Here is a 288,358-nt window from a genome sequence, read left to right on the forward strand (position 1 = left end):
GGTCACCTTAATCATCAACAGGAACACAACACTGCTTGAAGAGAGCATTATTTAGATGTGATATTCTGTAAGGTCGAGGTACTACCCCAGTCGGTCTGCTCCATATTTTGAGCAGGAAGTTTCCTGCTGTGCCCTGCCCCAGTAAGATAGACATTAGATTATAGACATAAAGTTAGTAGGTAAATTAAGCATTGGCAAAAATTCATCATAAAACAATGTACCAAAGCTACGAAATCAAATCAGAACGCTCTCAACGAAAATGAAATTTCCCAAGCAAGAAAACGTATTTGAAAAGTAGATTTGCAGTTGCAATATAATTACTACCGCCATAATAACGCCTACTTATTACCACTAGACCTAAGAAATACATAGTTTCCTTGACCCACTTTCAGTAAATATTAGATCCTACATCTGAATTTATTATGAGGTAATATCCCGTGTGACATGTACGAGAAATTTTAGATAATAAATATTCTCTTTTGGTTAAAAACTTAGTCTTTTAAAATAAAAGAAAGATAAAATGAAACGATAAAGAAATATAGATCTTATAAATATATTAGAAGTTGAGAATTTACAAGTTTTTTTTTCCTTACATCTTGATAATGTATAATAATGTGCGGTCACCAACCCGCCTGCCCAGCGTGGTGACTATGGGCAAAACCCGTGAGTTCACTCCATTTTTGGTGCGAACTTGAGGAGGCCTATGTCCAGCAGTGGCCTGTATTGGACTGAACTGATGATAATGTGAAAATTTGAGTCACGATAAGGTAAGAAAGAAGTTGGAGATCCTGCCTATGAAAAGGTAATGATGATTAGTTAGACTGATGTCTTACGTCCACTAAATGTGAATAGAGAAGGTGCTAGTTGTGGCAGGCTATTAGGCAAAACTGTGTTTGTAAATTCAATCCACACTGGTTATTAGACAATTGTATGAGCCGTACAGTTGTTTTTCATGGTCTGAGCGTTTGTTAGGTGTTTCCTTCGAAACAGGATTTCCTGGTGGATTCCGTTGATTGTATTTCAGCGTTTTTTTTTTTTTCATTTAAAAAATCCACTTTTCTACTAAGTATATTCTGATCCTGACCTTGAACTTTAGAGTAATTAAAAAGATTTTTTCTTACTTAAAATATACTTAGTATAATTATTATACCACGACCTGTATAATAAAGTAAATTAAATAAGGCTTTTAAGTCTTAAAAACTTATTCATACGTAAAAGGTCGATCTCGACATCCCGACCATTATTATTGCTCCTGAAATCCTTGAACCAAATTATTCACTCTTCAGAAGGTTTTTAAGATGAATATCTCTGGAATTTAATTAATTACGTAGTTACTTTACTTAATAGCATATCCTAAATTATTGAAGCGTTAAAAAGTTAACGAATTTCTTCTCTAATACTGATGATATACAAGCTTAGCAGACACTGTATCAAATTAATCGTAACAATAATGTTCCATAATGTTAGAGTGTGTCAATGCTGGAAAACGGGGAGAAATCCCTATCGCTTAGTCTTCTCGTCCTTGTTTCTCTAGGACTACTTCTGTATCAACTATCTCTGTTGCACGCAGCATCCATATCGATCGGGGCCGTACCCTTGACCTTCGCCTGCGGTAAACAGAATCCTGACCTTGTGAAGTGGATACAATTCGATTCCGTGCGTAACCCTTGGCGTAAATTTTATCTCTTTGGCCGACTTTTGTTTTTAATTGATAGAGTATTTATATAACCTTCGTCTACTACTATTTACTTTTTAAGGCTTAACATTTTGATTCAAATATATAGTTTAGCTTAGTACTTTGAATGACGATGATTGTTGATGCGATAGGTTTTGTTTAGGATCTATTTAATCTGCGTAAATAAAAATAAATAGCTACTTTTTCATACAATTAGATCGGCAAACAAGCGTATGGTATCACCTGGAGGTAGTGATTACTGTAGCCTACAGACACCTGCAATGCCAAAAGCATCGCAAGCACGTTCATGACCTTACCCCCGATCTCCCCCAGGAGCTAGGGTCACCTTACTCACCATAGGAACACAACACTGCTTGAAGTCAGTATTATTTAGCTGTGGTCTTCTGTAAGGTCTAGGTACTTCTCTAGTCCGGCTGCTCCAGATTTTGAGCACGATATTTCCTGCTGTGCTCAGTTAATGTTATGTGCAAAAATGTGATCAGTGACTGTTAAATATGTTGCTGAGCTTAAAACTCGAGAGCTACTGGTGTACCTGTTCCGAAAGACAAATTGAAAACAGTCTATCCTCAAAACTCTCGGAACAGGTATAACGGTACCTGTTCTTGAGTTTTGGGCTATTCGGCTTAATATTGTCAACAGTTTGCAAGACAGGACTGGTCTGTCAGTGTCAGTTGACGACGCGTTAGCGCAGCGGTCACTCACAGTACTGGCTGTTGCGCTGGCAGTCGCGGATTCAATCCCCGCTCACGACAGACATTTGTATTGGCTATATAGATATTTATTGTGGTCTGGGCGTTTGTGCTTGTAGGAGACGAGAAAATCCTACTGGGGGCCGTTGAGTGTGAACGTCTATTTATTTATTTAGTTATTTATTTCTTACTTCAGCTAGTTTATATCTTACTTATTTTAACTGTTTGGTACATGGCAAAAACAGTTAGTTACGTTAGATTGTAACAACTACAATAGTACAAAACTGTGTCGCAGTCATTTACGCCCGTCTCATAAAGTGTCGTATTTGGTCAACTTTGTGATTTGTTTATAACGAATATAATTTTGTTCTTTTATTATACATTACATTTATCTAATTTTACTAAGGAATATTTTTATTGAATCCAATTTAATTTATCCTCCCACAATAATTATAACTTAATTGATTGAAAATTTAAAAACGTTTAAGCTCTTAACGTTATTATAAATTTTAATTGAATAAATTTTAATCAACAGCGAAAGTCTGGTAAATTTAGGCATCATGTAAGAAAAACGCTCGGAAAGCAATTATACTCAGCTTTTCAGCCTAAAAACGAATGAAAAAGACGACGTTAATTTAAAATGCGAGGGGAATGTCTGGCGTACTAGCAATTTAGAAAAATGTCTCAAAATCTGAGTTTTCATTTACGCAAATTTTCATTATTATTTATTTAGCGCAGCGGTCACACCATTGGCAGTTGTGTTGGCGATCGCGGTTTCGATCCCCGGTCACGACAGACATTTGTATTGACCACATAGATGGTTGTCGTAGTCTGGGCGTTTGTGCTTGTGTCGAACCCCCGACACAGGAGAAAATCCTACTGAGGCTGTTGAGTGTAAATCGTTTATTTATTTATGTTATTTAATTACATAGGAAGCCAATACAATATATAAAGTTACGCTTTATAAATAAAAATTAACAGTATAATAAAATTTCATTATGTATTAAAATTCTAAGTGTATTTAACACATCTATTGAAATATTTGACTGAGGTGGGGCAGGAAATTTCCTGCTTACTGGACTGACTGGACATTCCTGTGACTGGCATAGTACCTCGACCGTACAGAAGCCCACAGTTAAATAACACTGTTTTTAAGCAGTGTTGTGTTCCTGTTTGTGAGTAAGTTGACCAGAGCTCCTGGGGGGAACTGGGGATGGTCGGCAACACGCTTGTGATGTTTCTAGTGTTGCAGATGTCTATAAGCTACGGTAATCGCTTACCATCAGGTGAGCCGTACGTTTGTAAGTCGACCTATTAGTTGTATAAAAAAATATTTAATACAAAGAAAAGAAAAACGAGACGAAAAAATACGAATATATTGGTGTCTATATACAGAAGCAATAAACATTGTGTATTACAAATAAATCTTGGAATAAAATAAATTAATAAAGAGCGACTTCAAAGTTCCCCCGTCGTAAATAAAGTACCTCCACTTAAAACTTTGACATTCCATTTCATATCTTTTCTTGAATTCCCGAGACTCTCACAACTACTTTCCAACTTAGTTGCTTGAGCTACACGTTATGAGATAATAAATCACGTCATAACAAAATTTTATGTGAATTAATTGTAAAACTATTTTTATTGTTTATTTATAAGGCCAACATACATACATATTATGAGGTATAGTACATAAATAGTTAAATAAAGGATTTATACTCAAAGGCACCCAGTAGAATTTTTTCTCTACCTATATCTATATGGTCAATACAAATGTTTATGTGTGGGGATCTAATCCACGACCGCAAGTGCAACAGCAAATGTCACCAACCGAAACAAGGGAATCTAGTTCAATGATCTAAATATAAAGTATAAAGAGTAAGCAAGATAATAAATAAGGGCCTCGCACTAAAGCCGAGGGAAACTTACTGATAGTTAATCGGTAACGAGTACAAAAAAGTTAAAGTGAAGATAATATTGCGCTATAAAATCTGAATTATTGTCTGGTACTACTATAGCCTTTACATTGTCTCTGCTTCAAAACCCGTAGTTTTGATGAAAACTGCACATAGCAAGAAGATAAGGCTTAACGCACTCTCCGAGGTACAGTGGGGAGACCCACAAGGACAGACATGCAAACCATAAAGAAATATTTGTACAGTACAAATATCCATCCCGAGCGTTAATCGAACCCGCAAACCGTCAGTGTTGTATGCACCACTACACCAGGACAAAAATAATATCCAAGAATATTTGTATCAACTCTCTGGACAGTATTTGCTTCACTGGAAGTTGGAACTGACACAACGTGGTCAGAGTAGTTAGTAGTGAAAGTAATTCTTTTTTATTTAAAACCGCTGCCCGGACAGAAGACTTCTTTCTGTCAAAGTAAAAAATAGTAAAAACTAATTTTTAAATATTTTTTTAACATTAAAACCTTCCTTGGTTCTTAAAAAACATGCAAAAAAATAAATTACCCGAATCGGTCGAGCCATTCTCGAGTTTATACGCTTAGCAACTTTCATTTTGTTTTAAATAGACTAGCGACCTCTGTCCGTCCATATTTTTTTTTCAGGATAAGTAATCACCAACATGTCACATACTACTAAAACCTTTTCCGGAACACGCTGCATCTTATGATAAAAGTATTATTCCGATTAGTTCAGTAGTTTTCGCACTATAACCGAACAAAAAAAACCGGCTCTCTATTTATTAGTATAGATTTCATAATAATGTTTTTCATTCTTAAAATGAAATTTAATATCAGTACCAAGTTTAAATAAAGGTTATGATAAAGAAATACGTCTTAAAAATCGAAATTTTTTGCGTGGGTTCCTTTTGTAATGAATTTTACGTTGATGAGCATTTCTAGGAATATTTCGAAATGGGCGCCTAATAACACAATCCTATTATGGTTACGAGGCGTTTCATAATACCTTCAAATACCAATTAGCGGTCGTGTCTTCGGTTAGATAAACATATACGATGATATTATGAATATATTATTTTCGTTATTTTTGGGCAAACAGGAGCTATAAACAAGTAAAGAAATTATTAAATTAGTTTAATTATTCAAACACAAATATAAGAGGGACGATTTAAAATTTCGTTTCAAAACAGCCAACTTATAATAATATTAAATTTTTTAATTAATATTTGACAAATAAATTTAAAGTGGAGCTAATCATAATAAATAATAAAAACGGTATCATCGTGGTGATTGGTTTATTGACTGGTCGACATTTTTAAACAAATTTATGCGATCTTATGCCATGCTGTCTAATTTACCTCATACGATTCACATCCTAAAAACTATAAAAATATTTGTAAAACAATACGCCTAAAGTTGTAACGCTTTAAAAGGTGTTATCATAGTCATCAAGATGATTTCTCTTAATTCCAGGCAGTGCGGATGTCGGGCGGAGGCGGCGGCGCGGGGCTGATGTCGTGCGTGCGCGAAGGCTCCCTCGAGCCGCCCTACCGACCGCCGCACGCCGAGACCAATAATCATGGTAAGTGTTAAACGTCTACAGACTTATGATGACCTGGTACGTCTAATCTAATGTAACAAGAAGTATTTTAAAATACCCACTTAGATCTGTAGGTAGATTAATCTTGCGTCATCCGCTAATTTAATTAATGTTTCGTTTGTTAGATATACCGCTTAACTTTTAGAGTAGGCTAAGTTTAATTCACACATGAAGTTCATATTTATGGCAACGTGTAAAAATGTAGTCGTCCTATAGCTGTCTCAAAAAATAGGCTAAACTGCCATCATATATTTGTAGTACTAGCAACTAACTTCTGACATCCTAGTACCTCAAAGCTAACACTAACCATCAAGATAGGGAGATCTTTTCTATAATTCGAGAAAACATACATACAAATTATACTTTACTTTTAAGAAAATGAAATTTATAACTCACAATTTTTCTTCATAAATCATAGAAAGAGTAGAATAAAAATGTCACGGAAAAAACAACAAAGTACACACATGACTCAACATTTTTAAACAACAACGCTTGTAGACATCATCTCATTTCTCATCATACAGTTTATAGTAAAGGTGCACCGTGGAAGCTCGTGTATAAAAGATACGAGTATAGTATTTACAAACGATTTTATCAGAAATATATAAAAAAACATTTTACTATACAACTGGGTCTGCAAACAAGCGGACAGTTCACCTGGTGGTAATCGATTACCGTAGCTTTTAGACGCCTGTAACAACAGAAGCATCTTAAGCGCGTTACCGACCTACCGTACTCAATCCCTGAGGAACTCTGGTCACTATACTCATCACAGTAATACGACTTGGTTTAAAAGCTGTATTTGCTGTGATCTTCTGTAAGGTCGAGCTATTTCCCCAGTCGGAATGCTTCGGATTTGAGCAGGATATTTCCTGCTGTGAAAGAAAAGTTGTATTTGGTACTGATTTTAAATGAAACACTTCCAGGCGAAGGGCGCACCGGACGGTTCCTGCGCGGCTTGCGGCGCATGTTCAAGCGACGCCCGCGTACGGACAGCTCGCCCGACCCCAAGAGCAGCTCCACCAGCGAGCTACTGGACGCTGAGCGTCACACGAGGAGAAAGTGAGTTTAGACCACAGTCCTGATAGATTTTCTTAGCTACAAATAGATGGAAAACTATTTTCTTTTAATTTATTTATTTATTCTTAATGTACACCGAAATACAGACACATATAAAGAAAGATACAATACAAGATGTACAAAGGCGATCTTATCGCTAAATAGCGATTTCTTCCAGATAACCTTTGGGTACTGGACACGATACAGTAACAGCGGTTAAGGTGTGCACAAATTAAGGTGGAGAAATTAATTATCAATAGACAAAAACTACGATATGTAAATATTTTAGTTTAAACTATGATAATAAATAGAGAAAGACCATTGATTTTTTTTTAAATATGAAGATTCTTGACAATTCTTTTCTGCAGAATATACATTCCGAATTGATGGTAGCTTCACTTTTATCTATAACATTAATATAATTTTAATTTGTATCATTACGTTATCAAAGTGCTTTTAAAGCCTACTTGAATAAACTAGTTTTTGAATCTTGATTTTGAGTTTACGGAGGCTAACATAGTTTCTTAAAGTCTTATCTTGAAGAGTATTTAATTATTTAGGTTGTAACATATATAATGTTACTAATTTATTTTGGGGCGTAATTGCTCTTTTCTTTTGATAGGCGTTGTCGTTTATTACCACGGTCCTCGTGACGTGTGGTTTTGCGTATGGGGCCATTGTTGGGGATCAGGTGAATAGGGTTTAGCTCATGGGTATATAAGCGCTTGTGGCGAATGGCTCCTTCTTTTCGTCTCCAGCCACGGCCAGGTTCAGGGTGCGATTGTTGGCGAGGCGGTCACGCCGGTCATGTGCTAGGAATAAGTCGAACCTTTGTTAAGCTAGTGTATAATTTTTTTATTACGTTTTATTTGTTAAAAATTTAGACAAGTTTGTGTGTTCTTAATATTAATTTATTATCTTATTATCTCTTTTTAATAAATAAATTTCAATCTGTTATTTTTGATTTCATCATCCTTTTATTGAATGATTGAAATTATAGTTAGTTATTTTATTTTGTTCTTTTTTAGTTAGTGTTAAAAATTTAATTTATCTCTAGATTATTTTTTTAACGCGCGACAAGGTTATAAAATATATTTAAGTTATATTATAAACTGACGTATCCGACAAAACTAATCCTAAAAAGAAAAACTAAAACACATACAAAGGTCTTCAATAAAAATCAGTCCAACCGATCAGGGATTTAGATCTTTGTAGAGATTTTCTCTTTATAATATTAGTTTATATTTCAAAACTTGCAAAATCTTATGAGCATATTATAGTATATTGTCAGAAGATTAGATTTAATGAGATTAATGAGACGAGATAAATCTCTTTAAAATTAATTAAAGCTTGTAAGTGATAGAAGAACAGGAAACGCTTAATAATGATCTCAAGGTGGATTCGAACGCTAACGAACGAATTGCGAACGCACAATCAGTACTCAAAATCTTTTTCACCTTCTGTTGTCTAATTATAATTATTAATGTGGTATTTTGACATATTGTTAACAATTTTCAAAACAATATTATCAGAGAGCAAAGTTTATGTATATTTTTATTGAAATCAGTAATTTTTTAAATCATCATCATCATTTCAGCCTATTGCAGTCCACTGCTGGCCATAGGTCTCCCTCCACAAGTTCGCGCCAGAAATGCGTGAATTCATGTGTGTTGCCCATAGTCACCACGCTGAGCAGGCGGGTTGGTGACCGCAGGGCTGGCTTTGTCGCACCGAAGACGCTGCTGCCCGTCTTTGGCCTGTGTCTTTCAAAGCTAGCGGTTAGATGGTTATCCCGCTATCGGTCGGCTTCTTAAGTTCCAAGGTGGTAGTGGAACTTTGTTATCCCTTAGTCGCCTCTTACGACATCCACGGGAAGAGAGGGGGTGGCTATATTCTTGGGTGCCGTAGCCACACAAATAAATTTAAATATAATTATTATTTTGTTTTTAGATAGAACTGCTGAATTCTCTATATTCAACGACTCAAGGATGTTTTGTTGTGCGTTTGTTTAAACTATATTCTTCTAACGAAAATCGTAACGTTGTCTACGTTATATTACCCTTAAACCAGAGAGAACGACCACACAAAAAAGATACATATAGAAAAAAACATATAATTATTTGGTATTATATGATACCACGTCTGATACCGCCCTGGTCTAGTGGTGCGCGTGCCGTGTTGGAACTACACACCTGCGAGCGCAGGTTCGGTTCCCGCTAGGAGTGAATATTTGCATGTGTATAAGTATTTATTTCCATTCTGATCTGTCTGTCCTTTTGGATCTCCCCATCGTGCCTCGGAGACCACATTAAACTGTTAGTCCCGGTTGTTATCATACACGTCACCACCCATCACCTGATGGCGATCGTTACTCATAGTAGGGCATAGATCCGCCTACCTGCAGTGGAGCAGCGTGTTGGATTAAGCTCCGATGTCCTACATTTAGAAAGATTCCTATGCTAGCAGTAAGATGTTACAGACTGAATAATTTTATCATTTCGTTATCACTTCTCATATAATCGATCAAAAGCAAGAGGATTTAAAAATAAGCGAAATTATACAAAACTTATAATTGGGAGCAAACCGCCAATTGAAATAACAACTAAACATTTATTTAACAAAATACAAGGAAGTTTATGAATCAATCAATCAGAATAACACAAAATACGTCCACCAGCTCGGACCGTTTCAAATCCTATGGTAAAATGTATATTTTTTAGCTACAAGATCTAAATGTCAGTAAAGGACATATGAGTATATAAATAAAGCAGTGTTTTGGCTTGCAAGGCAAGGCGTGAAGACATTTCAATTTTAATGATTTAAAAAAATTATTATCTCGTCCTAAAATCCTATGGTTCTAACAGATATACTTACAAAATATGCTTATATATGCATCAGTGGATAGTCAGCGGTGATAGGTATCATTAAGTACACCTCGACTATTGCCAAGGACTGTAAATTATCTAAAACAGCCTGCGGATGACAGGGCGTGATTTATTTCGAATAATGTTTTTGGGGTCTTGGAGTTCTAGTTTTTCTTATGCTTCATCGATTTTAAAAAACTGAGTCTAAGATATTAATTTTAAAATAACGAAATATAGAATAGAACTATATAATTGATGACAAGGATCTAATTAAATTAATTCGTAATCCATCAAAAATGTGAGTATCAAGAAAAAAATTATTATTCATTAAAAAAAAGCAGGGGGTGCGTGTATAAAAGTCGAGAATATACCTATCTATATACATATAATAAAATGGTAGGAAAGTCAAAACTGTACATTGAATATTTTTTTAAAAGAATACTTGGGGTGTGATCTACAATCGATACCGCAGCCAAAAATATAGTTTTTAGAATTTTTGTCTGTTTGTCTGTATGTATGTCCGGGATAAACTCAAAAAGTACTGCACGGATTTACTTCAAATTTAGCAGGAATATTATTAAGAAGTCGGGTCAACATATAGGCTACATATAATCACGCTATCACCTACGGGGGACAAGCAGTGAACCTTTATTTCTTCAACGCATTCTGTAACAACGTGTAATCTAACAACGCATATTTGAATGTTGTTGTTATTATGTTAATAATCATGTCATAAGCTAGCTTCACACTATAAATAAAGACATTCTGTAATATATTTAGTATCAGCATTGCACCCGTGCGAAGCCGGGGCGGGTCGCTACTCAGTAAATAAAACCATCTTGGGATAGATTTTCTGCGTTTAATAAACTTATGAAGTGTAGAAGTTTAAACATAAAACTTTTAACTTTTTCTATATCGACATTGTCAGACATTACCCGTGGGTATATTTTATTAGATAAAGTTGAATTTCATATTATGGATCATATGTTTGATATTTCTTCAAAACTAACCTAACCTATGTATTATTAAAAAGTGTGCGTGTCAGCTCCGACGCACGACGGGAGTTTACTCCTTCAAATCGACTGTGTAAAAGGCTTATTAGTCTAAGAAAAAGATTAATACCATATTGTTTTCTAATGTTTACGCGAATTTTACTCATTTAATGAAACAACTTTTTTCGGATTTTATCGCAACAGATATTTTACAGCAACCATGGTCACGGGAGGACCCGTGACCATGGTTGCTGTAAAGTATCCGAAACGTCGGGAATCAAAAGTTAATAATAAACCGCGATAAAATCCGAAAAAAGTTGTTTCATTAAAAGATTAATACCATATCAAATGATAAATAAACGAATCAAATTACGCTAAACCTATTGTGTTCCGATAGATGGCGTTAACAAAAACGTAACGAGGTCATTCGTTCAGTAGATTTTACTCATTTTTTTTTCATACCGGGGCCTTATTTGAAAAACTCCAAAAATATGTATTCTTTACGTAGGTGGCAAACAAGCGTATGGTCCGCCTGATGGTAAGGGTATACCGTAACTTATGGACATGTACAACACCAGGAGCATCGCAAGCGCATTGTCGACCCTACCCTCGACCCTTCCTCCTAATTCTGGCCACTTTATCACAGGATCATTAATTACATGAGGGCATTGTTCGAAATCAAAGTCAAAATTAACTTTAATCAATTAAGGCTTTAAAAAATCTTTTGAAACGTTATTTTACAAATTAAAATTCTATGAGTTTTAATTAAGTATTTAATTTAATTCTTATGTTTACGCGAATTTCACTTATTATAATGAAACAGTTTTTTCGGATACTTTACAGCAACCATGGTCAGTCCTCCCGTGACCATGGTTGCTGTAAAATATCCGGAACGCTGGGTATTCTTTTAAAATTAATAAACCGCGTTAAAATCCGAAAAAGTTGTTGCATTATAATAATTAATTGTAGTTAAAAGTGGAACGACCACCGATTTGGAGTGGTTTCGGCAGAGAGGTATCGGCAAGAAACCCCGCAGTTACTCTTTAATAAAAGTAACTAGCTGTGATCTTCTGTAAGGTCGAGGTGCTTCCCCAGTCGGGCTGCTCCAGATTTCGAGCAAGATATTTCCAGCTGTTCCTCTGGTACACGATGGATATTGTAAACGTTGTGCTTGTGAACAGAGAGGGCGCGTACGGCAGCGGCCTGTCCGTGTCGCACGACTCGGTGTTCACGGGCGAGCGCTCGGGCGACGAGTCGAGCGACGAGCGGCCCACACCCGCGCACGGACGTGCGCACGTCGCCTCTTCACACCGGGTGAGTTAGCATTGACAAAGAAATACCTAGGTACTGACAGCCGATGCAGTGCTGTGTGGTTACGGCACTAAAGAATTTAGCCACCCCATCTCTTCCCGTGGGTGTCGTAAGAGGCGACTAAGGGATAGCACAGTTCCACTACCACCTTGGAACTTAAAAGGCCGACCGATGGCGGGATAGCCATCCAACTGCTGGCTTTTTAAATGCACAGACCGAGGACGGGCAGCAGCGTCTTTGGTGCGATAAAGTCAGCCCTGCGGTCACCAACCCGCCTGCCCAGCGTGGTGACTATGGGCAAAACACATGAGTTCACGTTATTTTTGGCGTAAACTTCTGGAGGCCTATGTCCAGCAGTGGACTGTATAGGCTGTAATGATGATGATGACAGCCGATAGTAACCAGCATTGGAGCAGCGTTATGGATTAAGCTATGATCCTTCTACTATACGGGGAAAGAGGCCCATACCCAGTAGTAGGATATTACCAGCTGAAGCGAGGACATTAGTACCGTATTAGTTACCTTTAGACATGTCAGGATAAATATTAACAATCAATCGCAAAAAGCGATACATTTCAGAAAATGCTGACTAGTACATAAGTATTCACAAATTATGCAGAAAACAACATGTAAACAATAACAGTCTAAAGTAAACTTTTTAATATTTTTTATAATTTCCGGCGTTACTGCTTGGTCGGTACACGGTTGACACTGCTAGCGCCATCTGTAATTACACAGTATGAACTCATTGTAAAATCTAGACTAATAGTCTCAGTCTCAAAAGATAGATGGCACTATTTAGAAATTTAATTGAATTAAAATTTTAAAATTTCACTTAAATATTTCTTTTCGTATAATTATGTCTTTCGCATTAGTAACTTACAGTGTGAAGTATTGATTGCTCCAAAATTTCAGCGTGCTGGTCGTTACTATTTTGACATTGTAATATGATTTCGTTGATGAAGAAATACATAATAACATATGGGAAACTCATAGTTACTACACTCATATAATATTTTCAAAATATTTTTTCTCCTAACTAACATAAAAATTGTACTGTATTGCCAACCTGTGGCTCTTATGACACGTCATAAATCTACCACCGGTTCGGAATGCGAATTCTGCTGAGAAGAGCCGGCAAGAAACTCAGCAGATGCACTTTTCAAAATATTCATTTTACAATATTTTCAATACTAACTTACAATACACTATACTAATTACAAAATTTCTATACTAAAAATATAACACACAACTTATAACTAAATTGCAAAAGATATCACAACGAACACCGGCTATCAAATATTAATTTCAATAACCAAATGAGATCTGTAATTTGGAAGTAGCCTTTCTGTGTAAATTAAATTAAGTTTTATTTTCGTCTCTTACCTTTGCACGTGCTTAAAACTTGATGCTTTAAAGGCGCCTCTGAATTTATTCATATTTATAATTTCATTTTTTTAAACCTTACTTTGAATTGACAGGTAATTTATATAATATGTAAATTGTAATTAAAAATGAAAAAAATCTCTATTCAATAGAGCTTCAAAAGCATTGATGAATCATCATTTTATAAAAACGAAAAAAAAACCTACTTCAATTACATCGACAAGTAATACAACGTAGGTAGACGAAAAAATAGTCAAGTAAATACGCGTTATCAAAGATTACTCAAAAAGTTGTTATCAGATCTCAATAAAATTTAAATGTGACCACAAGATAAACATCAGCTTTCGATTAAATTAAAAATCATCAAAATCGGTACACTTAGTAAAAAGTTATGCGGTATAATACAACGTAGGTCGACGAAAAAGTATTCAAGTAAAAACGCATTATTAGATATAGCTCGAAAAGTAGTTGTTAGATCTCAAATAAATTTAAGTGGGACCAAATGACACACACCACCACCTTTCGATTAAAAAAAAAATAGTCGAAATCGGTACACCCAGTCAAAAGTTCTAAAGTAACATAAATAAAAGTTAAAAAAATAAATAAAAAAAATAATCGAATTGAGATTCTCCTCCTTTTTTGGAAGTCGGTTAAAAAATACTATTTTTATTAATTGCGTAAAAGTTCCAATTATTGACTTATTAAGATCATATATACTACTCGTAATACTCGTAATTAGGAAAGTAGCATTGAATGTAACGCTTGAAGTTTTAATAATTATTTAGTGAAATAAATCACACGTCTCTCGCCACTCCCCCGCAGCGTCTCATATTGTTTTAAATTTTTAATGTTACACGATTTTCGTCTTTACGTCTCAATAACATGCGACAATATTGCGTGCGAATATTAGGCATGTAGAAGTAATGTTCTAATTATAAATTTGAATTTTGTTTGCTAGTATTAAATTTTTATTTTTCCCTTATTAACTTTTCAGACTTTATTAGAATCAAAATCAACAATTTTAATAGTTATAACAGTCGGCTGTTACCTATAACACAAGCATTAAGTTGCTTACCATAGGAACAGATGACCGTTTGTATATGTTATACGAACAAAAAAAAAACAATTTCTATATTCAAGTAAGAATCAAAAACACTTGAATCGTTATTTTGGAAATTAATGTTATATTAGTTTTTAATATATTTGGATACATTTTATAGCTAATGTATGTTGAAGCATACTATATTCAAGTATGCTTTAACAGAATCGTCACTTTAGAAATTAAAATTATATTACTTTTAATTAGTTAAATATCGTTAAAAGTAAAGCTATCGCCGATTCGGTATGTAGTAGATTCTGCAGAGAAAAGCAGCAAAAAAACCCCGCAGTTACTCATAAAAAAAAAAAAAAAAAACGATCATAGATAGAGTTAAAGTTATTTAGAAGTTCATGTTATGCTTTGTTTTACTGTCTGTCTGTCTGTCTGTTATATGATACGTTATTTTGATGAGTTTAAAAACAATTTGTATAAGAAAACTGTACGAAAAGGTTCAAAGAAAAACTTATCTATACAAATAAATATGGTTGGAGTGTCTGTTTGTAATATTAAAATAACCGTTTTGTACTAAATGCATACGGATGTATACACGGTAGATATACCAAAATAACATTTTTTACAATTTTTGTCTGTTTGTTCCGGCTAGTTTCTAAAATAGCTGGATCGATTTTGACGGGGCTTTCACTAGTAAATAGCTGATGTAATAAGGAGTAACTTAGGCTACTTTTATTTTAGACTTTTTATTTTTTATTTTAAAACTGCGAACTGAACAATAATTATTGTTAAATTCCACGCGGACGAAGTCGCGGGCACAGCTATTATATAAATAAGTAAGATATGTTGCCAAGGTATTCCTAAATAGAGTTTTATAAAAACAGTCCAATTATTTTAAGTTTCAAGGAATCTGTTTACTTTATCGATTTTCTGAAATCGGGTTTTAGCTAGAATATAAAAAATTTTAATATGCAAAGGTGTATTTAAAATATGAAAAATGCAGTCGCTTAGCCTTCACCTTGACCTACATTGCCACGTGCCTATTTTAACAACAATCTGAATAAAATAAAACAAAAAAAAAGAACTAAAAGGGTGGTGCCTAAAAAAAAATTAGTAGGAAAATAAGTAGGAATCTAACAAGCTTTATAAAGTGTAGTACCACACGTGCCGAAGCAGCGGGCTGTCGCTACCGTTCTTTGACCAAAGTTAGCATTAAAATTTTTATGAGTGCTTATTTCTTTAACGTTTAGCGCCGACTCGAAATTCCTTTTTAATGAGTGTAGAATTTAAGATATAATAAGGGCATATTTTTTATTTTATTCTTTAATTTTTAATTTGCTAAATTTTTATTATTCATTTTATTTTATAAGGTGGACGGTGTTTTATTTAATATATGTATTAAGAAACGATTTTTATAAGCACTACGTGTTCAGCGATGTGTGTTCACTTGCCGTTGTGAAGTGGAGCAAGCGAAGTATATCTTTTTATCTTTTTGATGTTTTTTTTCTTCTTTGTATATATAATACATTTTAAAACAAAAACTTAAGAGTAAGTATCAGTCAGTCAATACATAAATACTAGTTGCCTCGATAACGCCCTCCAATTTTTCATTTTATAAAAAATATAATAGACTAAGTGTAGGAGAAATTTGGTCAATGACAGACAAAAATTTATTTAAACTTTCCGCCCGTGGCGGATCAGGCTAAATTCTAACGGGACGAATCGTGTTAAAATATAGCCTGTCGCTCAGTGATAACGCAGCATTCTCCCGATGAAAGAAGTTTTGAAATCGGTTGAGTGAATAGTTTTTTATCCATAAGGATTGTCCATAAAAGACAATCGAAAATACACATATATGGGAGTTTTTTTAGCGTGACAAGATATGACAAGAGGAAAAATTTATTTATACATGTCATATAAACAAAATAAAAATCGAATTATTAATCTTAATGCAGTCTGTGTGCTATTTTTTATCCTTCTCCTACATGGAGAAAGAGACGTATGCCCAGCTGTGGGATGTTACAGACCGAATTGTGCTATTTTTAATCACGACATCATTTATAGAGGATTGACCTAGCTTTTATACCGTAATATTTGTCAGGGGATCACTTAAAGTACTGTGTGGCTACGGTACTAAAGAATATAGCCACCCCCTCTCTTCCCGTGCGTGTCGTAATAGGCGACTAAGGGATAACACGGTTCCGCTACCGTACACCATACAGTCCACTGCTGGACATAGGCCTCCACAAGTTCACGCCAAAAATAACGTGAACTCATGTGTTTTGCCCATAGTCACCACGCTGGGCAGGCGGGTTGGTGACCGCAGTACTGGCTTTGTCGCACTGAAGACGCTGCTGCCCGTCTTCGCCCTGTGTATTTCAAAGCCAGCAGTTGGATGGTAATCCCGTCACCGGTCGGCTTTTTAAGTTCCAAGGTGGTAGCGGAACTGTGTTATCCCTTAGTCGCCTCTTACGACACCCACGGGAAGAGAGGGGGTGGCTATATTCTTTAGTACCGTAGCCACACAGTACCCACATTTAATAGTATAAATAAAAACATTAAAGTGCGTAAAACCGCGTTCAGTTATATGTACATATCGAATACAATTTTGTTTTCCTTCTATCCGTCGAGATGGGATGAATCATACAGTCGCCATCCTAACGCGCTCGTCGCCGCGTGTGCGCGCCACACTCGAATACCGAACTTTTTACTTTTAATTTCTATTTAAAAGTGCTGTGATTCTACTTTATACTTCATAACTCATGTGATCGTAAAGAGTTTATAACGAAAAGGTCTTGTTTAAAAAAAAATATTATTTATGAATTAATAAAAAAGTTTGTGGTGAAAAGAGTTAATAAGAAAAAGTTTTTATATCTTATTAAGATCCAGTGCTGTCTAATTAAAAAAATAATAATAATTGTCAGTGGCAAATTACGAAGCTTAAATAAGGCAATACGGTACAACCTCGAGTTTGCCTGTGACTCATTGCCAGCAATCAATAATGGTTGAAGGACATCAACCAGTTACACATCAGTTTCCAATTAGCCTTTCTGTAAAATCATCATATATATAAACATTTTACATAATAAATCTAATACATAAAAAATTAGTGCTTCATTGCCTAAGGTTGTATCAACAATTGTGTTTAAAAACGACATTTCAACAAACCATTTTTTTGCGTTGGTACATATGTCAAATTTGATGATGATACGGTTAAATATAAATAAGTAATAAGTATTATACTTTCTACTAGTCCGTTGGCGCAGTTTGTTGTGGCCCTGCTTTCTGCTCCGCAGGCCGAGTTTGATTCCCGCCCGAGTCTTGGTGTGATTTCTATGTAAAAAAAAAATAGCCTTATCAGTTGGTTGTTACCTATAACACAAGTATCGAGTTGCTTATCATAGGAATAGACGACCGTGTGTGTATGTCGTAAGATATTTATTTTATTTATTTAAGTAATATAAAAAAAAACCATTTGATCGCAAAAAAATATAAGTAAGCTTTATGATTCAAACTTTTAATATATTCCTACACTAAACTATTTTATGATAAGAAATTAAAGAATAACTTTATCAGATAACTTACGGATGCGATTTTTTTATTAAAACAGGGAACAAATTGTTATAATTACCTAAATAATTTGGCTCCTAGATTTAAATTTATTATACTCTTAACTTTGACTTACGTTTAGGATAAGACTAGAAATCTATACGTAACAAAATGGTTACTAGTTGATGCAATCCGAATGAAATGTTTCGAAAAAAACATATACGGGTCATTACGAGAGTGAAAGAAGACAAAAAACGAGTGCTTTAGACCACGCGACTGAAGTAAATCTTACGAAACGTAACTCCCTATCTTCACTAACTTATATGGCCCTTTTAACTTCCGTACGCTTCACCCGGTCACACTTTTCGTAACGCTCTCGTCACGCATCACCAGCTGTTAAAGCGCGCATTGTTAATTTCAATATCAATCACCAGCTTACTCTCCAAATCAAGCGTACGTAAAGAAGTTTTACATCAACAATTATCTTCAGAACTTTTGAGTGTCTGTTTGTAAGTTTTTTTCGATTTTACAGTAGTGATTACGGAACTCTAATATCGGTTTATCTAGCATGTGTTCCATCTTAATCTTTGCTACTCTTATAGTTAGTAATATAGAGGGTTTTCATGGAGTCTTTTGAAATATGTAAATTATCAAATTAGATCAGCCATACAGACGCAATCGATGTGACATAAAATATCACATAATATATAGCGGCATTGTTGCAAGTTTGGTTCAATTTAATAAAAGCAAAGTGCTTTGTTATCAAAGAGTAACTCTTATTGTATCGTAAATATTACCTGATATAACATTGTTAACGTTGATAATATCAAGTACTGTACATACAACATAGTAACATATAATTGAAACATTATAGACGAGAGGTATTAAATATAAATAAATGCTTCGCACTCAAAGGCCCCCAGTAGGATTTTCTCCTGTGTCGGGGGTCCGGAAACACACACAATACACAAGCACAAACACTCAGTCCACGGCAAATATCTACATGGCCAATACAAATGTTTGTTATGTGCGGGGATCGAACGAGCGACCGCTAGCACAACATGCAGTGCTGTGGCATTAAAGTACATGATATATTAATAAATAAATAAATTGTCTATTATATATAAAATACCCCTTTCCCTAAATCCATACCTCCCTAGGAGTCATCAGTAAGTCGATTTTACAGGCTGAGTCTATAAAAAAATACAAAAAAGCAGCCAAATATAGATGACACGATTATAATGAACTTAAATTTCCTTCTATTGGAGTGATTTTGATTATATAGCTTAGAAATAGTTAACAGTATATACAGTTTGATAGAATGCCATAACCTACCTGAAAAAACTCCTGTAATGATATTGTAGCAACGCAAACTAATATTAAAAGTTTGTTGTATATTCATTATACGTCTAATATGTTTTATTGGAACTCATCTATACTAAGCACAAATAGAAAAGATTTACTATGTTTATATTAGTAAGACAATTCATAACTCTTACAATATTGTCTTTGTATCTAGGCGAACTTTTGTAGTGCGTCATCGACTCATCGAGCTCATCTTTCATCTTACAATATATCTTTTTTCGAGTTATCCTCGTTTCTTTACTATTCCAGTCACATGTTAACTTATTCTATATTCCCAATGAACTTGTTCAACAAACGGGTTTTCCAAAAATATATTTATCAAATTCTATGAGTAGTATAGTATATTGTGTCAAAGAAGCTAAGCTAATTTAAACACCTAATGATTTTTGTAAAATCTTTTTTTTTTCTGAAATAATGGTATTATTATGGAATTGTAAACACGAGCGCGCTTTCGTGTACGAATACATAGCAGGCGTGAAATCAAGGGCCGGTTTCATAGGTTATGGATAATATTTTACCTCCAAATAAGTTACGAATAGACTTTAACAGCAGGAGATAGAATAGGTGATTAGGATCGCCTCAGTTAATAATCTACAATTTTAAGATTCACATCAGCGAATAAAAATAGTGAAATCGATGGTAAAAAAGAATATGTCAAAATCTTTTATCTGTTGAATACCGTCATCTGTTAAAGCGGTGTAACAGGCCCTGTACTTTTTTCAGTGAGAGATTATATGACAGAGATTAGTAAGTTAGTTTTACACGCTTTTGGGCGGGATTTGACTGAATTTATAATTATTAGGTGACTTATTGAGAATTGATTCTTCTTAACAGACTACACCTGCGTGTGGTAGCTTTATATTAAAATAATAAATTAAATTACAATGATTTTAAAGTAACTAAATACTAGTTGAATATAAATTTTAATTTTGATTAGATTGTTAGTTATCGTACTCTCGCAAAGAAACAGAATGCTTTGATTCAGGTGTATTCAATAAAATATACCGGTTTGGGACCGGTTCGCGAGCTGTTGGCATATTCTTTGAGTTGTAATTTTTTTTTAATTTTATATCTAGTTTTCTATAAACTATATTAATATTGTAACAAGGAAAAGATTTATATAGATATATCGACGCAACACTCAACGGCCCTCATAAGAACTAAGGGACTTAATCGCAAATATTGTTATTTTTAACTAGCTGTCCGGACAGACTTCGTCTGTCAAAAGTTAATAGTAAATTTTTTTATTTTTTTTTATTTTGTATTATAACCTTCCATGGGCTTTAAGGAACATACAAAAAAAATTAGCCGAATTGGTCGAGCCATTCTCGAGTAATGCGCTTAGCAACAGTCATTTTTATTTATATAGATTTAATTTTGTGCTATGAGGAAACAGCCAGTATGAAGACTTGAGTAGTCCTATTAGCACAATAAAAACCAAACGCCTAAACCACGACAAAAATATATAATATATAATTATAATATAAAATACTTACTAGGTAGCCTGGAAAAGATCGCTTTTCAGCGATAAGGCCGCGCTTTGTACCTTATGGATACTCTGTTAAAATCAATCTGATATGTACCTATTATTTCTGTATTGGTGTACGATAAAGTGTATTGTTATGTTATGTTAACTCCGTCTGTTCGTTTCTATTGATCTATACTTTCAGAGGTACACCTGTGACCTAATGAAGAAAAATTTTGTCAAAAATGTAATATAATATGAAATAATATGAAATTTATGTAGGCAATAAATTATATTTTAAAGTGGAATTTTACCTCTTAATGAATATGTATTAAATAATATTATGTATAGAATTCATGTTATGTATTGTACAATTATATAATTTCCTTAATTATTGGTATACCCCGAGAAACTCGTGTTATAATATATTTAATACAAATTAATCAGTTTTATATAATACTAGCTGACCCGGCGAACTTCGTATCGCCTAACAGTGACTTTTAAGTATTATCACAAATCTTTTGTATGGGAGTATAGAAAAGTGTTGTTTTTAGACTTTTTTAGGAAATTTAAATTTTTTTTTTTTAGAATTTTTCTCTCTGTAAGAACCATCCTCGTACTTCAAGGAATATTTAAAAAAAAGAATTAGCGAAATCGGTCCAACCGTTCTCGAGTTTTGCGCTTAGCAACACATTAAGCGACTCATTTTTATATTATAGATTAATATACATAATTATATTGATACCTGAGTTAGTTGAATATGGGTCTCGACATGGATATTGAGCGTTTGGCGATAGTGTTGGTATCGTTTTACGCTTTATGCTTGAGTCGCAAATAGAAAATTTATAGTACTCCTTTAATGTCTATATCTATCTGCATACAATTTTAAAGTAAAGTTGAAGGGCAGCGCCTAATCTGTGCCATCAACACTAAATATTTAGACGACTCGTCGGCGCAGCGGTCACAGCACTGGCTATTGCGCTGGAGATCAGTAGTCAGTATATGTACTTGAATGCCACAGCACTGTATGTGCGCTAGCGATCGCTCGTTCGATGCCCGCACATGACAAACATTTATATTGGCCATATTTTAGATGTTTGTCGTGATCTGGGCGATTGTGCTTGTGTATTGTGTGTGCTTCCTGACTCCCGACACAGAAAATCCTACCTTTAGGGCCTTTGAGTTTATTTATATTTATTTTTTATTACTTGTATTTTTGTCTCAAAGGCTTATCTTTTAAAAAGAAAAACTATATTCAGTATAACTTGTACTAAAGGAACTTCAACCCGCACCCTGAGGTATTTGATACGGTATTTTTATGGAAATTTTATTCTATAGATGTATGGGTATTTCGGCTATCTTATCCCAATCGTTCAGATCATAATAAAGGTCTGTATGACCTATGTAGTCGTTTTTCAGACTGTATATCCCCTAGGAACAAGTTATATTAGTGCCAACCCTGGACTATCCCAAACATTTGTTTGTTTGTGTTGACAGATAGCGCAACAGTTGCTGTGACCAACGCGTCAATCCGTACTTACATTAATAATAGTAATATAGAATCCTAGCCGCGTCTCGCAATTTCACCCTCATAATTTTCGACCCCGTAGTTAGTTTCTGGATAAAAATTAGGCTATGTGTTGTTCTAAATCTTCAACTATATGTACGTACCAAATTGCGTGGAAATTTTTTCGTGAAAGAGTGACAAACACCCTACCATATATCCATCCATCCTAGCAAACTTACATTTATATTATTAGTAGAATAAGTTTGGGTATCAATGCTTATCTGACGTAACTATCGGGTTACATTGTTTGCTAGGTCCTGGGTTTTGGTCTAAAGTACCCAGTGTGTACAGAGACCTGCGCGTAATTCCAAACTTACGTAGAGCTTGTTTTTTATTTATTTATTTCAAACATCTTGAACGGTACTCCAATTAAAAACTAAATAATTTCGTGTAAAACACGTGTTTTATTGTTTTGCACTTGTCGACGCGCGTGTCGATTACCATTACTCATAGTGCTATTCTATGCTCCCTATTTTTAACCGACTTCAAAAAAGGAGGAGGTTACTCAATTCGACCGTAATATATCTTAATATATATAAATCTCGTGTCACAATGTTTGTCCTCAATGGACTCCTAAACTACTTAACCGATTTTAGTCAAATTTGCACACCGTGTGCAGTTTGATCCAACTTAAAAGATAGGCTATATTTTATTTTGATATATTATGTTATTATTATATTTCAGAAAAAAAATAAGGTGATACGAAGTTCGCCAGGTCAGCTAGTATTTATATATGTTCGGGGATAACTTCGTCGTTTATGAACCGATTTTGATAATTCTTTTTTTGTTGGAAAGGAGATATCCCTGATGTAGTACCATGATAGAAGATATGAAGAAATCTAAAAAGAAAGTATATAGAAAAAAAAAGATATAGAAATCGAGAGAAACTCGAAAATCCGCATAACTTTTTACTGGGTGTACCGATTTTAATAATTTTTAATTTAATCGAAAGCCGATGTTTATCATGTGGTCACATTTAAGTTTCATCGAGATCTGATTCTTACAACTTTTGGAGTAATCTTTGATAATGCGTATTTTCTTGACTATTTTTTCATCTACCTACGTTGTATTTATGTATGTACGTTGTATGTATGTTGATAAATATACATGGAAATAATACATCAAATATTACATCCAGGCCCAGTTAATCACCATCATTATATGTACAATTTGAAGGCTACTTGAAAAAATTAATTTTTGATTGAGTATTTTGTATGCATGTTGGTTTTTTATACCTATCGTTTATTATATATCAGTTATCAGGTATGTAGGTACTACTCCCTTTATGACTTTGTTTCAAAGTCGCTAACTAGCGATAAGGCGTCGATCTAACATCTTGCGTGTTGATTCCTAGTCCCGTCCCGTCTTAAGCATTGTTTAAATCTATACTAAAGTTGAAGAGTTTGTTTGTTTGTTTGAACATGCTAATCTCAGGAACTACTGGTCCGATTTGAAAAATTCTTTCAGTGTTAGATAGCCCATTTATCGAGAAAGGCTATAGGCTATATATCATCACGCTAAAACCAATAGGAGCGGAGCACCAATGAAGAATGTTTCAAAATCGGGGCTTTTTTCCTTTTGAGAGCTTCCCCAGTAAGCCCAAAGAAACTGTTCCACGCGGACGAAGTCGCGGGCAAAAGCTAGTTAAGTGATAACGTTGAGCCTTTTTTACATTTATTTATGAAACGTATAAGAAAATATCATTTTTGTAAGTTCTATGTTTACACAAATTTCACATATTGGTGTTCTCTGGCCGAGGAATAGCAAAGTACCTACATGTAAAATTTATTCTTTCGACCTTTTTTGACATAAAAAATACATTATTAATATGATAAACAATGTAGACTGGCCCACGGGTGTCGGTCGTTGACTTTTCTAAGTTTATATATTCCGATCCCGTGGAAATGTCAGGATAAAAAATAGCTTATTTGTTTCTCTAGATCTCCAGCTATCTAGGTACCGAGTGCCATTAAAATCGGCCCAGTAGTTTTTGCATGAAAGAGTAACAAATATACATACATGCATACATACATACATCATCACAAACTTAAGCATTTATAATAATTATTAGTAGGACTTGTTTGATCCCATAGAATTATAGTAATGATCTGATGACGAATTAAAGAAATTTGATAGGACTTCTCAATGCCTTTTAATAAATCAAACCTCATATGAGCCTGTTGCTGCTTTCGACAATAACTATCTTAGCAAAAATTAATTAAATTATAAAACAAAAAAATCTCTACAAAATTGGCTTAAATAAAACTTTAAAAAGAGAAAAATCAACAATTTGGTAATGTTTTAGGTGAAAGTGTTTTAGTTTATTTACTTTTATCCTATCTTTCTCCTAATTTTAATACAAGACAAATTAATACGTATTTATAAACTGGTGTTAATTATTTGTGAAATGTGGAATACATTGCGTAGCGTTCGGTTTTGTTCGTGATATTTATTAACTATCATAATCTGCCTTTTATAGTCCACTGCTGGACGTAAGCGTTCCGCGACAGATATGACCAGCCCACTGACAATTCAGTTTGCTATATTTCGGAAAGGAACAAATTATTAACTAAATTATTTAAAATTTTAAATGAATAATCCTAAAAGCCTAATAATCCTAAAAATTTAATTATTTAGTACATATTATGTATTGGTCCAGTAGCGCTGGATCTTGCGGAAGGCTGAATTATAATCTGAAATCCTGTGGCTCTACCCCAAACATATTTAACAGTAATGTTTAATAATACTGACCACACTAAAAAAAATAATTAAAAATATATCTACATATATTTTATTCTGTATATTATAATTCATATGAAGTTTATGTTAATATTATATTTACTATATTTAAAAAATAGAAAAATTTTAACCGAACTATAAGTGGAAGCAACTGGCCGTTACCGTAACGCAAGATCGGTCATCCAAATATTTGTAAACTTCATACAGATTTTTATAGTGGTTTCGTTGCTTGTCTATGTTATAGAGTTTTATTAAATTTGTTTGTTGAGTGATGAATGTTATTTTTATGTTAATTTTATTTGCAAGTAGTAAAGTTTTTTTAAGTAGACTAAACGTTTAAGGCTGATTTATACCAAACTTATTATTTTTTATCGAGACTAACCAATGACAGAGGTTATTAACCAAATCTATTTTTTTTTTCTTTTTCTAGAACTGAAGTTTGTAAAGGAAGTTTAAAGTAGTCAAAATTTTATCGGATTCATTATTTATGATAATAAAAACAGATTAAATTAATAAAAGCAAGCGTATCATAGAGCCATTTCGCTTAGAAAGTAAAACTATTCGTAGGATGCATCTCACAATCTGTATCGTCTCGCTGACTGGTCAGACTTTCAAAAACGGCGCGCGTGCAAATCGACGTGTTTATATTGCCGTGTTTGTGTTCGGTATTTGAATTTGCTTCCAACAAAAAAAAAAAAAAAAAAAAAAATCGTCAAATTCTCATACGCTTAATTTTTTCGTGTTCGGTTTTTAAATAACAAATATTTCGATGATGACTATGTAGTGTTAGAACGGTTTTGTTTTTTTTTTTTCGAAATTTGAATACAAAAAATAAATAAATGACGTAATATATTAAAAAAAAATTAAGTGTTGAACTTTGTTTTTAATATTATTACTTTGTGTGGTTTGTGTTTGCAAAAATGGCGCGTTCTTTAAAAGACGCCTTCCGGAATTTTTGGAATATAGCATGGGTGTTTACGACTAAAGTCTTTTTGGTAATTATTTATGTTTTACTTTTGTTTATAATTTATATTACATATTTGTTCAGGTAAATTGGATAAGTACAAGGAATTATTTTTATACACACATAAAATTAAATATTACTTATAAGTTTAATGTGAGTAATGTTATACATCAAAATAAAATGTTATGTGCGGCATAACATTTTATTTTGATGTTGCTTTAGAAGTTTTATTACTTTATTAGTTTTACGATTTTGATTTTTTAAATATTTTGTTATGCAAAAAGGGTTAATCTCAAAGGTTTTTACTGTTAAAATATTAATTTTCTACTAACCGAAACAACCATTTTTACCCGACTACAAAGAAAGGGTTATTTTTTTATTTTTTACTTTATTGCGGACTATGACTAATAAGCCATTTCTTCCAGACAACCCAGCATTTATATAATTTTTTTCGCTATTCTTATGTTGCTGCTTATGTTATACATTTCTTACTAGCCTCCAAATACCTAAGCCTAAGTCGTATATGTGTATGTATGTTAAGTGGTTACAGGACACAATCGAGAAGATGAGATCAAAACTTTCCGTGTTAATAATCAAGACACGATTAATTATTTGATTTTAAGTTTTTAATTTAAAAACACTGCAGTAAGTTTAAGCAAAAAAAAAATATAGTATTTATTTTTTTAATTTCTTGAAAGTTTTTTTATAACAATTTTATAATTTAAGAATTTCTATTAAACTTTTTTACTACACATATCGGCTTTTACGTGTACATTGCAAATGAATTAATTGTAACTTAATTACGTTCAGAGGGTATTCGAGATTAGACTAAAACTTGAATTCTGAAATTCATTTCGGCATTTTCAGTTAATATTATTTTTTTGTAATTTTTTTAGAAAGTCTCAATTCAAACACGTAAGTGCGTATTTAAATGTATGTACACATATGTCACGGTCCGTCTACCCTCCGGATTATGTTACGACATTACTTTCATCTCTAATTAATAATGATTATCTTGCAAATAACGAGTCGAACATCAAAAGATAAGCCGAAATTTGGCTAGTGGAAAAAAAATGAAATTACAGTGTAGGGATTGTCTGTGGGAATGAGTTCTACCCTTGGTTATATTTCGGTCTTCTTTATTGATTATTGAAAAAACTAAGCAGCGATTTTTTTTTTAAATCTCAATAGTTTATTTGTGTTATTTAATCATAATTAATCTATATTATAGTAGTTTATTAGTGTTATTAGTCCTATAGTTGTGTGTTTCATGTCTTTATGTTTTTTTTGTCTGCATGTATTAATGTCATTATCTGGTTCTTTGTTTGTTAGTTTTATGCGTGTTTTTCCAGATTATGAGGTGCAATCTGTAATCAATATGTTTACATTTGTAAACTATACACGGCATAGAATATTCAACTTAAGTGTGATACACATCTCAGAATTTCTTTAAAGAAAATCTGCCTGAATGATCTTTGCCAATAGTACAAGGCACAGAGACACTTGATGTTCGACTATCATATATGTATCTATACTATTCGACACAAGGGTATCCTATACTTAAGTCTATAAGGACAGTAGGCATGGGATGTCCTGCTGCTAAGTAGGACGTAGGAAGTGCTATAACGTCGAAGGATTAGAACTTTATACCACCCTTTTATACATATATGTACAACTTACTATGTTACACTGTGTAGCATAGGAAAAACTATTATAAAATTAAAATGAGGTTATATATTTAATTAACGAATACTCACATACTATAGTACAGTTTTTCAATAAAATTATTGTCCCATATTTCTTACATTTATAGATCTAGTTGTTTGGTCTAGTTCTAAGTTTCTTTCATTAGTCACGGCTAAACTATTTCAATTTATCTCAATTTTATTGTATGCGGATAACGTTAATATATATAAAATATACGTTAATATATTTAAAATTGATTTAAATCTAAATTATTTCTAGATCTTATGTAGTAGATATACTATATCTCGTTATACCAATCATCATTTTTTACAAACCATTTTCATATTAAAATGTATTGCGTTGAAAAGAAATCGAAACGCGCTCACTTTTACTCTTAATAACAAATTATTACACACGACACGTAATTACATAAAGGAATTGAATATTTTATTTAATTGAATGTTTTAATGGGAGGTGAAACATATTTATGTAATTAATCTATACAAATAAATAAAATCGGAGTTTCTGTTTGTAATATTAAAATAACTGCTTTTTACTAAAAGCATATGGATGTAAACACGGTACATATACCAAAATAACATTTTTTACAATTTTTGTCTGTCTGTCTGTTTGTTCCGGCTAATCTCTGAAACGGCTGGACAGATTTTGACGGGACTTTCACTGGCAGATAGCCGATAAAATAAGGAGTAACTTAGGACTTCTATTTTTGAAATTTATTTATTTTATAACTGTAAACTAAACAATAACTTTTTTTTAAAATTCCGCGCGTACAAAGTCGTGAGCACAGCTAGTTTCCATATAATTATTTTGGTGTTAAGATATTTAGCGACTTTCCTTCAAATTTTCTTTGATCTAAAGAGGGCACAACAAGACGACTGTGGAAGTAGCTCGACCTTACAGAAGATCAGAGATAGATAACCCTGCTTTAAAGTAGGATTGTGTTACTGTGGTGAGGAACGTGGTCAGAGCTCCTTTGGGGGGTCGGGAATAAGTTCAGCAACGCACTGGTAATGCTCCTGGCTGGCGCCCATAAGCTACGGTAACCGCTTACCACCAGTTGGATCGTATGCTTGTATGTCACCTGTGTAATAAAAAAAGTATTATTTTTAAGACTCATCACAACGCTACATGGTATAAAAATGGGTAATCTGTTGTATTAGTGTGTGTGTGTGTGTGTGTGTGTGTGACTCAAAGACCCGGCTTAACCGGTTACTGAAAATGCTATCTGACGTTTAACGGTATCCAACAGATATAAGCCTATGATTTTTAATAGATATTTTTTAAACTAACAAACTTCACTTTACCTGCAAGATTTGGACGATAGAATCAGATATAGTAAAACGAATGTAAGGCAACACACGCGGAACTGAACGAACGCGATGCGTGAGAGCAAGGGACGAAGACTTCAATGTTCTATTTAACCGACTTTAAAAAAGAACGAAGTTTTTAATGCGTTTTAACTCACGTCTGTAGGGTTATCTTATACTATCAAAAGGATTCACTAAAGCTATCTGGATCGAATTTTTTTTTCTTTTTTTATATACTCTTTTTTTCCGTCAAATGCCAAAATACCAGTCTAATTTGTTCTATACATGAACGATTATTTTTTATTCTAAAATATTATTAAAACTTTGTAGTGCGTACATGAACAGAAGAAGTGAAGCAGTTTCAGGCACAAAAACTTCAAGGGGTTGAAAAAAGAGTTATTGGGACACTCTGAAAGCAAACTAGTTTGTGTTCAGGTGTAATATTTTATTTACATTTTATTAAGTAAACTATATCACATACAAATGTAGGTGTGAACACACACGCAAATTTTTTTTCATTCGTATTCTTCAAACCCATTGTTTTGTAACAGTAATTAGAGTATTTCGACACCAATTTTTTGTTATGTTTCTTTGAAAAACGTAACAATGCTTTTAAAAGTTTCAACTAATATCAACATTAACTTATATAAATATATTGTTTTGTTTTTTGACCTAAAAAATATTAAATTAGTGTTACATCGTAGTACACGTATCGTAGCAATTATATATCCTTTTTTTTTTGTTGACCCAGAGGAAATCCCTAACTGATGCCTCCAGCCCGGGGGAGCTGGAGGGTATGTCCGATTCGCACGGACTAAAACCTCCGGGGTGTTCCTTCGCTCGCCTGGGGATCACGGGGACGCTAAGCACTTCCGCGAAGCAATTATATATCCTGATCTAGTTTTTATTTTGATAGAACACGGACGGTAATATTCTGTTTAAAATTTGGAGCATGTCGTCTGGGGATCCAGACAGTAGATCACAGCTAAATAATACTGCGTTCGAGTAATGTTAAGGCGATCTTATGGTGAGTAAGGTGACCAGAGCATCTGGGGAGGGTTAGGGTAGAAACGAGCTTGTAATGCTTCTAGTGTTGCAGGCGTCTATAAGCTACAGTAAACGGTTACCATCAAGTGGGCAATATGCCTGTTTGCCGACCTAGTCGTATAATAATGGTGTTTGCTCGCACACGAAAAAAACTGACTTCAATAACATCGACAAGTAATACAACGTAAGTAGACGAAAAAAATTAAAAAACGCACTAGTCGTCACTACGATTTTCGAGGTTTTCCTTCAATTTATCAGGGATCCCATCGTCAGATCCTGGTTTCCTTATCATGGTATTACACTTGGGATATCTTCTTTCCAACAAAAAATGAATTATCAAAATCGGTTTATAAGTTATCCCCGAGCATACATAAATATATATACGTCTATATACATACGGTCGAATTGAGTAACCTCCTCCTTTGCTGGAAGTCGGTTAAAAACAATGTTATGCCGTTTTTGTTTTTAAATCTGACAACAAGGCTAGCAACAATTGTGCAATGGTTCAGAAAATTATTTGGGATGTAAACAACATTCTATCAGTCACGTGACAAAATATTTCAGCTCATATTTTTTTGTACATATAATTCGAGCTTTGTAAACAAACATACAAACAGAAACATAGACACATGTCTGTACTGCCTATACAAATTTTGTTGTTAGTGAGGATCGAATTAGAGACCGCTAACGATATCGACCGATCGATATCGAGCTTTTGACATTATCGAACAATTGTTTTGTAGTAACTAATAAAACAAAGGGATTTATTCATTTATTTATGAAAAAAAAATCATAATTAAGTTTTCTTTGCTTATTTATCGATATTTTTATCGAGTAGGTTTATAGGCTATAAAATATCACGCTCTGACTCACAGTGGTGATCGTAACAGTAATAAATTCATATACCCACCAAGAAACAAATAAACAGTGCTGCTCTAAACACGTAACTATATTTTGGTTCAACCTTTGAGGCGTCTTACTCAGGTCGAATCCTTGAAAAATTGCAAAAAATATATTCACGAGTGTATTATATTTATACCAGGAAGTAGACGAAACTGACAGCGCGACGCTTCATTGACTGCGTTTTTGTAGTAATTATACCAGTTTTTTATTTTAGACTATGATAATTTATTTATTTTTGGAATTAATTTATGTTCTATAAATTTAATAAGTGACTCGACATTTATCGTATTAAATTTTTAAATATATTTCACTAAGACGTAATCGTTTGTTACAGTAGGACAAGATTAAGAAGATATTTTTTGTAAATAAATATTATGTACAGCCAGAGCCAGGGCGGAAATTAAACCCCCTAATCTGAAGCAGAAAGCGGGGTCATTGCTTAATATAACATATAATGACAGATGGAAAAGCTTATATAATTTTCCAGCATAAGTTTATTTTTTATTTAACTAGGAAAATAAGGATTTAAGAGGAATCTAGAATTCTAAGCTTTTGAAAATAGTTATAAAATTAAAGCTGACAAACATATAAAGATGCTTATATATACTCGTATGTATATAAATCATCCCATATCGTAACGTATTCTACTCTCAACGGACTGCGCCGTCTCGAAAATTTTCACAATAAAAACTGCATGGAAATATTCTAGGATGATGATATTTTCAGTAACATTTACATTATTGACATTGGGTACAGCATGAAATTTCTTGTACAAAATTTGGAGGAGCCTGATTGGGGAAGTACTTCGACCTTATAGAAGATCACAGCTAATAGCTAAATAACATTGCTTTTAAATAGTATTGTTTTCTTGTGATGAGTAAGGTAGCTAGAGCTCCCTTAGAGGGTGATAAGGGGGCATCCATTAATTACGTGAGTTATTTTTCGATCAGTTTATACCTCCTCCCACCTTTAGGTGAGATTTTTGGAGATTTGCCTGGACCCTCCCTTCCCTTACGTGAATATAATAGAGATTGACGGGACATAATAAACTGTTTAAGTATACTATAGTTAGTTTATTGAAATTAAATAAAATTCAAAGCAAAAACTAAATGATTTTAATAGCCATGCGATTTATTTTAGCGGGAAAAATTAACACTCAAATTTTTTTTTTGATATTTTATATATTTTGAAGTTGGTGTGAGATTTTCGATTATTCTTGGTTTAAATGAGATTTTGTGAGATTTAATTGGACCCCTCCTCTGAGCTCACGTAATTAGTTGTGAACTCAATCTGAGCTCACGTAATTAGTGGATGTCCCCTAAGGGACCCCCAAGGGGGGGGTCCCCTAAGGTCGGTAACGCGCTGGCTTCTGATATTGCTGGCGTCCATAACTTCCGCTTACCATAAATCGGAACATACGCTTGTTTGCCATCTTTGTAATAAAGAAAAAAAGATAAATGTGTGTTATTCCACATATGTTTAAATTATAAAAAGTTGCCGTTTGTAGATAGAAAGTTTTATCTCCAAAGGAGATTTAAGTGTATTCAAAATAATGTCAATATTGAAAGCGAGTCTGTTTGCCCACACACAAAAAGTAGCCGATCATCGTGAAAGGCTTACAAATTCGGATAAACATGGATATTGAATTATGAGTTTACTAAAACGAACGTATTGAAATGACCCATTGGCTAGCATACGTGGATTTAAAGGATTGGTCGTGACTTCAATTTTAAAATAAAGAATGATAAGAGATACAGTTATGGCACTGGTTACGCTAGCGTTCAGCATAGGCCCTACATATGTTTCCCCTTGTTTTTAACTTTTTTTTTTGTTATACAACTAGGTCGGCAAATAAGCGTACGGCTCACCTGATAATAAGCGATTGCCGTAGCATCGCAAGCGCGTTGCCGACTCTATCTCCTTTCCACCCAGGAGCTCTGGTCGCCTTACTCATAAACAGGAACACAACACTGCTTGAAAGCAGTATTATTTAGCAGTTTTAATGTAGTTTTCCAGAAGTACTGTAACAACAATCGTAGCTTACTGTGGGCTTTACGTATAATATATTCGCAAGAATCTCTTCTCATCTTGCGACGATTTTCTTTAGTCTGGTTCCTATAAAAAAACAATTCGTTTTACTCATGAACCGTTTAATTTCGAATTGTAAATATTTATATGCATATAAGCTTTATGTTTAGCAAAATCAGAAATAAATTATTGAAACTCACAATTAGTGATCTGACGATGCGTTGGCGCAGCGGTCATAGCACTGACTGTTGCGCTGGCGGTCGCGGGTTCGATTCCCGCCCATGACAGACATTTGTATCGGCCATATAGATGTTTGTCGTGGTCTGGGCGATTATTTATTTATTTATTAATGATTAAAAAAATATATCTTTAACGACAATCGCACTACACTCAACATTCTCTCGTAGATTGGAAAATTGTATCAGGTGTTAAAAACACTACAAAACAAACGCAAACGCGAAAACCCTCAAACATCCCAATGTATACACTAGCGCTATAGCCAATTGCTTGGCATTACAATAATATCATAAATATAGTAAGAGCTGAGGTTAAAAGTTCGTAGGCGTTCATAATGGATATTCAGTAAGCAGCAGGTTCATTATTCGAGGTACATTTGTGGCGCATGCGTCAATAATAACCATAACGATGACTGGAGCCGTACTTATAATATATGTAGTGGGAAAATAATATATAGTTTAATTAATTTTGTTATGTATATAATTATTGAAACGAAATTCTTGATTTGATTTATTTTATTTTACGGTATTTGTAATTTTCTAAAATACTACATTTCCTAAATACTTTTATGTTCTTAATTAAAAACCAATCAACAAAATTTAAAAAAAAAAAACAAGGACTAGAAAATATATATAAAATTCAACATTTTTTTTCAAATTGTGTTGCTTCTATACTATCCGAAAGAACATCGTTCCTATACCTGGTGTCCCATGACACCACATAACTTTTTTGTTAATTTCTGTTAGTTTTTTTTTTTTTTTTTTTCTACAGTTATTCTATTTCATAGTCAAAAGTTAATGGTAAGCCTTGCGGTTATTAGCGTTAACATTAGTGTACTGAAGTATTTCACAAATCTAGGTCACAATAATTTTAATTGCAAAGATTTTTAAGTTAAGATATTTATAAAAGCACTATTTTTATCCTTGTTTAATACTGCTTCTAAAAATTGCGACGTCGTCTACATTGCTTATCACATTAACAATTTATTTTATGTACAAAAGAAAAAGATCAAAAAGGCTACGAAAGAAAACACAGTTCATTGAATATCCTTATAACAATGATTACTTCTTAAAACTTTTTCAACAAAGTCAAAATTAATTCATTGAATAAAAAATCTTCAAAGGCATGTTTCAATGTATATTTTGCAAAGTATATATTATCTTTTAATTATTAAGCATATATTACGAAATACTTTTCACATATAAACCAAGTGAAGTCCAAGAACTTAAAACATTCCGAAGACTAAAAGAAAAGTTTTCTAGACGTGCACGGCTACTGACTTCTATAATTTTATTTACATAAATGCATAGTTTAATATAATATGTAATCTCTGCATCAATGTATACAAATTAATCTATAAATTTAGTTTCGCAACTCGGATCTCCCGCCCACGCAGCATTTGATGTTGTAATAACATTAAATCATAACGTTACACGCGTATAATTAGGTTGTTTATGTCTAAATTAACTTTATTTGAATCCTTTAGTGTGTTAAGTTGAATTCGAAAAACTTTTAGTGATCTTATTTTTATTAGTTACTTTATTAACATTTTCCTGTTATATAAATGTATTAATTCTTTTTGTTGGTTCTAACTAACACACTGAGTATCCACTCAAGTCGAATAGGGTGACAATAACATATTTCAAAATAATTTAGGCTATAAAACTTCTTACTTGTTTTATACCCTACTCAGTAAGTATTAGGTTTTAGTTTGGCAAAAAATATTTCTTTTAAAAATAAGCAAACAAGCGTATGGCTGACCTGGTAAGCAGTTACCGCAGCAGACGCCTGCATACATCAGAAGTATCGCACGTTGTTACCGACCATACCCCCCATTCCCTTACCTTATCTTAGTTCCTTGTTATGATTTGACTATAGGTTTCATCTTACCAGTTAATACTAGATAAAACCGGATAAACAGGTTAAAACCAGTTTGTTCGACATAAAGCGATTTGACACAATTCGGTCGAAGATGTTGATATGCTTACAGGCAAGGCTGCGGTTAACTATCATTTGACACTCCGTAAACAAGTTAATTATATACTGAACGAGGAAAATGTGCGCTATGTGTAATTTGTTCAATGTTCCAATAACGCGTTAAAATAATTCTTAATTTCTCGTGTCGAAATTCCTAATAAATATAATCCCCAGAAAAAAAGTGCGTGCGTACAAAGTACACACGTCAGAAGTGAAACTTCTTTGGAAAGCTAATTTTTAAGTCTCGTTTATATTTATAATCTAAAGCTTTAGATATCCGTTGCCGTTTCATCCGTAAAAATTTTACTCTTTTGAGCCTAAAGAAGTTACCCAACAAAAATATGCTGATAAAACAATATAAACAAAATATCGGTAAAATTATGTGTATAGTATCGGGTTAAATAAGTTGACTACTTTGTGTTTTTATCGTAGCGTGATGTTTTATAGCCTAGTGTATTGACTGAATTGTTTGAACTTAAACAGTAAATGATTCAGTGTTGGGTAAAAGCTTCTTCTTCTCTATAGAGTTATTGAGTTACTAAGAAGAGAAGGATTATAGTCCATGCTGCCCCACTGAGGACTTAAGACTATAACTTTCCGAAATGTACCTTTTGTACTAGAAAATTTTATGAAAAATGAAACAGATAATTTGCAAAAAAACTTTTGTGTATTTCTTTTTTTGTTTACACATAATAACAGATTATAAATGCATTAAGAAATGAGTTTTTCACAAAAAAGTTTTCATGTGAATATTATTGAAAAACCTCTAGCTTCCATGATTAAGCATTCCTTGCATGGCATGCATCAACTTGGTCCTTTGAGACTGGAATGCATAATGAGAATAATCATATTGTATAAAAAAATATGGGTTCTTTCTTTTTAAATGAATTTCGTATCCGATTGTTATCAGCTCATTTATATATGTAAACTCTAACTCTAATATTAATATAAATTAATAAAATAGTCTATCAAAATACATACAAATTTTGATCATTAGATATTCCTTATGGGTGTCATATATAACACCCAAACTCGGAGCGGAAATCGATGTCATAATCCTTGATGAAATCAGGCTCTACAAATTACACCAACGGGATACTCATGAAAATTATGTTAAATGTTCCATTTTATACCAATAATAAAAGGTTCTGTAACATAAAGACAGTGCGTGTTTATCTTTATTAACAAAACAAGACGGTGGAAGTGCACGTCGTCGTGTGAAGAGGTTCTCGTAACAATGGCGATGAACCGATAGCAGAGCTGCCATTGTGTTGTAATATCGATGTCGTTTCGATTTCACGTGTATTTCGTCATTTAAACTATATTTTTTTATTTACTTTTTTTTGTATAAATCGTCCAGTATCAATTGCTATCCAGTATTAAAACTAATTAGCAACCTCTAGTGTTGCACTTTAAGTATATGAAAAAAGAGGTTTGCGTCCAGCTGTCGGATACGTGCTGAATCAATATCAATAAATTTGTAATCTATAAAATGCAAACAATTATTTTTATTTTTTTAATTTCAAATAAATTTGTCATGATATAGTAAATTAGGTATATTTAGACTTGTTACACACTTTCTAAAAATAAATTAAAAACATCAAAATAATTAAACATTATATGCTCTAAGATGTTTTATTCATTATGGACACTTTTAAAGACAGGTATTAAAATAATCATGATAAAGTATTATAATTTTATTGAAAATATTTACCACAAATTATTTAAACTGACTATGAGCAGTTATCAAGTTTCAATAAACTTGTTGCGCTTACGCTTCGCGCCATTTCCTCTATATTTACTTAATGACGTATGTATTACATTTAAAAATCATGAAACATATTATTTTGTATCATAAGTATACATTATGACTTATACTAGGAAATTCTGTACCTACTAAAAAAAAAAACAAACACAATATTACGTTTAAAGCGTTATTCACTGTTATACGAGTATACGTCAATTTGATAAGGACTTACATCCATTAGAAGTAGAGCGAAAATACTTCTACGGGTTAATCAAAATATATCAAGCGGTTTTTGAGTTCGTTATTCAATGGTATGCAAGTTACATACCGTTCAATATATCACGTAATCTAATATATAAAATTATCGTGTCGCGGTGTTTGTAGTTAAACTCCTCCGAAACTGCTTGACCGATTCTCATGAAATTTTGTGTGAATATCGGGTAGGTCTGAGAATCGAACAACATCTATTTTTCATTCCCCTAAATGTTGTAATAGCGGCAACACAACGTTTGCCGAGTCAGCTAGTCTTATATATAAAATTCTCGTGTCACAATGTTAGTTACAATACCTACGGTTCCGAAACGGCTGGACCGATTTTTATGAAATTTTGTATGCATATCGGGTAGGTCTGAGAATCAGCCAACATCTATTTTTCATACCCCTAACTTATAAGGAGGGGGACATTGCACATATGGCAAAACAATGTTTGTGGGGTCAGCTAATAACTTATAGATATTTCCGTTGATTTTAACTGCAACTCCCAAGTTTCCGACTGCGCAAAGTAAACGTCTCCTTTCTAGATGATGGTATTCGCATGTATAATAAAATCTCACAAACGATTTTGCAATTGTCTCAACATGAATTTTAAGTTTACTTAAAATATAAGTACATTTTTTTTCAAAAGAGTAACTTCGGTGTTTTGTACCGATCCTTCTCTGCAGAATCTACGTTTCGAATCGGTAATAGCTTCAATTTTTCAATTCAAAATAGTAGTTCCTGAGATAAGCACTTTTAAAGAAAGAAAGAAATTTTTCACCTTTAATAAATTATTGTATCAATGAATACATTTTTCATTACAAGCAATAGTTAATAACAAAATTTTAGTAATTAATTTGATAATAATTTACTAAAATTTGAACTTTTTCATATAAAGCATGACTAAATAACCGCAGATAAAAGTTACGCATAGTGAAATATGAGTATGCAAATTAATTTAGCAACTTCACGCCTCGATTGGACCATCGGCTTAACATTGACTCACAATTGACTTGTTGGGCGAGTGACCGTTGTGTCATCGAATAAACTGGACGTACGCGTTTTATAATCTTATATTTATATATAAATAAAATAAAAAATCAACAAAATTGAATATTTTTTTTATTTGTTGTATACTATCCAAATCGAAGGCACTTCAATATCAAGCCATCAAATTTGACATATGATTACAGATGTACAAAAATCATTTGACGTTTAAAATTTTTTTTTACATAAGTGTCACTAACCAGTGTTGTTTATAAACATGGCGGAACGAGTGATCATCAAACAGTGATAGTACGTGAGTGATAAGTGAAGTGAAGGGCATGAGTCAATGGCGGAGGAGGTTTCAATGGGTGTCGCAGTCGAAACTTGGCCGGCTATGGGTAGGTCTGACAGAACAAGCTTAGCTTATACATATTATACAACTGTTATATCATGTAATATTTAGAAATATGTATGTATATGTAATATGTGAACTTTTAAACAAACTTTTTGAACACTGAATCTGGCATACTAGAAATCTAAGCATAATGTTTGAGAACTAATTCAGAGAAATGATTGAGAAAAATTGAGTTGTGTCGATTCCTACTTTGATCAACATTTTTTAACCAATTTAAAAAAAGAGGAGGTTTCTCAATTCGATATATATATATATATATATATATATATATATATATATATATATATACACAAATAAAATATATATATATATATATATATTTAACACACACACAAATATATATATATATATATTATTTGTGTGTTCGCGATTAACTTCGTCGTTTATCAATCGATTTTGATTATTCTTTTTTTGTTGGTAATGAGATATGTCAAGGGCGGTACCATGATAAGGAAACCAGGATCTGATGAGGAGGAAAATTAATACATTAATTTTTAAAATAACTGTATCAACACTTAGTATCACCATAACAATTTACAAAAAAAAAAAAAATTAGACCAATAGATAAATAAATTACGCTATTACAAGTATAAGACGTAAAATTTCGATCAAAATACGATAATGTAACTTTGAGATTTATTTTTCATATTGTGTGAACTTGGTGTACTTCAAGGCGGTATCTTTTTTCCTTCTTTTTTGTCAATTTCTACTGATTCGATTATTTCATTTATTTACTAACTCGAAATTTGATTGGTTAAACAAAGCTATCACTGCAACGAGCACCAACAACAACCTTCTCAATATTAGAAATATAAGTTTTATTAAACATACGCTTTGTCCTTCTGTAAGGTCGAGGTACTACCCCAGTCGGGCTGCTCCATTTTTTAAGCAGGAAATTTCCTGCTGTGCCCTACCTCAGTTAGTAAAATACTTAAAATCACGAATATAATAAGTAAATTAATCATTAAAAAACATGTTTTAAGGAAAAAAATGTTATTTATTCACATGATTATGTCGTATTAAGTAATTGTCATAACATTTTTTAAGAATATCTTATATCGCATGACAGAAAAAACGGAAAGAAAAAGTTTAACCGGACATTGACATTATGTCTTATCTTAGTTCTATTTTTTGTATTTTTGTTTCCTAAGATTAAAATAAAAGAGCTCCAATAATTTTAATTTTTAGAAATATAGTATCGCTATAGCTAGCATTATTCACTGAAAATAATCTTTAAAAATATTCTGTCATACTATTAACGAAGTGTGTTATATATGTTATTATTATTATATATGTTATTATATTGTGTTACATATGCTTGGTCAGGTACATGATTTTAATGAACTTAAACTTTTTGTATAATTCTTAGTAACAAATATGATTACTTTAATTGTTACTGTAAATGAAATCTTGTGTTACTTACGTTTGGTTTTCCTTTAATTATATATTATTTATGGAATTTGCAAGAAATAAATATATATCGTTTCGAAGTCTTCCCGTCTCTCTCCCGCCCTCTATCCTCGTCCTCTCTTCCTTTCGTCGTCCTTCCCGTGTCTGTCGTAAGAGGCGACTAAGGGATAACACAGTTCCACTACCACCTTGGAACTGAAAAAGCTGACCGATGGCGGGATAACCATCCAACTGCGAAATAAACAGACCGAAAACGGCCAGCAGCGTTTTCGGTGCGACAAAGCCAGCCCTGCGGTCACCAACCCGCCTACCCAGCGTGGTGACTATGGGCACATGAGTTCACGCCATTTGCCTATGTCCAGCAGTGGACTGTAATAGGCTGAAATGATGTTTCTAAGTCGGGTTTATCCGATGTCTCATGTATAAAGCGACAAACGACAACCAACGAATCGATGTCACAAACGACATGTCCAAAGGAATACGCTGACATATGAATAGTTTTAGTTATTTTATATTAAGGCAAAAATAGCTTTAAATTATTGAAATCAAACTTTTTCGCCATTTGTCTTTTATTTATAAGGCTTAGCAGTGATATATAGTATGCCATTTAGTATGCCACTTCTCTTTTTTTACAACATGAGTTCTGTGTGATTACGCATTTATCAATCATTATTATAACATACGAGTATTTCATTTAACAATTTGAAATTCAATAAAACTTGTCTGGTACAATCGTCGCCCACACAATCGCCTCTAAGTTATCGCTTCATATATTACTTTTTGTAAGCAAAATTTGCACATCGATTACTCTGAATTCGTTTTACACATAAGCATGATGTATAAGTGTGTGTATTTTATGTATAAATGTCTCTATGTTCTAAGGCGAACGGAAACATGCGATAGCCCTATCGTTTCCTTTAATTGACATGATTTTGAGAATAATTGCTGTTTTATTGTTAATTGTTGCGTTTCATTCTCTAATTATACGTTTGTTTGATGATATCGTATTTGAAGTTCTTTAGTCTTACAATTGGTACTGGTTTTGTTAGAAATTGTCTTAGTGATGAATCGTTTATTTACGATTAATATTTCATTTTTCGTTAATTGTACAATATTTATGCTATTAATGTTAAAAAAAATTACAACCATATTATACTTTATTCGTATTACAAGTATTTATTCGTATTTGCTTCCTCGTTCCTAATACGCACCGCAAAAATTTGGAATGCCCTTCCGGCTTCCGTTTTTCCAACGAACTATAAACTTGGGTATCTTTAAATCAAGAGTGAATAGGCATCTTCTAGGCAAGCGCGCACCACCTTAGGCTGCATCTTCACTTGCCTTCAGGTGAGATCGCAGTCAAGCGCTAGTCTATATATTAAAAAAAAAAAAAAAAAATATTCGTATTTTTTTTTTGTAATATAGTTAGGCCTGTAAATACTTAGTAAAAAAAATCGACTCCATAACAGAAAATAGTAGTTTATTTCTGTTTTCATGAAAAAAAAAAAAAAAAAAAAAACAACAATAATACCATGAATAAATAAATAAATCAATAAATCAGGATTAGTTAAATGTTATAGTAGTCTAAATTGTTAGTTATAATGTCAAATTTATCCGGCAGGCGGAGCTAGTAGCGGCGGTGCGGCGGCGCGGCCGAGGTGACAGCGATGACGATGAAGACCTCGGTCTACCCCAGAGTCCACCGGCTTCTCCACCCACTGACAAGGCTGAAAAGGTAATAACCATCTATATTTAAAATAAATATTGTTTTTGACACCCCTAGCAAGACCGTATACATATAATAAACATTGTTTAATAAAACTAAAATAAGCTTCGAAATTGGTTCACTCCTTGTAAATTTTATTGGCGTAGGATAAACCGGGAAATATTTTGATTAAAATTTGTAGCAGCAAGACTGATGGTGTACCGCAACCATACGGTAGATTGGTAAGGTAGCCAGTGCTCCTGAAGAGGCTCGGGATAAGGGCTTGTTTATCATCCAAGTTCAAAAGGATCGAAATTGGTTACCTGTTAGTAAGCATACTTAGGGCCTCTTTTTTTTATGTCACTAGGTCGGCAAAAGCGTACGGCTCACCTGATGTTTAGCGATTACCTTAGCTTATAGACGCCTGCAACACCAAAAGCATCGCAAGCGCGTTGCCGACCAAATCCCCAATCCCCAATCCCCCCAGGAGCTCTGGTCACCTTACTCACCAACAGGAACACAATACTGCTTGAAAACAGTATTATTTTGCTGTGATCTTCTGTAAGGTCGAGATACTACCCCAATCGGGCTGCTCCATATTTTAAGCAGGAAATTCCTGCTGTACCCTACCTCAGTTAAAAGAATAGGCCAGTAGGACCCGTTTCTTCGCAATTACTTAACTACCTGCAACTTTAATATGCGAATATAAATATCTCTTAAATATAGTAACTTTCGGATACCGTTATCCGTCAAGTAGGGCTCTTAGTAATGTAAATATATGTATCTAAACACATGAAATACAGTCACATTGATACTCTAAACTCTGTTTGAATTTTAAAATAACATACATTAATCAATTCTAAGTATTCTATAAGTGAACGTTCTGGAAAACTGAATAATTCGTAAGAATTAATTTCTGAATCATAGGCCTGAAACATAATCAGTTTGTGGGTATGAGTAACAGCTGTGAGCTTACCTTATGATAATATGCGTTGCTTGTTGCCTTGCCTTGGCTTATATCGGTTATTAGAAATACGTTGTTTTTACTTTTAATCATTTATTATTAAACTACAGTAGTTAATTGAATATAATTATAGGTAAACAATTACTAGGTACTTGTACATTTGTAGCACCTGATGATACTACGATAAATTCATTCAACACGGACGTTCAATAATTGGATTAAATGTGTATATAATTGACAATAATTCCGGAATCTAAAATTTATTATAGTTCGCATAGGTATTAAACGGTGTACTTTACGTGACAGTGCCATCTATACAATAACTTTGTTACTACGCAGCTTGTTCAAGAAGTTCTTCTATTGTATACCAGATGGCGCTGCTTAAAGATTTAAATCTAAAGTTTCATATCTGATTATTTTCCCATCAAAACAATTTATTATATTTGAAGTGTTTTGATAATGAAATCCAAGAGCGATTATCGATCATATTTATTTTATTATTATTGCCATAGTGTCATATTGAATAATAAAATTCTATAATTTTAATACCGCATAATAATTTTATTACTAATCAGATAGGTATTAAAAATATTTTGTATTTTCGTTTTTTAGTGCTAGAGATATTTTATTTTTATTTATATGTGTATCGATTTTTTTTTTACTTGGAAAAAATCTTATAAAACCTCACTAATGCAGACCAAATTCTTATACCGAGTTATTAGATCTATGGTTCTTAATTATAACACAGTTCCACTACTACCTTGGAACTTATGAAGCCGACCGGTGGCGGGATAAGCATCTAACTACTGGCTTTGAAATACACAGGCCGAAGTCGGTCAGCAGCGTCTTCGGTACGACAAAGCCAGCCCTGCGGTCACCATTTTTAGCGCGAACTTGTGTAGGCCTATGTCCAACAGTAGATTGCAATAGGCTGAAATGATGATATATTTTTTTTTCTGTGCAATAAAGTTTTTATAATCAAATAAATAAATGAGTCACCGAAATGTTTAAACGCGCTTAACTTTTGAACGACTGCACCAATTGTTTTTGTTTACAAGGTTTGTGTACATAAGAGAAAATTTAGAAAAATTGTAAATCAATTTACAAAAAAAAAAGTATGGCGGTACGGAGTTCGCAGGGCCAGCTCATACGAGTATGCATATTTTTATATTTATTTTTATACGACTAGGTACCGTAGCTTATAGACGTTTGAGAGCAGTGTTATTTAGATCATTAGATGCGATCTTTTGTTAAGTCAAGGTAATTCTCCAGTCGGGCTGCTCCAGATTTTGAGCAGTATATTTCCTGCTGTGCCGTAAATAAAAACCAAGTTATTACCAATTATTTTATTTTATATTACCAATTATTCCAAGTTAAATAATTATTTTGTTTATTATGATAAATAAACTTTAAAAAGTCGGTATTTTTAAGAAATAAAATGTGCTTTTACGGAGTTGGTCAGCTTGTATTCAACAAAAACTCTCGCACTAACAATAACTTAACAAACCGATCATTTATATAAAATATTCATTGAGTATATGATATGCATAATAAAGAATGGCGTCTTGACCTCGACTCTGCACTTTCACCGCTTCGCCTGTACATCTATGTACAAGAAATTCTTTTCTAATATTGTATTAGATATTAATATGTACATAGAACAAAGGTCAAACAAAAACATACATATATTTTTTTAGATAACATACACATAGTATTCTGTAGAACAAAATACGAGTATGTAGTAAAAACTGTTTTTACTAATAAAACTTTATAATTTTGAAAAGAAAATTTATTAATATAGAGGTATAATATGGCCTATGACACTCAGGAGTAATGTAACACTCTACTGGTGATAGAGTTTTCAAAATCGACTCAATTTAAAAAAATATTATTAGCCCTTACAAGTCCACAAACAATGTCACAATTATTACCTCATATACTATAAGTTTTAAGAAAAATTACATAAGTGACATACAGAATCAAATTATGGTGAAGAATCAAAAATTGTCGCAACATAAATAACAACATGCGAATTTGTAACAAAAAACTATTGGTTTTTTTTATTATAATTTATTTAATATCTATTTTTAAAGATTTCTAACTATCTGTATTGTCAAACTCATCGTATCCCAAGCTACATTACATATAGGTAATATTACTGGAATAGATCTTCAATTGATAGAAAATTGAATGGTGAGTGAATGATAGCTTATAAAAATGAATGAGTGATCGCTTGTAATGTTGTTTCTAGATATTATCTTTAAATAGCTTACACGTTTCATTGTAATACCTGTTTTTTGCCCAATACTTCTTTGCTCACCGCTGAACAAAGATCTCAACTCATATTAGGGAGGGCTGGTGGGTTTGTAATTCGCTATGCCAACGAAAATTAATTTTAAAAGAAGGAAGGGTCAGGGGGAAAAGTCCTTTTTCAATTTAAGGGTGATATACTTATAGTAACTTTTCTACTTATCGGTGACTATACAGTTTTTTCTTACACATTAAGTGCGTTATGAAAATACTCGCCAAGAGATATAAAAATCAATCAAAAACTAATTTTTCAAATAAATGTGATTTAAACCCTTTTTCCCCTGGCCCTTTAAATAAAAACAAGTGTAACAAAGTTTAGATATCACATCAAGTTATCAATAGTACATTCCTATGACGTATACATACAGAATGTTAGACTTAAACGTGCAGTGCCGTAGCGAGGGGGAACTGGGGGGGTGCATCATGCCCCGGGCGCTACTCACAAAGAGGCGCCAAATGGTCTGCAAAAAAAAAAAAAAAATGCTGGGTATATTATATGTTTTTCGAATGGGGAGGTGGCTAAAAAGTTATTATGGCTCGGGCGCGAGTTAAGCTCGCTACGTCACTGCTAACGTGGTCTATTTATTATACCTACAAAACCACCCATTTGAAGGAACGTAATTAGGAGTCCAACACCCTATATGTATATTTTTTCGTAAAACTATAAAATTTATTTTCACATAAAAAAAGTAAAAAAAAGTTCCTATATGCAGGAGGCATAAATATAGTTACTCTTATTATACCTTATACCTTAGTAATACCTTTCTTAGTAAAATCCGTTAAAAATCAAATAATTACATACTGCACTAATTCTTAAAGCTATATTTTTTCAATGAAATGTAAATATTACTTTACAATAAGTTTTATAATCTTGCTTACAAGGCAAAGTAAGTTAAAAAACTAAAACCCGACTACAACAAAAAAAAAAAATTAGTACGTTAGTCTAGTACGTTAGTCTAAAAACTAGTACGTAGTCAATTTATGTCCTTTAGAGGGCGCCATATACAATATAATATGACACAATATAGTCTATAATCAGCGAACAATTAAGACGCTTCCAATGATACCTCATTTGTCTAAACATGACAAGTAGTTTGGGAGATTTGATGGAACAGATGAACATACATACATACATACATACATATAAACATAAATAGACTAGTAAAATTATAGCGCTCCTTTTGCCGTAGCGTTTTGCCGTAGTTGGTTAAAAATTTTCATTTCAAAATAAATGTGAAAATAAACAAATGTTGTTTTCATGTAAAACAGTTATATATTAACGCCTATCAGTAGGCGTTTGTTGGTCTTCAAACACTAAATATAGAGTTATGATACGTAAACGCTTTCGTTATTATGTAAATCCGTTTTACATACAAGGTGAGGAGTCTAATGTTATTGTAACGTTACCTATTAAGGTTTTAGTTATCTGTACGCGATACTCGATAGGCAGTCTAAACGCGACCTTTGCTTTCGACGCACGCGCGCGAAAATACATTCCATTTTTAAAATTTGACAGTTCATTGATTTGACGTTTTTTAATTTAGTGTTTAAATATAGTGTGCTTTTAATGCGCGCGTAAACAAACATTCCAGTTTAGAATTTTGATAATTAAAAATTATCTTTCTTATAATAGTTTTAAGTTTCATTATAATATCTAGTGTTTTAAGTTTTATGAAGTGCGTTTTGAACTTTTAAGTTTTGTGTGGTTATAAATAGTGTTGTAATTATATTGTTTTATTATTATTATTTTACAAATATTCTTTATTAATTTTCTTTGTATGTTAGGTGTAAAATGAAATATTTTTTTATTGAAATTTCTCACGCACGTTTCTCGCCCGTTCGGAAACAGAACTATAAAAAAACTAAGTGACATAGAAAGTCTATCTTCTAATGAACGCTTACGCGGAATCGTAATTTTTTACGACCATTAATAATATCACGTGACATTTTAATTGATAAAATTTATTTTAATATCGTTTTTTCAATTAATTCTATATTTATTGATTTGCTTCGTTTTGTGGTTGTACTCGCCTGATTTTATCGAAAGATATAGAACTAGGTATATATATATAGTCAGGTGACAATAAATTGTTACAAGCCTAACCTAAGAACATATAAATAAAAATAAGTATAAGATTTTTCAAGAAATGTCAGCTCTATAATTCTATATGTACCTATGTTTCTCGTGAATGCTGCTATAGAAATGTTCACATGTATCCCCCTCCCTATCCTTTTTGGGGTCCTATGTGCTCCTACAATGTAATTTATCCATATCTTATGTATTCTTTTATCCTGTCTATCAGTATATATAAAGTTTTATTGGGTTAAATTTTAGGTTTACAAACCCAAAAATGGCGTCAAAATCTAAAACTGCTACGTTCTTCTCACAGGATGTATTTTTGATACCATAATTAGTTTTGGGGCAGAAAGATTTACGAATTAAATGAACGTGTATAAATAACTATGACTACTAAAATAGCTAATTATAAAAATATAGAAAACTATAGGTAAATCAAAGTACCTTGCATTAATATTTTTCGAAATCGAACATCGAAAAAAGACCGAACTTTAAAAAAAAGTAATATTTTTATTTCAAAACTAGCTGACCCAGCAAACGTTCTTTTGCCATTATATTATTAATCCCCTTAATCCCCCTCACCACCGTAACTTAGGGGTATGAAAAAAGATGTTGGCCGATTCTCAGACCGCTACTAGCCGTTTCGTTTTCGACAACAAACACCGCGACACGAGAATTTTATATATTAGACTTTGCTATAGTTCAAAAATCTTGGCGTGATTGCGCTTGACCGATTTTTGAAGTGTTATTCAAAACTTCGAATAGAATTTCGAAAGAGCTATTTTATTATAAGTTAATATTTTGAAAACGATTTTAAAAATAAATTGAGGTTTTATATTCATTTATGTTCTATTTTTAATTTCTAAATCCTCCTAGGGTTGTAATTGTGTAAAAATACCTACTTACTATACATCTTGCGTGCTGCGTTTTCACCCTTGTTTTGAAAGTTACACCTTTGCTAGTTTAGTAAATATATTCAGAATATCCAGCTATTGCTATGGATTTTTTGATGTTTCATCGGTATTCATTCTCAAATTCTGCCGTAATGAGCTTACAAACGTGCATCCAAAATTTTGCTATGACGAGTATTTGTATAATGTGTCTAAATTATACTTCTGAACGCGACATCTACGAATAAACAAATTCAAAATACATAAAAAATCTATATTCAATACTTTTGAAGTAGCTCTTTTAAATTTTCATTTGACAAAGTATATAATATTTTTCAATAAATTAACAACGTATTTTTATATAAATTAAGTGAGTATTTAGTTTTTAAGTCCGTGATGATTTTTTTTTCACTACTGCTGTAATTTAGACTAGACTGGCTGATAATAATTTTGATTAAACTTACTAGCAATGGTCCGAGGTTCCACCTGCGATGGTGCAAATCAGCGGGATATGATTTTTTTCTCTTATACGTTTTTATTGAAAATTTTTTCACTAAAATAATATATGTAGGTAATTTGTTATATTTGCTATGACTAAACTGATGTAGTAATAAAAAATTTCAGTACGAAAATATTTTAACAGTTAAAATATCAATTAAAGCAACATACCTATTTACAATATATTTTCGTCTGAATCAATAAATAATTTATTGTTTTTATATTAATAAGAATAGAATTATGACACCTTAAATTCAAAACGCACATATAGAAATTAGAATTGGTGATTTCCAATTGAGTCGTCAATTTTAAAATATTCCACCATGTAACCCACTCTACCCAGATATGAAATAGGCTATAAAACGTAACATTACTACTCGCTTTAAGCATTATCCATACAGCAAGTGAAATCACAAGATAAGTCAAATGTTACATTTTAACAGACCTTTAGCAAGTTGTAGCGGTTTGTAAAAACGTGGGAAAGATTTAGTGTCTGGCGACAGACAATTTTACGAGACGCTAAGTTACGGTAATTAAATGTACACGTAATACAAAAACTTAGAAATTACTCGTTAATAGAAAACGAACTTTCTACTTAAACTTTTAATATATATATTAAAAAATTAAAAAAAATTATTGCAAGTGAAATCGCATATAAAAATAAGTCTAGATGAAATCGAATCTAGAAAATTAAAAAATATATCTTTTAACTTATAATATATAATTTTGATGATTTCTAAAACACAAATTTGGTAGACATAGTTTATATTCATTATTAATACGTTACAACAAGATATCTAACTTTTCTACTTCATTTTTTATTTATTTGACAAATTGTAAAAACAAAATAGTCTCATTCGATTATGATCTTTTTACATATTATATAATTTAATATTTAAATATTATATATTTAACGTAACTATACCAAAAGAATGAATGAATTAAAATGTAATAATATCGTCCGTTATTTTTTTCAAAAAATACAATAGCAATACACTTTGGAAATATTAATTATGTTCAGTTGTCTCGGGGATTATCCGACTAACATAATCAAAACTAGAAATAATTTTGTTATAATATTAAAAATATTATTGTACCTATAAGGTAATATCTGCTTTTCGCTGCATAACAATATTATAGTGGGTTATATTTTCGCATTGAGTCTGTATTATTTATATTATGTATTAGGTATATATTTAAAAGAGATAGGAATAGTTGGCTGCTTTTTAAAAAAAGAGGCTTTAAGTCGCTTAATTTAGAACTTGCAAGTTCAGACGACCCTGTGTGTATGTTACAAAAAATTTTTTTGGGTATGAAGTGTTTTTTTTTCTCTTTTCACTACATAATATAGTTTTTGTATTTACTTCATATCTTTATGTAAAAGACGAGTATACTTGTCTCATGTATATCGTTTCAGCCTGTAACATCCCACTACTGGGCATAGGCCTCTTTCCCGATGTAGGAGAAGGATCAGAGCTTAATCCACCACGCTGCTCCAATGCGGGTTGGCGGATATATTCCTTACTATGAGTAACGATCGCTATCAGGTGTACATAATAACAACCGGGACCGACGGCCTAACATGCTCTCCGAGGCACGGTGGGGAGACCCACAAGGACTGCACAAACACCCAGACCACGGCAAACACCTGTATGGCCAATACAAATATTGGTCATGTGCGGGGATCGAACCCGCAACCGCCAGCGCAACAGGTACAATCCATGGCTGTAACCGTTGCGCCAACGCGGCGTCCTTGTATATCGTACACGTACCTAATCATTGCTCTTGAAATAGCACCAAAAATTTCAGAACTCTGATCAACCACAAATATGATAAATATGTACCGCGTTTTGAGTTTCAATAATGGAAAAAAAAGATTAAATCTACTCTTTTTCAATAAATATAAAACTTAACCTTTCGTTTATTCAGTAACATAATATATGCTAATGACCTTCATATAACCGTTATTCATTCATATGAATCATTATCACTCTATTAATCCCTTTACCAACAAAACTGTGACCAAAGTAATAGGATACCGCCTGAATTGAGGTTAAGGGTGCGATCACACGGTGCTCACCAACTGTGAACTGTTGTATAATGTAGCTTGTATAATATTTGTCGCCCTATAGAATAAATTATAAAAATATTTGTATCCTCTGCTGTGAGATAAGTAACTGATAGACTTATTAACAGCTATAGTCAAAGTTTTAATTTGAAGTCCATTTGAGGCAAATATTTTTATTCTACAAATACTAAGTGTTTATTTAACCTCACCATGACTTGAAAAACAAGGTAAGTTTGTCTTATCACAAGCATGTGAAAGTCAGTCAAAATAAGAAGAACTCAACTAATCCGAAACAAAAAGACTTCGATATTTTATTATGATGTAAGGCTTCTTGATAGAGCAAATCAGGAAAGATAAAACAGGAGGAGATAGGCCAAAGCAAGAAATATATTGTTCAAGATCTTTGTTGTTAGATTGGGGAAGAATTAAGGGGAATTTGTGTTCCCGTCATTGCGGAAATCGTGTTCTCGTCATGAATAATATATCTGAAGCACCTGGGGATGTTCTGTATTAACAGCTAGGGTAGGATCGGTAACGCGTTTGTGACACGTCTGGTGTTGTAGGCGGCCATAGACTGCGGTAGTCGCTTACCATCAGGCTGATCATACGCTTGTTTGCCACAATAGTTGTATAAAGAAAACTTGATCAAAGTTATTTTATAATTAGAATTATGCTGCCTACACCGCTATTTGTGACCGCAGACACGTGATATCATGTGGTGTGGGGAAGCACTAGAGCTGCTACAATTTTATTGAAATCGCTTTAGTGGCGTACTTGTTATATTGTTTAATCTCTTTAGGCGATCACGTCAACGGTAAAATATAAATTCTTTACAATAATTGATACTATAAGTCTTAGGGCTGGTACGTCAGTTTCTGACAAGGTTAAGCTAGCACACAATTTGCTGATAAACAGTTCTTTCTTAGATCATAAAATGGTTACCTAACTCTGCTCAACTGAATGAACTACAATTTTGGATTAGTAAAAATATGTATCATAAATTATTATCTGTCAGATATCTATATTGATGAAACTGGCCCTCAGATTAGTTGCTTTCAATTTAAGGAAAATTTTAGCGTTGATGAAGAGAAGCTCAGATTTTTATCGAACTAAATCAATGTGTTTAATTATTCAAACGCAATTTTCAATTCATGGTCAAACTAGTGACGCAATTTCTCGCTTAATTTTGTTTAGACAATGACTTTTTAGCAATCTCTTGCTTAAGATGTAATCTTTGACCCAAATCTGTGCAAGAAATTTTAAGGGCGTATCGAATCAGCCAAGGGTGTCGCTTCATAGGTCTTGATTCAAGCTGTTAATTATATTCGGCTTTATCGAAGACTATACTAACCATAAATTTACTTATAGTTAATTAATTATTACCCTTTATGATATTCTTGTATGTAAAATTCTCGTGTCACAACGTTAGTTACCTTACTCCTCCGAAACAGCTAGACCGATTTTCATAAAATTTTGTGTGCATATTGGATAGGTCTGAGAATCGACCAGCATCTATTTTTCATACCTCAGCTATAGGGGGGGGGGGGGGGGGTTAAGGGGGCTAATAACTTATACGACAAAACAACGTTTGCGGGGTCAGCTAAGTAACCTATAAATTTTAAAAGCGTTTTAGGGTTTTTCTTCGTTTTATATAAGATTTAAAGTTAAATTACTTTTTATAATCGAGAGGGTCCAGGAAAGATTGTCTCTAGATTAGGAAAAAAAAAAACTATTTTTCCTAGACGCTTTATTATTTTTGTTGATGTATCAACAAAACAACATTAAATATTACTATTATCTAGTATTATCTCCACTTACTCGTAGAGACTAGCCAATCTTTTCAAGACACGAGGAAATTGTTACTAAAAGATATTGGGTAAAATATTTTTTTTTCTGATTTAAGAATACTACACAAACATTTTTAAAGATAACTCAAAACAATTTCAATCTTCTAAATTATAAATTAGAAACAGATAATCAACGCAATTATAACAGCTGCTCCTACAATCAGAGAAGCAACCGATCTAGCCATGTTAACTTGATTACTTTTCGAATGTTAAATTTATGTTATCTAGAAAATCTTATAATTGCTTATAACGGACCAGAACCGTGTCAGTGTTACAAAAGCGAGCCTTGATCGTCCAATGCCACCCGTTCACGTATTTGTGGGCGGCGTGAATAATCGTCACGTTAGTGATCTTGTATGGTAGTGGCTTTCATGCAGGATATTTGTCTTAATGTTTAAGCCAATTGCTCTTGAGTTTCTTCGAGATTATTCCCATCAGAATCTTTATTACGAACTCGTGGTGGATTTCTTCTATTAGAGGTTATTGCTATCACATATGGCTCTGGAAGATTTTAGGCAATTGCTCTTGTGTTTCTCATACATATACTCTTCTCATCAAAGTTTGTATTACGAGATCATTGCAGATTTCTTCTATTAATTTTATTATTGCTGTCATTTATGACGTCGGCACTCATGTGGGACATATAACTAAAAATTTCAAACAATTGTTGTTGGGTTTCTTCTTGATTTTTCTCATCGGAATCCGCACGAACTTTTGTTAAATTAATGTTATTAACTGCAACTGGAATCATGCATCGGCATGGCTTTTATGTAAGACGTTTGAAATTATTAAAAAAAAAAAAATGCAATGCTGAAGTTGCATTCTTTTGAAGTTAAGTATTTATTATACATATTTTTACTAAAACTTTTTATATGTCTTATAAAACCATTATAAATATTTTTAAACGTTTACAAGAATAAATTCCAATGAAACCATTATAATTTTGGTTCCTAAATTTTTTTGCGCTTGAACAAAATAACGTCTCAGTATAAAACTTATGTTATCTTGTATGAATTATTAGCTTAATCATTAAATTCTTTTCATTTATGGTTTGAGACCATGTCATTATTAAGTATATTTCGGTATTTATAATATTCAAACATTTTCAAAGCCGTGCTGTGTCATGTCATTTATCAAGTATTATTGATTTAGACTTTTTCAAGATTATCCGATGAACAATGTTCCGTCTTTTAAAAGGTCATTAAATGGTATTGTAAAAGAGAAACCTTATAATATTATTCATAAATTAAGGCGCTATTATATTATTTCTACTCATGGTGATTTATTATTTGTTGAATTCATCAACGATTTAAAATATCTGAAATAGTACTGTATAAGTTATGTTCTGATTAATTTACTCTTGCTGATTGCAAGACTAAATAAATATCTATTCTTCTACCATTAACACGTACAGCGGCGTAGCTTTGCCATGTTTGTCATTATTCGTTATGAGTTATAATTATTATGTTGACGAGCCGTTAGCGCAGCGATGAGCAGCAGCAGGGTGGCACTGGCGGTCACGGTTCGATCCCCGCACATGGTAAATATTTGTAGAGGCCATACTGATGGCTATGGCCTGGACGTTTGTACTTGTGTATTGTATGCTTACAGACCCCCGACACACAACAAAAATAAAATAAAATTGTATCATATGTTAGAATAAGAACCGGTCGGTGGACTCACGACTCTGTTGGAGACATTAAGTTAGTCCGCGACACGAGAATTTTATATATTAGATATTATAATATTTATGCACTATTGCAAGCGAATAAGCAAACAGGCTAAGTATTTTTTAAACTTAAACACTATCATCATACACTACAAACACAAGAGACTTGCTTTTATTTAAAAAATATAATATAAAAACATTCGAAATGGCCTTAATAAAGCGATAACAATCAGATTGGCACATCGCTAGCTCGGAAACGCGTCCGCTAGTTGTTTGAAATTATGCAACATGGATGCCACGACCCAATGAGTACGATCTGAACCAAAAAGTGTTGAGTAAATTATCTGTTTTATACTAGGTATTAGGTTATATACTTACTTTTTGCTATGTACTGTATGAACCGCGCGGTTTCGCCCGTTCTGACGTTTATGGTTATTGCTTTAATGCTTTACTGTCACAATGAGATGTTAAGTATTTTGTATTAATTACCTCATTGGACTCCCATTCGAGTTAACCCGTATTTCGGAAGGTATATATCATACAAACACCATACCCAGTACAACTTTTTGCCATGACGATAACAATTAGTACTAAGTCAACTCGTCTGCTTTTATTCTACATTGTATTATGGTAGGTGGTACCTGACGGATGAGATAAGTTAAGATGGTAGTATCTACTCATGTCATGGCGTAATATTATATGGTCTATAACCTAACCAAATGATACAAGTACTTTCTGATACCAATCTCATCATATTTATAATGTCACTAGAAATTATATTTTGAACTATTTGTGAATCAAATCTATTGGCAGTGGTCAGGTTTGTCTTTTTTGTGGTTTAGAAGTAGAAGATGCGGTTTAATGTTACTTATAAAAACGCATAAGTTATATCTATAGTTTGTATAGAAATATCTAAAAATAGAATACACGTTATATCTAATATATAAAATTCTCGTGTCGCGGTGTTTGTAGTTAAACTCCTCCGAAACGGCTTGACCGATTCTCATAAAATTTTCTGTCCATATCGGGTAGGTCTGAAAATCGAACAACATCTATTTTTCATCTCCCTAAATATTAAGGGTACCACCCCTATTTTTTTATTTTTAGATATATTATTTAGTTTTTATTTTATTATGATTTGGCGTTGAAAAATTCATACAACCCTAAATTTTCACCCTTCTACCACCAACCCCTATTTGTAAATAGCGTTTAGCGGCAAGACAACGTTTGCCGAGTCAGCATTTTATATTTTTGTTTATATTATTGTATGACAATGTTTCACTGTGAATACGGACTTGGATATTAGTTTAATGTCATATTGTCTCAACGGCCCTGGAATTTGAGCGTTGTTTCCGGGGTCCGGAAACACAACACAAAAGCACAAACGCCCAGATCACGATAAAAACCTGTATGTCATGTGATAACTAGCAGATCAGCCAAGCTATGACCCCTGCGCTAATTTATCGTAGGTATATAAATAATAAATAAATAATAACAATAAATAAATAAATATCTACACAATACACACACGGTCGTCTGTTCCTAAAGTAAGCAACTTAATGCTTGTGTTATAGGTAACAGCCGACTGGTATATAGCTACATATTTTTTTTTTCGATAAACATACTTATAAATAATACATATATAAATATATATTTATATTACACCCAGACTCGGGGTGGGAATCGAACCCACAACCCTCGGATCAGAAAGCAGGGTCACTACAAACTGCGCCAACGGGCTAGTCACATATAAATATATGTATATACTCATATATAACATCAAACCTTCATCGTACGCCGGTGATTTTATACTTAACATTACTGCGTCTAGCTTAGTTAACTAACATAAAGATTATGTTAAATTGAATATAGGGTACAAGTGACCTCTGTGCGTACATATTTTTTTACAAGAAAAGTAATCACCAACATATCATACACTAAAACCTTCTCCGAAACACGCTGCATCTTATGTTATAAGTATTATTCCGATCGGTTTAGTAGTTATCGCAGTATAAGCGAACAAAAAAATCAGTTCTCCATTTAATAGTATTAAAATAGTTATTTTATTATTTTATAGTTTATTTTTGTTCATGTAACAAAAATAAAACCAGACCAAATTGTACGAAGTAGATTTCGTCGAATCTCTCAAAAGAACAAATATATGAAGTAAGATACGTGTTTCGTAGAAATTTACAACTTGACATAACTGCTGAGTTGGACCCGTTCCAAGCTTAAGTGAGATTTCGTTTTACAAGCGCTGGCTGCAAAAGTTACGATGTTCAGGAAACACATATGACGTTGTTCCTTATTCCCTACTATTAAAAGATTTTTTTTTGTACGTGTATAAATATGTATGTGTATCTAATCAAATTTTTGAACATAGGTGTTACAACTTCGATAATGTTGCAACTAGCTTGTCCGATAGATTGTCATATTTTAAGAACTGTTAACACGTGAATTTTAAATAATCGTAATTTTTTCTCAAATTTTCCAATTTCGTTTTCAATTTTTCTTAATATCTCATTTAGTTTTGCGAAGGAAGACTTGACTTCTACAGATTTTTTTGTTCTGTTCTCGAATTAACTGTAATAAAACAAAATGCCATTAGTGGTAGAGTGTGATGAACTAAATTCCAAGTAATATCAGGAGAAGGAATTTGCTTACTACTGGAACAATCACAAGTTATTACAATCAAACTTAGAATACTAAAAATTCCTTAATATATTATGTACATAAACAGCAACATTATCTTAAATTTTAATAGATATTTTATTGCATAAAAACACATGTCGCCATTTTGTCACGCATTCAATTTTCATTATCAGATTTAATCTATAATAAAAATGTTTACTACTTGAAAAATCCATATAAATTAACTATTCCTACTACTATACTACTCTCATATGACGGATAAAATTTTCATTTCAAACAAAACGTAATAGAACAATTAAAATGCATCAGTCCCGATGTCTATCGTCGCTGAGCCTGTGCGCGGCGGTGCAGTGGCTAGAGGTTACGCACGCTTTCTACCTGCTTTCCATGGTTCAATTGTTTTGCAATTACTGTTACTAACAATATACCGACCTGCGTTGGATGCGTCAATATCTTTTTATTTTATTTTTTTAATTATCATCATTAATAAAAGGCTTAATTTTGTAGTATTTCTAGTTCTCTATCAAGCTCCCGTTTTCATAATTTTTACAACTGCTCCTTGTATCCAGTAAAGTTGTAAGGTGACCAGTACCCTTAGATAAGTGGCATGTGAAAAATCACAAAAGCTAATGTCATTCCCATACATTGAGCATTTTTTGCTATTCTATTTGTTTAACGTTTATGCCACTTGTCTAAGGGTGCAGAGCTCGTGGTAGAATTGGGGATACGGTCGGCCGAGGGTGAGTTCTATGTACGCTTGTTTGCCAATCTAGTTATAAAAAAAAATAACGGAAATGATGCTGTTATATGTACGTATAATTTATACATTTTAAACATACCAATAAAATAAAGCTCAAATTGAAATATTGTAATCAACACCCTGTTATAGGTATAATTAAATCGTTTTACATATAACAGTAAAATAAATCTCGACTTGAAGATTGATACCCACTTTACTAATAACTACTACATTGATCCCGTGATAACAAACGAGACAAAAGACTCAAAAACAATACATATAAAAGAGATAGCAATATAAATAACTAATAACTATTTTACCATACAACGCAATATCATCATTATCATCATCATCATTACAGCCTATACAGTCCACTGCTGGGCATAGGCCTCCACAAGATTACGCCAAAAATAACGTGAACTCATGTGTTTTGCCCATAGTCACCACGCTGGGCAGGCGAGTTGGTGACCGCAGTACTGGCTTTGTCGCACCGAAGACGCTGCTGCCCGACTTCGGCCTGTGTATTTCAAAGCCAGCAGTTGGATGGTTATCCCGCCACCGGTCGGCTTTTTAAGTTCCAAGGTGGTAGCGGAACTGAGTTATCCCTTAGTCGCCTCTTACGACACCCACGGGAAGAGAGGGGGTGGCTATATTCTTTAGTACCGTAGCCACACAGTACAACGCAATATCATAAAGATCAAATTTTAGAATAAACAACGTCTGTTATGTGATATGAGACGATCGATATCGATGTAATCCTCAATTGCTCTGCTATCTGATTGCTAATCGCTGACGTTAAAGATTGTTTGAGTTATAAAATGATTTCGATAAACATGCAAGAACATACACGAGTGTCAGTTATCTTGAGATTGAATTCGATTTTTTTGTTTGCGAGCAAACACAATATTATTACTAGTAAACATTACACTATAAATGAAACAACTTTTTCGGATTTTATCGCGGTTTACTAACTTTTTTGATGCTCGACGTTTCGGATACTTTACAGCAACCATGGTCACGGGAGGACTGAGGTGTCAGACGTCCTAACGTTACAAAGTTATTTAAAACTACCCGACATCAATCAATATTTTATTTAGTCCTATCTACGCAGAATGTACTAATTGAGTCTTTAATCTGTGGTAAATTATGCTTGGTATATATTGGTATATATTACCATGGTGGTTGTAAAGTATCCGAAACTTCGGGAATCTAAAAAGTAAATAAACCGCGATAAAATCCGAAAAAGTTGTTTCATTTAAATGAGTAAAATTCGCTCAAACATTAGAAAACAATAATACACTATAAATAAATAATTACTTAATACAATACTATAAATTCCGTAATACAAATCTAGTTCCATAAAAATGTGTATATTTTTATATTTTACTAGCTGACCCAGCAAACATTGTTTTGCCATATATTAAACCCCCTAAATCCCCCCGCCCTTATAAATTAGGGATATGAAAAATAGTTGTTGGCCGAGTCTCACACCTACCCGATATGCACACAAAATTTCATAAAAATCTGTACAGCCGTTTAGGAGGAGTATATTAACTAACATTGTGCCACGAGAATTTTTATAAATAAGATTGAACTGGAAATCTCAACCACTAAAACAAAGATTTAAAAAATCATAAAACATTTTGCAAATCGTTATGAATATAAAAACGAGCGTGAGATAGTTTGAAACGCTATTCTAGTTTCATAATAAAATATAATAATTCTAGTCACAAAGTAAATAATGCGTTTTACATAACGTTTTGTAAATTCATCACACACTTGCATAGTGTTGCATAAGAGCGAACTTTGCATGTTACAGCCTCTACAGACTAAAGATTTTATACTAGATGTAACCTGAGGTTTTAATTCCTGATTTTCTCGAAATGATGGAATTAAAGTAGATTTTATGTTATTCAGGACCTTCAGTCAATATGATATCATTCATTAAAAATTTTCCCGACTGGGGTAGTACCTCGACCTTACAGAAGATCACAGCAAAATAATACTGTTTTCAAGCAGTATTGTGTTCCCGTTGGTGAGTAAGGTGACCAGAGCTGGGGGGTATTGGGGATTGGGTCGGCAATGCGCTTGTGATGCTTTTGGTGTTGCAGGTGTCTATAAGCTACGGTAATCGCTTACCATCAGGTGAGCCGTAAGCTTGTTTGTCGACCTAGTGACATAAAAAAAAAATTTAAATCACTGCCATGTTGGTGGTGAAACCATAAAAACGAGATGGGAGAGATGTTGAGTGGACTGTATTGCTAAGATAGGCGGGAAGAAGAGAAGAATATAAAATAAAAGTAATTTTAACGCACTATTTCACTGGATTTTAATTATAAGTAAAAATTGGTACAAAAATCACACACTAAAGTCAACTGTAACGGTAATTCAAAAAAGGAACTAGACAGCTCGAGGTATTGCCAGTAAAAAATATTATTATTATTTTTTTTTATTTTGTTGCCAACAGTTGAGGAAGTGGTCATAGAACTAACCTCTGCGTTTACAGTAGCAGGTTTGATCAACGCTCATGAATTGAGTGTAAAGGTTAAAAAAAATTCATTCTAATGAACATTATAGAAGAGTAAAACGTACATACTCGTAGACAATTCATTTGCCGTTCTTGTAAATATTACTTATCTTAATATATATAAATCTCGTGTCACAATGTTTGTCCTCAATGGACTCCTAAACCACTTAACCGATTATAATAAAATTCGCACACCATGTGCAGTTCGATCCAACTTGAAAGATAGGCTATATTTTATTTTGATATATTAATTATTATATTTAAGAAAAAAATAAAGAAGGCGGTACAAAGTTCGCCAGGTCAGCTAGTTTAGTATATAAATACTAGCTGTGGCCCTCTAATTTTTTCAATTCGAACCAATGGTGGCTGAGATTAAAGCGTTTAAACAAACAAAATTTCTGCTTTATAATATTAGTATAGATAATATTATTATGAAGCTCTAAGTCGCAATTGGTCATAGAAAATCTACAGTCTACGTTGCTTCTAATATTTACTTCTTAAAGCTAACTAGCATTTTTTATTCATATTTTAAGTTTCGCGATAACACGCTAATGACGTTTTCTTTATTTACATTACTCTCTGTAATGGTCGTTATCCTGATCCTTCATAACTGTTTAAAATATTAACGTTTTAGGTAATAGTAATTATTATACTAAAAATTAGTTAAGCTATACTATCGGTCACCACCCGCCTGCCCAGCGTGGTGACTGGGTAAGACACATGTGATCACGCCATTTTTTGGCGCGAACTGCTTTTACTATTAAATAATAACCATGTTTTCATTATAAAAAGTTTATTAAACTCTAACGATATCTAAATCGCAACAATAATGCACATCCGCCATCCCGCCAGCCCCCTACATCCGCTTTCTACCGATAAGAGCGTTGCGGGCTCCGTTACGATATACGGGTATTCACTGAATCCTAGATGTGTGACTGTAGTTGACCTTATTTAATAATTGATGATACAATACACGTGAAATTATATAGAAATCAAATCATTTTCTAGTAGATTTTTTAAGTAATCGTTTGCATTAAATATAGTTTTTTTTTTTTTTTTTTAATATAACTAGGTCGGCAGACAAGCGTTCGGCTGGTCAGCGATTACCGTAGCCTATAGGCGTGTGCAACACCAGAAGCATTGTTAGCAATGTAATTTTTTTTTTTTTTAAATATAAAGACTAGCGCTTGACTGCGATCTCACCTGAAGTCAAGTGAAGATGCAGCCTAAGGTGGTGCGCGCTTGCCTAGAAGATGCCTATTCACTCTTGATTTAAAGATATAGCTGTGATCTTCTGTAAGGTTGAGGTACCCCAGTCGGGCTGCTCCATATTTTGAGTTGGATATTTCCTGGTGTACTCCTGGTACCTCAGTTTAAGTGTACAACGCAGTGTTTATTAAGTAACTAGTTACTTAACCCGATTCGTTCCGCGTTGCTACGTGCGGTGAAGACGAATTACTTTTAATCGGTATATACTACAATATCCTTTTTATAACACTTACGTAATTCATATACATAATAATATTGAACTAAATGTGAAGTTAAGTAGTAGGTAAGCGAGTAGTAACTAGTTAGGGCTCCAGGCTGAGTAATCACAGTGAAAAAATTAAAAAAAAAATTAATTGTGTTTCTTCAGAAACGAAAACAACCGCCTCCAGTTACACGAACCGGTAATACAAAGTAGGTCGACGATAAAATAGTCAAGTAAATCCACATTATTAGATATAACTCAAAAAGTACTTGTCAGATGTCGATTAAATTTAAATGTACACCACCACATGACAAGCACCACCTTTCGATTAAATAAAATAATAATCGAAATAGGTCCAACCAATAAAAAGTTATGAGGTAACACACATATTCATAAACGACGAAATTATCCGCGAACACACATAAAAAATATATAAGTATACGGTCGAATTGAAAAACCTCCTCCTTTTTTGAAGTCGTTTAAAAATTCATAGTAATAAAGAGATCAACATAAATCATCATGACACAGAAATAAATGAACATTTTGAAGATAATACAAATAGTTTCATGACTGATAATAAATTACAAAAAAAAAAAAATACATGATATGTCCAGATTATTTTAATATGTACAGTATCATATAAACTCTCCATATATATAAAAAAAAAACATTGCAATACTATTGTAAGACCAGTGAAAACAAAAGAAATAAAACAACTTAGCGAGCGTTATCTAAAAAATATACATACTATATAGGTGCTCGATATTATTCCTGCTACAATTGGATTTGTTATAAATTATTAGCTCTATCACGCGAATAATGCACGTAAGCGTTTTAATACGAATGCAAAACTTGTATTATTTTGACAGTAAAGCCGGCACTCATGATACGATGGTCGCAAGGATTTGTGTTTGTCTTTTTCATAACCGATAATATGTGATCTATGTAATGATCATATTAAGTTTGCCATAGAGTAGTTGACTTAATCGGAGAAGATAGACGCAATAGCTCAGGCATAAGGTAGGCTTTGATTCGTTCAGCCTGTAACTGCCCACTGCTGGGCATAGGTCTCTTTTTCCAGGTAGGAGAAGGCTTACAGTTCTCTAAATCTGTAATGAATCTAATTTTATTTCAGTCTATAAAATTGAACAATCTACTTCTGACAAGTAAGTTTCTGACAAATAAAAATTTTCGACATTGATTTTCTTTTCTTACAGTTTGTCGCATTCAACAGCCTGTTGCACTGTTCGCATTTGTCGCAGCTCTAGTTATTAGCTACCTTAGTGTGAATGGCTTCTTTAATTTAAACTGCAAATGCACTGCGTTTAATAAATCGCGTTTTAAGATGTTACGGCTTTAAATCATTGATTCTATGCTAATTGGAGATAGTAGTAATTTTAAAAAATCATTAAACGCGTGTTATATTTGTTCAATACTTTATGATAATTCCTAAAAAATACGAATGTTATAACGAACAATAATGATTTATTTGCCTACTCTCGCACAATACTCACGAACATTGTAATAGTTTCATAATATACTTATATACATACATACTCCCTACTGAGATAATCTGAATAAAACATCTGTAAATAAGTGATTTTTTATTTACTCGTCGGTTAGTCCACTTGATTCATTTTATCTAATTAAAAACAAGTTTAAATCCAAAAGGTATTTCCTTGTTTGATTTATGGAAAGAAGTCAATATTTTTATTTACACATTTCTCTTCATTATCTGCCTTGGTTTTGGGACCTATTGTGAACCTAGTGTGAACGATTTAGAACACCATTACATGGAACATTCAATATTCAGATGTTCCGTTTAAACGTTAAGAGGTATATTATCGTGTATCGCATCACCGCTTGAGCACATGATAACAACTGATAACGGACTATTGATAGCGCGTTGGAAGTACAATTTGAATAAAAATCATGCATAATTTAAAGTATCTCGTTCATTTTTCACTTGTTAGGTTCTTTGTGGTGTGATTTTATTCTTTATTTCACCTAAAAATTTTACGAATTTTCGTTGCAAAGGCAGTTAGTAAGTGCGAACTTATCTTTAAAATATATTTCATTCAATAGTTAAATTTTGTGAACAATGTTGGATTATCGTACCAATCATCTTCATGTTTTTCGATGTGAAAGTGAACCAAAAGGACCATTCTGTAAGTGTAGTTTAATAATGTCGTGATCGAACAGAGTACGTAATTTTTGCGCGAAAAGCGTAAGTCGTTGGTAGTGCGTACGGATGTCACATCGTTTGTGTTTCATTGTAAAGGAACAATGGTTTCAAATATATTCTAATGCAATCTTTCAAAACGTGTCCAGTTTGATGTAGGCATAAATTAAAATTTTAATAAATATATTTCTGGTTCTTCAACCGGTTGACGAATCGGATTTCGGTAAAGATTCTGTACATTCCGGTTGCAAGTTCTTTTTTTTTTAAATCTAAGATGGTTATCCCAAATTATTTCTAAACTAACAAAGCAAAATTAAACGAGATTCAGACAGAGAGATATATAAAAATTGATTAAAAAAAATTGGCTTCAAATGATTATGGAGTGCAATCTAATCTAATAAAACTTTCATAATATTTTTAAGTACAAAATTGAGCCTATTACAGTTATATTATGAATTACTTATACTCCCACAGCTTGACCCGCGTGGATTACACGATTTTCGCTGTTTTCTTCTGCTGTTAAAATAGGTATAGCCTGTGTCACTCAGTGATACCGTAGCGTTCTCTGGGTGAAAGAATTTTTAAAATCGGTCCAGAATTTTTATATCTTATACATTCAAAAATACAAAACTTTCCTCTGTATAATATTTGTATACATGTAGATAGTATTGTCAGAATTTTGATTTTAATTTTCAAATAAGATATGATTTTTTATTTATTTACATGTTCACATCATTAATGTCCGACGATCATCCATAATAAGATTATAATTATCATGACTCTGATGAGCTGCAATTAAATTGGTTCCGCGACACGCTTATCTCTAAATATGGTCATTTGTGTTTAATGTGATATGACGAATCAATTTTTGATTGACATCAAAATTATCTATACATCTATACAAGTAAATAAAATTGGAGTTTCTGTTTGTAATATTAAAATAACCGCTTTTTACTAAATGTATATAGATGTATACACGGTACATATAGCAAAATAACATTTTTTTACAATTATTGTCTGTACGTTAGTTCCTGCTAATCTCTGAAACGGCTGAACCGATTTTGACGAGACTCACTGGAAAATAGCTGATATAATAAAGAGTAACATAGACTACTTTCATTTTATAAACTTATTTATTTTGTAACTGCGAAGTGAACAATAATTATTTTTAAATTCCACGCGGACGAAGTCGCGGGCACGGTTGCTAGTATCTTAATTATCTATACATATTCTGTCTAAAGATACTTATAAGTAGTAAAAAATCGCGCATACGTCTTAAGCGTCAATTGTACAAAAAACTTCGCATTTCTTTTTGGAAAAATAAAAATCAATTAAAGAAGTTTAAGATCTACTCACTCATCTAATAAGATCTACAGACCGTTGGTTTATTTGTCATATGTCAAAAAAGTAATAAAATCCATTTTTGCGTTCATGTTCGGTCCCCACCTTTTATGACGGTCGCTGTTTAGCTAAAAGAGAAATAATGGATACGAGCATATAAGCGTTTTAATAATATGACGCGATCGTAATTATGTGTACGATAGGATAGCTGAGGCTTAAGCCAGGTTTAGTATCAGGTAAGACAGATTAAAAACAATTAAAACAAAAAGATTTTGCGAAGTGTATAAATAATTAATACAATATTTATATTTGTAATATTTTATAAGTAATCGCCAAGGCAAATCGTCAAAAATGAAACAAATATAAGTACTACCTATAACTATAAGCTATCTTCACAAATTATACATATAAATAATCAAAGCTTACATATTAATCCAGATGTAGAAGACAAATAAAAAATAGACAATTGAAAACTATAAACATTAATAGAAGTGTTATCAATTATATCGTGTAATGATTTAGTGTATGAGTGTATTGAATTAGTGTTGAGTGTAATGATGATGTTGTACGTGACAAACACGACGGAAATGAGGCGTCCACCGCGGAGGCGGCACATCAGTGCCAACATTAAGGTACAATATACGATATAGGCTATATTAAACCTTGGCTTGGACTAGTCCCTTGGTGAACTTTGCGGAGTCCCTGCTCTCTGCTTTGGAGAGCACCGGTCATACACATTTATGTGTGTTAATATAATGTACATTTATTACAAAAAAAATATCTAAATATATTTAATATACGCACACGGTCGTCCGTTCCTGAACTAGACAACTTAATTCCCGTGTTAACATCTGAGTGATATAACTTCATTTTTGGAATTTGCTATGTATGAAACGATATCAGGCATGAAAAAAAAATGGGTAGTGAAATCATGTGTAGTAACGCTGAGCGGCATATAACATGACTTTATACACTCACTCACTTCAGCCTATGGCAGACCGCTGGACATAGGCCTCCCCAAGTTCGCGCCAGACATCCCGGTTTTCCGCAATCCTCATCCAGCCATACCGGCAATCTTACGTAGATCGTCGGTCCAATGTTTATATGGTTATAAGTCAAGTATTACCTAAATCCAAAACATAAGTCAAGTTGTACCTTAAGAACTGACGACCATGTACGTACGTTATACATGTGTTTATTTATTTATTAATATAGTTATATTGACGTCTTTTATGTTAATGCAATAATATTTTATTAATATTTATAACCGTAGATAACTTTTATACATATTATGTTATATAACACGAATTCGCTGAAAGTAATTTCAATGATGAATCAATAATTTTTATATAGATAATGATATAATATGTTTTTCGGGACTATACTGATCAGAATGAATGTCACCTTCAATATTGCATATAAATTTATTTAATATAATTTTAATGGGTTTACTTTTTTATACTCAAGTGTAAAATGTACAGGCCATTTTCTCTAAAATCCGACACAGTATACGCAAAACCTTTTATATTGCAGATGTCAATGTGTAGTAGTAACCACATAACATCAGTTGGAGCTGTTTACCCGTTTGTTCTTATGATTTTTAAAAAACAAATTTTCTAATAACATTCCTTTATTTTTGTGATTTTTTGTCATATTATATTTCCAAACTCGATGTATGGTGTATTTGCGTGTAATGGCACTTATCACTGGCTAACATAATTTTTCAATTTTTTTCTGTAACAGGTTTTTAAATAAATATTCACACACCCACAAAAACTTTGCTTACATGTTAGCAGACTGTTTTACAAATTAATAGCCACTATTAATACGAACATTTGTTTCAAAATTAAGAAAACTTGAAGATTCAATAATGATCGATAGTTAAGGGCAAATAATTCTCAAACTGAAGATTGATGACTATACCTAGCTGTCAATATTAATAATTTTATCTTTTGTCAACAGCGTCACCATGCTGGCATATCCCAGTCCTCTTGCAGTGATGGCTCCCTCCTCAGCGTGGGCTCTTCTGAGATGGACGAGGACAGCAGTAGTGGTCACCAACACGACCACTCCAGGAGTGACCATTCCGACCTTTACAGTGAGTATATATTTTTTTATTTTATTTTTTATTTTTATTTGGGAAACATACAATTTATATTACATTATTATATTATGACTAATTACAATAACTAAAATCAGTAAAGTTACCACTATTGGCATAATTGAATCTTGATAGCCGTGAATTCCCCTGAAACCGCAAATTTTTCAATTTTTTCATTTGCATTTAAATCACTCTCGTGCTTAGCGGTGAAGAAAAAGTATATATGCAAAGCATGCTCATTGACCAAAGCACAGAAGAGGAGTGTGAAAAATTAAACTTATCTCCTTCGTAGGAGAAGAGATAGAGTCCTGCCTAACATTCGCCGTATTGGTTGGGGGGCGTCCATAAATTACGTGAGGTATTTTTTTAAATTTTCTGTCCCCCCCCCCTAGTGAGATGTCGTGAGATTTTATTTAACCCCATCACCCAATCTCACGAGAGATTTTTCAAAATATGGGGTTTTTTACGTAAACGCGTTGGATTGTTATTATAAAAAGAAAAAAAAATTGCTTCGTGCTTTTATTTCCGACTAGTTAAGTAATCAGACACAATCAACACATCACACAGTCAGTAGATGTATAACGTCGAAGTATGAATGAAATTATTTTCTTTCGGACGAATTAGTGAATGATCTTAATCGTATTACGATTACGCGTTATTAAATGGACCAAAATAGTATAATTTTTTTTTGTTTCAATCAGAAAAAAATATTGCGTGATATTTGCCGAGGGCCCCCTCTCTCCAACGTTAGATTAGATAAGATTTGACTCGACCCCCTCCCCCCCCTTAAACATCTCACGTATTTTATGAACGCCCCCTTGTTTATACCAAAACTAGATGAATATAAGATAATCGTGCTGGTTCGCAATAGAAAAAAGTCGACTTTAATTTACTTGGGCAAGTGCTACAACGTGGGTAGTTGATTAAATACACATTATTAAAGAATTATCGAAATCGGTCCCCCCAATAAAAAAAAATTGACGATTAATACAACGTAATGTTAATGCTGTCCGTCTGTGGAGCTCTCTTCCGCTTTCAATAAGACAAGCTCCAACGCATACTTAAAAGCATTATATGTCGCCCATTAAGTCTTAACTGTAGTGATTTATAGTTTACTTGTATGTATATATGTGTATTATATATTACAGACTAAAATATTTATTTATTTAAATATAAGTTTCTTTATGTTTATGTAAGTCTATCATATCGTAGTTTATATCTACGTATGTCTGATTATGCCTCGTATTTTTAATATTAAATATGTAAACATTTGTCTAAACGCTGCTACTGTATCGTATCCTGTGCCCAAACGTTATCTGGAAGAAAAAGAATAAATAAATTAATAAATATAACGTAGATCGACGAAAAAATAACGAAGTAAATACGCATTATTAGAAATAACTCAAAAAATATTCTTCAGACCTCGATCAAATTTAAATAGGACCGTTTGATTACTATCAGCATTCAATTTCAAAAAGAATCATGAAAAAATCATCACTCCCAGAAAATATTGTAAGGAAACAAAAAGTTTAAATTTTTTTATTTCGATATTCCAGATTCCTCCGAGCCGCCCCCGGGCGTGGCGCCTCTGTCGCACTCGGCCGCGCGCCACAAGATGGCGGTGCGACCGCGGCGCACGCACGGCGCCCCTCGCCGGAAGAAAGCTAACTCTGTGCGTATCTGGTTTTGTTTTTATTCAAACATCCCAAAAAAAATTACAATTTTTTTGTGGCGATTCGAATTCACCACTGTCATCACAATTTGACAGCAAAAGAGGCACTCGTATGTTACACAATTCACTATAGCATTGATATTTTGTTTTGTCATAGAAGTATTAGAATACTTCCTCATAGGTAATCTATTAAGTAGCTGTTTTGATTCAATCGTCTATGCTACTCGACCTTCTAGCTAAGTACAGTACTACAAATTTTATCAAGTATGTTCTACACTTCAGATTGCCGCATCAGCCTTGCCAATAACACCTGAGCTGAACGAAGAAATGTTACGAAGCACAACTCCTGAAGTAAGCCATAAAGTCTCAGAAGTCGTTACTGGTACGTTCAATTATTCAAAATCTGTTTTTTAACAAAATTTCACATATGTGCGAAATATGCTCAATAGAAATTTATTTCGATACTAAAACTCCTTAACTTCGAACTATTTACACCCTAAAATCATCACACAAGTTAACAATACTCTTATTATGTTTACAGAATCATTCTCTTCATCGACAACTACGAAGCATCATATGATCGTCAAAGAGCAGCAGCACCAATTGAACCGGGAGCTACAGAAGGTTCTCGAAACTCCGAGCGATACAAAGTTGAAATCTTCATCGCTGCCTCCTGGACTAGCGTTGAGTCAATTGGTCGGTCAAACGCCGGCTAGGCTTAGTGTCGTGGATGGAGGCTCCTCGGTCAAGCGCAGCAAGTCTAGCTCTCAGGACCAACCTCTACGGGAGTCCTCTCCACAACTTTTGCCTGACGTTTCGACCCACAGAGACGAGAGAGCTTCCAAATATCGCGCGGAAAAGAAACACGCCGACGAGTCTTGCCTCGAGAAGAAATCTAAGTCGGAGAAGAAAATCGAGAACGAAGTCATAAGATCTTCGAAGAAAGAGGAGTCGTTTTTCAGTAGACTGCTTTTGAGAAAGAGCGGTAAGAAATCGAAGAAAGATCAGACGGATGGGGAGACCCAGCAGGAGGTCAAGAAAACGAAAACTGACAAATCTTCATCTCAGTATAAAGCTGTCGATTCGGAGCGAAGCGGATACTATTACGCAGAACAGGGCCAGAGTTACAAGCCCACGCCCTCGGAGAGGCCCTACAAATCTGCCGGTCAGAAAGTCTTCGCTAATCAAATGCACAAGAGAATCGATAACAGAGGTGCTTACGTTCACGACGGAGCGTATAAAGACGTTTATAGCGCGGCGAAAGTTGCCGGCGTCGAATACAACATAACTGATCTTAGAGCCGCGGAAGAAACTGACAAAATGTTGAATTTAGAAATAAAAAATCGATTCAGTCGACGCGAGGAATTCAACGAGAGAGTTGAAAGAACTAAGCGGCCGTCGTCTAAGGAAGCCATCGAAGAAAATAAGAGGGAATCATTTAGCTTGCACCATGATAAGTCCAAAAGGCCGGCGTCTGTGCAAAGATTGATCGATCCATACTCTTCTAAAGCATTTATACTTAATGAAATGGCGCAGAGAGCACGCGAAGAGAGTCCCACGCCTAGCTTTGAACCAGTTTCTGACGATGAACCTCCACCGCGAGGAATGAGAATCAAAAGCGTCAACAATGATTTCGTTTTCCATAGTGGAAGTATGCCGAAAAATATACCCTATTACAACCCAGGCGTTTCATCCTCATCTACCAAAAATATAACTCATAGCTCTGAAAACGTAAAGTATATGAGCCGATCATCAGAGGCATCTGACTTTCGAGAGAAAGAAATCGTATCCAAACGTGAGACATTTCACCACATAGGCAAAACAGATGAGTCTTATGTCACATCCGGTTTGAGATCTCTCGGAGACGAATACGTAGAAACGAGGAGCAGCATTGGAAAATCACACAGTTTCCGCTACGCTTCTGAATCCCCTTCTATAAGCTCACAAGAGAATCAAATGCCCAGTCTGCCGGCGATCGTTGGTATATCTGAGCCTTTGCTTGAAAGCTGGGAAGTAAATTACAGGAGGAACGTTAGTGAGAGACATGATTATTCTAAGAGGGTATCGGCCAGAAACTACGGCGTACTTCACGGGAATTCCGAGGTCAACTATGATAGTTTGCCGAGTACTGACAGCAGTTACCTTGACAGCCTTAAACCTGACATAAACGAAGACAGGAAACTTTTTACAAACAGTATTCACATCTCGATGGACGCTCACAAGCGCGACAGTGACATTTCACAGATCGAAGCTAAAATCGACGATATTATAAGTTCTCCTAAACCTATTATTTCTCCAATACTTAAATCCAATTCTTTTGACAGCATTAAGAGCAGCCCAGAAAAGCCTATGGACGACAGAAGAAAAACCATTTCGGTTGAAAGTGCTTTAGGTCAAACTAATAAGAGTAATAATCATAAAGAACTAAAATTAGATACCGAAGCATTTATATCAGTGACTCATATTAATAGAGAGGTCACGCCCGTTCCAGTTAAAACGCCAGAACCGACAAAATTAAGTAAAAGTGATGAAAAAATTCAAAAATCGGGATCAACTAAACCTGCTGTGCCAGAATTTCTTCATATACAATTGAACAAAGTAAATACTAAACCTGTAACAAATGTAGTTTTGACTGCCAACATAACGCCCAAAAAACTGGATAGCCCACAAGCTGATAAAGAAGAAAACGTTGAAAGCTTTTTCATCGTAGAAACTAAACCTATACAAGACGTACCCGTCAGAAAAGACTCTTTTAGGAGGAGCGAAAGCGTAGAAAGTACTCAACTAGAAGGAAAATCTACAGGTTCCAAAAGTTCTAGCAGTAACGCGGATAATGTGACGCCGCAGAGTCCGTTGACCCCAAAACATTTCCTTAAAAAGAAAGCGGCCAGTGTTGAAGCGCCGGAACGATTTGAGAAACCACGAACAAGTTCATTGAGCACGGAGGGAAGCACCGAAAAAATTGACGATAACATATCATTAGGACGAAAATCACATTCGAGTTTCGGAAGCAAGAGTTCAATCCAAAGTACCGATAGCAACGAAAATAAAATACCGGACAGGCACGAAGAAACTGTTATATACAGGAGGAAACATCTGGGCAGGGAATCTCGAGGCGACAGGAAGAATGATGACGAACCGGAGTTGATGAAAGTATTCGCCAGACGATCGCTAAAACTGAAGGACTCTGAAGCCGATCACATCGCTCAGGAAATCGCCGAAGCTACCAGAAACGATGACAATGCGGCCGCTCGGACAAAGGTACTCAAAAATGAATTCAACGCATCTATTAAATCAAGAGACAGCGACAAAGAGAACGAAGACAATAAAGAACAAACTGCAGAGAATAAGTTAGTGGACATCGCGGCGCGCGTCAGTCAGTTTGGTAACTATCAGAGAAGCGTCAGCATCAACAGCGTAAGCGCCAAAAGAGAAAGCGCGCCGGTTTACAGAAGCGAAGTGAGTAAATACAAAAAGGAAGTCTCAGATTCGACGCCAGAGAAGAGATTGAGGAACAGAACGTTCCCCGACTCTTCAAACGATCGAGACAACATCAAAAGCATCACTAAAAGCGAAGCAATGGCTTACAAAGCTGATACTCTCACTAAACGGCCCTGGCAGAGAAAGGACGAGTTTAGACAGTCGATTGAAAAGGAAAAGAGAGAAAGTTCTGTGATAGAGAGAGATGCAGATGAGGAGAAAGTGGAGAGTGGGAAAGAGAAGAAAGATGAAGGAGAGGCGGACGCGTCTCCACAGTTTAAAGGGATTTTGCAAATGAGAGCAGAATGGGAGAGGCGAGCTAAACAGGGCATGACCAAATAAATAATGGTGCTAAGATTAAAGTAACGTAGTTCTTCGTAAGTTGAGTTTTATATATTAAAAATATATTTTTTATTGTAAGACAAATTCCGTTTTAGATGATTGACATCGAGATGTAACTTCGACGCAAAGCTACGATTGTTGACGCAGGATTGTGATGTATTCATTTTATAATAAAAAAATTATATTCCGATGTTTGTTAGGAAAGAAATTAATAGATAATTAATTATACGATAGAATTAGCGGATAGCCAAAAATATGTTTTTTAAAGATTGCATTTAACGCAGTTTTTTAACGTTGTATCAACTAGTAACATAGGAACACTTACAATGTATTTTGAACAAGCAGGTTACGTAAATTATAATATAACTTTCGTTCTATTAAATATTAAAAACGAAAAAGTATTTTCTCTTTACTATTATGAAAAAAAAAAACTCATCTAAGTATTTATATTATAAATAATTAGACAAGATTTACAAGTACATTAAATATTGACACGTAATTTAAATTTCAATAACATATTGTTATGATTCATTTTTTACATAAATGTATAATGAATTGTGTAAATGCATATATTTTCATATATAACAAGTTAATCGCTGTACACATACGCGTTATTATAACTAATTAGGTAGACCTTCAAAATCCGATTAACGTTATAATGTAAAAGTTTTAGTACATTATCCGACGTTTCATTGTTAAGACGGTGTATTTTCGAGTGGTATTGCAATGGTGTAGCGTATAGTTATGTTTTATTAAAAACTACATTATGTATTAAACATTTCTGAACTGTGAAATACAAATTTTATTCCTATAGTTTCTTTGTTGTTTTAATTTACCTTCTATTTATTTATTTGTTTGACCAACTAACCTTTATTTTCTTTAATTAAAACAATACTTTTATATGAAATCATGTACAGACTGGCAAAATATGTGTTGTTTTAAAACTAGTTAATTAATTTTATATAATAAAAACAAGAGGATTATAAAAATATATACAAAAAATTACTACAGTGAAATGAATAATTTCTATAATAAATATTAAATTTGCATGAAAATAAGAAACTATATATCTGCATTAGTCTGTATGTTGAAAAATAAGCAAAATAGTCAGCAGCTCTACAAATACATCTAAGCGATATCGAGCTTTAGTTTCGGCTATTTATGTGTGGTTTTAAAATGTAACAGTCATATGTAAGCCTAAATACTGCTGTGTGAAAAATTACAACATTTAAATCAATTAATTTATTTATTTTATACTTTATTGTACACCACAAATATATTACAAACAAAGCATAAAGATAGTTACAGACAGTGAAGTACAATGGGCGGACTTATGGCTAATTAGCCATTTCTTAATAAAAATAATTAAATAAGTTACAACCTACACATACACAAAAGTAACACAGTTATTACAGTTATCGTAAAAAGAGAACTTGAAAAAAAAAAGTCCGGGAAAGCAGCATTTTAATAAAACTTTAGTACATAGACAAAACAGGTGATTTGTATGCAGTGCAGTATTTAAGTAATATATCTAAAAGAATCTATTTTAAAGACCATTGGTGAAGATTTACAAAATTGAAACGCAAAATGGAATAGGGTATACAATAAAATCATCATTACAGCCAGCATTACAGCGATATATCGTACGGGGTTCCTCAGGGAAGCGTTCTTGGTCCTAGCCTATTTCTAATATATATTAATGAATTGTGCAATCTTAATTTACCGAACTGTAAAATAATCACATATGCAGATGACACTGTTCTGGTTTTTTATGACAAAATCTGGGAAGATGCTACAACACTGGCAGAGACTGGACCAGGTATAGTGTCCCAATGGATGCAAAATAACTCTCTCACACTTAATGTCTCAAAAACCAAAGTTATATATTTTGGCATATCTAAGCGGTGTATCCCGGGAGACGGTGAGTACCCTATACGGTTTCACTCTTGTGGCTCAAGATCCATGCAAAATTCTACTTGCTCTTGTATGTGTCTCACTAAAACCGAAACTATTAATTATCTAGGAGTACAACTGGATGATACATTTTCATGGAAGAGTCATATAAATTTACTTGCCAAAAGAACTAGAAAATTAATCTACGTATTTAAAACGTTACGCCATATAGCGGAATTTAATTTGTTGAAATCAGTATACTATGCACTAGCACAATCTATAATATTATATTGTATAACATCGTGGGGCGGTACCTGTAAAACGCGCATGATTGAACTTGAACGTGCACAGAGAGCACTACTTAAAGTAATGACGTTTAAACCTTTTAGATACCCTACTAAAGATCTTTACACTAACTGTGGCGTCCTCACCGTTAGGCAATTATTTATTAAAGAAACCATTATAGCTCAGCACTCAAAATTAGTTTTTTCAGAAGAAATAGCATCAGTTCGTCGTAAAGATAAGGTTTGCTATCTTCCGCTCCATAAAACAAGATTTGCGCAAAAATTTCAATCGTATCTGGGCCCTTCACTCTATAATAAGATTGATGCTATTATTAACATTTACCCTTTAAATAACAAAAAATGTAAAGAAAAACTTAATAACTGGTTAAAAGTTCAGAATTATTACGATATTGAAAAGATGTTCACGCTAATAAGGTAAACACACACACACACACACACACACACACACACACAATACAGATACACACGCACACACAGATACACACACACACAAATACGCATGAGTTAAAACATGTACACTTAAACACACATGCTCAATACGCACGCACACATGCACGACATATACACACACATACACACACGCAAACACCTAACATACAAACAATAGTATGCATAATACATAAATATAAATGGAAAATCTGTAAAAATACATAGTAACTATATCTAAAAAATAAATTGAAATAAATAATACATAGAAACGTGAATAAGTTTATAGTTGTGGTTGTCAAACTATACGTTTTAGGTTGAACACAATGTAATTGTTACTCTACCCTCACATTTATTATTGTTACATTTTGTTAGAATGTTATTACAAATAGTGTACTTGTGATGAGCATGTAATTTAAATTTTTGCTTAAATATGTAGCGAAGGAGACTTACATCTAAGATACAGGCTATGCCTAGTTTAGATGTAACGATGAAAAATAAGGAAAATAAAGAAAATAAGTCATATTATGAATGGTTAGTTTGACGCTGAAATTTCTATTAATCTAAAAATATATAAACATTTGTTGGCATGTAAATAATTACTACTAAATAATTAATATTTTTCTTTCTTTGCTATGTATCATTTCTGTTTTTGGTGTACAATAAAGTGTATTATTATTATTATTATTATTATTTACAAAATTGAAACGCAAAATGGACGGGTTTTCAATAAAATCATCATTACAGCCTATACAGTCCACTGCTGGACATATGCCTCCACAAGATTACGCCAGAAATAACGTGAACTCATGTGTTTTGCCCATAGTCACCACGCTGGGCAGGCGGGTTGGTGACCGCCGTACTGACTTTGTCGCACCGAAGACGCTGCTGCCCGTCTTCGGCCTGTGTATTTCAAAGCCAGCAATTGGATGTTTATCCCGCCATCGGTCGGCTTCTTAAGTTCCAAGGTGGTTGTGGAACCTTGTTATCCCTTAGCCGCCTCTTACGACACCCACGGAAAGAGAGGGGGTGGCTAAATTCTTTAGTGCTGTAGCCACACAGCAAAATATTGCTGTTTTTTTTTGACAATAATTTGCTTTGCAAGTTTTTCCTTTATTAACTATTCCATTAAACTAAAAAAAGTTAAGCCTAAGTAGCCAATGACTGGCTTATTATTACATTTTAATAATATCTGTAGCATAAATCTGGATAAAATTAGAATCTAGTGCAGTGAGAATCGACCATTCGCACCACTACACACTACTACACAAATTTGAAGCCGACGGTTACGAACGGGTTACGGGTTCGAAGCCCGCTTGAAGCATCTTGTACTCATATTGGCTTCTGGTCTGAGTGAATCAAGTTGGCATAGTAATAATATACTTTATTGCACATTTAAATAAAGAACAAAATTAACATTACAAGCAATTATAGTAACAAATTGTACAACCAGGCGATCTTATTGCTAAAAAGCAATCTCTTCCAGACAACCTGATAATGAAAGGGATATTGCTTTTCAGATGACCAGGTGGTGTATAAATAAGTGTATGTATGTGTAAGTATAATAAGCATATAAGTGGTAAAGAAATTTTTATTTAATTATAAGCAATTGCGTGACGGATTATGTCCCAATTATTCTCCTAAATAGCAAAGAGACCGCGTTCGGTTCAGTGTGTTTTTAATGCCTGACTCGATCGGAAATCGAACCCGAAACTTTCCCCCTGAGGGCTACTACTAGTAGTCGATGAAGAAAAGATATTATACAAGAAACGAATATAAAAGAAAGATACACTAGAAAACATCCACATACTTTACGTAACTGTACGCAAAAAAAAGTACCGAAGCAGAAAAAATAATTCATACACTGCATTTTCCGATAAACCGAGCTTATTTTGTGTGCTCGAATCGTCATTTCCTCACTGAGGGTGGATTATAAGGCAAATAGATCTCGCGTTATTAAAAAAATGGAGAATGAATGTCAAGTGACATGCATGCATAAAATACTATATAAGATGGTTGACTATACATACTAGATTTATCTAATAAATTCTCGTGTCATGGTGTTAAACATTAAACTCCTCCGAAACGACTCGACCGATTTTTAAAAAATTTTGTGGGCATATCGGGTAGGTCTGAGAATCGGCCAACATCTATTTTTCATCCCCCTAAGTTATAACGGGGGAGGGGGGTGAGGAAGTTACTAACATATATGGCAAACAACGTTTAAGGGGTCAGCTAGTTTTATTATATAAGATTTTAGATTAACATAGTTACTTCTATTACTTAGACTATACAAAAACGGGATGTTTATCTCTTGATTAATCTCATGAACAAGACATTCTTAGCTAATGTCGAAATGCAGAGCTCCGCAAAACTAAAAAAAAGGGTAAATATCCCGTTCCCGTTTTTGAATAGTTTTAGTAAATTTATTATGTTTGTTGTATTGTAATAAAATCAATCCAAAATCAAAACTAACTCTATTCAAGTAGGCTTCTAAAGCACTGTTGAATGGTCATTTTACAAATTGATACGAAATAATTAATTATAGTTAAAATTTAAAGCAAAGCTATCCATTTACAGTTAAAAACAAATTTTCATAAGTCACATAGCCGCTCCATAGCTCTATATATATAGTATGAGAATTTTGTCTGCAGGTACGTTGCGTCTGCGTGTTGTCCATTTTTTCCATAGGGTACCGCCGATTCGTAACGAAGGTTCTGCAGAGAAAAATCGGCAAAAAACTACAAAGTTACTCTATAGTAATGTAATGTAATAAAATGTGTGTCCCACTGTTGGACATTCTATGCTACTCTACGTCCGTGACTATGGTGTTTCCAACTTTGCCGAAATTTCTGAAAGTTTAAAATTGAGTATCTATGCCAGTAATTTAGAGAGAAAGTGATAATATACAAATAAAACTACGAAGTAGATAATAATTCCTTTTCACTATTAAACAATAAGAAATAACAACAGGTAGATTTTCCTAAACAACCAACATCAATAAAGGCACCAACTTCTAGTTTCGTAATACTCATAGTATAACAAACGGCGATAAATCCGTGCTCGTCGTTAGTATAAAGCGCTTATCACTAATCTGAGTTTAGCAGAACTAAGATAAGCAAATATATTTACTTTATATTTGCATAAGTTTATGGGAATTAAAGTACATTTCTTGTTAATCTGCCTCCGGCGTTGCGTCTGCACGTATGCTTGTATATTAATAATATAAGCTCACTTAGCAAAATGATTAAAATATGTAAATTTTCTTTGGGAGATATTTAGGCATATTTGGAAGATCTGGTGACGTATTATAGCTTGTCATTACAATCAACTGGAATTTAAACGTAATAAAAATATTTTCACAAACTAGATTAATAACTAAAACCCTGGCTTATTCCTTATCAGAACCCTAATAAGTAATTAAAAATTAAAAAATATATATATCACAATGTATCAAATACAAAAAAAGCAAACAAAAATGATCTTTGAAAACAGAACAACATTGAAGCAACATAACAAGATTAATTTCTTTAATTTCCGAATGTTATAGCAGGAGGGTGTTTTCGAACGTTACGAAGGGAAGCGCGACTCACGCAAGCGCAGAAGCCCTAATACCAAAGTAACCCCAAATCGTAAGGAGCACAGCGACTCCATTTTATTTTTTCATTTATTTCTCTTTTAAAAAGCAAAATAACACATTGTTTGACGTGTTTATATAAAAACTGAGATTCTATATTTGAAAATTGTCACAGTGCGGTGTTCGACGCTCGTTTTGTGGACGAAAAACTTTATCGAAACACTTACGTAATTTATTTTTTCTATCTCGATAATTGAAAGTTATCAACGTAAGGTAAGACGCATTTCTCATTTATATTAGGCTAATAGATGTATTCAGTTTTAAGTTATCAGGAAAGGCGATATGAAATCATTGATTTTTTTACTCAAGATTATTATTGCGTTTGTGCGACACGTTTTATCGTAAGACGGTTTCCTTTTCCAATAACCAAACATTGTATAATACATTAATATATGTTAATAAACCTATTTGTTATAATTACTGGACCTAAAATACACACATTTTACGACGCAGTTCCTAAAACATATTACAGATTGTTAATCAAAGGTTTATTGATTGTACGTTAATTAAGTTATATATAATTAAGGCTCCCTTAAACTCGTGTTAAATGTAACGTAACACCCACATAAAATTATTAATAAAGCTTCATGACCTTAATATGTATTGACACACGTATAGTAGAAGATCCGAACTAGAGAGGACTGCTACGAATTTCACCGATCTGCTTAGTGGGTGATTTTTTTTTAATATACTACAAAAATAATCAGGTTCATCCATAATAAAATACTGGCCAGGTTATATTAAATTTAGAATATTTTTTTTTTCATTTATGTGTGTTCCTATAAGTTCGAAGAATAAATTTAATACCTACTGAAGCCTGTAATAAAATGTAAACTTTGGGTTGTCTTTTACTATCTTGGCATAACTAGTGGGTAGCAGGTGTAAGCAGGTATATTCATATATATTGTTTTAGTTACTTTCGCGCACATGATTAAATAAATAAATCTTCAAATCAAAATAAGCGCTGTTTCATTGCAAATACGATGACATGACGGGGTTGCCTGATAAAAGTCTGGTTTAAATGGCGGTTGCCGAATATAATATAGCCTGGTAAGGAATTTAATCAACTTTATTGCGATTTATCTTTAACATACTGATGAAGATTATTATTTAATTTTTAGTTATTAAGCAGATTGCGTATAGTTCGTATCTCGACTATATTAGATATATCTATACAAATAAACAAAATTGGAGTTTCTGTTTGTAATATTAAAAACACCACTTTTTACTAAATGCATGTGGATGTATACCAAAAAAACTTTTTTTTCAATTTTTGTCTGTCTGTCTGTCTGTTTGTTCCAGCTAGTCTCTGAAACGCCTGGACCAATTTTCATGTAATAAGGAGTGACTTAGGATAATTCTATTTTTGAAATTTGTTTATTTTATAACGTTAATTCCACGCGGACGAAGTCGCGGGCACAGCTAGTAATTTATATTATAGGTCGGGGGAAAAGTATTTTGCTAGTTTCTAGTTAAAAGTTGCAATAAAATCTTTTTAGTTGTATTGTTTGTAACTGGCTGGTTTTGATATCATAAAAAGGTTTTGACATTTTAAAAATGGAATTTAAAAAAAGCAGTTGTATGGTTATCCCGCCATCGGTTGGTTTTTTAAGTTCCAAGGTGCTAGTGGAACTGTGTTATCTCTTAGTCGCCTCTCACGACAGCTACGGGAAGAGAGGGTGGCTATATTCTTTACTGCCGTAACCACACAGCTTAATACGTAATGATTTATCATACCATTTTTAGGAGATTGATCACGTATGAAAGAGATCGTTGTCAAAGATCATTTCAAGTTGCACTGACAATCGATAACCCGGGTTGACACGCAATAAGTTTAATGTTGAGCGTGTGGTGGGATTGGAAGGGCATAATTCATTATGAGCTTTTACCATCAGACAAAACCATCGATTCGTATTTCTACTGTGAACAGCTGATGAGACTTAAGTAAGAAATTGAGAATAAGTGTATTGTATTTAAATACCAACGGAAAAGGTGTGGTCTTTTATCACAAAAACGCCCGACCACATACGTCTTGAGCTACTCAACAAAAATTGAAAAGTTTGACTGAAAAGTCTGAATGCATACACACTATAGCCCCGATCTTGCTCCCTCAGATTTCCATCTGTAGTTCCATCTGTAGTGTTCATAGAGAGGACTGTTAAAACTACTCGTTGCGGTTTTTTAATACGAAGTCCCAAAATTTCTACAGCAACAAAACCCTGTCACTATTTCCGAGATGGCGGCAAGTTTTCGAACAAAATGGTACATATGTATTATAATTAATGTACATAATTTTTGTAAGATATTATCATGGATTAAAATACAAAAAAACTTTTTCCCCGACTTAATATAATGAAATTTTTGTACCCGAGCTTCCATTATACATTTCGAGATGCATCGACTTGGTCCTTTGAGACGAAATGCGTAATGAAAATAATTATATTGTATAAAAAATGTGTGTTCTTTCTCTTTGAATGAATTTCTTATCCGATTGTTATCAGCTCATTTAATTTTTTTTTTAATTTAATTTATTTAATTGTTTAAATTATTTGTTAAATTTAATGTTATTTATATACAAAAATCTGTAGATAGATGTAGAATTTGTGATCAACTTAACTAACGCAGTGAGTTCACTGTAATGTTAGTTTTGTTTTTTATGCATAAATAAATAAATAAATAGTTTTGTGTAAAAAAAACGATTGCGCTTTAGACCACACAACTGAAGTTAAACTTCGAAACGTAACAATCTCTCTTTGTATCCTCACTAACTTATATTTCCCTCTCAACTTTAACTTTATTTAAATACGCCCCATGAGCACCTTCGAATCGTCATTTTACAAATTAAAACTTTAAATATGATTATTATTTTTGTAAAAATAAAGCTACCACCGATTCGGAATGTAGATTATGTTGATAAGAATCGGCAAGAAACTCCGCAGTTACCTACACTTTGCAACATAATTTATGTTGACAATTTCATACAATTACTAAGCCACAGTTCATGTAAAATATGTATCTACTCTTCTAACTCTTAAATAACTAAAAATATTTGGTGATGCCTTTTGTGTATTAACGTAAATTCGTAAATGCCTTAAATTCACAATTAGATCAGATAGGTACTACTCTTGGTAGATCATCACTCATCATCATCAGTACTTCAGCCTAATACAGTCCACTGCTGCAAAAAGTGCGTGAACTTATATCAGATTTCTTGCCGATTCTTCTCATCAAAATCCATATTATACGAATCCTGTGATTGCACAATGGCGATACTAAAAGCGCTCTTAAGCACTGCTTCAATAAAGTAAATTTTGGTTTGGAATTGATTTCATTTTACCTGAACGATAGATATCTTAAAGTTTGGAGTCGGTAAATACGAGTAATGTTTTAAACCTTGAACAAAACGAGGAACTCCAGATCTCGCCTCGATCACTTGTTCCGGGTAATGATCGATAATCCTTGATGAAGCATTTCTATGAGTATTTCAAAGTTTTAACAAAGGTTAAATATGTTAATCGTCTTTCCGAGGAAGGTAAAGGCTTGGGTTTTCGTAATGCCGGTTGACTTTCAGGCTAAACATGTAAAAACTAAAGAAATGGCGCGACATTTTTGCCATTTTTAGCTAGCGCTTTCTACTGCTACAGATATAATATTTGTGGTACGGTTTATGGTTGGCGATCGAACGGTGACAGGAACAAGGCTAGTGAAAATATTAAAAGTGTAGAGGACATTCATATAACGAGGTATATTACAATAAATAATAAAAGACTAAGATTAACATTTTTCTTCCAAATGAGATGCGTCGTATAGCCCATTGTATTTAATCCAATGGAATATTTACTAACTTCTCGATAACGTATTAAAAAAACAAGAAAAATAGAGGTCAAAAGTGAAATCAATTAAATAATTAATTGAATCGTAAAAGCAGATTCTGTTTGCGATCGCCTAACTCTAAACCAATTAATTGGGAGTAAGGGAATTGTTCATTTGTGATCTAATTTCGTTTCTGATAATCTTCTTGTTTATTCGACTTAACAATATTGTAACCTGCTATTTTGTATTCAGTTAAATGACGCATATACGAGATTTAGATATATGTGTAGTTGTTTTTACTGAATATGAGTGAATTCTTGCTGACTCAATAAGGCAGTTCAGTGTAGAATACATTTTAAACACAAAGCTGTTGATTCACATCATTACTCTGTAGGGAACGGCAGAAAATCGCTTCAGCCTGTAATATCCCACTACTGGGCATAGGCCTCTTTCCTCATGTAGGAGAAGGATCAGAGCTTAATCCACCACGCTGCTCCAATGCGGGTTGGCGGATATATTCTCTACTATGAATAACGATCGCTATCAGGTGTACATGATAACAACCGGGACCGACGGCTTAACGTGCTCTCCGAGGCATGGTGGGTAGACCCACAAGGACTGAATAAACACCCAGACCACGGCAAACAACTGTACGGCCAATACAAATGTCTGTCTTGTGCGGGGATCGAACCCGCAACCGCCAGCGCAACAGGTACAATCCATGGCTGTAACCGTTGCGCCAACGCGGTATCAGCAGAAACTATCCTGTTCAAAATCTGGGGAAATATCTCAACCTTACATAAAATCATTGCTAAATAATATTGCTTTCAAGCAGTGTCGCGTTCCTGTGGTGAGTAAGGTGACCAGAGCTTCTGAGGGGGATTGGGGGTAGATTCGGGAAAACACGCTAGTATGGGTGGGTGGTCTATAGGTCACGGTAATCGCTTACCATCAGTTGAGTCATATGCTAGTTTGCCGACATACTTATATTTAACTTTAATTTTCTTTTAGACTGCACAAGAAACAATAAAGAGAAACCTAGCATGTCCTTATAAAAAATGTGCATTTAAGAAACGTATTTTTCTAATCCATATAACAGCAGACTAGCTGATAAAATCTTTAATTCTCTAAATAGAGAATAGGCAGGCCTTAGTCTAAGTGGGAGACGCTCAGAGGCCTTTTTGTTACATGGAATAGCACCAATTTATTTGATTTGTTTACCGTTATCCTTATTTCAATATTATACAAAGTACGTTCATGTAATCAATAATACAAATTGATTTTTAAGGGTTATAATAAATAAGTTAGACACTTTTTAGAAATTCATTTAAAACCAATATTATAAACTTGGGTAAAATTATACATATCTTTATAATTACTGTGTGAACATAATTTTTTTTACGTTATTAAACCAAGAGAAATTTCTTAAAATAAACCAACCTACTTATATTGTCAAAACACTGACGAGTCGAAAATAACAAAGCCATGACAGATCATGAATCATGCTTACAGGAAAATATCTTAAAATTACAAACAAGAAGACTGAGAAAATACTTCGATGTTTTAATACCTCAAGATACAAGCTAATTCTGCGACGTAGCGACAGGCTTTAGTGGGCTTTTATTGGAAGTTCCGTTCGGGTCGAGAGGTTAGACACTGTGCTTTATACTTTTCAAGAGCTTTTATAAAAGCTTTTCGATGGTGGAACTGTGACAAGGAGGGTAAAAGTTATTAACCTCGGGAAGGTAGGGTGTTATAATTTAATTTAGTACAGTTTTATATGGATTATTTTAGACGTTGATTGATTGCTAATTTTGATAAAATAAAGAACTATGTCCATTTTTTTATATTTAAGGAAAATATTTTAAAGGTTTTTGTTGTGATTAATGAATATCTGTTATTAGAGAGTGTGTTTTAGACCACACGACTGAAGTGAAACTTCTGCACCATAGGTCTGCACTGTGTCTTAGATATACGAAACGTAACCGGCTATGGCAGAAAGAAAATGTGTTCTCGCACCTCTCTCTCTTACTCGCCTCGGCAGATCACACTTTTCGTAACGCTCTCGGCACGCATTCACCAGCTTACTTCGCGAGTCGAGCATGCGTAAAGAAGTCTTACTTCAAAAATATTTAATGAACTTGATAAATATTAAAAATTAAATTTATTCATTTTATAGGAGGATGCCTACACAAATATAACCAACTAAAGCAATGCAGTAATATATTAGAAATTTCCATTCGTTAAAGCTGCTTCGAATTTTGCTACAATGTTCGAGCCTCAAAATTTCCTAAGAGAATATTCTGACAATATGCCTCGAGCCTGACACCGTTATAGGCGTGTATTTTATCTAAAGAGCGGAATATTCGCCTAGTTCCATACAATAGTGCCCCTGTACCCTAAAATTAAAAGCGGCCCAAACAAGAAAGGTCAGATCCTATTTGCATATTATTCTTATATAGTTTGTACTCGTGTACTTATTAGCATTTATTGATGTAAACTTAACCGAGATGAGTTGAGGGCAGAACATTAGGATCAATATTAACGTGGGTTTGAATATTAAGGCTTTTTATAAACGAATGCGATTAATTTGAAGAATATTTTTGCTTATGGTAGAATGAATTCATAATATAGAGACGTGAATTTAAGTACAACTGTAGTCCTATCTATCGGTAAGGGTAATAGCGAGTCATTCCTAATACAAGTGTCTTTGACAACTTACTGGGAAGACTCATCGATAAATTGTAACAAAGACATATAAATGATATTTATTTATTTTAATTAATATTGTTTAATGAGTACATATTAAAATTAGAAGTCTTAATTGTATTTCAAAAAGGTAAATGAAACATTTTTTATATGTTTAACATTTAAAATGTTTATTCATAATGCAGCGAATGGAGTTTTTTTTTCTTAATCTATTGTCAGTTTTTTTTTCACTCACTAATAATGAAATGAAATGAAATGAAATTTATCAAACAGAAACAAAAAATATTTTACAATTTCAGACATATAGTTGTAGTTACGTTATAAAATACAGACAAAACAGTATATATGTAAGGAAGCTCTATTTCTAATCTATTCATTACGTATTTCCTTAATCCTTTAATCATATTAATATCTTTTTAACTGCTCACTTATACTATAAAGAACCTTATTGGTGTCTTTTAAGACTCTTGGATTCATAGACTTTATATGCTTATTTATTTTGTATATGCTTATTTTAAATATTTAATAATATATCTGTGCACTGAATTTTAAACCCCTGCCGCCTAAAGTAGGAAAGTCCTGTATCTTAGGCAGGCAGTGATTCCTCCAGTAATTATAGCACAAGTTAGATATATGCATGTTTGGAGTTTTGTCTTATTATGCAAACATTTTTATATATATTATTTATATATATATCTTTTATATTTATGACATGTATCTGGAGTGATGTGTGCCCGTCCGCCAGTAAAAGTGTGAGTGAAAGAGAGAAAGAGAGAGTGGGTTTGTTTATGTGTGTGTGTGTGTGTGTGGGTCTGTGTGTGTGTGTGTGTACGGGTCTGTGTGTGTGCATTGTATCTGCGTGCCGCCCCTGCCAGCCCTACGACTAATTTCTTGGGATCGGGATTAAACCACTGACCAGAGCGGACCAAGATACAGATTTCAAGTGCTTTCACTTAAGCAGTTCCTCGGTATCATTGTAGTTCAATGTAAGTAGGAAATTCTGAGCAACCTGTTTGACTTTTCTGTAGGTAAGTGAATATAATAGTGAATATAATAATCGATGCAACGGATATGTATACGATTTGGACAAAACGAAAAACCAAAAAGTTTTAAACACGAAATATAGATAAAAATAGATTTCCTAAAATATAACACAATTAGGTATAATCTCGGGAAATAAGGCAAATCAATGTACTATAGAAAAAATATTATAAAGTTATACGCTACTTGATGCGCTTGTTTTTCGAATTAGAAATCTTATATGATTTTAATTTTAATTTTTCGCCAGGTACATAACACGTAGTAACTATGACCTCAGATAAAATAATTAAAAACGTACTGTCGCGTTTAAAACTATATTATAACAATCAATTATTATCGAAATACTTCAACTAAACTTCAAAAAAACTATAATTAGTAACAATAAATAACTGCTTTTCCCTCTTGGGTTCAATAACCCTCGCATACGAGTGTTTATATATTTTTTTATTATATAAAAGTGTGAAAATGCATACAGATTGGCTTTTTCTTAAACCACAGGTATAAGTTACATACCTTAACAACAGTCGACATTGTGTATTTTATACAAAAATAAACATTTATTATTTTCTTAATAAATAAATAAATTAATTATATTATAAATTATTTTATATTATAAATTATTTTATATTATAATTTATTTTCTCCAACGTTAATTACGAACCCGGGTATTCGTAGCGACCCACAAACGGACAGAAGAACGTCCACAAAATAATGATAGCGCTGTAATTACCGCGTCCCACTTACGTTATGGAACTTTTTGAATAGTCTTTTTAATACGCAGTGCCCTGTTGCTAATAGAACTTCCTTTAATTTATATTCTCCTGGTATTGATTTCATTGTCGGCAGTCATAGTTTCATTGATAATAAAATATTGAAGGTTTGTCGGGATAAGAGGATTAACTTGTAGACGGAGTGTGTTTATTTACTTCCAACTATAAATTTATTTTATAGTTTTTACTTATCTTGACATGGTTCTTTTCATAAAGTACTTTGTAATGTTCTTTAACTATGGCATACATTCAGTTTGTAACATCCCACTGTTGGGCATAGGCCTCATGGAGCCACCGCGCTGCTCTCAGTCCAATCACCACGATCGCTATCAGGTATTTATGATAACAACCGGAAGCGATGGCTTAACGTACTCTCCGGTGCACTGTGGGGAGACCCACAAGGAGAGACATCCAAACTTGAAATAAATATTTATAAAAATAAAAATATCCATCCCGAGCGGGAATCGAACCCGCAAACCGTCGGTATTTTAGGCGACTGCTCGCACCACTACACCAGAGCGGTTGTTAACTTGTTGTTAATAAATTTGAATTATCACAATAATTAACTGAGGTATTAGGGCACAGCAGGATTTTCCTGCTCAAAATATGGAGCAGCCCGACTGGGGTAGTACCTAGACCTTACAGAAGATCACAGCTAAATGATACTGTTTTCAAGCATTATTGTGTTCCTGTTGGTGAGTAAGGTGACCAGAGCTCCTGGGGGGATTGAGGATTGGGTCGGCAGCGCGCTTGCGATGCTTCTGGTGTTGCAGGCGTCTATAAGCTACGGTAATCTCTTACCATCAGGTGAGCCGTATGCTTGTTTGCCGACCTAGTGATATAAAAAAAAATCATAGGTATTGTTACTGTTTCGGGCTTTAACTATCGTAATCATTTTATTATGCTTGTGTGTAATTGCACAAATTCTTGTAATTGAAGTAATTAAAACCTTGTTTTCGTAGTGTTAAATAATTGCAATGTTGTTAATATAAGTCAATGATAAAAAATAATACGATTAAACGGTACAATTTATGCGTTATTTTAATACCCGTACGTAGTCCTAGGACTACGAGTCTCTCAAACTCTGCATTTCTTGTATAAGGTTGTATTTTCACGTAGAGCTCCTATGATAGATTTCGTAATTGTGCTGTTCTAAGTTTTAAGCTACGATGCAATTTCTTTCTCTTTAGATGAAATATCGTAAATAAATCGGAACGACTCTTTCAAAGTATATTTCTCGACATTAACGGGGCGAAAATGCCTGAAATAAACTATTCGAGCGATTAATTACCCCAGTTATTATAATTAATTTCAGAGCATAAAATATTCCTTAAACAAAACATAATTAATCTTAGAGGTAAAGCCACCTCGTTACTCACAGAGGCGAACACGCCGACCTCTCCCTCTCAGTGTATCGGTAAGGCTTGTAAAGAGGTCGCACTAAATACTCGGTCCCTTTCATAAACTGCGTCTTGGTTAAGTCAGTTTGTAGTTATTGCGGTCTTAATCTAATGGGAATTCTAAACATGTTTGGTTTAAAAATAAAGCGTTGGAATACTTACGAGGCATTCAAGAGGTTATTATTTTAACATCGTTATTTTTGCGTATTAATTGGTGGAATTTTTAATAATATTGTCCGAGTTGTATTATGGACTTTTATTATGCTCGATAAGCTCTTATTCTTCTCCTACATGGGGAAAGAGGCATATTACAGGCTAAATATTTATTAGAAATATACTTAATGTAAATGAAATGAAAATACAGTAATTAATGAGTTCATTTAATATTTAGTTACTACGTAGATATTATGTATTGACAATCTTTAGCAATTTAATTTTGAATATAACAACCACTCGGGTGTAAGGGTGCGTGTAGGCACCTAAAACATTGACGATTTGCGGATTCGATTCCCGCTCGATGTGGATATTTATATTTGTACGAATTTTCGGTTAGAATGCCTTGCCGGAGTACGATAAGTTGATCCCGATTGTTATCATAATATTTGATAGCGATTGTAACTCATAGTAATAGAACCGCCAACCCGCAGTGGAGCAACGTAGTGGGTTAAGCTCCAAAAGTTCTCCACATTGAGAAAGAGACTTAATCCAAGCAGTGGGGTGTTACAAGTTGAATCAAATCGTCACGATATTTAAATAGAGAAACTGTTGGGAGTTTCTAGCTGGTTCCTCTCGGAAAATCTACATTAAGAATCCGATGGCAGCTACATACACGTATTTCGTGTGGCTAATGGCTACAAAATACTAAATTTCCTTCAGGTGGATGAAATCGTCAAAGTATTGTACAAAAATATCATCATCATTGGCCTTAGTCCGTCTATTGCAGACGATTTAGACAGTGTCAGCCAGACACTGTGTTGCCTAGGACACTTTTTAGGAAAACGCAGATTTGCCTAAGCTCTGCGCCACCCTCTCGACCTCACTGGCTAGGCTCACAGGAATGACGAGTCGATACGTGTGGAGCCAGTTCGGCTGCAGGAGTCTTTCGCATTTTAGAGCTATGCCACAAATGCTTGACAGATACCCCATTCCGGGTTTCAAATGAAGTTTTCCTTCTCCAGGACCCTGATGATTTTGACCCAGGTCTATCCCTCGGCCGCCTTTTACGACCCGCACGGAAAGAAAGGGGGTGGTGCTATTCTATCCGGCCGACACCACACTGCAAACACAAAAATATACTTTCTAGTATAAATCTAATATTACATTGTATAACAATTTTTTCCACATCTTTATAGAAAAACTACTTAAATATCAATTTTTTTTATTTCCGTTTTTAAATAAAATTTCCGACCATTTATCTTTTACATATTTTTTTTTTATTTATTTAAGTTAACAAACAGTGTTCACAATAAAGTTTTACATAACAGACTTACAATACAAACATTATTAATCGTGACACTACCACCGTCAACTCCAGATTACAATTTTATAATAGTAAAAAATGCACATCAAGGAAAAGAAATGGTAGGTATCTAATATACATAATACATCACAAATACATTTTTTCCTTAAATATCATCATTACATCGGTTCATGATTTAAACCGTCCTTGTTGAATAGAATTATTCCGTTCATGATTTTATACAAATTTATTCTTCAATGAAATACCGATATGTCTGTTATACAAAGAAAAATTTAATCTTTTTTTAAAATTCATTTTAGCTTTTATTTCCAACCATGGCCTGATTTCCTCGAAACGTTTACATTCTATATTTTCAATTTAAAATTGTATTTAATTCTATAAACCTAGTATCAGGACCTACCAGCCTGATTAAATGCTACATTTTAATGACTGTTTGACTGTTTATTGAGGGAGGTTGCAAGCTATCACTGATTACGCTACAAATTAGAAATTGAACTTTAGTACTTGACATTGTTATCTGTGTGAGTGGTATATTTATATGTTAGGTAATTATGTGAGAATATATTCAAAAGACGCCGCGTTGGCGCAACGGTTACAGCCATGGATTGTACCTGTTGCGCTGGCGGTTGCGGGTTCGATCCCCGCACATGAAAAACATTTGTATTGGCCATACGGGTGTTTGCCGTGGTCCGGGTGTTTGTGCAGTCCTTGTGGGTCTACCCACCGTGCCTCGGAGAGCACGTTAAGCCGTCGGCCCCGGTTGTTATCATGTACACCTGATAGCGATCGTTACTCATAGTAGGAAATATATCCGCCAACCCGCATTGGAGCAGCGTGGTGGATTAAGCTCTGATCCTTCTCCTACATGGGGAAAGAGGCCTATGCCCAGTAGTGGGATATTACAGGCTGAAGCGATTATATTCAAAAGACTGGTCGAAATTGTTTATTATCACTACTTCTTCTAGTCTTATTATTCTACTTCCGTTTTCCATAAGCTATACTTATTGTAATCTACCAGATGTTTGTTTATGAGTGAAATATATTCAACCACAGTCTACGAGTTCTTTGCAACCAATGATAGCAAACCAGCAAAAGCAGCTAGACTAAAATAATTCCTCTACCATGAATAATCATTATTTTCACTTGTGTATGACAACAATTGGGATCGTTTTAGAAAGACAAAATATTTGTATGAATATTTTGTAGGCCTACATCCAGCTGTGGACTGTATTAGGCTGAAGCGATGTGTGAATTCTAAAGTTCTAAAATTCTTTTGGCTATGATCGATTGACTGATATGGCTGTGATCTACTAAGCTGTACACCAGTTACCACTTTGTCCACCAGCTTTTAATCATGACAAATTATTTTCGGATTAATTTTTACGTCTGAGATTTATGTAATCGATTCAGGCCCTATCATCCCACTGGTCCATATAGGAAGATTATAATTTGTGTGATAGCCCAGCTAAATTTCTTTCTTTTCTTCGGTCCAGAGTGACGTGGAGCGGAATGCTCGAGCGCCAGCGCTAGGGCATGCTCTGCGGCGCCATTTGGTCCGCCGCGCCAGTGAGCCTGCGCGGACTGGCGCCGCCGTTGCCGCCCCGCCCCGCCCTCCTCGCCGCGCTCGTCATGCACGCGCTGCATGCCAGCGACGAGTCCAGCTTTATAGGTAAGGATTACTATTTAATTTAGACTTTTTGAATATAAACTTCTTGACCCACGCTTAACTTGGGGAGTTAGCTGGTGAATGCGCGACGTGAGCGTTACGAAAAGTCTGATTGGGCGAGGCAAACGGAAGTTGAGAGGAAGATATAAGTTAGGGACGATAGAAAGAGAGAGAGCTACGTTTCGTAATTTTTACTTCAGTCGTGTGGTCTAAAGCACGCTCATGTTTTTGGAGGACTATTATGGCAAACGTACTTTAGTCACTTTATGGTAATTGATTATACGTCAGTTTTTTCTCTAGTTCCGTAGTTTGTATGCTGCTCGATAGATGTCGCTACATATATATATAGCTACATAATTATATAGATAGCGTAGTCCAATCTACGAGACCTATATAGTTTCTACAACATTTAATGAAACCAAACCAATATGAAATACAAAAACTTGATAGTTTAAAAGAAGGATATTTATCTATTTTAAATAAATAAATGTAATAAACTCAAATGTATGAATGCTATATTTTATCGTATAGTTACTAGCTGACAAAGCAAACGTTGTTTTGCTATGTTATTTACCCCCTTTAATCCCCCCACCTTATAACTTTGGGGGTATCAAAATAAATGTTGGCCGATCTTCAGACTTACCTGATATGCACACAAAATTTCATAAAAATCGGTCCAGCCGCTTCGGAGGACTATGGTAACTTGTTAGTTACACGAGACACGAGATTTTTATATGTAATATTTAATTAATTATAAGACCGCAATAAGACTAATGTTGTTTATTGTTAGTTTCTTTAAGTGTATTTAAAATCTATTGCACTAAATCAGCCTGTAAACGTCCTACTGTGAATTAACGGATACCCGATTATTGTCACTAGATAACCAATTTTGACAAATTGTGTCAGAAATATGTCAAACATTAGCAGAGGTTATCTGATTCTAAACCAACTAAATGCATAATACACTTACAAACAACCTGATCGCAATATTTGTATGGCTTATACAAAAAATTGTCTTAAGCGAAGATCGAACCTGAGACCGGTAACGTATCAACTCTTGACCATGATAGTTGCGTTACATCATCTAATTATTATTATTAATGTCAATACAAATGAATTTGCATGTTCCAGCATGACTTAGTTTTAATGACCTCTTCACATATTTCATAAACGAAATATACAATATATCAACTCGTTCCAACATAGCAGCGTAAAACGAATAAAAAGAAAAAAAACCTAATGCGCGGTCACCTTGATATTTTAATGTACACTTTAAAACGTTAAAAGTTCGCTCTGGTCTACTTTTACGATGGAATAATAATAATGTTTTTTGGCCAATGAAATCGTGACCGAACTCCCGATCCGAAACATTTCGTACGTAACGAGTATTGAAGATTATGTAAAGTACAAGGAAAGTTGGAGAGATAAAAGTTAGCGACATTATCTTCAGTAAAGACGGAATCTTGACGAGATCGCTTTTCAATAGACGATCGATATCAATTACGAGCCCTTTCTTGAAATCTGTCTGAAATATTCATAAGAATATTAGAATTCTTAATGTTTTACTAATCGCCATCCGTCAATCCGCATTGGAGCAGCGTCATGGATCTATCTAAGCGGAAGCTCTGATCCTTCTCCCACATGGGGAAAGAGCCCTATGCCCAGTAGTGGGATATTACAGGCTGAAGTGAAGCGTATGAGCGATAATCTTTTACTACAAATTTACTACTCTATATTAGAATGTGGAAATATTCAGTTCTTGTTGGGTGAATTTTAAAGATTGTTTCATCATCGATAAATTACATAGGCTATAAATAATCACACTGTGACCTATGATAGCGGAACAGTAGCCATGGATGTGATATATGTGTGTCCTTAGATGGCTGTTAACATAAATTACGAAATGTAAAAAATCTTGAGCAGAAGAGATCTTGTTGGAAAGCTGGATTAGCCCAAGTACCTCGACCTTATAAGATCGCAGTCGCACAGTTCTTTTCTTAAGTAGTCGTGCTGCTGTGGTGAATACAGTAGCTAGACCTTCTGCGTTCACAGAAGGGGTGCAATCAACGCGCTTGTTGCTTCTTATATTGCAGGCACTTATGTATGGTAACCGGTTACTATCACGTAGCAAGCTTAAATATTGCCATAATGTTGTAAAATATAGACTAACAGTTTAGCGCTTTCAAGCAAACAATATTATAATAGACACAATTTAACATTTTATAAATTGTATTCTTTTGAATTCTCTTTATTTTATGCTAAGCAATGTTAGAGGCCATGCAACTATGGTTAATGTATTCGCACCGTCCCCGGTTCTATTACATATTCAGGGACTTTCTAACTTAGATCGCTATCTCAAGAAATCTGTTGATACTAACCTCGTAGTTTGGTTATAAAATTATTAAACAATCGCATGCACCTGTTTAATGTTCTTAAAACTTAAAAGTATGTTACTTTACTCACATTTATTTATTTATTTGGTAACCCGATCCAGCCTGTATAGTCCCACTTCTGCATGGGCATTTCGAAATATAATATAGTCAAATGAAAATAAAAATAATGTCGAAAATGATGTTTTAATTTAATAAATAAGAATTTATGGATGTAAAATTGCAAAATATTCGACGTCACACGAGGTTAAGGAAGGTCTCATAAATGTGACCATCTGTGACAAGGACGGAGAAGGAATCCAAAAATCGTGAAAGTCATGTGACGTAATTTATGAATATCTCCTAAGGATCTTTCTCCATAAACATAAGGTTATTTTTCAGAGAAGGATATAAACTTACATAAAACTGGTAACCATAAAATATAAAGCTTTTACAAGTAACAATCATCAGAAAGGATGCTTCCTAACAAACAAACCTCTGACCTAATATTATTATAGCAATAAATAAACGAGCATAATCATAATATAAAAAAAATAAAAAGTGAAAACTGTTATCATCGAATATCATTACAAATTTATAAAACGGGTGTCATAAGTGGCAGAATAAAAAGTATCCTATACAAATAAATAAAATTGGAGTGTCTGTTTGTTCTATTAAAATAACCGCTTTTTACTAAATGCATATGTATGATATAACATCATACTTAAATTAGTATCATAAATCGTCACTGACAATATAGGAACACTCTGTATTATTTTTTACACCAGAAAGACAAATCTATACAAATAAATAAAATTGGAGTGTCTGTTTGTAACATTAAAATAACTGTACACGGTACATATACCAAAATAACATTTTTTACAATTTTTGACTGTCTGTCTGTCTGTTTGTTCCGGCTAATCTCTGAAACGGCTAGACCGATTTTGACGGGACTTTCACTGGCAGATAGCTGATGTAGTAAGGAGTAACTTAGGCTACTTTTAGTTTAAAAATTTATTTATTTTATAGCGAACTGAACAATAACTTTTTTGTTAAATTCGACGCGGAAGAAATCGCGGGCACAGCTAGTACTTAATAAATCCTACTACTTACTACTTGAAAAATAATTTTAATACCACTAATATTGAAGATATTTTAAGTTAACATGGTTATTTTTATTGCTAAATTTATTCAAAACATGATACTTATCATGTTTATTATTATCATTTTGTGGAGCATAAACAGAGCATCTAGGAAATTATTACATAAGTCAAGGAGTAAATACCTCTTACAGACTTTCGAACTATTCAGATAAAACCGCTAGGTACAGCTAGTTTTGCAATACATACTTGCCAAAATATTTGACCTTCGTGACGTCAATCTCTCCGTGACATGCATGATCTTGAGCGAACGACCTCCCTCAACAAAGGTTTTAGATAATATCCGTCGTATCCAGTAGCAACGATCTATGGTAGTTAGTCTCAATGTTGAAAATAAAAACAAAAAAAGAACAGAAAACATACGATTTCATAATTTATTTGGACATATATCTTAAATATCGACCGTAAGCTGCCAATACCTCCTAAGTGCTTTGAGGTCAACTTTACAGGAGACTATAAAAACTAAATATTAACAAAATTACGGATGGTATTTGCAAACCCTTAATCCAAGTTTATTATTTTTACAGTAGTTTTATATTGCTAAGAAGAAAATATTCAAATCATGTTTCTTTAGGGCTGTAAGTAAGTTAGAAGGTATTTCCATAAAAAAATATTGACAAAATAGTCAGTTAGATGTTATTTCTTCTTGGTGTAAGTTGTTAAAAATAAAACAAATTACATTTTTAAATTATATATTATTAGAAAACTACAAATAAAAACTTCACATATTCTCATTACTCACTAACAAACATTTTGGTCTCAATAAAAACAATATTTATTTAAAAATTAAAATCAAAATTCAACTTTAAAAGTAAAAAAAGAAAATACTTTTGTTATACTTATTATTGTAAGATTATTATTATTATTTTTTTGTTAAGGATATTCAGTCTTAATCAGCTACACAAATAAACTATTAAACTCTTTATTATCATTGTATGCTTATCTTCTAAAAGTATGAAACCTTTACTTATTTTAAAACAAAAAATTAGAGCTAAACGTGCGGCAAGTTATCGTAAAAGGCGTGACAATCTACTGGGATCACGCTTTTCAATTCTTGCAAATGCTTGAATTTAGTATCCGTAATCGGTATTTTATTTTGACGTAGTTGTGTGTAACTCTGTATAATATCTATATTATTGGTCCTTTGTGGCAAATCTTGCCAAAGCTCATCAAAATCCATCTTAAATTTGATGAACCTGGCTGGATCATACAAGATTGCCTTGATGTCGGTTACCTTAGGATCTCCAGGTTTACGGCCTGGTCTGATAGAATTATAACGCCAAGTTGACGGATTGGCAAAATCCTGTACATAGTCATGTTCAATCAGAACGGCCTCGTAAGGAAAGGGCTTTTGTCTTGCTTCAATAGTGGCTGATATGTAGTCGCTGGGGAGATGTATCAAACGGTTCCTTAATTTACGCTCAATGGCACTGTGGACAGAGTCTCCTTCCATTTGCGTATGTCCGACTTCTAAGTACTTCTGCATTATGAGGACATTATGTTGCGCTGCAAGATTTAGGAGTGCATTGCTCAAAACATTATTACGATTTTGGCCCGTGCATCCGTCTGTGTATATAATAATAGGTAAGTTTTTCTCCAAGCAGTGCTTCGTAATGTAGTCCGTCAATAAAGTAGCGTAGGTTGATGCTGTAAGGTCAGCATCCACTTCGGAAAACCAGTAGCATGTGACATGGTGACTGGCCAAATTGTACACAGAATAATTATGTAGTGCCAGCTTTGTTTTGTAGTAAATCGCACTCGCTGTTACATAAGGACACACTTTGACCGCTTGTAGATCTGCGTTCAAAACTATACATTTCCCATTTTCTGCATCTTTTTTGTCTTTAGCCTTTTCTTCTCTAGCTCTCTCCTTTCTTCTCATATGTTCAGTATACGTTATTTCACTGATGTTACCCGTTTTATAGCCCACACATATATCACACATGTCTTTTTTTAATTTATGTATAGACAGATTTTTTTCTTTAAACATAGTTGTAAATACCTTAAGAGAAAATGGAGGTGCATCATGTTCGCAGCAATATTTTTTATAAACTCGATACAAATCTGATAATGAACTGAATACTGGCTCTAAGAACACTTTACTGGTATTCATTCTATTATAATGCGAAGGCATCTTGGGCAATAAATCCAAAAATTCGTGCATCTTTGCTATTCTTTCAATTTTCGTAGTGTCAATATGCCGAGTTCGAGATAATATTGCATTATCGCCCGATTCTTGCATTCCATACTTGCTACATTTTACCCACGATCTAACAGAAAATGATCCGATACATAAAGTATTTAAAAACATATTTTTACATACAATTTTTACATTAGAGTTTCCGTCATCATCAGTTATAGTCAGCGAATACTGAAATGTTCCTGTCCGTCTAGAATCATTTTGAACAGTCACTCTTTTTTTTTGTATGTAAGACACATGATTGGCCACAAACACCTTTCGCTGATCCCAATTCATCGAACCCCAAAACTTGTCGAAAATAGAATTTCGTTGGTCTTCAGTTATGTCGTTGCATTGTCTAACTTTAACTTTTCTACAAAATTCAGACTCACATCGTGGTCCTAGTTTTCTTTCTTCTCTATTTTTATTCTGCAGCATTTTTTCACCCTTTTGGCGCGTATATCCTAAATAAGCCTTTCCCTCCATCCGTAAACGTTTATTTAAATTTTTTTTCCATAATTTTTTATTTGCTTTGCGACGCCGTCTTACGCCTTCATTAATATTACCATAAAAAACCTTCTGACTAGTAGAGGGTACTGACAATTCAGGTAGATCAATTTTGGCATCTGCTCTTCTTGGTGAAATACTCTGAACTACTCCCGGGCGAGTCGAAGATTCTGGTAAGTCGCTTACCTCAGGTTCCATTTCAGCCAAGCTAATTGAATCTGACCCGTCCGATGAGGATGAAGATTTGGCCGATGTCGATTGTGCCGTTTCGTACTGCGATGTTGTTAAAAAAACATTCGACGTCGTGGACATCCCTCCTGGTACAGTTTCACAATTATTTTGATTTTGACTAGGTTCAGTATCAACTCGGCACAATTGCATTATCCTGTCTATTCGATTTCTACGCATTTTGCTAAAAAAAAAACAGTAAAAAATAAAGTTCAGTAGTTACAATAACACCTACATCATCTAAACCAATAACTCGCATCTCCTATATTGGCAAAATAAAATTAATGGAAATAACTCCTAAGTGAAATGACAACATTTCAGTCAAGTTTTTATAATGAATTAAAGTATTTAGTACAAGTAAATATAAAATAATTAAAGTGTTATACCTAATAATTAGTTACAATAATAAATTTTAACACAATATGCATAAAAAAATAACAAAATACTCACTTTTATTGAGAAGGCCACAAAAAACACGTTAATCGATTCAAAATCACTCGTCAAACTGTAGATAGGAGGTATTGCCGCCCAAACACTATTTCGCTGTAGATAGTAGGTATTTGTGTAACGACTTTTTGGATACTTAGTGCATTTTGACGGTTAAAATAAGTTGCCAGTTCTATCATTACGATATAAGCTAACAGATGGCGCAAAAAAAACAATTTCAGTAAAAATGCGAGTTAGGAGTTATTGGCAGCTTACGGTCGATATGTGTTTGTAACATTTATCTTCGAGTATAATTAAAATCATAGCTGTTCGAAACGGTTTTTGAAGTAAAATCTTTACGCACGCTTGACATGGGGAATAGGGTGGTGAATGCGTGACGAGAGCGTTACGAAAAGTGTGATCGAGGAGGCGAACGGAGCAAGAGAGAGAGAGGTGCGAGCACACATTTTCATTCTCTCTTTCTCTCATAGGCAGTTACGTTTCGTATATCTAAGACACAGTGCAGGCCTATTGTATAGAAGTTTTACTTCAGTCCTGTGGTCTAAAGCATAATCGGTTTTTTTGGAGACGAAATTGTACCACAAACTATAAAAATTATATATTTACAACAACTAAATATTTACAAACAACATAATTATATTCGTTTTTCAAACACTATTTTACAAGCAAGAAATTATTTTGTAAAAAATCTACGTATTTTTTATTGTTGTACGATGTACGAGTATTTTTCTATTGAAAAGAGGAATGCTGCTTGTCACAGCACTACTTACCACTTCGAATAAGTAAACATATATTAACATTTAGAATGTAGGACTTTTTGAATGTATTGGACTATTTTAAAAATGGAAAAACACATCGACCTTTTTATTTAATTTTATTTATATAACTTACAGCTTACGATAATCATGTGTGTATAACATAAATAGAAAACTAAAACGCCAATAACTCCACCAAAAAAGGAAGTACATCATCACTACAGCATTCAAATTACGTTCAGGCCATTTTCCATCCAAAAAGTTTGCCTTTTTAATGAAAAAAGCTGAATCCCCTTATTGTGACACATGCGGCCTGCTAGACGATGTATCCATACTAAGTGAATGTTATAAATACGAAACGGAGAGAGAATCATTGATGAAACGATTTAGTATAAATAATTTTGATATGGGTACTTTTTTATTAGTATTAACAGATCCTTTGTCTGATGCAGCAAATTTGTTAGTTAATATGATCTTACATCATCAATGATTCTTTCCCCATTTCTTAGACATAATGAGAATTAGGGTATGATGGGGCTGGCGTGTCTGTGTAGACAAAAGTCCCTAAAAAAAAAATTAAAGAATATAAAAAAAAAACTCCACCAAAACGCAAATTGCTGATCATAAAAAAAATTTAAACTGTTATAAAAATAATATTACTGGGTGCAATTTCCCCATCCAAGTTCGATTTTTATTCTATAATCTTCTTAAGTACTAAGTTCAACTTAAAAGCGGTTAAAGTCGCGTGGGAGGTATACTATTCTATGTGCCACTGGTCTAGATTATTAGAACATTGTAAAGATATAGTTTAAGGTCTTACAAAAGCTACCAAACATGCAGCGGGAAGGGCCGGCGCCGAGATGTCTGGAGATACCGTTCGCGTGAGCCGGCAGCCATTTTGACGAAACGTACCGCTTCGTATAACTGATATTAAATCGATTTGTCGAGTTTTACTCGGTTAAATATTAACCTAATGTACGGAATGTACAGATATGCGTCAAGTGCGAGTCGGTCTCGTACTGGGACGGTTCCGTATTAACTTTCGAAGTAAAACTTCTTATGCATGCTCGACTTGAGGAGTACCTAAGCTGGAGATATTATGATACATGAACACGCTCGAATTGAAAACCTCCTCCTTTTTTGGAAGTAGGTTAAAAATTGGAAAATATTCGAATACTCGGTTGTGAATTATTCAATACGCGTCTTACTTAAAATTTGTACAAAAGCGCTACTCAAATAGTTAGCTTATTAACCGTATCTCATTCACAGTAACGCTCTTGGCAGCGTTTGGCAAATTGGCAAATTTTATGTTCCACTCATAAATTACAACGTGGAGGTCGAATTACGTAACGAGACAAATAAGTCACCGAATCGATATCCGTTTATCGATTTTATATTGCTGTCTGTTTATTCAGTTTTATTTCTGTTTCGAATTTTAAATTTAATAAAAGAAAAATAAAAACGAATGTGCTTTAGAGCACACGACTGAAGTAAAACTTACGAAACGTAACTCTCTTTCTACCTGCACTTACTTATATCTCCCTCTCAACTTCCGTTCGCCTCGCCCGATCAGACTTTTCGTAACACACTCGCCACGCATTCACCAGCTCAGTGCTAAAGTTAAGCGTGCGTAGAGAAGTTTTACTTTAATTATGTAATAAGAGAAGTAAAACTTCTTCTTTACAACACCCACAATCAATACTCTATATTTAACCATTTTAATTCAAGTCTGGTAGACACGCGTGTGTGGTGGAATACGGTTAGCCTTATGTTAAGCGTTTACGTTAGAATATCGTGTGTTTTAGATTTTTTCTCAAAATAAACAGCTTCGTAATTACATACATTAAACAAAGCTATCTCGGATTTTATAACTGTAACGGCTTCAAAGGATCATTGCTATTTTAAGTTATATTGAATCGTGTTTACGTTACATTTGCTTTTGATAGTTTAAGCATTCAGCTACTGAGCAAAGGCCTCTTCTATCAAAAGAACGTGTAGCGACATCTATCGCGCAACATATGAACTAAGAATTGACGTATTCTAAATCGGGATATCAAAGTTATCAAAGCGATTGAACAATTTAAACAAAAACCCAACAACAACCGTCGGGGCGTTAGCCCACCAGACACAACATACGTCTGTTCGGAGGATTCTCCCTTTTTTGCAATAATTTCTTATTATAAATTAATAAGCAAAAAGCGACGGCATATATTATTATATAAATATAAATTATGTTTCGCTAGCTTCATTTAAAATATTTTAAGAACAACGTTTCTTATCAGAATTATCGATACAATGAAGTATATTTGTCACTGTATAGCGTTGTTTGTACAAACAAAAGTAATTTATTTAAATGGCGCTCTCATGATGTTACGAACTAAGGACATAAACAAACGTTATATTAATTAGTGATTTAGTACACACTTCTCAAATTTACCCAATAAAACACGAAATCCACTTCAACGTTAAACATTTTTCAAATTTGTAACAAAATGGCGGATCCGTTAGTATTCCTAAGTGCACTCAGAACTGGGAACGTGTTCGACAACACTCGTAGTGTACGAACAATCGTGTCCGTTGAACTCGACTAAGTTTTCCGCGTTGATTAAGAACTATTCACAGTGGAAAACTTCAAAGAAATTCTATCGTTTTATTAGTTTTTATTGATTCGTTCTAATTTTAAATTATGTCTCTTTCTAAGTTAATATTTGCAGCCAGTGATCGACTCTGTTTCTAAATCAAATTAGTTTTATTTTAGGCGTTTATTTTAAACGTTTTCAGGAAATATTACTAGTTTATTCTATTTCTTTTTATTGGTTCGTTTTAACAACAAAAAAACCCTAAAAAAATTAAAAAGCACTGCTTTCAGTGTGTTCCTATGGTACGTGACCAGATCTAGGGATAGGGGGTAAGTTCGGCAACGCGTCTCTGATACTTCTATTATTGCAGGCGTCTATAAGCTACGGTACTCGCTTACCATCAAATGAGATCACGCTTCTAGCCGCAAGCTAGTTGTTTATAAAAAAAAATGGTTATAATAAAAATATTATACAAAGCAAAATCCTTTTACTTAAATATAGTAAGAAATAAATAAATACAATTACACAAAGAAAGTTAATATTATGTACCTATTTCAGTTGTTACCAACTATTCCAGTGAATAGTTATTAGTTCATGGACTGCATATTAATTTTCTATGAAACTAATTTGTTCTACTGTAACACAATATTATGAGAAGTCAGGACAATGACATAGATGTGACATAGTTTTTATACATGTAAATAGCTGTGCCTCGTGCTTTCACTAGAGTTAATTTGAGGAAAAACTTACTGAAATAAAATATAGCCTATAGCCTTCCTTCGGTAAATAGACCATCCAAGACAAAACTAATTTTTCAATTTGGACCACTAGCTCCTAAGATTAGGGCGTTTAAACAAACAAACTCTTCAGCTTAATAAAATTAGTATAGATAAACAGAACTGAACATATACACCAGCAAACTTCTTAGTACCTAGTATACTTTGTTTCCTTAAGACAGGATGGAGCTTAATCTGCTCCGCTGACTACTGGAGAATGAATGACTAACAATTTTTATAAGGGCTTATTAACAATTACAAGCAATCCTGTTTCTTTATTATACCAGGATAGTTTTAACTAATAAAGCTAAATCATAGCTATCATTATAGGAAGTAATCGATTGAGAAGCAGACTTGACTGGGAATTGGTTCCTAAAATCGCGTACTCTGGGTCCCGATTTGTTACTGTGATAAAATTAGGAATTTAGGGCTCATTATGGATTGCAATTTGTCAGAAGCAGCTCATGTCAGCGAAATCAGCAGAAGAATACACTACACATTTCACTCTCTCAAGCGTCTCCAATATTTTCTTCCTTTCCAAACCACGTTATGCTTGCACAAACCCTTCTGCTACCTATCCTTGAATATGCTGATGTGTGCTATCTGGATGTTATTGAGGAGCTACTTAAAAAGTTAGAACGACCCCAAAATCTTGCCATAAGGTTCATTTTTGGCCGGCGAAAATTTGATCGCATCACTCACTTTCGTGCTCAGTTAAAATGGCTCCCCATTCGGCATGATATGCACATTCTTACCACTCTCTTTAATATCCTTCATAATCCAAATGCTCCATCGTATCTTCGATTCCGATTTCGCCTACTGCTCTTTCAGAGGTAAGTCCACCTTTGCCATAAACCTTACTATTATTTTATGTTTCTATATGTATTTTTGAGTGCAAAAAAGTATATACCTATCATTACAGCCTATACAGTCCACTGCTGGACATAGGCCTCCACAAGTTTACGCCAAAAATAACGTGAACTTATGTGTTTTGCCCATAGTCACCACGCTGGGCAGGCGGGTTGGTGACTGCAGTACTGGCTTTGTCGCACCGAAGACGCTGCTGCCCGTCTTCGGCCTGTGTATTTCAAAGCCAGCATTTGGATGGTTATCCCGCCATCGGTCGGTTTCTTAAGTTCCAAGGTGGTTGTGGGACCTTGTTATCCCTTACTTGCTCTTACGACCCCCACGGGAAGAGAGGGGGTGCCTAAATTCTTTAGTGCCGTAGCCACACAGCACATATACCTAATAATGGTTTTATTCTCAAATAGTTATTAGTATCTAGTTTACATTATCAGTAAGACTTGGCAATAATTGGCATCCATGGATGCATTGATTTTTACCGAAGTGTATCACTCGATCGACTTGTTAATGTTACTGAAAACGATAAATTTTAATCAGACCTTATTGCACCTATACAAGTAATCTAAGTAATATATGAGAGTATTTATACTAATATTATAAAGCTGAAATATTTGTTTGTTTAAGCGCGCTAATCTCAAGAACTACTTGTTCGAGTTGAAAATTTTTGTTCTGTGTTTGGTAGCCCATTTACCGAGGTTATAGGCAATTTGTTTCCTTAAATTAACGCGTGTGAAATTTCGGGGCACAGCATTAACATAAAAATCTATCAAAAGTCACGAACGATACCTTTAACTGCGTAAATCTGACCTATACAACAGTGAAATTTACACCACGAAACAAACATTATATAATACAATAAAATAAATTAATACCACTACAAATGAACGAATAGAGTTTCCAATACTAAATTTTACATTAAAAAAGTAAAAACCACACAATAATATATGTAACTAGAAATATGAGTAGGAATAAAAGTCAACAAAAATATACAACCGCAAAAAAGTATGAAAATTTTTGATTGAATTCAAAATAAACAAAAAATCTGCCAACCCGCATTGGAGCAGCGTAGTGGATTAAGCTCAGATCCTTCTCCTACATGGGGAAAAGAGGCCTATGCCCAGTGGTGGGATATTACAGGCTGAAACGTAAACAAAAAATAATTAAATAACGAAATTAATTCGGATCCATTTACCAATTCTATACAATTAATAACAATTTACAAATAATTGTATAAATTATTATTATACCTACTAATTAGGAGTAATAGTTTTTGGTTGTATTTCCTATTACTTTGCAATGTTTATAATTTCCTCGTACAGCAATGGTGACGTATTTTTCAGTACCGACGATGAGTCACGCGGATTTTCCTTTACCCCGTAAATAAAACTGCGTCTTTGAAATCATCAAACGAGTTTCAGCCTTACTTTCTATCGCACAAGGTACAATTTCAAATATATCTTGCTGCAAGGCCTTTAAGGCTTTCAGAAAACACGTGTTAGTCAGAGATTGGTTCGTTTTCTATATCCGAAGACAGTATGTGTCGATGGTTAATATTACCATTATCAGTGCTTGATATTTCGAAGATATTGAGTAAGTTATTTTATTACACATTGTACTAAATGTTATATTGTTCTAGGTTAAGGGTTGATCAAAATATGCCCACTTTTTTTATGGTCATTTAAATCTATTGAGGTTGTAATCTCGATCGCACCGATTAATCTTTTTAGAGTCTTCTCGTTTACTTGTGATATTGGCGAAATCATCCTTGCCTTTTTTGTCACTATCGGAAGCCATTAATCAAAATTAACGAATGTTTTATATTTTAATAATGCTAAACAGTATTTGTAGATTGGAAATTTATTGGAGTTCAGAAAACGCAGATAACATTGAAAAATCAAATCCGGTTACCATACACATATTTGTCATGTGTAGGTATCAAACCCGCGACGCGTGCAACAGCTAATTGCTTTGATCGTCCCAGCTAGGTATCATCAAATTGTTTTCGGTCATTTGGAATATTGGCGTAATTTTTAAAGTAAAACGCCTTTACGCACGCTTGGAGAGTAAGCCGGTGAATGCGTGACGAAAGCGTTACGAAAAGTGTGATCGGGGGGAGGCGAACGGAGCAAGAGTAAGACGAGCGAGCACACATTTTTTTTCTCTCTTTCTGATTATCAGTTACAGGTTGTGACCTAAGTCACGCTTTAATCAGATTTTTATTGTAACAAAAATATCTTTCTTGTCTTGATATCTGACCAACAGTCTGACCAACTGTCAAAAGACAGTGTTGGGCATTGGTCAAGGTCATTAATATAAAACAACGGTAATAATCGATGACCACTCACTTCAGTCTATCCCAGTCCACTGCTGGACATAGGCCTTCACAAGTTCACGCCAATAATAGTGTGAACTCATGTGTGTTGCCCATAGTCACCACGCTGGGCAGGCGGGTTGGTGACCGCAAAGCTGACTTTGTCGCACCGAAGATGTTGCTGCCCGTCTTCGGCGTGTGTGTTTCAATGCCAGCAGTTAGATGGTTATCCCGCCATTGGTTTGCTTCATAAGTTCCAAGATGGTAGTGGAACTGAGTTATATGGATGTGTCTATAATCGATGATCTCGGTAGAATAATTCTTCACCAACTCGCAGTGGATCAGAGGCATTAAATCCTTCTCGTACAAGGAGCGGACTTTTTCTAGACTTTTATTTGCTGACTGGTCTATTAGAATACAGCACTGTAGCTGCTCCCGTTGTTAACCTGTTCTTTAACAGTGTTTTGCTGTAATATTATGAAAACTTTACATATAACTACTAACACTAGCTAACGAGGTAGCTCTTCTAGCTATCTTTTATATTTCACCTGAACTTTTGTTGACCAAAAGAGGTTTTGGATGAGATACCAAAACTTCTACGTTCATAGAAGTAGAGATTTTTGTCCCGCTTTCGTACATTTGCAAATGCTGAATCATTATAAACATATACTTCATACATATATGCTACAGATATACATTTGAATATATTAGTATATTATCCTCATTTCTAAACGAAGAGACGGCCGGCTAACTATTTGTCTTATGACGCTACCGTTGTGTTGTCTAAAGTCTTCAGTAATGTATAATCAATACTTTCGGGCATTTTGTTAATTATTCATATTGACTGCTACGCATCTTTCAATTGGTTAATGTCTGTAGTCGTTACTATATTGATTTATTTGTATACTTTATTGCGCAACTCAAAATACTCGTATATTGAACAAAATATAAGCTCACAGCTCAAAGCCTATCCTCAATGTAGGCTTTAATTAATGTAGAATGAATGCAGGAAAGAGTGTTAAGTAGATTTAATATAACGTAATAGTAACAGTTGTAATAATTTTGACCTCTATTATCCATTAGAGATTAAAAACAAAAGAGAATAAAAAATTAGTATAAAATTTTCTTATTATGAAGTAACAAATAGTGAGTATAAAATATTGTAAAATATATTACTAGATAGTTCTAGAGCATGAAATCTATATTTTTTCATATAACTGTATTTTACAAGAAGAACTTTAAACGTGAAATCAAAAGAAAAGAAAAAAATCAAGACACAGTCGTAAATCTGTGTTAATCGTACAAAATATAGGTAAAAAACATAAATATAAACAGCGAATCGTATCAATTATTTATTGCATGTAACAAAAGTATGTAACACAGTAATAACAACTAGTTTTTCATTGTTTTCAGTGAAACGTGAAAACATATATGTATTTGGGCCAGCGCTGCGCGCTCGCAACTAAACAAGCGTGTTTACCCAATGCGTTGCATCATATCAATAGTAACATGTCCGTTTCTATAATAGCAGTGTTACGTAGCAAGAAAGTATTGAAATTCTATTTAAAATTTATTGATTTTAAAATATTTTTTTAATTCTTTAATTTTTCGCGCGAAGGTATCATGTCGTACAGAATAAACTATATTTTTAATTTAACTGGTGTAAAGAAAAAATTAATATAAATAAATACTTCTAGTAATTAAGATTTTTATTATTTATTTATTTAATTAATATTTTATTGTACACTTTTAAAATGACTTTATGCTGTTTTTGCTAATTTATATATAGAATAACATTAATAAATGTTTGTAGTTCAGATATTATTGTTTTCTAATGTTTACGCGAATTTCACTCAATATAATCAAACAACTTTGTTACAACTGCTATAATAGCTTAAACTGGCCTCCCTTTGTGTAGGTTAGCATACGTTGCTGTCTTACTTTTAATTTATAGTTTAATTGTGAAGTTAATGCTACCTTTGTTCCATCTGTTACCTCAGTATTCAGTATTCACTTGGCTAGTGCGTCTAAAATCTCCTTTAGCTTCCATCCCGTACCAAAATTATGTTTGGAAACTCTCTCCTATCGGTTATTGGAATGTCTAGTTGTAAGCTTAATTTATCAGAGTAACTTACATTAAGCTTGAGTGACTACAAAGTCTTGTCATCCAGTCTATATTCTAATTTCAGAAATGCTCCAAGTGAGATGCACTAAACATTATTAAATTCAGTGGTATTCAGTGGTCAGTGGTTCAGTTCGTGCTAAGGCACGTAATAAGCGACTATCTTTTCCTAGTGTACGTCATCTAATCCAACTACCATTACAAAGGGTTCTCTATTGTTTTCTATTCAGGTAAAATGTTATGAAACAATTTCTCTTTATGGTTAAACAAAACAAAGTTACAATTTATTAACTACTTCTATTCTGGTTTTTTAGTAACTATGTTAAAAATTTGTAACAAATGAACAAATTTTCATTTAATTATTTTAAAATAACGTAGTAAAAATCTACACCGCGTAATAAATCTCGTTATTAAGTATTCTGTTTTGATTTGTCTTATCGTAAAGAAATTACATATTTACCAAAACTACCCGCTGTGCTAGACAATTTGTAATTAGTCTGTATATAGCTGAGGATACTTACGTACAGTTTGAGTGATTTTTGTGACATTTTGTGTTACTTTTTGACTTTTGTGTATTACTTATCATGATATTATTTCAAGTCTTAGTTAATTTACTATATTATAAATTTTATATAATATAAAATAGTTGAAATCACTTTTTACTGTATTCATGACATAAAATCCTCACACAGAAGAGAAAATGTTATTTTACTGGAGATGCAAAATCCACTATAAATTTCATATTATTTAAATTATTCCCATAACAAAATGGCTTCGTTCTACAAATTAAAATGAATGCGTAATTAAACACGAAAGTACCGGCGACATTTTAATGAGAAAACTTTAAAACGTTTAATGGTGCTCTCGTATGAAACCGTATCGAGTGCAATGACCTTTTGACATGTCGAATTTCAGGCGTAAAAATATTGACGTTTTGATTTATGTGAAATACTCATTTTATGTTAAATTCAACTAGGATTAAGATGAAAAATTTGTAGCAATGTAATATTATTCGCATATGATTGTGTTTATGAAAGTATTTATGACAGTTATTAGATATTTTCATCATCATTGTCTAACGGATTATTAATATTATTACGTATATAATCTATAATACAATATGAATTAGAGAATCAAATAAAAAAAATACAAAAACATTGTAGAGTAGGTCCTATTACTACAATTAAGTGAGCCAGACTCGAAAAACGGGTTAAAGTGCGTAAAAAGAGGATTTGGCAGCTCTGCCTGTGAATCAAGAGTGCTCGAGTACAGTGACCTTTTGACAGCTGAAATTTCCCGCTCAAACACTTACAGCACAGAATAAAACTGACAGTTATTATCTGTCGTTATGAAATGTCGCGCTCGTTTTATTCAAATTATTCTTATTTATAACGCTTAACAGTGTTATGAGTTTATACCATGCGACAGGGCTTTGTTATGACGCACACGTGTTTTAATATTATACATTATTTTTGACGTGTTTATTTGTATTTTTTCTATTTATATTTTCCATTTTTTTAATTAATTTCATCCGCTTTAATTTGAGGGAAAAACTTAGTAAATAATTATATAGCTTGTAGCCTTAGAAAATATTCAATTCGAACCACTAGTTTCTTGAATTAGCGCCTTCAAACAAAAAATAAATAAATAAAAATAACAAATAAACAAAGAGCTTTGTTATATTAGTCTGGATTTTAAAATGACATTCTAACAATGTTCTACCTTCATACAGTGCAAAGCCGACCCACTCATAACAATAGAAAAAAAAAATGATATTATAAACAACAAAGTAAGAAAATTAATTATTTAACCTACTTCTAAATAAAGTAAATTTTATAATTTACTGACGAATTCTCACTAAAGTAAGTTCTATATTTAAAAAATAAAAAAAAATAGGATTTGATGATATTTTGAATTCTAAATGTGTTATAAAATATTTTATGCTTTGATTAGATGAAATTCATCGATAATCAATTTCTTAAAATAGTGTAGACACAATATTGCTTGCAAATTATCCATCTTTCATCCATACTTAAATAGTTAACATCCCGAGCGATTACACCCATATAGACATTTATGCGTATTGTTCTATGATGTATGATGTTTTATAGGATAATATTTTGCAATGCAACTATATTCCTGCATAATGTTGTGTAGAGCTTAAAAAATTATTGAAGTTAGTTTATTTTAAGCTTATGGATTACAAATAATTATATCTACTCTTTTTATAATAACGGTAGGTAAAAAACGGTAGGTAGGTACCAATATTTTAATTAGGTAAGTCATAGTTGTGTAAGGGTCTTCATCCTTTTAAGAATGATACAAATTTTATTCCAGTGCTTTATTGTAAAGTAAAGTACATATGCTTTAAAATTTTCATAAAACTTATAATTTTCTTCACGACTATTCCTTTAGATCAGAATTTGAGAAGAACTTTAAAGAAAGTAATATCTAACTTTTGTAGTAGAAATCTTTGTAATACTAACTAACGCTAATCTTCTCTTTAATTATCTAGATTAGAATCTAGCTTTAACTAGCTAGTGATTTCCGTGGTTTCTTCTTATTTTACATTTAAAAGAAGTGAAAAATGAAATAAAAATATACAAAACTTAAGTACAAATGTATCTCTAGTAACTACAAAATTATCTCATCAGAGTATTCTAAAGAATTTTCTTCGTATATTTTTTTAAAACTTACAAAACAAAATACTAATGAATATAGTGTATTTTTTTTTTTCATTTTAGTTGCCTTTTAAAGTTCTCTTTAATTAAGGACTACACGTAGGCGGGTAATTACGGAGTGAATTTAAAATAGGTGCCACTTTTTATGTTCCAGTCTCCAATTTAAAATTGTTGTTTCTCTCGATATATGTATTTTTTTATTTATTCAAAAATTAACATCCACGGGCTCAAAATACCAATGCCTTTTGTTAAACGTACATTAAATTATATTAATACCACAGGCGATTTATCATAAAAACTAAAAATCGACAGTTCTGTGAATGCCTAGTAAAACTAGGACGTGGTCGGACGCTGACGTTTTTTTTGTTCCTTACAATAATTCTTTTACGGAAAAGTATACATATCATTCATTAATTCGCAGTTTCTGAATATATTATTATTTTTATTATCTATGTTTATATTTGCACTTATTTCACCCGGGTATTAAAAACTATCGAATTTGTTGATATTTTTCATTACTGCTATAAGCCTGATAACATAATTTTTGATATGCTCATAAAATTTTTTATTTTGTTAACATGAGACGTCTAGCAAAAAAAAAGATTGCTTGCCGTGAAGGCTTATATTTTATAAGAATTCTTTTAAAAAAGAATAAGCAATCTCAAGTTTGTATGAAAAAATGTAGAAGTGCGTTCAGAGTAACCTAGTGCGTGAAAGAATTTTTCTAGCAGAATTATTTAATTACAACTTGAAATACTCATAATATGCGGCGAAGGTAAACTATACAAAATTAATACTTCTATATAAAATAATATATAGCTAATAAAAACTTTTCTTTCAATTCATTCTAACCCTAAGGTTGCCTGGAAGAAATCGCTACCGAGAGATAAGACCACCCCATTCTGCATTATTCTTTATACTTCCACTATTGTGTATTAAATTAGTTTGTGTATGGTACAATAAAATAATGCCTGCAGATCCGGACTCTCCAGTTTAAGCGGCTGAAGGCTCCCGCAGGGGTTTTGGTCCACCCCCAAGGTGGTGGTTGCACCCCCAAGTGCTGAAGCCGACATACGGTCTAGGAATGCCTGCCCGGGCGTCCTGGATATCACCCGTAAATGGGTTCCCCTGCGATACCAAAAAAAAATGGTACAATAAAATAATAAATAGATAAAAACTAATAAATTAATAGAGTCTAGTGTCCTAAATTTGAAAAAGATTGTCTTTTTAGTTACAATTTCTTTCGAAATTCAATAGTATGTCTTATTAGCGACAGAAAGAGGTACCAAATAAGGTTGGGCGCAGTAGGTAATACCCTGCTCAAAATCTGGAGCAGCCCGACTAAAGTATTATCTTGACCTTACACAAGACACAACTGAATAACATTGCTTTCAAGCAGTGTTATGTTCCTGTACTGAGTAATGTGACCAGAGCTACTGGGAAGAATTAGGGGTAGGGTAGGCAACTCGCTTGCGATGCTTCTGGTTTTGCAGGTGTCATGTCTATAGGATATAGGATACGGTAATCGCTTAACACCAGGAGACTTACGCTTGTTTGTCGATCTAGTTTTATAAGAGAAAAAAAAAATAGGTTTACTATTCGTTATGCTGAGACTATGTCATCATTTCAGCCTATTGCAGTCCACTGCTGGACATAGGCCTCCACAAATTCCCGCCAAAAATGGCGCGAACTCATGTGTGTTGCCCATAGTCACCACGCTGGGCAGGCGGGCTGGTGACCGCAGGGCTGGCTTTGTCGCACCTAAGACGCTGCTGCCTGTCTTCGGCCTGTGTATTTCAAAACCAGCAGTTGGATGGTTATCCCGCCATCGGTCGGCTTTATAAGTTCTAAGGCGGTATTGGAACTGTGTTATCCCTTAGTCGCCTCTTACGACACCCACGGGAAGAGAGGGGCTGGCATATTCTTTGATGCCGTGCCGTGTCGTTTGTAAAAAAGTTTGAATATTAGTAATGCATCTTTCACCGTAATTAATAATATATTGATGCACAAGAGTAAGTTGCGAACAATATAATCGTTGGCTCTAAATTTTAAATGCAAAATAACGACAGATGTTATTTATAAATTCAAGTTGTTTTTTCTCTACATTCATGAAACTATGTTAACTTTAGGCTGTATCTCTGAATTTTGGATAGTTTATCGCACTAAACCATGTGAAAAACTACACCATAAATAAAACAACTTTTTTTCCAAATCACAGAATGGCAAGTTCCATTCCGTTTCAACGATAATGGCTAGTGAGACAGTAAAAGAACCAAAAAGTTTTTTTTTATATGTATAATCAGCTGTGAGTATAGTCTGTACGGGGAGGGCACACCCTCCCTCCTCCCACCCTTTCCTTCTACAAACCATGAAGCCAGTCCGCAGCCGACCGCGCGTGGATGTACTCGTGTCCGAAGAACGCGAATTAATTGTTTCAAACGTCAATATTTTAGTACTTCCATTTCTCAAGTGCCGGTTTTGACAAACAGTGACTTTATACTTTTTTAAACTGTGGTTATTTTTTTTTTATTCTGCGTGCTGACCAGCGTGCGAGGTTTTTACGTGCTATCGTTAATTTGTAATCATTTTCGTGTTGTGTCGTAGCGTGATTGAATAGTATTATTCGGGTCTAGGTCGACATTAAAAAGGTTTTAGTGAACCATTCATAGCGAGTGATTTTTTAAAATCACTTAAATAATTATTAAAAGGGTGACCTATATATACCTATATCATTGTGTAACTTAATATGTGTGTTTGAATTGTTCGCTTGTCCGTTAAGTTATGTAAATTATGCATCGGTAGAGCATCGATTTGAAACATTTTTTTAATATGAATTCCACTTTATACATTTTTTTTTTAATTTATCGTTAACAAGCGTTTTGTTTTTATATTTTCATAAGAATATGTATTAGTTACATACCTACGTAGTCCTTTGTCAAAACATTTAATTTTTAAAAAGATTGCATGTAATATTGCATACAGTAAAGTTACCAATAATTATATATTTATTTTAACAAGTTAATAATCAATTACAATCATTATTTTTTTAAAATAAAATGTACAGTTTTGTTGTTATTTTAAAAGTTAATAATTAATTACATTTTTTTTTAAAATAAAGTGTACAGTTAAAACAGCAAGCAAAGAATATAGCATGATCCTGCTCGAAACAAACCCATGTAATACATTATCTGCATTAAATCTGATTTCGAAGCAGGAATCGAGTGTAATCTTTCAATTAATATATATATAAATAAATAAAAAAATAAAAAATAATAATTAACGATAATCCCGGTTCAAGCGGCGCGAGGTCGATAGAGCTTAGTGTATCTGTTATACTACCATTATACTACTAAGTTTAAAGATAATACGTAGATTTGTAACAAATACTAGAAATGGAAAACTAATGTTACAGTAAAAATTAACTACAATACCTCAGAGATGAAATTAAAACACAACTTCTACATAACAACTTGCAAAATTATAACTTTTTGCAGTTATGAAATAACACGATTCTTAAAATAACCTTTGTGTTAAACTTCTTACTTTTACTTTAATCTATAATTTATATAGGTCTATAGGACTACGTTCTACTAATGAGTATGCCTTGTATAAAGTGCCTTCCCTTTTAGAAGTTGGTTAAAATTAAAGTTTATTATGATAACTTGTCTATTATTGTGTTAATAATAGTTTTTAACTAATGTTTTAAGTATTTTTTTTGTGTGTGTGTACATTATAAATAATTTAATTAATTAAAAAAATAATATAAAAAAATAGTCAGTACACAATCGTATTACAATTTTTTGTTACAATGTCAAGATAATTTTTATAAAAAAATATATATCGTTTATAGTATAAAACATAATTATAAATATAATGCCTGCCCAGCGTGGTGACTATGGGCAAAACACATGAGTTCACGTTATTTTTGGCGTAAACTTGTGGAGGCCTATGTCCAGCAGTGGACTGTATAGGCTGTAATGATGATGATGATGATGATAAATACAATATTTTTAATTTAAAAATTCGAACATAATACAATAACATTTGTAAAAAATTACAGCAAAATAACATTGAATATTTGCAACCAGATGGAAACGAGTTCATAATTTAATTAAAATGCGTTATTTGATTAAGTACGCATATATTAATGTTATAAATTACGAGTGCCACATTGATGATTTTAATATTTTAATTTATTTTATATATGTTTGTTACCATAATATTTTTAACTGGGTCTACCGATTTTGATGATTCTTTTTTTATCGAAAGCTCGTTCTTGTCATGTTGGGATTCAAATAGAGATCTTAAAAGTACTTATTGAGTTATCTTTAATAATGTATATTTAATTGACATTTTTTTTGACTACATAGTCACTGTAAATTGAAGTTAACTTTTTTACAAAACACAATTATTAATAATAGTACAGCTTCATACATTTTCAATACTCAGCTAGATAATTCAGCATCATTTTGTAGTTTATTTCAATGATTTTGTAGTTTATTCCAAAATTAAATTCAAAAATAACTTTATTTAAAATAGGCCTCAAAAGCACATTCGAAACTTCATTACAAATGTAAATGTTAAAATGATTATTTTTTTTAAAAGTGAAGCTACCACCGATTTTGATGTAAGATTCTGCAGAGAAGAATCTGCAAGAAACTTCGCAGTTACTATTTTAAAAATTTATACAAATAAATAAAATTGGAGTGTCTGTTTGTAATTTTAAAATAACCGCTTTTTACTAATTTCATATGGATGTATACACGATATATATACCAAAATATTTTTTTTTACAATTTTTGTCTGTTTGTCTGTCTGTTCCGGCTAATCTCTGAAACGGCTTGACCGATTTTAATGGGACTTTCACAGAAGCTCAATTTTAGATCTGAATAAGTGAAACTGTCACAATAAATATGTTAGCGGTATTACTTGTTACGTAATATTAAAAAAGAAATCGATACTGCAAATCGTAAATAGTATATTATATACTACACAAATAAAGAATAGCTATTTTAGAGGAGAATAATGGATATATTATATTTGTTTAATTAAAAGCAATATGTTTTTAAAAGGATAATCGTTTACCCTAACATTATCTTCTGTTTAGCAACGATGAAACAAAACCTTAAATCTTCCTTAATTTTTTATCTGTTGTCTATCATGACTTTACTCTATTTTATTCTGAACTTTACCTTCTTTAACAGGTCAGAAGTCAGAGTCAATAAAATTTCAATTAGTCACGTGACTCTTACACATTTCATCCATTAGCGACCCAAAAACGAGGAAGCACGTGGGAAATGATAAATCACTTCTAAAATAAAATAGGGTAAAGCAAATGGGCGCGTGATGATTGATCAAAAAGTCATATACCTTAGATCGATGATAATAGAAATTATATGTGCCGTGTTCTTCGAGTCATTAGTCATAATTATACCTTCATACACAGTCATCGTATATTTCTATCCTAATATTACAAAGACGTTAAAAAATGTCCTCTTCGTTCAAAAAGATCCTATCACTAATCACAATAACACAGCAGTGCCTTTTTCAATAACAATCAGGTTTTAAATAAATAATACCTACAATTTCTAACATTCTATTTACTTAAACGTTTGATGCCCCTTCTACGTTCATATAGTTCCGAGGATCGACCCTCCAACCCCAAAACACCCCAAATTATTGCGTGCGTTCTCTGTTCTACTGGCCGTATCAAGGTTCGTGAATTAGTACATTATTGTGCCATTTTCTTAGAGGAAAGCAGAGCCGTTTCTAACATATCCTTCTTTTCTTTTCCTTAATAAGTAAGATGTTTTTGTCGAAATATATTACCAATAATATATTTACGTTGTTGAACTTCAGATAAAATTATTTATTAACCTTTGATTTCTCCCGTAGTAGCTCGGCAATACAATAGTAGTAGTCAAATCCTTTAGACCTAAATTTAGAAACTTATCTCAAACAGAAGACTAATAATGATAACGAATATTCAAAACTCTAAAAAAGACAATTATCCTACGCAAGATAAGATTATTTGAAATTAGTGTTACAACCTATGTTTCAATTTTTATAGTTCTAAGTCCCGAAATAATAAAATTTTATAAAAAAAAATTACCCCTAACAAATGAAGATTTTTCTAAAATCCTACCTTACTTGACGTCTCCTTTTTATTAGTAGTTTTCACAAGAAATCAATGAATTAATTACTGATCTTATCTGTCCTGTTCCTATGAGAATGTTTAATTTGATGATTACCTATTTGCCCTCATTAGTACTCAAACAGGATAGCTGACATAAAATATTTTGTAAGCTAGCCTTATTACTTCTGAGATTGACTCGATGACAAAACCAATACTAGCCCCTTATAACATCAAGTACTTGTCCAAATAAAGATAACAAAGAACATAGTTTGCTTACGTATAAAAGACTAACAATTTCTGACTTTGGATTTATTATATGTCACCTTTATATGTAGAATAAAAACTCGTCATAATAAAATTTAATGAATAATTGCCTTATCTGCATATAATGTGAAAATTTGTTGTAAGCAATAACATTTGGCATCTATAAAATCTTTATTTTGTAAGTACATAATTCACAGAAAACAATATATACACAGGGATACAAATGTAAATAAGACCTGTATAATAAAACGCACTAACATTATCGTAGTACAATAACAAAACTAATGAAAAAATAACAGATAAAAAGTATAAGCTTTTAAACTCTTTTCTAAAGTAAGTAAATAAAATATAAAACTCGAACAAGTATTTCTTGCATATAATAGTGCACAAAAATACGTAAAAAATATTACTATACTACCTAACAAAAACTAAATTGAATTTTCGCTTGGTTAACCGTGCCCCGGATTAAAAAATAGGCTCGGCTTTTCAACTAGCATAAAAGGATGAAACCTTTAAAAGATTTAAAGCATCATACGACTAGCTAAACCAAACATTACGTATTTTCCTGGCCATTCTATGATGCCTGCTTTAGTTTGCAAATATATTACTAAAACCTTAGGAAATCTCTATTCTGACAAAAATGGTTAAGAATTTTTAATTCGAACGAATTTGAGTTAATATTAACATTTGAAATAGGTCATTTAAATATCCCAATGCGGGCTAAGTCCTCTCCAATGAGCGTAGTTACAATTTATGAAATGTTATCATAATTTACAAGTTTATAAAACCTAGAGTAGGAATAAAAAAAGCGTTTCCAGTTTCCAAATACTCAATGCCAATATAATTCCTGTGCATGTCCTCTTCATAATCGGTTACCTATATAAAAAGTCAATATCAATTTTATTGAATAGAAAACTACTAAACAACCAAAACATCGAACACTTATAAGAAAGGCTAATATTGATTTTAATTCTACCCTCCGTTGACATACATTGCGTCTGGACTTTCTTGTTATTAACTTATTAATTCTTCAACTTTTACCTCCATTGCGGTGCAATTTGGTACGATATTGCGTTTCACTTATTTGTGGTAAAGTATGGTCGCAGCATGAGCTATTATCGAATAAATAAAGTAGAAATTTATACTAATTTAACAAGTAATACTGATATAAACTCAGGATGTGACTTTTCATTTTTAATCCGTACTATACATTTAGCGACTCTTGGGCGTCTAAAATTTTAACGTGACTTGTATATGTATGACGTAATTTTATTTACTATATAGTTTCGTTTTTTTCTTCAACGTGTTTCTTATAATTTTATTGGTCTTATTTTAATATATATTTTTTTGTCATAAAAGTATTTCAAATATGTACAATATTCAAAGAGACACTGTGCTGTTTCAATGTTTTACCTTCTAGGTCAAAGCTTTTTCTGACAAGAAAATCTCGTCCATTGTCCAATAAAGCAATATCAATGGAAAATGCAAGCCACCAAAAATGCGTCCTATACAATGTGTATTTAACACCTTAAAAACTGATATCCTTTTTAACCGATTCAAAGAAAGGAGGAGGTTACTCAATTTCGGGGATTCGGGTATAACTTCGTCGTTTATGAACCCTCGAAAATCTTAGTGACGACGACGTGCGTTTGTTAATTTTTTCCGTCAACTTGCGTTGTATTACTTGTCGATGTAATTGAAGTCGGTTTTTTTCGTTTGCCAGCAAACACAATTATTCCTAATATCTTTGATTAACGTAACTAACTGTTATTGCACTGATATTTTTTTGCATTCATTCACCGAGAGTCAGCTTTCGTTCGATCAATAAATGTACGTTTATAAATAGTTTTACGACTTTTATTGATCCTGTCTATTGTGGGTTTTTTTCTCTTTTTTAATAGTCACATAAAGCTACGTACGGTTTTATGTTCAGTGATTGAAATAATCGTTCACAAATATATCGGTATTGTAATACCGTTTACTATAATTGTGTTTATTCTCAAACGAAATAAACCGACTTCAATTTACATTGACCACTAATAAGTAAGTAGACAAATAAATAGTCAAGTAAATGCGCATTGTTAGAGGTAACTCGAAAATCGCTCGTCAGATCTAGGTCAAATTGAAATAGGACCACACGACAAGCACAAGTTATTAATTTAAAAAAAAAACCGTCAAAATCGGTACACAAAGTAAAAGGTTATGAGGTAAAGCAAATAAAAAAAGAACATACAGGAATTTAGAACCTTTTCTTTTTTGATGTCGGTTTAAATTATATTTTTTTAGTGCAAGAGAATTAACTAAAATAAGTGAAAGAAGAAGACTAAAAGGGTCCCTCGCGACTTCATGTAGACATTTGAAGTCAGATTAAATGTGTATGGCTACCACTACTCATACCCATGAGTCATGACGTGGTATTTTATGGCATTACCTATGATGGACGATATCTTCCTAAATAAAAGCTTTGACTTCTCTAATTTAATTTTCTTTGACGACGCGTTAACGCAGCGCTTACGGCTTGAGACTGTTGCGCTGGCGGTCGCGAGTTCGATCCTCGCACATGGTAAGCATTAACTGTATTGGCCGTACAGATGTTTGCTGTGATCTAGGCGTTTGTGCTTGTTTATTGAGTGTGTTTCCGGACCCCCGACACAGGAGAAAATCCTAGTGGGGCCTTTTGAATATGGGGCGTTTATTATTATTATTTTTTTGATTTGGCTGAAAATTCTGACATTTGCGTTTGACAAACTTCGATAAATGATTTATTATATTAGATTCTATCTAAATTATTATGTCTATAATAAAAGTAGTAGTTTAAAATAATTCTTCACGTGACGAATGATCCGAAGCTTATTTTCATTACATTTTAGAACATTACTAATATAAGACTATTCGCTTTGACAATAAATCCTTAATAAAGTATTATAATTCAATGAATTAATATGCATATACTAACTCTTATTCTATATGTAGTGTCTACACTTCAATGAACTCATCTCTGCTTTTTACCATTAATTTTAAGCTACAACCTATAAAAACCTATAAAAATCGTCTGAATTCCTGCTGATTATTCAAAGCGTTGAAAGAATATGTGAATGCTAACCCGCGATGTAGACTAGTAACTGAGTGAAAAGTTTGTTGGAGTTTTTAACACGTTCGAACTTCGAGAGAAAATATCGTGATCCGTGATGTTTAAGCAGTTCACGAGTATGTGTGAAAGAAACTGGCTTGAGTTGTCTGCATGTCTGATGCGTTCGTTCGTTTTGTCTATTTAAAGAAGACATCAAGACGAGGCATGTTTTACTGGTAACGATTAGATTATTTTTAAAAGAGCAACTGCGGAGCTTCTTGCCAATTCTTCTTTAGAATCTACATTCCGAATTATCTGAAGAATTACATCTGTAGAATCAAAATAATAATCTAAAAAAGAAAATAATACACAAAAATATAAAAAAATAATCTTCATTTACTGCTTTCAAAGCAACAAAACTTAGGAGTCAGTAATCATCTAAGTTAATTTAATCGTCCAATCTTTTGACAAAACAAAATTTCTGAAATCACACATTTTTGTCCAAATAAGTACATCAATCAAGATATTCATGCGTAATCCACATACGAAAAGCGAGCTAAATGTATAGAAATCTGGCTCCCATGTTCCAATTAAAGTTCGTTGACTCCCCAACAAATAACAATCCAGCGTCGCGTTCATGGCAGACTATTTCAGTCTAGCTGAAAACACAAATATGTCTGAATTGGCCTTTTTCAGACATAAATTCTTTCAAAAGTACCCTCAGTCTCCATTGATTGATGGCTTTTTTGTGTTAATTGGCTCTCGAATTTATGAATCTGGTTTATATTTTTCGAAATATTTGCTGTTGGTTTAAAAATATTACAACAATGAAATATTCGAACAGAATTTTGTGGATCTGTGTCTTCGTTACTAAACAATATATTGTTATTTTTAATAAAATCGACATCCGACTATATTTATTTTATTTATTATTTATCGTATATCACGATATTAGAATATAAATATTGAATATGTTAATTTTAATTTAACAAATATGAAAATTATTCATGTTTAAAAATAATTTTTATTTTAAAAAACTATGTCCGGGTTCATTTGACTTAAACGTGTGTCACACAAGTCGTAGGCCACAGAGGACAATCAATTTGAAAGTCTTAAATTATTTGAATATAATAATGACCTTCTATACGGAAAGTTGTTTTAATGTCATATAGCAACAATCAAGTCTGTTAAACGGAACTTTATTAAATTAAATCCGTGTAAAAATATCTGCTAAAGTAATAAAAGGCCACAATATATGCCAAATTGTTAAGATGACATATTATATAAACAATTATACAAAATATATTACTTAAAGCTAGATAGTGTTATCTATCATCCAGTCTTAAGACTTATATTACTTTTTACGTTATTTTTATTATTATATATACTTTATTGCACTCAAAAATACATATAGAAACATAAAATAATAGTAAGGTTTAGGTAAGGCAAAGGTGCACTTATCTCTGAAAAAGATTTCTTCCAGTCAACTCATGGTCATGAGTAAGTGTTTCATAAAGCGAGGCAAACAGTGCAAGAAGTATTCATTAAGAAGAAAACAAAAATCATTAATATAATCGGGTTTTAATATCTTAGCATGGTTGTCAGTCAAAAAAAAAATGACTATTCAGTTGTAGCAACGTTAGTGATGCAGATCGATCGACGCATATGTAAACGCCGAATTCGAAATCCAATTTTATCCTTGAAAACATTAAAATTATTAAAACAATGGATAAACCGCATTTATCGTTTAGTTCTATAATGAAAATTACTGCTAATTACTTTCAATTAACGTTGATCTATCTCTAGATTACAAATTGCAAAGATCTTAGATCTAAGGTTAGATCTAAGCCCTTTTAAACCGTTCTATATCTCAACGTTCAGCTTTCTAGGTCAATACATGCTTAGTTTGAAAGCACTATGACAATGAATTAAATACCTTTTACGGCTAAGCGTTCCCCAGCTCTCCGATCAAAGGATAGAAATGAGAAAACGTCTGCCATTACAGCTATCACTGCTATCTGCCTGTATTTAACCCGCTCTTGGATTCTGCTTATTAATTTGATCTAGATGTAGGTTAGAATGGGTTGGAATTCAGATACAAAGACTTTGATGAACAGGAGTAATGTTCGTACAGTTTCTAGGAGGCCATTGTTAAGAGGACTTTGATCAAATCGTTGCTTTGTTAAAAGTCTCTTGAATGTACCTATATTTATAAAGTGATGTCTGCTTATAAAGAATCTTTTCATTTTGAATACTCAATCTTGAAATTTTATACAGTGTTTTGTATTGGGGGTATAGATGTGTTATCAATATTGCAATTTTATTATGAGACGTTATAGTTTCATCTTTAAGCCGATATTGATAAGTCAATATAATACTAGCTTTTTATAGCACTGTAACTAATGCCTGTAAATGCTGAGCAAAGATCACTTCTACTGCGAAGGAGTTATAGATTTATTTCGAAATAAGTATATAATTTGCTCATCTTATATACAAAAGTCTCGTGTCACAATATTAGTTACCATACTTCTCCGAAACGGCTGGACCGTTTTTATGAAATTTTATGTACATATCGGGTAGGTCTGAGAATCGGCCAACATCTATTTTTCATACCCCCAAGTTATAAAAAGGGGGGGATTAAGTGGGGTTCATTACACAGATGGCAAAACAACGTTTGCGCGGTCAGCTAGTAAGATGTATATTTTATGCATTGATAGCACAATATTAAAATAGTTACCGTTGTTATTTTAAAAGACGTGTAAGTGCTTTTTGAATACATTATATATTACTAATAGTAGGAGATCCGCACGTGAGACCAACTTCACCCCTCTACTTGACTATTCAGCCTGAACATCCCATGTTGGGCATAGGCCTCTTTCTCCATGTAGGAGAAGGATTGGAACTTAATCCACCACCCCGATCTACTAGGGGTTGGCAGATATGTTTCTGACTATGAATAACGATCGCTATCAGGTATTTATCATAACAACCGTGACCGATGGCTTAACGTGCTCTTCGAGGCACTGTGGCGAGACCCACAAGGACAGACATTCAAACCGGAAAGAAATATTTGTACAAATATAAATATCCAATCCGAGTGGTAATCGATTCCCGTCGATCGACCGTCGACCGTCGGTGCTTTAGGCGATTATATGCACCACCACACCAGATTGGTTGTAGCGTAAGCAGATGCTTAATGGATGAAAATGATTATATATTTATTTTAGTTATATTAGATTTTTTTTTTAAAATAAATACATAATATATAATAAATATAAATATTAAATAAAAATAAATTTTTCAATTGAATTCAAAATAGCCTGGCCAGGAATTTTCCAGGCAACCCTTCGCGATTTATTTTACTAAAGAAGATAATTATTTCATTCTTATCCATTAAACAGATGTGTGAAGATCATGCCCAGTTCGTGCGTGAGACTATAACTTAATAAGATTCTCGAAAGACTGCTGGCAACTGCGCACAAAAATTGCTAAGAGTCAAATATGAGACATATTCATAGAGTACTTATATAAAAACACGAATCGTTGTGACTTATGAAATCATCTTGAAGAATCTTGCATCTACTTAGTATAATTATATAAACTGTAGCTTTATCAGATTTTTTGTCACATTAAACCAACATGAAGGATAACTCGGTAGTTGTTATTGGGGACAAAAAATATAAACAGATTTTATATTTCTGAACGTTTATTATTTTAATTTAACAGTACAATCTTACATGTGATTCAATTTTATTGATGTTTTTAATTGAATAATATTAACCTTGACATTTACATATTATCAACGCGACTTTACTCGCTTTGAAGTTTATCCTTAAATGAGTGTCTTTTGAAAAGTTTTAAAAATCGAACGAAATGATCTTGAAGTGTGTGGTCAAATAAAAGTTTTTAAAAAATAAAGATATATTATAAACTTTACCTCTTTTCAATATAATCCATTACTGAGGAATAAGATGACTTTAAAATATATTTTAGTTGATTTTTTCCTCAAAACGCGAGTGAAACCGCGACCCTAGTAATAATAAAGTTAACTTTTGTTACATAAAATGGAAAGTACTCGAACATAGTCCTTTCCTCAATTTATGGTAGAAATGAAAGTAAATTATCTCATTAGGGCGTCATTAAAATTTTATATCACGCAGTTAATTTTATTGTTCTTAAAAAATGCAACTATTTAAAATAATAACAACGCTCGGTTCACATGAGTTATTGTCAAACTTTAATTAATTATAACGTGGCTTGTGAATCACGAAACTAGTTAAAGTTATAATTGGAGCAAGCGAAAATGAATGACTCATAGGTTAGTTTGACAATTGTATCAAAAAATGTAAACAATAAGTTCTAAACTGTTAATTTTTTAATTAGTAATTAACGATGTTAAAAAATATTTAATAAATGATGACTAAATAATTTAAATTAAATTATTGCTTCTTCAATACAATAGACGAAAAATATATCTGATTGTTTTACAAATTGGTAGCAGAATAATAGTAATAATAATAATAGTAGTGGCATCATAATACTCCATTTTGTGTGTGTTTGGTTTAGCATCTGTTTGTTTAAAATTATTGAAATTTATACTAGATACCTACACATCACATCATCTGTTTGTTTATTTTAAATTTCTAACTCGATAATCTCCGCAGTATATTTATTAAGATAGGTTAGAAAAAAAAAACAAAGAAAGTTTGTATTAAAATAACTACAAATAATATAACATAATATAACGTACAATATGACATAAAATATAAATCTCATTAAACATCGCGCTCTAATCTAGAACCTTCCAGTACAATATCGAATTTTTGTAGCTTTTGATACTTAAGAAATATTTTTTCCTCACAAATTTAGAATGATTTTCGCATATTTATAGCGAGATTCGTACAGACAATTGTAATCATCTTAACAAATAGTAACCGAAATTACGTTTGTCTAACATTCGTCGACTCGCTTCACATGAGATAGTCATTATCGAAATGAATCACAACATTGCGTATGGCGTGCCTGCCGTGAGAATTGTCTTTGTTATCTCAATCAATTTGTTTAAATTCTTCTGTAACGATTCATTAAAAAAAAATGTAATTTAGGTATACATATCTATACCAATATTATTAATTTAAAGGTTTGGTTTGTTTAAACGCAGTAATCTCAGAAACTAGTGGATCGAATTGAAAAATTGATTTTTTTTGTGTTTTGGTATAGTCCATATACCGAGGCAGACTAGGCTGTAAAATAATTCAGTAGGTTTTTAGTTTAGTGTTTTTTAGGTGTGGAGCACATCTAGTGTATAATATTTTTAACCGACTTCCAAAAAAGGAGGAGGTTCTCAATTCGACTGTATTTTTTTTTATGTATGTTACCTCAGAACTTTTGACCGGGTGGACCGATTTCGACAATTTTTTTTTAATCGAAAGGTGGTGTGTGTCAATTGGTCCCATTTAAATTTATTTGAGATCTAACAACTACTTTTCGAGTTATATCTAATAATGCGTTTTTACTTGACGCTTTTTTCGTCGACCTACGTTGTATTATACCGCATAACTTTCTACTGGATGTACCGATTTTGACAATTCTTTTTTGAGCAAACACAATTATATAAATTCTTAACGGTTAAAATTATTAAAGGTTTTAAATTATTAAAGTTCTCAATTTTAATGTATGTTTTATATTAACCTTATTACTTTTTACTGAGTGTATTCCTATTTCGATGATTTTTTTTTAAGCAAGATGTTACAAGTTATTTTTGAATTATCTCTGATAATGCGCATTTAAATTACTTCGATTACTTTGTAGATATTTTCATTTGATTACTTGTAGATGTAAATTGACGTTCGCTTTTTTTTTAAGCTAGACATATCGTAATTTGTTTTTTTTATTACTTAAAACTTACGTTATTATCTATATTAATACGTAAAATATGCAAAATATCACAAGAAAAAATATCAACATAATGTACTCTAACGAGCAACGTTAATAAAATTTAAAAAAATAGACATAAAATACACGTGAAATAATTTATAAAATAGAACAAAAACCTCTTTTAAAATAAACTCCTTCAGTGAATCTTATTCACACAAACCAACAAAAAGCGGTGTAATTAAAAATTATAATTTCAAGGCTGTACACATTGAAAGCGAACTTATTTTGCAAGAAGTAATTAATTTGTTACCGTTTTTTTTTCACAAGAAATAAATAATAAAAACGTCTGTATAAATTAAGTAATATAAAAAAATAACAATAAAAACATGATAATATAACAATAATATAAAATGTAGTGTAATATAAATTTTAACGAATTTGCTATATCTACTGATTTGCTCGAAGCGCGCTGCAGTAAAATGTGGCCACTTTTAAAATTTTATGCTGTGTCATAGATTATACATATATTTTTTTGAGGTTCGCTTTATTGTAATATTGATTTTGTTCTTATTATATATTTAGTAATATAATTATATTTCTTGTTATACTGTAACGTTGTCTGTTGTTTTTCTTGTTGTACGGAGTCGATACTCAGTTTAAAATAAAATAGATTGGTATATACATAAGCTGTCTTTCTATTCGAAATAACTTCTCCATATATTATATCTTTCGTTTGCCGGTGGTCTGGGTGTTTGTGAAGTCCTTGTGGGTCCTGAGCCTTCTCCTACATGGAGAAAGAGGCCTATGCCCAGTAGTGGGATATTACAGGCCGAAGCGTAGCGTTATATATGAAAGACATTAAATCTTAGTCTACAACTTGGGAAAAGAAACGCGTAAAACGCTTGCGATTTCATTAACAAAGTTCCGATAATTTTTTTGTGATTTGATTGGTATGTTTGGTGCGGTACGATTAGATCTTCACGAATATTTTATTTAATGTAGTATTGCAAATTTGCATAGAAAAAAGTTTCCAAAATTACTGGAATGAACTTCAATCACACATATTATTTATCGTACATTACGCCGAAATACACTGAGAGTGACGAAAAAGTTTTTGTCAAATACGTATACATTTTTTGAATTAATTAGTATATTGTGTTCGGCTACACTCAATTCTTCTAAGTTTCAAAGACCCGTCCGTTATTCACAATCTCTTGGTAAAGCGTCTTTACGCTTTCATTGATAATTTAATTTTATTAGATTATGTCTATGAGGGAAACGTTTACATTTAATTTTGATATAAATTATATCAATTGATTCAGACGCTTAAAGAATTAGGCGATTTTCAAAAAAAATTACTAAAGCATGCATTATATCGCTTTCTTTACTGTTTTGTTTTATTATATTAGATCATAAAAAACGCGCGATTAATATCAGCGATATTTGTAATCGTGTGTTCTCGGGTTTACGATACTTACGTATATTTGCATAGTAAATAATTTCGTATGTTGGTCTTTAGATTTCTAGTTCGAATAGTGATGTGTATGATATGTGAAAGTGTAAACACTATGTGTTAGTGTATCACCACCATGGGCCTGCACAAGCGAGGAAGTGAGTTGCATCATTTGTGTTAATTTTTATATTTACGTACGTGTTAATTCACACATTAACACTGATTTATTTAACACATGTTTCTAGTAATGTGCTTAATATTAGTTTTAATGTGTGTCTTATTTTTTACATGTTTTTTATGATGTTTATTTTAGAAATATATTAATATAAAGGTGTTTGCCGTGGTCTGGGTGTTGTGCAGTCCTTGTGGGTCTCCCCACCGTGCCTCGGAGAGCACCTTAAGCCGTCGGTCCCGGTTGTTATCATGTACACCTGATAGCGATCGTAACTCATCGTAAGGAATATATCCGTCAACCCGCATTGGAGAAACGTGGTGGATTAAGCTCTGATTCTTCTTCTACATGGGGAAAGAGGCCTATGCCCAACAGTGGGATTTTACAGGCTGAAGCGTGAAATGTGGTTCGTGTATAAGTTAACTTAAAAAGTTAATCAAGTTCTCAAGCCAATTCTTTCTTTATCTAAACATTAGTGTGTACAGAACGGGGGAATATTTCTAATATCACAATTCTTACATTATTTTTCATGCTATACCTAATATTCGTATTTTTTTTTGGATTTTACTGAAACCCCTGAGCTAATGTGGGTCTTCTAAGTCTTCTTTTCCTACAGTCAAAAAACTGTTTGCCAGAAAAACAAATCGGTTTTTGAATAGAACTCTTGTACGATGACAAGTGTGTTTATCAAACTTGCTTGTCAAACTTAAATGTTTTCATTAAAAAGTAGTTTGAACATTGTATAACGATGATGAGAGGATATTTTTAATATAAGTACTAGTGGTGAGGTCTAATAAGTATTTCTGGCTTACTAATTTAGTAACATTAAACTGTTATATTTGTATTTTTTTTTTATGTCACTAGGTCGGCAAACAAGCGTACGGCTCACCTGATGGTAAGCGATTACCGTAGCTTATAGACGCCTGCAACACCAGAAGCATCGCAAGCGCGTTGCCGACCCAATCCCCCCAGGAGAACTGGTCACCTTACTCACCAACAGGAACACAATACTGCTTGAAAACAGTATTATTTTGCTGTGATCTTCGTAAGGTCGAGGTACTACCCCAGTCGGGCTGCTTCATATTTTGAACAGGAAATTCCTGTTGTGCCCTACCTCAGTTGAACAATATTATTATATGTATTAAAACAAATATCTAAATTTAATGTCAATTATAAACGTCGAAAAAAAATAAGACGTGCAAGTATGACAAGTTTTAGCTCAAGTCAGCCTCATTAGCGATGTTGTATTATGCATAACGAGACACGCGTCGCGACCTGTCTTGTTATGAAAATTTTATTTCAAAATGTTGATATTATCGTGCAAACGACTTGCTTATTATTAGAACTTGTTTCGTACGGGTATTTTTTCGAATATATTTGGTGACGAAATGATACCTTGTGTATTGGAGATGTAATCCTGAATGTTTCACTGGTGATCATGGGTTCGACCAGTAATAAATGTATATGTCATACAGACGATTATCGTGTTCTGGACGTGTGTCTGGACGTGTGTCTGGTGAGCCGTTTATTTAACGTTATGTTCAAAATTAGTTTAGGTTTTAAATTGGCGCTTTTATTTATAAATCGTTTGAATATTTATGAATATGATTAAACGTAGTAAATATAATTATAGCTGAAATCATCGTGTGGGATGTCAACGCTTCGGGACTGTTTGTATTATTAATACAAGTACTTATATATCTGTATAATATAGCATACGTAGACCGTTAGCGAAGTTTGCAGTGCTTTCTGCTACAGAGGTTGTATATTCTATTGTCGACCCGAATCTGGGTGTCATAAACATATTTCTTTGCAGTACCTACGTATTATTTATACGTATATTTCTTTAAAATATGTAGCTTTATCAGTCGGCTGTTACCGCGTTACGTAGACATTATCACAGATCTTTAAACAGATGCCCGTGTGTGGCTGTTAAAGTTATTCTTTTGATTGTTATTCACGAAAAAGTTTTAGGGCATTTATAAATAGATTTAGTAAGGAAATAATATAAAGCGTAAACAGAAGCCTACGTGCTTTAATGTAATTACATTAATATCAATGAGTAAAAAGTGTTTGTTTGTATTATTGTTCGTTGGTCTTACACTTCGAGCGTTGGCGTGACAATTATTGTATTAACAGTTTGACCTTAAGTAAATGTTCTTTCTGAAACAGTAATAATTTTTGAAATTAAACAGGCAGATGTTGGGATAAGCGGTGAAACAAATTAAATGTTTAGTTTTATTATTTTGTATAAGTATAAAAATTTACGATGATGTGCTCGCACTCCTTCGAAATAGTTTGACTGATTTTACTGATTTTTTTTATGTATATTTGGAAGGTATTATAGATAAGTTCGTAGAGTTAATTTCACACTGTTAAGTTACTACGACATCCTAGTTTCTAGTTAATCTTTTTTTTTATATACTACTAGCGGACCCAGCAAACATTTTTTTTGCCATATACATATATTATAAAATTTAGGGTTGTATGTATTGTTTGATGCTAAATCATAATAAAATAAAAATAAAATAAATTATCAAAATATATTAAAAAAAAATGAAGGGTGGACTACCCTTTACATTTAGGGGGATGAAAAATAGATGTTGTTTGATTTTCAGACCTACCCAATATGCACATTTGGCCAATGCCAATATGCATTATTTCATGAGAATCGGTTAAGCCGTTTCGGAGGAGTTTAACTACAAACACCGCGACACGAGAATTTTATATATTAGAATAGGTCGGCAAACAAGCGTCCGGCTCATCTAATGGTAAGCGATTACCATAGCTTATAGACGCCTGCAACACTAGAAGCATTTTAAGCGTGTTATCGACCCTACTCCCAATCCCTCCCAGCAGCTCTGGTTTGCCTACTCACCACCAGAACACAACACTGCTTGAAAGCAGTATTATTTAGCTGTTATCTTCTGTGAGGTCGAGGCACTTCCCCAGTCGATCCAGATTTTAAGCAGGATATTTTCTGCTTACCTTTAACAATTAGCAAGACAGGGCAACGTCAATCAAGCCAGCTAGATATGTAAACATTTTCAATCATCTGTCCCATTTAAAATATTCAACTCTTACAGGGGCCGTTATATTGATTTAAAGTTATAACACAATTTACCTAAATAGGTACTTCAAAACATTAAAAAAATGGTTTAGACTCAAATAACACTTTTAATATATTATTAATATTACAGTGACAAATTGTTTCTTGTGACCTTTATCTTAAAAGTGTGAGTGATATATATATGTGTATATATCAAAGGTCAAATGGAGCAGCGTGATGAACGGCGCTAGGTACCTATCTCGAATGGAAAGAAAGAATTGTACCTAACAGTAGGGCTTTTAGGGTCGAGGTATTTAATCTATATAATCTTTGATTCTGGTTACTGAATATAAAATTAGGATACAATTACTTTAATCCGGAATAACACACAATACACAAGCACAAAACTTGAACCATGACAAATATCTACATGGCCAACATATCACATGGCAACAGCCAGTGTTGTGACTGCTGCGCAACGCGTCGTAAATTTTTTTCCTCTTCAGAAGTAGACAAATGTCTGATACCGGACATTAGACATCCTTACAGTTCTCGTGTAATAATTAGTGTTGCACACTCATGAATTACGATCTCTCTGTAAGTCTTTTACCCCATATCTTACTTACAAATAGGAATCTTAAAGTAATTTGAAAATTTCATCATCATCATCATCATCATCATCATTCCAGCCTATTGCAGTTCACTGCTTTGAGAATTTACATATTGTAAAAGTACTCTAGACTTGATCTTCTTTGAATTAGGTCAAATTTAATCTGTTTTAAAGTCTGTATTGTACTAAAAAAAATTGTCCTGATGACCGAAATTTGTTAACAGAATATTAGTTCACGAGCGCGCAGAACACAGTCATAAAGCATATACCACATCGTCTGGTATATTACGAGGCGCGACGTGCAGAGAATGCCCGGTCGGGGAAGGTCGCACGATCGATACCCAGGCAGACTTAGACGTTTATTGAGTTAAACACTTGATAACTAAGCGTTTCTTTCGTTACGAAAACTGGAAAACGTGGGAGCTAGAGGACACTATTTTCTGGTTTGGTATCGTATATAAAAATATATCTTATTAATAACTAGCGACCCGCCCTGGCTTCGCACGGGTGCAATGCTGATAATAAATATAAAATGTAAAATAAATATTTGCAATGTAAGGGCAAAAAATGTGTTTACGACATCACATTAGAAACCTCTAAAACTACCAGTGCTCCTCTACTATATTATACATGTATTATATCTATAAACCTGCCTCTGGAATCAGTCTATTTACTAAAGAAAACCGCATCAAAATCCGTTGCATAGTTTTAAAGATATAAGCATACAGACAGCGGGAAGCGACTTTGTTTTATACTATTCTATGATGAGTACTGTATATGATACCTATGTAGATTAAATAATTAATTTTTTTATCCTTCTCCTACATGGACAAAGAGGCCTAAGTTCCGCAATGGGATGTTACAGGCTGAATCGTCTATCGTGTTGTTCGTGTTATCAATATTTTCTCTTTTGATAGAGGTTGTCTGTAAGAGATCGCTATTAGTGATAAGAGTTATTTTTAATGTTATTCTATATGAACAATAAAATACTAATCAAAACAATATATATGTAAGTATTTATTTTTGTTGAGCACTGTTGGTACCTAATTAATCTTACCGAATTCATTGTCAATCATTTTTTCATAATGTTTCATATTATTTTTTGTTGGTACATCCGGCTATTACAAATTGATGAATAATTTTACACAGACCTTTTATAAAATTATTTTATGGCGTTTCTGTTGTACTACTTTTTTACGTCTTAGAATGTCTGATTATAACCTATCTTATGTGTTCACCAGTTGGGGGAATTTCATATAATAATTTAACGATTTGCAATGAATTTTATTTATTGCAAACCATGTTCAAAATTTTAACAAAAAACATAACTTTTTTCTATTGTAAACATTTTTACGGATCAGTAAATTTTACTTTCTTTTTTTTATAAGTTTGAAACTCAACGATTCCAATTACAATTAAAACCGTTAGGTCTCCGTAAAATATAAAGCTTGCCACTACGGAACCATAATGGTAAAATAAAAATAACAATCGTGTCAACCCTGGTCAAGTTCAAAACTTATGTTTTCAAATGCATTTTCCGACATTCCTCAAAATGGTTGTAACGCTAATGAGCAATAAAATTCGCACGAATGTTTTGCATGTTTTACATTAAAATTTCGCAGGTTTTTTGACGCGGACATAAAACTGAATTTAAACGAAGTTCTGTATAAAGTTTCTATTATTATAGTATTTATTTAAGTCAACTACTTAACTTACTAGATACTAATTATTAGACTTAAGACCTGATTCATCAGTTATGGATAAATAAGTTAAGTTATTCAACAAATAAATTACGATTAAACTTTAACAGCTGGAGATAGAATGTGTCATTAGGACTTGTTTCGCCTCAATTAGTAAAGTAGAAAATTTAGATACATTATTGCGAACAAAAATATCCCATAAATACAGTGGAATTCGATTGTGAAATAGAGTAATACATGAAAAACTTTTATCTGTTGAAAATCGTCATCCGTCAAATAACGTTATCCACAATTGGTGCAACAGGCCCTCGTAATTGTATAATAACAATCTACTTCCAAATAAAAAAATATATTCATAAACACTATGATATTCACGGTGCTCCCTGAAAATCAGTGTTGGGGCAACGATGTCTCAACAATTTTTTTAAATTTAAAACAACATTTTTTTTAATTTTTTTTGTATAGCTTTGTATTTTAGTATTAGGATTGAATTTTGTTGAATTTTATCTTACGTAAGCAGTGTTTTGTTACCAATAAAATTTATTTTATTTTTATTTATTCAAGACACAGCTGGGTCAATAAGAAAATCTAGATTTTAAAAGAAGCAAATACTCAAGACGTTACAATTTAATATAGAAACATTCTGTACAATATAGAAACATTCTGTATTATTTCTTACACCAGAAAGATAAATCTATACAAATAAGTAATAAAAATTGGAGTGTCCGTTTGTAACATTAAAATAACTGCCTTTTACCAAATGCATATATGGATGTATACACGGTACATATACCAAAATAATACTTTTTAGAATTTTTGTCTCTCTGTCTGTTTGTTCCGGCTAATCTCTGAAACAGCTGGACCGATTTTGACGGGACTTAAAATGGGAAGATAGCTGATGTAATAAGGAGTAACTTAGGCTACTTTATTTTAGACATTTATTTATTTTGTAACTCTGCAAACTGAACAATATTTTTTTTTATTTCTACGCAAACGAATTCGCGTGCACAGCTAGTAGATAAATATCTTAACGGAACTAAACACCAACCTTCAAAGCTACCTTCGCAGACCATCGTTACGAAAATTCCGATACTTACTAAAATGTTCATATAATACGTACAATCTCGGATGTAGCGCTATCGTAATGTGTAACGGTTATATCCGCGCCTGTAACCTCCGGAACACGTGCTGTATATTGTTTTTGTCATTTGTCGATGGTGAGATTGGTTTTAGGTGTTTATTCCACCGCCAAAGAGGCGGAGTTTAGCTTGCTACTTCGATAAACCTATAGACGAACTTTGATTTGTTATTTATAACCTCTTTACACACTTGGGGAGTGAACTGGTCAATGCGTGACTAGAAGGGTATGAAAAGTATGATCGGGCGAGGCGAACGGAAGTTGAGAGAGTGATATAAGTTTGTGAAGATAGAAAGAGATAGAGTTATGTTACAAATATTACTGTAAGGTTACGTATAAGACTAAAGAAGTTTTACTTCAGTCGTGTGGTCTAAACGAGTGTACTTTAGTACACTCGTTTTTTTTATACTACAAAGTTGGCAAAAAGCGTACAGTTGCGCCTGATGTTAAACGGATAACGTTGTATAAGGTCGCCTGCAATACCATCATTACAGCCTATACAGTCCACTGCTGGATATAGGCCTCCACAAGTTTACGCCAAAAATAACGTGAAGTCGTGATAGTCATAGTCACCACGTGATAGTCACCACGCTGGGCAGGCGGGTTGGTGACCGCAGTACTGGCTTTGTCGCACCGAAGACGCTGCTGCCCGTCTTCGGCCTGTGTATTTCAAAGCCAGCAGTTGGATGGTTATCCCGCCACCGGTCGGCTTTTTAAGTTCCAAGGTGGTAGTGGAACTGTGTTATCCCTTAGTCGCCTCTTACGACACCCACGGGAAGAGAGGGGGTGGCTATATTCTTTAGTACCGTAGCCACACAGTACCGTAGCCGCACAGTACACCAATATTATTGCAATCGTGTTATCGACTCTACCCCCAACCCTCTGCAACAGCTGTTCTTTACTCACCACGGGAACAAAACTACTTGAGACCATTAATAATACTTTCAACCTCAAGAAATCTTTTACAGATGCACTTGTATCGCTTATACATTTTACAGGTATTATTATCTACACAAAAAAGTAACTGCGTACTTTCTTGCCGAATTAGTGAGAGATTCACATTGAAAATTAATTATAATTTTTAAAATGATGATTGTCTCATTGATAAAAAAAATGATTTGATTTGACATAAGATTTTTAGCACGATATATCAATAACGCCCGGTTTCCGAAAGGCTGATCAACGCAGAAATTAACAAATCATCTGTCAAATCTCTTGTTAAGCATTAAATGAGTTGCTAAAAGCATGATTAACTACTTAATTTAATCATACTGCCAGTTGACATAGCTGTCAAATTTGACTCTGGAATCGTATGTTAACCGCCATTTTCGGTTTCTTAAACGCGAATTAGGCTATAATCATTGATCAAACGTCTGTCAAATACTCGGTCAACTAATCGGTGTATATCGGCGAATTAACTTAAGGAAAACAATTATTTTCTACGTGAAACTACATTTTGGTTCTTTAAAGGTATGTAAAACATATTTATAACCAAGTGTTATAAATGTAATATATGTTTTATCTTATAATAGTCTACATTTGGTCTTGATAAACTAAAAAATTTTGTTCTTTGTTGTACCTTACACAGATGTTTATTATTATTACCAAGAAGATACTGGTCAAAGTTCAATAAATAATTGAAAACACTTCTGTGCGGTCATCTCTATTATTGACACATTTTAATTGTTAAGTTTTAAATTTGATTACTATCAATATATAAATAATAGGGAATTTAATAAAAAAAGGTCATAAAAATATATATCTAAATATACATTTATAGGAACTATTAAAAAAATACTTATAATTACTTAATAACTAAAATTTAAAACAAACTATTATAATTATAATTACTTTATCATATTAATAGATTAATAAATAGATTAATGTTTTTTTTTTAAATCAGTATTTTCTGATAATTTAATTTTTTTTCTAAAGATTTCCTCTTCGTCTTATTTTCATGATATTGTTTTTTTTTAATAATAAATAATATTAAATAAATAAATAAATATCATATAACATACATTTTTTTATAAATATACATAGAAATAATAGATATATAAATACAAATATTACCCCAGACTCAGACGGGAATCGAACCCGCAACCCGCGGAACAAAAATCAGGGCCACTACAAACTGCGCCAACGGGCTAGTCAATTATTGTTTTTAGGAACTATTTTCTTTTTTTGTATCTTCCTTAGATGTTAATATGATGCTTTATTAGATGTATCAGTATTATCAGATGTATTAAATAACATCACAACTAACAGTTTCTGTAGGTTTTGATACATCACAAATATATAAAATAATATTTAATTATGTTACATGACCACATGTTACAAACCGAATGTCAAATCAAACTAATCAAAGACTAGCTAATTTTGCTGTGAATAACGTTTCAGCAACTCAAATTCACTTGACAGCCGTTTTAAATCTAACAGCCGATTAGTAGACCTATACTTTGACAAACGTTTCAAAAACCGGGCGTAAGTGTTGTAAATATCAAAATTTAGATACTACTAGCTCCACCTAGTTATAATAACTAATCTGTAGTGTCAACTTTGTTTCAATAAAATTAATCAATCTGTCATTCGTTAGTTAGTCGCATCTATAACTCGTTGTTTTATTTTAATAAGATTTTACCTTTTGTTTGTAAAGCTTATCAGTAACTTATGTGCAAGTAAACTTAATCAGCAAGCGATTAAACAAGAACCCTTAAATATCTTTCTAAGTCTAAATTAATTTCTTAGCTCATGCATCGTATGCAGTGGAACAAGTTACACTAAGTATATGCCGAGAGAAACGACACAGTTTTAGTAGGTACTCAGCAGCGGAGGAACGATATAAAGAGCTACGTATACCGAAGACATGAGTGCTCGAGACGCGTTCGTAATTAAGCCTATATTAGAGCAAATTTGGTTCATTATTGTAAAAAGGCTCCGTAGAAGTCACTTTTAGAATTTTATACGGTACTTTTTAAGAAATATTAAGAACAATTTCATGTAATGTAATGTAGTGTAGCGAATAATTAAAAGATTCTGTCTTGTATTTATGCCCCTTTTTTGTTTTGTTCGTTGTATATGTTTTTGCTCAAGTTGTTTTTGTTTTGAACCGACTTTAAAACCGACTTCAAAAAAAGGAGGAGGTTACTCAATTCGACCGTATACATATATATTTTTTATGTATGTTCGGGGATAACTTCGTCGTTTATGAACAAATTTTGATAATTCCTTTTTTTTGTTGGAAAGGAGATATCCCTAGTTTGGTACCATGATAAGGAAACCAGGATCTGATGATGGGATCCCAGAGAAATCGAGGGAAACTCTCGAAAATCCGCATAACTTTCTACTGGGTGTATCGATTTTGATGATTTTTAATTTAATCGAAAGTCGATGCTTATCATGTAAGTCACATTTAAATTTTATCGAGATCTGATTACAACTTTTGGAGTAATCTTTGGTAATGCGTATTTACTCGACTATTTTTTCGTCTATAGACTGATGGGATGATGATGATGTGTAATACATATAATATACATAAATAATAAATGCTTGGTAGTCTACAGTATTTTAATGACAATAAATACATTTTATTTGTATGATGTTAAGTTTAAAGTGACTATTCATGAACCATCTATTGAGGTTGACAATGCACGTGTGTGAATGTGTTCAGACGATGTAAGTCTTAATAGGAAGCAGACATTTCATAAGACCCTGCTATCGTTAACTTGAACCGCGTCTTTTTAATGGCTTCTCCAGACGTTACTAATTTTAAGATTTATTTTTGAATTAATTTTACTGACAAAGGAAGGTTACTGACGTCTGACTTCCTTAATTAGAAAAACGCAATAATGGCAATGACCTCACATCATTATTTTGATAGAATATGTTACTATTCGTATGGTTCCAGCCAGGTATAACTTTTAGGAAATAGGCTTAAGCTAGATTTTCGTTCCGACCACCTTGACATCCGTTCCTTATTAGCGATAACTCAATAAGTACATGTCAAATCTCAATAAACTTTAAATGACCACATGACACGTACTACCTTTCGACAATTTTTTTTTTATCGAAATCGATCCACCCAGTCAAAATTTCTGAAGTATCACAAAAAAAAATACACTTAAATTGAGAACCTCCTTCTTTTGAAGTTGCTTAAAAATTTATTTAATGAACACGGTCACCCATTTCTATGATAAGTAGCATAATGCTTGTATTACAGGTAACAGCTGTTATAGTTATAATTTTTTTTTTGTACGTCAATGAATACTAATTAAATACATATTTATCACACCCAAGCTACGCCAACGGGCTTGTCATTAAAGTTGTTGCATACAATACAATATCATGCAGACAGGAAACCCGATATTCCAATAGGCTTTTTGACAACGACGTGTAGGCAGTCTGCCTATCAGGCTTATCGCCTTATGCTACTGTTGTATAACGCCATGAAATCGTTTATCTGGCTTCGGCGTTACATTACCTGAAGCCGGACAAGCGCTGGCATGTCGCGACTGGGTTATTAAGTAGGTAATTACTTTTAGCAAGGACAGACAGACGGTACAATACAATTAATGTGTGGATAATTTATATTTTTTATTGTTGAAGTAGAATTTCTTTACGCACGCTTGACTTGGGGAATAAGCTGGTAAATGCATGACGAGAGCGTTACGAAAAGTGTGATCGGGTGAGGCGAACGGAAGTTGAGAAGAGATATAAATTAGCGGAGATAGAAAGAGAGAGAGTTACGTTTCCGCAAGTTTACTTTAGTCGTGTAATCTAAAGCACACTTGTTTTTTTTTTTGATTTTTTTACTTAATTAATCCAATTTTAATTTCGTATCTTACTTAAAAATGCAGAGTTGACTTATAAATATAGAGTAATATGACAATTACATTATGATGAGATGAGATTTCATCTCATCCTGATCAGCTGGTTCGGTCCGGTCCTTTTAAAAAACACAAATGTATATTCTTAAAAAAAATTTTTAACAAAAAAAAGCGAATTGATATTATAAATATGTTACTTAACATAATTATTATGATATTTATTTCCGTATATTTTTCCAATGTATTATTTATTTATGTTTTTTCTTTAAATATTAATTATTTTTATTTATTTTTATGTTGGTAATTAATTATTATTAGATATTAATTAAATTTTATTTATTAACTTTTAATAATTAACTACTAATTAACTATTTCCTATTACTTACGACTGCTCTACTGTGTAGAAATGGACTATCTGTTAGACTGTCCTGATAACTGTATATATACTAAATGCGCTTAAAAACATTAATAGCGCGATTCAGGCTCAGTTCGCGTAATTTATTTCGGGCTATCCTGATCTGGACCGGACCGGGTCCTGATCCAGTATGCCTTACCATGCTTGATTATATTTTACATCAGGCTATCCTGATCTGGACCGGACCGGGTCCTGATCCAGTATGTCTTACCATATACTTGATTATATTTTACATCAGGCTGTCCTTGTCTGGACCAGACCTGGTCCTGATAGAGCTTGCCGGATTTGACATGCCTCATTCTATCCTGATCCGGTCCAGATACATGATCTGGTTGAGCCTGACCTTTTTTCTAGTCGGCAAGTTTAAAGGCTTTAAAACCTCGCTTTATGACTTACGATTCCACCACAGAAATCTTAAACATCAAATTGTACAAAATTATCCAAGCACAGTAATTCGTTTTAATAATAATTAAAAATAAACAAAAAAACCCGCCTGCGTGAAGAATAACTGATAGAAAATCAACTGAAAAAGCTGGAACAAGATAAAAATTCAATATGCACACAAATTCAGCGAAATAAATAGAAACAATATCAAACATTTTGTGCTGTACATTTAAAATATATTAATACGGTAGTCCTTCGAAACTTTATGCAACGTCGTACATAAAATGCTGTCGGAGACATGCTCATTTACACATTATCCTTCAATTTCATGCCTCCGACTGCATATTATCTACGACGTTGCATAAAGTTTCGAAGGACTACCGTATTAATATATTTTAAATGTACAGCACAAAATGTTTGATATTGTTTCTATTTATTTCGCTGAATTTGTGTGCATATTGAATTTTTATCTTGTTCCAGCTTTTTCAGTTGATTTTCTATCAGTTATTCTTCACGCAGGCGGGTTTTTTTGTTTATTTTTAATTATTATTTTATTTATGTCTTTTTAGTCAGACAAATTACGTTATCGGTTCAATTCATTAAAACAGTTTACATCATGTGGTTGATTAAGTAATTGTTTAGGGTCAAGAGAACTGATAGCAAGCCCGGAGAAAGATCTCACACTCTGCTCAAAGCAACGTAAGCCTGACTTTTAGCAAATAGGTGACTGCTTAAGTCAACAAGTATAAGTTTTAATATAATGAAATTATTATTAAAATTATTTGTTTGTATTTGGTATTATGTATTTGTTATTGATTTTATTAATGTAATTGTAAATTGGAGTGACATTTATTAATTTTTATTTGTAATTTTAATTGTATGTTTTTTTAACCATTGTATTTTATTAGAAAAGCTACACCCCGAAGTTGATCGTCGCCTAGGAGGCGAGTTTGGCATGGCATAGGCGTGGGAAAGAGCAAAGTCCACATTTTTTAAACTTTAATATTGTATTTCTTTATTAGTATTACGGTAATAATAATCATGATATACCTTTTTAAAATCCTTGTATTGTGCCCTTCAATTTGATACCTATATTGTAGTATTCGAGGAAAAAAAATTTTTTTCATTAACTAAAATGCCTTCGCGCAGCCGCCATTTTTGATTTTTTTTTAATGCCACCTATCTAAGAACACTTGAGCAGCTAAGACGAACCTAACGATACCTCAATTATGTAAATCCGTTCAGTGGTTCTGGAAATATGATGTAGTAAAGAATATTACATACAAATATACACACATACATACATACAAGATACGCGCGAAAAACATAACCCTTCCTTGGCAGTCGGGTAAAAAGACTATTTACTACGAAAGTTGATAGGCTAAAAACCAACAACCAACTACCCAAAATAATCTACCCATGTACTATAATGGCTACAACGTTCTCTAGATTTCTTTTATGTGAAATCAAATAAATCAAACTTACATAAAAATTTACATCAAATAGTTAACATCAATAGTAATGTATTTATTAAGTAAACATACAATTATGTATGTACTTAGTTTATTTGTCGGTTAAGTAATAGTTTTATAATAACCTTTATGCCTTACCTTTCAAGTTTGTTATACTAGGAAAGGTGTTATTAAGCAATTACTTTTAAATTTAGCTGACATTATGTTATTACGACAATCATATTATATCCATTAAGGTCTTTTAGGCTTTTGATAAAGTTTTAAAGGTTTGATTCGTTTTGTAAGAACTTTACTGTGTGTATAATGATGCTCAAATGTATTCACCACAATAAAGCCTTTACATAGTGCCAAAATATACCACGTATAATTCCGGCAAATTTACGTTGAGAAATTATGTATATAATATATATATATATATTTCACTTTAAAAGCTTTATACGTAAATCATGTATTATTGTTATGTAAATCCACTTCAGTGCTTCCAAAGAGTGTATAAATTATTAAATACATGTTTATTGTCAACAGAGAATGGTTTACTCTCGTACGAGAATCCAAACTACCACTTGGACCCGGCTCGCCTCGAGTCCGCGATCTACAGCGACCTCTACGACATGCATGACGACAAAGACATGCCTCTAGACTACGACAATTATCTCGACAATAGAAGGTAAGTCTAGTTAAGTTTAGTTAGCGTTGCTTCTACGACGAATAAGACAGAAAGGGATGCTCTAGAATAATTATGTCGATTTATGTATATATTCGATAAATCGACGAATATCGATAAAATTGGAACAAAGAAATGTCGTGAGTTTGAAGTGAAAAAAATCGTCTACGTGTATTTTACACGTTTAACCATCGTTTACTACGATGAAAAAAGATGAAGTTGATACTGTAGTTCAATTTATAAATGTCGTATAAACTATATATATCGATAATATATGTACACCGAGTGAAAATAACTACTCAAAATAATTACTCAATTTTTAGGGTTTCGTACCTCAAAAGAAAAAACGGACCCCTTATAGGATTACTTTGTTGTTCGTTTGTCAAGACCGTTTTTCTCAGGGACACGTGGAAGTATCAAGCTGAAATTCATATCAAATACTCAAATCCTTGCCCTTTAGAGCTGTGAAAAAATCAAACTTCTAAGCTAACGCAATCAAAAGATACAGCTGTTTATGTTTCAAATTTTCGATACTTCCAAGGGAATTTATACCTACAGGGTACTTACCCGTGAACTCAGAATTTTGAAATTTGGTACGAAGCAACGTTTTAATAGCACAGATAAAGGAAAAATTACAAAAAAGCATAAATTTTTAGTTACATTATATAATAAAAATATTTATATAATTTTTGTTCGTTGCGCGAGTCTTACGCGCAATTGGCCGATTTTTTTTCTTTAATATCTTTTTATTTATAAAAGCTTAATTACTAGTATTAATCAAACTAAGTCTTCCCAATTACTTATCGGAGATACTTACTACTAGGTCCAATAATTTAGAGACGAAATAAAATGATTTTACATATAATTAAGGTCCCTTTGAGGACGGGTTGGCACAGCGGTCTCAATAGTGATTGTTGTTGTTGGCGGTCTCAGGTTCATGACACGCCTTTGTTTAGCTCACACAAATGATTCATGTAGTCTGGTCATTTGCTCTTTTGTATTGCGTTTCCCTCCCCCTAGAGGATGAATGAAATTCAGTACAATTTTCTTTCCCTGTTTTTTTGCAGATTAAAAATGACTATTGTTATGTTCGCTTTTTAACCGACTTCCAAAAAAGAAGGAGTTTCTCAATTCGACTGTATTTTTTTTTCTTTTTTTTATATATGTTACTTCAGAACTTTTGATTGGGTGAAGCGATTTCGACAAATTTTCTTTTAATCGAAAGGTGGTGTGTGTCATTTGGTCCCATTTAAATTTATTTGAGATCTAACAACTACTTTTTGAGTAATCTTTGATAACGCGTAGTTAATTGACTATTTTTTCGTCGATCTACGTTGTATTACTCGTCGATGTAATTGAAGTCGGTTTTTTTTTCGTTTGCGAGCAAACAATTATTGTGGCATAGAATGTCACTTTTTTAAGCAAGTGGTACGAAAATAATATTTAAGATATAATTAACACATAACTGAAAAGTAAACGGTTATTAGGTACCATTTCAGTTGATGAATTTGACTACCATTGTACTGTAGCAAATAGGTACTAAAATTCAGCAGTGTAAGGTACACACAAAAAATAAATGTATATGTACTCTTGATAATACGACAGTAGCCACATCTAAATTATTGCAACAGAACAATAGAAAGATTGCAGCCACAGTCTATAGAATATAGATAAAAAGAGTTATATATTTTACAAATACTTAGGTTGCAAACCATACGAAATATATATACTAACTTTTTGAACCTCACATTCCCATATCTGAAAGTACTACACAAAATCCTGACCTAAATAGTGTTATCAAGTCCTACTTTGAAATGCAAAGCTCTAGGACTTATCTGGACGACGTCCAAGGGTATGCGCTTCCTGACTGTTAGTCGAGTTCATCCGGCATTGTACGGAAATACAAAAGATTCTTACAATTTTTCAATTCTTGTCATTAAAAGTATGAAAAGTTGAATTTAATTGAATTGGATAATAGCTATTACCTTTTACGATTCAAGATTTATAGAGTACCTATTTATAAACATGTATTTTTTTTTATTTTGTTAATATTATGTTTTGTTCGTTTGACTGTTAATACAAAATAAAATAATTAAAATTTTTGGTTTGCAATTAGTAAAAATATTAAAAACTTTATTTTGTATTCACAATATATTTGGTATAAACAATAAGACTGGGTCCTAATAAAGTCAAAAATATATTTAATGGTTCTGGCCAAGGCAAGGATACAAACTATTACCTCTATTTGACATACTAACGATAATTATAAAGTTTAAAACTGTAAATTTTCGTTTACATTATTTTTCTCTATATTGTACTTCCGTAAACACAAAAAGATATTAAATAATAATTAAAACAAAAACAAGAACTATTCTCTCCTGTCAGTTCAGTATGAAGAAGTGAAATAAAAATTCTGGCAGGAATCCGGAAACACTCAACACAAACACAAGCACAAACACTCAGACCTCAACAAACTAAAGCCCTATACAAACATTAATTCGATTCCTAAAACGCCAACAGAAAACTTCGAATGATTCACGAATGACCTAGAAAAACGTTCCAAGATCTTTTGGCAGACATATTGAAATTATTAATTTTATTTACAAATATTTATAATATCATATGTTTCTCGCAAGCTTGACCTTTTGAACTTGTGACTGTCGCATTGGAGTTATACAACATACATTTTTGACTAATTTTCTTTAGTTCTTCAAATTAATCAAGCGTTAGTACTGTAAGTAATTACTAAAAGTTCCACGGCTAGGACAATGTATAGGCGCATAAGTTTTTGTCCCACTTTCAAGGTATTCAAATAAAGCGATCATTCAGAATCATCAAATAGAATATTCAATACTCAATCTTTCAATAAAATCAAGTTTAGTGTGTAACTGTAGCTATTCATAAAATTCTTAACGCAGGATGATTCTTAACGCATTTTTTTTTACGCAGAAAATATATTGTTGAAATATGTTGCTTTCAATTGTTATGATAGACGACTGATAGCAACCGATAATAATCGTAGTAGGAAAATTATCCAACTACCCGCAATAAAGCAAATATAGAATATGGGCTGAACTCTTCTCTATAATTATGGAATCGAAGCCGTTTCCCAGCAATGGTTTGTTTACAGGCTGGTTAAGTTCATACCAGATACAAATACTTATTGGTATAGTTAATTAAAAAAAAAAATTGTGCTTAGCCAGTATTTAAACGAATTCTACGCAAAATCGATTTGAATTTTATTGCAACGGATTAAGAGTTTTGTATAACGCAGGGTCAAAGGGGTTAGTGACATGACGCGTAGGGCATTACACCCCTAACTTTGGTAAAGGGTTCTGTTATATATGCATTTTTAGTGTAGGGGTCGATAGCGATCTTGTTTATGTATTCTGATAACTTTCTGTTCACATATTGCTGAACTTATTTTTAATAACAAAGAAAAAAGAAAAGTCGTAAACTATAAAGCCTACATCTATCGTTTTACAGACAATTTTTTTTTATTACAAAATGAATAGATTAATTTAAAATTTATTTTCATAAAAAATGTATAACTATCGCGCTATTTACTTTTTGATCTGTACCTCCACTAGCCGTTTTCAAGTTATTTCATTTAGGGAATCAATTCTGTAGTTGCCTAAAATGGGAATAATTGTCCGAATGATCCCCAAAAAATATCATAATCCGAAAACCTTATCCAAAACACACACATCATTTTTTTCAGTAACAAAACACATAATGTCTTAATTTATATTTACCCTTTGGATATTAAGGTGAACAATAAAACTCTAATTGATTGCTCTAAAAAGAGATGTTTTTTTTATCATATAAACTAATTTTACAAAACATTATTTAATATTAAATTATTTACAAACTAACCTGAAAAGTGAAACAACATTTAAAGCTATTGTTTCACCAGTTCTTAATAATCTCTATTATTTAAATATTTACAATTACAACATAATTCTCACAATTGCTTAGTATGAAAAAACAGCTCCATAGCAACCTATCACGGATGAAATATACATCAAAGAACAATAACAAATTATATTAATAACTACTCAAATGAAGTGTCACGCACTTTGTTTACATACATTATGATAGAAGTTTAGTTTTGAACCTATCCTGTGCTTAAACTGTTTCTATTCAACCAATTTTTTATCATCATCATCATTTTTTTTATATAACCTAGAAATGGAATGTACTTCTATGTGTTAATTATATTGTTTCATTTCCGTCACAATTGCACCTACTTTGAAGTCACATTTTACTGTTTTAATAAAACAAAAACATTTCATTATATTACAGTAACTTAATACAACAAATAATTTAATACAACAACAGCCCTTGACACATCTCGTGATTCAGAAGCAAAAAGGAATGCAGCGCTTGGTGACGCACGAACGACTCGTTCCCCGAACGTCGATAGTTGGAATAACTTTAAATGTTAAGTTCATGGCTGAAACAATTAATGACTAACAAGCTATAGTAGTTAACATGAAAAACACTATTAATCTAGTTTTATATAAACATTTAAATGGCACGATTTCACCCACGGGGTTACTGATCCGTTTTTGTGTTGAAATGAAACTTCCTCAGTGCTCCACAATTGGGATTTTTTTATATCAATAGGTCGGCAAACAAGCGTACGGCTCACCTGCACAAGCACCTGATGGTAAGAGATTACCGTAGCTTAGACGCCTGTAACACCAGAAGCATCGCAAGTGCGTTGCCGACCCAATCCCCAATCCAGGAGCTCTGGTCACCTTACTCACCAACAGGAACACAATACTGCTTGAAAACAGTATTATTTAGCTGTGATCTTCTGTAAGGTCGAGGTACTACCCCAGTCGGGCTGCTCCAGATTTTGAGCAGGAAATTCCTGCTGTACATCAAAAATGCCATCATTATTATTTTATTGAGAAGAGTATAGACAATACACCTTCCTCAAAATCTAATGCACTCGCGAGACAAAATGAAAAGAATATTTCGAGCCTCAATAACCGATATGACGGTAAAGAGACATAAATTATTTGTTTCGGCTTTGAAGCATAATAGCTTACATACCCAATGTAGGCTCAGGAGGCTGAATTTATTATTTTAAAACCATACATTCAGCCTCCAGAGTCTACACATCGTGACACCACGCCGCACGCGCCGAAAGCGACAGTAGGTTCTGTAGGCTGAAAGTAAAGTTCTAAAATCATAGTTTTGCCTTCCACGTCATATTTTTAGGACTTTAAGGGCCACAATAATGCTTTGAACTCAGCGGCAAGTACAACACAAAGGAAATTAGGCCTGTGTGGCTCAAAATATTCTTTTAATTTTGTCTCGGAGTCCGACTGGGGAAGTACCTCAATCTCATAGGACATCACAGCTAAATAATACTGCTTTCAACTAGTACTCTGTTTCCGTAGTGAGTAAGTTTGAAATGTCGATAGGATAACCGCTTATAATAAGGCAGACCGTGATATTTTCTACACTAGCGGTATTAAAAATTGTATCTCATTAGCATATAGGAGAACAAGTGGAGCTAACAAGATTTGTTATCACACGTCTATTATAACTACATGTACCGATAGATTAACGTGCTTAACGAGGCATGATTTGGAGACTAGCTGGAAGATACACTCAAATCAGAACAAGGAACGTACAAAAATGTATATATTCTCTTTGCTGATTCTTGCGAGCATTAGTGATAATGCGTATTCCTTTCTTACCAGACTGTGTAATAATAATAAAGTAATAAAATGAATTTATTCCCACATATATACAAGTTAAAATAACACGTTAAGTAAACATACATTAAAGAAACATGAAAATATAACATACATTAAAACGTATTAAAATTTGACAAAATATAAAATTTGAATAGGCAATAGGAAGTGGCTCAGCTTCAGCTGAAACAGGACTAAAGTCCCATGCATGTGTCCTATGTCTGTCACTTCAATGAGTCTACACCACTTCGTAGAAGAACCGTAATATTTTGCTTATTTGTAACCTTTGTTTAACAATTTAAATAGTTTGTGAACTCTGGTTCGCAATTGCAATAGTTCCAAAAAGACACATATGATTTCAACAATATCCCATAAAATGGAAAAAATCTTAAAAAGATGAGTGGGATATCTTTTAATAGTGATGTGAATATAAACATAACAAACCAACTCCTATAAACTTCCGTACTTGATAGTGAAATATTTTGAATGAAATTTAAATAAATAATTTTTAAATAGCTATTATCATCATTACAAGGCTTAAAGATAACATATACTTTTTTCACAGTTTACTTATCGCTATAATTAAGTTTAGTATTTTTTCGCTTATATTTGTTTTACTTTTTTTCTCAGCACTACACCAGTTTTGTACCATTTAAAGCGCGAAAAGTTTGTTGGTTTATGTTCTTCTAGCTGCGCCTTGTGGTGCTACTTATGTAATTTTCGATTCCATAGAAACGTCGATCTAAAAATTAGTCTATGTGTTGTTCAGGATCTTCGGCTTTCAATGTACAAAGTTGCATTAAAATCAGTTCTATAGTTTTTGCGTGAAAGAGTAAAATAAAAAACATTCATTCAAATAGGATTTTCCATTGATTTTGTTACTTAAAAACGAGTGTGCTTTAGACCAAATGACTGAAGTAAAACTTCTTTAAATCCATCTAACTTATAATCTCCCTCACAACTTTTAATTGAGGTAGGGCACAGCAGGAATTTCCTGCTCAAAATATGGAGCAGCCCGACTGCGGTAGTACCTCGATCTTACAGAAGATCACAGCAAAATAATACTGTTTTCAAGCAGTATTGTGTTCCTGTTGGTGAGTAAGGTGACCAGAGCTTCTGGGGGGATTAGGGATTGGGTCGGCAACGCGCTTGCGATGCTTCTGGTGTTGCAGGTGTCTTTAAGCTACGGTAATCGCTTACCATCAGGTGAGCCGTACGCTTGTTTGCCGACCTAGTGATATAAAAAAAAAAAACTTCCGTTCGCCTCGCCCGATCATACTTTTCGTAACTATCTCGTAACGCATTCACCAGCTTGCTCCCCAAGGCAAGCGTACGTAAAGAAGTTTTACTTAAATAAAAATTAAATTTAAAATAAGTTGCAAGTAATAATTATATGTATAACTTCGTCAATGTTTGGACAACCTTGCGCATTGTGTTGTTACATGTTCAAACACATGGCAGTACCGTTACTCTACACATCAATTCATTAACGCGCTGGAGCGTGAACAGCGCTGGTAATATTTAATATCATACGTTGGAATACATTTTTTTTAAACATTGTTCGTGTATTTTGTTTATGATTAGGTTAGTAATACAAATACACGTAACGTTAACATTTTTAATTAGTATGAGCTTAGTCAATTGAGTGATAATGTTATTAATTCATTTATTTCATACTAGCGACCCGCTCCGAAATTGAAGTAGGTATAAGTCAAATCATTCTCTTTGTGCATGTCTCCATGACTGCATGTTATATACGATGTTGCATAAAATTTTGAAGGACTACAGTATTGATATTTTTAAGTGTACAGTAAATGTTTGATATTGTTTCGATTTATTTCGCTGGCTTTGTGTAATTATTGAATTTTTATCTTGTTCCAGCTTTTTCAGTTGATTTTCTATTAGTTGTTCTTCACGCAGGCGGGTTTTTTGTTTTGTTTTTATTAGTATTATTTTATTGAAATAGCGCGTTCCAATACCCAAATAATAAATGCAAAAATAATATTTATTTTTAGATTTTTAACACGCTTTACGATATTAAGAGATCTGTCTTAGAGATAAGTCTACCGTTGAAAACTGTATACGAGTCACTGCATCAAACTTTAAGTGCAATCAAATGTACACATTGTGTGTTAATATGTATTTAAAAAAAGATCACGAAAATTAACGATGGCGGTAACGAAATATACAAGTCATAATTATTAATTAATTGAGTAACTTTAGTTGTGTATACTAGCGTCCCGCCCCAGCTTCGCACGGGTATTTAACAAAAATTTCAAAATATTTTTTTTTCACTTTTTTTTGAAAATATAAAATAGCCTCTGTCATCCGCGGATAGTGTAACTTCCCAATAGTGAAAGAATTTTCCAAATCGGTACAGTAGTATCGGAGCCTATTCAATGCAAACAAACAAACAATCAAATCTTTCCTCTTTATGATATTAGTATAGATAGTACATGTTATGTTCATTATTGTTATTGTGAAAGTGAATTTGTTTGTTTGTCTGTCACGCTTGAACACATCGATTAATTGCTTGTGAGATTTAAATATTGATAATATATAATTTTGTATATAATAGTAGTGACCGACTATCTGTCGATCTACGTAAGATTACCGAAAGTGCTCTATGGTTATTTTTTTAATATTATATAAAATTTATTAATAATAAATTAATATTATATAGAATTTACTCTGAACTATCGTTATAATTGTGATTTTGTTAAATAAAATGTAAAAATGCTAGCGTATTAAACGGACTAAATCGGATAAAATCATAATTTAAGTGATAATGTACATAAGAAACCGTATATAACAAAAAACCTAAATAATATTGTTAATAATATATAACATAAGTTATATATTATTAACAATATTATATATTTAAATTATTAAACGTTCCGGAGAACTTGTGAACTAGTTATTATTATAGCTACTGTAACATCACAAAACATAAAATGTCAAACTCATGTATCTAATATTACATAACATAGGTAACGAATCAAAGATGACCGTTAATATTGCATGACCGATTGATTCATTGATTCTTCCGAGCGTGAATCGAGTTAAGTATAACTTGAACAGCTGTTATCCATGTTTATAAAATCAAATCCGTTATTTACTTATTTATGGGTTTGTTTCACGGGTTATGGATAGAGTTTATCCTGCGAATAAGTTATGAATTGCCTTTAACAGCAGGAGGTAGAATAGACCAGTGGAAACCAGTGGAATGTTACAGGCTCAATCTTGACCGTTAAGTGAAATAATTAGTTAAGTGAAATAAAAAAAAAAAAAAAAAAAAAAAAAAAACAAGATAAATAATAATATATATTAACCCTGATGTTAATCATGTGGGAAAATGCAACATCAACAAAGCAATTTTTTAAAGATAAACTTGTCATGTAGCATTTAATTTTGTCGTGTAATTTAGGAGATATGTAATGTAATATCAAATGAAACGACGCCGCGTCGCGCCGCGCGTGTAGTCGCCCGACTTGCACAGTAATGGTTTAGAAATATTTTAGTAAGTTTTTTCATCTTTTATTATAAATACAATTGATAGTGTTCTAATAAGAAAAAATCTTAATAAAATATGACCTAAAATCCAAACATATAAAATTGAAAAACCCTAAATCAATACCACAAAATCATACGTTAACATAACCTGAAAACTGGGTAAGTATCGCATGCAAGCGTCCACAAGGCGGCCGTTACGTCACGGGTGCGGCGACCTGCCCACTGCGCAGTCGCAGTGCATCGATCGTGAGTGCACATCGCCGATGTGTTTGACGCAACACTATGGGCACGCGGTACGGAGATACGTACTATTCTACTTGGTTAGGTTATTGAGGTAATTTTAATTTTACCGTATAATAAAACAATTTTTTTTGTAAAAAGAGTAACTGCGGAGTTCCTTACCGATTCTTCTATGCATAATTTATATTCTAAATCGCTGATAGAATGTGAAAATATTAACTATAATAAATTATTGTTTTCAAATGTTAACGCGAATTTCACTCATTATAATGAAACAGATTTTTCACATTTTATCGCGGTTTATTAGGTTTTACTTGACGTGATAAAATCCAAAAAAATTGTTTCATTATAATTAATGTATTAAAATAAATGTAGTGCTTATGAGGGCTGCTAAAATAAATTAATTTTTAGGTTTGAATAATATAATAAGTATTATTTTTTTAACTGAGCTTTCGAAACAGACTGTATATATGGTATTGTGTAATCATTTATTTGATTGCGAATTTTATGTACTTAATTTTATTAAGTAGTAGGCATAAAAGGCTATTGACAAGATAAAAATAAACTGAATTAACGTATTTATAATATTATAATAATAAATATTTACATTTTTAAATATTTTATAAACGTTTCGATAAAACGTTTTAAAAGTTGCAACAATATTTTCAAAGTCGTTAAAAGCATGGTCTATAAAACGCTGTTCGCCGGCGTTCAAGTCGGCGGCCTATAAAACTGACGCTAAGCTCGCTTAATGGCCTCGACGTCCGGCGCGATGTATGGCAATGCAACATATAATGTTGATACAGCGCAAGGCATGCGCTTCAGCGATTAAAAACGATTACAGCTTATATACTGGCTCTATTTCTATGAACAACGCTCTGTAATGACAAATTTGACATTTGCTTTTGTTTTTTTGATTATTAGTGGGAGATTCGACTATAAACTACCTTCGCTCATCTGTTTAATGCATAAAAGTTATTTTATGACTATGTACTTTTCTATAAAAAAATAAATAGCGAATGAATTGGCTGTTAAATTTCTCGCTAGGCTATATTTTATTCGCCAATAGCCGTTTAAACCAGATTTTTAGCGATGTTTTAAATGATATTAAACAGGTACCTACATTTTATAATTAATAATATTGAATGGAATTAATTAATGTTACAAACTCAAAGATGCATGCCTCTCACCCAGTATGTATAAAGTTGTTCGTGCATATATTTTCTTATTAAATGTATCGCTTACTTACTTTCTTATATAGCTTAGGTATCGCTGGTCGCTCCGACTTTATACCAGGCTTATCTCAGTTTATTGCGTTACGTGACGATGCGCTGGAAACTCGATTCTTAAGCCTTTCAGCAAACTACCGGAAACTATTTCAATGCAGCTCCGTATACCGCGTCTTAACAGAGAAATTATACCCATTTACGAAATAAAAAAAATGTATTTATTTTAAGTTTTTATATGCTTTTACATTTTGATTCACACTTTGATTTATTTATAATTTTAAATTTACAATACTATATTAAATTTTGATTTAATTTGAATTACATTTCAAAAATATCAAAAAGATATTTTTTTTTACTATTTCATATAGTTTTGAAGAAAATCGAAGTGTGTAATACAGTTGTAGTAAAGATTCTTCTATGATTCGTTAAATCTCAGTAATTTCGTAGGGTGTTTAGACATTCGTACATATTTCGTGCTTAGTCGTCGTCTCGCTAATTTAACACAACAGCGAACCCGGACGCCCTCCGGTTATAGAAAAACTTGCACACTTAACTCAAATAGCGTTCTGTGACGTCGGATAATGCTTATTGCTTGTATAATAAAAATATTCAAATCGTTTGGTATTTATCAAGGATTGTAATAAATAATATCCTTACTCTCTTAGTCGAGACTTGTTGATCTTCTAAATATCATTACTTTACAAAATTTTCCCAATTAAATCAACATGTTTCGAGGGTAAGTTTTCATAAAGGTAAAGTAAGTAAGTTATAGCTTTCCTGTGTTAGATATGTTTATTCTACTGAGGTACGGTAGAGCAGCAAAGTTATATGAAATATTTTACTAGTTTATGTCGCCAAAAACCGCTTATCACTAGTGTGTTGAGCGTGATTCTTATACTAAGATGATACAACGCTGCATTACAGTGCCTTTCAGACTTCAGATTACAAGAAAGTTCGTCAAGTACTGTGTTAACTACGTCGATCGCTAGAGATTTTTATACTGTCGTTTGAGAAAAAGATTATTTAGTAAAAATATGATTTATTTATTTGATATTTTCCATGTACGAGTGTTTATAGAACATAGTAGCTCAAAATCTTTAGCAGCCGAACTGGGAAAGTAGCTAAACCTTACCTGGGAAAGTTTGACAAAGCTAAATAACAGTACTCTCTTATTGTGTTGAGTCCTACCGTGAGTATGGTAGTCAAAGCTCCTGGGGAATACATTATGTTGACAGTGGAAGTGGCAAACGCATAATAGGTCGGCAATGCGGTTGTACTTTTACTGGTTTTAGCTCCTGGACACAACTGGTGCCAAATCTCCTGGTGTTGATAGGCTAGGATGAAAATAAAGGAGAGGATGGATAGCTGGGGCGGGCCTTGCTTAGACAATTGTGTTCCCTAATCCCTAGTGAAAAGAAGAAGTGCTGTGTGGCTACGGCACTAAATAATTTAGCCACCCCCTCTCTTTCCGTGGGTGTCGTAAGAGGCGACTAAGGGATAACAGGGTTCCACAACCACCTTGGAACTTAAGAAGCCGACCGATGGCGGGATAACCATCCAACTGCTGGCTTTGAAATACACAGGCCGAAGACGGGCAGCAGCGTCTTCGGTGCGACAAAGCCAGTACTACGGTCACCAACCCGCCTGCCCAGCGTGGTGACTATGGGCAAAACACATGAGTTCACGTTATTTTTGGCGTAAACTTGTGGAGGCCTATGTCCAGCAGTGGACTGTATAGGCTGTAATGAAATCCCTAGTGAAAAAAACAATGCCGACTGCTCGCCTATTACACAATGAGTCGCCCTCGTGTTTATGTAGCTGACGAATAATAATAATAAAATATATATATTTTATTTATAACTGAAAGTATTATTTATCAAAAAACATAGCGACACGCAATATTATATTGAAAAAAAGTCGTTAAAACTTGTATTCCAAACGAAATTCAAACTGCCCTCAACTAGTGTAACACGAGTCACGAGCCCTCGTAAAATTTTATTAAAACTTGTACCGATATTAAAATTCGTTTGACACGCCAGCTTAGTGGAGTTTTTGATAGGTACTCATCGACGAAGAGTTTTTGATTTTTAAAATGTTGCTTTAATTAGAGATAACATTTTTAAATAAAATATTTAGAAATGGTTTAATTATAAAAATCCTTGTGTTGAAATGTGTTAGTATATAAATAATGATTTTTTTGATTCTTGATTATTTTTTGATGTTTTAGTTGATATTCTAGTTTGTAGAATTGAGAAACATTTATTTTTTTAGTGAAAAGTATCATTCGTACAAAGGTAAGAAAAACTTAAATATATGTATTTAAACTTCAAATTGCAAATTTATAAAACTGATGAAATTTTAAATAAGAAAGAATCTCTTCACTGCGAATGCGGTATTAATGGTGTTCTGGGGTTATTTTCTGAGAAGTTTAAATTGGGTGGCAAATTTATGCCCCTGTTTACCTACCCCGAAGTTCAACCGCCGTTACCGATAACTGTTTAAGTTACTCGACTGCGTTTCAGGATTTCGTTCGTAAGTTTGTTCCTAAAACACGTTTGTTCTTCATTTTAAATGGGTACATTTCATCACAAAGTTTCATTATATTGTTAAAATTACAGCTGAAACATTAAATGGTACAAATGTCAGCTTTAATGAGTTTATGGTATCTTTTTTACGTTTAATATGTGGTAGGTTAATTCGTCTTTTTTGTCCTCTAACTGAGTATAGACCTATATTAAATTTCATTTCCAAACTACGGAAATTCTGAAACTCGTAACTAATTTAATAACCCAAACTTCCGCAGTCCGATAACTGCACTAATGAAATATACAAAACTAAAATGCAAATTATTTCAAAACTAAAGTCATAAATTATAAAGATCCAGACAGGCAATGGTGAAGTTTAATATCTATATTACGAAATGCAGCCACAAATGCCCTCCGAAATGAAATCGGAACGTGAGCGCAATCAGAAGCCAGGAGAATTGGCTGGAAATGAACACTAGAACACTTTGGTATTCTATCTCAGTAGTGGAAATAATGTCATTATTGGCATCTAGGTAATACTTATGGGAACTGCACGCTCGTGTACTTGCTCCGAGTTAAAGAAAAGAAGAAAGTTAAATTATATATTATATTTCATAAGATACATTGTGTGCAAGTGGTACTTTGTAGAAACATGATGCATTTAATGAAATAAAAGGGTCATAGAAAATTTAATTGAATAATTTTGGTCTGCAGAGTCACTAACGTAAATTAGAAAGGAAAATGGTGCCCAAATACCCTGTGAAAACCCTCATAATAAATTAGCAGAATTAAACCTATTGTTTGGAAATAGATTCCTTAATAACTTTTTTTATATAACGAGGTTACCATAGCTTATAGACGTCTGTAACACCAAAAGCATCGCAATCGCGTTGCCAACCCTATTCCCAATCCCCCCAGGAGCTCTGGTCATCTTACTCACCAACAGCAACACAACACTTCTTGAATGCAGTATTATTTGGCTGTGATCTTCTGTAAGTTTAAGGTACTTCCCCAGTCGGGCTGCTCCATATTTTGAGCAGGAAAGTTCCTGCTGTGCCCTTCCTCAGTTAAAACTAAGAAAAATAAATTAAAATATAACTTTTGGGTTTCTACATTACAATAATAGTACATTCCTGTGTGGTTTCGGCCGAGTAGAATAGCACCACCCTCTTTCTTCCCGTGGTGGTCGTAAAAGGCGACCGAGGGATAAACCTGGCTCAAAATCATCAGGGTCCTCGAGAAGGAAAACTTCATTTGAAACCCAGAATGGGGTCTCCGTCAAGCATTCGTGGCATAGCTCTAAAATGCAAAGACTCCTGCAGCCGAACTGGTTCCACACGTATCGACTCGTCGTTCCTGTCGGCCTAGCCAGTGAGGTCGAGAGGATGGCGCAGAGCTTAGGCAACTCTGCGTTTTCCTGAAGAATGTCCTAGGCGACACAGTGTCTGTCTGACACTGTCTAAATCGTCTACAACAGACGGACTAAGGACCAATGAATGAATAGTACATTCAAATATAACATTTCTAATACGACGAATTGATAAATTAAAATTCACTTTCACTTCTTAACTATAAATCGATCAATTTAAAATTCAGGATATGTTGTTATTTACTCAAGTAAATAAAGGCCAGCTTCGTCCGTAATATACTGCCGCCTGAATTCTATCGTTTCTTTCGAAATCTGTTGGAAACATTCCATTTGTTTCCTCGACGGCTCAGCCAATTTATACCTAGAATCAAGCGATTCATCCGTTTTGAATAATACGTTATCCTCTTAAAGTGAAATATGTACTCGCGTTAGAAAATTGCTTTTGTATTTGAAATATTTTACGCGCTGTTGTGAATATTTGATCGATGAAAATATTGTTTTTGTTTTATTTTTATGTACTATTATTGTTTGTTTCCATTGTGTTTTGAAGAGAACTTTAGGGAAGAGTTAGCCATTATTTGTGTCGAGGTACTATTTGCCAGGAACTAGAAAGAGTGACAAATGAAATTCGCAATATGGACATTTAATTGATACATTACAAACATAAAAAAAGAACTCTAATAAGTAAATCGTATTATATAACAAACTTTATAATGTTAAGTATCTAACTTTATTAATAAAACGATATCTGATGAGACAACTATCGAAGTTTGCTTTTTTTCCTCTCACGACGAAACGACTTCATACCGTCATAGAAAACTTTGTTTAGATAGTTAATTTATCTATAATAAAATCACGTTAACAATATTAACTTAAGTGTTATTTAATAAACTTTCTTCTGATAAAAATTGCAAGCGTGCGTTTACACTGGGGATATCGGAAAACGACGCGCATACAAAACGACATTGCTTTCTTGCTTACATAACTGTTTGAAATTGGCGGATTAAGGTAAAGTTTATTCGGAATACGTAGTGTAACAAAAAAAAAAAAAAAACAAGAAACTGATTAAAAAGTACGAACGATATTGAAATAAAAAGAAAATAAAAAATTAATTTGACAACTAAAGATCAATTACAATTTAATAACGATGAATAAAATGTAAAGAAAAATTATAAAATATGATCATAATATTGCAGATTTCTCTTTTATTTATGCGGGACTTAGCCAATACGAATACCAAGTTTAATTAAATGAAATCCCGTAAAAATATCGATAACTAAATATATCCTATCCTTAATACATCAAAAGTTCAGATTATAATATATCTATCCTTAATACATCAAAAGTTCAGATTATCATCACTCGCAAATGATAAAAAAACCGACTTCAATTACATCGACAAGTAATGCAAGTACAACGTTGGTAAACGAAAAAAAAGTCAAGTAAATATGAATTATTAGTGATAACTAAAAAGTACTTCTCTTAAATGAGACTGGATGACAAGCTTTCTATAAAAAAAGAATTATCCAAATCAGTACACCTAGTAAAAAGTTATGAGATAGTACACAAAAAAAAATATTTTCATACATCAGCCAAGTTAACAAAAATTAATTAATTAATTAATTTATTAAAACAACCGAGCCAAACTGAATCAAATTTTCATGGGTCAGAATGGCAACTATTCCGCAACGAACAAAAAAAGACTGACGTAGATTGCATCAGAATTCGGCGTAATAGAAAACACGAAGAAAAAAAAATGTCAACCGATTTGAAAACCTCCTTCTTTTTGAAAGTTCAAGATTTTTACTATTATTATTTTCTATATATATTTCCTAGTATCAAAATAAATCAATGTATCGTCATTGCAAGACTTATCATTATCAAGCACTTTCAAGTATCGAGAAGTCATTATAGTCACATCATTAACTCGATTCATAACTGTCTGGGTGGGCAAAAACTGAAGTCAAGAGATGTTTTTTTTTTATATTTCTATCTACTCGAATTACAAGCTTAAACTGTGCTTAATGATGCAGAAATATCACACTACAATAAACGAAATACATTCAAGTGTGTGTGTGTTTTATTTTTCCTTTTTAATATGTACATTAGGTATTTATAATACGTACATACATAATCAAAAAAGTAAAATAAGAACAAATAGAGATCGGAATACAAACTGGAAAAAAATTAAAGTATGGAACGATACCTGGTATAATCAGTAGTTAGTGGGCCCTATTCTTAAAATGCCTGATATAATTGATAGCAATATAACAGTAGCTGCACCCCTTTTATACCAATTTACAAAATAAACAAACAAACAATCACCATTATGACATTAAAATGATAAAATCTAAAACAATGACAACACAGCGCATACATAAGGAAACGAAGATGTCGCAACTTGATAAAGTATGCATTGGAATCAAAAATTCTAGCATTTCGAAAACAAACGTGCATTCAGCGTAAAATTCAAGGGAAAATGCTTCTGAGTCCGTTTACGACCTGTTTCTATGCAAACTGGGGACATAAAAACGGAGCACGTTTACACGATCTCTGAACGGGATTTTATCAATAATGCACGTGCTTTATACATCCATTATCACTATTATATTTATAGAAAAAATACTTATTCAATGTCTCTATTGCTAGCATGAGACTTCTTTTCCAAATTTTACTGGTAGGTGCCTAATACTCCGATAATCAAATTACTTTTGAAATTCCTATCTCTGATTTTTTTTAATCTATTGATACAAAATACTTACTAATTAAAAACTTTGCAGTTGATAAAGTTAACTTGACATCATTTTTCCATCACTTGTCGATTACTAAAAGTACAACAATCATACGTCCTGTAGCGACATCTATCTCGTGACATACAAAACTAGAGAAAACTAACGCATCCTAAATCGCGATATCAAAGTTATCTGAGCGATTGAGTATATATACAAGAACCCGTCAACAACCGTCCCGCCAGACACAACACCCGTCTGGTCGGAGGATCCTTCCTTTTCGATGGCGGATGTGGAACTTAAAAAGAATGTTAGTCAAAATAGAATATTAGTAATTTTTCATTCAACAGTTGGTATATGTAGCACAACTTATACAGTATCTTAAAAATCGTGTTTAACAATAAGGATAGATTTATAGAACCTGTCAAACCAAATATCTGTTTTCGTTTATTTTGGGATCCCTGGTCTAGAATCTAATCTCCAACAATCTAATCTAATTTCTAACCCTACTCCTATATCCTATAAGACCCCATTTTATATGTATATAATACCACCATTACCAGCAGTGGGAATTTACAGAGAGATCAAATAAATACAGAATCTGTAGAATGTAAACGCGCTTAAAATTTATCTAGAAGAGTATCCTGGAACACTGAGAGCTCCCGCTCGTAGAGCGTGACATTTCATTTGGATAGATGATGCTATTGTCTAGTGCCATGTATTAATCCCTTCCTTTATAAGACTAGCCTTTAGACGTGACTTTGGTTGTTGTGAAATATTACTACGAGAAATTACATTGCGACGACGTTAATATCCCAATAGTAATTGTATTATTGTAGGTTCAGCTTCAATCGACTAGCCCGTTGGCGCAGTTTGTAGTGACCCTGCTTTCTGCTCCGAGGGTTGTGGGTTCGATTCTCACCCCGGGTCTGGGTGTAATATAAATATTTATTTATATATTTATATATATATTATTTATAAGTATGTTTATCGAAAAAAAAAATGTAGTTATATACCAGTCGGCTGTAACCTATAACATAAGCATTAAGTTGCTTACTTTAGGAACAGACGACCGTGTGTGTATTGTGTAAATATTTATTATTAATCTATAAAAGTTAGTCCTCCCGAGAACATGGTTACTGTAAAGTATCCGAAACGTCAGGCATGTAAATAATTGTGTTTGCTCGCAAACGAAAAAAAAACCGACTTCAATTACATCGACAAGTAATACAACGTAGATCGACGAAAACATAGTCAAGCAACTACGCGTTATCAAAGATTACTCAAAAAGTAATTATCAGATCTCGATAAAATTTATATGTGACCACATGATAAACATCAGCTTTCGATTAAATTAAAAATTATCAAAATCGGTACACCCAGTAAACAGTTATTACGGATTTTCGAGAGTTTCCCTCGATTTCTTTGGGATCCCGTCATCAGATCCTAGTTTCCTTATCACGGTACCAAACTAGGGATATCCCCTTTCCAACAAAAAAAGAATTATCAAAATCGGTACCTCCAGTAGAAAGTTATGCGGTATAATACAACGTAGGTCGACGAAAAAAGCGTCAAGTAAAAACGCATTATTAGATATAACTCGAAAAGTAGTTGTTAGATCTCAAATAAATTTAAATGGGACCAATTGGCACACACCACCTTTCGATTAAAATAAAATTTGTCGAAATCGGTCTACCCGGTCAAAAGTTCTGATGTAACATACATAAAAAAAAAAAAAAAAAAAAAAGACAGTCGAATTGAGAACCTCCTCCTTTTTTGGAAGTCGGTTAAAAACCTAATAAACCGCAATAAAATCCGAAAATTGGTTCATTATAATGAGTGAAATTAGTGTAAAAATTAGGAAATAATATATAAAAGTTGGTTGTGCCCAGCCGTGGGACACTTGTAAATAGTAGATATCTACTGTATGAATATATGTTATTATAACTGTAACGCAGTGGCGTAGCGAGGGGGGAGGGCAAGGGGGCATCATGCCCCAGCGCTACTCACAAAGGGACGCCAACTGGTCCGCAAAACAAAAAAATTGCTGGATATATGATATGGTTTTCGAATTTGCTAAAAAGCTATTGTGCCCCGGGCGCAAATTAAGTTTGCTACGTCACTGCTGTAACATATGACAGCTAATATTGATACCTGTTATTTTTCCTTCTCGTTATTACTTTACGACCTGTAAAAATTACATAAATTTATAAATACTAAATATCCTTTGCGGTTTGAAGCGTTTTCTATTTTGGTGTTCGTAAACTTTTGTTCTAGACTTGTTGTATAAAATTGCATTTTTATATACATATACATACATAGTCTGACTGAAGTATAAATTTTTATAGTTTTCCCTCTCGAATAAACAATTAAAACCCACACGCAGAATGATGTTATAATCTGTAATGTGGGTGTAAATTTATCATCTGATTTATCCGATATATCGAATATCTAATAACTTTAATAAAGGAAGATAAAAAAAGTTAAACGCCTACAAATAACCGAAAATATACACGACTATTTCACGGATATTCCACGACTACCACACCGTTCATAAAAATTAAGTAAAACTTTTCGTTCGGACATTACTCGGTCAGTTAATAACGCGAGTTGTCCTTACTTCGAACGTTGCCGGTACGAACAGACCGCCAAATTAGCCGCGTACAGTCTTTACGGCCAATCTCGGTGTTAATGGTAACAATTTGAACATTTTACGAGTGTACAGTTAACCGACATGTCCAACGATTAACGGGACCGCTCCCCGTCGGGACGGGCTCTCAAAATGTTCTGTTTTAATTGATGATGTAGATCGATAATTTCTGTTGTCTATCTTAATTATTGTGTATCTATTTATCTATTTCAATTTGTCTTTTTTAAACTGTGGAATTATGAAAATATTCACGTTTGTCATGCTACTAACATTATACAACAATATTACAAAGTTTAAGTAAATATATTTGTATTTATATTAGTGAAAACAACTTACCGTATTTGTTTCCTACTTAATTACGTATATTGTTTTAAAAAAACTACTAACTACGTACTTGCATATTGTTTATATTATAAAAATACTAGCTGACCACGCAAACGTTGTTTTGCCATATATGTTAGCCCTCTTAACCCCTCCCCCGCCACTTCTAACTTAGGTGTATGAAAAATAGATGTTGGCCGGTTCTCGGACCTATCCGATATACACACAAAATTTCATAAAAATCAGTCCAGTCGTTTCGGAGGAGTATGGTAACTAACATTGTGACACGAGAATTTTATATAGGTATAAGATAAGAATATATAAACGAACTGGTGGCGATCTTTCTACTGCTATATTCTGGTCAAATATCGTTTTTATAAATGTTCTTTTGTAAAAACCTCATACAGAGAATATCGAACACAACGAAAAGAATTATCCGGTTTTGTGCAATCGGTCAGAAATTTTTCATTGTTTCATTTTAATTTCAGTGAATCGTTTTTATACATAGATTCATAATAATAATAATAATAATAATAATAATAATAAGCACTTTTTACTGTACACCATAAAGAAACATTACAAAAAAGTGATACATACAAAGAAAGATGTACAAAGGCGGTTTTATCGCTAAGAGCGATTTCTTCCAGACAACCTTTGGGTATAAGGTCAGGGCGTAAAAAAAGAGAAGCGGTTAGGTAGGGAAGTGTACAAAGAGTTGATAAATATTTTTTTATTCCAAGTAACTCTGTGAATGTTGTAAACTTTAATATAATTTTTTTTCTTCTCTTATTGGAGTAATATTAATACGAATGTTATATTTTTATCATGAAACAAATATACCGGACAAAGAGCTCCTTGACATTTACAAAAACTTTTACAAAGATTTTTCCTTACGCTTAAATAGTGTCACTTATTTATTGTTTTTTTTTTTCTTCTTCATCGTCTTCTGGTTAAAATGGCGTTCAATAGTGCCAAATGAGCACAGATGATTTCGCCTTTTTTTATTTCTTGTATCAGAAAGCTGTCAAGAATATATTTTAAATACACCGTATTACTCAAGATTTTTTTGTGTTTGACCCTAAGCTCTCATGTTTATAATTGCCTAATTTTCCTGTATGTCTTTGCTTGTATTTATATAATTGTTTTCTTTATTTTCAGAGTCGAAGACGAAGCGTCTTCGCCGGTAAACAAAGTAAAGTATGTATTAAACTCTACATGAAGACATTAATAATTAAAATAAAATTAACCAGCTATTTTTTTAAGAACAATGATAAAAATATACAAATTATGATGCATACATCGATTTTAATCGTTTTAAACGACATAGGCCATAAAATATCAAGCTACGATTTATAGCAGTATAACTATAGTTATATGAATGTGCTATGAATACTTTTATATAAAATATATGTTTTGTGAAAAAAAAATTAATTTTAACCATGCCTACGTCCAAATAAAAAAAAAACAACTATATAAATCGTAAAATAATATTTTTTTAATATTATTTATATGTAATTTAAATTTTATAGCGGTAAAAGCGGCCTCATCACGCCGCCTCAACAGAATGGCGGGGGGGAGTCGCCCCCTCCAGAGAAGGAGAGGGCCGACCAGGAGGACAACGAGAAGAGTCACTCAGGCCCTGTTCCACACTGCGCGGAGGGGCCCAACGACGACCTCTACGCCATTCCTGTCAAATTGCGTCCTAAGAAAGAAACACTCCCGCCTGGATGGGAGAAACATGAAGGTATGTATATATTGAAAAGTACAAAAAATTATTGACACCAGTAAATATCAGGTAGAAAAGTTCTATTCCTTCAGTAAGAAACTCTATTCCAATCTATTCCATCACGTCATATGTGACTAAATCCTTGAAATAAAACATTTATATCATTAGATCAGTCAAAAAAAGATATATGAGAAATAGATGATATGTATATTTCCAATTAATAAAATTTTCATTTATCCACATGATTTGAAAAGATTCCTTAATGGATACTAAAAAAAAAAAAAAAAAATTGGATTATCTTCCGAGTAGTGTAAAATTTTTTTTAGTATTTTTTTTATTTTCAAACTGTTTATTTCTTATAACTCGCGGGATCTCGTTAACGTCGCATAGCAACTAACTCTAGTCCCTTAATTTCTATCAATCTCCTACGTGTGTTCTCCACTCTACGTGACATTGGCGGAATCAACCATGCTTCTCTGGCACAATTGAAAGCCATTAAACCAATCAATCAATCAATCAATTTAATTTCTCTTATATTTACAGATAACGATGGTCCTTATTATTGGCACATAAAAAGCGGGACAATTCAAAGGGAAATACCAAAAATGCCACCCATTGAAGCAAGGGAGTCACGCATATCTATGGTGCGGGACTGTTCAAACTTGTCAGACATCAAGTATGAGGGGGCTATGACATCGTCTGTTACTAGGAGTACCACCAGTGGCGCTCTGGACCACGTTGACCAAGATATTGAAAGGAAACGAAGAGAGGAAGTGGCTTATAAGTGAGTTTGGACAAAAAAAAAATCTCGTGCTAGATTTGTTTATTCCAATATTTTTTCATTTTCGATTTGGAATAATTTTCAATCTTAATTTGCAATCAAACTTTTCTTATTTTAAGTTACTTAAAAATAATACGTATTGTCGTACAAGGGACAAGCAACAAGGTAAGTAGTTGTTAAGCTTGAGTTTGTTGATGTAAACAATGAGACACCATGATTTTGTCATTTTAATTGAGCGCTAAAAAAATTTAAACCTCACAATAATCTTATAGTCGTACAACCTTCAACTATCACATTGGCGCAGTTCCTACCCTGATTTCCGTTTTAGGGTCGTGGGTTCAATTCACGCCCCGAGTCTGGGTAAACATGTACGATGTATTTAGCCCTAAAGCATTAAGTTGCCTACCTTAGAAAAAAATGACCGTGTGCGTATGTGTGATATATATTTGAGGAGGTTAGGAACAAAAAGTGTCATTTACAGTTTTTAACTTTTTGAGTAAATTGAGAAAATAAATATTCAAGTTGATCTAAACAATTTTTATTATTTTTTATTAACCATTTATGTGTCAATTCTTGTATTAAATTTGATGTATTATAAGGTTATCTTGCTGGTTTTGAAATTTGGAAGAAAAATAATAAAATACACATCAAATGACACCCTTTGATCCAATAGCTTGTAAATATCACTATTTGATTCAATAATTTTGTAAAATGTCACCTTCTGAAACTCGCTGTCTAAAAAATGTTACCTTATGAACCATTCTGTATGAAAATAAAAATAGATATACACAAAACATTTTTATTTCTTATACATGTAATTCTCCACAATCAGGTTCCAAACAATCACAACGATTTTCATTATGAAAAAATGAACTTTGCCATGCTGAGATATTATTTTTTGATAATCTTCTTTAGTGTTTATCATTGTCACTTTTCTGAGATCTTTTTCTATTCGCCCAAAAACACGATCGGGTGGCAAAAAACTATGTCCCAGTGTGTCCCTATGAACAGGATATACAATCAAAATTTCTTTAATAGATGGCACGAATGGCATTTAATGAAAACACGCGATTAATTTTGTTTTTAGGGAAAATTTACCCGGTTTACTCTTCAAATGTATTTCCTAAGAATATGTCACTTTTTGAATTCAAGTCTTAATAATCTCTGTAATTGAATAAAAATGTATCTTTTTGTTCCGGAAGCAGAAGTTCAGATCGATTTTTCTATGAAACTAGTCATTTTTTGAACAAAATCTTGGGAGTAACAGATAGAATTTAACATTTTGAGTTGATTACAAAAAAAAAACGAATTAAGCAAAATACGTAAATGTCACTTTTTGTTCCTAACCTCCTCATTTATATTTAACCGCAGACGACGCAGCTATCCCGCCCGCCCAGAGCAAGACGGTCGCGCTGTACGTTTCTTCGTCCGGTCTCTCGGCTGGGTGGAGATATCTGAAGCCGATCTCACTCCAGAACGCTCGAGCCGTGCAGTCAATAAGTGTATCGTAGATCTGAGCCTCGGTCGCAACGACTTGCTGGACCAAGTCGGTCGCTGGGGTGATGTAAGTTAAAATGATGCCGTAAATGTACCTTAATGTTAGGGATAATTAAGGCTACTAAGTATTGAGAATAAATGATATATTTTATCCACCAAGTTGTTACATGTCTCAGCTTTTTTTTTGAATTATATTGATTGTTGAAAGATATTCTGTTGGTTTGGTATCTCGTACGAGATAAATTTTACAATTTAAACAATATCTATTGAAACAATAAAATTACCTTTTAACTTGTGATTGGTGGTTCAATTTTTAATGAACCCATTTCTGACGAATTGAACGAAATCCTCACAGGATCATCTACGTTCAAATTGTGTTGATAAACGTTAGAGTAATGGTTACTGCTCATCTCTGCGAATCATTCCGTGAAATTTTATAGTCTGTATCTTATCTGTATCCAACTTCAATGAAAAGGCCATAAATCAAAAAACATATTTTCAAATCACACTTACATCGACTGACAAAAGACTTCATTTACTACACAAGTGTTTTGTTTTCATTGAAGGGCAAGGACTTATTCATGGACCTAGACGATGGGGCCCTCAAGCTCATCGACCCAGAGAGCTTGAACACATTGCACACACAACCCATACATACGATCCGTGTGTGGGGAGTCGGCAGGGACAATGGACGGTGAGTCGCCCAAAAGAAAATTGTGTAAATTATTATGAGCCAGTTAACGAGTACTTGTGGCGTCTTCCCATAAAATAGCTATAATGCAGTAGATTGTCATTAAATAAAATAACGATTAATAATGAAAAATCTTTTTCATTATGCATTCTTGGATTAGTGAAAGGTATGAAATGAAACAAATAACATTCGTAGAGATCATTTAGTAGATGCAGTAGATCGAAATGTGCCAGTCCCAGTAGACCAAAATCGTTTGAATTCTTATTTTGCCAAGCTTTAATTCTCAATGAATATTTGTAAATTATTAGTCATAAAATTTGATACTTTAACTTAGTTTGTCACTGACATTAAAACAATTTGGCGATATCAGATTTAGCTACTTGTTTAGTTCTCTTATTTATAAAAATAAAGTATCAAATACAAGATTAAAATAAAATAATCTATAAAACAAATTCAATTCAAATAGACAACCTTAAGAAAGCTCATAGGAGACAAAATTTGATTTGCAATGATAGCATAGAATTTTGGATAATGGGTATCATATTTATTGGGTTATCCGTGATAACAGGGACTTCGCGTACGTGGCGCGCGACCGCGTGACCCGCAAGCACATGTGCCACGTGTTCCGCTGCGAGGCGCCCGCGCGCTCCATCGCGAACGCGCTGCGTGACATCTGCAAGCGGATCATGATCGAGCGCTCGCTGCAGCCGCCGCCGCGCCCCACCGACCTGCCCGCCGCGCGCCGCCCGCGCCCGCTCTCCGGTCAGTCTGATCATACCCAACTAAATAACATCCTTTTTATTATTACAAAGGTGGTAAATAAGCGTGACAAATTACTGTGTGGCTACGGTACTAAAGAATATAGCCACCCCCTCTCTTCCCGTGGGTGTCGTAAGAGGCGACTAAGGGATAACACAGTTCCGCTACCACCTTGGAACTTAAAAAGCCGACCGGTGGCGGGATAACCATCCAACTGCTGGCTTTGAAATACACAGGCCGAAGACGGGCAGCAGCGTCTTCGGTGCGACAAAGCCAGCCTTGCGTTCACCAACCCGCTTGCCAAGCGTGATGACTATGGGCAAAACACATGAGTTCACGCTATTTTTGGCGTAAACTTGTGGAGGCCTATGTCCAGTAGTGGACTGTAAAGGCTGTAATGATGGTTCAATATAGTCCAACTGATGGTAAGCGGTGACAGTATCTTATGTATGCCTGCAGCACCAGGGACAATGAAAGCGCGTTGCCGACCCTATCCCCGATCCTTCCGAGTAGTTCTTATTACCTTATTCACCACAGGAACATAGCTGAGTGTGTTATTTAGCTGTGATCTTCTATAAGATTGAGGTACTTTCCCACAGACTGTTCGAAGTTTTGAACAGTATATTTATAACCTTCACCCTACATCGATAAATCAATTGTATTGAACTACATAAGAAACACTCTGAAGCTTTTCCAATTAATAATGCTGCCTTTGGCATTACTCTGCCAAATTCAATTTCGATACATTAAGATATCAGAGCATATCTCTCAGATTTGACGAAAATGAAACATCCACAAAGGAAAAACCCTGATCAATCAGCCACAATTTTTAGATATTTACAACATTCAATGCGATTAAAATTATCTATTTTATTTTTCTGAAACGAACAGCGAAGATGTGTAATAAAATTATGGATTACTTACGATTCATAATTTTAATCGTCGAAACATTAACAAATGTTTGTTGAAATCAAGGATTTTTGGTTTTTTCTGTTAATTAACTTTCCTATAACGTCGAAATTGATGATGACCGTCCCCAGGAGCGTCGTTCCCCACCCCGATGGAGGAGCCCCGCAAGACGGTGCGCGCGCGCTACCTGGGCAGCGCGGAGGTGGCGCGCGCCACCGGCATGGACGTGCTCAACGACGCGCTCGACCGCCTGGCCGCCGCGCGCGCGCCGTCCGCCTGGCGGCCCGTCGCCGTCGCCGTGGCGCCCTCCATGATCTCCATCACCGAGGAGGGGGTGGGTGCCCCACGTGGCCGTCATCTGTCATACCAAGGGTAACGAACGACCGTGATGCCTCTGGTAAGTGGTTACCGTAGCCTATGAATATCTGCAACATCAGAAGCATCGCGTGTTGCCTGACTATCCCTGATGAAACTTAGCACAGGAATGCCTGATCCTCGCCAAGAGCTCTGAAACTTAGCACAGGAATACAACACTATTTGACTGTATTACTAGTACACTTTTAACTGTATTATTTGTGTTCTTCTGCAAGGATGACATACTTCCCTAGTCTAGCTGCTCAAAATTTTATCAGGGTATATGCTGTGCCCTATTTCAATGAAGACTACCAGTAAAGGTAGAACGGGTCAGTCGTAAATGGCTGCTGATGTCTGTAGCATAATTTATGGTCAGATGTGGTAGGTATGTTTCATGATCAGATAGACATTGTAATACAATATTGAACACAACATGGGTTTTAGGCTCTTCATATGTCTGATGAAAAGGATAGTTTTAGTTGTAAAAACATTGTAACACTTTTTTGCACTTGTTTACACACATATTTAGTAGCCTACTTTAGATCTTCTAAGACCCATACTAAATTTTTCTTTGAAGGTTTTTAGCACACTATAATAGAGCCTTGGGGAATAGTAAAATTTAGATAATACTCAATGGGACCTTCACCTATGGCATACTCAATAGCTATTTCGTCTGACGCAAGTAACACGTGACACGGGGTCCCCAGGAGACGAGCCCGCTGGTGGAGTGCCGCGTGCGCTACCTGTCGTTCCTGGGCATCGGGCGCGACGTGCGCCGCTGCGCGTTCATCGTGCACACGCCGCAGGACCAGTTCGTGGCGCACGCCTTCCACGCCGAGCCCTCCTCCGGCGCGCTCTGCAAGACCATCGAGGCGGCCTGCAAGGTGAGCCACGAGCTTAAGAGTGTATGCTACCTCAAATTGCTTATTTTCCACTCGGCAGGATGTCCATATCTTCCAAACTACTGAATATTTTAGTTTGAAATTTATGTATGGTAAAGTTCAGGACATAAACTATCTTTCGTATGATTCGAAAACACGATTCCATAAAATTTTCTCGATAGAAAAAAAATCGCAAAGTTACCTCTATTTTTGTATTAAAACCTTAATATCTCAGTAAATATAGAAGTTATGGACTTGAGATTAAGAATGGTAATTGAAATAAGTATGACGAACATTTTATATGTTGCGTTTTTTAAAAAATAACTATTGATAATGTTTGTGGGGAGAAAATACATATAATTCGCGCGATGAACAACCAAGCGCTCTCAATTCTCACGTGTGTTTAGTACGGGTGAAATCTGAATTCGAGCTGAGGTAGTGTAGCCCCTTAAGCCGATATTGAAGGATTAGGTGCTAGTCAAATGCATCTTAGGCCATATGGCGTCGGGCTTAGGTATTAGTCAAATGGATTGCAAACAGCAAATTAAATAGATGTCCTGACAAGTGTGTGGCGAGAAGTACCCTGAAAGTTTTAGATCAAGGTCGACGAGTTTGATCTTAGCTTTGTTATGGATTTCTCGAAGTTCGGTATCTAGGGTACGTAATGAAAGGAACTAGTTTATGAGTGGGTTCAGGAGTGTTAATCTTCTTACATTGAGTGAATTGTATGAAAATCGACTACAGCTCAGGAGTGGAGTGAAAAGGTAAAGGTAGAAAAAATTTACGTAAATTTTAACCTGGTCATTTTTTTTCTTTAATTTACTGTTTGAATTTTTTTTTATGACACTAGGTCGGCAAACAAGCGTACGGCTCACCTGATGATAAGCGATTACCGTAGCTCATACACCTGCAACACGAGAAGCATCGCAAGCGCGTTGCCGACCCAATCCCCAATCCCCCCAGGAGCTCTGGTCACCTTACTCACCAACAGGAACACAATACTGCTTGAAAGCAGTATTATTTAGCTGTGATCTTCTGTAAGGTCGAGGTACTACCCCAGTCGGGCTGCTCGATATCCCTGCTCAAAGCAGGAAATTCCTGCTGTGCTCTATCTTAGTTGAAATGTTTAAAATTGACTTTATATTTACATATTACAAGTCTAAACACAAAATTTTCGATATATTACATATCTCTTACCGCAAATCGGCTTAATGCTTAAATACGACTGAGGAAACTTTTTATAATATCCTGGAATCAACCAATGGAATTCTGAAGAAATTTACAGTGTTGTTTTCGCTCTTCATTACTCCTTAATCCGAAAATTCTCAACTAAATGCGATAAACTTGCAACGCACATAATTTTTTGCCATAATCAGACTTTTACTCATAGGCCATTTTGGATCTCGAAGTTGACCATTTGAGACAGACACGGGTCAAATCGCGAGACAAATTTCGCGTACAATGCTATCGGCCGAGCGGGTCGAATACGGCTAACGGTTGCCCTGGTGTCCCGCAGCTGCGCTACCAGAAGTGCCTGGACGCGCACGGCGGCGGGGCGGGCGGGGCGGGCGGGGCGGGCGGGGCGGCGGCGGCGGACGCGGCGCGCGCCTCGCTGGGGCGGGCGCTCAAGTCCTTCGTCGGCTCGCTCACGGGCCGGCGCGCCTCGTGAGCGCCGCGCCCAGTGCGTACACCGACATGTAACACTAACATTTCTTTATGTCACTAGACCAGCAAACAAGACAAGCACCTGATATAATGCAACATGTTACTAATTTTGTACTAAAGCACAGTTTATATATTATTTTTCAAAAGAGTAACTGCGGAGTTTCTAGCCGATTCTTCTCTGCAGAATCTACATTCCGAATCGGTGGCAACTTTACTTCTACAAATATAATAATTTATTCTTAAAGTTTCAATTTGTAAAATGACGATTCGAAAGTGCTCTTGAAGCCTATTTGAATAAAGCTGTTTTTGATTTTGATTTTGATGGTAAGCAATTACCGTAGCTTATGGACGTCTGCAACACCAGAAGCATCGCAAGCACGCTGCCGCATCCTCAATTCCCCCCCAGGAGCTCTGGTCACTTACTCACCAACAGGAATACGACACTGCTTCAAACCATTGTTATTTAGCTGTGATCTTCTGTAAGGTCGAGATACTACCCCAGTCGGACTGATCAATATTTTGAGCAAGATATTCCTGCTGTGCCCTACCTTAGTTAAAACGCAAGTATTATAATAATAGAGAGAACAAAAGAGAGTAGTATGAAGAACACCATTTAGTACTTAATATCACAGGGGTTCTTAACACAATATTTACTTTTCTACTTTGCATAAAAAGCAAAAAAGCTGTATAAAATTGTGCAGCTACCTATAAACCAATGTATAATGCGTTGTTTATAAGTTTCAGTGTGTGTAAGTGAGGGTTTCATTATCAACTAATGAAAAAATCCTCTTTAAAATTAATATTTAAAAAAAGAAGACAATTGGCACAAGCATCTAGATGTCGAAAACGAATCGCAAAATGTGTTGCTAAACGCAAAACTCGAAAACGGCTATATTTTATTGCTATAAAAAGTATTTTTATTTTTTTTATTTTAATAATATTTTGTATAAGCTTCTTACGGAATCAGAACAGAAGTATAGCAGTATACCTAGGTCTATACTTTTGTAGTCCAATATTAATAGACGTCAGAGTCTCGTATAACGTATTGAAAAATTCAATAACTTTTTATGTCTGTTTATCATTTTATCGTTACAATGCTACGATTTTAATGTGACATTGTCACTGCATGCATGAAAAGGATGAATCATTGCAGCGTTACACTCGTTGTAGCGTTATGTCCATTGTCTCGTTACTCTCATTATACGCTTGCGCCGGATCTATCTCTCTTCCACTCGATTGGCCTATGCTTCCGAGGAGATGTTTTGTTATGACGTTGTCACTTTAAACTATCGTTCGTAAACCAACTTTACAGACAATCATTTTTTTTTTATCATTTATTTTCCAAATATATTTTATAAATATTCCAGTGAACTCCCAGCGATCCACGACGAGGAGCGCACTGCGTAGCCGCTCGCGCCGCTGTCGCGCCACACTCGCGCCACACTCGCGCCACCGTTGCGCCGCACTCGCGCCGCAGCCGCACCGCTGACACGCTTTCCCGCGATAATTATCGCTCCTTCGTTGTTTTAACTTACCATCAATAAAGTCAAGACATCAATAATGTAATGTCGATGATATTGAATCTCTTATATATAATTGTGTTTTGGTACTAAATTCTATTATAATATATATTATGTAATATTTATAATGTAAGGTGCCATTCGTGCTACGACAGTCGCACGATTTCGAATTTTATTCGATTTTGACTTTGATTGTGTTCGTTTTGCGACTCACGCATTTACAAACGGGTCGTGATTATCATAACGTGAATAGCCCCTTTATGACGCATATGTATTTAATATTCTGTTTATTATGATACACATCACACAAATAGATCTTAAAATTGCTTATTTTGTCATTTGAGTCTTTTATGAAAAAAAAATTATAGTTACAAAATAATTGTTTTTCTATTGTAAATTATTTTGTTATTTTATTGCTTAATTTTTTTGATTTTTGTACTTTGTTTTTACTTATTTTCGCTACACATTCCTATTACAACTCGATTGTGGATAAGTTATTATAGCACAAATGACATGTTTACAAAAATACCGTAAGCTGTTTGAATGTTCTTTTTCAAATAAAGTAGCCGGATGAATCGTTAGCTAGAAGACATGGCCCTTTTTGTTAAAATAAAGTAACAAAATAACTTTAAAATCATCAAAAATAATTTGTAAATGTAATCTAATACTACGTATGATTACGTTGTACGAATAATTTCCAACATACATTTTTTATACATATCTAAAAATAATATATATTAATTTTTTTAGTAAATAAATAAGCTATTATACACATCAGGTTCACAAAAAAATCACGCTTTTTACACAAAGTTAGGGTTTGTTCACACTTTGATATCGACCACGCGTTATTTTAGCCTATTTGTACAAAGCCTGTTGTATCACTTCTTGTAATTTCTTGTAATTCTTGGTCTCATAATAGTTACCTTATAATAAAACTAGTCGTAGATCGTTATGGTTTTGTAAATTTTAAGGCGATATAAATAATTTTAATATTTCTATTCGAATCGGTCCAGTCGAATAGAAACCACGTAATAGCAATATGATAATTATATTTGTCAAAAAGTTGACACTTAAAATTGACTATGGTTACATTCGCTGTCATGTCAAACTTTTTTTTTGGACTGCACGTTAGTGCATTGCCAATGACGAAATGTCATAAAGTTGACCTTACAAGTGTCAACTGATAAAAATAATAAAATTGTATTTAATTACAATTTAAATAATCTCAGTCAGTTTAATGCACACATACGACAGTTGCAGTATTTAATAAATGTTTTAATAATATATAAGGTGGACATTAGTCAGTAAAAATAGTTTAGGTAATAGATGAACGCAGTGACAGGATGTAAATACAGTTGTAAGCTTGGATGGAATTCGATTAATTTTAGTGTAGCTAATGGATTGGCATTCGGTACTTTCGACTGGGGATACAAAACTGGGGTTTTTATTAACTTCGGTTTTCTGCTTCCAGTTGAAAATGTTTTATTGTGAGCACGGTATGAAGAAATTATGTCACTTAGGGCGGTCGCGAATTTTGCTACTTTTGATCGTTACATTTCAAATGAGGACTTACTGATAATTAAAAAATGAATGAAAAATTGAAATGAAACCATTGAGTTACTGATAATTAAAAAATGAATGAAAAATTGAAATGAAATAATTGAGTTCTATGATATTGATTCAACCTGATTTTCATTACAGTTTTTTTGTTTCGTTTTTTGTTTTATTTCTAAGTATAAGTAACAAAATAAGCGCCAACCCCTTTTCGATTTCTGAAATTCGATTGGTATTACACGTTGGATGTAGAATAGTGTATACTTATAGGACCCTACATGTATAGGTAAAGAGTTTATTTTTGCTTAGGCTTGTATAAAAATGTATTGAATTGCAAAAGATAAATATTTTTGGTATAACATCGCGATTGATATCGTTGTATTCATATATATTTACGATGTGTAGCTTATCTAAATTAGTTTTGGCATAATAATGTCACTATACAATCGATGTTATATTTAATAACTGTTCACAGATCGACTATTTATTTGCCAATTTGGCTAAAATCAGAAGATATTTTATAATGCGAGCCTCATACTACAAGGGTGTCTGAAATCGTTGAGCTTTCAATAACTATATATTTGTATTTAAAGTTCGAAAATTATTCGCGATATTTAGATACAGGCTATGTGTTCTATACGCCATTTTGTGAATAGTCAAAACGAAAATAACGTAAACAGCAGCTGTCGCTCTGTCGACAGTTTAAATAGTTTCTCTAAAACGGAACGAATAATTATTTCTGTATATAGCGCAATGTGGGACCCACAAGAGTCGAAAGCGTATAAAAGTAAAAGCACTGAATCTGAAAAAAATATATATTATTGTCTTTTGTGTCTATATCACCATAAAATAGATCTAAATGTATGTAAAGAGGGACGCCAATGACCTTTTGCGTTCGTCTTGAATGTCCGCTTCAATTTATTATTGATTTGTAAAATTCCATAATCTAGCACTTGCGTTCGTTCGCATAAAGGTCATTTTCGTGCCTCGACATAGACTAAGGCGTTCGTTAGATATCACAGATTAGCTTCAAAATATACATATTTCAAAATACCTATTAGTGATCAATGTTGCTTGACGTATGAATACTTCATATAAATGAATTACACTGAGCTGTTCTTATTATACGTAAATATAGTTTTATTCACATGTTAACAGTAAGTAATTTAATGCCATTGTTTATACAAGATGATATACATATATTATGACCGGTCGTGGATACGATCTGTCGTGACGTTTTGACAAATAGACGGTAGCTGTCATGATTACAAGTCTATTGTACAATTTTTGTACAATGTATTGCGACGCGACAGGTCTTGTCAAACGACTCAAAACAATAGGTGGATTGCAAGCTTGACTACCTTTATCGGACGAAGTATATGTCAATATTTTCTATAAAATATTAAATAATAATAATAAAAAAAAACATTTATAATGTAGTTTATAGATAGCTTTAAAATTCAAGTTTCTAGCTCACTGATGGATTGGTAACGATGGGAGTTAAATTCGAACCGTCATCGCTTTGACAGCTTAAAAGCCTTAACAATTGTGGCTTTTAATAAATAATTTTGTGAAATTAATAAAAAAAATAATTATAAACACATGTTGTTGTTTTATTTTACCCCATTCCTTTTTATCACTATATTTAATGTTAAGTAATTTGTTAATTTCATTAAAAAACGTTTCTTAACCTAACAAACTAGTAGCCAAGTAGGTACCTAATCTTAGTGGTAAAAACAAATTAAAAATTAATTACCATTATAAGGATAACTAGGGGTTAAAACTTTTGCTTACCAAAATAAATATCTCTAAATGGCTGTCTGAATCTGTATTTCGGCATCACGCAAAATGCACTACACGTGGATGCGATTGTGGTGATTTTGATGGAGGAGGTCTAACTCAAAATGTAAGTTTCATCTTTACATATACTTAATATAAAGAGGTAGTTTATGAGTTTGTATGAAGCTTTCACTGAGTTATTCTTTGGATATTACATATATGTTCCTGAGTTTATAAGGCCATATTTTATTCGCGTAATAATTTTTTAGTCACACACAAATGAACATTTGTAAAGCGTTACTGCACTTATCTACTTAAAAACTTGATACAATGTACTATGTCAGTTTTTCAACCGACTGAAAAAAAAGGTTCTGAAATTGACAGATTTTTTTTTTACGTAACTTACCACTGAACTTTTAACCGGGTTGAGCCGATTTCGATGATTCTTTTACTAATCGAAAGCTGGTGCTTGTCATGTAGTCATCTCCAATAATGCGTATTTGTTTGACTATTTTTTCGTCTACCGTCGTTGTATTACAGGTCAATGTAATTGACTTCAATTTTTTTTTCGTTTGCGAGCAAACTATTATTTGTAGTTATAAAACGCCATCATATATCTATCTCTGTATGTAAGCATTAAGCGTAGTGGCAAAAATTTACTAGGGTACTAGCTGACTCGTCAAACGTTGACCACGACGAGTTCTTGATGAGACCCAATACCGATTCTTACTCATTATGTGGAAATTAATAATCTGCTAAGTCATAGCAGAGAAGCGTTTTGTAAATTCCTCTTAAGCCTTCTGTATAGAGAGGCTTTTACCTAGCTGTGGGAAATTTACAGGCTGATTTTTATAACGTCACACAGTAAATGAGTTTTAAAAAATGGGGCTAATATATAAATACGATATCAGAATGATAAGGGTAAAAAAATACAAATTTTCAATTTTCCTACTTATAATCTTAAATTAAATAGGTGATATGCCATTCTCTTAAAATTTAAAACGGCGTGAGGAGTCGATGGATACCTGGTGGGGACGACGTTCCTTTCGCTTTTTGCTAGAAGTTTGCTGTAGTCATAATAATTATTATAAATAATATTCGAAATCTGAATACTGATTTTTTGAGTTACTTACATATCTTTTATAAAATATTATAAAGCTGAAAAGTTTGTTTGTTTCTTTAAACGCGCTAATCTCAGGAACTACTGGTTCGAATTGAAAAATTATTTTTATGTTGGATAGCCCATTTTGCCGAGGAATGCTGGTGAAACCGCGGGACACAGCTACTCCTTTATTAGGTTTATTGTATATGTAGGGTTTACCTACATTATATATGTATATGATTACATGCGATCTCGTTATGTGTGGAAAAGTAAGCAACCTCTTTTGACAACCAAATTTTAAATATTGTTTTAAAATTAATATAAGACTTTTCTATTGTCATTTAATTTTTGTACATATAGTCGTAAGTTTTTAAAATAAAGGGATTCCGATCTGAACAGCAAAAGTGGTATTTCTCTCCAACTTCAAAAAGAAGTCTTCAGTTAGTTAGCGACAGAACCCCTTCATATACTTGTACGATGTAAATTAAAATGTTTCTTTTTTTCGAAAACAAACTCAATTATTGTGAAAAATAATCGATAATCTGTGAAGACAGATAGCATAATTTTAAATATACTAGTGATATATATAAAATATACACACGACATCAAAGATCATAAATTCCCCGAATAGCTCTTTTTTGAAGAAATAATTAAGCGTGGCATAAGAATACATCAAGAGCATTGCACGAAGATAATTATATTACGAGATACTAATCATTAGTAAATTAAGCTCTAATCAGTGTTATAAATGTATAAACCTAATCATGAGATACAGACTTTCATATTTTGTTCACGAATAGACAAGTTATTTTCAACTAGTAGGAGCTAAAGGCACAACACGAGAAAAAGCATGGTAGTTAGAGTTAAAAATTAGTTCGTAATAAAATATTTTCGGTAACAAAAAGCGAATTATCCTGCTCAAAATCTGGAGTATTCCGACTGTTTCTCAACCTTACATAAAAGGTCACAGCTAAATAATGCTCTAAGGTAATGTTGACACTGGTAAGTCCCAGAACGGGCTTGTAACTCTAAGGTGTTTCAGGTGTCCATAGACAACAGTAACAGCTTACCAACGTGCACAATACGCTTCTTTACCAACCTAGATAATATAAAAAAAATCTCAGACAAAATAAAAGAAACAAAATTTTTCTATTCATTATAAATATTTATTCATCATTACATTGGACATAATTTAGGATTCCTGGTTAAAAAATATTACATCATAATTACAAACAGAACATAAACGTTTCGTCCATAAATAAACCTCTTTATATCTCGTATTATAATTAGAGGCTAGACAAAACAAGTTATATTTCACTTATCAACAAATCAATGTACTGAAAATATAATCACGTGACATACTAAAACCGGGTCCCTATAATAGCAACCATTCGTTTTGCTCAGGACATATTCGAAAAAGAAACAATTTGGTTTTATTGCTGAACCTTTTTGAATATAGAAATCAGACTAGAAACATTTTCATGTGATTTATCTTGTTGATAAGTAAAATGAATTGGTAAATTTTGTCTAACCCCTTGCTCCACGACAGTTCGGATGTGGTAGGACAGGCAGTGTTGATTACCAAAACTCAATCAAAGCAATATGCCAAATATAGTACGGCTTTTTTAGAACTTACCAATAATAAAAAATACTTTCATATTGATATAGTATAAATAGCAATTTATTTTAGACTTTTTAATTAAACAACTATAGTCTATTATATACATTACAAAAACGTTATTACAATTATAATTTCCCAAAAAAGCCATACCATATTTACATAATGGTAAGTATTGGGGGCAGTGGAAGCGCCAAAAGGGACATGATACATGTTTATCTATAATACACAAAAGCTTTGACATACATCACTTTCTGCAGTTAACGACAACAGAAATAAAAAAAAAAAAAACTTTTTTTCAATTGTTGGGTAGTTTGAAAAAGAGAGATCAGACATTAAATCAAAGTCAAGCGAATATTAGAAATATAAAGCATATTTACAAGAATAAGGAATCAACGATTCTTTATTATCGCTTCGATTAATTAAGAGAAACTAAGAGAAAGGAAATGAAACAAAAAATATATATATATACATTCCATTATGTATAAGAGAAAAAAAATTATAGAAGAATCAAGAAAAAGAAACAAAAAATTATGATGCATAACGACGTAAGTAGAATAATTAAACAAACAAAATAAACGTAAATATTACAATAAACAAATCATATACTTTCAATATCATAGGAATCCAAGTACAGTTGAAACATAATGAAAATTCCGTGAGAATGTACTTTCAACTATTTTTTAAATTTCTATGATATTAAAAAAAAAGTTTAATAGTTACAGATTATAAATACGTAGAACTTTTACCGGTATTGAATATACGCACTCCGTCACATGAATAGTACCAGTCTATTTTTCTTTGCTACTTATGGTGTATAGACAACGGAAGATTAATACTAATAGCTTGGTGCCAACGCCCTATTTTTCGCGACGTTTACTAAGGAATAGACAACTTTTCTTTTCCGTCACATAAATAATAATAAAAAAAAAAAAAATTATATGACTAGTTTTATATTGTTTATTTCGAATACAATATGCACTGTAATGTGTTTATTTCAAAATTATTGCTGCGGGGGAAGAAATTGGTCGTATTCAAGTAACGCATTATATATTATTACCCATCATTGTCTCCAGGACACGCTGAGTGATTGAGACGTTTTGTATATGGTTCTTCATTTGACTAGCGACAATTATACATACAATTATTATACACTCACTATGAATAATATTTTAGATAGCAAAGAAAAATAGAGTGGACCTATTCATTTGACGGGGTATGTGTTTCACCATAGTTTGAAGCCGTGTTAACTCTGGCTAAGCATCAAGTAAATGAACTAGATATATTTTATTATTATTACAATTTATAGAAACATGATGATGAAATCATAGAATGTAACACAAGTAATTTTGTACCAGTTAACTTGTTATATATACAGATGTTCGACTTCTACCTGCGTTCCTTCAAATGGGGGGTTATGTAGGTGTAATAGATAACGTCTTCTTACTCTCTCTAATATAAGAACTTTTTATTCTCTACTAATATACGAGCTACTCTGGCAACGTGTTTCACAGTACATAACAGTCCAATGGGCGTGTAGGCACGGCTAAAATTAACAAAAAATAACATTCAACGACGAAAATAATTCTTTACAATGCGATTTCCTTTACTTGTATTTGTCAATTAGCAATAATTTTCCCTTTGAAAGGCGTATTTACGTGCACACGGAAGGTATCATGCAGAACGAGTCAATCAAAGTAACTCGTTTATTTAAACAAGTCAAATTTAAACACCCACGGACCCACCATTCAAAGGAACGCAGATACGAGTCGAACATCCTGTATGTACTACTTTATATTGAAATTGAATAATTGACTTTATAAACAGCGCATTAATAGTAAAATTGAAATTACTAAATACTATAGAAATTATTTGTTTCTATTTATTTAGATGGACATTGTTTAATAAAGACTTATAAGTCAACATAATTCAAAATAATACAATGACAGGGTACATTATTTGACAAATTACAAACTTGTGGTATTTGAAGAAACAGGATAATCGTGGAGCATGTATCTATTCATCATATGTCTGTATTTATCATACATTACTTCAAAAGAACATTGTAAAACTATATAATTCTAATCCTTTATACAAAATACGGTCTATACAGGCCTAATATGTATAAAATCAATTGTTTTGGTTCAAAAATCATTCATTACCAATCTTACACAGACGCGATAGGAACGTATCGTGCAATTTTCAGTTTTATTTTAAATTTAACTTTCCGTGTTCTAAGCGTCTTGGTTTATAGTTGAACCGTATTTGAAACCGATCACGTTATGATGTATTTTTTTTTAATTATTATTTTTGTAAGTTTTAACTTTTTTTTTGAATCCTCGATTAAGTTATTAAGACCAGCTTTTCATTTGTATTGAATATAAATAAACGAATTCCAGAATTTTCGTTTGTATTAAAGTGTTGCGTCACATTTTTTATTGATACATTGTTAGTGTTGTTTTCAATAAACGAAATTAGAAATAAACCGTTTTATATAGAAAAATATAAACTCTATATATTTTGGTACGATTTCTTTTTGTGTTAACCACACATTGGGGAATTCTAAACAATTTTAAATATCATATCAAAAATCGACAGTTCCAGCAGGGATCGAACCCGCATCTCCGCTCATAACCCTTGTCATTACAATTACGGTTCTCGGATTAAAATCATCATATCAAAATTTCGATCCAACGGTTACATCGTTCCATAGCTTAAATGGCTAAAGACCTGACAGGGTCATTCAGAGATGCAGGTTCGATCCCCGCTGGAATGGTCGATTTTTGATATGATATTTAAAATTGTTCTATATATTATTTCTTGTATTTAAATTATAACATATTAAACTACGATTTAACAGGCTTACTCAAGCCTAATAAAATTAATGTCATAATTAGGTATTTTGCTCATAACCATATCACACGCGGTCGGTTTTAAATAGGCCTTATATTTTAAACTTAAAACTAAAAGATGTATAATTACATACTACCTTAAATGCCGAACTTGTAGCGAATGTATTATTTTTTTTTAAATAAAGATTACCACTCACAATAAGACGGACTGACTTTTGACTGCGTCAAGTATTAGTAAATATACGTTTGTAGCTTTAGACATAATTACTATTTATGGCATTTGTCACAATGCATTATGGAAGGTGAATTATAGTATCTTTAATTTAATATATATAATTTCAATGATTGCCATATAAAAAATATATTAAAAGACAATAATACCAACATTGAAATTTAAAACTATTTAAAAAAAAAATAATTATTCATAGAAAAGTTAACTATGTTAATTTATCAACACGGATATTTTTATAATATATATCTTTATACTTACATTTAAATTTGGCATTACTTTGTTAGTGATTTGTAAAATAAATTGAAAATCAATCATGATACAATAATATAAATATAACACAGTTGTTTAAAAGAGCTAACTGCTAAGTTTCACACCGATTTTTCTCTGCAAAATCTACATTCCGTATCAGTGACAGCTTCACCTTAGGCGGTAGCCTTTTTAACTATAATTCAGTTTACTTGAATAGTGTGATTATTGATTTTGATCTTTTTTTGCTTTTCTATATTATATATATATATATATATATGCTTTTATAATATATTATTTTAATATATAATACAATCGCTATAGCTCGGTATTACCACATTTGCATACAATTCATTCCCTTATAGATCTTGTAGTCATAAGTAGCCATCTGTTTCAATAAATATACCATCATAGTAACAATAATATCATTTCCTGATCTCCTCTCGCAACAATTGATAACTTCAGCCTGAAAAGTAAAGAAAAAAACATTTATTACCTATTCGATAAAAATATTGTAACATTATAAAGCCTTTTTTATTAAGATAGGCTATAAAATATACTAAAAATTATAGGAGTGACACAGTACTATATCAAGACGATTAAATTTTAGTATATGATCCATTTTCAAAGATAAAGTAACAAAATACCCACCTATGACTGCATCCATCCATTTTGTTCAAAGATGTTCATTCTGCGCTGGAACAATTCAATTTCTATAGAAAAGCAAATAATATAGCAGAAATAGCAACACAGACATATACGGAGGTAATTTTCAAAAGTGATTATTTGAACTTTTCAACAAAAAGTTTCTGATGACTCTTTCTACTGAGAATCGGAACTACAGTGTGTTCAACGAAAGGAGATACCAGACGTAAACAAACCGAATGTCAAGTCATTCGCCTATGCAGGGTTTTGTAACCTTTTTTACTTACACAAATTTTAAAATGTAAAATAAAATTATATTTTGATAATTACTATTTAAAAAGTATTAAATCTTATATAATTATATTATATAAACGTAAAATTAGTTATTCTTAAATGTATAGTTATTTATTTTATGTATCGCTTCAGGACACGGAATGAAATAAAAACATATAACTGCAAAATCAAAGGGCCGTCAGAATGTTTTCAAACCCAGCTGAGAGACGTGCAGCAGATAGCAAACAAACAAGATAGAAAGAGATAGACTATATTATGTTTGTTCCGTCGTCGTTATGAGTAAATGATTGGCATTGTTTATGTCTAGTATTTCGTATTATCGTTGAACGCACTGTGGTGTGATTAATTACACACTAACTCTAAATACGATGTAAATTCGATAATAATAATTTCAGTTTTTTTTTCTTCATTTTATACAAACTTCGTTAGAAATGGAACTGTTGAAAAGTGAAATACATTTTGAAATTTTTCTCATGATATATATATATATATATAAATATATATTTATATAAACTAATGAACACAACATTATATCATAATATAAATAACATTGAAAGCATGAAACATGAGCATATTTTTTTATTATCATTATTTTATATTGGATACAAAAACGATATAAAATGAAAAATTGTATGATAAAATCCAAAAAATATTATGTATTATTATTTGCACAAGTAATTTGATTAGTTTTAATTTTTTTTAATGTCAGAAGATTTATAAAAAAAGTGCGCGCGCTATTCTTTCGTTTCGGAAAAGTTATTTACTATTAAAATGTATTAAGAATTTTTGGAGAATTATTAGATAGTAAAAAAATATGCGATATGAAGGTTAGATACAAAATTAAAATACATAATATTAATAATATAATGAATATTATTACTTAAAATTGTTTTTAAATAGAAAATAAAATACAATATACACCAATATTAGTAGGGTTTATGAGAGCATACCTAATTTACTGATGTTAAAGATTTTAAAATATGAAATGATACAAGTTCGGTAAAGCCATGAATTATACAGAAAGATAAAAAAACATTTAAAGAGAAGGAATAAAGCTGGCTGTGCTATACAAGACTGATTGAACAGTGCGTGGGAAGCTTCATAGTTCAAGGTAGAGACACATAAATCAATATTAACTTTTAGAATTGTTATTATTGATTTTGAAAGGTATTGTAGACCGACAGGTCATATACAGAAAGTAGGTCATAGTTATGGGCAGTGTAGTTTATAAAGAAACTAGATGACCTGGTAAACTTCATACCACCTACATATATTTATAAAAATATGGACAAAACACTTTCTGAACGCACTTAATAAATATTTGACAAACAATGGCAATGTTTTTGACAAAAGACATCAAAATTTCAGCGCTAGGAATATTTTAAATTAGAAAATTAAATTGTCATTTTTAGTATTTTCCGTTACTTATTATTCATTTTCCTCACCACTTAATTTTAAGCCTTACACAATTATTTCAAGATCAAAATTAGCCAAATCGGTCCATACTATAGTTTCGAAAATATTAATAAAAAATTATAGGGAATAATCGCTATTTATACTTTATTATCATCGCTGATAATTTATACTTAGACTTAGTCCATTTTACTAAGAAAACTTCCCCGTATTCATGAGGCCCTTAATATCCAAGACAAAACAAAATACGAGCTCTGTAGTGTTGTTGTTTAGGATTATCACCCTATTTTTTAATTTTTAACATTTTTAGTTAAAATAATAATAATAATACTTAATAACAATTTGTCATTTTTTTTTGTATCATTGAAGAGTGTACTACGCATTAGTGTAAATAAATCTAGTTTCGGAGCCAATTTAGTTGCGGTTTCGACTGGAAAGTTTTTTTTAAATGTATTTTCTGCACTATGGCAATCTGTTTGAAAACAATAAGCCACTTGTTTGGCTGGAAATACATGTCCATAAATGAAAAACTAGTATACTATGATATTTGAAAAACTAGAACCACATGTTATTTTACTATATTAGTAAATCAATACTTGCCAGAAAATGTGTGCAAAAATAAAATTGCAGATCTTTCCCAATCTTTTTTAAAAACCAAGTAATGGTCAAATCAACAATATTTTTGCTATACAAGTTTTGGATTGATCGATTCACACTATAATATCCTATTTCTGGTAATAAGCCTTTTTCTTAATCCACCACGCTGTTCCACTGCGGTTCGGTGAATAACAATAATTTTGAACCGACTTCAAGGTCAAGGTCAAGGAGGTTACTCAATTCGACCGTATATTTTTTTAATGTATGTTCGGGGTTCTTTTTTTTGTTGGTAAGAAGGTATCCCTAGTTTGGTACCATGATAAGGAAACCAGGATCTGATGATGGGATCTCAGAGAAATCGAGGGAAACTCTTAAAAATCCGCATAGCTTTTTACTGGGTTCGTTTGCCTGCAAACACAATTATTGGATACTATTGTAGCTATTATTCTGATGTAATTACGTGTCTCTACCTCAGCATAGGACATGAGTGAATCCAGCCAGACTTACAATTTGTCTCTACTATTGCTACGCGATTCGCCGTATAAAGCCGGCAGGCTCGTTTGTTTGGAAGACATCTCACGTTTAGCTGATTAAGAGAAATCGGTCATTTTATACTTGTTTTAAAAACATACATATATACGATACTGAGGTAAGTAGGTCGTCCATAAAATAGTTGACAAATAGGGGGGGGGGGGGAGGTTTGTTGCAAGGGTGAGAAGGTGTAAGAGTATGACCATGAAGCTCACACTTTTTTATATTTATCGTAACTTGATAGTTATTGTGGCGTAACTTATTTATATGAAAACAAATATTAAAGCTCATTTAAGTTTTTATATTATTTTATAAAAGTATTTTTTGATAGATGTAAAGGATTATTTCTTTTTATTTATTATGTTTTACAATTTATTAATTATAGTATTTTATATTTTGTTACGTGAACATTGTTTTTGATTACTCTTTAAGAGCCATTTCACAAAAATCGGTGACAATCCGCGAAATCGTAATATTTTGACTTCGCTAATCTCAGTATTGGATGCAATAATGTCATTTATATTCTTGAAACATAATAGATCAACCTCTGTTGTAGTAAAATAATGAATCAAAATTTTGATTTATACCGTATGTACAAAATTATTAGCCGCCTCCCTGGGTAAACGGTCGAAATGAATACTTTGAGGTTCTATTTTTCAATAACCTCTACCTTAAAACTGTATAAAAAATATGGTAATATTTGGAATAAGTTTTTGTTGTCACATAATGTATTAATCCGTAATAAATTTTAAGTTACAAATATTTTCCAAATAAGTACAATTTTAAAAGCGATATTTTTCTTAGAAAATTTAAGAAAGAAAGAAATTTTGAGGAACTATCTCTACCAAAGTAAACTTACATCATTTAAGAACATAAAAAGAATAATTAAAATATTTAATTATTTTTGATATCTTTTGTATTAAAAATAAAAAGACAGTATACAATACCACGAATCAAACCCAGTAAATCAGTCGAACGTCAGCGCTCTTAGAGGTAAGGTCCACGCCAAATTCAGCGCAGCCGTCTCTTTCGCTCACACACGCCAAGCGACTATCGTTATAGTGTGATAAACCGCATTTGATACTTTCATAAAAATAAAAAAAATATGCGAAAATTACTGTAAAATAATATAATGATAATTTCTGTAAACAAATGTATAATTTAATTTTTTTTTCTCACATTATCAATATCATCATTTAAATCTGTTTGTCTTGTTCTTGTTTAAAATCATAATAATTTAAAAAACTAAATCAATTAAAAAAATGTTTCATAAAATTTATTTTATATTTTTATTTTAAATTTATTGACTGTTGTTATATAACATACTTGAAAATTTTAACAAATTAATTATGTAAAAAACATTTTATAACCATAGTTATTAATTTTTATTATACATTACAAAAAGATCAGGATGGTTTTTTGGTTGTCACACTATACCATGCAGCACAAAGATCGCGCGGCTCGTACGACTCGCGCGATGCGACCAAATTTACCTAAACTTGCAGAGCTAAAAATTGTGAAATGGCTCTTAATAAAAAATCGGTGGAGACATTATATATATTTTATTAGTACTTTATTCATTAAATAACTCATTCGCTAAAGTTCATAATTTATTCATGACGATAAAGTCATTTATGTATAATACAAGGGTGGGCTAGCTTTTATGAGGAAATATTTGTCAGAGCCGGTGAAAGTGAGATAGCGTGACCATGGTAAAATTTTGCGTCACGTATTTTAGGGACGACCTGTAAGATATTGTATTGTAAATAGATTGTATTGAAAGTGTAATGTACTCACCACTAGTTATAACTCCTCCATATGAGTTGCAGTTCATCTTTGTGTGATCTTGTGAATGCTGAAATTGTTTTTTTGTACATTTTAGGGTTTGTTACAATACAAATAGAATACTATATATACCGTGCAGTTAAATGTTAATGATTTTTTTTATCAATATTTAAACCACTAAGACAAGACTTATAAAAAATCAATTATGTGTTGACAAGTCTTATTTATAATGAAAAGAAAAGTAGATCCAGTAATTCCATAAAAAGTATTTACTGGTAAACTTTCATTGTTTAGCTTTTGAAGTGAAACTTCTTTATCGGCGTTCGAAAAAAAATTACCGTCACATTTTTCGGTTACGCGTCACATTTTTCCGTTACGCGCCATCTTTTTCTTGTCCCTACCATAGTTGAATCGAAGAGTACTTTCTCCAGCGGAGTAGGGATAGCATGTCGTTTAAGCGGACTCACTCCCATCACTAGACTTGACCGTTTTTCTATTGCATCCTTATTTATTTCTAACCTTCTATAGTGACGTGATAAATATCAAAATGCTGTAATAATTTTAGTAGTAATAAGGTAAATTGAAATAATTGTATTATTTGTATTCATGTCTATGATAATAAAAGCCTTTTTGTAAAGTTGCATATAGTAGATCATTTTTCGAAAAATAAGGTCATAAAGAAATTTCACTTCTTACGTGTGTACACTAGTATTATTTCAGTACTTACATTAAAAAATCGTAGTATGCTTTAAGTATTATTAACAGCATTAAAAGAAATTACTACATGCTAAATAATTGAAAAATAATAATAATAAATTAACAATAAGCCGGGATGTCTTGCGCGAACTTGGGGAGGCCTATGTCCAGCAGTGGATTGCCATAGGCTGGAGTGAAGTGAAATAATTGCAAAATATTTTTTACACAAATATTATAAAGAGAATACTCGAATCAAAGCATTTGATTTCATGTCTTGTAATTTGTCCTTTTATTAATTCTGTGATGATTCAATTAAAATATACAAAAGTAAAATTAGCTTTATAGCTGTGTTTACGTTTGTATCTAAATATTATAGCATTGTTTATTTTAGATTTTAGAACATCCGACTCTTGCTTTCAATGCAAATTGATACAACTTATAGAGGAGAATCTGTTTACAGATAACCATCACGATTCAGTCTGTAAGATCCTACTGCTGGGCATAGGCCTCTTTCTCCAAGTAGGAGATGGATTGGAGCTTAATTCACCACACTGCTCCACTGCGGGTTGGCGGATTGTTTTGTTACTGTTTGTTTTTTGTAAGCTCTAACATAACTAACCAATGAAAGTTGCCACTCACCTCCATTTCTCTAATATTCCGCATAACGGCATCGATATCCTTCCTGGTGTCCTCGTCCAACTGCTCCTTCCTACACTCCCTACTAATTGAATTAAAAATTTTCTCACTCTTCTGTTTAACACTGTTCACTTTCCGATTGTCACTCACTTTGTCCTTCAAAGGCACTGTAACACTCTTATTTTCACTAGATTTAGGTTCGTTTTTGTCCGTTTTGTCATCAACAAATTCTACATCACTGCTGCTGTCGTCGACTTCCTGTGGGACGTCCGCTAATGGATCAACATCGGAAACTATTAGGATTTCCTTTTTCTTCTTAACTTCCGGAGGCCTCTTGTCCGGTTTGGCAAACGTTGGTGAATGATGAACAGCAATTAAACCTGGTCTAGGTATGTTGTTCTCCGCTATCCTCATAGCTTCAACGCTCTTTTGAGTTAGTTCATCCTTTGCTTTAGGGCTCGGTGAACTCTTTTTACTCTGATAGTTCGTATCTATGTGCAAGGGAGATTGAACTGTTTTCTCCCGAGATATATGAGATTTCTCTGGTTTCTTATGTTTTTCTTTCTCCTTTTTATGCACCATTTCGTTTAGAGCGGCCGGAGATTTTACTCTTAATAAAGGTTCCTTACCTTTATCATTTAATGTAGTGACTTTCGCTTTTTGGCTGCTTGGAACTGGGGTTATTGTTATACTGCCTATGTTGTTCGGAATGTATGAGTCTTCTTTACTCCTATCTGAATCCTTTTTTCTGTCATCTGATGTCTCTATAACTAAATCTTTGTTAAGAGAGTAGGAATTCATCACTGATCCGTAGACGGCAGCGGGGTTTACTTTGTATTTGGGGTCCATGTCTCCGTCTTGTTTATCGTATGATTTTACAGACGTTGTGACGGTTAATGAGCTCGGAAACTGGATTGGTTCGGTAAACTGGGTATTGACTACAGCTGACTGGGACGATGAACCAACCCTTTGTCTCTTGTGATCTGACCCTTTGATATCCTTGTTTAAACTGAAAATAACAAACGTTTTGACTTAGTGTTGCTATTATCGCTAACATTTCTAAGCTTTGTGGAAAAAGCCAGACTTCAGAATACACAAATGAACCATATTATGCTGGTCATGACTAATGAATGAACTTATGTATATAAGCTTCCAATTTTTATTTTATATAACTAAGTAAGTGAACAGGCATACAGCTCACCTGATGGTAAGCGATTACCGTAGCTAATAGACATATGCAATACTAAAATCATCACAATCGCGTCGCCGGCCACCAACCAGGAACCACCAGCAGGAACACAACACTGCTTGAAAGCAGTAATACTACTAGTAGTACTAGTAGGTAGGTAGTAGTAGGTACTACTAGTACTAATAGGTACTACAACCTCAGTCGGGCTGCTACACATTTTGAGCAGAAAATTTCCTACTGTATGATTATTGGTATAGATCGACGGTCCTTACGTAGTTAAGGACGTGTAAAAGATTGAGGTTTTCAGAAGAGTGTAATAACAAATTCTGCTTCACTACATAGTATAAAACAAAGTCGCTTTATCTGTCCCTGCACATGTATGTACGCTTAAATCTTTAAAACTACACAACGGATTTTGATGCGGTTCTTTTTAATAGATAGATTGATTCAAGAGGAAGGTTTATATGTATAATAACATCCATTAAATAGTGGAGAAATACTGTTATTTTTGAGTTTTCTAATGTTATGTCGTAAATAATTATTTTTTTTTCGCTTAAATTGCAAACGCAGGCTGAACCCTACGAGATTTATCAAAATAATGTACTAAGTATTATACACATTGAAAAGGTCTACAGAAAACTCCGCGATGGTATATACCTATCTCTTATGGATATCCCACAATAACATTTTTTTGTCATTTACTTTTTACGACAAATAATGGCTAATTTTCGAAGCGATTTTAACCAATACAGCATTAATCCAAAAAAGTGGAAGATGGAAATGACAGAGAAAAGAAAATAAAAAGATTAGAATATCAAAATAGTAAAAAGAAGGCTAAGAAAGCAGTCGCAATCGCAAGGGCCAAGGTTCAAGATAAGTTGTATGATTCTTTAGAGAGCCCACAAGGTCAAAAAAATCTTTTTAGAATAGCGAGAGAGAGAGAGATGAATGCAAGAGATGTAAACCATATGAAATGTATAAAAGACGAAGCGGGGAAGATCTTGACGGACAATGAGGAAATAAAAGAACGCTGGAAGAGATACTTTAATAACTTGATGAACGAAGAAAATGAATGGAGCGGAGTGTTAGAAAATGTACGAAGTAATGAAGGAATGGTGAAAGAGGTAAGTATAGAGGAAGTGAAGATGGCAGTGCAGAGTATGAAGAATGGAAAAGCAGTTGGGCCAGATGGTATACCAGCGGAAGTGTGGAAGTTTTTGAATGCGGATGGATGGAAGTGGCTGACTTTATTTTTCAATAAGTTGCTGCAAGAAGAGGTTATACCCGAGGAATGGTGCTACAGTTCACTGGTGCCCATTTTTAAAAATAAAGGTGACATACAGGACTGCAGCAGCTATCGGGGAATAAAGCTCATGTCACATAGCATGAAGATATGGGAGAAAGTGATAGAGCGACGAATGAGAGAAGAATGTGAGGTCACACAGAACCAATTTGGATTTATGCCGGGCCGGGGAACTACGGACGCCATATTTGCACTCCGCCAACTCTGCGAAAAATATCGACTCGCACAAAAAGACTTGCATATGGTGTTCGTGGATCTGGAAAAGGCATACGATAGGGTCCCCCGTAAGGTTCTGTGGTGGGCTATGAAAAGGAAAGGAGTGCCAGAGAAGTATGTACGACTTGTTCAGGCGATGTATGATAGAGCTAGCACCCACGTCCGGTCCGAAGCCGGGGTAACTGACAAGTTCAGTGTGGCTGTAGGTTTGCACCAGGGGTCGGCTTTTAGTTTCCAGTCGTCGCCTAACGCTGTCGCGTAACGCACGCGCGGGCGTATCTATTTAGCTTACTAGTGCAAATATGGCGTCGTCAAAAATAGTAAAGTGTAACAACTGCAATATAGTTATTTGTGAAGTATTAGCGTTCATTCAAAATAAAGTGGACGTTATGGACGAAGAGAGTATTGTTCGTATTTGCGTCTCATCCTTCTCTGCAACGGATATAGAACGTGCAAAATGTTTGTTGTTTGAATCCATAAAAACAACAAAACGAAAAATTACTCGGAAGAGAAACGGACGTACAAATCGGGATATGTTTGATTTAATTGCTGTCTTCAAAGAGACTGACCCCGAAGAAACTCCGATTTTTGTGGCAAGGGATCTGCATAAACTACCTCCAGTGACCTTTGATCATCTAGACGCAACAAAGTTGTTAAAAGATATTAATCTAATGCAGAACGAAATAAAAACATTGAAGGATACATGCTTAACTTTAGACCGTTTTAATGAAATTAAAAGTGAACTGCAAAACATTAAAAAACTATCAGCTGATCCTACATATGACTGTTACGTGAATAAAAATCGTGGCGGTAGTTGTGTGACAAATAGTTATTTTATGGATAGCGGGCCTACCGGCCTACCGCACATTGCAGAACTTAATAGTTCAATGATTGGACACCGCTCAACTTCACCGGACAACGACGGTGTTATCTCGTCTTTGTTGCACACTCAAGCTTCTCATGACTCCGTCCCGTTCGCTCTAACGCACAGCGAAAAGGAAGCTAGGCTCGTGGAGGCCCCGGCCAGCACCGCGGTTTCGAACAATGACTCGCAAGCGCTTATGCAGGAGCGCCTCACCACCTCGAGCGGCACTGCGGTTTCGAACAAGGACGAACGAGCGTTTACATATGACGGCCTCACTACCGCGGCCTTAAACACAACAGCGAGTCATCAAGGTGATTTGTCTTCTAAGCCGGTGGGGACGGAGACATTAGCGCGCATTGTGGGCGTTGATGGGCATTGGAAGAAGGAGAAGGAGAAACTAAGTAAAGAGTGGGAGCTGGTACAAAGAAAAAGACATAGAAATCGTTTTAGCACAGTAGAGGGTAAAGCCGCAACCAGCCCTAGTGAAAAATTTAAGGCCGCGGATATCAAGATCTCGTTATTTATAAATAACGTATCAAAGGAGACGACGGAAAGTGACATCACTACTTACATATTTGATAGAACGCAGGTTAAAGTTTTTCCTATTAAAATTAACGTGAAGATGCCTAGAGAATACAACGCGTACAAAATCGACGTACCGAAAACTAAGGTGGCTCTTTTTCTAAAAGATAACTTTTGGCCGGAGGGTATCACTTTCCGAAAATTTATTGATTTTAAAAAGAAAGCAGATGATGGACACTCCAATAAATAATAATAATGAGGGTTTATGTACTCGTATGGTTACTTTCAACTGTAAGTCGATTAAAAGATCTATAGACGGAGTAAGGATGTTATGTCGGAGTGCGGATGTTGTCGCACTACAGGAAACTTGGTTATTTCCTCACGACCTGCCGTTCTTGGGGACGGTGGATGAGGACTTCGGTAGTACGGGAACATCAGCTATGGACACCGGTGCCGGCGTAATCACAGGGCGTCCCTATGGGGGAGTAGCGCTGTTATGGAGAACGAGTGTCTTTCCTTGCGTGTCTGTGGTTGAGTGTTTAAACCCTCGCATATGTGCTATCAAAATAACACTTAGTGACAAACCTATTGTTGTGTGCAGTGTATACATGCCTACTGATTGTCGTGATAACCTGACAGAATTTACGGATTGTCTTAGTGAGCTTAGTGCAATTATTGATGAGTGTGCTGTGGAGTCTGTTTTTATGCTGGGCGATTATAATGCCCACCCACGTGAGTCGTTTTATAGTGAATTGGAAAACTTTTGTTTGGAACAGTCATGGATTTGTGCGGATGTACGTAAGTTACATATCCTACCTCAGACTTTTACATTCGTTAGTGATACACACGGTAGTAGGAGATGGTTGGATCACTGTGTGGTTACCGAGGCAGCATGGCAATGTATCAGTACTATTTCAGTTAAATATGATACATATTGGTCCGATCATCTCCCGCTAATCATAAATTGTAATTTAAATTTAGTTTTACAAAAAGTGACTTTAAATAAAAATATTATTAATAAAATTAAATGGGGAAATAGAACAAAAGAGCAGTCGGATTGTTATTTTAAAATTTGTAATAATCAATTAAAATATGTTAATTTTCCAAATGAGTGTCAAAATTGTTGTAAAGAAGTCTGTCATAACAAAGATCACAGATGTATAATAGATAATTTGTATGGCCGTTTGATATCAATATTGTCCAATGCAGCCACAGTGTCTTATGATATTAGGGGTGACAGCTCGGGTTCTCGTTTGCCAAACAGATTGAGAGGGTGGAATAGGTGTGTAAGTAAAGCGCATAAGGAGGCCAGGTCTAAGTTTCTTATGTGGGTTTGGTATGGTAGGCCTAAAAGTGGCACTCTGTATAACGATATGGTAGCTAGTCGTAAAATCTTTAAAGGTAGACTGAAATGGTGTCAAAATCATCAAGAACAAATTAGGATGGATGCTCTTGCGACTTATCATGCTAAGGGTGATTTCAGCAAATTCTGGAAAGCCACGAATAAATTTAGTTCTAGACCTGGCTTGTCAGCGGTTATAGATGGCGTGGGTGAGCCCCGGGCTATAGCAAACCTATTTAAGGATCATTTTGCTGTACAGCCTTCACGGAAATTTTCGGTGGGGGTGCCTGATGCTGAGATTAACTTTAAACATATCAACACCTTGGTAAATGCTAAAACCGTTGCTAAAATTATACAATCAATGACAAGGGGCAAATCTCCTGGCCACGATAGTCTCAGCATCGAGCACCTTCAGCATGCGGGGTCTCGCCTTGCTGAGGTGATGGCTTTTCTTTTTAACTTATGCATAGTACATTCATATTTACCGCCGAACTTGATGAAAACGGTTGTGGTACCGATTGTTAAGAACAAAACAGGTGATACTGTGAACAGTTCGAATTATAGGCCTATCTCATTAGCAACAATCATAGCCAAGGTACTTGACAGTGTGCTTAACGCTCAGTTAGATTGTTATCTGCACATTCACGAACTCCAATTTGGATTTAGGTCTCAATTATCCACGGAAAGTGCAATCCTGAGCTTAAAGCATGCTGTCAGGTATTACACAGACAGAAGCACACCTGTTTATGCCTGCTTCTTGGATCTGTCGAAAGCATTTGATCTGGTCATCTACAACATCCTGTGGAACAAGCTACAGCAGGTAGGAATGCCTGCAGAATTGATTTCATTGCTTAAATATTGGTATAGCAACCAATTGAATACTATAAAGTGGGCAAACGAGTACTCGGAGCCATATAGGTTGGAATGTGGAGTGAGGCAGGGGGGGTTGAGCTCACCTAATCTTTTTAACCTGTATGTCAATGCGCTGATTGAGGGGCTCAGCAGCATGAGGGTCGGATGCCATATTGGTGGCGTATGTTTCAATAATATCAGCTACGCGGATGACATGGTGCTGCTGGCCCCCTCGGTCAGCGCAATTAGGAGGATGCTGGCTTTTTGCGAGTCATACGCTGAGACGCATGGATTGGTGTACAATAACAAGAAAAGTGAATACCTAGTCTTCAAGGCTGGCAACAGACTACCGGAAAATATACCCTTAATAAAGTTAAACGGGACATGTCTTGTTAGAGTACACCAATTCAAGTACCTAGGTCACATTGTCACAGAAGACCTAAAGGATAATGTTGATATTGAGCGAGAACGCAGGGCGTTGTCGATCAGGGCGAACATGTTGGCCCGCAGATTTGCTCGTTGCTCAACACCAGTTAAGATCACGCTTTTTTAAAGCTTACTGCACTTCTTTTTATACGAGCAGTCTATGGGTCAGCTATACTCAGAGGTCTTACAACGCCTTGCGTGTACAGTACAATAACGCCTTTAGGGCATTGTTGGGGCTGCCGCGGTACTGCAGTGCCTCTAGTATGTTCGCGCACGCAGGGGTCGACAGTTTCCCGGCCATTCTGCGCAAAAAGGCTAGCTCACTTTTAAGGCGAGTGCGCGGCAGCCGCAACAATGTCTTAAGGGTCATCGCCGATAGCGGGGACTGTCCACTACTCAGGCATTTGTGTGACATTACAATGTCACTTTTAGTTATTAAGTACTAACATTAGTTATTAAGCTTTCATCTTTTATTTTTACTAACAATTATGGACCCTTTGTTGTCTGAGTAATAAACATTTTTATTTTTTTATTTTTTATTTTTATTTTTTATTTAAGCCCGTATCTATTCCTCCTGGTAATGGATGTTCTAACATCAGACATACAGGAGGAAGCACCCTGGTGTATGCTGTTTGCTGACGACGTTGTTCTTGTCGGAGATAATGTCCTTGAGGTACAGAGCAGACTGGGAAAATGGCAGGAAAGACTGGAGGGCGCGGGATTGAGGATAAGTAGGTCTAAAACCGAGCACTTGTTCTGCGATTTCAGCGGTTCGTCCAGTTTTTCCCATATTGCCTTGGATGGTGTATCCCTACCAGTCTGCTCCGACTTCCGCTACCTTGGGTCATTAATACAAAATGACGGCAACATAGACCGTGACGTGAAAAATAGAATAAATGCGGGATGGATGAAATGGCGACAGGTCTCTGGAACAGCTTGTGATCCACGAATGCCCCTTAAACTTAAGGGGAAAATCTATAAAACGATCATAAGACCTGTCGTAATGTATGGATCAGAATGTTGGGCAACAAAAGTGACGGATGAAAGAAGAGTGCACGCAGCCGAGATGAGAATGCTAAGATGGATGTGTGGAGTAACGAGGAAAGATCGGATTAGAAATGAGTATATAAGGGGAAGTTTGAAAGTAGCACCTGTGACAGAGAAAATAAGGAGCAATAGGTTAGCGTGGTATGGGCATGTAATGAGGAGGGATGACCGCTATGTCGGTAAAAGAATGTTAGGGATGAATGTCGAAGGACGAAGAGCGATCGGCAGACCGAAAAAGCGATGGATGGATTGTGTGAGTGAGGATATGAGAAAGAAAGGAGTAAGCACTGAAGTGACGAATAATAGAGAGGAATGGAAGAGAAAAACATGTTGTGCCGACCCTACATAAGTGGGATAAGGGCAGGAAGATGATGACAGCATTAATCCTTATCCAATTAAATACCTTAAATATGTTTTTTATTTAATATAGATCTATATGGCCCTTTACAGCATATGATTTAAATGAATATTTTGAAAGATATTACAGGTTTAAAAATCGCGGTACGTAGCGTTTGCGGCGGTTCCGGCCGGCTTTTACTCTAAAGTTAACGCGTGTGGGCCACGGGCAGTAATGAATAAATCAAAACTATTGGATCGATTTTAATCATTTTTTCAGTGAATGATAGGCTATAATTATATTTTATACCCGTGCGAAGCCGGAGCGGGTCGCTAGTTAAATATAATTTTAACAAACACTAATGTATAGAAGACAGTGAGGTAGAATATATTACTGCTCAAAATGCGTAAGCGATGCGTTTTGCATGGCACTTGTTACCTTTTCACGAGGCTGTGATTATCGTGGACAGAACAATTTGTAACGGCATACCTTCCGACGAATTAGTAGTTTCACTTCGGCCATGTGAGAATTGCATACACATATTTTTGAAGTCAATCTTCTTTATGCACGCTTGACTTGGCAAGCTGGTGAATGCGTGACGAGTGCGTTACGAAGTTGTGATCGGAAGCAGCCGCCAGCCGCGCCAGCAGATATAGATAGTACGAGACGGGTGACACGTGACACGTGACACGTGACACGGGTGTGACACTGACCCGGCCTGGCGCAGCAGCGTGGGCGCGCGCACGAAGCCGGGCGGGAACAGCGGCAGCGCGCGCGCCAGCAGCAGCGCGGCGGGTGCGGGCGCGCCCAGCGCCGCCAGCCGCGCCAGCAGATATAGATAGTACGAGACGGGTGACACGTGACACGTGACACGTGACACGGGTGTGACACTGACCCGGCCTGGCGCAGCAGCGTGGGCGCGCGCACGAAGCCGGGCGGGAACAGCGGCAGCGCGCGCGCCAGCAGCAGCGCGGCGGGTGCGGGCGCGCCCAGCGCCGCCAGCCGCGCCAGCAGATATAGATAGTACGAGACGGGTGACACGTGACACGTGACACGTGACACGGGTGTGACACTGACCCGGCCTGGCGCAGCAGCGTGGGCGCGCGCACGAAGCCGGGCGGGAACAGCGGCAGCGCGCGCGCCAGCAGCAGCGCGGCGGGTGCGGGCGCGCCCAGCGCCGCCAGCCGCGCCAGCAGATATAGATAGTACGAGACGGGTGACACGTGACACGTGACACGTGACACGGGTGTGACACTGACCCGGCCTGGCGCAGCAGCGTGGGCGCGCGCACGAAGCCGGGCGGGAACAGCGGCAGCGCGCGCGCCAGCAGCAGCGCGGCGGGTGCGGGCGCGCCCAGCGCCGCCAGCCGCGCCAGCAGATATAGATAGTACGAGACGGGTGACACGTGACACGTGACACGTGACACGGGTGTGACACTGACCCGGCCTGGCGCAGCAGCGTGGGCGCGCGCACGAAGCCGGGCGGGAACAGCGGCAGCGCGCGCGCCAGCAGCAGCGCGGCGGGTGCGGGCGCGCCCAGCGCCGCCAGCCGCGCCAGCAGATATAGATAGTACGAGACGGGTGACACGTGACACGTGACACGTGACACGGGTGTGACACTGACCCGGCCTGGCGCAGCAGCGTGGGCGCGCGCACGAAGCCGGGCGGGAACAGCGGCAGCGCGCGCGCCAGCAGCAGCGCGGCGGGTGCGGGCGCGCCCAGCGCCGCCAGCCGCGCCAGCAGATATAGATAGTACGAGACGGGTGACACGTGACACGTGACACGTGACACGGGTGTGACACTGACCCGGCCTGGCGCAGCAGCGTGGGCGCGCGCACGAAGCCGGGCGGGAACAGCGGCAGCGCGCGCGCCAGCAGCAGCGCGGCGGGTGCGGGCGCGCCCAGCGCCGCCAGCCGCGCCAGCAGATATAGATAGTACGAGACGGGTGACACGTGACACGTGACACGTGACACGGGTGTGACACTGACCCGGCCTGGCGCAGCAGCGTGGGCGCGCGCACGAAGCCGGGCGGGAACAGCGGCAGCGCGCGCGCCAGCAGCAGCGCGGCGGGTGCGGGCGCGCCCAGCGCCGCCAGCCGCGCCAGCAGATATAGATAGTACGAGACGGGTGACACGTGACACGTGACACGTGACACGGGTGTGACACTGACCCGGCCTGGCGCAGCAGCGTGGGCGCGCGCACGAAGCCGGGCGGGAACAGCGGCAGCGCGCGCGCCAGCAGCAGCGCGGCGGGTGCGGGCGCGCCCAGCGCCGCCAGCCGCGCCAGCAGATATAGATAGTACGAGACGGGTGACACGTGACACGTGACACGTGACACGGGTGTGACACTGACCCGGCCTGGCGCAGCAGCGTGGGCGCGCGCACGAAGCCGGGCGGGAACAGCGGCAGCGCGCGCGCCAGCAGCAGCGCGGCGGGTGCGGGCGCGCCCAGCGCCGCCAGCCGCGCCAGCAGATATAGATAGTACGAGACGGGTGACACGTGACACGTGACACGTGACACGGGTGTGACACTGACCCGGCCTGGCGCAGCAGCGTGGGCGCGCGCACGAAGCCGGGCGGGAACAGCGGCAGCGCGCGCGCCAGCAGCAGCGCGGCGGGTGCGGGCGCGCCCAGCGCCGCCAGCCGCGCCAGCAGATATAGATAGTACGAGACGGGTGACACGTGACACGTGACACGTGACACGGGTGTGACACTGACCCGGCCTGGCGCAGCAGCGTGGGCGCGCGCACGAAGCCGGGCGGGAACAGCGGCAGCGCGCGCGCCAGCAGCAGCGCGGCGGGTGCGGGCGCGCCCAGCGCCGCCAGCCGCGCCAGCAGATATAGATAGTACGAGACGGGTGACACGTGACACGTGACACGTGACACGGGTGTGACACTGACCCGGCCTGGCGCAGCAGCGTGGGCGCGCGCACGAAGCCGGGCGGGAACAGCGGCAGCGCGCGCGCCAGCAGCAGCGCGGCGGGTGCGGGCGCGCCCAGCGCCGCCAGCCGCGCCAGCAGATATAGATAGTACGAGACGGGTGACACGTGACACGTGACACGTGACACGGGTGTGACACTGACCCGGCCTGGCGCAGCAGCGTGGGCGCGCGCACGAAGCCGGGCGGGAACAGCGGCAGCGCGCGCGCCAGCAGCAGCGCGGCGGGTGCGGGCGCGCCCAGCGCCGCCAGCCGCGCCAGCAGATATAGATAGTACGAGACGGGTGACACGTGACACGTGACACGTGACACGGGTGTGACACTGACCCGGCCTGGCGCAGCAGCGTGGGCGCGCGCACGAAGCCGGGCGGGAACAGCGGCAGCGCGCGCGCCAGCAGCAGCGCGGCGGGTGCGGGCGCGCCCAGCGCCGCCAGCCGCGCCAGCAGATATAGATAGTACGAGACGGGTGACACGTGACGCGTGACACGGGACACGGGTGTGACACTGACCCGGCCTGGCGCAGCCGCGTGGGCGCGCGCACGAAGCCGGGCGGGAACAGCGGCAGCGCGCGCGCCAGCAGCAGCGCGGCGGGTGCGGGCGCGCCCAGCGCCGCCAGCCGCGCCAGCAGATATAGATAGTACGAGACGGGTGACACGTGACACGTGACACGTGACACGGGTGTGACACTGACCCGGCCTGGCGCAGCAGCGTGGGCGCGCGCACGAAGCCGGGCGGGAACAGCGGCAGCGCGCGCGCCAGCAGCAGCGCGGCGGGTGCGGGCGCGCCCAGCGCCGCCAGCCGCGCCAGCAGCGCCCGCGCTCGCGCGCACCAGGGGAAGCGCCGCTTGGGCAGCCGCCGCTCCGCGCCGGAACTCTCCAGCTTCCTCCTGGAGAAGGATCAGAGCTTAATCCACCACGCTGCTCCAATGCGGGTCGACGGATATATTCCTTACATGGGTAATGATCGCTATCAGGAGTACACGATAAAGGACCGGGATCGACAACTTGGCGTGCTCTCCGAGGCACGGTAGGAAACCTACAAGAACTAACAACCAGACCAGAAATAAATATTTGTATAAACACAAATATCTTATAAAAACTGATGCTTGTCATGTAGTGTGTTTTGCCCATAGTCACCACACTGGGCAGGCAGGTTGGTGACCGCAGTACTGGCGTTGTCGCACCGAAAACGCTGCTGCCCGTTTTCGACTTGTGTATTTCAAAGCCAGTTTTTTAAGTTCCAAGGTGATAGTGGATCTGTTGTATCCCTTAGTCGCCTCTTACGACACCCACAAGAAGAGAGGTGGCTATATTCTTTAATGCCGTAACCACACAGTAAAATTATTTGTCAATATAATTTAAAAAAAAAATTTTTTTTCGTTTGCAAGCAAACACAATTATAGCTGCTGCACAGATAATATTACAGATTATATAATTTAATAATTCAAATACATTGATCACATACTTTTCCTCTTGTACTCTTTCACACTGGGCGTTGTATGCGGCTATCATTCCAGGTTTTCGCTCCTCTATCAACAGTTTTAATCTAAAAAACAAAAAAATTTAATTATTACTATTATTATCTATACAAATAAAATTGGAGTGTCTGTTTGTAATATTATAATAACCCTTTTTACTAAATGTGTATGGATGTAAGCATGATACATATAGCAAAATAACATTTTTTACAATTGTTTGTCTGTCTATTTGTTCCGGCTAATCTCTGAAACGGCTGGTCCGATTTTGACGAGACTTTCACTGGCAGATAGCTAATGTAATAAGGAATAACTGAGGATACTTTTATTTTAGAAATTTATTTATTTTGTAACTCTGCGAACTGAATAATATTTTTTTTTTAATTCCACGCGGACGAAGTCGCGGGCACAGCTAGTTACAACATGTAAAACATATTTAGAAAAAAACTATAATAATTAATATGTAAGTGTTACGTCAAACATGGCGATACAAAGTTGGCAGTATATAAGGTATACTCACTTCTCTAAGGTTTCAACAATCTTAGCCTCCTTTTCTTCCGGAGTCATTTTATCAATGTCGATTCTCTCCAAAATATCCTCAACTTTTGGCTTACTTGAGACACTATTAGTTCTATTTGCAGTGACTGTAGTTGTTATATTTGTAGTTACATTTGTAGTGTTAGTGGAAGTTAAATTTGTTGTATTGGCAGTGGATTGAGCAATTTCAGGGCTTGTTGATACAGCTGTAAAAAGAAAAGTTATAGGGTTAATTTAAATGTTTTGCATGTTACACCTAGCTTGCTGCTGCTGCTAATTATGGCAAATAAAATATATAGAAATAAAATAAAATGTAGATATATATTTTATAATATTTTAAGGCTATGAGTGAGCTAACACATTGTACTATGATGTTACGTAGTTCACGTAATTTTATGTAGCTATAGTGTAAAAGATTGTTTGGTCATGTCAAAACAATGAGTGATGAACGATTAGACCTAGACGGACGTTCCAAGACCAAATAAGGGATGTCTTGAAAAAGGGACATTTCAAGAGTACCCTAACTGAAGAACATGTATTTCGGATGGAACCGAAACCTGTTGCAGAATTGGTGAAGGCGGGATATGATCCTTAGGATCTTTATCCTCACTATGTCGGCCGTCAGACATGACTAAATAATACTTCTGTGACTCAGGTGTGACACCAATCACTTTAACTTGAGGTGTTGACGGAGCGAATGCCTCGGTCCGAATGAATCCCCGCTACGCGGTGCACGTGTTTATAACGATCCGTCCCCACCTCTCGCCTGACTCACGGAGTGGTAGTAGTGGTAATGACGTATCGCAACACTTGCTTACGTTTGTAAACAACTTTGTTTATTTACGCCGACATGTATGAAGGGAATAATGAAAGTGGACGAAGCGAAAGAAGTATGTAAGGATCGTAGCAAGTGGAAAGAAGTGGTCTCTGCCTACCCCCACGGGAAAGAGACGAACGTTGAGTTCTGGGACACCTGTACCGTCGAATTATGTAACCTCCTCCATTTTTGAAGTCGGTTAAAAATAAGTAGGCACAATTTTGCCATGTCAGCTAATTAGATATAAAAAAACTTTATTAATTCATTAAAAAATATTTATTTTAAATGTGGAAAATTGAAAGCAATTTACTGATTTAATTACAGCTTATAAAAATACCAAGAAGTCAAGAAGGTTAAACGGTAAAGGGCACAAGTATTAGTGAAAGGTCTTCGAGACAATCAGATCCAATCTAAATAATCAAACTAGTTGTTCAATGTTACTGACATGTATTAAATTTGATAAACAACATTGTGTGATGTTTTATTGACAAGAGTGATAATTATTTCTTGACATACTACGCGTCTGGAAGTCCGTCATTTATAATTTAGTTATAATTGTCGCTAACGCAATGAATTGAGTGATTGACTGATGATGAATAATGAAATAAAATCACAGATTCAGGGCCCATACGCTTTTGATGTGTTTAAATAAGCATTAATATTTGTGGGTTTGTACCGAGTACATGTCATGTGTAGTTCTCGCAAGATATTATTACCAATTTTATATTAAAGCAGTTTTTTTTTTAAAGAACTGCTTCACGTTTAACAAAAATTAGAATTTTAATTTGGTGCTTTTGTATTACTATTTTAATAAATTTATTTTTGAATTAGATTTTGATTTCATGTCACATGGTTAACGTCAGTCATGTGGATGTGTATGTTGGTGGGTATGTTTGTATGTCTCACCCTTATCGGCTAGTTCCCTTGCCCGCTGCAATAGTGCGGTACGAGGGCGACGCAAGGCCCGCGCCATTCTTTCATAAGCAACTCGCCGGGCATTACCCGCCGCTTCACTAGTTGACAGCGTACGCTCCACTCTGAAAATATAACAATAAAATATAACAATAAATAAATATCTTTATCATACTATATTTGACTAGCCCGTAGGCGCAATTTGTAGTGGCCCTGCTTTCTACTCCGCGGTTTGTGTTCGATTCCCGCCAGAGCCTGGATTTAAATTACATTTCCTACTTACTCTTACCACTTAGTCTGTGTAACTACGGCATTAAAGAATATAGCCAACGCCTTTCTTTCCGTCGTAAGATGCGACTAAGGGATAACACAGTTCCACTACCACCTTGGAACTTATATAAGCTGACGGATGGCAGAATAACCATCCAAACTGCTGGCTTTGAAATACACAAGCCGAAGACGGGCAGTAGCGTCTTATGGTGCGACAAAGCCAGCCCTGTGGTCACCAACTCGCCTGCCGGGCAACACACATGAGTTGTGGAGGGCTATGTCCAGCAGTGGACTGCAATAGGCTGAAATGATGATGATGATGATGATTCCTACTTACTAATGTATTAAAAAAAATTATTACAAAGATATATGTTTATTACTTACCTAATAATAAACTGATCAGTCTTGTCATCATTGTCGATGTCTTTAGATTGCTGACTATATGCATCCAACTCTTCAAGCAGTTTACTCACCACTTCGGGTAGTTTCACATCTACCTTCCCTTCGGCATCTCTATATAGAAAAGAAAATGTATATTAAACATACGTTAATTTTAAATATTAAAAATAAGTTGATAAAGTATAGTATTGTCTGTGTCTAAATTAAAACTAATTTTAATTCAGTAGACTTTACGGCATGAATCGTCAATTTACAAATTAAAATTATATTAGTTATATTCCATAGCTTAATTGGCTAGAGAGATACGGTCAGTCGGAGATGCAGGTTCGATCCCCACTGAAACCGTCGATATTTGATATAATATTAAAAAATGTTTAGTCTTAATTAGTTACTATACTTAAATGTGAGTCGGTGATTTTACAAAATAGAACACGGAAGACTCAAAAGCTTTATATTAAATGGAATTGTTCCTAATTGTTTTTTCTAATATTTATTTCTCAATGTCTTCATGTCATATTTCTGATTAACTGACTGACCTATTGAAATTTAATTGAGATCTGACAAGTAATTTTTGATTCCTTTTTAATAAACCGTTTTTAATTGCCTGTAGGTTTTTTTTCATTGACAAGCAAACAATTATTTAGTACAACATATTTGACAGCAAAATACATTTTATATGAATATATTTACGTAATATATTCATATAAAATGTATTTTGCTGCTTACGTAAGAGGATGAGATTGGTGCAGCGCTCGGGCAGCTTAAAAACGGAAGGGCCCCGGGGGATGACGGAGTTACCACTGAACTCCTTAAAGCCGCAGGGCGACCTGTCCTGAAAGCCTTGGCAAGACTATTTAACGCCGTCATCCACCGAGGTACCACGCCGGAGGCGTGGTCCAGGAGTGTGGTGGTGCTGTTCTTTAAGAGAGGCGATAAGTCTCTGTTAAAGAATTACAGACCGATCTCACTTCTGAGCCACGTCTATAAGCTGTTTTCGAGGGTTGTTACGAATCGTCTCGCCAGAAGACTCGACGAATTCCAACCACCAGAGCAGGCTGGGTTTCGAAATGGCTACAGCACCGTGGACCACATCCATACTGTTCGGCAGATTATCCAAAAGACGGAAGAATATAATCAACCGCTGTGTATGGCATTTGTGGACTACGAGAAAGCCTTCGACTCCGTCGAGACCTGGGCTGTCCTGGACTCTCTGCAGAGATGTCATATCGACTGGCGATATATCGAGGTACTAAAATCTATGTACGACGCGGCGACGATGACCGTTCATGTCAATGACCAAAGAACAAGACCTATTTCCCTCCGGCGCGGGGTAAGACAGGGGGATGTAATATCACCGAAACTGTTTACCACTGCGCTAGAGGATGTTTTTAAGACCTTGGATTGGGGGGAACGGGGCATCAACGTCAACGGTGAATTCATCTCTCACCTTCGTTTCGCCGACGATATTGTCATCTTTGCGGAGACGCTGGATGAGTTAGGCCAAATGCTGGCCGGCCTAAACGAGTCCTCCCGACGTGTCGGTCTCTGTATGAACTTGGATAAGACGAAAGTTATGTTTAACAACCAAGTCATACCGATACCGGTATCGGTCGATGGTACCCTTCTCGAAGTTGTTCAGGATTATATTTACCTAGGCCATACTATCCAACTAGGCCGCAACAACTTCGAGAAGGAGGCCGATAGGAGGATTCGGTTGGGCTGGGCGGCGTTTGGCGGACTCCGTCGAGTCTTCACTTCGAAGATTCCGCAATGCTTGAAGACAAAAGTTTTCGAGCAATGCGTCCTGCCTGTGTTAACATACGGAGCCGAGACGTGGACACTGACCAAAGGACTGGTCCACAAGTTTAAAGTCGCTCAACGTGCAATGGAACGGGCTATGCTTGGGGTCTCTCTCAAAGACAGGATTAGAAATGAGACTATCCGCGAGAGAACGAAAGTAACCGACATAGCCCACAGAATTAGCAAGTTGAAGTGGCAGTGGGCTGGTCATCTGTGTCGCAGGACCGATGGCCGTTGGAGTAGACGGGTCCTAGAGTGGAGACCGCGTCTTGGCAAACGCAGTGTGGGACGTCCTCCGGCCCGTTGGACCGACGATCTACGTAAGATTGCCGGTGTAGGCTGGATGAGGATTGCGGAAGACCGGGATGTGTGGCGCGAACTTGGGGAGGCCTATGTCCAGCAGTGGACTGCGATAGGCTGAAGTGGTGGAAGTGGATATTTACGTAATTACCTAGAACTATCAGACGTGATGGCGGTTTCCGAGCTGGGCGCAGGTTTCGACGTCAAGGAATCAGACTGAGACGTCCTCGAGTCGCTTTCACCATCACCTTGAGCATTGTCTGTGAAATAATAATATCGATTTATTTATTGTATCGAAAAGTAGACGAAAATGGGTATACTATACATAATTTTTGTTAAAAATACGAAAGTTTGTAAAGATTTAATCTATATGCGGCCAGCTTATTATAATTAGATTTTTTGGAAGATTAAGAACACATAGGTCACATTTCCACGGTATCGGAAATTGCGTTTGTGTCGGCCAGACACAATTAGTTAGACAAAATCGAACTATTCCATTCAATTTAGTTCTCCATTCCATTCAAATAGTCAAAAAACTTTGTGAGTTTTTGCGCTACTACTGCTTCATTCCATTAAATTTTCAAATTAAATTTACATAATCGATCCTGTATATAAAAAAGAGTAACAAATTTTATTAAAATCAAAAATGTGAATATTTACCATCCGAAGTCTGTTTACTGGAAGTGGCTGCTGACGAATCAGTTCTACGTACTTTCCTTGCTTGCTTGTTATTAATGTTTTTGTTCTTCTGAAATGTAACAAGAAAATATTGGTATAGCACTCATAAAATTCCGTTCACTCTTACTTATCTTAAACTACTAATATTTGTTTTGTTATACATAGTAAAAAATTAGTGTATTTGACCGATACAATCTGGGATGGTTTCTCAATATATAGGAACATCGACCGTGCGTACGATACAAAAATTTTGCGTGTTAGCACTGACAAGCGTTAGAAGTTTAATCTTTATTAAATCAATCGAATTATATCAATAAATTTAAAAAAAAAAAATCATAGTGGTACAGCAAATGCTGGTACACTGTTCTACTATATTTAATATATAAACAGTGAAAAGCACTGTAAAACGTCAATCTTATGCTTTTATCACTGTTATGTAGTAAGACCATATTTTTTCATACCTAGCTGACCCCGCAAACGTTGTTTTGCCATTTGTTTTATTAACCCCCTTAATCTCTCCCCTTATAACTTAGGGGTATGAAATTAATGTTAGCCGATTCTCCGACCTATCCAATATGCACACAAAATTAAAAAAAAAAAATCGGTTCAGCCGTTTCGGAGGAGTATTATAACTAACATTGTGACACGAGAATTTTATATATAAGATGACCTAGACGTGTGACACTACATAAAGTGCTTCAAGTATGGTTGGAGCACTAAACAAGGTGCAAGGTTACCCCCATGGCATTATTTTGGCGCACTCAAGTCACTCCCAAAATCACCCAGCCAATAAGGGTTCCCCTATTATGTTATATCTTAGATAAACAGCTTAAAAGGCACTGTAAAACGATACTCTCAGCGTTCTTTCGTATGTGTATACTCCCCGTATTATCCATCACACCGTTTCATTTAAATATTTATTTAGTGTTAACACCAACAAGGCACACACTAATAAAATCAGAAAAAAATGCATTTTTTACAAGAATATTAAGTACTAGTGTTGCCTTAATTATAGGTCATTTCGGAAAAAGAAAACAGATGCACAACATATAAATAAAGTTATATACAACAAATTCGTATTAAATAAAATCACAAAAATAAAAAATCCGCTAAATAAATCATAAAAAATATGATACACTTAAAATTTATCATTATAAATTTTAATTTATCATTAAGGTAAGGTAATTTACCTTTTTCCTGTGTTCGGTCTCCCTCGAGTGCACGGCCCCGTTGGCGACGGGTGCTGCCTCCCCTCCACCCTCGCTGTCCGACTCTGACGAGCTCTCCGACTCCTCGCTGCTGCTGGACGAGATCCTCCGCTGGGGGGAATATACACACACACATCAGTAGTCAGCAGTAGTTTTATGTGACACGAGGGATATTCAATATGGGAGATTTGAATTGGAATACGATGATCGTAATACACTAACAACCGCTCTGGTGTAGCGATGTGAGTAGCTGCTGATATTCGCTCTGTCACATATTAATCTATAATAAAGAAGTAAACAAACGCTTTTTAACAACTATTGTTTTTTAAGTTAGGTTAAAATTAAATATGGATATAAGCTGTAAAAAAACCGGACAAGTGCGAATCAGACTCACCCACGAAGGGTTTCGTCTAAATATTTTTTTTAAATTTTATTTTTATTATTTATTATTATACAATTAAGTATTTTGTGTACGTTTCAAGTGTCTACCATTTATTGATATCGAGCAAAAATAGGCAAAAAATGGCGTTTTTAGTATGGGCACCCCTTAAATATTTATTTTATTTTAGTATTTGTTGTTGTTATAGCGGCAACAGAAATACATAAAATGTGTGAAATACATAAAATCTGTGAAAATTTCAACAGTCTAGCTATCGCGGTTCTTGAAATACGGACGGACGGACGGACAGACAGCGAAGTCTTAGTAATAGGGTCCTATTTTACCCTTTGGGTACAGAACCCTAAAAACGATAATCCTAAATTTGGGTATTAAGGATACTTACTGATATTCATAAAAGTGTGATGATTATCATAAATTAATGTGACATAGATACATATTGACATCATGTCATAGTATCGTCAAACGTTATCTTTTGTAGATTTTGCGTAATGGAATTACTGATAACATCTGGGTTATCAGTTATGTGTATACATTTATATTGAGTTAAATTTTAGATTCTTTATTGCTATATTTGATTATGGACTTCTGAGCACGGGCCGCTTTAGGTATAAGGAATTCTTAGGAATATTTGAACCTTACACCGTTTATCTACTACGCTTTTCTACCAAGTCATCAGTTCATAAACATTTGTATAGTTTGCCGCGATCTGTATGTCAGTGTCCGTAAATGATGTTTTCCCTGACTCCTTAGCGTACATAAATCTACCCGGGCACCATAGTGGATGAAATGTTTAGTTATTTATCAATTGACATTTCTCAGAACTTTTTTCGAAGAAGTTCTACCTTTAGATTTTAGTTAAAAATTAAAAAAAAAAATTATATACAACTAGGTCGGCAAACAAGAGTAGGGCTCACCTGATGGCATGCGTTTACCGAAAGCCTATAGGCGTTTTCAACACTAGCAGCATCGCAAGCGCGTTGCCGACCCTACCCCCATCGCACCAGGAGCTCTGGTCGGTCACCTTACTCACCACAGGAGCACACACTGCTTGAGAGCAGTATTATTTAGCTGTGATCTTCTGTAAGGTCGAGGCACTTCCCCAGTCGGGCTGCTCCATTTGAGCAGGATATATCCTGCTGTGCCCTACCTCAGTTTTTTACAGAAGTTCCTTCCAAGAATACTATGACTATAATATATATATATATATATATATGAATGACAATTCTGTACTGACACATTATGTTCCAAATAGTTATTCATTTATTTAATATAAATTCTTCAGTCTATTATAGTTTATTTGCTTTTAATTTTTTATCTGTATGTACCTTATTTCGCCTATTGGAGTCAGCATCAGAAGGCGACATGTTTTCGGGAACAGCTTTGAACTCCAGCGACCCACAGTTGATGTAGAAACCTCCATGCAACGTATCGCTTCCCGGCGGAATCATCTCGTCGTACTGGAATTGAAACATAATTTTTAGATATAATAGAAAAATAAAAGTGCTAAAGCATAATTTTGCTTGACGGGGCTCCTTGAAAAATCCATTTTTTGGAATCCTTGTTTAGAAAATCCCATTTAGACTACTTAAAGTACCTAATATCAAATAGTAACGATATAAAAAGTAAATAAAACATGGATATCTTAATAGGAACTCATAGCTTCAAAACTCAACCCCCATTGTGAAAGCCCATGAAAATTCACATTGAGGCTTACAATCAGTACATACACTTTCTACTAATATTTATTGTACATTTCTATGAAATTTATAACATTTTTCATAATAATGCAACTTTTTTAAGGGTTTAAGGGTATATAGACAGAAATATGCAGTCATTTCGACGGGCCCGAAGAACAAAATCGTATCTGCAAAATTACCAAATCACAGTATGTAGCTTAGAAGTTCTGCTAAAATACAATCATTTACTACTTACGCAAATAAAGATGATCTTTGGAAAATCATTGCAAAAGCTAATCAGGAACTTTGTTTATTTATTTCTACATGTTTATAAAGACTTTAACTTTTATTTTAGGCTAAAATTAATTCTTATAATATTATAGGGATTTGTTCTTCGGAACTACCTAGCACTTATCGAAATATACGATTTTGTTTTAGGAAATTGAATTAAAAAATAGTAACCCATGTGAACATATGATGTTTTTCTCCGATAATTTAGTCGACAATATAATAGTATGTGCACATTTATATTAAAGGAAACACAATTATTTTTAATAATCAAAGCTTTAATAATATAAAAGTAGCACAGTGGGATCTTCGTTACAAAACAAACGTCAAATAGGTGTTATAAATTCTCTCATTATTACTAGATAAATCATCATAAAATATAAAAGAAAATAAACTTTAACAAAAAATAAACAATTACTCTTATTTCTTGGTCCATTCAGGAGAATACTTATTTAAAATCACAGTTTCAATTACAATTACTAATTAAGTCCTAAACTTTCTACTTAGTTTTTATATTTTATATTAGTTTTTTAATCACAGCAACAACAAGTCTCAAACTTTTTATCATTATTACATAAATCAATATTATGGTTAAGATTCATCGTCATATATGTATATCGTTTCTTTCATCATTGCAATCAGAATTATAATATGGTAAAGATTTAAAGAATACTGCATTGAATGAATTTATGACACCAGAATCACACATGCTCAGTAAATCTTTATATTTAGCTTTTGTTAGCTTGAGAGGTGACGAATAAGCATACTCTAATACAGATAAAATATTAGCTGAGTTTCTTGTATCGCTGAAAACAATGAAGCATTCATAAGTTTCTTTGATTTCATCATTCCATTATCATTCCAGCCTATTGCAATCCACTACTGGACATAGGGCTCCACAAGTTCGCGCCAAAAATACGTGAACTCATGTGTGTTGCCCATAGTCACCACGCTGGACAGGCAGGTTGGTGACCGCAGGGCTGGCTTTGTCGCACCTAAGACGCTGCTGCCCGTCTTCGGCCTGTGTGTTTCAAAAAGCCAGCGGTTAGATGGGTATCCCGCCATCGGTCGGCTTCTTAAGTTCCAAGGTGCTACTGGAACCTTGTTATCCCTCAGTCGCCTCTTACGACACCCACGGGAAGAGAGGGGGTGTCTATATTCTTTGGTTTAAATTACACTTATAATACAATTTATTCGGTTCCGATTTATCAACGAAAACTTCCTTAATCTTAGTCCACAATATTTTCTGTTATCTAAAATTCTTGTTTCACAAAACATTTTTGAATAAAAAAGTTACGGGTTTCTGTAAAGAGCTCACTATAGACGGCGCCACGGTTCGCTTAAACCGAAATTAAAAAGTATCATATCGAAAATTTCGCTCGAGTGGGTGTATCGTTCCATAGCTTAATTGGCTAGAGCGCCGACACGGTACGTCGGAGACGCGGGTTCGAACCCCGCTGGAGCGGTCAATTTTTGATATGATATTCAAAAATGTTTAGAATTCCTAATGTGGGTAACACAAAAATAAAATCTTAGATATTCTTGTTTCACAATTTGTCATTTATGTGAACCTTAAAATTATGAAAATTTTCTTGTGTCATATTTTTTACTACATACGGTTCTCCTTTTGTTTTTACCCCTCTTACAAGTAAATGCCATTCATCTACAGTGTAAATAGTTTTTGAAGAAGAGGACCGCTCTATAAGGGCATGCACACTGTCTCCCTTGTTCTGCGTATGTCCCTTTTCAAGAAATCGATGTGTGATTGATGCCTTGTACTTTTTGGCTGTATAAAAATATGAAAAAAAAGACAAATATATTCCGATTTTGGCCAGCAAAACTATCTGACCAGAAACGAAATTCTTTGGCTCCTTGTTCTATAGTTTTTATTTACGATTTCGCGATATTGACGCGTGGTTCTTTATTGAAGCATTCCAGTCTTTGTTCTTTTGTTATTTTATCCACACACTTATTCCTACAACTACAGGGCTTTCCCATTATTTTTTCACCAACAAATTTACCTCGCTTTGATACATAGCTCTTTCCAAGCAAACTTTTTCTTTTCACGTCAGACCAGTCTTGCTCATGTACCAAACGTTTCTTTGATCCTTGCTTTCGCGTCATTTCTGGTATTAAGTTAGATGCACTAATGTTTAGCAATCGAATTGAATCAACCCAACTAGTATGATCGGGACAAAAAGGGTCATTACATTTTATGTGTATATTAACGGGGGAAGGCATTGGAGTAGCTAAAACCATATGTGTATTTATATATGGCACAGAAATTCTAGGATCTTCAAATTCTCAAACTCTTTAATGTAAACAGCTGGTGAGTTATTAAACTAGAGGTTACTTCTATATTTAATGGTGTAAGCACTTCGTCAGGATGTGAGGTTTGTACTAAATGAGGAGGTGGTGAATCAAGATGCTCGCAGTTGGCTTGAAAAATATCGGTATTAACTTCATGTTGATAGCCTAATACGTTTGTGTGAACCTTTTCATCAAAAACATGCCAAATTTTTGCCATATCGACGTCGATATTCTGAGCCGTTGGTGGCAAAAGAGACATGTTGGTGTTACGTTGACCGGCAGATTCTGTCAAAATGAAAATAAAAATGTATTTCATTTGTGTGGTATTATATTTAAAAACTATTGATTTATATTCTAGTTATAATTTTTTTCTTAAAAAGAGGTTAAATTCGATACTTTTGAGTAGAACATGCTCGCATGTTAAAACTTATACGACAAACAAAATCGTTTATTTAGATACAGCAACATTTTTTGGGTACAATTTCATACAACAAGGTCGTATGTGCTAAAGCGATGACTGACTTTAAACTGATTTTTGTCGAACGAAAACTTATGTGAAACTACTGGGATAAAATTAAATACACTACAATTAAGTATTTTAGTGTCTATAAAATATAGGTAAATGAAATATGTTGATTGTTAAGGAACGATTAAATGGGTTATAGATTTCTGTAGAACAACATTGTAAATTAACAAACGACCAAAAGATACGCATTTTAGATAATTTTGGCAAATTACTTTCTAGAGTTATAAAGTAACACCAGTAACTATTTTTTAATTACCTTAATGAAAAAAAAAATATCTATTACTTACCTTGTTTAGAGATTTCTTCGTCCTCGTTGCTACAAGTAGTTTGGATCGTCACTAATTTTATCCAAAAAAGGGCTTAATTTAATATTCTCTCTTTCTAGATACACCAGACATTGTGACAGTCACTTATTAATCACGAAACCTGAAATTACGATATTAAACCGAGTTCTCGAGGAATTCTCGATGTCTTGCTAAAATTTCCGACTTTGCCGAGTACAAACACGTGAATGACGATGGGTCGCGGCACGCACGGTTTCGGAGTGTAAAGAACAAGCTTGTATATGTGAATACATGTTTGTTCGCTGCAGTACATTGTAGATAAGATGATGTTCGCTTGAGTATTTAGAAAACTAAAAGACCAATAAATAAATAAAAAATATTGCCATGTAGCTTTTTGCATGTTTAATACGAATCAATAATAAAACAGATTTCATCTTATTTTTCCATAAGATTTTGTTCTTGGGACCCGTCGATTTCATTTTATTTATATCATTAATTAGTTTTTCACATATCCTTATGATTTACCGAAGTACAGTTAGTTATTTTTTTTACGATCTAAATGTTTTGATAAAATTTATGTACGGTACTCACACCATCCGTGTTGTCAATAAAAGAATCATTTTCATCGTAACCGGCGCCGATGTCCGCAAACTCGTCGTGCCTACCCTTTTTGCCGTAGGTGCTTTTACCTCCCTGAAAAAAACAAAAACAAAAAAACGAGTGTGCTTCAGACCACCCGACTGAAGTAAAACTTCTTTAGTTGCCCCTATAGTAATATCTCTCAGCTTCCGTTCGCCTCGCCCGATCACACTTTTCGTAACGCTCTCGTCACGCATTCACCAGCTTACTCCAAAAAAAAAAAGAATAAAAACAAGAAAAAGAAGTTTTACTTCAAAAACAATACCAATAATGAATAAAAATATACAAAAAAATCTTAAAAAATTCATTTGCATCAAAATTAACCCGCTTTCCAGATATTATTGTTGTTATTATTATCATCAACATTGGGGGAGGCCTATGTCCAGCAGTGGACTATTAAAGGCTGATGGATGGATGATGATTTGATCCTCGATATCTAAAATAATCTTGATACACAATCTAGAAGTAGAGTTTTATTACTCTAATAAACAATTGTAGTGAAAACGTAATTAAGATGTTTTGTATACACATTATATAAGCAGGCCATACAAAGTCGCTACTGATTTATAAGTCAAGATAATATTTATACAGGTTTTATCTGAATAAAATAATATTGTTAAATATAGAGAAACAGAAATGTGACGATAAGTTTTACTACTATCAAGTGACTAGATTTAAAGATAAACTAGTGGTCGCCCCCATTGGTCGAAGTTCGACCATAAATTTAACTACAGACATTAACAATCAACAAGAGTATGTATGTGTGTGTGTGTGTCAAATACATGGTAATGTGAGTTTTTTTTTTTAATTATTTAATGTATTTTTTATGCATAATTAAGCATAAAAAATATTAGCATTTTGCACTTCTCTATATAAACTATAAGTGTGCGAAATTTCATACTCCTCCGTCCGCGTAATTTTCGTAAAAAGGGGTACAAAATTTTTGCTTCACCTATTAATAATTTATTATATAGATAACTCAATCCCCAACTATGAATACATTTTTAGTCTAAAATTGTAACTATATCTATCGGAACGTAGTTCCTTAACTTGCGGTACACATACTGAGCGGAACGGGAGTGAGTTTGAAAAAAGCGTAACAAGATTTTTTCTTGACACTTGCTATACTATAAAATTAGATGTCAAACATGTGTCATATTTTAGTTACCACAAACCAATTACTACTGTGATTGACAATGATGATTAAATATATCTTAACTTTTGTTTATTTTTATAATAAACAACAATTAATTTATACTTTATAAAATAAAAAATATATAATTAATAAAATAAAATTTATACAATTCCTAAATTTTGATTAGTTATTAACTTTTAACTTAACTATCCTCCATCATTCAGTGTTTATTTTATCTGTATTTTTTTTAATTTTATATTTTTATTCCAAATATAGCTTTGTGCTTTTTACATATACTCCGGAGATACACGGTTCTTAGAGTCTATGTAGCATCGATGTTGTATTTAAATGATATTTTATTACCATTAGTCTAAGACCTAAACTAGTTATGATCTTCAACCATTTGCCAAGGATTTTCCAGCCATCCCTTTCGCGATTATTTTCCTAATATACTAAAATAAACACAAAATAATTTTCCTCCACTAAGCAGACGGGTGACGTTCGACTCTAGTTTGAATCGCTTACTACATAATATTATTTTACTTATACATAATATTATTTTAACATTTACTCACATATTTCTGCTCAAATTTCCTTGCTACTAGCTCCACATCATCATCATTGTCTGAAAAAGGGTCCAGCCCTGTTGTCTTGCCGTTCTGTCTTCTCTCCTTAGTCTGAAAGTAAAAAGAAACATACAATTAAAAATGTTATAATAAATATAATATTGTCAAATATTTCATTCATTTAAAATTACAATTAATATTAATTTTAATGTATTTTTAGAGTAATTATAGATTAACTTTTTAATCTCTGACGTACTGACAACGCATTGTCTAGAGAAATAAATATTAATTATTTTTATAGTCGACCATACTGATGTTTTTTAATTATTTGTTTTTAAAAAACAGCAGTTTTTAATTTTAAGTGAATGGCATATCACCAATTAAGAATTAGTGAGAAAATTGAAAATTCGTATTCTTTTACTTTTATCATACTTATATCGTAGTTACTCATTTTATTTGTTTTTAAACATCCTCGAATGTACTGCGTGACGTTATACAAATCAGTTTGTAAATTTCGCACAACTAGGCAAAGACCTCTACCTTATACAGGAGACTTAAGAGGAGTTGAAAAAATACTGCTTCTGCTATGGGTTAACAGATTATTTCAAACCATGAGTAAGAATCGGTAATGGGTGTACTCGATAATAATTTTTCATTTTATTTTTTTACCTACGCATGAAACCTTCCTAGGCTTTTACAAGCTCTCTGAGGCTCAGACAGTAAGACCCACAAGGATATATGAAATTTGTTAAAAGTCAAACTTGGTACAACCAAGTAAATAAAAAGGGAATAGTTAGGAAAAATAATTTGTATGTATACAAAAATTAATTTTAAAGTATAAAATATGTGTGATTATATAGCTCTAAATAAAAAATTTACTTAATACTTAATTTTGTTTACTCAAAATAAATGAGTTGGATTAGAATCTTATACAATTTTTTTTTTTTTTTTTTTTTTTAAAAGTTGAATAGCATTTATCATTAGGTAATTGCATAAAATTTCCATTTACCAAGTTAATTATATTAAACATATACCTATTTTCATTAATATTATCGTGCTTCAATTAAGCACACATCTGGTTGTTTTCTTCGCATTGTATTTATTATAGCATGATACTTTTTTTTAATAACCAAAATGTATTTTCAGTTTACAGCAAGTGTTAACTTTATGATAATATATTGAATAAAATAAAATTTTTGTCAGTGATTAAACAGATATATCTAACTCACGCTTATTTAGATTTGATGATATATGTCAGATGATAAAAAAAAAAGTTGAAGTTATTTAAAAACAAGATTACAATCTTATAATAAAACCACACATCTTATGTAAATCATGTACCTACACATTTGTAATTTATTCATAGAGTTGCTATGGCAAAACGTTACAATAAAATCACTTAGAATTATGCATATTAATTATCCAGCAATACAAGTATGATAATAATATTTATGTAATTAAAGGTATATTCTATACTTGTAACATTGTAATGCTTATATGTAAATGTTTAAATAAGGTTGCCATATTTTTATATTATTTTTTTTGAATGAAAGAAAGACAGCTGTTATTACAGCTGTTTATATTTCGACTATTTTGTATTTAATTTAAATAAAAGGCTATGGTGTAAAGACGTAATTCAAAAAGAATTGCTAATCATACATTGCAAAAAAATATACTATTATTATAATACTTAAATGTTGGTTCTTTAATAAAATTATGTTTGTGTTGGATGGTCCATTTACTTAGGAAGACTATATGCTACATTTTTCTTAAAATTAATGCAGGGCAGAGCCAGTAGACGTAATCATATAATTCAAAATTTAATATTATACATTTAGATTATGTACATTAACACCTACTTATCACACAAAATTATGACAACTATATCATTTATAAAGGAGCTCTATTGATAGACGAGATAATAATTTATCTATAAATCGCATATTTAGGTACAATTCAGCCTGTAATATCCAACCGCTAGGCATAGACCTCTTTCTCCATGTAAGAGAAGGAATGGAGCTTAATCCACCATGCTACTCCACTGTGTGTTGGCGGATATGTTCCCTACTACAAGTAACGATCGCTAATGATAACAACCGGGACCAACAGCTTATCGTGCTCTCCGAGGAACGGTGGTGAGACCCACAAGGACAGACATCCATAGCAGAACGAAATATTTGTACATATACATTTGTAACCAATCAATAGCGGAATCGAACCTGCAAATCATTTGTATTTGGGCGACTACTCGAACCACTATATCAGACCGGTTTTTAGGTTGGACACATGTTTGTAAAAACATATAATGAGTTGTACGAAACTACGATAACCAAACATTAAGTTCAGTAACCTGTAATTATTACTTGTTATTGTGTGAAAATTTAAAACTCAGAGTTGCGTATATAATAGATATTGTACTAAGATAGTGATGTGAAAACAATTTATTCATTATCTCTTTCTATTTACATTTATATAGAATGAATATATATATATATATATATATATATATATATATATATATATATACGAAACATTATTGTATCAAAAGGTATCTTATTTTCGCTAATAAAATTCCGATATTGAAAGACGTTAAAATTTTACGAGATTTAATAAAATTTTAAGTTTGACAATATTTTTAGCATAATATAAAAAGTTACAATCTAAAGTACTAAAATGCAATAAAAACAATTTAATTCAACTATAGATATATTTCTTTATAATAAGTTTTACGCGACATTTACTTTCATGTTAAGAATAAACTCGCATATAAATATTTATTTTTTGATTAAAAATAATCAATTTATATCATTACAGAAAGTAATATTAAATTAATTAGCGAGATCTTATCTCAATAGATATAAAGCAAAACAAATTTTAAATATCGACCTTGATCACAAAATATTTAGTAAAAAAATAAATAAATAAAACAATGGTATAATGAATGACTAAATTAATTATATTTATTTATTAAAAATATAAAAAAAACTCAAGAAAAATAAATACGACAAAACTTTTATATATATATATATATATATATATATATATATATATATATATATATAATTAAAATATATAAAAAAACAACGCGCATAAATTCTTATAATTGCATGCCATTTCAACGTAAACAAAATATGTTTATCACAACATAATATGATAATTCAATTCACACCAACACAGAGAACAAAAAACGACCGTATAATATTATTATATTACTTATTCATACAAAGCGCGCGCGACTATTACCTTTAAATAACCCGAAAAGTAAAAAAAAAAAAACAACCCATTACTTCCAAGTAATAAAACACACACTAACGTCCGCTAAAAACAAACATTAATCAAAACACGCACACACTCACAGTGCAAAATATATAATACGCTCCCAATGCACACGTAATATATAACATAACCTATAAGTTATTTAAAAAAGACGTATCGATTGAAGTTAAATGGCTCACAAAAAGCTTCATCTACACACAAAGATCACTAAATATTCAACACGAGCTAGATGTAACGTTTTGAAACGACCGCTGCATTTAGCAACACTACAAATCGAGTTTACAAATGCATAAACATTATACGTACAAAGCAGTAATACAATTACCATAAATCAAGCTAAGAATTATTGCAAAATTAATCCCTTATTCCTACATAATAGTAACGCAGTTCTGCCACACGTAAATAAATACATAACGTACACTGCACACATCCATACGTTATCTCTCGAAATGTGATTCCATTCACGTACTATGTATTTAATGCTCACATATGTTTAATAAAATCCGCATAAATAATGTAAAATTAATTATAATTAGAATGTAACCTAAAAATAGGTTCTTTGCCGGAAGCAACAACGTTATAGGCGGGTTAACCTAGGTCATTCAAGTCGACTACTTTCGCTTGGCTAGCTATCATAATAATCTACCGGTGTCGTCAGCAATTATTCAGCTCGATATTTTAAGAGCATTCATTTAAATAACTTATTCATTTTAACAGAAAAATGAGATAATCACTTGCGTCACGGATCAAAACATTGCCTCCGCTAAAAGATGTTCTAGGTTGACAACGTTCTTCTTAAATTGTTGCAAACATGGCGACCGATATCTGGGCTTCTCGCAGTCCGTGGACGCAAAATCATGTAACAAACCTAATGCAAAGCGATGTAACGTAAGCAAAAAATATCCTATACGAATTCATCAGGGTTCGGCTTACAACCATCTCTGGCCGCCAAACGGGATACCAGATCACTATTAGATTTTTTCACATGATTCTCTACAACACAAAGAGCTGAAAAACCAGTATGGTTGCGTAAATTACTATGATTTTCTGTTATAACTTACCGCTGCTGCTATGAGTAGTTCCTTGTAATTCAGCTCTGTATATTTACTTTCGGTGCTTTCGTCTAAATTTATAGATAATCTCACTGATTTATTCACATTCTTCTTCACACTTTTTGGAGCACCCGCTGTTATAAGAGTAGCACGTTTAGGGTCCGACATTTTCCACCAAATTCAAGTATAAAATGATTTTTTTCAAAGCATGACACGGCCTGCATTTTCAAACTATGTACCACATTGCCACCATGTTGGAATTTATTGTTTGGGTTCTGAGCGCTACGGAGAGAATAGGAACTTCATTGCATTTCTGTGCGTATTACCGTTAGATGTCGCTATAATTTTTTGTATCTGACGATAGATGTCACTACATTTTTGGGTTAAAAATTTTTTTCTCGTTAAATACATATTTATCGTTTATGGAAAAAAAAAGAATGTGCATTTAAATAAAAGGAAATATTATTATTGTTGAGATCGTAAAGCTATTGCCAATATTAAAAAACTAAATAATTTATGCGTTTTATTTGCTAGTAAAAACCACACACGTTGCGATGTATTTCAGAAACATTTTAATAGATGTCGCTATCAATCTAAATGTCATATGTCTTATATCTGTTTTACCGATTATTATGTTTTATTTTTTGGTAAATCTATTACCAGTTATATATGACATAAAACATGTAATTATTTTCGGTACAATTTTATATTTTTAATAATGAAATATGTTTGATGTAGTAAAAATAAGTGCTATCATTAAATAGTGTAGTAATTGACTAATAGTATATTCATGATAGATTTTGTACTTTAAAAATATTAGTAACAAGGCACTATATAGATTAACAAATTTTGCAGTGTCCTTTAAATCCTTAAAAAAAGCAATAGGTAGGTATGCGATTTTTTGCAAACAAAAATTTGTAAAAAATCTCATAAATCCTATGGATTGTAGCAATCATTTATTTTTGGATAAAACTGTAAATAATTGAAAAAAAAATCATTCCTGTATCAATACTTAAACAATATTGATTAATGATACAGGCATAATATCAAATAAGTAGTACCTATTATTTTACATATCATTAAAAAAAAAAAAAAAATACATTTGATTTTAGAATGGAAACAAGAATAAAACCAAAATTAATCAATGGAAATGTGTAAATCTATTTAAATAAAAGTGAATGTTGCTAAGCGCACAACTCGAGAATGGCTCGACCAATGCGGCTAATTTTGTATTTCGTATATTCCATAAGGACCACGGAAGGCTTAATACTAAATAATAATAATAATAATGATTTTTACCATTAACTTTTGACAGAATGAAGTCTATCCGGGCAGCTAGTATGTTATAAAATTTAGATATTATAATTTTGTGATTAAATAAAATTTAAATTAATTTTAAATTCTAACTACTATACAGGTAAATCAAAATATTTTCAAAAATTTCTTAGATTCATTAAATGACCAGTATAATTTGCGCGCGTTCCCAACATTCTATTTTTACTCATTATATCCCACGAAATTGGACCTTTAAATATTTTCACTTATTACAATTTTAACGTTTATTAAAAATGCAGATCACACATTGTATAGGTATTTTGTTTGCAATTAATTCTTGAATTGTACCTTCACAAGTCTGTGTAGAGAGAGAATAATATTTTGTCAGGATATCCGCTTTGAATATTTGATAGAACGCCTGCAGGTATAAAATTGCTATAATAATGTAAAGTAATTACATCAATATTACCCAATGTCATCTAAAAATAAATAATATATTTTTTTTTGATTTACAAGATTCAGAAGATATAAAGGCTGGAGTCAGTATCATCGGACATACAATTTTTTCGAAGGTGACGATTTTTGCATGTTTTTTTTTATTTTTTTTAATAAAAAAAAGGAAGCCTTCACCTATGTCCTCGTTTTTTGAAAATATGCATATATTTTTTTTTAATGAGTGTCTGAAAATGTGCAAAAAATTAGGCAATATTCCTAGTTTTTGAATTCTCCTATTTCCTATGATAATAAGAATATGAAAAAAACCAAGACATAGATAGGGGCATGGTCATGGCAGTAAAAGGTTCTATGTCACAAAAATATTTGATCTAGTGTCATTATCCAGGGAGAAAACAGTCGACTACGTTTGTATGGAGAAAGAGCCGGTATCCTTTTCTCTTAAGGTAAAATGTTAAAATAATGTCACATGTTATACAGGAGTTTTTTGCAGTATGACAATAACAGTTTTTAAATGGTAGAATGAGTAGAAAAACAAACTATTAACTAGGCTTTTTAAACTCGAATTAATTATTCAAGTAAGTTCTTTTTAAAACATCCTCAATTATGATGTGTGTGGCTCCTGAAATTATTATCCATAGCAAGTGTTATGGTTTGCGGACTGATAGATTTAGCTGGACTACCTCAATCAGGAACATGCATTTCTTTAAATTTTTATCGATTTAAACTGTAAATGATTCATAGCATAGCATAGACCTCTTTCACCATGTAGAAGAAGAATTGGAGTTTTATCCACCACGCTGCTCCACTGTGGGTAAGTTCACTACTTACTATGAGTATCGCTATCAGGTATTTTTGATAACAACCGGGACCCACGGCCTTACATGCTTTCCGAGGCACGGGGAGAGCTACAAGGACAGACGTAAGTATTTTATATAGTTAGAAATTCAAGGTAAGATTTTACAAAATTTATTTACATTAATTATAATATATGTTTGTTCGATAGCTTGCAGCCATATCGTAGATAGCGCAGGATTCAGTTGCTGTAGAAATTTATGGACTTCTCATTAATAAACCTGCGACAAGTAGTCATCATCACATCACATCACAACAGCCCTTCGCAGTCCACTATTGGACATAGGTCTCCACAAGTTCATACCAAAAGTTGGATGGTTATCCCGCCATCGGTCGCCTTTATAAGTTCCAAGATGGTAGTGAAACTGTATTATCCCTTAGTCGCCTCTTACGATATCCACGGGAAGAGAGGGGGTGGCTATATTCTTGGATGCCGTAACCACACAGCATAGTAGTACGGGTAACAAAAACTATTAGTCAGATTCTAGATTGGCCTATTTAGAGCGAGATATGAAAAAAAAAACCATTTCAAATGTTACTGTTTATAAAATAGATCAGGTACCTTCAATCTGACAATTAATATTCCTATATTATAAGTAAGGTAAGCTGTGATAAAATTATTGTAATTGGACAACATGGATAACGATAATAATGATATCTATTTTACATTACTTTGGTGCGCTTAGTAGGTAACTAAGCAAACTAAATATCATCACATACACTTGCTACCAATCGTTGCTCATATTAGGGAATTTATCCGCAGCGTGGTGGATCCTTCTCCTACATAGAGAAAGAAGCCAATGCCCGGCAGTAAGATGTTACAGGCTGAATTAGGTTACCTATTTAACCGGGGCGAGGTGGTGAATGCTAGCGAGACCCCATCTCGCCCCACCCAGGCGGACGACTGCTCACATGTGGTGGTTTTTCAGTCAGTAGGAGTCTGACATAACCCTCTGGCGCCCCCGAGCTTGAGGGTTCCATGAAGGATTTTTCCCACGTAAAAAAAGGTTACCTATTTAAAACTCCGAAGCCTTTGAAGATTGATACGCAACATGAAAAGCACTGCGAACATAAGTTATCTGGCAGGTAATAAGATTCGAATTAGAGACGACCTTCACCCATGTATTCAATGGATAAACCATATATTCCTTAGTATATTAAAAAATAAATCACGAACGGGTTGGCTGAAATTTTTTTAGCCCGGTATAACTTGAAAGTGTATTTTTTGTTTAACATTTCTATCCATTAATAGTATGAGCCGACCGATGGTGGGATAAAAATTCAACTGCCGGCTTTGAAATACACAGGCCGAAGACGGGCAGCAGCGTCTTCGGTGCGACAAAGCCAGCCCTGCGGTCACCAATCCGCCTGCCCAGCGTGGTGATTATGGGCAACACACATGAGTTCGTGCCATTTTTGGCGCGAATTTGTGGAGGCCTATGTCCAGCAGTGGACTGCGATAAGCTGAAGTGATGTGTGATGAATAGTGTGAGTCTAATTGGATGCTAGTTCAAACAAACACATAGAATCGTAAATAGATTAAATATTTTGAAAAAAGTAAAAAAAGTGATTATTATCAATCAAGTGAGGATGCAAACTGGCTATCGAAAGTTAAGACACTGCCCATCATTTTAAACAATCACTCAATAAACTTCTCCTAGATGGACATAAAGGGTTATGCTAAGTGGGATATTAAATGCTGAATCGAGAATTCAATAAACACTGCCACAAATAAAATTGAATTCGATCTTTCAATTTTCCTGAGTCGATAATTGAAAAAACTAAGCTCTCGAGTAATTACAAACTTCATTCAGATTTAACGGAGTGTGGTTATTAAAAAAAAGGGACACTATCAGCAAAATGGGGTGTCTTAAGGAGGGGGTTTCGAAAACGTTGATGAGTCGGACATTATGAAGCCGAGATTCCTATTAAGATTAAGGACATTAGTCTCACTTGGGGCTCGTTTGGATGGTTCCAGCGCTCGATCGTTAGTTGGTGTACTTGCAAATATTAATTACCTTATTTTAATTATGCATAAGTTAATGACCTTATAATTTATCCATCGATGTTAATCTTAATTATAGTTTTAAAACCCATTATTGACTTGATACTTTTAAATTTAGCTTCTTTAATGGGTTAACAATATATTTCATTAATTCTTCTAGCTGTTTATTTTATTTATCTATACTTAATATTATAAAGCTAAAGAGTTTGTTTGTTTGTTTACTTGAAAGCGCTTATCTCAAGAATTACTGGTCAGACTATTTAATATTATAGTAGATACATCTTTTTCTTAAATTAACGTGGGTGATACCGCGGAGCACATCTAGTGTCTGATATATGTACTCGTAACATTGAAATTTTATAAATAACTCAATGACCCCGCAAACATTGTTATGTCATATATGTTATTAACCCCCCTTACTTGTTGGCCGATTCTCAGACCTACCCGATATGCACACGAAATTTCATAAAAATCGGTTCAGCCGTTTCGGAGGAGATTTGTAACTAACATTGTGACACGAGGATTTTTTATATAAGATTTTTCATTGAATGTTGTGTTCAATCACAATAAAATATATCCTATGTCACTCCTGAATAGTGTAGCTTTCTGTTAGTGAAAGAATTTTCGTGATTGGATCAGTATTTGCGAAGACTACGCCCTACAAACAAACAAAGTTAGAAACTTTACCTTTATAATATTAGTATAGATTGTGCACTTATTTATAATAGTTAAAAAAAAATATATAAATTTCACTATTTTTGGTATTAAAAATCATTAACAAAAAGAACGTGGTTTCGTTTCTTAGTTCTACCTGAAACCAGTTCAACTCTCTTCAATCAAATATTTAATTCAAACATAGCACCAAGTAGACGTTATTTTAGGGATTCTAAGATATACGGTGGCATTCCCAGAATATTATTCATTAGGAAAAATGAAATTTAGCTTCCAGTCGGCGCCATTGTAAGACGATTTTACCGGCATTTTAACGTGAGGAAATAGTCATTCTATATCTAAAGATTAATGTTGTAAGGTGGAGTTTTTGTTGGATGGGAAAATATTAAGACATTTAAAGGTAAATTATTGTTTCATATTTAATAATTGGTTATTTCAAGTGTTTAAATTCACTCAAAATTAAAATAGCACTCGTATCTAAAAAAACCTTTTGTGTTTTATCTACTAAGTAGCCACATACATACGCTTCAGCGTGTAATTTCCCCCTACTGGGCATAGGCCTCTTTCCCCATGTAGGAAAAGGATCACAGCTCAATCCACCACGCTGCTCCAATGCGGATTGGCGGATATATTTCTTAACTACTATAAGTAACGATCGCTATCAGGTGTACATGATGACAACTGGGACCGACGGCTTAACGTGCTCTCCGAGGCACAGTGGGGAGACCCACAAGGACTGCATAAAAAGTTAAAAGTTAAACACCCAGTCCACGGCCAACACCTGTATGGCCAATACAAATGTTTGTCATGTGCGGGGATCGAACCCGCAACCGCCAGCGCAAGAGGCGTACCTGTCCATGGCTGTGACTACTGGGCCATTGCGGCGGCGGTACATACATGTCTGCGTTCATATCGTAGCTAAACATAAAAAGATTTATTTTCATAACTATTGTATTTGTATTATTCATATGTAGCCGTTATAAATACGTTTTTAGTAACAATGGTAAGTAGAAAATAAATGAAAGATTCGAGATTGTATATATATATTTTAGAAACGCTTGACGCGTACATCTTATAGCTACTGAGGATTCTTGAAGGGTATTTTTAACGGTAAATTGATTGAGACATTTAAAATTTTATCATCGCGCGAATTGGATTTTCAGGAAATGATCCCGATGAAATTTTGTGAATAATCTTTAAATGTAGATTGTCTAGATTACTTATTCGAAAATTTTCCTTTATTTTAGGCCTGCTTCGAGAAACCTTTGGAGTTAATGTGTTCAATTTTTCAATTTAATTGGCAAGATTAGTCAACTTTGAAAGCTTCGAATGGGTACTTAAGACTTTTTCTGAGAGATAAAATGTATTAAATTTGATTCCTTGCCGTCTAATTCTTTGTCATGTCCTTTTTATGCTTGAGGTTGTCTGGAAGAAATCGCTCTTTTAGCGATAAGACTGCCTTCTGTACATGGTTATGTTTTTCGTTAAGGGGCTACACTACCTCAGCTCGAATTCAGATTTCACCCGTACTAAATACACATGAGAATTGAGAGCGCTTGGTTGTTCATCGCGCCAATTATATGTATTTTCTCCCCACAAACATTATCAATAGTTATTTTTTAAAAAACGCAACATATAAAACGTTCTTCATACTTATTTCAATTACCATGCTTTATCTCAAGTCCATAACTTCTATATTTACCGAAATATTAAGGTTTTAATACAAAAATAGAGGTAACTTTGCGATTTTTTTGTATCGAGAAAATTTTATGGAATCGAGTTTTCGAAACATATGAAAGATAGTTTATGTTCTGAACTTTACCATACATAAATTTCAAACTTAAATATTCAGTAGTTTGGAAGATATGGATATCCTGCCGAGTGGAAAATAAGCAATTTGAGGTAGCATACACTCTTAAAAATAGCATATTTGTATTTGTATAACCATTGTAAGTTTTAGTCAATATTAGTAAACTATTGGCTATCCATATTGAAAGCGATGTAAGTCACGATTCGTATAATAATTTTGAGTTGTAATAGCTGTTATGTGAGTAAGTGATACACAAATGAGAGAAGTGATACACAAAAACAACTCATACTATAGTCAAAAATATTGTTATCTGTAGTGAAGACGGATATCGAAATATTTTTTTGTCAATTAACAATTGCGCCCTTTATTTTTGAAAAATGGACTTTAAAACTTTTTTCCGTCGGGAATTTAATCAAGTGCTTAAAATGCACGATAATTTTTGAATTTTTTCTAATAATACATATTTAAAACTTAAAAAAAATTACTTTGTTGCTCTCTCTTTGGCGGCGGTGCGTGCATGCCTTGGCACCCGCGTGAAGCGGAATTAATAAAATTATAAGTAATAGAGATAGACCTCCGGGAGCTAGGATTTTTTTATTAAAAATTTTCTTCTCTTTAAGTAGCTTATCTAAAATTCCTTAAATATTAATAGTTTTGGAATAATTAACAAAAAATTGAAACTCCCTTTTTTGCAACTTAATTTGTTAATAATAACTTTTTAGCAAGTTTTTTGCGTGCTAGAAAATCCTTACAACACATTTTTAACCGACTTCAAAAAAGGAGGATATTACTCAATTCGACCTTATATGTATATTTTTTTATGTATTTTCGGGGATAACTCTGTCGTTTATGAATCGATTTTGATCATTCTTTTTATTTTGTTGCAAAGGAGATATCCCTAGTTTGGTACCATTATCATGCACCAGTTTATCATGTGGTCACATTTCACACTCACATCGAGATCTAATTACAACTTTTGGAGTAATCTTTGATAATGCGTATAATACTTGACATTTTTTTTGTCTACCTACGTTGTATTACTTGTCGATATAATTGAAGTCGGTTTTTCTTCGTTTGCCTGCAAACACAATTATTCTAGATGTCATTCCGGATCGAATGAGCTATGGCTCATATCTTTTGGAGGTTTATCTCTAAATTTCTTTTCGTACAAAGTAATTTACAAGAATAAATGAATTGTTGAAACTTAAGAAATGTATATATGGTATAGAATATCTGGTTTGGTACACCTTGACAATACAGGAAAAAATAAAAACGATAGTATAAGATTAAGTCATGTAAATACAAAGCGCCTGCCAAATAAAAAGAAACAATAAAAAATTTAGTCACGAGATGGGGAGCTGCCATTACAGTGCATTCGGCTGGAGAAGAAAATTGGGTGAATGCAATTGGGAGTCATGATCTCGTTAAAGAAGCGACATTGGGGTAACCGTATAAAGCTTTTCTATGATGACTTCTGTACAGACGAAATATCCTGTTCTTTCGTATTTATGTATAGAAGTTATTTTCATAAAGTTTCATCTTTTTACAGTATGGTGGCATAATTTTTTTATATAAATTTATAAACTTATCAGATTACGTTTTGTGAGCTTGGACCACTTGCTACAAGTGACAACTTTATTATTTTCTGTTTTTTTTTGTTTGTTTTAATAACATACCAAGTAAAATCAAAATACAAATATATATCGCTTCAGCCTGCAATATCCCACTACTGGGCATAGGCGTCTTTCCCCATGTAGGAGAAGGATCAGAGTTTAATCCACCACGCTGCGGGTTGGCGGATATATTACCTACTATGAGTAACGATCGCTATCAGGTGTACATGATAACAACCGGGACCGACGGCTTAATGTGCTCTCCGAGGCACACGAGGCATATATATATATATATATATATATTAACGCTTCTATACATTTTGACTTCTTGACAAATACTTCTACTATCGCTAAAGTTTTTTATGGTGGTTACCAAATTATTCTTGCCAAAATATGATGGCACGTGTGTACCTAATGGAAAAATAAAATAAGTTGCCAAATATTAATAAAAATTATACTAGTGACTGTTGCTAGTTGCCATTACTTAAATATTAAGAGTGATCCCCAAATTTTATATATTGTCTTCGTTAATTTTAATTGCTATGAAAATAAATTTAATAAATTAACGTAATTGTAGAATTTTTAATTGATTTCATTGATTTTCATTTCACCAGAGTTTTGATGTGATGGAAATTCTCAAGAAATTGCTATAAAAATAAATACCAATACAGTAATTTTATTGCATTTTATTATATATCTAAATAATTATATATATATATATATTTTTATTTATTTATTTAATCTATATTCAATTACCCATTTGCTCATAATCTCAAATGCAGTACAGCTTCGAGTTTATATTGGAATACTTCGATCTCTGGAATACCTTTTTACTTCAGAATATTCCCTTTATCGCCTCAACCATAAATCCAGTCGAGGAATATTAATAACTCATTTATGCATCGAATTCAATATAAGCAGTCATTTAAATAAATTTCATCATGAACGAAATACACTTGCGCCCGATTACAATATTTATGAGAGCTTCCCTGGTTGGTTCGTGACTGAAATTTCACCCTTTCTTCCAAACACCACTTCGCAATTACTTGCGATGTGAGAAGAAAAAATTAGAGCACTCTGACAATTCCGCACATATCAAAATTAATGTATAGCTTTAATAAAACGATTTTCACAGTTACAAATGCTTTAATGTCATAATTGTTTCGACTGTATCTGCGCCCTTATTAATCATAGTTTGTGATACATGTGTTATAACACGTATCCTACACAATTAACAAGAAAAATTATGAAAATAAATTTTTAAGATGTGCGTGCACATTGTCCCGAAAAAAAAAACCGACAGTCAACGAAGAAGAAGTTAACAACGTGAAGTTAGCTAGTTAATGAATGCGCGCGCACATCGTCGCCTGAAGTTAGCTACCACAATTTCACGCCATTTTTGGCACGAACTTGTGGAGGTCTATGTTCAGCAGTGGACTGCAATAGGCTGAAGTGATGATGATATTAATCTTTTTCTTAGAATGGTAAACCTTTTTTGTGCCTATTTAGACAGTCGATCTAAAGGAGTAGACTCCAGTCGTGCTTCGGAGCTGACACACACACTATAGGTTACACCACGCGGCACAGCTAGTATGTATATAACCGACATGTTATATGTACACGAAAAGGTTCGGAACGACTGCATCAGATTGGATAAATCTATCTTTTTTTTATTTGTCATTATCAAGAAAAAAGTTTGGTAGTAACGTTGGTTTATTGACGACAGTTTTACGCGATGACGTTATAAAGACTGAGGTAGCTGTTAGCTGTTTAACTAAGGGAGGATACAGCAGGAATTTCCTGCTCAAAATATGGAGCAGCCCGACTGGGGAAGTACCTCGACCTTACAGAAGATCACAGCAAAATAATACTGTTTTCAAGCAGTATTGTGTTCCTGTTGGTGAGTAAGGTGACCAGAGCTCCTGGGGGGATTGGGGATTGGGTCGGTAACGCGCTTGCGATGCTTCTGGTGTTGCAGGCAGGTCTATAAGCTACGGTAATCGCTTACCATCAGGTGAGCCGTACGCTTGTTTGCCGACCTAGTGACATAAAAAAAAAAGAAACATTGGTGAAAAATTGACTGAATTATTTCGAACTGCTCTGACGTCACGCGGGAAGAGATAAATGTGTCACAAGCCAACGCTTGAGCTGATCGTGCCTCTCGCTTGTTCCGCGCTCACGCTTGCACGCTAAGGCTCAAGCGGAACGTTACACTTTTTCGTGTTCATCGATTTATAGGATGTTCTCTTACACTTTTTCGTGTGTCCAGCTGGTATTCACCGATTTATACGACGTTCTCACGTCAAAAAAAGTTCGGCAGGTCAGTTCGTTTATACTAAAATTAGTAAAGTAAAAAAATACCAGTTACCACATCCAATCATTCTTCATTCACACACTCGGAAATTTGCATTGGATATTTTTAGTTCAATCCGGCCCTGAGATAGGTGAGCATTCGATAACTTCGCTATAGCGACCTTAGACTAGGGTCGCAATATTTTATTTATTCCACCAAACCATTTCCGCCGTGTCAATGTTTACCTTGAGATGAATTTCTTCGAGTTTCGGTTGATTGAAACTTTGACTATGTTTGTATATTGAATTTGTTTTTCATTTTAACTTTTCGACTTCACTCGATTTGTAATATTCTTGTTAATATTGACGAATTTCATTTTGAGTATTGTATTTATGTCACATAAAATATTTATCTAAGTATACAAATAAATCAAACTGGAGTGTCTGTTTAAAATATTAAAATAACCGCTTATTACTAAATGCATATGGATGTGTACACGGCACATATACCAAAATTACATTTTATAGGATTTTTGTCTGTCTGTCTATCTGTTTGTTCCGACTAATCTCTGAAACGGTTCGACTGATTTTGACGGGACTTTCACTGGCAGATAGATGATGTAATAAGGCGTAAATTAGGCTACTTTTATTTTAAAAATTTATTCATTTTGTAACTGTGCAAACCGAACAATATTTTTTTTAATCCCGCGCAGATGAAGTCGCGGCTTCAGCTAGTGAAATATAAAAGGTAACGTTTTATATAAATTTAATAATTCAATTTTTTTTTTCAGATTGTATTCGCTTAAACGCATACAAACAGGATGTAAATAAAATTAAAAGCGTCCGAAGTTGCAAGAGACCGTTATTGTTTTGTGTGTATAGTAACGCTGATTTTTTGCAGGACATATCTCTGAATTTAATATCATAGATCCACAGAAGAATCTATTTTTATACATAATAAATCATAATACAAAGATAGTAGACTATTTAAATTCGTAATATAAATATTTACACAAATAATTCCACTAAATTATTCTAAGATTTAGTAAATAATCTTAAAGCATAATAATCTGTTGATATAGGTAATAATAACCCTCTACTGTTTACAATAATTATATCTCAAGTACGAAATTGTACTGAGACAATACGTTATTCTTAATGAGCGGGCTTATTAAAACTAAGTTTAATATTGACTGAAGCAAAAGTAGATTTATGTATTCTAGATATTTAGGCAGACATTTTCAATTATTAACACGGTTTAATGTGTTATAAGTTTGTTTTAGACGATTTTAACATCGTAATTAATTATTAATCATATAAAGTAAATTGGATATCCGTTTGTTCTGGATTTATCGCTGGTATATCTTCTATAATATAAAAATGAGTCGCTGAATGTGTTGCTAAGCGCAAAACTCGAGAACGGTTGGACCGATTTCGCTAATTCTTTTTTTAAAATATTCCTTGAAGTACGAGGATGGTTCTTACGGAGAGAAAAATTCTAAAAAAAAAAAATTAAATTTCCTGAAAAAGTCACACTTTTCTATACTCCCGTACAAAAGATTTGTGATAATACTTAAAAGTCAATTTGAACTTTAATACCATACGATAAAGTTTGTGTTAGGCGATACGAAGTTCGCCGGGTCAGCTAGTTACTAATAAAATGATATACAAAGAGTGGAAGTGGAGGAATATATTCGAAAATCGTTCGTTATGAAAAATTTGTCATAATCGTAGTCCCGATAAGCGTTAGTGAGACCCTGACTGGTATAATTTTTTTTTTTGTTATATTTATTTATTTATTAAGATTTTACTGCAAACATAAAAAATATATACAAGTTTGAACCATTAGAATACAAAACAAATAAGTATGCAATGGCAACCTTACCTCTTCCAGGCAACCTTTAACCTGTTAGTAATTTAGGAAAAGTACCGGGAAGTGTTCGAAAACAATAATGCAAGTTCTGTTATTAATGTTAAGAGTTATTATGTTTTTTAATCTTTCGTAGTAGTAGATATACAATTTCAGCGATAAAATTTCATAGCGGAAAAAAAGCCTATATTACATTATGTTCTATTTCAGATAGAATCCATCAAGAGGAAATCATTCCAGACTGTTGAAAAAGGTTTCATACAGTGTTAAAAAACGTAATCATTGTCAGGTGATTAGAAATTTTTGTTAGATTCTTTTTATATTCCTCAATATTAAGTTCCAACAAAAACACATAAAACAATTCTTCTTATAATGGACAAATTATCATGATTATATATGTGCAACTAAAACTGTATATTGAATACACGTAGGTATAGGTAGTCTAGCAGCACTGGACGATACTTTTCGTTTTAAATTTTTTTCCTAACAATTTCAGGGTTCTGCGTTCAAAGGGCATTAACGGCGCATACCACCAAATTTCCGCTTACTGTCACTGTATGTCACAGTGGCGTTTTCCTGATTTCTTTACTTAGTACTATGACGTTTCTGAACTATTATGACGCTCTGCTGTGGTGGGCTGTGGTGACGTAGCCAAGGTAACTGTACACATTTAGATTCCATACCATAAATCGCATAACAAAGATACATTTGAAAATACAATAATAAAAGAAGGTTTCCTACAAAAAGAATATAATCAGATACACGAGCTTCTTGTAGCACGTGATATTTTTATTGAGAGTTTCCGAAGAAAATCAGACGTTTATAGCTTCGAGAGATGTTCCTCGTACAGTGTAGCTGCTTACAGAGATGTTAAAATATTACTGACATATTTTTCTTCTTTGTAATCTAATCTAATCTTTAGGTAGATCAATGATCAATTTCATGAAGTTTCAGGTATATTATATGTTTTTTATTTTTTGATAACTTAATTATTGTTGACAGTTGTGCATGTTGTTATTTATTAAGTTAAGCAAGATATTGCTTATTCTCAAGTACCAATAGTAAAAAAAAAAAAAAAAAAATTCTAAGATCAGTTAAGCGTATATGGTCTTACGTTGATGTTCTTCTATAAGGAAAACTGGATTACAAGTTCTACCTGAAACGGGTTTTAACTCATAGCTCCGGTCAATCTTGCTTATCTCCTATCGGCAAAATTCATTTGTTGTAACATTCTGCCTACTCATATTGCTTTTTTTTCGTGTGTATATGCTTAGTATTGACATATTTACGTTGATTAAGTTCAGAAAAATTTATTCTTCATTTAGCAGGTTTTACAAACTAACCTTTAAATCGATAACAGAGTTGCGATTTAAATTCTAGCACATGCCATGTAAGGAAAACAACCATGACATCGATGAATGGATTGTTACTGTATTGCACTATAAAGTAAAATACCACGCTATGAGATAACAGAGTAATAGCAAAAATACCAGATACTCTGAATCAGTATCAAATTATATAAAATAAAGAGGCGACATGTTCGATTATAAAAAACGAAAAGAATCTGTATATTTTCTACTCTGTGCTGCAGGTGCATATTGGTCCGTGCGTGACCCGGATCGCAACCCACACAGGATTTGCATAGCGTTACGTGCCTCCGCACTCAATTGTTTATAGGAAAATCCTATACATATAAAAAATATAGTTCTATTACGTGAATACAAAACTCCATCTCTGTATAACACGCGTTGCAGATCATGTTTGGATTTGAATACGTTTTATTTGCTTTGTTTTGATACATTCTATTTGTGTTATATATACTGTTTTATTTTGAGTCTCTTGTTTATTTATATATCCATATTTGATTGCACATTACGCAATTAAATATTATAAAAGCAGATTTAATTCCAAATGAATATTTTACTGAATAAGGTGGACAGTTATAGACGTACAAGAACAGAAAACAGAGCAAATTTATATCAAAAATATGTACAATTTGATGTGTTATTATATTATATTAATAAACAAATATCTTTTTACACACACACATTCGTCTGTTCCGACGGTTTGCAACATATATGATGCTTGTGTAATATAAGTAACAGCCGACTGTTAGCTAATTTTTTTGTTGATTAATATACATAGAAATAATACATAAATAAATAAATACAAATAATACACCTTGACTCGCTCGGGAACTCGGAAATCAAAGCAGAGAGCAGGGGTACTACAAACTGCGCCAACGAAATATACGAGTAATATCTAATCTACTATATAAAATTCTCGTGTCGCGGTGTTTGTAGTTAAACTCCTCCGAAACGGCTTGACCGAACAACATCTATTTTTTTTGGATTGAGAAGGTTAATAAAATATATGGCAAAACAACATTTGCGGGGTCAGTTAGTATGTATATAATATAGGAAACTAGCTGTACCCTGCGCGCGTTGCTACGCTTTTTTTAATTTTTTTTTTTTTGGTCCTACCTTAGAATATACATTACAGTACTACTGTAATGTATACTCTAAGGGTCCTACCAACTCAGAAACCTTTGTGGGCTCATGCACAACACTGTGTTGAAGATCCTGACATGATCAAATGCACTGTTTACGATTCTATAAAAGACATACAGACAAACGTTCATCTATATATTATATATACCAGTTCTTGTATGGTTATTGGTGCCAACACTTAGCCCCCGCCCCAATAATGTTTATTGAGGAAAGGCTATAAAATGTCAGGCTCCGTCTCATTAACGCGATAAATGACAAAAATTCTGATAAATTACAGTTTCTAAATGTTATCAAAAAAGTATCAAAGTATTTTTATTTCAAACTAGCTGACCCGGCGAACTTCGTATCGCCTAACACAAACTTTATCGTATGGTATTAAAGTTCAAATTGATTTTTAAATATTATCACAAATCTTTTGTATGGGAGTATAGAAACGTGTTGTTTTTAGACTTTTTCAGTTTTTTATGTTTAAATTTTTTTTTTTTTAGAATTTTTCTTTCCGTAAGAACCATCCTCGTACTTCAAGGAATATGTTAAAAAAAGAATTAGCGAAATCGGTCCACCCGTTCTCGAGTTTTGCGCTTAGCAACACATTTTGCGATTCATTTATATATATAAGATTAAACTGGAAATTGTTTTAAAAACTTGTTATTTTTTATACGTTGATAGAAGAAAAAATAAAATAATGACACAGACACAAGAGTATAAAAAAATAAAATAGATCGAATGCTATTGTTTTATTTTTATTAAGTTACTTTTAATTTTTTACTAAGTTAATTTTTAAATCAAAGTTAATGTTCTTTATAATAATGTACAGAATTGATATAATATTACTATAAACATTTAATGAAAATTTGAAAATTTATAAACTAGAATCAGTACACAAATTTTAAACAATATTTAATTGAATTCTAAAATATAATTGTACACAAATATTTTTCCATAAGTAGAATATTTAATTAATTTCTAAAATACACCCATACACACGTATAGTATTTTTTTTTCATAAAAACAAAAATGTTAATTTTAAAGATCAACGTCAATAATAAGAAAAATAACAAGAAATACCCAAACTATTACTTATCTTGCAATACAATTTGATAATGCCCCAATACATCGCGGATTCGAAGTTTCCCCTTTGTTGTTTATTTTCTACTAAGGGGCTGTCACGAGTTATTGTAAGAGTCAATGTACCAAGAACAATATTGCTTTTATTGTTTACTATACGATTCCCGCGGTGACGTCTGCCTTCATATTCGATTATAAGATTTTTTACATTTCTAATTACGAAATCAGTGTAAAGTTTTCAAAAATTTTGTTATTATTGGCAAATCGTGCGATAATTGCAGACATGATCGTTTAAGCTTAATATAATGTATGAAAAATGCAATGAAGATGTAAAGAAAACTTATAAGTAGCATGCTAGTATGAGATGGTTTGGACCTATTGAATTGCGCAGGGTTTCCGAATTACTTCAACAGATTGGATAATTTCTTTTTTGGATTCATTATTAGGACAAGGTCGAAAAAAAAAAAAAAAATTCAGCGCTGGGTCGTGTAAATTATTTGTAAATATATTTTATGTTTATAATACACATCGGCGATTTATAAGTTTTTTACAAGTTGTACAATTAAACTATCTCGTCACCGTAGCTTAAGTTACGAAGTTCCATCTATAAGTCAGTATGAATGTAAAAATATCACCTATTAACTATCGATCTCAACTTATTTGACATTTGCGCATTTCAAACAATCAACCTCTTCAATTTCTAATATTAGTATAAATGTGCGTTAGAACGACAGATGAACAAAACAAATATGAACAAAACAAATATGAATCAAAAATACTGGTTAACCGCTACGCCGCCGTTGTTGTACCTATATTTACACAAAATTACATAAACTAGCGAATATTATGGTCAAGTGTAGTTATGATTTCTGATGTACGAGTATATTGCATTGTAAGTCCTTATTTATTTATCAGTTAAATATTTATTCGGATAGTATAGATAAAAATAGAAAGTGAAAACTTCATTAGCAATCGTAATCAAGCAATAACGCAATAAGTCCCGAGTTCACCCGATCGAGCCTTTCACCGTTCAGCAGCGAAGAGCAGCTGTCTGTATCTATCTCGCTCGGGTACAGTCAACTGTCCCGAGTTTAACCGATCCCTTCACCTTAGAGCGTGACGGATCAGCCTTACTTACTACCGACCAAAAAAAAAGAAGTTTTCACTTCAAAAAATACTTAAAAAACTGCTCTAAGGCAGTTTGAAAAAAAAAATCGCAGTATGTATGTACGCTGTATGTTTGTACGCTCAGAGCTTCTGAACGACTGGTTCAAACCGTTCAAGTTGCATAATTCTTTTTTTATGTTCGTTATTGTCAAGATAAGTTTTTTTTTTTAATTAAAAACAATCTTTATATTGTAAAAAAAGCCGGGTTAGCTAGTATGAAACAAATACTTACATTATAATATTTTATTAATGTAAAATTTGTATTACAACGTGAACACGAAGGTGACGTCACGACTCACGAGTCACGACTCAAACAAAATATCGCTACGAGATTTCTAACTACCCTCGGTATTATGTAAAAACTTTTACTTTGTTGTGTTTTGTAAAAAAAGTGTACAAATGAGACAAAGGCTAATTAAAGATTTAAATAAGTTGGACAAGGACGCGGGTCGCGACTTTGTTCCGGCTTGAGTGGTTGAAGTATTCGCTTATACAGAGTAATTATTCTTATAATTTTCTTTTTAACTTCCCAACATTGTTAATAACCTTTGGTGCTATAGTTTACAACTTTTTTTAATTATTAATTTGAAGTAGACAGAATTTTCATTCGTAGGTTTCCCTTATTTAAATAAATAGCTGTTATTTTACGCTAGAACTGTGTAATTGCTAATTTAAACTGGGTATATTTGTAGTTTTACTATAATGCAATATGAATTTAAAGATTGATAATTTGTTTTGAAAGCTCATGAATTGCTTTAACCACCACTGCTTTTGTTTTTGCCCCTTACTCACCGCAGGAACACAATTACACAACATTACTTGACAGGGGTATTGTTTAGCTGTGATCTTTTGTAAGGTTGAGGTATTTACTCAGGCAGGCTACTCCAAATTTTGAGAAATATATTTCCTACTATGATCATATACCTCAATAAAATCTTATACTAATAATCTTTACTTATCTGAGTCATAGTGATATGTTTCATAGCCTACATTGTAATCAAATATACACCCTATGTTTTAAATACCAATTTTCATTTATCTATCATTAAAGCTATATTACTTTGATATTACTTTTTAATCGACTTCCAAAAAACGAGGAGGTTCTCAATTCGAGGTATTTCTTTAATGTATGTTACCTCAGACATTTTGACTCGGTGGACTGATTTCGATGATTTTTTTTTAATCGAAAGGGTGCGCGGTACTAGTCTTATGTAGTTATTTAAATTTGATTGAGATCTTACAAGTATTTTTTTAGTTATTTCTAATGTATTTACGTGATTACTTTTTCGTCAACTTCATTGTATTACACCACATAACTTTTCACTGGGTACCGATTATGATGATTCTTGTTTTAATCAAAAGCTTGTCGATGTAATTGAAATGGTTTTTTTTTCATTTGTGAGCAAACACAATTATATTGTTATCTATATTTATGTTATTCATACAATTCGACATTTCTTTTTAATTATAGTTTTTGCTACTATAGTAGCTAGTTGAACTTTCTTACGTATCTATAACTTATACGTAATATTTTAAAAACATATTATATTACTGAATCGGCTTCCCAACGATTTTATTATATTTAAATAATTAGTGTTTCTTTTACTCACATCACGAAACATTTTTACGAAGTGCTCTGGTTAAAATAAATCTAAAAACAAAATCATAATTCTCAAAACTCATCAAGAAAATATTCTTGATCACAAGATCAAAACAAAGAAAATGCAAAAAAACATATTTTTAGTGCGAAGATTATATTGTAATATAGGGTCAGGCTCATTAAGCCCGCCGCGTCCCCTTTGTGCCGCGTTCATTAACAACTGTACTTGGCAAAGGGGAAGACTTGTATTCTTAAAGAAGGATTTCTTATACAACGCTTGGGGTTTGCTATATTAAGATATATATTTTTTAATATTTTACTTTTTAAATCTTTATATTTCAATCTAAGTTGTTTCACAATAGTAATAAACGTCTCACACTCAATGGCCTAATCATCATCATCATCATCATTACAGCCTATACAGTCCACTGCTGGACATAGGCCTCCACAAGTTTACGTCAAAAATAACGTGAACTCATGTGTTTTGCCTATAGTCACCACGCTGGGCAGGCGGGTTGGTGACCGCAGTACTGGCTTTGTCGCACCAAAGACGCTGCTGCCCGTCTTCGGCCTGTGTATTTCAAAGCCAGCAGTTGGATGGCTATCCCGCCATCGGTCGGCTTCTTAAGTTCGAAGATGGTTGTGGAACCTTGTTATCCCTTAGTCGCCTCTTACGACACCCACGGGAAGAGAGGGGGTGGCTATATTCTTTAGTACCGTAGCCACACAGTACCAATGGCCTAAGCTAGGATTTATTCCTGTCTTGGGGATCGGAGTTCACTACATTTTTGGTGCGAACTTGTGCAGGCCTATGTCCAGGAGTGGACTGCGATAGGCTGATGTGTGTGTGTGTGTATGCGTGGGGATCGAAAACACATAGTACACAAGCACAAACACTCAGATTAGAAAATACTTGTATGGTCTATTCAAATGTTTTCCATGAGCAGGAATCGAACGTTAGGGCAACCAGCTAGTGCTTGGGTGTCTGCGCCAACGCGTCGTCGAAGCCATTAATTTTTAACCCACTTCAAAAATCGAGGAGGTTCTCAATTCGATTGTAATTTTACTTACTTGACTATTTTTTCGTCTGCCTACGTTGTATTATTTGTCGATGTAATTGAAGTCGGTTTTTTCCTATTGTATTGGCTAAGCTTTCAGCTGTATACAGTGTGGTGAACTTAACTGAATTGTTAATATGTACGATTTTTATTTTTGTGTTACCCACAATTAGGAATTCTAAACATTTTTGAATATCATATCAAAAATTGACCGCTCCAGCGGGATTCGAACCCGCGTCTTCGACATACCGTGTCGTGAAGACGCGGGTTCGAATCCCGCTGGAGCGGTCAATTTTTGATATGATATTCAAAAATGTTTAGAATTCCTAATTGTGGGTAACACAAAAATAAAAATCGTACATATTAAAAATAGCATGGTGTCGTCTCCTGTCAAAGATTTTCATTGTAATATGAAACTTTGAATAGTTACGAGTCTCTGTAAAGAACTCACTATAGACGGCGCCACGGTTCGCTTAAACCGAAAGTAAAAATCATCATATCAAAAGTTTCGCTCTAGTGGTATATCGTTCCATAGCTTAATTGGCTCGACACGGTATGTCGAAGACGCGGGTTCGAATCCCGCTGGAGCGGTCAATTTTTGATATGATATTCAAAAATGTTTAACTGAATTGTATTAGTCTGGTGAGCCCTAAGATTTCCCCAGTTGTCTATGACAACAACCTTGGACGACAGTTTGGGGGAAGTCGAGCTCGTGATCCCCGGCGTTAAAGACCAGCGCTCTTACATCTAAACGTTTGAAAATTTCATTATTTAATATAATATAATTACATATTTTTATTATTGTCTCATTTTCAAAATAAAGTTTAAAATCATAAACAACTGTTTCCATTGTAAAATATATTTGATTCTAAAACATACCTACAGTTTATTATTCACAAATCGAATTTATTCTGATAATGTGTAAATATCAAATGTATAAGAAATGACCTACAAACACAGTAAATAACCATTTAAGTTTTATTGTATTAGTAAAATTTAAACGAAAGCAGTTAGCAAGCAGAGGTAAAAAAATTAGAGAAATTCAATAGTATAGAACAGATAAACAGACTATAATAACAAGGACTAATATATCATTAGCGTGTTAAACTAATGAGGTTTTACTATTGGTTGCCAGTAACTTCGTCTATTTAAATATCTGTGATATAAACGTCATTAAATAAAGTTTTAAGTCTCAGCGTTTTAACAAAACAAATAAGGTTTAATTATTGGTTACCTGTTATTTCTTCTATTTGAATATCTGTAAAAAAACTGTTACTTAATCTTTATTCAGCCTTAGCGTTTTCAGGAAAAAATGAGGTTTTACTGTTGGCTGCCAGTTCTTCCATTTGAATGTCTGTAAAAAAATGTATCATTTAATCTTTATTCAGCCTTAGCGTTTTCAGAAAACAAATGAGATTTTACTGATAGTTGCTAGTTAATTTTCTAGTAAAAAAAATATCATGTAATCTTTATCCAGCCTAGCTTAATCACTGGAGTATATATCCTTACGCCGAGTTTCGTTGCCAAACTCGGTTGTTCGACGCGGCCTATTTCTCATTAATCTGCGTCGCGTATTATGAGCGTAAAATAACTTAGCCGTTAAATTGAGCTTGCAATGGCTGCACTTAGACTGTGGAACAAAGCGGAGTGCGTTAAATGTGGGGGATTGCGTCTGATTGTGTTTATGTGTAACTAATTTTCCGCCTCCGCTTTATACTAGATTAAAATAACATAATTGTATTGTAACTAATTTTTAATTACAATTACAGTTCTGGCTGCGTGTCTGAATTTGGAGTAGATATTAGGATGTGAAATACTTGCGCTATGGCTATGTCACTGTTTGTGTATTTTAACTGAGGTAGGGCACAGCAGGAATTTCCTGCTCAAAATATGGAGCAGCCCGACTGGGGTAGTACCTCGACCTTACAGAAGATCACAGCAAAATAATACTGTTTTCAAGCAGTACTGTGTTCCTGTTGGTGAGTAAGGCGACCAGAGCTCCTGGGGGGATTGGGGATTGGGTCGGCAACGCGCTTGCGATGCTTCTGGTGTTGCAGGCGTCTATAAGCTACGGTAATCGCTTACCATCAGGTGAGCCGTACGCTTGTTTGCCGACCTAGTAGCAAAAAAAAAATTTGATAGGACGGTTTTTGATTACAATTATTATTATTTATTATATAAATAGATCGGCAAACAAGCAGATTACTTACATTACTTCGGCCTATCGCAGTCCACTCAGTCCACTGCCTACGTAGATCGTCGGTCCAAAGGGCGGGAGGGTATGCTACACTGCGTTTGCGTTGGCTCATATAGTAAGCAATTATAGATGTCTGCAACACCAGAAGCATAGCAAGCGTGATGCAATCCCCCAGGACCTCTGGTCACCTTATTCACTACAAGAACACAATACTGCTTGAAAGCAGTATTATTTAGTTGTAATCTTCTGTAAGGTCGGTAAAAATCGGGCTTAAAATAATTTAATTTCAAACCAAAATTTCATCTATTATTCTACACTCAGGTAAATTTTTTATTAGTTATTTTTTTATTTATTTGTATTAGTTAAGAAATAATGTGGTTCTGAGGTAACAAATATGAAAAAGAAAATCAGTTAAAAACAGTAGAAGATTAACCTCTTCCATTCTTAAAGTCCGTTTAATTTTTATTCTATGGTCTTGCTTGTTATAGATCATAATAATAAAAAAGCTAGTTTCAAGCAAGCCGTTCTGTTATATCTTATTAAAGTTTTTTTATGCATTCTAATAATTCTAAGACGCTCTATATAAACTAATTGATGTATATAATTTTTAATATTTAATAAACGTTTATCGTATCATAAATGTTTATGTACATAAAAACGGTGGCTCCACACGTATTGAGTTTGAGTCAACGGTGGTTGATGGTGTTAATACAATTTTAAAGTTATTTGGGATAATTTGGTTTCTGTTTAGCCAGAACTAGCAACATTAGTTGTAATGTTACTAACAAGATATTTGGTATTACACACTAGTAACATAAATTTTGATCTAGTTTATATGTAGTTTGTTAATGTGTTTATAGTTTAAAATGTGGTTGTGGTGTACAATAAGTATAAATAAAATAAATAAATAAATAAATAAATAAATAAATAAATAAATATGTTAGGCTTACTGTTAAAAAATACAAATTGTGAAGGAAAAATAATTATTTATTAATTGAATTCTTTAATTTTCATATTCAATATCCTAAATGAAGTTAATGATCCTTCTTTATTAATCGAAAAATGTAGACCCAATAACCTAAGAAATATTCAAAATTCAAAAAAATTTGTAATGCCGAATGTCAGAAATTTTTACGGAGCTAGAATGTTAAACACCATTATACCCGCATTTGTTAATGAACTTCCCGAAGACCTGCAAAAGTTATACCTGGACAAACGCAAATATAGAAGAACACTAAAAGAACATTTGTTGAAGTCTTTAAGCGTTTGATAGTTACAAAATTTTGGTAATTACCTTAGTTTAGATTTAATGTCTATAACATGGTACGGTACGGTATAGATATTAAATGATAATATGATATGCGACGCGGCGGCTTGTCCGGATAAGCTCTTGTGAGTTTTCGTGGCAGGCTTTGTATAAGTGTTAAGTATGCGTTTTTTGTATTTTTGAACAAATAAAAAAAATTGTAGTTTCTTTTTTAATTCTAAAATTTCCCATACAAAGTTAAATTTTCGATGATTACATATAAACATGCCCATTCTTTACAGCATTCCACCTGACGTATAAAAAAATATTGAACAAGAGAAGTATATTCTCACAAAAAAAAAAAATAATTAAATAAAATTACAATTAAAACATTAACAAATTTAATAAGTTAAATATCTACTAAAAACCAGATAGAAATATCCACTGTTTTATTTCTAATAACGTGAATAAGATTCCCCAGTTAAGGAAACATCGTACACACCTCACCGCTACAGCAATTTTACGAGACAAAAGCCCCTGACGCAATGCGGATCGTTAGCGGTTGATCGCCACCTGTTTTCGGTTCCGCGCCTATATAAAATACGTAATCGTGAGGCGATTACTTGGTAAACAATTGAGATTCACGTTTAAATGGGAAAATAAGTCTTTGGTTGTCCATCTTAAGATGGGACAATTAGCCTTGCTAATATTTTCTTATATAATCCATTTCTAATATAACTTCTTCTATCTTCTATTTCTAATATCTATTTTCTAATCTTTTTAACCGACTTAAAAAAAGGAGGCTACTCAATTCGACCATGTATATATATATATATATATATATATATATATATATATATATATATTTATGTATGTTCGGGGATAACTTCGTCGTTGATGAACCGATTTTGATAATTCTTTTTTTGTTAGAAAGGCGATATTCTAAGTGTGGTACCATGATAAGGAAACCAGGATCTGATGATGGGATCCCAGAGAAATAGAGGGAAACTCTTGAAAATTAAGATAACCTTTTACTGGGTGTACCGATTTTAATGATTTTTAATTTAATCGAAAGCCGATGTTTATCATGTGGCCACATGTAAATTTCATCGAGATTTGATTACAACTTTTGGAGTAATCTTTGATAATGCGTATTTACTTGACTATTTTTTCGTCTAGTTCGTAGTTTCTCGTTGTATTACTTGTCGATATAATGGAAGTCGGTTTTTCTTTCGTTTGCCAGCAAACACAATTATCTATATAATAATCTCGTGTCAGTGTTGTTTTTTATCGAACTCCTTCTAAAGGGTCTGACAGATTTTGAAAAGAGAGAGAGAAATGAGAATATATCGTAGGTAATTTTTGATACCCATAAGGGATAATGGTGTATCTATGTCAGAACGACGTTTGACTGGTCAGCTGGTAATTTTTAGTAGTAGCCTAAGATCTAATTGAAGAAATGTTGAGGCTGATGGTAATGATATAGACATATCTATATTCTAATGGTTATTCATATTCGTCCGAGTCTTCGCACTTGTGATAGTAAATTAATATAAAAAAGAAAGCAGAAAGTAGACAAATACAGGGGTCTCGGCTCCGAATCTGATTTTGTCCCATTCGGTGTCGAGACCCTTGGTCCGTGGGGTCCTAGCGCTACAAGACTTTTTAAGAAAATAGCAAAAAGGTTATTCGACGTCACAGGAGACCGAAGAGCTGGCAGCTACTTCGGAATTAGTCTAGCTATTCAAAGGGGGAACGCTGCCAGTATCTTCGGAACCTTGCTTAAAGGGACTCCTTTTAATAATATTTTTTAGTTATAATGTATATGTATATATACTTAAGGTTTTTTTAGTTTAATGTAATTTATAAAGGTCATACAATACAATACATTCAAATTTCACTCCCGTGAAAAAAAAAATAATATAAATATCTTATAACAAGTTACGGTCGTCTGTTCCTACGGTAAGCAATATATTAATATAATGCTTGTGTTATAGGTAACAGCCGACGGTAAATATTTTTTAATGAAATACGTATAAATAATACGTATATTAATAAATAAATAAATACAAATAATACACCTAGACTCGCTCGGGAACTCGGGAATCAAAGCAGAGAGCAGGGGTACTACAAACTGCGCCAACGAAATATAATATCAAATATAAATAGAAATATTACACCAAGACTCAGGCGTGAATCAAATCGCAATCACCGGAGCAGAAAGCAGAGCTACTTCAAACGGCACCAACGGGCTGTTCAAAAAGTACTCGTATTTTTATTATTATATTACTGGATTCTCGAAACAGGGCTTTTTTTTTCTGCTCGAGGCTATCTTGTATGTAAAATTCTCATGTCACAATGTTAGTTATCAAACTCCTTTGAAACGGCTGGACCGATTTTTATGAAATTTTGTGTGCATATCGGGTATGTCTGAGAATCGGCCAACATCTATTTTTCATATCCCTAAATTATAAGAGGGATTAAGGGGGTTAATAACATAGGTATATGGCAAAACAACGTTTGCGGAGTCAGCTAGTTTTGGTAAGTATAAATATTTTTTTATTATTATATTAAATTGTTTGTATGCTTAGATTGTCTAATTTAGTCATAGGGTATCAAAATATCACAAGGTACACAGCCTTAATAATAAATTTTAGTAAATTCAAAATAAATAAACAAATCGACATGGTACACGAACATCTATCTATCTATAAGAACATCCGTGACCATAGTTGCTGTAGCTGGTAGCTTACAATAATTGAAAATTATTTATTCATATATTTAAAACTTGCTGTCTGGACAGACTTCGTTCTGTCATAAGTTAATAGTTAATTTTTTTAAAGTTTTTTTTTTTAGTATCAAAACCGTGGGACTTAAAGAACATACAAAAAAAATTAACTGAATTGGTTGAGCAATTCTCGAGTTATGCGATTAGGAACATTCATTTTTATTTTTAAAATTTTTTATTTTATTTTATATAGATGATAGAAGATAAAATAGTTTCATTTTGTATCTACGTGTGTTACCCCGTGTCAAAGATAAAAACTTTATAGTAGGAATACATGCCTCCACACAGAATGAAACACATAACACGCTCAACGGGAACGTCTCGAAGTTGAACACAAAAGGACACAGTGTTATGCGTCGCGACCATTAATCGCGGGGCGGGGCAATCACAACGTTATTGGAAAACTTTGTCTTTTGATGAAAGTTTTCATATTAATTCCGCTAGTCGTTCGCGTACTCCATTATTTTAATACATCGTGTGTTATTCGTTTACGGTCTTTTATTAAAAAGTTATTTACTGTGTTTATATACGAATTGAACGGATTCAGAAAAGATTTATGTGGCTCCTTACCTGCTCGCAGAGACTGGCAAATCAGATGAAGTCTTACAACGAGCGGTTAAAAGTATTTTAAAATACTGTCTATTACCGAAAGATTAACTTCATCCAGAAGCTAGTTAATAATACAATAGATTTTCCACCACTGTTACAAAAAAATAATTTTAGAGTCCCTCGTAGGTGCCCATGAAAACCTATAACACCCCTCTGCCTTCCACCTCGGCGTACAGTCCTAGGAGCCAGCTCCGCCATTCCTTAGACTCTGTAGAATAGTCACCCACTATAGCACTAGTATTGACATATTCAGCACGAATTTTAGTCACGTGAAGAGCTTGTTTTATTTCACCAAGTTTCAGTGACAGATAGGTACCGACTGATATTAGGAAAATTGTTTTTTTTTTTTTTTTGTATACTTGAATGCTGTGTTTACCTTTAATTGGTTTTTGTATTTAGTGCTAGTTTTTAGTTTTTTTTTTAATTTTATGAATGTATTAATACAAACACTGTTGGTAAACCTTTTTATTAAATAAACAAAAAAATAAAAATATGCGCTGATAAAATTATGTAAACAGTGTTGTTTCGAGTCGGTAGAATTCGATAAATTTTAATCTAAGTATCATGCGATTACTCTTTCCAATACATTTCTTTGAGGTTACGGAAATAAATTATTTTTATACAAGATCACAGCTTAATAATACTGCTTTCATACAGTGTTGTGTTCCTGTGGTGTGTAAGGTGACCAGAGCTCCTTGGGGTATTGAGTGTAGAATCGGCAACGCGTTTGCCAAGTTTCTGGTGTTGCAGGCGTCTATAATCTATGGTAATCGCTTACCATCAGGTGAACCGCTTGTTTGCCGACCTAGTTGTACAAAAAGAGCATCTGGGGTTGGTTCGAAGTCATTAACGCGCTTGCTATGCTTCTGGTGTCGTAAGCATTCACAAGCTACGGTAAGTGCTTACCATCAGGTGGGTCGTATGCTTGTTTGCTAACAATATATATTTATTCAATACATTAACTATATATACTCATGTAATGTAATAGTATCATAAAGGTTACCATTCGAGTTGTCAAGCCGATATAACGCGCTGTTAAAATCACTCGAGTGCATCGAGTAGCGAATTCAAGTCCACTCGTTGGGTCACGATAATACGACAGAATTGATATAAATCGTTTCCTCAAGTAAATTTAAAACGAGAAACGACTTCATAACATTGTCAAGTTATATTGAACTCCTGTTTTTATAGTGTGTTTTACTGCAAATAACTTTTTAACTATTTTTTTTTAATCCTATCTAAGGTTACGAAATTATATATTTCTAAAATCAGCTAATCAAGTCCTTTGACATTATGATACGCCACTTAATAAGTTTACTAAATTGTTTTATTTTCTTTATGTACCATCAAAATGAATATAACGACAAATACATAATAATGTTTTTTTGAAATATTCCATCGTTGATACACCTAATTTAACAATTAACTTCATGTAACGAGCTTGTACCGATTTAAACCAGAAAAAACGACAAGAATTATATATAGATGGCTGAAAATTGAAAAATGGCGAACCAATTAGTTAAAGCCGATATTGTAACCGAGTTGAGTTGTGACGTTATAATAAAGTGGAAAAAAACCGAATATAAATTGTTGTTTGACGGTAAAAAATGGTTCCTTAAAGGCAGGAGACTTCAACTTTTGTTCCTATGGTTTGATTAATGATCATAGAACATTAAAGTTCTTTGGGTGAAGAATTCTGTTTGTGGTACAAGTATTTTTATTCGATTTTTTTTTACTAAAAATAATATTATACGAATATCTAATGTTAGATAATTTGTATTAAGAATGTCATCTTCAGCTTATCGCAGTCCACTGCTGGACATCACTGCTGGACATAGTCGTCCACAAGTTCGCGTCAAAAATGGCGTGAACCTATATGTGTTGCCTATAGTCAGCACGCTAGGCAGGCCAGTGACCGCAGGGCTGGCTTTGTCGCACCGAAGACGCTGCTGCCCGTCTTCGACCTGTGTATGTTAAAGCCAGCAATTTGATAGTAATCCCGCCATCGGTTGGCTTTTTAAGTTTCAAGGCGGTAGTGGAACTGTGTTATCCCTTAGTCGCCTCTTACGACACCCACGGGAAGAGAGGGTGTCGCTGTATTCTTTACTGCCGTAACCATACAGCATTAAGAATGTAATTATGTTATGGCTACAAATCTACTGACTGTTTTAGGTATATTCTACGTTAGTTTTTGAAGTAGTTGTTGTTTTCAGAGACTTTATATAAATATTATGGATAGCATATGGAACTAGGTTCAAATGGTGACTAGATACAATTTTATAACATTTTTTTACCTATGTTTCGCTTCTATGGGTCGCAGTGTTAATCATATTTTAACCTAACTCGATTAATGGACTATCGACATATAATTTTTCAATTTGAAATGGAGATTAGCGCTTTCAATCAAACAAACTCATTAATTGTATAATTCTCGTACGACATTCCCGATGTTTATCGATTGATTTTATAATAACTAGCTGATTCGGTGAACTAAGTAAGAAGTGTAGGCGAATAATAGTAATAATATATTTTTTGTGAATAAATAGTACTGTGTGGCTACGGCACTAAAGAATTTAGCCACCTCCTCTCTTCCCGTGGGTGTCGTAAGAGGCGACTAAGGGATAACAAGGTTCCACAACCACCTTGGAACTTAAGAAGCCGACCGGTGGCGGGATAACCATCCAACTGCTGGCTTTGAAATACACAGGCCGAAGACGGGCAGCAGCGTCTTCGGTGCGACAAAGCCAGTACTGCGGTCACCAACCCGCCTGCCCAGCGTGGTGACTATGGGCAAAACACATGAGTTCACGTTATTTTTGGCGTAAACTTGTGGAGGCCTATGTCCAGCAGTGGACTGTTTAGGCTGTAATGATAATGATTATATTTAATTTTTTTAAATAATAGCGAATAAGTTAAGATTTAACCAATTTATAAATATATAAATAATCTTATAAATACAAATAAATATCTTATAACATACACACACGGTCGTCTGTTCCTATGATAAGCAACTTAATGCTTGTGTTATAGGTAACAGCTGACTGTTATAACTATTTTTTTTTGATAAATATACATAAAAATAATACATATATAAATATATAAATACAAATATTACACCCAGACTCAGGTGGGAATCGAACCCGCAACCGGCGGAACAGAAAGCAGGGCCACTACAAACTACGCCAACGGGCTAGTCAAATTTGGTGGTTGGTTTGGTTGAATTTGGTGCAGTCGGTCAGAAATTATGCACTTACTTGATTTCAGTGATTCCATTTTATTTAAATATACATATATTATTAGTTCAGAAGTAAATATTACTTAGCCCTTTGGCGCAGTTTGTAGTGGCCCCGTTAGTTGTGGGTGCGATGCCCGCCTGAGTCTCGGTGTTAATATTTGTATTTATATGTGTATTATTTGTATGTATATTTATCAAAAAAAAAAAATAGCTTAACAGTTGGCTGTTACCCATAGCACAAACATTAAGGTTACCTTTGGTGCTTACCTTAGGAACATTAAGGTGCTTACCTTAGGAACAAATGGCAATGAGTGTATGTTCAAGATATTATTAATTATTTACTAAAATCATCAAACAATTTCACGGTAATAAGATTATACTTCAAAACGGTCCCAAACTCGTTATAGGTTCAAACTACTTGGAGTACCCATAATACCATAGAGAACCCTTGAGGGTCCAAAGTTATCATTCTACTCCTTCTAAGTGTTTCGAAGTAGTATAACCGAGGGGAATTAGATTGTTAACAACAGAGATGTGCTTATAGGATGTTGAAAATGAATCAGACGGAAATTGAATAAAAACATTAAAGATTGCTTTTTAAGATATATGTACGGTACCGCACACCGGTTACATTCAGAAATGTAATTGCCTTTACGTAAGATTCCGTAATAGGTATAGAAAGTAGCAAACTTTCTTTTGTGTATTAATTTTTGATGTTAAAAAATTTCGGTGACGGGTCGCTGCGTGAACGCATCACGTCACAGTTATTGGTTCTAATCCCACTTAAAATTAATGTACCAGCATAACATGACATACAAAATATATAGTCAGAGCGTTTATGTTTATATTATGTATTTCCAGGCCACCGATTACAATGGTTTTTGAATGTAAGACTTTTATAAAATAAAATAAAATTGAGCAATATTAATAATTATTATACAATAATTCCGTTAACTGTCGAGATTTTTAAGCAAATTTTTTGTCTTTGTTCAAAAAATAATCAGTAACTTCTTTTTTTTAGATAACTAGGTCGGCAAACAAGCGTACGGCTCACCTGATGGTAAGCGATTACCGTAGCTTATAGACGCCTGCAACACCAGAAGCATCACAAGCGCGTTGCCGACTAAATCCCCAATCCCCCCCAGGAGCTCTGGTCACCTTACTCACCAACAGGAACACAATACTGCTTGAAAACAGTATTCTTTAGCTGTGATCTTCTGTAAGGTCGAGGTACTAGCCCAGTCAGGCTGCTCCATATTTTGTGCAGGAAATTCCTGCTGTGCCCTACCTTAGTTTATGCCCTACCTCAGCTAACTATAATTATAAGTATATAAAATGTTAATAAGATATTCATTTAACATTACGTAATTTTTAATTTGTTACCGTTATGTTAAGATATGGCGATATAAGAGTTTTGAATTTCATCAGCGCAGAGTAAAACATTGAATTCACGACAGATGGTGGTTAAGACTTTAAATTTATATGGTTATTTCTATTGACAACATTATTATAAAAACGGGATATTTACCATGACTGAGTGATCGGGGGATTTTTTTAGTTGTGACCTTCTGTAAGATCGAGGTACTACCACAGTCGGGCTGCTCCATGTAAACGCTTAAGTTTGTTCTATTACGACTATTAGCTCACTAAATGTAATATGACAATGTACAATTATGCTATAGTGTTAACTGAACAATAACGATATTTGCAACTAAAAGGGAAAAGGGTCAAGACTTAGTAGTTCCTCTAAAATATTCAGAAGTAAAAAAAGAGGCTTTTTAGGAAATTTAATTTATTTTACAGCAGAGCTTTGTGCTTCCGTGGTATAAAGGATGAGGGTTACAGGCAAGGGGTATAACCGTTTAGATTCCGTAGTTGGCAGCGCTTTGGCATGTTAAGAATGGAATCCTTATAACCTACGTTCTTGTCCCTCGCGTAATTGCTTTGTCACATACGCTTTATGTTGAAAAATAACGATTTGATGAAATGGTGTATGGACGATATCACCAAACAAATGGGATGGAATTTTTTGCAAGTTATCTCGTAATACTTCCCGTTCGGGCATTGAAATAAACAAAGCAGTAGAGGAGTAGTGACTTAATAACATTTTGTAAGGATTATGTGGTCAAAAGATCTGTTACTGCACTTAAGGGGACATTGAATATTTGCTCAAAAATCAATTAAGCTTCTTTGTCAAAGGCCAGTCAGGCTTAAAGCCAAAGACAAAATTTCCCGATATTTTGAACAACCTGTCTTAAAAATAAATAAATAAGTGTCTTCCATACTGTATTTAGGTACGAGTGAAGCTTAGCAACAGCATTAAGTAGTACACAACTTCAATAGAATTGTGTCGCGCAACTGGTACTGATGTATAATTACAAGATTAATATGGCCTATTCTAATAAAGAGATAAAGTTCAGCAACTGTCAAATACATGTAAATTCAATTAAATCAAATATAATTTTACTTATTTTGTATAAAATGAAGCCGCAAAATACCTATACAACGTGTTTTTAAAAAAGCGAAGCACCAGTAAATACAGCTCATAACTACTTAACTTCAAAATCGACAAATTTGAAAAAAAAAATGTTAAGAAGACATGGTAAACCGATTTAACTGTAAAACACAGTTCCATATTTTCAAAGGGGTTCTCTCGCTGCCGAGTGTCGTAAAGGACATGCTTGACAGCGAGAGATCGTGGCAGGCGGCGGTCTCCTTCTGCGAATAGGTAATGACGCAGAAGGAGACCGCGGAGCGAGCCAGAAAGGAAGACGCCTCTGCTGGCCCGCTCTGGCGCATACATACGGGGGCAAGGAAAAGACGGTTTACTCATCTCCCCCCCTCCCCTCGTATTAGTGGGTTCGCCGACCGATAGTTGGAGGACTTCGGCCTTGTTGTGAGCGAGGCCACCTCACTATTGTGCCGGGACCCGAAGGTTTTGTCCGGGCCTACCGCCGGGGCGAGGTAGCGAATGCTAGAGCGACCTCATCTTGCCCCACCCAGGCGGACGACCGCTCACGCGTGGTGGTTTTTTTAGTTAGTAGGAGTCTGACATAACCCTCTGGCGCCCCCGCATTGGAGAGTTAGGTTAGAGGAGGAGGCGAGAGGAGGCATCCATGATGGATTGATGGATGAGGATGGATTTTCCTCACGTAAAAAAAAAGTTAGTTCCATATTTAGGTTATAATATCGGTTGTGATATCGCAGCTAAATGGAAGGACGCCAGTTTAAAAGCACATTGTATATGGAAACAACTTTCCTTGTAGTCAAGTATTTAGAGAAAATTTAATCCTTGTTTCGAAAACAGATGTGAACTGTATCATCGTACGAGCGAGTGTAAGTAATTCTGTTAAGATGTCAAAGACTGCTCTTATAAGTATCAAAATACTTAAGTAGGTGAGTCTCTTCGAGGCGGCGTATGCCGGATAATTAAAAGCTCACGTGTGGCCATGAACACGAGTTTACAATTATAATTAAATAATTTTATAGTACGTAGCACGTAGCTAGAATGCTTTAAGAATGCAGCAAAAATATTTTTAACTTTTTTTAAATAGTTAAATATTTTTAAAGCCTAATTATTTACGGAGTAGAAATATATCCGCCATATCTGATGATCACAAATAATTTGATAATTAATAATTTCTTTTCTTATTCTAACTTTTAAAATTTAGAACTTCGAATGTAAATCGGTCATTCTCCAATTCGGCGTTCTTTGCCTAATTACCGTGACGTTTTTTATTTTTCACTGATTTGACTTAAACACATTAAAATATGAAACAAATCAAAAATACGAATTCAATAATTAATTTGGCATGTAACAGTTAATTGTGGTTTTCTAGATAATGAGACTTAAAAAATTTATGAATACGGTAATTAGAAAATTTTTATATTTAATGTAACGGTAATTAGAAAATATGCTGTGTGGTTACGGCAATAAGAATATAGCCACTCCCTCTCTTCCCGTGAGTGTCGTAAGAGGCGACTAAGGGATTACACAGTTCCACTACCACCCTGGAACTTGAAAGTGCCGACCGATGGTGGGATAATCATCCAACTACTGCTTTTGAAATACACAGGCCGAAGACGGGCAGCAGCGTCTTAGGTGCAACAAAGCCAGCCCTGCGGTCTCCAACCCGCCTGCCCAGCGTGGTGACTATGGGCAAGACAAGACAAGACACATGAGTTCACGCCACGTTTTTCTTGAAATATATTCTCTCTTGCCAGGACAAATGTGACTGATCTCATCTTGCTCTACAAAAATTTGGGCGTCTTGTTTGGTTATCTCTACAGTAGTCCCTATATTATTATTATGTAAATACTTTGGTTCTATTTCTTTATCATGACTTTGTTTTGGTTTTGGATGTAACGTGTTTTATATTTCAGTCTTAATGCTTGCTTCCTGTACTTTTCTTTTGCTCTTCTTAGCTCTATTGTTTTGTCTCAAATATGACATTTCTTTATTTGTTTTCTATACATGCCTTCTAAATAACAATAAGAGTGAGATTTTTTTACGTATCGGTTTCTCGACAGTTATCTTTGAAGATGGTGAAGTTGGTGTTGAACACAAGGAAGACGCTCGTTCGTTTATTTTCGGTCAAATGCTCATTATTGATTAATAATAAAATAACATACTTTCAGTAGAAGATGATGACAGAGCACTAGATGGACGCGGCGTTGATGTGATTAAAGAAGGTTTAAAATTTGGTGTCTTTTTCAAGGGAACTAATTCTTTTTCAAAAGAACTCGACTGCAGAAAAAATTCGTCTTGCTGATTATCTTATTTTTTTGATTTGGGATTTTCGGGACAATTTTGTACTCTTTTAGTGTACTTTTTAGCGCAGCGAATATGATAAATCATTGAGATGTGGTGTGACAGAGTTTCAAGAGGATCTGTTATATTGTTATCAAGCACCTCTATATCTAAGGTCCCTTCTTCCTCGATTGTTTTCAATTTTCCCTTTTCCTTTTGTCTTTCATAGTAAGTTCTAAAATTTTCTCTACTTCTTTTTTGAGTTTTCTTCCGGCTTTTGGTGACATTTCGCAGATAGGCAGTATTTTTTTATTTTTTTTATTGTACCCTTCTTTCTCTTTTATTTTTTCTTTGATTGCTAATACAAAAAAGGGCATTTTTAATTCGTTCTCGGCGTTGTCGCGCGGCAAGCCTTCTATTTTCTTTAACTTCCTCTTTGGTCTTTTTGGGTTTTCCTATCCTATAAATTAAATAATTTGATGAATGGTCAGCATATAATATAGACATATTTACGGACAATGATAATAATAATCTACGAAAACCGCGGTAAACAAGTATTACTTTTTCATACAACGGTAATTATAAACATATGGTAATTGGTATACGGTAATTAGAAAACGATACATTTTCACAAAAATGTTTAAAACCGACGCAGTATACAAATTCTAGCTTATTACAACGTACAGAGGCCAAAGTACTGTCTCCATTTACATGATCAACTTGGGTCTATCTTAAAAATCTAGTATTAAAATAAGAACAACGGTAATTAGAAAAGTTTTTAACCAAGGCTACGGTAATTATATACTCACGTGCTTCATTGGTGGTACACTAACATGAGAGTCATACAACTGCTGATGGACCTCGGCACACACTGAGGAGACGCGATGCGTACGGTAGTGATGTGCCAAATACTTTTATTTAGGGATGTGCACTCGAGAACAGCAGATGTTACGGTAATTAGAAGTTTCCATTGGACATACGATTACTTCTTAATAATTATTAGTAGACTGGTTCTATTGAGTTGATATTTTGTTATGCGATACACGCTGCTTAATATCGTTTAAAACGTTGAATGGATCAAAGTAAATCTATACGCTATAAAAATTACAAGCAAGTTTTAAGATTAAGTTGGTGTGCGGACACGTCACGGTAATTAGAGAACAGAGGTTTTTTGAACATAAATTAAATTAATTTAGTCTTAATTACTTAAAACAGAAGCCAATATTTTTTTTACAGCTAGGTACGGATGCTATCTAAAATATATAAAAAAGTGCATGATTGAATATGATGATATTACGGTTTAAACAAGCCCGGACACGAAAAATTTGCTAATCGGAGAATGGCCGAAATATGCCAAGTCAAAGCCACAATAAGGGTTTAATGGCATTGTTACTGTTGAAGTATACTCGTAAATAAATAAATAAATATCTTATAACATACACACACGGTCGTCTGTTCCTACGGTAAGCAACTTAATGCTTGTGTTAGGTAACATGTTTAATCGTGTATTAGGTAACAGCGGACTGTTATAACTAACTTTTTACTGGGTGTACCGATTTTGATAATTTTTAATTTAATCGAAAGCTGATGTACATACATGTGGTCACATTTAAATTTAATCGAGATCTGATTACAACTTTTGAAGTAATCTTTGATAATGCGTATTTACTTGACATTTTTTTTTGCCTACCTGCGTTGTATTACTTGTCGATATAATTGAAGTCGGTTTTTCCTCGTTTGCCTGCAAACACAATTATTATTATTTATATTTAATTATAGCAAGCAATTACTGGTCTAACATGATTGTATTAGTGTAAAAATACCTACTTATTTTTTTATGAGAACAAAGTTGTCAGCGACATTAATCTAAAATACGGGAAGATTCCATATTATGTTATCACGATTTAGCCTGTAATATTCCACTGCTGGTCATAGGCCTCTTTCTCCAGGAGAAGCCTCGGAGCTTAATCCTCCACGCTGCTCAACTGCAGGTTGTCGAATATATAAAGAATAACGATTGCTGTCAGGTGTCTATAATAACAATCGGGACCGACTGCTTAACGTGCTCTCCGAGGCATAGTGGGGAGACCCCCGAGGACATACTACCAGACCGGAAAGAAATATTTTTGTACAAATGCAAATATTCATACCGAGCGGGAATCAAACCCGAAATCCCCGGTGTGTGAGCGCTCACATGGTGCACGCACCACCACAACAGACGAAGGATTATTATGCTATACGATAGTGTAAATTTTATATGTGTTAAGTTTAAATGATGATGATGAATGGTGTATTAAACTAACGTTCTCCGTCTAATTTCTGACGGAGCTTACGATTTATTTTTTCATATATCAATCACTTCAGCCTATCGCAGTCCACAGCTGGACATAGGCCTCCACAACGTGCTGGGCAAGCGGGTTGGTGAACGCAGGGCTGGCTTTGTCGCACAGAAGACACTGCTGCCCGTCTTCGGCCTGTGTATTTAAAGCCAGCAGTTGGATGATTATCCCGCAACCTGTCAGCTTTTTAAGTTCCAAGGTGGTAGTAGAACTGTATTATCCCTTAGTCGCCTCTTACGATACCCATGGGAAGAGAGAGGTTGGCTATATTCTATATATTATTTCTTACTGTCGTAGCCACACAGCTAATACAAAAGCATTGTATGATTTCAAAGATTATATTGAAATGAATAACCACCGCTCTGGTGCTAGTAGTCGCACCAATTGTTAATATACTATAGTTATTTTTTAAAATGTCGCATGAAAATCGTAATTTTCGTTACCACACAATTGTAGTGAAAACATTTTACGCGATTTAAAATCCTGTTAATATCGTAAAGGAATTTACATCACGCACGTGACCTGCTTCAGCTCCATAGTAATTTTTTAATATTTAATTAACATCGTCGAGCAGTAACAGATATTACATCTAAGATTTATAGTTTTATTAAAGTTAGTTTATGTGTGTGTAAGTACTGTGTGGCTACAGTACTAAAGAATATAGCCACCCCTTCTCTTCCCGTGGGTGTCGTAAGAGGCGACTAAGGGATAACATAGTTCCGCTACCACTTTGGAACTTGAAAAGCCGACCGATGGCGGGATAACCATCCAACTGCTGGCTTTGAAATATACAGGCCGAAGACGGGCAGCAGCGCCTTCGGTGCGACAAAGCCAGCCCTGCGGTCACCAACCCGCCTGCCCAGCGTGGTGACTATGGGCAAAACACATGAGTTCACGCTATTTTTGGCGTAAACTTGTGGAGGCCTATTTCCAGTAGTGGACTGTAAAGGCTGTAATGATAAAGTTAGTTTATAAATGACACATTAAAAATTTTTTTAAAAATCCATTAGGGTGTCGGGCAAGCGGATTGAATTCAAGCACTTTTTTATACTAAGTAAGTGTCACAGAAGCGTAAAATCTGTCTAATGGTAAGCGGATAATGGAGCCTATGGATGCCAATATATACAAGGAGCAAACGCATTACCAACCTTACCTAATTGTCAACACAGTGCATTCCGACGATTTCTGGCTACTTCACTCATCAGAATAACACACGCTACTTGGAAGCGGTAGTCGGACTGCGCTAAGTTTTTAGCTAGATATTTTCTGCTGTCTTAATAAACTCTTTTTATGAGTAAACTGCTACTCATGTAATAATAAATGCTACATAAACTAAAATCTTATTACAAGATAACCCTATAATATGAGTTTTCTTTGGCGTGATAAAAATTACGATATACATCTGTATAGCCTACATTTGTTATACATTGGAATTGAACCTGTGGTCGCTTCAAGCGGCTTTGTGGTGCATCAGTTAGTTACTTTAATTACAGTGCTAATATCTATTAAGCTACGTCTAATAACCTAAATAATGTTTAATAAGTTTTAATGACAGAAACTTTTAGAAATAAGGAAGTTGAAAAGTGTAAAAGTTTTCTTTTATGATGGTGTGAGTTTAGAATGAGTTGTTTTTAATTACGTTTTGTTGTCCAGGGTCCATTATGCTAATGTTAGTTTGGCATGTAGGAACTGTGGAGAATGGGGTAATTAAATGTCTGTGCAGTGGATGTGTAATATGCATATACATACTCGTTCTAGTGCTTGTAAACGAGTATGGAAAAATTCGTTTCAAGTTTTCCTTACAAATTGCGCGGGAAAGGTCCATAGATTATAAAAATCAAAAATCAAAATCAAAAACAGCTTTATTCAAATAGGCTCCAAGAGCACTTTCGAATCGTCATTTTACTCATTCATTCATTTTGCTCTAGCCAATTATGTTATGGAACGATGTACCCGCTAGATCGAAATTTTTGTACCGACACGGTCAGTCGGAGATGCAGGTTCGATCCCCGCTGGAACGGTCGGAGATTTTTTGATATGATATTAAAAATGCTAAGTACTTCTTCTTCAAACTTCTACAAGTGATCCAACTTATACTCAAAATGTAGAAGTGAATTAAACACAAGAGTCAGACTAAGAATTCTAAAATGATCCATTATATGCCCTTATATTAGATTACCCACAAAAACACTATTCTTTTTAATTTCATCAAGGATTTAATCATAAAATACGAGGCATACTAATCGGCCTTACTGCGGAGTTGCGGAGTTAGTGCAAATTGCAAGTACGAATTAATTAAATTAATTCAATACAAGTTTCTGGAATGGGTTTTATACTGGGTTACATTTCAAGATGTCGACTGTATTTTGTATTTTGTTATTCTCAATTATAAAATTATGATATAACTAGCTGGCCTGGCGAATTTCGTACCGCCTTATTTTTTTATGAATATAATAATTATTTATATCAAAATAAAATATACCGTATCTTTTAAGTTGGATAAAAATACACACGGTGTGCAAATTTGATTAAAATCGGTTTAGTAGTTTAGGAGTCCATCGCGGACAAACAACGTGACGCGTAATATATATATATATATTTCCACCTATATATTGACTCATCACGAAATTTGGTAGGAATATTTCTTTTGTCGAGTAGAAGTTAGCTAAGAACGGATTTTAAGAAATTCCACCCACAAAAGAAGGTTGCGAGAGCGTTAACAATGGAAAATTCCCGTTCTTAAACTATAGCTCCTGTCGACTCCAAAATTTTGTAGAAATCTCCTATATATAATGTAGAAAAATGATCAATGAGCGGATTTTGGGATAACTCATCTCCAATAAGTAATAATAATAATAATAATATACTTTATTGCACATTTAAATAAAGAACAAAATTAAAATTACAAGCAATTATAGTAACAAATTGTACAACCAGGCGATCTTATTGCTAAAAAGCAATCTCTTCCAGACAACCTGATAATGAAAGGGATATTGCTTTTCAGATGGGCAGGTGGTAAACAGATTTAAATAAGTCAAAGAAAAAATAAAAAATAAAAATAGAATATATAACAATTATATATGCATATACATTATACACATACGTACGCAATAAAAAAAAATAAATAAATAAAAACATTTACATACACACTAATATATAAATACAGTAATCGTATAATATATAGATTCATGGCAAATTTAATGATCTTTTATCAATTGAATGTAGTGAGTTTAAAATAATTATAGACTGAGGTAATATGCTTTCAAATGCTTCCTAAACAGAAACAAACTTTGAGCTCGTCTTATGGCCACAGGTAAGTCGTTCCATAGCAAAACAGCTTGCACAGCAAAGGAGTTTTTATAAAAGTTTGTTCTGTGACGGGGTACACGCAGCTTAAGGTTTTCTGATGACCTTAAAATTTCACTATGTGAACCAAGGAATTCGAACTTATCCTTTAGGTAAACAGGTGTTGACGGATGAAATAGTACACAGTACAGAAGAGACAATATATGAGAATTTCGGCGAAGACGAATGGGTAACCAGTTCAGTTTTTTACGAAATTCCGAAATGTGGTCATATTTACGCAAGCCAAATATGAACCGAATCGCAACATTTTGAAGGCGCTCAAGTTTATTTAACTGATATTCAGTGAGGTTAAGATAGCATACGTCAGCGTAGTCCAAAATCGAAAGCATAAGTGAATTCGCAAGCGCAATTTTGGTTGGAACGGGGAGAAAGTTACGTAAACGTCTCAATGACCCCGCGGTGGCAAACATTTTTCTACTCACTTCACTAATTTGGTGAGTCCAGGATAATGCTTGATCGAAGTAGATACCAAGGTTCTTCACTTTGTCCAGAAAAGGTAGTTTAACACCATCAAAAGAAATAAGAGGCAAATTTGTATAGTCAATTTTTGCAGTAATTTTCTGACTACCGATCAGGATTACTTGACTTTTTGATGGGTTAACCGTAAGACCATATTGCTTACACCATTCGGAGACAGTAGCCAGATCCGAATTAATCGCAGCTATAGTATTAGGAAGATTCTCAAGATTTAATTAGGTAAAGTTGGAGGTCGTCTGCATATAAGTGGTAGAGAGAATTTAAATTGAAAGTAATAGAGTTTATGAAAATAGAAAACAGGAGAGGAGACAGCACACCACCCTGCGGAACACCGGCTTTGACGTCACACCAGTCAGAAAAACTTTCGTCAAATTGTATGCGCTGCCGACGTCCTTGCAGGTAACTACGAAACCAGTCCGCTGCCAAAGGAGATATGTTAAGAGAACTTAGCACACTTACCAGTAGATCAAAATCAACACTGCTAAACGCGTTGCTGAAGTCAAGAAGGACCAGTACGGTAAGCTGCTTATTGTCCATTGCACAGCGAATGTCATCGGTAATTTTTACGAGAGCGGTAGTCGTACTATGACCGGGGCGGAAACCTGACTGGAGAGGACTAAGGATACAATTTTTGTTTAAAAACAGACTGATTTGTTGATAAACAAGACGTTCTAAAACTTTTGAAAGGAAAGGTAAAATCGAAATAGGACGAAAATCGGAAAAATTTGTTGGCTTAATTTTTTTGGGAATAGGAATAATTTTAGCCAATTTCCAGTCCTGTGGAAATGTGCCAGATGTGATAGACGAATTTAGGATATTAGTAATGATGGGGTAGATTATGTCTAAGATGGGAATAATCATCTTACGACTAACACTATCGCAACCCTCCGCATTCGATGCAATGGACAATATATTCTTCCTAACATCACTCTGGGCAAAAGGACAGAAACTAAATGTTGGATATTCAGGAGTTGGTAAAGAGGAAATAAAATTTGTTGTCATCGTTTTGCTAACGCTATCCAGCATGTTACTACATGAAAAATGTTTATTTAGCGAATCAAGATTTATAGAGGTTGGAAGATTTTGAAGATTTGATGATTTACCAACTCCTATGGCTTTAAGAAATTTCCACACTTTGGCAGAATCTTCACTGTCAACGGACTTGTGGATGTAGCGTCGCTGTGCATCTCTACATAACTTATTGCAGCGGTTACGCAACTTCTTGTATCTTTCGCAGTTCAACTCAGAATTGTCACTTTTCAGTTTTAACTTAGCACGATTTTTCTTGGCAATTAACTTTTTAATGTCGTCAGTTAACCATGGGGCTGGACAGTGCCGGATTTTAACTGGTCTACTTGGTGCATGTATATCGTAGAGATGAGTAAGAAGAGAATTGAACATTGACACTTTAAGATCAATCGATTCAGCCTCCAATACAATGGACCAATCTATTTTTTGTGCATCTTCTAAAAACCGTTCTGTATCAATTCCACCAAAATTGCGCTGCATTATAATTTTACGTTTTAATTTAGGAGGTCTTAATTTATACGATAGAAAGATAAGATCATGATAGGAAAAGTCAGCAGTAGAACATTGACCATGATTATGAACGAAATCAGGGGAAGACACTAGAATGAGATCTAAAAGAGATGAAGAACAGTTTGGAAAAGTGTGCGTCGCGTTAAGGGGAAGAATTTTAAGGTTACAAGAATTAGCTATCGATTTCAAAAGACGACTGCGATGATCATCCTTAAGTAAGCACGTATTAAAGTCGCCCATGATAATATTGTGATCATATACAGGAATAAAAGTTTCGAGTAAGGTTTCAAAAGTAGAAAAGAAGTTTACGTTAAAGTTAGGACTGTAAAACACACCCAGAAGGATTTTAGTATTAGATACCATAACTTCGATAAGTAGATGTTCAGTAGAGTTTGCAGGTGGAGGCTGAGCTGAGAGGTTAACTATAGAAAAGGGAATGTTTGAGCGCAAGTAAATTGCTACACCACCCCCAGTCCTATCACTGCGATCGTTACGTATCAAATGAAAGCCAGGTAAAGAATAGGATGTAGAAGGGAGGTAAGGTTTGAGCCAGGATTCAGAGATAAGAATTGCCTGTACATTAAGGGCGTCAAATGAAGCTAGCATCTCAGGATAGTGAGCCGGAATACTTTGGGCATTGATATGGAGCACGTTGAAATTTTTCTGGGCATCAGAGAAATGAGACTTAAGAATTTCGTTTAGGGAAGAGTAGGATGCACTGTGAAAACTTTCATCACTGTCAGAGTCACTAGAAGAACATGACAAAAAATTATCACCAAGGAAGCTGTCATAATTTGCCATAGGTAAATGAATAAACAAGCGTATACTAGATGTTTGAAAGCAATAAGTAAATAATACTTGAATACAGAAATAAATATATGAATAAGTATTAAAAATAAATAACAATATCAAATATATAAAAAAAAAATAATAATAATAATATAATATAGACAATAATTTAATACAGACAATAATTTCTAGGTAGCAATAATAATAAATTGCAAAATAAAAAAGAATAAAAAAAAATAAATAAATAAATAAATAAATAAATAAGTACAAAAAAATATTACTCTCCTCTTTCACCAGCTGTCAGAAGAAATGACTTAAGTAATGATAAATTACAAATTACAAACATTAAAAAAAAAGACGAAAAAAAAACAAAAAAAAAGAACAAAATTGAAGGAAAAAACGGTAAGTAAAAAAATAATAAAAAAAGAAATAATATAAAAAAAGAACTACAAACTACGATTACAATAAAAACCCATATAATATGCTAAGTATGTCCTCTTTAACTCATATCTATTGACAACGGCTCGTTACATTAATTATCTGTTATACTTTAAACAATTTATACATTTAATCTGTGTTCAAATTAAAATGACTTGTCAGTTGTCGTATTACATAGTATTTTATATATGGAGGGTAGATAGCAGTATACAAGTTACCGACACATAAACAAAGTTTGAATTGCAATTAATAAATAAAATCAATAACAAAATAAAGTACATCGACTAATCGGATATATTCATTATCACGTTACACCGGGTAAAAGTGAAAGTTAGTTATTAGTAAAACGTGACAAATATTGATAAAGAGGCATAAACAAAGAAGCAATAAGGTTATAAAATACTATTTTACTTTTTTGCTAAGCGTTTTGGCCTTACTCCTGTTGGTTTGGTGTTCTTGGAAACAACAGCGTCCGAACCAGAAACTGTTGTTGAAGCAGTTTGAGCAGACAAAATTCTTTGGAGTTCAGTAGCATTCGTTATGCGATGTTGCGTCCCGTCTGGACCAATGCAGATGATAGTGCCATCTTTAGTCCAGCATTTAGAGATGCCTAAACGCTCTCGAGCCATTAGAAAGGCATCATGACGAGACTTAGTCAAAAATTCGGAGATTGTAATACCCGTTCCCTTCAGTTTGCTCTTAGCAAACCAAACTTTATTTTTTAAGGATATCTCACGAAATTTCACTAGGATTGGCCGAGGTTTTGTTGGATCCTGACGTCCAAATCTTTGACAACGACTTATTGTATCATCTGAAATATCAGGTATATCTAGATGTTTCGATAAGATTTGTGAAACAGTTACTATACCACTAATGCTTTTGTCCTCAGGTATACCATGGATAAGTAGCATTTTCTTCCTTGTTCTAAGTATTGCGAAGGTGGGCGTTAACAATAAAAAATTTAAATGTATGTGACTCCGAAACTACTAAACCAATTTTTATCAAGTTTTGTAAGCATTTGTAATTTGGTTCAACTCGGGAGATAGGGTAGTTTTTGTCTTAACGGACCTGGTAGGTGGCGCTGTTATCGGTATGTAAGCTATCAAATTTGGTAGCTGTTTTCCGGGCAGGACAACATCTGCCGGGTCTGCTAGTATTAAAATAAAGCGATTCTTCATTTGAAACCACTACTGGCATCCAGAAATTTATAAATTTTGCGTGTACATAAATTGAGGTATATGTATGAGTGTGAGTGTTGTTTTGTTTATGTGGAGTTAAAATAAAACTAACTTTGCGCAATACTATTGCAAAAAAAGTTAAAAAAATGTGCTTATGTGTATGTGTTTAAGTAAATAACAATTAGTATTTATCACAAACAGTCTTGAAACTAGTGATGTTCTTAATAGACCAAATAATACTAGTCACTTGGCCAGATGTAATTTTGAAGGGTCTTCCTCAGAATCAACGCGAACGTGCCGTTCGTTTGTATCTCATCGGAGGTATACATTACCATAAGAAGTCCAGCAATATTTGTATGAATTCGCAAATTTTCGATCGAGATGATACATATGTTGCCCTCGCGGCGTAAGACATATTACAGTTCGAATTTCAAAATATTAGTTTCTCAAAAAGTATTGGTGGAAATATTGGTTTCTCGGGTCCTTCTATTGAGAGGTGTCGGGTATTTAGTTTATGTAAGTTGTTATTACGGTTATACCCTCGGGTCTTTCTAATTATTTTATCTCTCTTAATAGCGCTCACAAGGTCAACAACTATGTCCGATTTACTTTTCGTTCGAGTACATCTTTTATATCTTGTTGCTAAACAGGAACGCCAACAACACAGCCAGTTTTTATTATGATACTGCAGAAATCGTCTTTGACTTTTTTTCTTTTGTTTTGGGATATTTTTAAGCTCCAGTATTTTTGAGTACATCGATCGTTCCAAGTATTCAATCTTTGACCCCAGTCGTTGGATGTATTGTCGATTAGCTTTTCGTTCGTTCGATGTTTCATACTATTTTATTTGCAGCTCGTCTTAATTTTTAGACACAAACTCAATCGTAAATATAACACTGTTGTTTTGGGTAATCAATTCTTCCAATTTTGATTCGAGTGTCGAAAACTTGCTACTATTAACCCTATTTGATTCGGCAAGGATTTTTTTTTATATCACTAGGTCGGCAAACAAGCGTACCTGATGGTAAGAGATTACCGTAGCTTATAGACGCCTGTAACACCAGAAGCATCGCAAGCGCGTTGCCGATCCAATCCCCAATCCCCCCCAGAAGCTTACTCACCAACAGGAACACAATACTGCTTGAAAACAGTATTATTTAGCTGTGATCTTCTGTAATGTCGAGGCACTACCCCAGTCGGGCTGCTCCAGATTTTGAGCAGGAAATTCCTGCTGCCCTACCTCAGATAAAGCTAAAGCCTCAGATAAGTAGACCGCAAATTTTCTCCATAAATACACTCACACACGAAACGTCATCTCTTTTACGCTTTCTTATATTTATATTTTCCTAGTCAATGATACTCAAATTCGGCGCGGATCTGGAAAGTCCTGGAGCCGAATCAACGCTCTGACTCAAGTTAGTTACGTCCAAGCGTCTAGGGGTTGCAGGTGGTGTGCGTTTGAGCAGTATGGTGAAGAACAAATAGTAGTGACGTAGTTATACTTTTTGTCTTATTAAAAAGTCACAGGCGCTATGAAAGAGTACAATGTATTAAAGGTCGTATGTAGTCTTAGCTGCAATTAGCATGCTGTGTGGTTACGGCATCAAAGAATATAGCCACCCCGTCTCTTCCAATGGGTGTCGTAAGAGGAAGGTCCGAAGGAAAGACAAAAAAAGTTACTGCTTACAGTAGTAGACTTCAGTATTTTGGTCTACTATCATTAGAAAAACGTAGAGAACTATTAGACGCAATGTTTGTCTACAAAATTTTCAACAACAAAGTTGATTGTCCACATTTGTTACACTCTTTTAACCTCCGTGTTCCCAAGCGTACTCCTAGGAGACCAATTACCCCTCTATGCCCCCCGCTTAGAAGAACTGTTCTAGGTTCTAGTTCCCTTGTGCCACGAATCTCTAAATTTATAAACGGCTGTAGTGGTTTGGTTGACCTTCACGCTGATTCCATCTATTCCTATCGTAAAAATGTGTTAAAATATATGTACAGTTTTTGACAATGTTTGTGTTTTAATTTTATTATATTCTGGTACCATCAGCGGACAACTTTTCTTTTTCTAGTTTTGAATATTTTTAGATAACTAAGTTTAACTGTTAAGTTTACTGATTGTGTAATTTTTATGTAATGTCTTTATTGTTATGCATGTGGTGTTTACCTTTAATTAGTTATTACATTTAATTTTGTAATATTTGTAATTAATTTTAAGTTATATTAATGTAAATAACTGTAGGTAATCATGTTAAATAATAAAAAAAAAGTGGCGACTAAGGGATAACACAGTTCCACTACTACCTTGGAACTTAAAAAGCCGACCGATGGCGGGATAGCCATCTAACTGCTGGCTTTGAAATACACGGGCCGAAGACGGGCAGTAGCGTCTTCAGTGCGAGAAATCCAGCCCTGCGGTCACCAACCTTCCTGCCCAGCGTGGTTAATATGGGCAAAACACATGACTTGCTGCTGTGATAGTCTTAGCAAATTTCAACGGCAGATAATAGGTGACAGTGGTGTAGCGGTTACAACGCCCGCTTCAAGCCAGAGTACCAGATATCCTTGGTTCAAATCCGACCGCGTCGAAAAAAAAAACTATATTTTTCTTACAATTTGGGACTCCAATAAGCAGCCGGGTACGTCTCCAACTCCAGGTGGGACGAAGTCCGGGGCTCAAAACAAAATTAATTTAGACAAAATAAAATTTAACAAGCGGTAGCAACACGTCCTCTCGGTTTCGAATACCAAACGGAAGAGAAAAATATAATCAAATTGAGAACCTCCTTCTTTTTTCGGAAGTCGGTTAAAAAGTGTATTAGATGTGAGTACTACAGTGTGAGCTTGAAAATATACAAATAACTCGAATTGACTCAAAAAAAATTAAGAGTAACTGATTCTCAATCACGCTAACAAAATTTTCAAAATCGTCTTGCTTAAATAGATTCGGTCGTGTAGCAGGTGAAGAGAGTCCGTTTCTACACAGGAAGGCATTTCTACGGGTAGTTGCATTGATACCCGTAACGCGTAGCGCAGTATTGCGAGATACAGAGCTAACGCAACACTAATCTACTTTGGCGGTAAGTGACGAGTTCGCCGACATTATAGTTTCGAGCTGAGCTTCGCGCTATCGCTTAGGCTAAAAAAAAAAGTAGACGGGACTGTCACAGTGCAATTAAGGAGTAATCCTAGCCCCCACTGATGTAGACAATGTGACTCTCTTTTATAATTTTGTACTACAACCAGCTGACCTCGCAAACGTTGTTTTGCCATATATGTTATTAACCCCCTTAATCCCCCCCCACCCCTTATAACTTCGGGGTATGAAAAATAGATGTTCGATCCTCAGACCTACCCAATATGCACACAAAATTTCATGAGAATCGAAGCCGTTTCGAAGGAGTTTAACTACAAACACCGCGACACGAGAATTTTATATAATAGAACTAGCTGACCCGGCGAACTTCGTATCGCCTAACAGTCGATTCTTTAATTTTATTATTTTTTTTTTAGAATTTTTCTCTCCGTAAGAACCATATTCGTATTTCAAGGAATATTTTAAAAAAAGAATTAGCGAAATCGGTCCAACCGTTCTCGAGTTTTGCGCTTAGCAACACATTCAGCGACTCATTTTTATATTATAGATTACGGTTTAATTTTGAGTAAAAATGATTTCTTAGTTAAATTTAATTTACTCATCGTACTTTATCTCTTATATGTCTAATTTATATCGATTCCCTTAAAAACAATTTTAGTGAAAAAGCTGACTTTGTAGATTTGTTTTAAACAATGTAAAAGATTATAATTTGTAAAGTGTGCAATAAATCATGCAACAGAATAAGTCATCTACGAATATACTCTATATACAAATAAATAAAATTGGAGTGTCTGTTTGTAATATTAAAATAGGCGCTTTCTACTAAATGCACATGGATGTATACACGGTACATATACTAAATATATTTTTTTTACAATTTTTGTCTGTCTGTCTGTCTATCTGTTTGTTCCGGCTAATCTGTGAAACGGCTAAATCGATTTTCACGTGACTTTGACTGGCAGATGTAATAAGGAGTAACTTAGGCTACTTTTATTCTAGAAATTTATTTATTTTATAACTTTGCGAACTGACAAATAACTTTTTGTTAAATTCCACGCTGACGAAGTCGCGGGCACAGCTAGTTTATATAAATTAGTAAGTGTACACTGCGCGCGTTGCTACGCTTTTTTTTTCGGTCGTACCAACTCAGAAACCTTTGTGGGCTCAAGCACAACACTTTGCTAAAGATCATGACTAGTGTTGCCCAAATGCAAGAACAAGACGAGACTTAGCCAGTCTTGGTCTTGGTCTTGCGCCAATACACCTGGTCTTGGTCTTGGTCTTGGTCTTGCGCTCCCAGTCTTGGTCTTGGTCTTGGTCTTGCAGCAAGAGTCTTGCAAGTCTTGCAATTACCTATTAGTCTATTACTATTTATTAAAGTTTACTTTAAATCTTAGAAAAACGTATTAGAATTGGAACATTGTGAGCTTGAATTAACATAGCCATAGTAAAGATCAAGCAGATTAATAAATAACTGAAGATTTGATAAGAAATTCGAAAAATCAACTGACCTATATGTCGTTTTCCATGGAAGTAACTGTTTCTTAATAAACATTTATGATTTATAAGCTTACATTTGCTAAAACATGTAAAAAAACAAATTAATTACAATAACTTGACTGTATTTTAAAGAACAATACTTATCTGTCTAGAAAGAGATTGAACCCTCAACTTATAAGAAATTTAATAAAAGAGTTTTACGATTTATGATTTATTTGAATAAAAAATAAAATACAACACAAATCAACAGCTTTATCATTAGGTTATGATACTTTATATCAATTTTTTTGATCAAGAATTAATACAAAGTAACCACCTGGCTGACTCATCACTTAACCTATTTCTATGTTTTCTAATTACTAATGATGCTTTAGAAAATAACCTCTCAGCAGGTACCAGCAGGAGTTCCCCCACATTGTCAGGTCAAAAGTCTGAGCCTTATGCCTTGGGTCTAAAATTAAAGAAGTACAATAAATCCAGTTGCTCTTCTTGTAATGTTTAAGCATTTTGTCTCGAGCTGCTTGGAAAGCTAGAATGAGCCTTTCATCCACTTCAGATCGATTAGGTTTCTCATCTAACTGTTTTACCATGGATTCAATTTTATCTAGCAAGAGATTGAATGATACAATGACTAGCGGTAATGTAACATATTTGTCTCCACCAAGTTTTGTACTTAAAAGTTTAAAGTTTATTAGAAATTTATGTAATTTTTCGAGTACCTGCCATTCATTAGCTGTGATTTGAAAATCATTTAATTCGGTGACAGAACTGCACAATATGTCAATGCCCGCTCTCACTTTTAAACCAAATCCAATCATATCATGTGTGGAATTCCATCTCGTTGGACAGTCAAGAATGGCATTTAGATTTGATGGCACGCCAGCTGCTTCACAAGCAGACTGAAACTTCTTCTTCACTATCTCACTTCTTTTTATTTTACTGGAAATACTGCGTAACTTTGTTACAGATGTACGCGAGTCAGCAATATTTGGTGCAGATTCTTCATCTTCCTCATCCTCAGTTTCGTCTGCATAGTCTTCGTACTGCTGATCTTGCGCGTTAGTGTCAGACTCACAGTGTAATGCTAAGGTCTTTAATAAATCTTGTACACCAAGGTTTAAAATGTGAGCAAAGCACCGGAAATGTTGATTGTCTGAATCAAAGTGTGGCGGCAGCTGTTTGCCCAGTTCATACATAAATTTGGTATTTGCAGTTGCGTTGTCGACCGTGATACCTTGTATTTTATCAATTATGCCATATTCCAATAAACATTCATGGAAAATCGTTGCAATATCTTCCCCAGTATGTCGACCGCGTGATGGTATAAAATCAAGAACTACAGATTGATACTTCCATTCGTTGTCTATATAATGAATAGTAACCCCGTAGTAACTCCTACCAGCAATTGACGTCCACCCATCAATGGTAAAAGACATTTTAGATGATAATTGTTGAAGTCGTTCCTTGAGATTCAATTGGAGCTCTTCAAATCGCTCTTTGACTTTCCTTCTAAGTGTAGACCTTTTAGGAAACACCATATTAGGGCAAATACATCGAAAATATACTTGTGTAGCTTCGTCATCGAAAATGAGAAGGGAAGATATTTTTTCACCACCCAATCAACTGTAGCTGTCGTGATGTTGTCACTGCTGTTTTCCGACTGAAACAAAACAATAAATCTTGTGTTATTATTTAAAACATACTAGGTTTGAGCGTATAAGAGGAGGAGGTTTGTTGTTGTTAAATCGGGAAAATCGTTAAATTGATATTTGTTATATTAAGGTTGCACTGTACTGTAATTTACCAAAATAAAGTACTTAGTTGTTACTGGCCGATTAAATGAAAATATGGGTGTTTATAAAAAATATTTAAGACGATAATTACATACTTAATATGTCGCACCCCTAGATGAAAACACCACTAACTCAAAAAAACTTACGTAAGTTAATGGCGTTTTTGAAAGTATCGCATGAATAGCTACGCAGAGTTAAAATTCTTTTAACTGTTAAAAAAATATTCTTACCTGTCCACTTCTTCCAGCGGTTACTAAAAAGCTTGTGATATCTCCACTTAATTTTGGTTTAACAGGAAGAAATATTTCTGATTCCTTTTTGTGGAAAGATATTAGATGTTTCCTTAAGCCTGAAGTGTTTCTGTTTTTCATTTTTATTTCAATGTTTTTATGTTGGCACAATTTACAGAAGGCAGTTTGGGATGCATGAATTATTTCGAAAAACTCCTCAAATTTGCTTTTGGGTCTTTTAGATCTGTGACTCAAACTCTCGTTACTCGGACTAGAATAATTTGAATCTTCGTCACTCATATTAAATTGTACACGTGATACGTTTTTAGAAAACAACGAGAATTAGTAAAAACAATTATTAAGTTAGACTCGACGCACAGCTCAATTGGAAATGACTGGAATTAAAATAATTCCTTTATTTATAGTACGTTTCCTTGCTTTCTACCGCGCCGCCTCGCCACGTGCCGGCTCTATGAAAAGGATGCCGCCGCAAATCAAACAATGCCGCGTGCGGCGTACAAACACACACTAAATATTACCTACTTGTACAGACGCGACGCGTGAATAAAATATATGTAAAGAATTAGTGCCAATCACTATTCTTTACATATAAGTGAATGTTTTGGCGTACATCTATACTAATATTATAAAGCTGAAGAGTTCGTTTGTATGTTTGATGACAGAAGTTTTAAAATAAATAAATAAGTCCTGAACGTCACTATACCTCCAAAGTTACTATTCCTCGTGGACGAAGTCGCGGGCACAGCTAGTAAATACTTACTCTCATCATCTCTCTCAGAGATATTCGGGCTGGTAAGTAATACAAAACTCTTATCGCAGGCTTTTTATTTTATTAGTAGGTAAGTACCTACGCTTTTTATATTATTTTATTAGTTTTGTAGAATTTTTTTACACGTTTCAAGTATATTTAAAAGTGGCTACAATATTTATTAAACGGGTGATATTTGAACACTTTTTGCTATTTTTTCTTGTAAAAACTTAAGAAATATAATGACTAAATATACAATAATAGTACCTAAGTAATTAGTTTAAAACCATATAAGTAATCAATATTATAATATATACTTACTAGAATGAATTAATATGACATCTACTACCTATCCTTACCATTTTATCCTAATCATAATACTACTTGCGTGATCAGTATAATGTATTCATTTTCATTCTAAGCACTCTGAAACTTATTTATTCTTTGTAGGTACTCTTAAAATTCGAAATTATTTTGCATGAGTATACCTACGCCCTATGGCGGCAATCAAATAGTGTCAAATGTTATGATTTCGGCGTGGCGGCAACGATTGTTTTAGATTTCAAAAGAAGCCGCCGGCGCGTGTATCATAACCATGTACTTCCGAAAAGCGGCAAATTTATTTGAGAAGTAAGTACAAAACCTTTGATGCCGCATTATCAAAGTGCCGATGGTTAAAACATAACTATGCATGCACTCAGTTTGATTTTAATAGATATTTTTTTATTCGCTATGTTTATGGTATTAGTCGTAATGCGCATAGGTCCAGTTTTTCATATTCTTTGATACAGTTTTTTGCGTCTCATAGAATTCCTAAGCGTACCTACCTATACACCGAACTGTTACACCTAACTACTCAGTGAAATAGCGCTAAGTCCTAGCTGCAAGACGCAAGAGTCTTGCAGGCTATGTCTTGTTCTTGCTCAAGTCTTGCACGGTCAGTCTTGGTCTTGGTCTTGCTAAAAATACGCGGTCTTGTTCTTGGTCTTGGTCTTGCAAAAACGCAAGAACAAGACCAAGACTGCAAGACCGAGACTGAATTTGGGCAACACTAATCATGACATGATCAAATGCATAGTTTACGATTATATAAAGGACATACAGACAAACATTCATTTATATATATATATATATATATAGAAGATGTACAGGTGTAATATTTTATATTATAAGCTCATAAAACGCTACTTTAGCCATCTATAAATTACGTTTAGATAATTAATAGTGCATAGTTTAAACATTTTTGAATATCATATCAAAAATTGACCGCTCCAGCGGGATTCGAACCCGCGTCTTCGACATACCGTGTCGACGCTCTAGCCAATTAAGCTATGGAACGATATACCACTAGAGCGAAACTTTTGATATGATGATTTTTACTTTCGGTTTAAGCGAACCGTGGCGCCGTCTATAGTGAGTTCTTTACAGAGACTCGTAACTATTCAAAGTTTCATATTACAAGTGCATAGTTTGTATTGTTAACATAATCATGGAAAATTGATAATTAACAATATCCCAATAACTACTAATTATTCGCTCAAAATACTCAATAATAATAAAACTGACGTCACAAAACCAGTTAAATCCGGACGGTAAGCCGCATGTGTGTATCCGGTTATAATTAGTTAGTTCAACAATATGGCTAAGCGTGTTAATGGCCGTGTAATCTATTGCGTATTTATTGTACAATTTTGCATGTACAGCGCGAATTACTCGCACGTGATTGGCTGAATGATATTCAATTTTGCACCTGAGTCGATCTGTAATGTTCTGCGGGGACAGTTCGTGTAATGAAATCCGGTAAATTTCGTGACATTCCTGAAAACGCAGTAGCGATTTTAAATGTTATATCTTATTTGCTGTTTCATATGAAATAATATCCAAAACACGCCTTTTTAGTTTGTAAGATATCAATTAAATACATATTACATTAGCTGTGTGGTTACGGCATTAAAAATGCCACCTCCTTATTCCCGTGGGGGTTGTAAGAGGCGACTAAGAACTTAAAAAGCCAACCGATGGGTAGGATAACCGCTGGCTTTGAAATACACAGGGCGAAGACGGCAGCAGCGTCTTCGGTGCGACAAAGCCAGCCCTGCGGTCACCAACCCGCCTGCCCAGCGTGGTGACTATGCGCAAAACACATGAGTTCACTCTTTTTCCATCTTTGGCACGAACTTGTGGAGGCCTATGTCCAGCAGTGGACTGTATTAGGCTGAAGTGATGATGACATATTATATTTCCAGATGAATTAAAAAAAAAATTAGTAAGCAGTATTTTTTTGGTTGGTTTTTGTTATTTTGAATATTGAAATATGTATAATACTTAAATATCTATAATACTTACAACCCTTGTATGATACTTTAGTTAAAGTATCATACAAGGGTTGTACATCTACATACATACAATAATACAGTATGACAGCGTGAGAAAGTTCTTGTAGTGAAGAGTGGAAATTGAGCTGATATAGGACTGCGATTCGGATCTAGATATTGTTCTAATGGCGTGTATATCGTTTATGGTAGATTTATGACTAGTCTGGTACTATTATTTTTTAAAGTACTGAATTTGTATAGCCAGTAGCGATGGAAAGCATAAAAGTATTTTTTTTAATGTGTCTAGATCGGCAAACAAGCGTATGGCTCACCTGCTGGAAGCGGTTTGTAAGGTCGATGAACTTACTACCCCAGTCGGTGTGCCATATCGGTGCCTACACACTGGCTGTTTGCGGGTTTGATTCCCGCTCGGAATGGATATTTGTATTTACAAAAAAAAAAAACCGGGTAGGATATCCATCCTCGGAGAGCACGTTATGCTGTCGGTCCCAGTTGTTATCATAAATACCTGATAACGATCGTTACTCATAGTCGAAATATTAAAATTCTCATCTGAAATAATAAGTAGAAGTAATAACTTGAAAGAAAAATAATAATTAGGAAATAGGTTCCAAAACAATAAAAAAAAAAACACTAAAAAATAAATACATAAAAAATATCAAAATAAAATTCTTACTCTGAAAAAAAAAGATATAAAAAAACATCATATATTTAAAAGATCCTCACTTAAAATAATAAATCAAAGTTATAACGTTAAAATTAATAGGAAATAGGTTACAAAATCTTAATAAAAAATTAATATAATTTCGTCGCTTGTCGTTTTTGTTACTTTTTTTCTGCATAATGATTGGTCTTACCATCGATGTAATGCGTTTCTACCCACTTTTTTGCTTTTTGTGACGATATCGTATAATGAACTATTTATTGTATATTACCGACACGCACGGCTAGAATTATTGTAAACTTATAGGTAGCTATTTAAAAATATATTATTTCTAATGTATTTCTCATATAAGTGAATTGTTAATTCTTATGATCTTTGACCTGAAATATATCCGCCAACCCGCAGTGAAAAGCGTGGTGGATTAAGTACCAATCCTTCTCCTACATGGAGAAAGAGGCTTATGCCCAGCAGTGGGATATTACAGGCTGAATCGTGATCGATCGATACAAAGAGTTAAATATAACACAAAGAATACATAACAAACAAAACTGGAAAAACGGCGAGCGTTGTAAATTATTGTTGCTGTTCAAATTGTTAAGAAAAATATTTGATTCTAGAACAATCTAGGAACGAATATAGCACAAGATATATTCAGCTAGAAAAATCCCGAGGCATTGCAGATCTCATAGTCATATCTCAGAAAAAGCACGCTATCTGAGAACAACGTTCCAATTTATTTTCCGGTGACGCTACCGTTGTAGTGTACGAGTTTGAAGATAACGGTAAAACTGAAACGGAATGGAGGAGGCAAAAATATTAATGTAATATACTAATTAAAAATGTTCATAAATACGCCCGAAACAGCTGCGATATCTATAGTTCTATACAAACAAATAAAAATTGGTGTGTCTGTTTGTAATATTAAAGTAACTGCTTTTTACTAAATGCATATGAATGTATAATATACGGTACATATACTGTACTGTACTGTCTGTCTGTCTGTCTGTCTGTCGGTTTGTTCCGGCTAATCTCTGTAATGGCTGGACTGATTTTGACGGGACTTTCACTGGCAGATAGCTGATGTAATAAGGAGTAACTTAGGCTACTTTTATTTAGGATTTTTAAAAATAACTCTGCGAACTGGACAATAACTATTTTGTTAAATTCCTAAATAAATAGTCCTAAATAAAGGTGTCTTGTTATGAGTCAGTGCCATGTTTGTTAACAGTTCTTTTGTAATCTTAATAATGTTTATTTTTCTACATACTATGGTGTTCTATAATTTACATGGATACTAAAAGTTGTAATGTAATGTTATTTACTTTTTATTTCTTTTGCATTAATGGCTGTCTCCACTGATCCATTAGTATGAGTTATAGTGTGAGATAAGTCGTGTGACATTTTAATTGTGAAAAATAAATACTAAAATCCGTTCAGTAGTTCTAAAGTTTATCGAATATTATTTTCAAAATCAATAAGTATAAATCAATTTAAAAAAATATTTTCCAAGTACCCTCACAAAATATTTTTTTTTTAAATTTATCAAAATATTAGTCTAAGTCAAGGGAACTATTATACATCCATGTTCATTGTTAAAACGACTTGTCGGTCTATGCGTGAACTGTATTTCGTGTCACTGTCCGTGTGCTTTTATTTGAGATATTGCATGCCACCGCTATAATAATAATAATAATAATAATAATAATTTTATTTCAGACAAAGTCCATACAATTAAACAGCAGAATACAAACATAATTAAGAAACAGAGAAAAAACCAAAATTAAACATAGGAAAATAATAAAACATAGGATAATTATATCAAAATACACACAAATATACAATATTTAGTAATCGATTAAATAGAATTCATGTCAATAATTTATTAATGTCAATAATAAGCAAAGTCAACCTATTAAATTAAATAATTAATTAACAAACAAAAAAAAAAAAGAAAAATAATAATAATTTTTAATACATTCAGAAATTATTTAAAACACAATACAATGTCAAATACATAAAAGAACAAGAAGTCACCCTTTTCCTATTACTACGCACATCAACCTATGTTGGATCGGACAATCCGTGCGTGAAGCAATCATCCTGAGGATGCCATTGCTGCTGTCTCTCAACCGTCTTAATAATGACCCAACCTTTTTACGAATTAGTGCATCGTATCCATCCGTATGGGCTTCGGCAAACATAAGCGACGCGGAGCAATGTGGAGGCAGCCGCAGTAGCATCCTAAAGATGTTGTTATATTGAACACGCAGGACTCTGGCGGCCCGACGGGTATAACTCACCCATAGACTGCTCGCGTACAACGATTGGCAATATGCCTTAAACAAAGTTATTTTTACTGGCACGGAGCATCGAGCGAATCTACGGGCTATCATATTCCCTCGGACCGCCAGAGTCCTACGCTCACGTTCCAGATCCTCGTCGTCGGTCAAACTATCGGTCACAATGTGCCCTAGAAACCTAAAACTGTTTACCCGCTGCAGCTCTACATCGTATAATGTAATCGGAGGAACACAGACTGGCACGTATACACCAGATTTACCCTTGAAAACAAGAATTTTGCTTTTTTTTGCGTTATATGTCAGTCCATGCTCCCGCGCATACGATGCACAAATGTTCAGCAACCTGCGAATAGCACCCACCGTTGGTCCCAGCAGCACCATATCGTCCGCGTAACTAATATTATTGACACATACGTTGTCGATATAACAACCGGTATGAGTGCTGCTGAGCTCACCGATCAGCTCATTTATGTACAGGTTGAATAACAAAGGAGAGGTCAGTCCGCCCTGCCTGACGCCGCACTCCATACCGTATGGCTCGGATAGAACCCCATCCCACCTCACCTGGTTCCGCTGGCAGCGATACCATTCCTGAAACAGCGATACTACCTCCACTGGCACACCCGCATCGCCCAGCTTCCCCCAAAGCTTATCATATAGGACAGTGTCAAAGGCTTTTGACAAGTCCAGAAAACACGCGTATATCGGTGTTTTCCTATCCGTATAATACTGTACAGCCTGCTTAAGACACAATATAGCACTTTCAGTAGAAAGCCCACTTCGAAAACCAAACTGAGCTTCATGCAGCTTTATGTGCTTCATGAGAATGTCATTAAGCAGGCCATCCAGCACCTTGGCCATAATGTTGGCAAGTGAGATGGGACGGTAGTTATTTATATATATTTATATAACTACTTTATTTATTTTTGGACACTTTGAAAGATAAAAAAGTTAAAATGAACTTGAAGTTGAGTTCATTTTTTCTGGATTCATTAACAGTGCAGTATGATACTGATCACATCTTTATGGTAGTTGGCGGATCTTACCACGAGTAATGACCGCTTTCGATGTCTAGGGTTATAATCAGAACTGGCAGCATTTACATGCCCCCTAAGGTACAATGAGGAGACCCATGAGTAAATTTGTACAAATATATGCTATGGATTACATACGTATATGGTATGGAAGCATATTGTAATGATATTATTATTTAGAGTTTAGATTATTATGTATATAATTAGAGTTAAACATAAATACCTACAATTTTAAGTATTTATAGATCTCTTCAATGGTACACGTAAACATGTTTTTTTTTTATGTCACTAGGTCGGCAAACAAGCATACGTCTCACCTGATGGTAAGCGATTACCGTAGCTTATAGACGCCTGCAACACCAGAAGCATCGCAAGCGCGTTGCCGACCCAATCCCCAATCCCCCCAGGAGCTCTGGTCACCTTACTCACCAACAGGAACACAATACTGCTTGAAAACAGTATTGATGATGCAGTTTTGCAGTGTGTAAAGCGAGATGGAGCCTAATAAATCATGAACCTACTCGTATTATCTTCATCATCATTACAGCCTATACAGTCCACTGCTGGACATAGGCCTCCACAAGTTTACGTCAAAAATAAGTGAACTCATGTGTTTTGCCCATAGTCACCACGCTGGGCAGGCGGGTTGGTGACCGCAGTACTGGCTTTGTCGCACCAAAGACGCTGCTGCCCGTCTTCGGCCTGTGTATTTCAAAGCCAGCAGTTGGATGGTTACCCCGCCATCGGTCGGCTTCTTAATTTCCAAGATGGTTATGGAACCTTGTTATCCCTTAGTCGCCTCTTACGACACCCACGGGAAGAGAGGGGGTGGCTAAATTCTTTAGTGCCGTAGCCACACAGCACGTATTATCTTGGGACGTATTAACTAGGACTGTTGGGCTTTGTTGTTCAAATTATAACAAATTTGATCTGATTGTAATAAATAAGCATATACAGTAAGATTCTATTAATGGTTTGGTATTTAAATTACTAAATATCTATAACATACACACACAGGCGTCTATTCAGCCAACTGATATAGCTACATATATTTTTTTCAACACATATATAAATAATATATCACACCCAGATTCGAGTCGGGAATCGAATCCTCAACCCACGGAGCAGAAATCAGACAGTCTGAGCACAGCAAACTGCGCTAACAGGCTAATCAAAATGTATCAGTTATTTCAGTTCGAATTGGGATTTCTATAAAAAGTGTATATCAAATTCGATAAGAAACTAGGTTAGCATAGTGAAATTTCTGACGATAAGTTTGAAAGAACTCTTGATCTAGAGCTGCAAACTTGGTAATGCCTAGGAAAGAAGAATGTGCTGAAGATATCAGCAGCGAGGCTTCGTCACTAAAATATAAAGGGTTGCTGAAAATATGTAAAATTTATCATTTGATTTTATTTGATAGGTATATTCGACTACTCCAGTTGTGACAAATTTAAACGATAATTTATTTTGTAAGTAACCCATCGTCTTATCAATTAATTGAAGATATTATACATTATGTAAATGTTAATCCAGCATTTCATTTATTTGTCATTTTAATTAAACCGAGGTATTGAGGAAACTACAATATGTATACAATGAGATAATTCAAAATCACCAGAGGTGGCTAAAACATAACTCCCATATATTATACACTAATAGGCAATTTAGTTTTCAATCTCGGGTCGAGACTGTGGAATTTACGCTTTTACCGAGCCCTCGAGATATACACGGTCTAATGAAAGATCGTGTCACAAGTTTATGGCCGAAAACTTAACCAACTACAAGGGCTTAAAGAATTAGGCTATAGTCATTTGTATGAGAGATAGCGTGGCCGGATGATATTCTTCGGACCACTAGTCATAGTGGTAAACAAGCACAAAACACAATTAGAGTTTACTTGATGGTAAGCGGTTACAGAACCTTGTGGACGCCTGCAATAATAAGAAGAAGAGCAAAGAAAGAAGGGCAAAATTGTGTTGCCAAACTTACACCCGCTTTTAACGCAGCGCTTCCAATATTCAATTTTGGAGAAAAATGTGTAGAATTTTAGCGTGAATTGTGAGTTTATTCAAATAAATTCTCTCTGGTAAAATAAATAGATGGATAGGATATTGAGATGAACCTTTAATAATAAAAAAAGGAACTTGTTGCAAATATTGCATTGATAAGATACGAAAATTAAAGCTGCTGTGTGGTTAAGGCAGTAAAGAATGTAACCACCCCCTCTCTTCCCGTGGGTGTCGTAAAAGGCAACTAAGCTAGGCAATTAATAACACAATTCCACTACCACCTTGGAATTTAAAAAGCCGACCGATGGCGGAATAACTATCCAATTGCTGGCTTTGAAATACATAGGCCGAAGACAGGCAAGAAAGACGTGAAGAAACGTGGTGACTATGGGCAAAACATATTAGTTCACGCTATTTTTGGCGCGAACTTGTGGAGGCCTATGTCCAGCAGTCGACTGCAATAGGCTAAAATGGTGATGACGATGGTGATGAACTGTCAGTTCAACTAAGTTTTGTAAAATTTTAATTTTTATTAAATCGCTTTATCCTGCAATGTGACGACGTCGGAAAGAATCCACGCACATCTCACGCAGGTCAATTAAATCAAAATGTAGGTTTGTTGTTTCGTTGTTATTTCGAATTTCGCAAAGTTCAGCGTGCGGTTGTTACAACTCGGAAATTGTTTTGTAACAATTCTGATAAATAGATACTTTCGCAACGCGGGGAGGTCAAAAAAGTAAGGATAAAGCCTTCTGAGATCCAAGAAATGTAATTGTTTTTTTTTTTTTTTATATATTAAAGTGTGTTTTATTTTGGTTTGATATAAAATGATATTTGACATACGTAAGACTATAAATGTGTATACATCCTAATCTATACAAATAAATAAAATTGAAGTGTCTGTTTGTAATATGAAAATCACTGCTTTTTACTAAATTTATATGGATTTATACATGGTATATATACCCAAATAACATTTTTTACAATTTTTGCCTGTCTGTCTGTCTGTCTGTTTGTTTGTTCCGGCTAATCTCTGAAACGGCTGGACTGATTTTGACGGGACTTTCACTGGCAGATAGCTGATGTAGTAAGGAGTAACAATATTTTTTTTGTTAATACCATAATTTTTTAATACCATATTTTCAATAAACAACAGATTCTAACGAAAAAAAAAATATCAAAAATTTTAGTAAAAAATAACTTATTTTCTTTTTTATTTTATCAATGATACATTTGATCAAAAAAAAAAAATATATATATATAAATTTTCTGGTCTGTATTCTGCGTTACTTAAAAATTAAATATATATATAATTAAAGTGACTCGTGATAATATATCTATAAAGTAAAAAGTAAAATAAACAGTTTCCCAAGACGTTAATTAACGCCCCGTCGGCGGATCAGCTTCTGACCGGGATAAAGAGATTCCGTGCAAGTTTATCGTTTGTCGTACTTTTGCTTAAGTTGAAAATGAATTGGTAATTTCTTTGCTAGAACTTCTAAAGCAGTTGGCATACTAGCGTTTGTTGAGCGGGGCTAGTGCGTTTTCATCCAATGCTAATAATATGGATTTGACAAGCAATTTTCGCATTTAATAATCTACTAATTACTTGTTTTGTTCCGGAATTTTGGCAATAAATTCTGACATTGACAATGAATTGACCCCCTGATTATGACAAATGGTGGTGACAATTTTTTTGTGGTTCAGCTCATAAATTACAAGATTTATACCCACCTGAAGGGTGTTAAATTAATCGTCTATACGTTATAAAATAATGCATAAAAAAGTAAATAAAAGTCCTTGCTCCTTAAAAATTATGTTTTAGTGTTGTGTTGATCTGATTGTTTAACTTACCAAATTATGTGGTAACCCTTTTATAAGATAAGGACGATTCCGTAACAGGGTTATTATTATAAGTAGTTAACACGTTCTATTTGGTTGAAGGGATTTGCACAGATAACTGATAACCAGAGATTATAAAATCATTTCGAATATGTAACTATTTTAATTGTTTTAATATTAGATTCGATTTGTTTTCCGGAAACGTTGAAATTATGACTGCGTAATTATATTTATTTATAATACAACATAAGTGTTTAAATATTCGTTTCTCAGTACGCACTATACAAGAACTTAAACGGATTTGAAAAGTAATTTTTGTTTCAAAAAACTATCAACTAACTAGATAAATAATGATAACTAGTGGCTGCCCGGTTGTCGAAATTCGACCGTAATTAAAAATTTTAATAACAAAAAACCCCAAAAAATAAAAATAAAGAGCCTTTAAAAAAAAAATCAATTTGACTACAGACTGACAATCAACGTAAGAGTAAAATATGCGTCTTTGTGTAATGTTTTCCTTTATTGATTTAATACATATTTATGAATAAATTAAAAAAAAAAGAAAATACAGAGTATTTTTGTATTTATGTAAACTGTAAGTGTACGAAATTTTATATTCCTCCTTCCGCGCAATGTTCGTAAAAAGGGGTACAAAGTTTTTGCTTCACGTATTATATAGATAATATATACATACACAATCTAGCTTAATCTCTTTACCTACCAACTTCCAAATTTTATTTTCAAAAAAAAAACCGATACAAAACTAGCCCATGTAACAATCTATATCTCAAAATATCTGCGTAACAACGTTTCATTGCAATTGATCAAGATTTTTTCCATGACAATATAAAAATCATCGAACCAAACTTTTTTCATATTTTCGGTTACATACAAATAGAAATTGAATTGAATGTTACTTAGTGTAAATGATACTCTAAGTAACATCCCGCATCAATTATACAGCGTGTTTCATTAAAGCACATATGTTATCTAGGCTGATATACTGCCTACAGCATGACAAGCGCTCACCTAAAGACGTATATACACTTGCCTTGCGTCGACAATTTGCAGATGCGGCGCAGAGTTTATTTGCATCTCCCTTAAGTTGTAAACATCGCCTTACACGTTTACGCATATATAACAACTAGATAGACTAAAATATCAAATATCAAAATTAAAAATTACTTCATTTAAGTATTCAATAATAAATATTATGTTATTTAAGACTTCTTTCGAACCTTTTTTTAGCTTACCCTTTGGTTTGGACTAGTTTGATAAAAAGTGATGGGAATTCATCGCAATTACTCAAACGAAGTAGAAAGCTAAAAAAATCCAGGGACAGAACAGCGTTCCATTTAAAAATCAGTTGATTTAGCGGTTCAAGAGAAAACGTATTGGCTATGTTGTGACAATTTTTTTAAATAATAATAACAAAGGAACAAGTTGGTTATTGGTGGTCTTTAAACGATAATCGCGTACTTAGTAATGTATTAAAATTTAAGAGAAGTAAGAGAGAATGTGAACAAATTAAACTAAAAAAAAGAAACAAAAAATTTTGGTAGCTTTTGAGTAGGTGTTAAGAAATTAGGTATACTGTTGGTCAGATGACGAACAAAAAATAAAATTAACCTCTATGGAAAAATACCTTAACAATCATAAGAGATCATTAATTATTATGAGTTATTCACATTATATTCAGAGAGACGCTCTAATACATATTCATATACATATTCGTATATATTATAATTATATCCATATAATATAGGACGGTGAAAAAGTCTTTTCGTATTTTCAAATAAAAAGGTGCAATAAATTCTTTTTGGTTATATTGCTTGTAACTGGCTAGTTTTGATACCATGAAAAGGTGATATTTAAAAAAAGGAAATTAAAAATAAATAAACAGTTCCCGTCATTTTTCAATTTGTTTTTCTGTCTGCCAAACTGGGAAAATCTACCGAAAAAATTCGGTACATTTTAAAGTTTTAGTTTGAAAAAAAAAAAATTTGTGGCGATCTAATGTAGTGTCACTCAGAGTAGCACAAAATTGGTTCAAGCGTTTTCAGTCAGGCAATTTTGAAAACAGTTTTGACCACTTGATTTTTTATTTGGTGCCACATGAACTCACTGAAAGAAACCTAATGGACCATGTACTCATTTGCGATTCTCTCGAAAGAGGTAATGATATCGAACCAGATTTGAAAAGATTAATCACTGGTGACGAAAAGATCACCTACGGTATGAATGTACGAAAGAGACCGGAGTCAAAGGTCGGTCAAGCATACGTTAACGTATAAAACTTTTAAACGTCTTTTTGGATGAATGAGTGCATCAAAAGTGTGTAATAAAATGGATAAGCCCGATGGCGTACTAAGCAGTGACACTACTTTTCGCTCCAGGATCATGACTGCTATTTCCAGACTCGTGGATATCGAATTACTAGCTGTGCCACTCGTTTTCACACACGTTAATTCGAGGAAAATAGCCTATAGCCATCCTCGGTAAATGGCATGACATAATCAAGTTCACGCCAAAAATGGCGCGAACTCATGTGTTTTGCTCATAGTCATCACATTGGGCAGGTTGGTGGCCGTAGCGCTGGCTTTGTCGCACCGAAGAAGCTGCTGCCCGTCTTTGGCCTGTATATTTTAAAGCCAGCAGTTAGATGGTTATCCCGCCATCGATCGGCATAAATATGTATGTGCTTATAAAAAAGAGTGTCAAGTCTATATTAATTGGTTTGCATTTATATTATACTTCAAAAATAACAAAATATTATACAATTCGTTCACTTAACTGATTACATTTACATCTTTCTTCGATTTATTGTCACATCCATTAAATCTCACTCTTCGGTCCCAAGACAAGAATCTTCAATTTAACGCACACCCTTGTTTATAGAAGTGTTCTGTATTTGATCACCTGGTTTTATTTGGAGACGTGCGAAAATTTTACAGTTCTCATATTTCCTTACTATTGACGTTAGGTGACGAGTTTCGTTTTGACGTAAAATAAAAATGTGTTTTTGAATTGGGAGTTCTATAAAAGTTTATGCAACGGAAGTGGGTTTTGTATGTGTGTGCATTAGTATTATTTTTATTTTGCGACTTAATAAAAGAGAAAAACACGTGTAACAAACGAAGCAAAATAACAAAAATATAAAGACGGACACAGTTTGAATTATCAATTTTTTAAGTTATACTTCTTTTGGCACATTTGGGAAAAATTATCACAATAAATTTTTACGATACGCGCGCACACCATCACGAAAAAAACCGGATACCCTGAATCTAGCTAGTCAACGAAGAAGTTAGTGACGTGAAGTCAGCCACCCAATGAAGTATAGCTTCTTACGTGCGTACATAAGTATATACACACTTTTTTATTTGTGATGCGAAGGAGATTTGTATGAAAAACTCGTATAAAATTCATGGTGCCAACACAAAGTAGAATTCTAAGTAGTTTGTTTCATACGATATTTACGAGGAAACTAACCACGTTGCTCGTCGGTACGAGTTGTTTCTGCAACGTATCACTTCGAAACAGCATCATCAACACGTCACTTCTAATATTACAATTACTATTACACCTTAAAACGAATTTATTTGTATTTTTAAATCTAATATTTCTAAATTTTTAGTTTTTGGTCTAATTTTGGGCTTTTAAACACTAAAACTCGCATGTCAACCATATTATAAAGTAAATAATTATGTTTGCTCGCAAACGTTAAAACCGACTTCAATTACATTGACAAGTAATACAACGTAAGTAGACGAAAAACATTAACAAACGCACTAGTCGTCACTAGGATTTTTGAAGGTTTCCCTCGATTTCTCTGGGATTCCATCATCGGATCCTGGTTTCTTTATCATGGTACCACACTTGGGATATCTCCTTTCCAACAAAAAAAGAATTATCAAAATCGGTTCATTGAAGCCTCCTCCTTTTTTGAAGTCGATTAAAAATAATTTAAAAGAACTTAACTTTAACCTTAATATAATATTATTAAATAAATTTAATTGTAATTTTTATTAATTCAATTAAACTGAACAAAGGTTTCTGTTTATTTAAATTTATTTTCTCTATTTTGTCATCAACATAATTGAAAACAACACATATTCTACTATAATGAAAATATATTTTACGTATGTGTATTTGTTCAATCCTTAATGGGCTTTAAGTGTGTAATGTTATTATTTCATAAATTGCTTTATGTTAAAATAATTCTGTATCGAGGAAGGTTAATCGGATCAGAGTATTTTGAATGTCATCCTCTCAGTCACCCTTCTTAATATCATATATTTTTTTGTGCATATTGTAACACTTTTGTTTATTTATTGGCAATTGATTAATTTTTTGTTACTTCTTTAACATTATAAATTAACGTGTAAACAAAAGACTAATTAAATACACAAGATTTTGTTGTAAAATGTAATTAAGGGTATAGGACAACTCGTAATTGTTGTTGGAGCGCCTGTCGATTTTTGAGAAGCAATTACTCTCAATCTTATAATTATATATGCGCTTGTCACTTTTTAAATTACTGTAATATTTTATTTTATTATTACTTTTGTTTCACGTCGTTCGAGACAGTTTGTTTCATTATTAAAAAGACTTCATCCAAATCCGCAGCAAATTATTTTAACTACTCTTCCTAAGTAACCTTCCAATTGTGTTTGGTAATGTAAATGATATCTACAATGACGATTCAAAAGAACTTTCAAAGCCTACTTGAATAACAAATTTTAATTGATTATAGGATTTTAACGCTTATATTCTTTGAACTTTATCGCATATGATGGAGAATGAAAACCATTTA

At 34.1% G+C, this 288,358-nt stretch overlaps 3 protein-coding genes and 2 long non-coding RNA genes across 5 annotated transcripts; 2 read left to right on the top strand and 3 right to left on the bottom strand.

The window, feature by feature from the left end:
* The first annotated feature begins 2,190 nt into the window (after positions 1-2,190).
* Positions 2,191-73,598, top strand: LOC123663042. Its single transcript, XM_045597782.1, has 9 exons — positions 2,191-2,280; positions 5,789-5,897; positions 6,842-6,977; positions 12,012-12,144; positions 41,869-41,982; positions 67,150-67,285; positions 68,806-68,960; positions 69,243-69,342; positions 69,502-73,598. The coding sequence occupies exons 1-9, from the start codon at positions 2,191-2,193 to the stop codon at positions 72,780-72,782; spliced, it is 4,254 nt and encodes a 1,417-aa protein (XP_045453738.1). The 3' UTR covers positions 72,783-73,598.
* A 16,677-nt stretch (positions 73,599-90,275) lies between these two features.
* Positions 90,276-115,818, bottom strand: LOC123662907. The gene is made up of 3 exons (XR_006744565.1): positions 115,807-115,818; positions 114,352-114,358; positions 90,276-90,400 (listed from the first exon to the last, which is right to left on the bottom strand). It is a non-coding gene; the product is annotated as an uncharacterized LOC123662907 (long non-coding RNA).
* LOC123662906 (protein Fe65 homolog) lies at positions 91,790-171,773 on the top strand. The gene is made up of 11 exons (XM_045597683.1): positions 91,790-91,925; positions 141,992-142,133; positions 163,579-163,617; positions 163,950-164,164; positions 164,690-164,930; positions 166,299-166,491; positions 166,991-167,118; positions 167,684-167,877; positions 168,915-169,117; positions 169,845-170,021; positions 171,535-171,773. Exons 1-11 carry the CDS (start codon positions 91,790-91,792, stop codon positions 171,685-171,687), a joined length of 1,821 nt encoding a protein of 606 aa, XP_045453639.1. The 3' UTR covers positions 171,688-171,773.
* A 7,009-nt stretch (positions 171,774-178,782) lies between these two features.
* On the bottom strand, positions 178,783-182,628 carry LOC123662679. Its single transcript, XR_006744541.1, has 2 exons — positions 182,599-182,628; positions 178,783-180,378 (listed from the first exon to the last, which is right to left on the bottom strand). It is a non-coding gene; the product is annotated as an uncharacterized LOC123662679 (long non-coding RNA).
* Positions 182,629-182,724: 96 nt separating this feature from the next.
* On the bottom strand, positions 182,725-221,044 carry LOC123663043 (yemanuclein). The gene is made up of 17 exons (XM_045597783.1): positions 220,773-221,044; positions 216,445-216,546; positions 214,687-214,788; positions 210,337-210,468; positions 208,594-208,722; positions 207,386-207,473; positions 206,877-206,985; positions 204,611-204,739; positions 203,951-204,090; positions 202,211-202,433; positions 201,681-201,761; positions 200,908-201,102; positions 189,187-190,192; positions 187,864-187,921; positions 186,043-186,121; positions 183,238-183,277; positions 182,725-183,052 (listed from the first exon to the last, which is right to left on the bottom strand). The coding sequence occupies exons 1-16, from the start codon at positions 220,929-220,931 to the stop codon at positions 183,238-183,240; spliced, it is 2,772 nt and encodes a 923-aa protein (XP_045453739.1). The 5' UTR covers positions 220,932-221,044; the 3' UTR covers positions 182,725-183,052.
* Positions 221,045-288,358: the final 67,314 nt, after the last annotated feature.

This window comes from Melitaea cinxia, chromosome 19, assembly GCF_905220565.1.
Source record: "Melitaea cinxia chromosome 19, ilMelCinx1.1, whole genome shotgun sequence".
Lineage (NCBI taxonomy): Eukaryota > Metazoa > Arthropoda > Insecta > Lepidoptera > Nymphalidae > Melitaea > Melitaea cinxia.

What these genes read in the sequence shown, in the direction of transcription:
- LOC123663042 (XM_045597782.1), top strand. Translation starts at nt 2,191, where the DNA reads ATGTTGCTGAGCTTAAAACTCGAGAGCTACTGGTGTACCTGTTCCGAA. An exon ending in ACGTCGCCTCTTCACACCGG is followed by an intron (nt 12,145 to 41,868) that starts GTGAGTTAGCAT and finishes TTTATCCGGCAG; the next exon opens with GCGGAGCTAGTAGCGGCGGT. An exon ending in AGTCTCAGAAGTCGTTACTG is followed by an intron (nt 69,343 to 69,501) that starts GTACGTTCAATT and finishes TTATGTTTACAG; the next exon opens with AATCATTCTCTTCATCGACA.
- LOC123662906 (XM_045597683.1), top strand. Translation starts at nt 91,790, where the DNA reads ATGCTCTGCGGCGCCATTTGGTCCGCCGCGCCAGTGAGCCTGCGCGGA. An exon ending in CGACGAGTCCAGCTTTATAG is followed by an intron (nt 91,926 to 141,991) that starts GTAAGGATTACT and finishes TATTGTCAACAG; the next exon opens with AGAATGGTTTACTCTCGTAC. An exon ending in AGAGAGGAAGTGGCTTATAA is followed by an intron (nt 164,931 to 166,298) that starts GTGAGTTTGGAC and finishes ATTTAACCGCAG; the next exon opens with ACGACGCAGCTATCCCGCCC.
- LOC123663043 (XM_045597783.1), bottom strand. Translation starts at nt 220,931, where the DNA reads ATGTCGGACCCTAAACGTGCTACTCTTATAACAGCGGGTGCTCCAAAA. An exon ending in TTATTGACAACACGGATGGT is followed by an intron (nt 210,469 to 214,686) that starts GTGAGTACCGTA and finishes TTTCAATTCCAG; the next exon opens with TACGACGAGATGATTCCGCC. An exon ending in ATTGTTGAAACCTTAGAGAA is followed by an intron (nt 201,762 to 202,210) that starts GTGAGTATACCT and finishes TTTGTTTTTTAG; the next exon opens with ATTAAAACTGTTGATAGAGG.